The following is a 288,358-nucleotide window of genomic DNA, read 5'->3' as shown; positions in this document are numbered from 1 at the left end:
ACTCACACATAGCAGTGCAGTGTTACCAGCTGTCAGCAAGTACACTTAATAAAATGGTACCAAGACTAATTCTTACAGCCAAGCAGTGTGACTTGTCACTCACACATAGCAGTGCAGTGTTACCAGCTGTCAGCAAATACACTTAATAAAATGGTACCAAGACCAATTCTTATAGCCAATCAGTGTGATTTGTCATCCACACATAGCAGTGCAGTGTTACCAGCTGTCAGAAAGTACACTTAATAAAATGGTACCAAGACCAATTCTTTCAGCCAATCAGTATGATTTGTCACCCACACATAGCAGTGCAGTTTTACCGGCTGTCAGCAAGTACACTTAATAAAATGGTACCAAGATCAATTCTTAGAGCCAATCAGTGTGACTTGTCACCCACACATAGCAGTGCAGTGTTACCAGCAGTCAGCAAGTACACTTAACAAAATGGTACCAAGACCAATTCTTACAGCCAGTGTGACTTGTCACCCATACATAGCAGTGCAGTGTTACCAGCTGTCAGCAAGTACACTTAATAAAATGGTACCAAGACTAATTCTTACAGCCAATCAGTGTGACTTGTCACCGACACATAGCAGTGCAGTGTTTCCATCTGTCAGCAAGTACACTTAGTAAAATGGTACCGAGACCAATTCCTACAGCCAATCAGTGTGACTTGTCACCCACACATAGCAGTGCAGTGTTACCAGCTGTCAGCAAGTACACTTAACAAAATGGTACCAGGACCAATTCTTACAGCCAATCAGTGTGATTTGTCACCCACACATAGCAGTGCAGTGTTACCAGCTGTCAGCAAGTACACTTAATAAAATGGTACCAAGACTAATTCTTACAGCCAATCAGTGTGACTTGTCACCCACACATATCAGTGCAGTTTCATCTGATGTCAGCAAGTACACTTAATACAATGGTACAAAGACCGATTCTTACAGCCAATCAGTGTGACTTGTTACCCACACATAGCAGTGCAGTGTTACCAGCTCTCAGCAAGTAAACTTAATAAAATGGTACCAAGACCAATTCTTACAGCCAAACAGTGTGACTTGTCACCCACACATAGCAGTACAGTGTTACCAGCTGTCAGCAAGTACACTTAATAAAATGGTACCAAGACCAATTGTTATAGCCAATCAGTGTGATTTGTCACCCACACATAGCAGTGCAGTGTTTCCATCTGTCAGCAAGTACACTTAGTAAAATGGTACCGAGACCAATTCCTACAGCCAATCAGTGTGACTTGTCACCCACACATAGCAGTGCAGTGTTACCAGCTGTCAGCAAGTACACTTAACAAAATGGTACCAGGACCAATTCTTACAGCCAATCAGTGTGATTTGTCACCCACACATAGCAGTGCAGTGTTACCAGCTGTCAGCAAGTACACTTAATAAAATGGTACCAAGACTAATTCTTACAGCCAATCAGTGTGACTTGTCACCCACACATATCAGTGCAGTTTCATCTGATGTCAGCAAGTACACTTAATACAATGGTACAAAGACCGATTCTTACAGCCAATCAGTGTGACTTGTTACCCACACATAGCAGTGCAGTGTTACCAGCTCTCAGCAAGTAAACTTAATAAAATGGTACCAAGACCAATTCTTACAGCCAAACAGTGTGACTTGTCACCCACACATAGCAGTACAGTGTTACCAGCTGTCAGCAAGTACACTTAATAAAATGGTACCAAGACCAATTGTTATAGCCAATCAGTGTGATTTGTCACCCACACATAGCAGTGCAGTATTACCAGCTGTCAGCAAGTACATTTAATAAAATGACACCAAGACCAATTCATATAGCCAATCAGTGTGATTTGTCACCCACACATAGCAGTGCAGTGTTACCAGCTGTCAGCAAGTACACTTAATAAAATGGTACAAAGACCAATTCTTATAGCCAATCAGTGTGATTTGTCACCCACACATAGCAGTGCAGTGTTACCAGCTGTCAGCAAGTACACTTAGTAAAATGGTACCAAGACCAATTCCTACAGCCAATCAGTGTGACTTGTCACCCACACATAGCAGTGCAGTGTTGCCAGCTGTCAGCAAGTACACTTAATAAAATGGTACCAAGACTAATTCTTACAGCCAATCAGTGTGACTTGTCACCGACACATAGCAGTGCAGTGTTTCCATCTGTCAGCAAGTACACTTAGTAAAATGGTACCAAGACCAATTCCTACAGCCAATCAGTGTGACTTGTCACCCACACATAGCAGTGCAGTGTTACCAGCTGTCAGCAAGTACACTTAACAAAATGGTACCAGGACCAATTCTTATAACCAATCAGTGTGATTTGTCACCCACACATAGCAGTGCAGTGTTACCAGCTGTCAGCAAGTACACTTAGTAAAATGGTACCAAGACCAATTCCTACAGCCAATCAGTGTGACTTGTCACCCACACATAGCAGTGCAGTGTTGCCAGCTGTCAGCAAGTACACTTAACAAAATGGTACCAGGACCAATTCTTACAGCCAATCAGTGTGATTTGTCACCCACACATAGCAGTGCAGTGTTACCAGCTGTCAGCAAATACCCTTAATAAAATGGTACCAAGACCAATTCTTATAGCCAATCAGTGTGATTTGTCACCCACACATAGCAGTGCAGTGTTACCAGCTGTCAGCAAATACACTTAATAAAATGGTACCAAGACCAATTCTTATAGCCAATCAGTGTGATTTGTCATCCACACATAGCAGTGCAGTGTTACCAGCTGTCAGAAAGTACACTTAATAAAATGGTACCAAGACCAATTCTTTCAGCCAATCAGTATGATTTGTCACCCACACATAGCAGTGCAGTTTTACCGGCTGTCAGCAAGTACACTTAATAAAATGGTACCAAGATCAATTCTTAGAGCCAATCAGTGTGACTTGTCACCCACACATAGCAGTGCAGTGTTACCAGCAGTCAGCAAGTACACTTAACAAAATGGTACCAAGACCAATTCTTACAGCCAGTGTGACTTGTCACCCATACATAGCAGTGCAGTGTTACCAGCTGTCAGCAAGTACACTTAATAAAATGGTACCAAGACTAATTCTTACAGCCAATCAGTGTGACTTGTCACCGACACATAGCAGTGCAGTGTTTCCATCTGTCAGCAAGTACACTTAGTAAAATGGTACCGAGACCAATTCCTACAGCCAATCAGTGTGACTTGTCACCCACACATAGCAGTGCAGTGTTACCAGCTGTCAGGAAGTACACTTAACAAAATGGTACCAGGACCAATTCTTACAGCCAATCAGTGTGATTTGTCACCCACACATAGCAGTGCAGTGTTACCAGCTGTCAGCAAGTACACTTAATAAAATGGTACCAAGACTAATTCTTACAGCCAATCAGTGTGACTTGTCACCGACACATAGCAGTGCAGTGTTTCCATCTGTCAGCAAGTACACTTAGTAAAATGGTACCAAGACCAATTCCTACAGCCAATCAGTGTGACTTGTCACCCACACATAGCAGTGCAGTGTTACCAGCTGTCAGCAAGTACACTTAACAAAATGGTACCAGGACCAATTCTTATAACCAATCAGTGTGATTTGTCACCCACACATAGCAGTGCAGTGTTACCAGCTGTCAGCAAGTACACTTAGTAAAATGGTACCGAGACCAATTCCTACAGCCAATCAGTGTGACTTGTCACCCACACATAGCAGTGCAGTGTTGCCAGCTGTCAGCAAGTACACTTAACAAAATGGTACCAGGACCAATTCTTACAGCCAATCAGTGTGATTTGTCACCCACACATAGCAGTGCAGTGTTACCAGCTGTCAGCAAATACACTTAATAAAATGGTACCAAGACCAATTCTTATAGCCAATCAGTGTGATTTTTCACTCACACATAGCAGTGCAGTGTTACCAGCTGTCAGAAAGTACACTTAATAAAATGGTACCAAGACCAATTCTTTCAGCCAATCAGTATGATTTGTCACCCACACATAGCAGTGCAGTTTTACCGGCTGTCAGCAAGTACACTTAATAAAATGGTACCAAGATCAATTCTTAGAGCCAATCAGTGTGACTTGTCACCCACACATAGCAGTGCAGTGTTACCAGCAGTCAGCAAGTACACTTAACAAAATGGTACCAAGACCAATTCTTACAGCCAGTGTGACTTGTCACCCATACATAGCAGTGCAGTGTTACCAGCTGTCAGCAAGTACAATTAATAAAATGGTACCAAGACTAATTCTTACAGCCAATCAGTGTGACTTGTCACCGACACATAGCAGTGCAGTGTTTCCATCTGTCAGCAAGTACACTTAGTAAAATGGTACCGAGACCAATTCCTACAGCCAATCAGTGTGACTTGTCACCCACACATAGCAGTGCAGTGTTACCAGCTGTCAGCAAGTACACTTAACAAAATGGTACCAGGACCAATTCTTACAGCCAATCAGTGTGATTTGTCACCCACACATAGCAGTGCAGTGTTACCAGCTGTCAGCAAGTACACTTAATAAAATGGTACCAAGACTAATTCTTACAGCCAATCAGTGTGACTTGTCACCCACACATATCAGTGCAGTTTCATCTGATGTCAGCAAGTACACTTAATACAATGGTACAAAGACCGATTCTTACAGCCAATCAGTGTGACTTGTTACCCACACATAGCAGTGCAGTGTTACCAGCTGTCAGCAAGTAAACTTAATAAAATGGTACCAAGACCAATTCTTACAGCCAAACAGTGTGACTTGTCACCCACACATAGCAGTACAGTGTTACCAGCTGTCAGCAAGTACACTTAATAAAATGGTACCAAGACCAATTGTTATAGCCAATCAGTGTGATTTGTCACCCACACATAGCAGTGCAGTATTACCAGCTGTCAGCAAGTACATTTAATAAAATGACACCAAGACCAATTCATATCGCCAATCAGTGTGATTTGTCACCCACACATAGCAGTGCAGTGTTACCAGCTGTCAGCAAGTACACTTAATAAAATGGTACAAAGACCAATTCTTATAGCCAATCAGTGTGATTTGTCACCCACACATAGCAGTGCAGTGTTACCAGCTGTCAGCAAGTACACTTAGTAAAATGGTACCAAGACCAATTCCTACAGCCAATCAGTGTGACTTGTCACCCACACATAGCAGTGCAGTGTTGCCAGCTGTCAGCAAGTACACTTAACAAAATGGTGCCAGGACCAATTCTTACAGCCAATCAGTGTGATTTGTCACCCACACATAGCAGTGCAGTGTTACCAGCTGTCAGCAAATACCCTTAATAAAATGGTACCAAGACCAATTCTTATAGCCAATCAGTGTGATTTGTCACTCACACATAGCAGTGCAGTGTTACCAGCTGTCAGCAAGTACACTTAATAAAATGGTACCAAGACTAATTCTTACAGCCAAGCAGTGTGACTTGTCACCCACACATAGCAGTGCAGTGTTACCAGCTGTCAGCAAGTACACTTAATAAAATGGTACCAAGACTAATTCTTACAGCCAATCAGTGTGACTTGTCACCGACACATAGCAGTGCAGTGTTTCCATCTGTCAGCAAGTACACTTAGTAAAATGGTACCAAGACCAATTCCTACAGCCAATCAGTGTGACTTGTCACCCACACATAGCAGTGCAGTGTTACCAGCTGTCAGCAAGTACACTTAACAAAATGGTACCAGGACCAATTCTTATAACCAATCAGTGTGATTTGTCACCCACACATAGCAGTGCAGTGTTACCAGCTGTCAGCAAGTACACTTAGTAAAATGGTACCAAGACCAATTCCTACAGCCAATCAGTGTGACTTGTCACCCACACATAGCAGTGCAGTGTTGCCAGCTGTCAGCAAGTACACTTAACAAAATGGTACCAGGACCAATTCTTACAGCCAATCAGTGTGATTTGTCACCCACACATAGCAGTGCAGTGTTACCAGCTGTCAGCAAATACCCTTAATAAAATGGTACCAAGACCAATTCTTATAGCCAATCAGTGTGATTTGTCACTCACACATAGCAGTGCAGTGTTACCAGCTGTCAGCAAGTACACTTAATAAAATGGTACCAAGACTAATTCTTACAGCCAAGCAGTGTGACTTGTCACCCACACATAGCAGTGCAGTGTTACCAGCTGTCAGCAAATACACTTAATAAAATGGTACCAAGACCAATTCTTATAGCCAATCAGTGTGATTTGTCATCCACACATAGCAGTGCAGTGTTACCAGCTGTCAGAAAGTACACTTAATAAAATGGTACCAAGACCAATTCTTTCAGCCAATCAGTATGATTTGTCACCCACACATAGCAGTGCAGTTTTACCGGCTGTCAGCAAGTACACTTAATAAAATGGTACCAAGATCAATTCTTAGAGCCAATCAGTGTGACTTGTCACCCACACATAGCAGTGCAGTGTTACCAGCAGTCAGCAAGTACACTTAACAAAATGGTACCAAGACCAATTCTTACAGCCAGTGTGACTTGTCACCCATACATAGCAGTGCAGTGTTACCAGCTGTCAGCAAGTACACTTAATAAAATGGTACCAAGACTAATTCTTACAGCCAATCAGTGTGACTTGTCACCGACACATAGCAGTGCAGTGTTTCCATCTGTCAGCAAGTACACTTAGTAAAATGGTACCGAGACCAATTCCTACAGCCAATCAGTGTGACTTGTCACCCACACATAGCAGTGCAGTGTTACCAGCTGTCAGCAAGTACACTTAACAAAATGGTACCAGGACCAATTCTTACAGCCAATCAGTGTGATTTGTCACCCACACATAGCAGTGCAGTGTTACCAGCTGTCAGCAAGTACACTTAATAAAATGGTACCAAGACTAATTCTTACAGCCAATCAGTGTGACTTGTCACCCACACATATCAGTGCAGTTTCATCTGATGTCAGCAAGTACACTTAATACAATGGTACAAAGACCGATTCTTACAGCCAATCAGTGTGACTTGTTACCCACACATAGCAGTGCAGTGTTACCAGCTGTCAGCAAGTAAACTTAATAAAATGGTACCAAGACCAATTCTTACAGCCAAACAGTGTGACTTGTCACCCACACATAGCAGTACAGTGTTACCAGCTGTCAGCAAGTACACTTAATAAAATGGTACCAAGACCAATTGTTATAGCCAATCAGTGTGATTTGTCACCCACACATAGCAGTGCAGTATTACCAGCTGTCAGCAAGTACATTTAATAAAATGACACCAAGACCAATTCATATAGCCAATCAGTGTGATTTGTCACCCACACATAGCAGTGCAGTGTTACCAGCTGTCAGCAAGTACACTTAATAAAATGGTACAAAGACCAATTCTTATAGCCAATCAGTGTGATTTGTCACCCACACATAGCAGTGCAGTGTTACCAGCTGTCAGCAAGTACACTTAGTAAAATGGTACCAAGACCAATTCCTACAGCCAATCAGTGTGACTTGTCACCCACACATAGCAGTGCAGTGTTGCCAGCTGTCAGCAAGTACACTTAACAAAATGGTGCCAGGACCAATTCTTACAGCCAATCAGTGTGATTTGTCACCCACACATAGCAGTGCAGTGTTACCAGCTGTCAGCAAATACCCTTAATAAAATGGTACCAAGACCAATTCTTATAGCCAATCAGTGTGATTTGTCACTCACACATAGCAGTGCAGTGTTACCAGCTGTCAGCAAGTACACTTAATAAAATGGTACCAAGACTAATTCTTACAGCCAAGCAGTGTGACTTGTCACCCACACATAGCAGTGCAGTGTTACCGGCTGTCAGCAAGTACACTTAATAAAATGGTACCAAGATCAATTCTTACAGCCAATCAGTGTGACTTGTCACCCACACATAGCAGTGCAGTGTTACCAGCAGTCAGCAAGTACACTTAACAAAATGGTACCAAGACCAATTCTTACAGCCAGTGTGACTTGTCACCCATACATAGCAGTGCAGTGTTACCAGCTCTCAGCAAGTACACTTAATAAAATGGTACCAAGACTAATTCTTACAGCCAATCAGTGTGACTTGTTACCCACACATAGCAGTGCAGTGTTACCAGCTGTCAGCAAGTAAACTTCATAAAATGGTACCAAGACCAATTCTTACAGCCAAACAGTGTGACTTGTCACCTACACATAGCAGTACAGTGTTACCAGCTGTCAGCAAGTACACTTAATAAAATGGTACCAAGACCAATTGTTATAGCCAATCAGTGTGATTTGTCACCCACACATAGCAGTGCAGTATTACCAGCTGTCAGCAAGTACATTTAATAAAATGACACCAAGACCAATTCATATAGCCAATCAGTGTGATTTGTCACCCACACATAGCAGTGCAGTGTTACCAGCTGTCAGCAAGTACACTTAATAAAATGGTACAAAGACCAATTCTTATAGCCAATCAGTGTGATTTGTCACCCACGCATAGCAGTGCAGTGTTACCAGCTGTCAGCAAGTACACTTAATAAAATGGTACCAAGGCCAATTCTTTCAGCCAATCAGTGTGATTTGTCACCCTCGCATAGCAGTACAGTGTTATCAGCTGTAAGCAAGTACACATAAAAAAATGGTACCAAGTCCAATTCTTATAGCCAATCAGTGTGATTTGTCACCCACACATAGCAGTGCAGTGTTACCAGCTGTCAGCAAGTACACTTAATAAAATGGTACCAAGACTAATTCTTACAGCCAATCGAGTGTGACTTGTCACCCACACATAGCAGTGCAGTGTTGCCAGCTGTCAGCAAGTACACTTAACAAAATGGTACCAGGACCAATTCTTACAGCCAATCAGTGTGATTTGTCACCCACACATAGCAGTGCAGTGTTACCAGCTGTCAGCAAATACACTTAATAAAATGGTACCAAGACCAATTCTTATAGCCAATCAGTGTGATTTGTCACTCACACATAGCAGTGCAGTGTTACCAGCTGTCAGCAAGTACACTTAATAAAATGGTACCAAGACTAATTCTTACAGCCAAGCAGTGTGACTTGTCACCCACACATAGCAGTGCAGTGTTACCAGCTGTCAGCAAATACACTTAAGAAAATGGTACCAAGACCATTTCTTACAGCCAATCAGTGTGATTTGTCATCCACACATAGCAGTGCAGTGTTACCAGCTGTCAGAAAGTACACTTAATAAAATGGTACCAAGACCAATTCTTTCAGCCAATCAGTATGATTTGTCACCCACACATAGCAGTGCAGTTTTACCGGCTGTCAGCAAGTACACTTAATAAAATGGTACCAATATCAATTCTTACAGCCAATCAGTGTGACTTGTCACCCACACATAGCAGTGCAGTGTTACCAGCAGTCAGCAAGTACACTTAGTAAAATGGTACCAAGACCAATTCCTACAGCCAATCAGTGTGACTTGTCACCCACACATAGCAGTGCAGTGTTACCAGCTGTCAGCAAGTACACTTAACAAAATGATACCAGGACCAATTCTTACAGCCAAACAGTGTGACTTGTCACCCACACATAGCAGTACAGTGTTACCAGCTGTCAGCAAGTACACTTAATAAAATGGTACCAAGACCAATTGTTATAGCCAATCAGTGTGATTTGTCACCCACACATAGCAGTGCAGTATTACCAGCTGTCAGCAAGTACATTTAATAAAATGACACCAAGACCAATTCATATAGCCAATCAGTGTGATTTGTCACCCACACATAGCAGTGCAGTGTTACCAGCTGTCAGCAAGTACACTTAATAAAATGGTACAAAGACCAATTCTTATAGCCAATCAGTGTGATTTGTCACCCACGCATAGCAGTGCAGTGTTACCAGCTGTCGGCAAGTACACTTAATAAAATGGTACCAAGGCCAATTCTTACAGCCAATCAGTGTGATTTGTCACCCTCGCATAGCAGTACAGTGTTATCAGCTGTAAGCAAGTACACATAACAAAATGGTACCAAGTCCAATTCTTATAGCCAATCAGTGTGATTTGTCACCCACACATAGCAGTGCAGTGTTACCAGCTGTCAGCAAGTACACTTAATAAAATGGTACCAAGACTAATTCTTACAGCCAATCAGTGTGACTTGTCACCCACACATAGCAGTGCAGTGTTGCCAGCTGTCAGCAAGTACACTTAACAAAATGGTACCAGGACCAATTCTTATAGCCAATCAGTGTGATTTGTCACTCACACATAGCAGTGCAGTGTTACCAGCTGTCAGCAAGTACACTTAATAAAATGGTACAAAGACTAATTCTTACAGCCAAGCAGTGTGACTTGTCACCCACACATAGCAGTACAGTGTTATCAGCTGTAATCAAGTACACAGAAGAAAATGGTACCAAGACCAATTCTTATAGCCAATCAGTGTAATTTGTCACCCACACATAGCAGTGCAGTGTTACCAGCTGTCAGCAAATACACTTAATAAAATGGTACCAAGACCAATTCTTATAACCAATCAGTGTGATTTGTCATCCACACATAGCAGTGCAGTGTTACCAGCTGTCAGCAAGTACACTTAATAAAATGGTACCAAGACCAATTCTTACAGCCAATCAGTATGATATGTCACCCACACATAGCAGTGCAGTGTTACCAGCTGTCAGCAAATACACTTAATAAAATGGTACCAAGACCAATTCTTACAGCCAATCAGTCTGATTTGACATCCACACATAGCAGTGCAGTGTTACCAGCTGTCAGAAAGTACACTTAATAAAATGGTACCAAGACCAATTCTTTCAGCCAATCAGTATGATTTGTCACCCACACATAGCAGTGCAGTTTTACCGGCTGTCAGCAAGTACACTTAATAAAATGGTACCAATATCAATTCTTACAGCCAATCAGTGTGACTTGTCACCCACACATAGCAGTGCAGTGTTACCAGCAGTCAGCAAGTACACTTAGCAAAATGGTACCAAGACCAATTCCTACAGACAATCAGTGTGACTTGTCACCCACACATAGCAGTGCAGTGTTACCAGCTGTCAGCAAGTACACTTAACAAAATGGTACCAGGACCAGTTCTTACAGCCAATCAGTGTGATTTGTCACCCACACATAGCAGTGCAGTGTTACCAGCTGTCAGCAAGTACACTTAATAAAATTGTACCAAGACTAATTCTTACAGCCAATCAGTGTGACTTGTCACCCACACGTAGCAGTGCAGTTTCATCTGATGTCAGCAAGTACACTTAATACAATGGTACAAAGACCAATTCTTACAGCCAATCAGTGTGACTTGTTACCCACACATAGCAGTGCAGTGTTACCAGCTGTCAGCAAGTAAACTTAATAAAATGGTACCAAGACCAATTCTTACAGCCAAACAGTGTGACTTGTCACCCACACATAGCAGTACAGTGTTACCAGCTGTCAGCAAGTACACTTAATAAAATGGTACCAAGACCAATTGTTATAGCCAATCAGTGTGATTTGTCACCCACACATAGCAGTGCAGTGTTACCAGCTGTCAGCAAGTACACTTAATAAAATGGTACAAAGACCAATTCTTATAGCCAATCAGTGTGATTTGTCACCCACACATAGCAGTGCAGTGTTACCAGCTGTCAGCAAGTACACTTAATAAAATGGTACCAAGGCCAATTCTTACAGCCAATCAGTGTGATTTGTCACCCTCGCATAGCAGTACAGTGTTATCAGCTGTAAGCAAGTACACATAACAAAATGGTACCAAATCTAATTCTTACAGCCAATCAGTGTGATTTGTCACCCACACATAGCAGTGCAGTGTTACCAGCTGTCAGCAAGTACACTTAACAAAATGGTACCAGGACCAATTCTTACAGCCAATCAGTGTAATTTGTCACCCACACATAGCAGTGCAGTGTTACCAGCTGTCAGCAAATACACTTAATAAAATGGTACCAAGACCAATTCTTATAGCCAATCAGTGTGATTTGTCACTCACACATAGCAGTGCAGTGTTACCAGCTGTCAGCAAGTACACTTAATAAAATGGTACAAAGACTAATTCTTACAGCCAAGCAGTGTGACTTGTCACCCACACATAGCAGTACAGTGTTATCAGCTGTAATCAAGTACACAGAAGAAAATGGTACCAAGACCAATTCTTATAGCCAATCAGTGTAATTTGTCACCCACACATAGCAGTGCAGTGTTACCAGCTGTCAGCAAATACACTTAATAAAATGGTACCAAGACCAATTCTTATAACCAATCAGTGTGATTTGTCATCCACACATAGCAGTGCAGTGTTACCAGCTGTCAGCAAGTACACTTAATAAAATGGTACCAAGACCAATTCTTACAGCCAATCAGTATGATATGTCACCCACACATAGCAGTGCAGTGTTACCAGCTGTCAGCAAATACACTTAATAAAATGGTACCAAGACCAATTCTTACAGCCAATCAGTGTGATTTGACATCCACACATAGCAGTGCAGTGTTACCAGCTGTCAGAAAGTACACTTAATAAAATGGTACCAAGACCAATTCTTTCAGCCAATCAGTATGATTTGTCACCCACACATAGCAGTGCAGTTTTACCGGCTGTCAGCAAGTACACTTAATAAAATGGTACCAATATCAATTCTTACAGCCAATCAGTGTGACTTGTCACCCACACATAGCAGTGCAGTGTTACCAGCAGTCAGCAAGTACACTTAGCAAAATGGTACCAAGACCAATTCCTACAGACAATCAGTGTGACTTGTCACCCACACATAGCAGTGCAGTGTTACCAGCTGTCAGCAAGTACACTTAACAAAATGGTACCAGGACCAGTTCTTACAGCCAATCAGTGTGATTTGTCACCCACACATAGCAGTGCAGTGTTACCAGCTGTCAGCAAGTACACTTAATAAAATTGTACCAAGACTAATTCTTACAGCCAATCAGTGTGACTTGTCACCCACACGTAGCAGTGCAGTTTCATCTGATGTCAGCAAGTACACTTAATACAATGGTACAAAGACCAATTCTTACAGCCAATCAGTGTGACTTGTTACCCACACATAGCAGTGCAGTGTTACCAGCTGTCAGCAAGTAAACTTAATAAAATGGTACCAAGACCAATTCTTACAGCCAAACAGTGTGACTTGTCACCCACACATAGCAGTACAGTGTTACCAGCTGTCAGCAAGTACACTTAATAAAATGGTACCAAGACCAATTGTTATAGCCAATCAGTGTGATTTGTCACCCACACATAGCAGTGCAGTGTTACCAGCTGTCAGCAAGTACACTTAATAAAATGGTACAAAGACCAATTCTTATAGCCAATCAGTGTGATTTGTCACCCACACATAGCAGTGCAGTGTTACCAGCTGTCAGCAAGTACACTTAATAAAATGGTACCAAGGCCAATTCTTACAGCCAATCAGTGTGATTTGTCACCCTCGCATAGCAGTACAGTGTTATCAGCTGTAAGCAAGTACACATAACAAAATGGTACCAAATCTAATTCTTACAGCCAATCAGTGTGATTTGTCACCCACACATAGCAGTGCAGTGTTACCAGCTGTCAGCAAATACACTTAATAAAATGGTACAAAGACCAATTCTTATAGCCAATCAGTGTGATTTGTCACCCACACATAGCAGTGCAGTGTTACCAGCTGTCAGCAAGTACACTTAATAAAATGGTACCAAGGCCAATTCTTACAGCCAATCAGTGTGATTTGTCACCCTCGCATAGCAGTACAGTGTTATCAGCTGTAAGCAAGTACACATAATAAAATGGTACCAAGTCTAATTCTTACAGCCAATCAGTGTGATTTGTCACCCACACATAGCAGTGCAGTGTTACCAGCTGTCAGCAAGTACACTTAATAAAATGGTACCAAGACCAATTCTTACAGCCAATCAGTATGATTTGTCACCCACACATAGCAGTGCAGGTTTACGGGCTGTCAGCAAGTACACTTAATAAAATGGTACTAAGACCAATTCTTACAGCCAATCAGTGTAACTTGTCACCCACACATAGCAGTGCAGTGTTACCAGCTGTCAGCAAGTACACTTAATAAAATGGTACCATGACCAATTCTTACAGCCAGTGTGACTTGTCACCCACACATAGCAGTGCAGTGTTACCAGCTGTCAGCAAGTAAACTTAATAAAATGGTACGAAGACCAATTCTTACAGCCAATCAGTGTGACTTGTCACCCACACGTAGCAGTGCAGTGTTACCAGCTGTCAGCAAGTACACTTAATAAAATGGTAGCAAGATCAATTCTTATAGCCAATCAGTATGATTCGCCACCCACACATAGCAGTGCAGTTTTACCAGCTGTCAGCAAGTACACTTAATAAAATGGTACCAAGATCATTTTTACAGCCAATCAGAGTGACTTGTCACCCACACATAGCAGTGCAGTGTTACCAGCTGTCAGCAAATACACTTAATAAAATGGTACTAAGACCAATTTCTACAGCCAATCGGTGTGATTTGTCATCCACACGTAGCAGTGCAGTGTTACCAGCTGTCAGCAAGTACACTTAATAAAATGGTACCAAGACTAATTCTTACAGCCAATCAGTGTGACTTGTCACCCACACATAGCAGTGCAGTGTTACCAGCTGTCAGCAAATAAACTTAATAACATGGTACCAAGACCAATTCTTACAGCCAATCAGTATGATTTGTCACCCACACATAGCAGTGCAGTTTTACGGGCTGTCAGCAAGTACACTTAATAAAATGGTACCAAGACCAATTCTTACAGCCAATCAGTGTAACTTGTCACCCTCACATAGCAGTGCAGTGTTACCAGCTGTCAGCAAGTACACTTAATAAAATTGTACCAAGACCAATTCTTACAGCCAGTGTTTCTTGTCACCCACACATAGCAGTGCAGTGTTACCAGCTGTCAGCAAGTACACTTAATAAAATGGTACCAAGATCATTTTTACAGCCAATCAGTGTGACTTGTCACCCACACATTGCAGTGCAGTGTTACCAGCTGTCAGCAAGTAAACTTAATAAAATGGTACCAAGACCAATTCTTACAACCAATCAGTATGATTCGTCACCCACACATAGCAGTGCAGTTTTACCAGCTGTCAGCAAGTACACTTAATAAAATGGTATCAAGATCATTTTTACAGCCAATCAGTGTGACTTGTCACACACACATAGCAGTGCAGTGTTACCAGCTGTCAGCAAATACACTTAATAAAATGGTACCAAGACCAATTTCTACAGCCAATCAGTGTGATTTGTCATCCACACATAGCAGTGCAGTGTTACCAGCTGTCAGCAAGTACACTTAATAAAATGGTACCAAGACCAATTCTAACAGCCAATCAGTATGATTTGTAACCCACACATAGCAGTGCAGTGTTACCAGCTGTCAGCAAGTACACTTAATAAAATGGTACCTAGGCCAATTCTTACAGCCAATTTGTGTGATTTGTCACCCACGCATAGCAGTGCAGTGTTATCAGCTGTAAGCAAGTACACTTAATAAAATGGTACCAAGACCAATTCTTATAGCCAATCAGTGTGATTTGTCACTCACACATGGCAGTACAGTGTTACCAGCTGTCAGCAAATACACTTAATAAAATGGTACCAAGACCAATTCTTATAACCAATCAGTGTGATTTGTCATCCACACATAGCAGTGCAGTGTTACCAGCTGTCAGCAAGTACACTTCATAAAATGGTACCAAGACCAATTCTTACAGCCAATCAGTATGATTTGTCACCCACACATAGCAGTGCAGTGTTACCAGCTGTCAGCAAATACACTTAATAAAATGGTACAAAGACCAATTCTTACAGCCAATCAGTGTGACTTGTCACCCACACATAGCAGTGCAGTGTTACCAGCTGTCAGCAAATACACTTAATAAAATGGTACCAAGACCAATTCTTACAACCAATCAGTGTGATTTGTCATCCACACATAGCAGTGATGTGTTACCAGCTGTCAGAAAGTACACTTAATAAAAAGGTACCAAGACCAATTCTTTTAGCCAATCTGTATGATTTGTCACCCACACATAGCAGTGCAGTTTTACCGGCTGTCAGCAAGTACACTTAATAAAATGGTACCAATATCAATTCTTACAGCCAATCAGTGTGACTTGTCACCCACACATAGCAGTGCAGTGTTACCAGCAGTCAGCAAGTACACTTAGTAAAATGGTACCAAGACCAATTCCTACAGACAATCAGTGTGACTTGTCACCCACACATAGCAGTGCAGTGTTACCAGCTGTCAGCAAGTACACTTAACAAAATGGTACCAGGACCAGTTCTTACAGCCAATCAGTGTGATTTGTCACCCACACATAGCAGTGCAGTGTTACCAGCTGTCAGCAAGTACACTTAATAAAATGGTACCAAGACTAATTCTTACAGCCAATCAGTGTGACTTGTCACCCACACATAGCAGTGCAGTTTCATCTGATGTCAGCAAGTACACTTAATACAATGGTACAAAGACCAATTCTTACAGCCAATCAGTGTGACTTGTTACCCACACATAGCAGTGCAGTGTTACCAGCTGTCAGCAAGTAAACTTAATAAAATGGTACCAAGACCAATTCTTACAGCCAAACAGTGTGACTTGTCACCCACACATAGCAGTACAGTGTTACCAGCTGTCAGCAAGTACACTTAATAAAATGGTACCAAGACCAATTGTTATAGCCAATCAGTGTGATTTGTCACCCACACATAGCAGTGCAGTATTACCAGCTGTCAGCAAGTACATTTAATAAAATGACACTAAGACCAATTCATATAGCCAATCAGTGTGATTTGTCACCCACACATAGCAGTGCAGTGTTACCAGCTGTCAGCAAGTACACTTAATAAAATGGTACAAAGACCAATTCTTATAGCCAATCAGTGTGATTTGTCACCCACACATAGCAGTGCAGTGTTACCAGCTGTCAGCAAGTACACTTAATAAAATGGTACCAAGGCCAATTCTTACAGCCAATCAGTGTGATTTGTCACCCTCGCATAGCAGTGCAGTGTTACCAGCTGTCAGCAAGTACACTTAATAAAATGGTACCAAGACCAATTCTTACAGCCAATCAGTATGATTTGTCACCCACACATAGCAGTGCAGGTTTACGGGCTGTCAGCAAGTACACTTAATAAAATGGTACCAAGGCCAATTCTTACAGCCAATTTGTGTGATTTGTCACCCACGCATAGCAGTGCAGTGTTATCAGCTGTAAGCAAGTACACTTAATAAAATAGTACCAAGACCAATTCTTATAGCCAATCAGTGAAATTTGTCACTCACACATAGCAGTACAGTGTTACCAGCTGTCAGCAAGTACACTTAATAAAATGGTACCAAGACTAATTTTTACAGCCAATCAGTGTGAATGGTCACCCACACATAGCAGTGCAGCGTTACCAGCTGTCAGCAAATACACTTAATAAAATGGTACCAAGACCAATTCTTATAACCAATCAGTGTGATTTGTCATCCACACATAGCAGTGCAGTGTTACCAGCTGTCAGCAAGTACACTTAATAAAATGGTACCAAGACCAATTCTGACAGCCAATCAGTATGATATGTCACCCACACATAGCAGTGCAGTGTTACCAGCTGTCAGCAAATACACTTAATAAAATGGTACCAAGACCAATTCTTATAACCAATCAGTGTGATTTGTCATCCACACATAGCAGTGCAGTGTTACCAGCTGTCAGCAAGTACACTTAATAAAATGGTACCAAGACCAATTCTTACAGCCAATCAGTATGATTTGTCACCCACACATAGCAGTGCAGTGTTACCAGCTGTCAGCAAATACACTTAATAAAATGGTACAAAGACCAATTCTTACAGCCAATCAGTGTGACTTGTCACCCACACATAGCAGTGCAGTGTTACCAGGTGTCAGCAAATACACTTAATAAAATGGTACAAAGACCAATTCTTAGAGCCAATCAGTGTGACTTGTCACCCACACATAGCAGTGCAGTGTTACCAGCTGTCAGCAAGTAAACTTAATAAAATGGTACCAAGACCAATTCTTACAACCAATCAGTGTGATTTGTCACCCACGCATAGCAGTGCAGTGTTATCAGCTGTAAGCATGTACACTTAATAAAATGGTACCAAGACCAATTCTTATAGCCAATCAGTGTGATTTGTCACCCACACATAGCAGTGCAGTGTTACCAGCTGTCAGTAAATACACTTAATAAAATGGTACCAAGACCAATTCCTACAGCCTATCAGTGTGACTTGTCACCCACACATAGCAGTGCAGTGTTACCAGCTGTCAGCAGGTACACTTAACAAAATGGTAGCAGGACCAATTCGTATAACCAATCAGTGTGATTTGTCACCCACACATAGCAGTGCAGTGTTACCAGCTGTCAGCAAATACACTTAATAAAATGGTACCAAGACCAATTCTTATAACCAATCAGTGTGATTTGTCATCCACACATAGCAGTGCAGTGTTACCAGCTGTCAGCAAGTACACTTAATAAAATGGTACCAAGACCAATTCTTACAGCCAATCAGTGTAACTTGTCTCCCACACATAGCAGTGCAGTGTTACCAGCTGTCAGCAAGTACACTTAATAAAATTGTACCAAGACCAATTCTTACAGCCAGTGTGACTTGTCAACCACACATAGCAGTGCAGTGTTACCAGCTGTCAGCAAGTACACTTAATAAAATGGTAGCAAGATCAATTCTTATAGCCAATCAGTATGATTCGTCACCCACACATAGCAGTGCAGTTTTACCAGCTGTCAGCAAGTACACTTAATAAAATGGTACCAAGATCATTTTTACAGCCAATCAGTGTGACTTGTCACCCACACATAGCAGTGCAGTGTTACCAGCTGTCAGCAAATGAACTTAATAAAATGGTACCAAGACCAATTTCTACAGCCAATCAGTGTGATTTGTCATCCACACATAGCAGTGCAGTGTTACCAGCTGTCAGCAAGTACACTTAATAAAATGGTACCAAGACCAATTCTAACAGCCAATCAGTATGATTTGTAACCCACACATAGCAGTGCAGTGTTACCAGCTGTCAGCAAGTACACTTAATAAAATGGTACCAAGGCCAATTCTTACAGCCAATTTGTGTGATTTGTCACCCACGCATAGCTGTGCAGTGTTATCAGCTGTAAGCAAGTACACTTAATAAAATGGTACCAAGACCAATTCTTATAGCCAATCAGTGTGATTTGTCACTCACACATGGCAGTACAGTGTTACCAGCTGTCAGCAAGTACACTTAATAAAATGGTACCAAGACTAATTTTTACAGCCAATCAGTGTGACTTGTCACCCACACATAGCAGTGCAGTGTTACCAGCTGTCAGCAAGTAAACTTAATAAAATGGTACCAAGACCAATTCTTACAACCAATCAGTGTGATTTGTCACCCACGCATAGCAGTGCAGTGTTATCAGCTGTAAGCATGTACACTTAATAAAATGGTACCAAGACAAATTCTTATAGCCAATCTGTGTGATTTGTCACAAACACATAGCAGTGCAGTGTTACCAGCTGTCAGTAAATACACTTAATAAAATGGTACCAAGACCAATTCCTACAGCCAATCAGTGTGACTTGTCACCCACACATAGCAGTGCAGTGTTACCAGCTGTCAGCAAGTACACTTAACAAAATGGTACCAGCACCAATTCGTATAACCAATCAGTGTGATTTGTCACCCACACATAGCAGTGCAGTGTTACCAGCTGTCAGCAAGTACACTTAGTAAAATGGTACCAAGACCAATTCCTACAGCCAATCAGTGTGATTTGTCACCCACACATAGCAGTGCAGTGTTACCAGCTGTCAGCAAGTACACTTAACAAAATGGTACCAGGACCAATTCGTATAACCAATCAGTGTGATTTGTCACCCACACATAGCAGTGCAGTGTTACCAGCTGTCAGCAAGTACACTTAGTAAAATGGTACCAAGACCAATTCCTACAGCCAATCAGTGTGATTTGTCACCCACACATTGCAGTGCAGTGTTACCAGCTGTCAGCAAGTACACTTAATAAAATGGTACCAAGACTAATTCTTACAGCCAATCAGTGTGACTTGTCACCCACACATAGCAGTGCAGTGTTACCAGCTGTCAGCAAGTACACTTAATAAAATGGTAGCAACATCAATTCTTATAGCCAATCAGTATGATTCGTCACCCACACATAGCAGTGCAGTTTTACCAGCTGTCAGCAAGTACACTTAATAAAATGGTAACAAGATCATTTTTACAGCCAATCAGTGTGACTTGTCACCCACACATAGCAGTGCAGTGTTACCAGCTGTCAGCAAATACACTTAATAAAAAGGTACCAAGACCAATTTCTACAGCCAATCAGTGTGATTTGTCATCCACACATAGCAGTGCAGTGTTACCAGCTGTCAGCAAGTACACTTAATAAAATGGTACCAAGACCAATTCTAACAGCCAATCAGTATGATTTGAAACCCACACATAGCAGTGCAGTGTTACCAGCTGTCAGCAAGTACACTTAATAAATTGGTACCAAGGCCAATTCTTACAGCCAATTTGTGTGATTTGTCACCCACGCATAGCAGTGCAGTGTTATCAGCTGTAAGCAAGTACACTTAATAAAATAGTACCAAGACCAATTCTTATAGCCAATCAGTGAAATTTGTCACTCACACATAGCAGTACAGTGTTACCAGCTGTCACCAAGTACACTTAATAAAATGGTACCAAGACTAATTTTTACAGCCAATCAGTGTGAATGGTCACCCACACATAGCAGTGCAGCGTTACCAGCTGTCAGCAAATACACTTAATAAAATGGTACCAAGACCAATTCTTATAACCAATCAGTGTGATTTGTCATCCACACATAGCAGTGCAGTGTTACCAGCTGTCAGCAAGTACACTTAATAAAATGGTACCAAGACCAATTCTTACAGCCAATCAGTATGATATGTCACCCACACATAGCAGTGCAGTGTTACCAGCTGTCAGCAAATACACTTAATAAAATGGTACCAAGACCAATTCTTATAACCAATCAGTGTGATTTGTCATCCACACATAGCAGTGCAGTGTTACCAGCTGTCAGCAAGTACACTTAATAAAATGGTACCAAGACCAATTCTTACAGCCAATCAGTATGATTTGTCACCCACACATAGCAGTGCAGTGTTACCAGCTGTCAGCAAATACACTTAATAAAATGGTACAAAGACCAATTCTTACAGCCAATCAGTGTGACTTGTCACCCACACATAGCAGTGCAGTGTTACCAGCTGTCAGCAAATACACTTAATAAAATGGTACAAAGACCAATTCTTACAGCCAATCAGTGTGACTTGTCACCCACACATAGCAGTGCAGTGTTACCAGCTGTCAGCAAGTAAACTTAATAAAATGGTACCAAGGCCAATTCTTACAACCAATCAGTGTGATTTGTCACCCACGCATAGCAGTGCAGTGTTATCAGCTGTAAGCATGTACACTTAATAAAATGGTACCAAGACCAATTCTTATAGCCAATCAGTGTGATTTGTCACCCATACATAGCAGTGCAGTGTTACCAGCTGTCAGTAAATACACTTAATAAAATGGTACCAAGACCAATTCCTACAGCCTATCAGTGTGACTTGTCACCCACACATAGCAGTGCAGTGTTACCAGCTGTCAGCAAGTACACTTAACAAAATGGTAGCAGGACCAATTCGTATAACCAATCAGTGTGATTTGTCACCCACACATAGCAGTGCAGTGTTACCAGCTGTCAGCAAGTACACTTAGTAAAATGGTACCAAGACCAATTCCTACAGCCAATCAGTGTGATTTGTCACCCACACATAGCAGTGCAGTGTTACCAGCTGTCAGCAAGTACACTTAACAAAATGGTACCAGGACCAATTCGTATAACCAATCAGTGTGATTTTTCACCCACACATAGCAGTGCAGTGTTACCAGCTGTCAGCAAGTACACTTAGTAAAATGGTACCAAGACCAATTCCTACAGCCAATCAGTGTGATTTGTTACCCACATATTGCAGTGCAGTGTTACCAGCTGTCAGCAAGTACACTTAATAAAATGGTACCAAGACTAATTCTTACAGACAATCAGTGTTACTTGTCACCAACACATAGCAGTGCAGTGTTACCAGCTGTCAGCAAGTACACTTAATAAAATGGTAGCAAGATCAATTCTTATAGCCAATCAGTATGATTCGTCACCCACACATAGCAGTGCAGTTTTACCAGCTGTCAGCAAGTACACTTAATAAAATGGTACCTAGATCATTTTTACAGCCAATCAGTGTGACTTGTCACCCACACATAGCAGTGCAGTGTTACCAGCTGTCAGCAAATACACTTAATAAAATGGTACCAAGACCAATTTCTACAGCCAATCAGTGTGATTTGTCATCCACACATAGCAGTGCAGTGTTACCAGCTGTCAGCAAGTACACTTAGTAAAATGGTACCAAGACCAATTCCTACAGCCAATCAGTGTGATTTGTCACCCACACATTGCAGTGCAGTGTTACCAGCTGTCAGCAAGTACACTTAATAAAATGGTACCAAGACTAATTCTTACAGCCAATCAGTGTGACTTGTCACCCACACATAGCAGTGCAGTGTTACCAGCTGTCAGCAAGTACACTTAATAAAATGGTAGCAACATCAATTCTTATAGCCAATCAGTATGATTCGTCACCCACACATAGCAGTGCAGTTTTACCAGCTGTCAGCAAGTACACTTAATAAAATGGTAACAAGATCATTTTTACAGCCAATCAGTGTGACTTGTCACCCACACATAGCAGTGCAGTGTTACCAGCTGTCAGCAAATACACTTAATAAAAAGGTACCAAGACCAATTTCTACAGCCAATCAGTGTGATTTGTCATCCACACATAGCAGTGCAGTGTTACCAGCTGTCAGCAAGTACACTTAATAAAATGGTACCAAGACCAATTCTAACAGCCAATCAGTATGATTTGAAACCCACACATAGCAGTGCAGTGTTACCAGCTGTCAGCAAGTACACTTAATAAATTGGTACCAAGGCCAATTCTTACAGCCAATTTGTGTGATTTGTCACCCACGCATAGCAGTGCAGTGTTATCAGCTGTAAGCAAGTACACTTAATAAAATAGTACCAAGACCAATTCTTATAGCCAATCAGTGAAATTTGTCACTCACACATAGCAGTACAGTGTTACCAGCTGTCAGCAAGTACACTTAATAAAATGGTACCAAGACTAATTTTTACAGCCAATCAGTGTGAATGGTCACCCACACATAGCAGTGCAGCGTTACCAGCTGTCAGCAAATACACTTAATAAAATGGTACCAAGACCAATTCTTATAACCAATCAGTGTGATTTGTCATCCACACATAGCAGTGCAGTGTTACCAGCTGTCAGCAAGTACACTTAATAAAATGGTACCAAGACCAATTCTTACAGCCAATCAGTATGATATGTCACCCACACATAGCAGTGCAGTGTTACCAGCTGTCAGCAAATACACTTAATAAAATGGTACCAAGACCAATTCTTATAACCAATCAGTGTGATTTGTCATCCACACATAGCAGTGCAGTGTTACCAGCTGTCAGCAAGTACACTTAATAAAATGGTACCAAGACCAATTCTTACAGCCAATCAGTATGATTTGTCACCCACACATAGCAGTGCAGTGTTACCAGCTGTCAGCAAATACACTTAATAAAATGGTACAAAGACCAATTCTTACAGCCAATCAGTGTGACTTGTCACCCACACATAGCAGTGCAGTGTTACCAGCTGTCAGCAAATACACTTAATAAAATGGTACAAAGACCAATTCTTACAGCCAATCAGTGTGACTTGTCACCCACACATAGCAGTGCAGTGTTACCAGCTGTCAGCAAGTAAACTTAATAAAATGGTACCAAGGCCAATTCTTACAACCAATCAGTGTGATTTGTCACCCACGCATAGCAGTGCAGTGTTATCAGCTGTAAGCATGTACACTTAATAAAATGGTACCAAGACCAATTCTTATAGCCAATCAGTGTGATTTGTCACCCATACATAGCAGTGCAGTGTTACCAGCTGTCAGTAAATACACTTAATAAAATGGTACCAAGACCAATTCCTACAGCCTATCAGTGTGACTTGTCACCCACACATAGCAGTGCAGTGTTACCAGCTGTCAGCAAGTACACTTAACAAAATGGTAGCAGGACCAATTCGTATAACCAATCAGTGTGATTTGTCACCCACACATAGCAGTGCAGTGTTACCAGCTGTCAGCAAGTACACTTAGTAAAATGGTACCAAGACCAATTCCTACAGCCAATCAGTGTGATTTGTCACCCACACATAGCAGTGCAGTGTTACCAGCTGTCAGCAAGTACACTTAACAAAATGGTACCAGGACCAATTCGTATAACCAATCAGTGTGATTTTTCACCCACACATAGCAGTGCAGTGTTACCAGCTGTCAGCAAGTACACTTAGTAAAATGGTACCATGACCAATTCCTACAGCCAATCAGTGTGATTTGTTACCCACATATTGCAGTGCAGTGTTACCAGCTGTCAGCAAGTACACTTAATAAAATGGTACCAAGACTAAATCTTACAGACAATCAGTGTTACTTGTCACCAACACATAGCAGTGCAGTGTTACCAGCTGTCAGCAAGTACACTTAATAAAATGGTAGCAAGATCAATTCTTATAGCCAATCAGTATGATTCGTCACCCACACATAGCAGTGCAGTTTTACCAGCTGTCAGCAAGTACACTTAATAAAATGGTACCTAGATCATTTTTACAGCCAATCAGTGTGACTTGTCACCCACACATAGCAGTGCAGTGTTACCAGCTGTCAGCAAATACACTTAATAAAATGGTACCAAGACCAATTTCTACAGCCAATCAGTGTGATTTGTCATCCACACATAGCAGTGCAGTGTTACCAGCTGTCAGCAAGTACACTTAAAAAAATGGTACCAAGACCAATTCTAACAGCCAATCAGTGTGATTTGTCATCCACACATAGCAGTGCAGTGTTACCAGCTGTCAGCAAATACACTTAATAAAATGGTACCAAGACCAATTCTTACAGCCAATTTGTGTGATTTGTCACCCACGCATAGCAGTGCAGTGTTATCAGCTGTAAGCAAGTACACTTAATAAAATGGTACCAAGACCAATTCTTATAGCCAATCAGTGTGATTTGTCACTCACACATAGCAGTACAGTGTTACCAGCTGTCAGCAAGTACACTTAATAAAATGGTACCAAGACTAATTTTTACAGCCAATCAGTGTGATTTGTCACCCACACATAGCAGTGCAGTGTTACCAGCTGTCAGCAAATACACTTAATAAAATGGTACCAAGACCAATTCTTATGACCAATCAGTGTGATTTGTCATCCACACATAGCAGTGCAGTGTTACCAGCTGTCAGCAAGTACACTTAATGAAATGGTACCAAGACCAATTCTTACAGCCAATCAGTATGATTTGTCACCCACACATAGCAGTGCAGTGTTACCAGCTGTCAGCAAATACACTTAATAAAATGGTACAAAGACCAATTCTTACAGCCAATCAGTGTGACTTGTCACCCACACATAGCAGTGCAGTGTTACCAGCTGTCAGCAAGTAAACTTAATAAAATGGTACCAAGACCAATTCTTACAACCAATCAGTATGATTCGTCACCCACACATAGCAGTGCAGTTTTACCAGCTGTCAGCAAGTACACTTAATAAAATGGTACCAAGATCATTTTTACAGCCAATCAGTGTGACTTGTCACACACACATAGCAGTGCAGTGTTACCAGCTGTCAGCAAATACACTTAATAAAATGGTACCAAGACCAATTTCTACAGCCAATCAGTGTGATTTGTCATCCACACATAGCAGTGCAGTGTTACCAGCTGTCAGCAAGTACACTTAACAAAATGGTACCAGCACCAATTCGTATAACCAATCAGTGTGATTTGTCACCCACACATAGCAGTGCAGTGTTACCAGCTGTCAGCAAGTACACTTAGTAAAATGGTACCAAGACCAATTCCTACAGCCAATCAGTGTGATATGTCACCAACACATAGCAGTGCAGTGTTACCAGCTGTCAGCAAGTACACTTAACAAAATGGTACCAGGACCAATTCGTATAACCAATCAGTGTGATTTGTCACCCACACATAGCAGTGCAGTGTTACCAGCTGTCAGCAAGTACACTTAGTAAAATGGTACCAAGACCAATTCCTACAGCCAATCAGTGTGATTTGTCACCCACACATTGCAGTGCAGTGTTACCAGCTGTCAGCAAGTACACTTAATAAAATGGTACCAAGACTAATTCTTACAGCCAATCAGTGTGACTTGTCACCCACACATAGCAGTGCAGTGTTACCAGCTGTCAGCAAGTACACTTAATAAAATGGTAGCAACATCAATTCTTATAGCCAATCAGTATGATTCGTCACCCACACATAGCAGTGCAGTTTTACCAGCTGTCAGCAAGTACACTTAATAAAATGGTACCAAGATCATTTTTACAGCCAATCAGTGTGACTTGTCATCCACACATAACAGTGCAGTGTTACCAGCTGTCAGCAAATACACTTAATAAAAAGGTACCAAGACCAATTTCTACAGCCAATCAGTGTGATTTGTCATCCACACATAGCAGTGCAGTGTTACCAGCTGTCAGCAAGTACACTTAATAAAATGGTACCAAGACCAATTCTAACAGCCAATCAGTATGATTTGAAACCCACACATAGCAGTGCAGTGTTACCAGCTGTCAGCAAGTACACTTAATAAAATCGTACCAAGGCCAATTCTTACAGCCACTTTGTGTGATTTGTCACCCACGCATAGCAGTGCAGTGTTATCAGCTGTAAGCAAGTACACTTAATAAAATAGTACCAAGACCAATTCTTATAGCCAATCAGTGAAATTTGTCACTCACACATAGCAGTACAGTGTTACCAGCTGTCAGCAAATACACTTAATAAAATGGTACCAAGACCAATTCCTTCAGCCAATCAGTCTTACTTTCACCCACACATAGCAGTGCAGTGTTACCAGCTGTCAGCAAGTACACTTAATAAAATGGTACCAAGACCAATTCTTACAGCTAGTGTGACTTGTCACCCACACATAGCAGTGCAGTGTTACCAGCTGTCAGCAAGTACACTTAATAAAATGGTAGCAAGACCAATTCCAACAGCCAATCAGTGTGACTTGTCACCCACACATAGCAGTGCAGTATTACCAGCTGTCAGCACGTACACTTAATAAAATGGTACAAAGACCAATTCTTATAGCCAATCAGTGTGATTTGTCACCCACACATAGCAGTGCAGTGTTACCAGCTGTAAGCAAGTACACTTAATAAAATGGTACCTAGGCCAATTCTTACAGCAAATCAGTGTGATTTGTCACACACATAGCAGTGCAGTGTTACCAGCTGAAAGCAAGTACACTTAATAAAATGGTAGCAAGACCAATTATTATAGCCAATCAGTATGATTCGTCACCCACACATAGCAGTGCAGTTTTACCAGCTGTCAGCAAGTACACTTAATAAAATGGTACCAAGGCCAATTCTTACAGCCAATCAGTGTGACTTGTCACTCACACATAGCAATGCAGTGTTACCAGCTGTCAGCAAGTACACTTAATAAAATGGTACCAAGACCAATTCTTACAGCCAATCAGTATGACTTGTCACCCACACATAGCAGTGCAGTGTTACCAGCTGTCAGCAAATACACTTAATAAAATGGTACCAAGACCAATTTCTACAGCCAATCAGTGTGATTTGTCACCCACACATAGCAATGCAGTGTTACCAGCTGTCAGCAAGTACACTTAACACAATGGTACGAAGACCAATTCCTACAGCGAATCAGTGTGACTTGTCACCCACACATAGCAGTACAGTGTTACCAGCTGTCAGCAAGTACACTTAATACAATGGTACGAAGACCAATTCCAACAGCCAATCAGTGTGACTTGTCACCCACACATAGCAGTGCAGTGTTACCAGCTGTTAGCAAATACATTTAATAAAATGGTACCAAGAACAATTCTTATAGCCAATCAGTGTGATTTGTCATCCACGCATAGCAGTGCAGTGTTACCAGCTGTCGGCAAGTACACTTAATAAAATGGTACCAAGACCAATTCTAACAGCCAATCAGTATGATTTGTAACCCACACATAGCAGTGCAGTGTTACCAGCAGTCAGCAAGTACACTTAATAAAATGATACCAAGGCCAATTCTTATAGCCAATTTGTGTGATTTGTCACCCACGCATAGCAGTGCAGTGTTAACAGCTGTAAGCAAGTACACTTAATAAAATGGTACCAAGACTAATTCTTGCAGCCAATCAGTGTGACTTGTCACCCACACATAGCAGTGCAGTGTTACTAGCTGTCAGCCAATACACTTAATAAAATGTTTCCAAGACCAATTCTTATAGCCAATCAGTGTGATTTGTCATCCACACATAGCAGTGCAGTGTTACCAGCTGTCAGCAAGTACACTTAATAAATTGGTACCAAGGCCAATTCTTACAGCCAATTTGTGTGATTTGTCACCCACGCATAGCAGTGCAGTGTTATCAGCTGTAAGCAAGTACACTTAATAAAATAGTACCAAGACCAATTCTTATAGCCAATCAGTGAAATTTGTCACTCACACATAGCAGTACAGTGTTACCAGCTGTCAGCAAGTACACTTAATAAAATGGTACCAAGACTAATTTTTACAGCCAATCAGTGTGAATGGTCACCCACACATAGCAGTGCAGCGTTACCAGCTGTCAGCAAATACACTTAATAAAATGGTACCAAGACCAATTCTTATAACCAATCAGTGTGATTTGTCATCCACACATAGCAGTGCAGTGTTACCAGCTGTCAGCAAGTACACTTAATAAAATGGTACCAAGACCAATTCTTACAGCCAATCAGTATGATATGTCACCCACACATAGCAGTGCAGTGTTACCAGCTGTCAGCAAATACACTTAATAAAATGGTACCAAGACCAATTCTTATAACCAATCAGTGTGATTTGTCATCCACACATAGCAGTGCAGTGTTACCAGCTGTCAGCAAGTACACTTAATAAAATGGTACCAAGACCAATTCTTACAGCCAATCAGTATGATTTGTCACCCACACATAGCAGTGCAGTGTTACCAGCTGTCAGCAAATACACTTAATAAAATGGTACAAAGACCAATTCTTACAGCCAATCAGTGTGACTTGTCACCCACACATAGCAGTGCAGTGTTACCAGCTGTCAGCAAATACACTTAATAAAATGGTACAAAGACCAATTCTTACAACCAATCAGTGTGATTTGTCACCCACGCATAGCAGTGCAGTGTTATCAGCTGTAAGCATGTACACTTAATAAAATGGTACCAAGACCAATTCTTATAGCCAATCAGTGTGATTTGTCACCCATACATAGCAGTGCAGTGTTACCAGCTGTCAGTAAATACACTTAATAAAATGGTACCAAGACCAATTCCTACAGCCTATCAGTGTGACTTGTCACCCACACATAGCAGTGCAGTGTTACCAGCTGTCAGCAAGTACACTTAACAAAATGGTAGCAGGACCAATTCGTATAACCAATCAGTGTGATTTGTCACCCACACATAGCAGTGCAGTGTTACCAGCTGTCAGCAAGTACACTTAGTAAAATGGTACCAAGACCAATTCCTACAGCCAATCAGTGTGATTTGTCACCCACACATAGCAGTGCAGTGTTACCAGCTGTCAGCAAGTACACTTAACAAAATGGTACCAGGACCAATTCGTATAACCAATCAGTGTGATTTTTCACCCACACATAGCAGTGCAGTGTTACCAGCTGTCAGCAAGTACACTTAGTAAAATGGTACCAAGACCAATTCCTACAGCCAATCAGTGTGATTTGTTACCCACATATTGCAGTGCAGTGTTACCAGCTGTCAGCAAGTACACTTAATAAAATGGTACCAAGACTAATTCTTACAGACAATCAGTGTTACTTGTCACCCACACATAGCAGCGCAGTGTTACCAGCTGTCAGCAAATACACTTAATAAAATGGTACCAAGACCAATTCTTATAACCAATCAGTGTGATTTGTCATCCACACATAGCAGTGCAGTGTTACCAGCTGTCAGCAAGTACACTTAATAAAATGGTACCAAGACCAATTCTTACAGCCAATCAGTATGATTTGTCACCCACACATAGCAGTGCAGTGTTACCAGCTGTCAGCAAATACACTTAATAAAATAGTACAAAGACCAATTCTTACAGCCAATCAGTGTGACTTGTCACCCACACATAGCAGTGCAGTGTTACCAGCTGTCAGCAAATACACTTAATAAAATGGTACAAAGACCAATTCTTACAGCCAATCAGTGTGACTTGTCACCCACACATAGCAGTGCAGTGTTACCAGCTGTCAGCAAGTAAACTTAATAAAATGGTACCAGGACCAATTCGTATAACCAATCAGTGTGATTTGTCACCCACACATAGCAGTGCAGTGTTACCAGCTGTCAGCAAGTACACTTAGTAAAATGGTACCAAGACCAATTCCTACAGCCAATCAGTGTGATTTGTCACCCACACATAGCAGTGCAGTGTTACCAGCTGTCAGCAAGTACACTTAATAAAATGGTACCTAGATCATTTTTACAGCCAATCAGTGTGACTTGTCACCCACACATAGCAGTGAAGTGTTACCAGCTGTCAGCAAATACACTTAATAAAAAGGTACCAAGACCAATTTCTATAGCCAATCAGTGTGATTTGTCATCCACACATAGCAGTGCAGTGTTACCAGCTGTCAGCAAGTACACTTAATAAAATGGTACCAAGACCAATTCTAACAGCCAATCAGTATGATTTGAAACCCACACATAGCAGTGCAGTGTTACCAGCTGTCAGCAAGTACACTTAATAAAATCGTACCAAGGCCAATTCTTACAGCCAATTTGTGTGATTTGTCACCCACGCATAGCAGTGCAGTGTTATCAGCTGTAAGCAAGTACACTTAATAAAATAGTACCAAGACCAATTCTTATAGCCAATCAGTGTGACTTGTCACCCACACATAGCAGTGCAGTGTTACCAGATGTCAGCAAGTACACTTAACAAAATGATACCAGGACCAATTCTTACAGCCAATCAGTGTGATTTGTCACCCACACATAGCAGTGCAGTGTTACCAGCTGTCAGCAAATACACTTAATAAAATGGTACCAAGACCAATTCCTTCAGCCAATCAGTCTTACTTTCACCCACACATAGCAGTGCAGTGTTACCAGCTGTCAGCAAGTACACTTAATAAAATGGTACCAAGACCAATTCTTACAGCTAGTGTGACTTGTCACCCACACATAGCAGTGCAGTGTTACCAGCTGTCAGCAAGTACACTTAATAAAATGGTAGCAAGACCAATTCCAACAGCCAATCAGTGTGACTTGTCACCCACACATAGCAGTGCAGTATTACCAGCTGTCAGCACGTACACTTAATAAAATGGTACAAAGACCAATTCTTATAGCCAATCAGTGTGATTTGTCACCCACACATAGCAGTGCAGTGTTACCAGCTGTAAGCAAGTACACTTAATAAAATGGTACCTAGGCCAATTCTTACAGCAAATCAGTGTGATTTGTCACACACATAGCAGTGCAGTGTTACCAGCTGAAAGCAAGTACACTTAATAAAATGGTAGCAAGACCAATTATTATAGCCAATCAGTATGATTCGTCACCCACACATAGCAGTGCAGTTTTACCAGCTGTCAGCAAGTACACTTAATAAAATGGTACCAAGGCCAATTCTTACAGCCAATCAGTGTGACTTGTCACTCACACATAGCAATGCAGTGTTACCAGCTGTCAGCAAGTACACTTAATAAAATGGTACCAAGACCAATTCTTACAGCCAATCAGTATGACTTGTCACCCACACATAGCAGTGCAGTGTTACCAGCTGTCAGCAAATACACTTAATAAAATGGTACCAAGACCAATTTCTACAGCCAATCAGTGTGATTTGTCACCCACACATAGCAATGCAGTGTTACCAGCTGTCAGCAAGTACACTTAACACAATGGTACGAAGACCAATTCCTACAGCGAATCAGTGTGACTTGTCACCCACACATAGCAGTACAGTGTTACCAGCTGTCAGCAAGTACACTTAATACAATGGTACGAAGACCAATTCCAACAGCCAATCAGTGTGACTTGTCACCCACACATAGCAGTGCAGTGTTACCAGCTGTTAGCAAATACATTTAATAAAATGGTACCAAGAACAATTCTTATAGCCAATCAGTGTGATTTGTCATCCACGCATAGCAGTGCAGTGTTACCAGCTGTCGGCAAGTACACTTAATAAAATGGTACCAAGACCAATTCTAACAGCCAATCAGTATGATTTGTAACCCACACATAGCAGTGCAGTGTTACCAGCAGTCAGCAAGTACACTTAATAAAATGATACCAAGGCCAATTCTTATAGCCAATTTGTGTGATTTGTCACCCACGCATAGCAGTGCAGTGTTAACAGCTGTAAGCAAGTACACTTAATAAAATGGTACCAAGACTAATTCTTGCAGCCAATCAGTGTGACTTGTCACCCACACATAGCAGTGCAGTGTTACTAGCTGTCAGCCAATACACTTAATAAAATGTTTCCAAGACCAATTCTTATAGCCAATCAGTGTGATTTGTCATCCACACATAGCAGTGCAGTGTTACCAGCTGTCAGCAAGTACACTTAATAAATTGGTACCAAGGCCAATTCTTACAGCCAATTTGTGTGATTTGTCACCCACGCATAGCAGTGCAGTGTTATCAGCTGTAAGCAAGTACACTTAATAAAATAGTACCAAGACCAATTCTTATAGCCAATCAGTGAAATTTGTCACTCACACATAGCAGTACAGTGTTACCAGCTGTCAGCAAGTACACTTAATAAAATGGTACCAAGACTAATTTTTACAGCCAATCAGTGTGAATGGTCACCCACACATAGCAGTGCAGCGTTACCAGCTGTCAGCAAATACACTTAATAAAATGGTACCAAGACCAATTCTTATAACCAATCAGTGTGATTTGTCATCCACACATAGCAGTGCAGTGTTACCAGCTGTCAGCAAGTACACTTAATAAAATGGTACCAAGACCAATTCTTACAGCCAATCAGTATGATATGTCACCCACACATAGCAGTGCAGTGTTACCAGCTGTCAGCAAATACACTTAATAAAATGGTACCAAGACCAATTCTTATAACCAATCAGTGTGATTTGTCATCCACACATAGCAGTGCAGTGTTACCAGCTGTCAGCAAGTACACTTAATAAAATGGTACCAAGACCAATTCATACAGCCAATCAGTATGATTTGTCACCCACACATAGCAGTGCAGTGTTACCAGCTGTCAGCAAATACACTTAATAAAATGGTACAAAGACCAATTCTTACAGCCAATCAGTGTGACTTGTCACCCACACATAGCAGTGCAGTGATACCAGCTGTCAGCAAATACACTTAATAAAATGGTACAAAGACCAATTCTTACAGCCAATCAGTGTGACTTGTCACCCACACATAGCAGTGCAGTGTTACCAGCTGTCAGCAAGTAAACTTAATAAAATGGTACCAAGGCCAATTCTTACAACCAATCAGTGTGATTTGTCACCCACGCATAGCAGTGCAGTGTTATCAGCTGTAAGCATGTACACTTAATAAAATGGTACCAAGACCAATTCTTATAGCCAATCAGTGTGATTTGTCACCCATACATAGCAGTGCAGTGTTACCAGCTGTCAGTAAATACACTTAATAAAATGGTACCAAGACCAATTCCTACAGCCTATCAGTGTGACTTGTCACCCACTCATAGCAGTGCAGTGTTACCAGCTGTCAGCAAGTACACTTAACAAAATGGTAGCAGGACCAATTCGTATAACCAATCAGTGTGATTTGTCACCCACACATAGCAGTGCAGTGTTACCAGCTGTCAGCAAGTACACTTAGTAAAATGGTACCAAGACCAATTCCTACAGCCAATCAGTGTGATATGTCACCCACACATAGCAGTGCAGTGTTACCAGCTGTCAGCAAGTACACTTAACAAAATGGTACCAGGACCAATTCGTATAACCAATCAGTGTGATTTTTCACCCACACATAGCAGTGCAGTGTTACCAGCTGTCAGCAAGTACACTTAGTAAAATGGTACCAAGACCAATTCCTACAGCCAATCAGTGTGATTTGTTACCCACATATTGCAGTGCAGTGTTACCAGCTGTCAGCAAGTACACTTAATAAAATGGTACCAAGACTAATTCTTACAGACAATCAGTGTTACTTGTCACCAACACATAGCAGTGCAGTGTTACCAGCTGTCAGCAAGTACACTTAATAAAATGGTAGCAAGATCAATTCTTATAGCCAATCAGTATGATTCGTCACCCACACATAGCAGTGCAGTTTTACCAGCTGTCAGCAAGTACACTTAATAAAATGGTACCTAGATCATTTTTACAGCCAATCAGTGTGACTTGTCACCCACACATAGCACTGCAGTGTTACCAGCTGTCAGCAAATACACTTAATAAAATAGTACCAAGACCAATTTCTACAGCCAATCAGTGTGATTTGTCATCCACACATAGCAGTGCAGTGTTACCAGCTGTCAGCAAGTACACTTAAGAAAATGGTACCAAGACCAATTCTAACAGCCAATCAGTGTGATTTGTCATCCACACATAGCAGTGCAGTGTTACCAGCTGTCAGCAAATACACTTAATAAAATGGTACCAAGACCAATTCTTACAGCCAATTTGTGTGATTTGTCACCCACGCATAGCAGTGCAGTGTTATCAGCTGTAAGCAAGTACACTTAATAAAATGGTACCAAGACCAATTCTTATAGCCAATCAGTGTGATTTGTCACTCACACATAGCAGTACAGTGTTACCAGCTGTCAGCAAGTACACTTAATAAAATGGTACCAAGACTAATTTTTACAGCCAATCAGTGTGATTTGTCACCCACACATAGCAGTGCAGTGTTACCAGCTGTCAGCAAATACACTTAATAAAATGGTACCAAGACCAATTCTTATGACCAATCAGTGTGATTTGTCATCCACACATAGCAGTGCAGTGTTACCAGCTGTCAGCAAGTACACTTAATGAAATGGTACCAAGACCAATTCTTACAGCCAATCAGTATGATTTGTCACCCACACATAGCAGTGCAGTGTTACCAGCTGTCAGCAAATACACTTAATAAAATGGTACAAAGACCAATTCTTACAGCCAATCAGTGTGACTTGTCACCCACACATAGCAGTGCAGTGTTACCAGCTGTCAGCAAGTAAACTTAATAAAATGGTACCAAGACCAATTCTTACAACCAATCAGTATGATTCGTCACCCACACATAGCAGTGCAGTTTTACCAGCTGTCAGCAAGTACACTTAATAAAATGGTACCAAGATCATTTTTACAGCCAATCAGTGTGACTTGTCACACACACATAGCAGTGCAGTGTTACCAGCTGTCAGCAAATACACTTAATAAAATGGTACCAAGACCAATTTCTACAGCCAATCAGTGTGATTTGTCATCCACACATAGCAGTGCAGTATTACCAGCTGTCAGCAAGTACACTTAATAAAATGGTACCAAGACCAATTCTAACAGCCAATCAGTATGATTTGTAACCCACACATAGCTGTGCAGTGTTACCAGCTGTCAGCAAGTACACTTAATAAAATGGTACCAAGGCCAATTCTTACAGCCAATTTGTGTGATTTGTCACCCACGCATAGCAGTGCAGTGTTATCAGCTGTAAGCAAGTACACTTAATAAAAAGGTACCAAGACCAATTCTTATAGCCAATCAGTGTGATTTGTCACTCACACATGGCAGTACAGTGTTACCAGCTGTCAGCAAGTACACTTAATAAAATGGTACCAAGACTAATTTTTACAGCCAATCAGTGTGAATTGTCACCCACACATAGCAGTGCAGTGTTACCAGCTGTCAGCAAATACTCTTAATAAAATGGTACCAAGACCAATTCTTATAACCAATCAGTGTGATTTGTCATCCACACATAGCAGTGCAGTGTTACCAGCTGTCAGCAAGTACACTTCATAAAATGGTACCAAGACCAATTCTTACAGCCAATCAGTATGATTTGTCACCCACACATAGCAGTGCAGTGTTACCAGCTGTCAGCAAATACACTTAATAAAATGGTACAAAGACCAATTCTTACAGCCAATCAGTGTGACTTGTCACCCACACATAGCAGTGCAGTGTTACCAGCTGTCAGCAAGTAAACTTAATAAAATGGTACCAAGACCAATTCTTACAACCAATCAGTGTGATTTGTCACCCACGCATAGCAGTGCAGTGTTATCAGCTGTAAGCATGTACACTTAATAAAATGGTACCAAGACCAATTCTTATAGCCAATCAGTGTGATTTGTCACCCACACATAGCAGTGCAGTGTTACCAGCTGTCAGTAAATACACTTAATAAAATGGTACCAAGACCAATTCCTACAGCCAATCAGTGTGACTTGTCACCAACACATAGCAGTGCAGTGTTACCAGCTGTCAGCAAGTACACTTAACAAAATGGTACCAGGACCAATTCGTATAACCAATCAGTGTGATTTGTCACCCACACATAGCAGTGCAGTGTTACCAGCTGTCAGCAAGTACACTTAGTAAAATGGTACCAAGACCAATTCCTACAGCCAATCAGTGTGATTTGTCACCCACACATTGCAGTGCAGTGTTACCAGCTGTCAGCAAGTACACTTAATAAAATGGTACCAAGAATAATTCTTACAGCCAATCAGTGTGACTTGTCACCCACACATAGCAGTGCAGTGTTACCAGCTGTCAGCAAGTACACTTAATAAAATGGTAGCAACATCAATTCTTATAGCCAATCAGTATGATTCGTCACCCACACATAGCAGTGCAGTTTTACCAGCTGTCAGCAAGTACACTTAATAAAATGGTACCAAGATCATTTTTACAGCCAATCAGTGTGACTTGTCATCCACACATAACAGTGCAGTGTTACCAGCTGTCAGCAAATACACTTAATAAAAAGGTACCAAGACCAATTTCTACAGCCAATCAGTGTGATTTGTCATCCACACATAGCAGTGCAGTGTTACCAGCTGTCAGCAAGTACACTTAATAAAATGGTACCAAGACCAATTCTAACAGCCAATCAGTATGATTTGAAACCCACACATAGCAGTGCAGTGTTACCAGCTGTCAGCAAGTACACTTAATAAAATCGTACCAAGGCCAATTCTTACAGCCACTTTGTGTGATTTGTCACCCACGCATAGCAGTGCAGTGTTATCAGCTGTAAGCAAGTACACTTAATAAAATAGTACCAAGACCAATTCTTATAGCCAATCAGTGAAATTTGTCACTCACACATAGCAGTACAGTGTTACCAGCTGTCAGCAAGTACACTTAATAAAATGGTACCAAGACTAATTTTTACAGCCAATCAGTGTGAATTGTCAGCCACACATAGCAGTGCAGTGTTACCAGCTGTCAGCAAATACACTTAATAAAATGGTACCAAGACCAATTCTTATAACCAATCAGTGTGATTTGTCATCCACACATAGCAGTGCAGTGTTACCAGCTGTCAGCAAGTACACTTAATAAAATGGTACCAAGATCAATTCTTACAGCCAATCAGTATGATATGTCACCCACACATAGCAGCGCAGTGTTACCAGCTGTCAGCAAATACACTTAATAAAATGGTACCAAGACCAATTCTTATAACCAATCAGTGTGATTTGTCATCCACACATAGCAGTGCAGTGTTACCAGCTGTCAGCAAGTACACTTAATAAAATGGTACCAAGACCAATTCTTACAGCCAATCAGTATGATTTGTCACCCACACATAGCAGTGCAGTGTTACCAGCTGTCAGCAAATACACTTAATAAAATGGTACAAAGACCAATTCTTACAGCCAATCAGTGTGACTTGTCACCCACACATAGCAGTGCAGTGTTACCAGCTGTCAGCAAATACACTTAATAAAATGGTACAAAGACCAATTCTTACAGCCAATCAGTGTGACTTGTCACCCACACATAGCAGTGCAGTGTTACCAGCTGTCAGCAAGTAAACTTAATAAAATGGTACCAGGACCAATTCGTATAACCAATCAGTGTGATTTGTCACCCACACATAGCAGTGCAGTGTTACCAGCTGTCAGCAAGTACACTTAGTAAAATGGTACCAAGACCAATTCCTACAGCCAATCAGTGTGATTTGTCACCCACACATAGCAGTGCAGTGTTACCAGCTGTCAGCAAGTACACTTAATAAAATGGTACCTAGATCATTTTTACAGCCAATCAGTGTGACTTGTCACCCACACATAGCAGTGAAGTGTTACCAGCTGTCAGCAAATACACTTAATAAAAAGGTACCAAGACCAATTTCTACAGCCAATCAGTGTGATTTGTCATCCACACATAGCAGTGCAGTGTTACCAGCTGTCAGCAAGTACACTTAATAAAATGGTACCAAGACCAATTCTAACAGCCAATCAGTATGATTTGAAACCCACACATAGCAGTGCAGTGTTACCAGCTGTCAGCAAGTACACTTAATAAAATCGTACCAAGGCCAATTCTTACAGCCAATTTGTGTGATTTGTCACCCACGCATAGCAGTGCAGTGTTATCAGCTGTAAGCAAGTACACTTAATAAAATAGTACCAAGACCAATTCTTATAGCCAATCAGTGTGACTTGACACCCACACATAGCAGTGCAGTGTTACCAGATGTCAGCAAGTACACTTAACAAAATGATACCAGGACCAATTCTTACAGCCAATCAGTGTGATTTGTCACCCACACATAGCAGTGCAGTGTTACCAGCTGTCAGCAAATACACTTAATAAAATGGTACCAAGACCAATTCCTTCAGCCAATCAGTCTTACTTTCACCCACACATAGCAGTGCAGTGTTACCAGCTGTCAGCAAGTACACTTAATAAAATGGTACCAAGACCAATTCTTACAGCTAGTGTGACTTGTCACCCACACATAGCAGTGCAGTGTTACCAGCTGTCAGCAAGTACACTTAATAAAATGGTAGCAAGACCAATTCCAACAGCCAATCAGTGTGACTTGTCACCCACACATAGCAGTGCAGTATTACCAGCTGTCAGCACGTACACTTAATAAAATGGTACAAAGACCAATTCTTATAGCCAATCAGTGTGATTTGTCACCCACACATAGCAGTGCAGTGTTACCAGCTGTAAGCAAGTACACTTAATAAAATGGTACCTAGGCCAATTCTTACAGCAAATCAGTGTGATTTGTCACACACATAGCAGTGCAGTGTTACCAGCTGAAAGCAAGTACACTTAATAAAATGGTAGCAAGACCAATTATTATAGCCAATCAGTATGATTCGTCACCCACACATAGCAGTGCAGTTTTACCAGCTGTCAGCAAGTACACTTAATAAAATGGTACCAAGGCCAATTCTTACAGCCAATCAGTGTGACTTGTCACTCACACATAGCAATGCAGTGTTACCAGCTGTCAGCAAGTACACTTAATAAAATGGTACCAAGACCAATTCTTACAGCCAATCAGTATGACTTGTCACCCACACATAGCAGTGCAGTGTTACCAGCTGTCAGCAAATACACTTAATAAAATGGTACCAAGACCAATTTCTACAGCCAATCAGTGTGATTTGTCACCCACACATAGCAATGCAGTGTTACCAGCTGTCAGCAAGTACACTGAACACAATGGTACGAAGACCAATTCCTACAGCGAATCAGTGTGACTTGTCACCCACACATAGCAGTACAGTGTTACCAGCTGTCAGCAAGTACACTTAATACAATGGTACGAAGACCAATTCCAACAGCCAATCAGTGTGACTTGTCACCCACACATAGCAGTGCAGTGTTACCAGCTGTTAGCAAATACATTTAATAAAATGGTACCAAGAACAATTCTTATAGCCAATCAGTGTGATTTGTCATCCACGCATAGCAGTGCAGTGTTACCAGCTGTCGGCAAGTACACTTAATAAAATGGTACCAAGACCAATTCTAACAGCCAATCAGTATGATTTGTAACCCACACATAGCAGTGCAGTGTTACCAGCAGTCAGCAAGTACACTTAATAAAATGATACCAAGGCCAATTCTTATAGCCAATTTGTGTGATTTGTCACCCACGCATAGCAGTGCAGTGTTAACAGCTGTAAGCAAGTACACTTAATAAAATGGTACCAAGACTAATTCTTGCAGCCAATCAGTGTGACTTGTCACCCACACATAGCAGTGCAGTGTTACTAGCTGTCAGCCAATACACTTAATAAAATGTTTCCAAGACCAATTCTTATAGCCAATCAGTGTGATTTGTCATCCACACATAGCAGTGCAGTGTTACCAGCTGTCAGCAAGTACACTTAATAAAATGGTACCAAGACCAATTCTTACAGCCAATCAGTATGATTTGTCACCCACACATAGCAGTGCAGTTTTACCGGCTGTCAGCAAGTACACTTAATAAAATGGTACCAAGACCAATTCTTACAGCCAATCAGTGTGACTTGTCACCCACACATAGCAGTGCAGTGTTACCAGCTGTCAGCAAGTACACTTAATAAAATGGTACCAAGACCAATTCTTACAGCCAGTGTGACTTGTCACCCACACATAGCAGTGCAGTGTTACCAGCTGTCAGCAAGTACACTTAATAAAATGGTACCAAGACTAATTCTTACAGCCAATCAGTGTGACTTGTCACCGACACATAGCAGTGCAGTGTTACCAGCTGTCAGCAAGTACACTTAACAAAATGGTACCAGGACCAATTCTTACAGCCAATCAGTGTGATTTGTCACCCACACATAGCAGTGCAGTGTTACCAGCTGTCAGCAAATACACTTAATAAAATGGTACAAAGACCAATTCATATAGCCAATCAGTGTGATTTGTCATCCACACATAGCAGTGCAGTGTTACCAGTTGTCAGCAAGTACACTTAATAAAATGGTACCAAGATCATTTTTACAGCCAATCAGTGTGACTTGTCATCCACACATAACAGTGCAGTGTTACCAGCTGTCAGCAAATACACTTAATAAAAAGGTACCAAGACCAATTTCTACAGCCAATCAGTGTGATTTGTCATCCACACATAGCAGTGCAGTGTTACCAGCTGTCAGCAAGTACACTTAATAAAATGGTACCAAGACCAATTCTAACAGCCAATCAGTATGATTTGAAACCCACACATAGCAGTGCAGTGTTACCAGCTGTCAGCAAGTACACTTAATAAAATCGTACCAAGGCCAATTCTTACAGCCACTTTGTGTGATTTGTCACCCACGCATAGCAGTGCAGTGTTATCAGCTGTAAGCAAGTACACTTAATAAAATAGTACCAAGACCAATTCTTATAGCCAATCAGTGAAATTTGTCACTCACACATAGCAGTACAGTGTTACCAGCTGTCAGCAAGTACACTTAATAAAATGGTACCAAGACTAATTTTTACAGCCAATCAGTGTGAATTGTCAGCCACACATAGCAGTGCAGTGTTACCAGCTGTCAGCAAATACACTTAATAAAATGGTACCAAGACCAATTCTTATAACCAATCAGTGTGATTTGTCATCCACACATAGCAGTGCAGTGTTACCAGCTGTCAGCAAGTACACTTAATAAAATGGTACCAAGATCAATTCTTACAGCCAATCAGTATGATATGTCACCCACACATAGCAGCGCAGTGTTACCAGCTGTCAGCAAATACACTTAATAAAATGGTACCAAGACCAATTCTTATAACCAATCAGTGTGATTTGTCATCCACACATAGCAGTGCAGTGTTACCAGCTGTCAGCAAGTACACTTAATAAAATGGTACCAAGACCAATTCTTACAGCCAATCAGTATGATTTGTCACCCACACATAGCAGTGCAGTGTTACCAGCTGTCAGCAAATACACTTAATAAAATGGTACAAAGACCAATTCTTACAGCCAATCAGTGTGACTTGTCACCCACACATAGCAGTGCAGTGTTACCAGCTGTCAGCAAATACACTTAATAAAATGGTACAAAGACCAATTCTTACAGCCAATCAGTGTGACTTGTCACCCACACATAGCAGTGCAGTGTTACCAGCTGTCAGCAAGTAAACTTAATAAAATGGTACCAGGACCAATTCGTATAACCAATCAGTGTGATTTGTCACCCACACATAGCAGTGCAGTGTTACCAGCTGTCAGCAAGTACACTTAGTAAAATGGTACCAAGACCAATTCCTACAGCCAATCAGTGTGATTTGTCACCCACACATAGCAGTGCAGTGTTACCAGCTGTCAGCAAGTACACTTAATAAAATGGTACCTAGATCATTTTTACAGCCAATCAGTGTGACTTGTCACCCACACATAGCAGTGAAGTGTTACCAGCTGTCAGCAAATACACTTAATAAAAAGGTACCAAGACCAATTTCTACAGCCAATCAGTGTGATTTGTCATCCACACATAGCAGTGCAGTGTTACCAGCTGTCAGCAAGTACACTTAATAAAATGGTACCAAGACCAATTCTAACAGCCAATCAGTATGATTTGAAACCCACACATAGCAGTGCAGTGTTACCAGCTGTCAGCAAGTACACTTAATAAAATCGTACCAAGGCCAATTCTTACAGCCAATTTGTGTGATTTGTCACCCACGCATAGCAGTGCAGTGTTATCAGCTGTAAGCAAGTACACTTAATAAAATAGTACCAAGACCAATTCTTATAGCCAATCAGTGTGACTTGACACCCACACATAGCAGTGCAGTGTTACCAGATGTCAGCAAGTACACTTAACAAAATGATACCAGGACCAATTCTTACAGCCAATCAGTGTGATTTGTCACCCACACATAGCAGTGCAGTGTTACCAGCTGTCAGCAAATACACTTAATAAAATGGTACCAAGACCAATTCCTTCAGCCAATCAGTCTTACTTTCACCCACACATAGCAGTGCAGTGTTACCAGCTGTCAGCAAGTACACTTAATAAAATGGTACCAAGACCAATTCTTACAGCTAGTGTGACTTGTCACCCACACATAGCAGTGCAGTGTTACCAGCTGTCAGCAAGTACACTTAATAAAATGGTAGCAAGACCAATTCCAACAGCCAATCAGTGTGACTTGTCACCCACACATAGCAGTGCAGTATTACCAGCTGTCAGCACGTACACTTAATAAAATGGTACAAAGACCAATTCTTATAGCCAATCAGTGTGATTTGTCACCCACACATAGCAGTGCAGTGTTACCAGCTGTAAGCAAGTACACTTAATAAAATGGTACCTAGGCCAATTCTTACAGCAAATCAGTGTGATTTGTCACACACATAGCAGTGCAGTGTTACCAGCTGAAAGCAAGTACACTTAATAAAATGGTAGCAAGACCAATTATTATAGCCAATCAGTATGATTCGTCACCCACACATAGCAGTGCAGTTTTACCAGCTGTCAGCAAGTACACTTAATAAAATGGTACCAAGGCCAATTCTTACAGCCAATCAGTGTGACTTGTCACTCACACATAGCAATGCAGTGTTACCAGCTGTCAGCAAGTACACTTAATAAAATGGTACCAAGACCAATTCTTACAGCCAATCAGTATGACTTGTCACCCACACATAGCAGTGCAGTGTTACCAGCTGTCAGCAAATACACTTAATAAAATGGTACCAAGACCAATTTCTACAGCCAATCAGTGTGATTTGTCACCCACACATAGCAATGCAGTGTTACCAGCTGTCAGCAAGTACACTGAACACAATGGTACGAAGACCAATTCCTACAGCGAATCAGTGTGACTTGTCACCCACACATAGCAGTACAGTGTTACCAGCTGTCAGCAAGTACACTTAATACAATGGTACGAAGACCAATTCCAACAGCCAATCAGTGTGACTTGTCACCCACACATAGCAGTGCAGTGTTACCAGCTGTTAGCAAATACATTTAATAAAATGGTACCAAGAACAATTCTTATAGCCAATCAGTGTGATTTGTCATCCACGCATAGCAGTGCAGTGTTACCAGCTGTCGGCAAGTACACTTAATAAAATGGTACCAAGACCAATTCTAACAGCCAATCAGTATGATTTGTAACCCACACATAGCAGTGCAGTGTTACCAGCAGTCAGCAAGTACACTTAATAAAATGATACCAAGGCCAATTCTTATAGCCAATTTGTGTGATTTGTCACCCACGCATAGCAGTGCAGTGTTAACAGCTGTAAGCAAGTACACTTAATAAAATGGTACCAAGATTAATTCTTGCAGCCAATCAGTGTGACTTGTCACCCACACATAGCAGTGCAGTGTTACTAGCTGTCAGCCAATACACTTAATAAAATGTTTCCAAGACCAATTCTTATAGCCAATCAGTGTGATTTGTCATCCACACATAGCAGTGCAGTGTTACCAGCTGTCAGCAAGTACACTTAATAAAATGGTACCAAGACCAATTCTTACAGCCAATCAGTATGATTTGTCACCCACACATAGCAGTGCAGTTTTACCGGCTGTCAGCAAGTACACTTAATAAAATGGTACCAAGACCAATTCTTACAGCCAATCAGTGTGACTTGTCACCCACACATAGCAGTGCAGTGTTACCAGCTGTCAGCAAGTACACTTAATAAAATGGTACCAAGACCAATTCTTACAGCCAGTGTGACTTGTCACCCACACATAGCAGTGCAGTGTTACCAGCTGTCAGCAAGTACACTTAATAAAATGGTACCAAGACTAATTCTTACAGCCAATCAGTGTGACTTGTCACCGACACATAGCAGTGCAGTGTTACCAGCTGTCAGCAAGTACACTTAACAAAATGGTACCAGGACCAATTCTTACAGCCAATCAGTGTGATTTGTCACCCACACATAGCAGTGCAGTGTTACCAGCTGTCAGCAAATACACTTAATAAAATGGTACAAAGACCAATTCATATAGCCAATCAGTGTGATTTGTCATCCACACATAGCAGTGCAGTGTTACCAGTTGTCAGCAAGGACACTTAATAAAATGGTACCAAGAGCAATTCTTACAGCCAATCAGTATGATTTGTCACCCACGCATAGCAGTGCAGTGTTACCAGCTGTCAGCAAGTACACTTGATAAAATGGTACCAAGGCCAATTCTTACAGCCAATCAGTGTGATTTGTCACCCACGCATAGCAGTGCAGTGTTATCAGCTGTAAGCAAGTACACTTAATAAAATGGTATCAAGACCAATTCTTATAGCCAATCAGTGTGATTTCTCACCCACACATAGCAGTGCAGTGTTACCAGCTGTCAGCAAGTACACTTAATAAAATGGTACCAAGACTAATTCTTACAGCCAATCAGTGTGACTTGTCACCCACACATAGCAGTGCAGTGTTACCAGCTGTTAGCAAATACACTTAATAAAATGGTACCAAGAACAATTCTTATAGCCAATCAGTGCGATTAGTCATCCACACATAGCAGTGCAGTGTTACCAGCTGTCAGCAAGGACACTTAATAAAATGGTACCAAGACCAATTCTTACAGCCAATCAGCATGATTTGTCACCCACACATAGCAGCGCAGTTTTACGGGCTGTCAGCAAGTACACTTAATAAAATGGTACAAAGACCAATTCATAAAGCCAATCAGTGTAACTTGTCACCCACACATAGCAGTGCAGTGTTACCAGCTGTCAGCAAGTACACGTAATAAAATGGTACCAAGACCAATTCTTACAGCCAGTGTGACTTGTCACCCACATATTGCAGTGCAATGTCACCAGCTGTCAGCAAGTACACTTAATAAAATGGTACCAAGATCATTTTTACAGCCAATCAGTGTGATTTGTCACCCACACATAGCAGTGCAGTGTTACCAGCTGTCAGCAAGTACACTTAATAAAATGGTACCAAGACCAATTCCAACAGCAAATCAGTGTGACTTGTCACCCACACATAGCAGTGAACTGTTACCAGCTGTAAGCAAGTACACTTAATAAAATGGTACCAAGACTAATTCTTACAGCCAATCAGTGTGACTTGTCACCCACACATAGCAGTGCAGTTTTATCAGATGTCAGCAAGTACACTTAATACAATGGTACCAAGACCAATTCTTACAGCCAATCAGTGTGACTTGTCACCCACACATAGCAGTGCAGTGTTACAAGCTGTCAGCATGTACACTTAATAAAATGGTACCAAGACCAATTCCTACAGCCAATCAGTGTGACTTGTCACCCACACATAGCAGTGCAGTGTTACCAGCTGTCAGCAAGTATACTTAACACAATGGTACGAAGACCAATTCCTACAGCCAATCAGTGTGACTTGTCACCCACACATAGCAGTGCAGTGTTACCAGCTGTCAGCAAGTAAACTTAATAAAATGGTACCAAGACAAATTCTTACAGCCAAACAGTGTGACTTGTCACCCACACATAGCAGTACAGTGTTACGAGCTGTAAGCAAGTACACTTAATAAAATGGTACCAAGACCAATTCATATAGCCAATCAGTGTGATTTGTCACCCACACATAGCAGTGCAGTGTTGCCAGCTGTCAGCAAGTACACTTAATAAAATGGAATTAAGACTAATTCTTACAGCCAATCAGTGTGACTTGTCACCCACACATAGCAGTGCAGTGTTATCAGCTGTAAGCAAGTACACTTAATAAAATGGTACCAAGACCAATTCTTACAGCCAATCAGTGTGATTTGTCACCCACACATAGCAGTACAGTGTTACCAGCTGTCTGCAAGTACACTTAATAAAATGGTAGCAAGACCGATTCATATAGCCAATCAGTGTGATTTGTCACCCACACATAGCAGTGCAGTGTTACCAGCTGTCAAAAAGTACAATTAATAAAATGGTACAAAGACCAATTCTTATAGCCAATCAGTGTGATTTGTCACCCACGCATAGCAGTGCAGTGTTACCAGCTGTCAGCAAGTACACTTAATAAAATGGTACCAAGACCAAATCATATAGCCAATCAGTGTGATTTGTCACCCACACATAGCAGTGCAGTGTTACCAGCTGTCAGCAAGTACACTTAATAAAATGGTACAAAGACCAATTCTTATAGCCAATCAGTGTGATTTGTCACCCACGCATAGCAGTGCAGTGTTACCAGCTGTCAGCAAGTACACTTGATAAAATGGTACCAAGGCCAATTCTTACAGCCAATCAGTGTGATTTGTCACCCACGCATAGCAGTGCAGTGTTATCAGCTGTAAGCAAGTACACTTAATAAAATGGTATCAAGACCAATTCTTACAACCAATCAGTGTGATTTCTCACCCACACATAGCAGTGCAGTGTTACCAGCTGTCAGCAAGTACACTTAATAAAATGGTACCAAGACTAATTCTTACAGCCAATCAGTGTGACTTGTCACCCACACATAGCAGTGCAGTGTTACCAGCTGTTAGCAAATACACTTAATAAAATGGTACCAAGAACAATTCTTATAGCCAATCAGTGCGATTAGTCATCCACACATAGCAGTGCAGTGTTACCAGCTGTCAGCAAGGACACTTAATAAAATGGTACCAAGACCAATTCTTACAGCCAATCAGTATGATTTGTCACCCACACATAGCAGCGCAGTTTTACGGGCTGTCAGCAAGTACACTTAATAAAATGGTACAAAGACCAATTCATAAAGCCAATCAGTGTAACTTGTCACCCACACATAGCAGTGCAGTGTTACCAGCTGTCAGCAAGTACACGTAATAAAATGGTACCAAGACCAATTCTTACAGCCAGTGTGACTTGTCACCCACATATTGCAGTGCAATGTCACCAGCTGTCAGCAAGTACACTTAATAAAATGGTACCAAGATCATTTTTACAGCCAATCAGTGTGATTTGTCACCCACACATAGCAGTGCAGTGTTACCAGCTGTCAGCAAGTACACTTAATAAAATGGTACCAAGACCAATTCCAACAGCAAATCAGTGTGACTTGTCACCCACGCATAGCAGTGAACTGTTACCAGCTGTAAGCAAGTACACTTAATAAAATGGTACCAAGACTAATTCTTACAGCCAATCAGTGTGACTTGTCACCCACACATAGCAGTGCAGTTTTATCAGATGTCAGCAAGTACACTTAATACAATGGTACCAAGACCAATTCTTACAGCCAAACAGTGTGACTTGTCACCCACACATAGCAGTGCAGTGTTACAAGCTGTCAGCATGTACACTTAATAAAATGGTACCAAGACCAATTCCCACAGCCAATCAGTGTGACTTGTCACCCACACATAGCAGTGCAGTGTTACCAGCTGTCAGCAAGTATACTTAACACAATGGTACGAAGACCAATTCCTACAGCCAATCAGTGTGACTTGTCACCCACACATAGCAGTGCAGTGTTACCAGCTGTCAGCAAGTAAACTTAATAAAATGGTACCAAGACAAATTCTTACAGCCAAACAGTGTGACTTGTCACCCACACATAGCAGTACAGTGTTACGAGCTGTAAGCAAGTACACTTAATAAAATGGTACCAAGACCAATTCATATAGCCAATCAGTGTGATTTGTCACCCACACATAGCAGTGCAGTGTTGCCAGCTGTCAGCAAGTACACTTAATAAAATGGAATTAAGACTAATTCTTACAGCCAATCAGTGTGACTTGTCACCCACACATAGCAGTGCAGTGTTATCAGCTGTAAGCAAGTACACTTAATAAAATGGTACCAAGACCAATTCTTACAGCCAATCAGTGTGATTTGTCACCCACACATAGCAGTACAGTGTTACCAGCTGTCTGCAAGTACACTTAATAAAATGGTACCAAGACCGATTCATATAGCCAATCAGTGTGATTTGTCACCCACACATAGCAGTGCAGTGTTACCAGCTGTCAAAAAGTACAATTAATAAAATGGTACAAAGACCAATTCTTATAGCCAATCAGTGTGATTTGTCACCCACGCATAGCAGTGCAGTGTTACCAGCTGTCAGCAAGTACACTTAATAAAATGGTACCAAGACCAATTCTTATAGCCAATCAGTGTGATTTGTCACCCACGCATAGCAGTGCAGTGTTACCAGCTGTCAGCAAGTACACTTGATAAAATGGTACCAAGGCCAATTCTTACAGCCAATCAGTGTGATTTGTCACCCACGCATAGCAGTGCAGTGTTATCAGCTGTAAGCAAGTACACTTAATAAAATGGTATCAAGACCAATTCTTATAGCCAATCAGTGTGATTTCTCACCCACACATAGCAGTGCAGTGTTACCAGCTGTCAGCAAGTACACTTAATAAAATGGTACCAAGACTAATTCTTACAGCCAATCAGTGTGACTTGTCACCCACACATAGCAGTGCAGTGTTACCAGCTGTTAGCAAATACACTTAATAAAATGGTACCAAGAACAATTCTTATAGCCAATCAGTGCGATTAGTCATCCACACATAGCAGTGCAGTGTTACCAGCTGTCAGCAAGGACACTTAATAAAATGGTACCAAGACCAATTCTTACAGCCAATCAGTATGATTTGTCACCCACACATAGCAGCGCAGTTTTACGGGCTGTCAGCAAGTACACTTAATAAAATGGTACAAAGACCAATTCATAAAGCCAATCAGTGTAACTTGTCACCCACACATAGCAGTGCAGTGTTACCAGCTGTCAGCAAGTACACGTAATAAAATGGTACCAAGACCAATTCTTACAGCCAGTGTGACTTGTCACCCACATATTGCAGTGCAATGTCACCAGCTGTCAGCAAGTACACTTAATAAAATGGTACCAAGATCATTTTTACAGCCAATCAGTGTGATTTGTCACCCACACATAGCAGTGCAGTGTTACCAGCTGTCAGCAAGTACACTTAATAAAATGGTACCAAGACCAATTCCAACAGCAAATCAGTGTGACTTGTCACCCACACATAGCAGTGAACTGTTACCAGCTGTAAGCAAGTACACTTAATAAAATGGTACCAAGACTAATTCTTACAGCCAATCAGTGTGACTTGTCACCCACACATAGCAGTGCAGTTTTATCAGATGTCAGCAAGTACACTTAATACAATGGTACCAAGACCAATTCTTACAGCCAAACAGTGTGACTTGTCACCCACACATAGCAGTGCAGTGTTACAAGCTGTCAGCATGTACACTTAATAAAATGGTACCAAGACCAATTCCCACAGCCAATCAGTGTGACTTGTCACCCACACATAGCAGTGCAGTGTTACCAGCTGTCAGCAAGTATACTTAACACAATGGTACGAAGACCAATTCCTACAGCCAATCAGTGTGACTTGTCACCCACACATAGCAGTGCAGTGTTACCAGCTGTCAGCAAGTAAACTTAATAAAATGGTACCAAGACAAATTCTTACAGCCAAACAGTGTGACTTGTCACCCACACATAGCAGTACAGTGTTACGAGCTGTAAGCAAGTACACTTAATAAAATGGTACCAAGACCAATTCATATAGCCAATCAGTGTGATTTGTCACCCACACATAGCAGTGCAGTGTTGCCAGCTGTCAGCAAGTACACTTAATAAAATGGAATTAAGACTAATTCTTACAGCCAATCAGTGTGACTTGTCACCCACACATAGCAGTGCAGTGTTATCAGCTGTAAGCAAGTACACTTAATAAAATGGTACCAAGACCAATTCTTACAGCCAATCAGTGTGATTTGTCACCCACACATAGCAGTACAGTGTTACCAGCTGTCTGCAAGTACACTTAATAAAATGGTACCAAGACCGATTCATATAGCCAATCAGTGTGATTTGTCACCCACACATAGCAGTGCAGTGTTACCAGCTGTCAAAAAGTACAATTAATAAAATGGTACAAAGACCAATTCTTATAGCCAATCAGTGTGATTTGTCACCCACGCATAGCAGTGCAGTGTTACCAGCTGTCAGCAAGTACACTTAATAAAATGGTACCAAGACCAAATCATATAGCCAATCAGTGTGATTTGTCACCCACACATAGCAGTGCAGTGTTACCAGCTGTCAGCAAGTACACTTAATAAAATGGTACAAAGACCAATTCTTATAGCCAATCAGTGTGATTTGTCACCCACGCATAGCAGTGCAGTGTTACCAGCTGTCAGCAAGTACACTTGATAAAATGGTACCAAGGCCAATTCTTACAGCCAATCAGTGTGATTTGTCACCCACGCATAGCAGTGCAGTGTTATCAGCTGTAAGCAAGTACACTTAATAAAATGGTATCAAGACCAATTCTTATAGCCAATCAGTGTGATTTCTCACCCACACATAGCAGTGCAGTGTTACCAGCTGTCAGCAAGTACACTTAATAAAATGGTACCAAGACTAATTCTTACAGCCAATCAGTGTGACTTGTCACCCACACATAGCAGTGCAGTGTTACCAGCTGTTAGCAAATACACTTAATAAAATGGTACCAAGAACAATTCTTATAGCCAATCAGTGCGATTAGTCATCCACACATAGCAGTGCAGTGTTACCAGCTGTCAGCAAGGACACTTAATAAAATGGTACCAAGACCAATTCTTACAGCCAATCAGTATGATTTGTCACCCACACATAGCAGCGCAGTTTTACGGGCTGTCAGCAAGTACACTTAATAAAATGGTACAAAGACCAATTCATAAAGCCAATCAGTGTAACTTGTCACCCACACATAGCAGTGCAGTGTTACCAGCTGTCAGCAAGTACACGTAATAAAATGGTACCAAGACCAATTCTTACAGCCAGTGTGACTTGTCACCCACATATTGCAGTGCAATGTCACCAGCTGTCAGCAAGTACACTTAATAAAATGGTACCAAGATCATTTTTACAGCCAATCAGTGTGATTTGTCACCCACACATAGCAGTGCAGTGTTACCAGCTGTCAGCAAGTACACTTAATAAAATGGTACCAAGACCAATTCCAACAGCAAATCAGTGTGACTTGTCACCCACACATAGCAGTGAACTGTTACCAGCTGTAAGCAAGTACACTTAATAAAATGGTACCAAGACTAATTCTTACAGCCAATCAGTGTGACTTGTCACCCACACATAGCAGTGCAGTTTTATCAGATGTCAGCAAGTACACTTAATACAATGGTACCAAGACCAATTCTTACAGCCAAACAGTGTGACTTGTCACCCACACATAGCAGTGCAGTGTTACAAGCTGTCAGCATGTACACTTAATAAAATGGTACCAAGACCAATTCCCACAGCCAATCAGTGTGACTTGTCACCCACACATAGCAGTGCAGTGTTACCAGCTGTCAGCAAGTATACTTAACACAATGGTACGAAGACCAATTCCTACAGCCAATCAGTGTGACTTGTCACCCACACATAGCAGTGCAGTGTTACCAGCTGTCAGCAAGTAAACTTAATAAAATGGTACCAAGACAAATTCTTACAGCCAAACAGTGTGACTTGTCACCCACACATAGCAGTACAGTGTTACGAGCTGTAAGCAAGTACACTTAATAAAATGGTACCAAGACCAATTCATATAGCCAATCAGTGTGATTTGTCACCCACACATAGCAGTGCAGTGTTGCCAGCTGTCAGCAAGTACACTTAATAAAATGGAATTAAGACTAATTCTTACAGCCAATCAGTGTGACTTGTCACCCACACATAGCAGTGCAGTGTTATCAGCTGTAAGCAAGTACACTTAATAAAATGGTACCAAGACCAATTCTTACAGCCAATCAGTGTGATTTGTCACCCACACATAGCAGTACAGTGTTACCAGCTGTCAGCAAGTACACTTAATAAAATGGTACCAAGACCGATTCATATAGCCAATCAGTGTGATTTGTCACCCACACACAGCAGTGCAGTGTTACCAGCTGTCAAAAAGTACAATTAATAAAATGGTACAAAGACCAATTCTTATAGCCAATCAGTGTGATTTGTCACCCACGCATAGCAGTGCAGTGTTACCAGCTGTCAGCAAGTACACTTAATAAAATGGTACCAAGGCCAATTCTTACAGCCAATCAGTGTGATTTGTCACCCACGCATAGCAGTGCAGTGTTATCAGCTGTAAGCATGTACACTTAATAAAATGGTACCAAGACCGATTCATATAGCCAATCAGTGTGATTTGTCACCCACACATAGCAGTGCAGTGTTACCAGCTGTCAGCAAGTACACTTAATAAAATGGTACCAAGACCAATTCTTACAGCCAATCAGTGTGATTTGTCACCCACGCATAGCAGTGCAGTGATATCAGCTGTAAGCAAGTACACTTAATAAAATGGTACCAAGACCAATTCTTATAGCCAATCAGTGTGATTTGTCACCCACACATAGCAGTGCAGTGTTACCAGCTGTCAGCAAGTACACTTAATAAAATGGTACCAAGACTAATTCTTACAGCCAATCAGTGCGACTTGTCACCCACACATAGCAGTGCAGTATTGCCAGCTGTCAGCAAGTACACTTAATAAAATGGTACCAAGACTAATTCTTACAGCCAATCACAGTGACTTGTCACCGACACATAGCAGTGCAGTGTTTCCATCTGTCAGCAAGTACACTTAATAAAATGGTACCAAGATCATTTTTTAAAGCCAATCAGTGTGACTTGTCATCCACACATAGCAGTGCAGTGTTACCAGCTGTCAGCAAGTACACTTAATAAAATGGTACCAAGACCGATTCATATAGCCAATCAGTGTGATTTGTCACCCACACATAGCAGTGCAGTGTTACCAGCTGTCAGCAAGTACAATTAATAAAATGGTACAAAGACCAATTCTTATAGCCAATCAGTGTGATTTGTCACCCACGCATAGCAGTGCAGTGTTACCAGCTGTCAGCAAGTACACTTAATAAAATGGTACCAAGGCCAATTCTTACAGCCAATCAGTGTGATTTGTCACCCACGCATAGCAGTGCAGTGTTATCAGCTGTAAGCATGTACACTTAATAAAATGGTACCAAGACCGATTCATATAGCCAATCAGTGTGATTTGTCACCCACACATAGCAGTGCAGTGTTACCAGCTGTCAGCAAGTACACTTAATAAAATGGTACCAAGGCCAATTCTTACAGCCAATCAGTGTGATTTGTCACCCACACATAGCAGTGCAGTGTTATCAGCTGTAAGCAAGTACACTTAATAAAATGGTACCAAGACCAATTCTTATAGCCAATCAGTGTGATTTCTCACCCACACATAGCAGTGCAGTGTTACCAGCTGTCAGCAAGTACACTTAATAAAATGGTACCAAGACTAATTCTTACAGCCAATCAGTGTGACTTGTCACCTACACATAGCAGTGCAGTGTTACCAGCTGTTAGCAAATACGCTTAATAAAATGGTACCAAGAGCAATTCTTATAGCCAATCAGTGTGATTTGTCATCCACACATAGCAGTGCAGTGTTACCAGCTGTCAGCAAGGACACTTAATAAAATGGTACCAAGACAAATTCTTACAGCCAATCAGTATGATTTGTCACCCACACATAGCAGTGCAGTGTTTTCAGCTGTCAGCAAGTACACTTAATAAAATGGTACCAAGACTAATTCTTACAGCCAATCAGTGTGACTTGTCACCCACACATAGCAGTGCAGTGTTACCAGCTGTCAGCAAGTAAACTTAATAAAATGGTACCAAGACCAATTCTAACAGCCAATCAGTATGATTTGTAACCCACACATAGCAGTGCAGTGTTACCAGCTGTCAGCAAGTACATTTAATAAAATGGTACCAAGACCAATTCATATAGCCAATCAGTGCGATTTGTCACCCACACATAGCAGTGCAGTGTTACCAGCTGTCAGCAAGTACACTTAATAAAATGGTACAAAGACCAATTCTTATAGCCAATCAGTGTGATTTGTCACCCACGCATAGCAGTGCAGTGTTACCAGCTGTCAGCTAGTACATTTAATAAAATGGTACCAAGGCCAATTCTTACAGCCAATCAGTGTGATTTGTCACCCACGCATAGCAGTGCAGTGTTATCAGCTGTAAGCAAGTACACTTAATAAAATGGTACCAAGACCAATTGTTATAGCCAATCAATGTGATTTGTCACCCACACATAGCAGTGCAGTGTTAACAGCTGTCAGCAAGTACACTTAATAAAATGGTACCAAGACTAATTCTTACAGCCAATCAGTGTGACTTGTCACCAACACATAGCTGTGCAGTTTTATCAGATGTCAGCAAGTACACTTAATACAATGGTTCCAAGACCAATTCTTACAGCCAATCAGTGTGACTTGTCACCCACATATAGCAGTGCAGTGTTACCAGCTGTCAGCAAGTACACTTAATAAAATGGTACCAAGATCATTTTTTACAGCCAATCAGTGTGACTTGTCACCCACACATAGCAGTGCAGTGTTACCAGCTGTCGGCAAGTACACTTAATAAAATGGTAGCAAGACCAATTCCAACAGCCAATCAGTGTGACTTGTCACCCACACATAGTAGTGCAGTGTTACCAGCTGTCAGCAAGTACACTTAATAAAATGGTACCAAGACCAATTCTTACAGCCAGTTGACTTGTCACCCACACATAGCAGTGCAGTGTTACCAGCTGTCAGCAAGTACACTTAATAAAATGGTACCAAGACCAATTCATATAGCCAATCAGTGTGATTTGTCACCCACGCATAGCAGTGCAGTGTTATCAGCTGTAAGCAAGTACACTTAATAAAATGGTACCAAGACCAATTCTTATAGCCAATCAGTGTGATTTCTCACCCACACATAGCAGTGCAGTGTTACCAGCTGTCAGCAAGTACACTTAATAAAATGGTACCAAGACTAATTCTTACAGCCAATCAGTGTGACTTGTCACCTACACATAGCAGTGCAGTGTTACCAGCTGTTAGCAAATACACTTAATAAAATGGTACCAAGAGCAATTCTTATAGCCAATCAGTGTGATTTGTCATCCACACATAGCAGTGCAGTGTTACCAGCTGTCAGCAAGGACACTTAATAAAATGGTACCAAGACCAATTCTTACAGCCAATCAGTATGATTTGTCACCCACACATAGCAGTGCAGTTTTACTGGCTGTCAGCAAGTACACTTAATAAAATGGTACAAAGACCAATTCTTACAGCCAATCAGTGTGACTTGTCACCCACACATAGTAGTGCAGTGTTACCAGCTGTCAGCAAGTACACTTAATAAAATGGTACCAAGACTAATTCTTACAGCCAATCACAGTGACTTGTCACCGACACATAGCAGTGCAGTGTTTCCATCTGTCAGCAAGTACACTTAATAAAATGGTACCAAGATCATTTTTACAGCCAATCAGTGTGACTTGTCACCCACACATAGCAGTGCAGTGTTACCAGCTGTCGGCAAGTACACTTAATAAAATGGTATTAAGAACAATTCCAACAGCCAATCAGTGTGAATTGTCACCCACACATAGCAGTGCAGTATTACCAGCTGTCAGCAAGTACACTTAATACAATGGTACCAGGACCAATTCTTACAGCCAAACAGTGTGACTTGTCACCCACACATAGCAGTGCAGTGTTACCAGCTGTCAGCAAGTACACTTAATAAAATGGTACAAAGACCAATTCTTACAGCCAGTGTGACTTGTCACCCACACATAGCAGTGCAGTGTTACCCGCTGTCAGCAAGTACACTTAATAAAATGGTACCAAGACCAATTCATATAGCCAATCAGTGTGAATTGTCACCCACACATAGCAGTGCAGTATTACCAGCTGTCAGCAAGTACACTTAATAAAATGGTACCAAGACCAATTCTTACAGCCAGTGTGACTTGTCACCCACACATAGCAGTGCAATGTTACCAGCTGTCAGCAAGTACACTTAATAAAATGGTACCAAGATCAATTCATATAGCCAATCAGTGTGATTTGTCACCCACGCATAGCAGTGCAGTATTATCAGCTGTAAGCAAGTACACTTAATAAAATGGTACCAAGACCAAATCTTATAGCCAATCAGTGTGATTTCTCACCCACACATAGCAGTGCAGTGTTACCAGCTGTCAGCAAGTACTATTAATAAAATGGTACCAAGACTAATTCTTACAGCCAATCAGTGTGACTTGTCACCTACACATAGCAGTGCATTGTTACCAGCTGTTAGCAAATACACTTAATAAAATGGTACCAAGAGCAATTCTTATAGCCAATCAGTGTAACTTGTCACCCACACATAGCAGTACAGTGTTACCAGCTGTCAGCAAGTACACGTAACAAAATGGTACCAAGACCAATTCTTACAGCCAGTGTGACTTGTCACCCACATATAGCAGTGCAGTGTTACCAGCTGTCAGCAAGTACACTTAATAAAATGGTACCAAGACCAATTCCAACAGCAAAATAGTGTGACTTGTCACCCACACATAGCAGTGCACTGTTACCATCTGTCAGCAAGTGCACTTAATAAAATGGTACCAAGATTAATTCTTACAGCCAATCAGTGTGACTTGTCACCCACACATAGCAGTGCAGTTTTATCAGATGTCAGCAAGTACACTTAATACAATGGTACCAAGACCAATTCTTACAGCCAATCAGTGTGACATGCCACCCACACATAGCAGTGCAGTTTTACCAGCTGTAAGCAAGTACACTTAATAAAACGGTACCAAGGCCAATTCTTACAGCCAATCAGTTTGATTTGTCACCCACACATAGCAGTGCAGTTTTACCAGCTGTAAGCAAGTACACTTAATAAAATGGTAGCAAGGCCAATTCTTACAGCCAATCAGTGTGATTTGTCACCCACACATAGTAGTGCAGTGTTACCAGCTGTAAGCAAGTACACTTAATAAAATGGTACCAAGACCAATTCTTACAGCCAATCAGTGTGACTTGTCACCCACACATTGCAGTGCAGCGTTACCAGCTGTCAGCAAGTACACTTAATAAAATGGTACCAAGACCAATTCTTACAGCCAATCATCAGTGACTTGTCACCTACATATAGCAATGCAGTGTTACCAGCTGTCAGCAAGTACACTTAATAAAATGGTACCAAGACCAATTCTTATAGCCAATCAGTGTGATTTGTCACCCACATATGGCAGTGCAGTGTTACCAGCTGTCAGCAAATACACTTAACAAAATGGTACCATGACCAATTCTTATAGCCAATCAGTGTGATTTGTCACCCACACATAGCAGTTCAGTTTTACCAGCTGTCAGCAAGTACACTTAATAAAATGGTACCAAGACCAATTCTTATAGCCAATCAGTGTGATTTGTCACCCACACATGGCAGTGCAGTGTTACCAGCTGTCAGCAAGTACACTTAATAAAATGGTACCAAGACCAATTCCAACAGCAAAATAGTGTGACTTGTCACCCACACATAGCAGTGCACTGTTACCATCTGTCAGCAAGTGCACTTAATAAAATGGTACCAAGATTAATTCTTACAGCCAATCAGTGTGACTTGTCACCCACACATAGCAGTGCAGTTTTATCAGATGTCAGCAAGTACACTTAATACAATGGTACCAAGACCAATTCTTACAGCCAATCAGTGTGACATGCCACCCACACATAGCAGTGCAGTTTTACCAGCTGTAAGCAAGTACACTTAATAAAACGGTACCAAGGCCAATTCTTACAGCCAATCAGTGTGATTTGTCACCCACACATAGCAGTGCAGTTTTACCAGCTGTAAGCAAGTACACTTAATAAAATGGTAGCAAGGCCAATTCTTACAGCCAATCAGTGTGATTTGTCACCCACACATAGTAGTGCAGTGTTACCAGCTGTAAGCAAGTACACTTAATAAAATGGTACCAAGACCAATTCTTACAGCCAATCAGTGTGACTTGTCACCCACACATTGCAGTGCAGTGTTACCAGCTGTCAGCAAGTACACTTAATAAAATGGTACCAAGACCAATTCTTACAGCCAATCATCAGTGACTTGTCACCTACATATAGCAGTGCAGTGTTACCAGCTGTCAGCAAGTACACTTAATAAAATGGTACCAAGACCAATTCTTATAGCCAATCAGTGTGATTTGTCACCCACACATGGCAGTGCAGTGTTACCAGCTGTCAGCAAATACACTTATCAAAATGGTACCATGACCAATTCTTATAGCCAATCAGTGTGATTTGTCACCCACACATAGCAGTTCAGTTTTACCAGCTGTCAGCAAGTACACTTAATAAAATGGTACCAAGACCAATTCTTATAGCCAATCAGTGTGATTTCTCACCCACACATAGCAGTGCAGTTTTAACAGCAGTCAGCAAGTACACTTAATAAAATGTTGCCAAGGCCAATTCTTACAGCCAATCAGTTTGACTTGTCACCCACACATAGCAGTGCAGTTTTACCAACTGTCAGCAAGTACACTTAATAAAATGTTACCAAGACCAATTCTTACAGCCAATCAGTGACTTGTCACCTACATATAGTAGTGCAGTGTTACCAGCTGTCAGCACGTACACTTAATAAAATGGTACCAAGACCAATTCTTATAGCCAATCAGTGTGATTTGTCACCCATACATAGCAGTGCAGTTTTACCAGCTGTCAGCAAGTACACTTAATAAAATGGTACCAAGACCAATTCGTACACCCAATCAGTGTGACTTGTCACCCACACATGGCAGTGCAGTGTTACCAGCTGTCAGCAAATACACTTAATAAAATGGTACCAAGACCAATTCTTATAGCCAATCAGAGTGATTTGTCACCCACACATAGCAGTTCAGTTTTTCCAGCTGTCAGCATGTACACTTAATAAGATGGTACCAAGACCAATTCTTATAGCCAATCAGTGTGATTTCTCACCCACACATAGCAGTGCAGTTTTAGCAGCAGTCAGCAAGTACACTTAATAAAATGGTACCAAGGCCAATTCTTACAGCCAATCAGTGTGACTTGTCACCCACACATATCAGTGCAGTTTTACCAACTGTCAGCAAGTACATTTAATAAAATGGTACCAAGGCCAAATGTTACAGCCAATCAGTGTGATTTGTCACCCACGCATAGCAGTGCAGTGTTATCAGCTGTAAGCAAGTACACTTAATAAAATGGTACCAAGACCAATTGTTATAGCCAATCAATGTGATTTGTCACCCACACATAGCAGTGCAGTGTTAACAGCTGTCAGCAAGTACACTTAATAAAATGGTACCAAGACTAATTCTTACAGCCATCAGTGTGACTTGTCACCAACACATAGCTGTGCAGTTTTATCAGATGTCAGCAAGTACACTTAATACAATGGTTCCAAGACCAATTCTTACAGCCAATCAGTGTGACTTGTCACCCACATATAGCAGTGCAGTGTTACCAGCTGTCAGCAAGTACACTTAATAAAATGGTACCAAGATCATTTTTTACAGCCAATCAGTGTGACTTGTCACCCACACATAGCAGTGCAGTGTTACCAGCTGTCGGCAAGTACACTTAATAAAATGGTAGCAAGACCAATTCCAACAGCCAATCAGTGTGACTTGTCACCCACACATAGTAGTGCAGTGTTACCAGCTGTCAGCAAGTACACTTAATAAAATGGTACCAAGACCAATTCTTACAGCCAGTTGACTTGTCACCCACACAGTGCAGTGCAGTGTTACCAGCTGTCAGCAAGTACACTTAATAAAATGGTACCAAGACCAATTCATATAGCCAATCAGTGTGATTTGTCACCCACGCATAGCAGTGCAGTGTTATCAGCTGTAAGCAAGTACACTTAATAAAATGGTACCAAGACCAATTCTTATAGCCAATCAGTGTGATTTCTCACCCACACATAGCAGTGCAGTGTTACCAGCTGTCAGCAAGTACACTTAATAAAATGGTACCAAGACTAATTCTTACAGCCAATCAGTGTGACTTGTCACCTACACATAGCAGTGCAGTGTTACCAGCTGTTAGCAAATACACTTAATAAAATGGTACCAAGAGCAATTCTTATAGCCAATCAGTGTGATTTGTCATCCACACATAGCAGTGCAGTGTTACCAGCTGTCAGCAAGGACACTTAATAAAATGGTACCAAGACCAATTCTTACAGCCAATCAGTATGATTTGTCACCCACACATAGCAGTGCAGTTTTACTGGCTGTCAGCAAGTACACTTAATAAAATGGTACAAAGACCAATTCTTACAGCCAATCAGTGTGACTTGTCACCCACACATAGTAGTGCAGTGTTACCAGCTGTCAGCAAGTACACTTAATAAAATGGTACCAAGACTAATTCTTACAGCCAATCACAGTGACTTGTCACCGACACATAGCAGTGCAGTGTTTCCATCTGTCAGCAAGTACACTTAATAAAATGGTACCAAGATCATTTTTACAGCCAATCAGTGTGACTTGTCACCCACACATAGCAGTGCAGTGTTACCAGCTGTCGGCAAGTACACTTAATAAAATGGTATTAAGAACAATTCCAACAGCCAATCAGTGTGAATTGTCACCCACACATAGCAGTGCAGTATTACCAGCTGTCAGCAAGTACACTTAATACAATGGTACCAGGACCAATTCTTACAGCCAAACAGTGTGACTTGTCACCCACACATAGCAGTGCAGTGTTACCAGCTGTCAGCAAGTACACTTAATAAAATGGTACAAAGACCAATTCTTACAGCCAGTGTGACTTGTCACCCACACATAGCAGTGCAGTGTTACCCGCTGTCAGCAAGTACACTTAATAAAATGGTACCAAGACCAATTCATATAGCCAATCAGTGTGAATTGTCACCCACACATAGCAGTGCAGTATTACCAGCTGTCAGCAAGTACACTTAATAAAATGGTACCAAGACCAATTCTTACAGCCAGTGTGACTTGTCACCCACACATAGCAGTGCAATGTTACCAGCTGTCAGCAAGTACACTTAATAAAATGGTACCAAGATCAATTCATATAGCCAATCAGTGTGATTTGTCACCCACGCATAGCAGTGCAGTATTATCAGCTGTAAGCAAGTACACTTAATAAAATGGTACCAAGACCAAATCTTATAGCCAATCAGTGTGATTTCTCACCCACACATAGCAGTGCAGTGTTACCAGCTGTCAGCAAGTACTATTAATAAAATGGTACCAAGACTAATTCTTACAGCCAATCAGTGTGACTTGTCACCTACACATAGCAGTGCATTGTTACCAGCTGTTAGCAAATACACTTAATAAAATGGTACCAAGAGCAATTCTTATAGCCAATCAGTGTAACTTGTCACCCACACATAGCAGTACAGTGTTACCAGCTGTCAGCAAGTACACGTAACAAAATGGTACCAAGACCAATTCTTACAGCCAGTGTGACTTGTCACCCACATATAGCAGTGCAGTGTTACCAGCTGTCAGCAAGTACACTTAATAAAATGGTACCAAGACCAATTCCAACAGCAAAATAGTGTGACTTGTCACCCACACATAGCAGTGCACTGTTACCATCTGTCAGCAAGTGCACTTAATAAAATGGTACCAAGATTAATTCTTACAGCCAATCAGTGTGACTTGTCACCCACACATAGCAGTGCAGTTTTATCAGATGTCAGCAAGTACACTTAATACAATGGTACCAAGACCAATTCTTACAGCCAATCAGTGTGACATGCCACCCACACATAGCAGTGCAGTTTTACCAGCTGTAAGCAAGTACACTTAATAAAACGGTACCAAGGCCAATTCTTACAGCCAATCAGTTTGATTTGTCACCCACACATAGCAGTGCACTGTTACCATCTGTCAGCAAGTGCACTTAATAAAATGGTACCAAGATTAATTCTTACAGCCAATCAGTGTGACTTGTCACCCACACATAGCAGTGCAGTTTTATCAGATGTCAGCAAGTACACTTAATACAATGGTACCAAGACCAATTCTTACAGCCAATCAGTGTGACATGCCACCCACACATAGCAGTGCAGTTTTACCAGCTGTAAGCAAGTACACTTAATAAAACGGTACCAAGGCCAATTCTTACAGCCAATCAGTGTGATTTGTCACCCACACATAGCAGTGCAGTTTTACCAGCTGTAAGCAAGTACACTTAATAAAATGGTAGCAAGGCCAATTCTTACAGCCAATCAGTGTGATTTGTCACCCACACATAGTAGTGCAGTGTTACCAGCTGTCAGCAAGTACATTTAATAAAATGGTACCAAGGCCAAATGTTACAGCCAATCAGTGTGATTTGTCACCCACGCATAGCAGTGCAGTGTTATCAGCTGTAAGCAAGTACACTTAATAAAATGGTACCAAGACCAATTGTTATAGCCAATCAATGTGATTTGTCACCCACACATAGCAGTGCAGTGTTAACAGCTGTCAGCAAGTACACTTAATAAAATGGTACCAAGACTAATTCTTACAGCCATCAGTGTGACTTGTCACCAACACATAGCTGTGCAGTTTTATCAGATGTCAGCAAGTACACTTAATACAATGGTTCCAAGACCAATTCTTACAGCCAATCAGTGTGACTTGTCACCCACATATAGCAGTGCAGTGTTACCAGCTGTCAGCAAGTACACTTAATAAAATGGTACCAAGATCATTTTTTACAGCCAATCAGTGTGACTTGTCACCCACACATAGCAGTGCAGTGTTACCAGCTGTCGGCAAGTACACTTAATAAAATGGTAGCAAGACCAATTCCAACAGCCAATCAGTGTGACTTGTCACCCACACATAGTAGTGCAGTGTTACCAGCTGTCAGCAAGTACACTTAATAAAATGGTACCAAGACCAATTCTTACAGCCAGTTGACTTGTCACCCACACAGTGCAGTGCAGTGTTACCAGCTGTCAGCAAGTACACTTAATAAAATGGTACCAAGACCAATTCATATAGCCAATCAGTGTGATTTGTCACCCACGCATAGCAGTGCAGTGTTATCAGCTGTAAGCAAGTACACTTAATAAAATGGTACCAAGACCAATTCTTATAGCCAATCAGTGTGATTTCTCACCCACACATAGCAGTGCAGTGTTACCAGCTGTCAGCAAGTACACTTAATAAAATGGTACCAAGACTAATTCTTACAGCCAATCAGTGTGACTTGTCACCTACACATAGCAGTGCAGTGTTACCAGCTGTTAGCAAATACACTTAATAAAATGGTACCAAGAGCAATTCTTATAGCCAATCAGTGTGATTTGTCATCCACACATAGCAGTGCAGTGTTACCAGCTGTCAGCAAGGACACTTAATAAAATGGTACCAAGACCAATTCTTACAGCCAATCAGTATGATTTGTCACCCACACATAGCAGTGCAGTTTTACTGGCTGTCAGCAAGTACACTTAATAAAATGGTACAAAGACCAATTCTTACAGCCAATCAGTGTGACTTGTCACCCACACATAGTAGTGCAGTGTTACCAGCTGTCAGCAAGTACACTTAATAAAATGGTACCAAGACTAATTCTTACAGCCAATCACAGTGACTTGTCACCGACACATAGCAGTGCAGTGTTTCCATCTGTCAGCAAGTACACTTAATAAAATGGTACCAAGATCATTTTTACAGCCAATCAGTGTGACTTGTCACCCACACATAGCAGTGCAGTGTTACCAGCTGTCGGCAAGTACACTTAATAAAATGGTATTAAGAACAATTCCAACAGCCAATCAGTGTGAATTGTCACCCACACATAGCAGTGCAGTATTACCAGCTGTCAGCAAGTACACTTAATACAATGGTACCAGGACCAATTCTTACAGCCAAACAGTGTGACTTGTCACCCACACATAGCAGTGCAGTGTTACCAGCTGTCAGCAAGTACACTTAATAAAATGGTACAAAGACCAATTCTTACAGCCAGTGTGACTTGTCACCCACACATAGCAGTGCAGTGTTACCCGCTGTCAGCAAGTACACTTAATAAAATGGTACCAAGACCAATTCATATAGCCAATCAGTGTGAATTGTCACCCACACATAGCAGTGCAGTATTACCAGCTGTCAGCAAGTACACTTAATAAAATGGTACCAAGACCAATTCTTACAGCCAGTGTGACTTGTCACCCACACATAGCAGTGCAATGTTACCAGCTGTCAGCAAGTACACTTAATAAAATGGTACCAAGATCAATTCATATAGCCAATCAGTGTGATTTGTCACCCACGCATAGCAGTGCAGTATTATCAGCTGTAAGCAAGTACACTTAATAAAATGGTACCAAGACCAAATCTTATAGCCAATCAGTGTGATTTCTCACCCACACATAGCAGTGCAGTGTTACCAGCTGTCAGCAAGTACTATTAATAAAATGGTACCAAGACTAATTCTTACAGCCAATCAGTGTGACTTGTCACCTACACATAGCAGTGCATTGTTACCAGCTGTTAGCAAATACACTTAATAAAATGGTACCAAGAGCAATTCTTATAGCCAATCAGTGTAACTTGTCACCCACACATAGCAGTACAGTGTTACCAGCTGTCAGCAAGTACACGTAACAAAATGGTACCAAGACCAATTCTTACAGCCAGTGTGACTTGTCACCCACATATAGCAGTGCAGTGTTACCAGCTGTCAGCAAGTACACTTAATAAAATGGTACCAAGACCAATTCCAACAGCAAAATAGTGTGACTTGTCACCCACACATAGCAGTGCACTGTTACCATCTGTCAGCAAGTGCACTTAATAAAATGGTACCAAGATTAATTCTTACAGCCAATCAGTGTGACTTGTCACCCACACATAGCAGTGCAGTTTTATCAGATGTCAGCAAGTACACTTAATACAATGGTACCAAGACCAATTCTTACAGCCAATCAGTGTGACATGCCACCCACACATAGCAGTGCAGTTTTACCAGCTGTAAGCAAGTACACTTAATAAAACGGTACCAAGGCCAATTCTTACAGCCAATCAGTTTGATTTGTCACCCACACATAGCAGTGCACTGTTACCATCTGTCAGCAAGTGCACTTAATAAAATGGTACCAAGATTAATTCTTACAGCCAATCAGTGTGACTTGTCACCCACACATAGCAGTGCAGTTTTATCAGATGTCAGCAAGTACACTTAATACAATGGTACCAAGACCAATTCTTACAGCCAATCAGTGTGACATGCCACCCACACATAGCAGTGCAGTTTTACCAGCTGTAAGCAAGTACACTTAATAAAACGGTACCAAGGCCAATTCTTACAGCCAATCAGTGTGATTTGTCACCCACACATAGCAGTGCAGTTTTACCAGCTGTAAGCAAGTACACTTAATAAAATGGTAGCAAGGCCAATTCTTACAGCCAATCAGTGTGATTTGTCACCCACACATAGTAGTGCAGTGTTACCAGCTGTAAGCAAGTACACTTAATAAAATGGTACCAAGACCAATTCTTACAGCCAATCAGTGTGACTTGTCACCCACACATTGCAGTGCAGCGTTACCAGCTGTCAGCAAGTACACTTAATAAAATGGTACCAAGACCAATTCTTACAGCCAATCATCAGTGACTTGTCACCTACATATAGCAATGCAGTGTTACCAGCTGTCAGCAAGTACACTTAATAAAATGGTACCAAGACCAATTCTTATAGCCAATCAGTGTGATTTGTCACCCACATATGGCAGTGCAGTGTTACCAGCTGTCAGCAAATACACTTAACAAAATGGTACCATGACCAATTCTTATAGCCAATCAGTGTGATTTGTCACCCACACATAGCAGTTCAGTTTTACCAGCTGTCAGCAAGTACACTTAATAAAATGGTACCAAGACCAATTCTTATAGCCAATCAGTGTGATTTGTCACCCACACATGGCAGTGCAGTGTTACCAGCTGTCAGCAAGTACACTTAATAAAATGGTACCAAGACCAATTCCAACAGCAAAATAGTGTGACTTGTCACCCACACATAGCAGTGCACTGTTACCATCTGTCAGCAAGTGCACTTAATAAAATGGTACCAAGATTAATTCTTACAGCCAATCAGTGTGACTTGTCACCCACACATAGCAGTGCAGTTTTATCAGATGTCAGCAAGTACACTTAATACAATGGTACCAAGACCAATTCTTACAGCCAATCAGTGTGACATGCCACCCACACATAGCAGTGCAGTTTTACCAGCTGTAAGCAAGTACACTTAATAAAACGGTACCAAGGCCAATTCTTACAGCCAATCAGTGTGATTTGTCACCCACACATAGTAGTGCAGTGTTACCAGCTGTAAGCAAGTACACTTAATAAAATGGTACCAAGACCAATTCTTACAGCCAATCAGTGTGACTTGTCACCCACACATTGCAGTGCAGTGTTACCAGCTGTCAGCAAGTACACTTAATAAAATGGTACCAAGACCAATTCTTACAGCCAATCATCAGTGACTTGTCACCTACATATAGCAGTGCAGTGTTACCAGCTGTAAGCAAGTACACTTAATAAAATGGTACCAAGACCAATTCTTACAGCCAATCAGTGTGACTTGTCACCCACACATTGCAGTGCAGTGTTACCAGCTGTCAGCAAGTACACTTAATAAAATGGTACCAAGACCAATTCTTACAGCCAATCATCAGTGACTTGTCACCTACATATAGCAGTGCAGTGTTACCAGCTGTCAGCAAGTACACTTAATAAAATGGTACCAAGACCAATTCTTATAGCCAATCAGTGTGATTTGTCACCCACACATGGCAGTGCAGTGTTACCAGCTGTCAGCAAATACACTTATCAAAATGGTACCATGACCAATTCTTACAGCCAATCAGTGTGACTTGTCACCCACACATTGCAGTGCAGTGTTACCAGCTGTCAGCAAGTACACTTAATAAAATGGTACCAAGACCAATTCTTACAGCCAATCATCAGTGACTTGTCACCTACATATAGCAGTGCAGTGTTACCAGCTGTCAGCAAGTACACTTAATAAAATGGTACCAAGACCAATTCTTATAGCCAATCAGTGTGATTTGTCACCCACACATGGCAGTGCAGTGTTACCAGCTGTCAGCAAATACACTTATCAAAATGGTACCAAGACCAATTCTTACAGCCAATCAGTGTGATTTGTCACCCACACATAGCAGTGCAGTTTTACCAGCTGTAAGCAAGTACACTTAATAAAATGGTAGCAAGGCCAATTCTTACAGCCAATCAGTGTGATTTGTCACCCACACATAGTAGTGCAGTGTTACCAGCTGTAAGCAAGTACACTTAATAAAATGGTACCAAGACCAATTCTTACAGCCAATCAGTGTGACTTGTCACCCACACATTGCAGTGCAGTGTTACCAGCTGTCAGCAAGTACACTTAATAAAATGGTACCAAGACCAATTCTTACAGCCAATCATCAGTGACTTGTCACCTACATATAGCAGTGCAGTGTTACCAGCTGTCAGCAAGTACACTTAATAAAATGGTACCAAGACCAATTCTTATAGCCAATCAGTGTGATTTGTCACCCACACATGGCAGTGCAGTGTTACCAGCTGTCAGCAAATACACTTATCAAAATGGTACCATGACCAATTCTTATAGCCAATCAGTGTGATTTGTCACCCACACATAGCAGTTCAGTTTTACCAGCTGTCAGCAAGTACACTTAATAAAATGGTACCAAGACCAATTCTTATAGCCAATCAGTGTGATTTCTCACCCACACATAGCAGTGCAGTTTTAACAGCAGTCAGCAAGTACACTTAATAAAATGTTACCAAGGCCAATTCTTACAGCCAATCAGTTTGACTTGTCACCCACACATAGCAGTGCAGTTTTACCAACTGTCAGCAAGTACACTTAATAAAATGTTACCAAGACCAATTCTTACAGCCAATCAGTGACTTGTCACCTACATATAGTAGTGCAGTGTTACCAGCTGTCAGCACGTACACTTAATAAAATGGTACCAAGACCAATTCTTATAGCCAATCAGTGTGATTTGTCACCCATACATAGCAGTGCAGTTTTACCAGCTGTCAGCAAGTACACTTAATAAAATGGTACCAAGACCAATTCGTACACCCAATCAGTGTGACTTGTCACCCACACATGGCAGTGCAGTGTTACCAGCTGTCAGCAAATACACTTAATAAAATGGTACCAAGACCAATTCTTATAGCCAATCAGTGTGATTTGTCACCCACACATAGCAGTTCAGTTTTTCCAGCTGTCAGCATGTACACTTAATAAGATGGTACCAAGACCAATTCTTATAGCCAATCAGTGTGATTTCTCACCCACACATAGCAGTGCAGTTTTAGCAGCAGTCAGCAAGTACACTTAATAAAATGGTACCAAGGCCAATTCTTACAGCCAATCAGTGTGACTTGTCACCCACACATATCAGTGCAGTTTTACCAACTGTCAGCAAGTACACTTAATAAAATGGTACCAAGACCAAATCGTACACCCAATCAGTGTGATTTGTCACCCACACATAGCAGTGCAGTTTTACCAGCTGTAAGCAAGTACACTTAATAAAATGGTACCAAGGCCAATTCTTACAGCCAATCAGTGTGATTTGTCACCCACACATAGTAGTGCAGTGTTACCAGCTGTAAGCAAGTACACTTAATAAAATGGTACCAAGACCAATTCTTACACCCAATCAGTGTGACTTGTCACCCACACATAGCAGTGCAGTGTTACCAGCTGTCAGCAAGTACACTTAATAAAATGGTACCAAGACCAATTCTTACAGCCAATCATCAGTGACTTGTCACCTACATATAGCAGTGCAGTGTTACCAGCTGTCAGCAAGTGCACTTAATAAAATGGTACCAAGATTAATTCTTACAGCCAATCAGTGTGACTTGTCACCCACACATAGCAGTGCAGTTTTATCAGATGTCAGCAAGTACACTTAATACAATGGTACCAAGACCAATTCTTACAGCCAATCAGTGTGACATGCCACCCACACATAGCAGTGCAGTTTTACCAGCTGTAAGCAAGTACACTTAATAAAACGGTACCAAGGCCAATTCTTACAGCCAATCAGTGTGATTTGTCACCCACACATAGCAGTGCAGTTTTACCAGCTGTAAGCAAGTACACTTAATAAAATGGTAGCATGGCCAATTCTTACAGCCAATCAGTGTGATTTGTCACCCACACATAGTAGTGCAGTGTTACCAGCTGTAAGCAAGTACACTTAATAAAATGGTACCAAGACCAATTCTTACAGCCAATCAGTGTGACTTGTCACCCACACATTGCAGTGCAGTGTTACCAGCTGTCAGCAAGTACACTTAATAAAATGGTACCAAGACCAATTCTTACAGCCAATCATCAGTGACTTGTCACCTACATATAGCAGTGCAGTGTTACCAGCTGTCAGCAAGTACACTTAATAAAATGGTACCAAGACCAATTCTTATAGCCAATCAGTGTGATTTGTCACCCACACATGGCAGTGCAGTGTTACCAGCTGTCAGCAAATACACTTATCAAAATGGTACCATGACCAATTCTTATAGCCAATCAGTGTGATTTGTCACCCACACATAGCAGTTCAGTTTTACCAGCTGTCAGCAAGTACACTTAATAAAATGGTACCAAGACCAATTCTTATAGCCAATCAGTGTGATTTCTCACCCACACATAGCAGTGCAGTTTTAACAGCAGTCAGCAAGTACACTTAATAAAATGTTACCAAGGCCAATTCTTACAGCCAATCAGTTTGACTTGTCACCCACACATAGCAGTGCAGTTTTACCAACTGTCAGCAAGTACACTTAATAAAATGTTACCAAGACCAATTCTTACAGCCAATCAGTGACTTGTCACCTACATATAGTAGTGCAGTGTTACCAGCTGTCAGCACGTACACTTAATAAAATGGTACCAAGACCAATTCTTATAGCCAATCAGTGTGATTTGTCACCCATACATAGCAGTGCAGTTTTACCAGCTGTCAGCAAGTACACTTAATAAAATGGTACCAAGACCAATTCGTACACCCAATCAGTGTGACTTGTCACCCACACATGGCAGTGCAGTGTTACCAGCTGTCAGCAAATACACTTAATAAAATGGTACCAAGACCAATTCTTATAGCCAATCAGTGTGATTTGTCACCCACACATAGCAGTTCAGTTTTTCCAGCTGTCAGCATGTACACTTAATAAGATGGTACCAAGACCAATTCTTATAGCCAATCAGTGTGATTTCTCACCCACACATAGCAGTGCAGTTTTAGCAGCAGTCAGCAAGTACACTTAATAAAATGGTACCAAGGCCAATTCTTACAGCCAATCAGTGTGACTTGTCACCCACACATATCAGTGCAGTTTTACCAACTGTCAGCAAGTACACTTAATAAAATGGTACCAAGACCAAATCGTACACCCAATCAGTGTGATTTGTCACCCACACATAGCAGTGCAGTTTTAGCAGCAGTCAGCAAGTACACTTAATAAAATGGTAGCAAGACCAATTCCAACAGCCAATCAGTGTGACTTGTCACCCACACATAGTAGTGCAGTGTTACCAGCTGTCAGCAAGTACACTTAATAAAATGGTACCAAGACCAATTCTTACAGCCAGTTGACTTGTCACCCACACATAGCAGTGCAGTGTTACCAGCTGTCAGCAAGTACACTTAATAAAATGGTACCAAGACCAATTCATATAGCCAATCAGTGTGATTTGTCACCCACGCATAGCAGTGCAGTGTTATCAGCTGTAAGCAAGTACACTTAATAAAATGGTACCAAGACCAATTCTTATAGCCAATCAGTGTGATTTCTCACCCACACATAGCAGTGCAGTGTTACCAGCTGTCAGCAAGTACACTTAATAAAATGGTACCAAGGCCAATTCTTACAGCCAATCAGTGTGATTTGTCACCCACACATAGTAGTGCAGTGTTACCAGCTGTAAGCAAGTACACTTAATAAAATGGTACCAAGACCAATTCTTACACCCAATCAGTGTGACTTGTCACCCACACATAGCAGTGCAGTGTTACCAGCTGTCAGCAAGTACACTTAATAAAATGGTACCAAGACCAATTCTTACAGCCAATCATCAGTGACTTGTCACCTACATATAGCAGTGCAGTGTTACCAGCTGTCAGCAAGTACACTTAATAAAATGGTACCAAGACCAATTCTTATAGTCAATCAGTGTGTTTTGTCACCCACACATAGAAGTTCTGTTTTACCAGCTGTCAGCAAGTACACTTAATAAAATGGTACCAAGACCAATTCTTATAGCCAATCAGTGTGATTTCTCACCCACACATAGCAGTGCAGTTTTAACAGCAGTCAGCAAGTACACTTAATAAAATGGTACCAAGGCCAATTCTTACAGCCAATCAGTTTGACTTGTCACCCACACATAGCAGTGCAGTTTTACCAAATGTCAGCAAGTACACTTAATAAAATGGTACCAAGACCAATTCTTACAGCCAATCAGTGACTTGTCACCTACATATAGCAGTGCAGTGTTACCAGCTGTAAGCAAGTACACTTAATAAAATGGTACCAAGACCAATTCTTACAGCCAATCAGTGTGATTTTTCACCCACACATAGCAGTGCAGTGTTACCAGCTGTCAGCAAGTAAACTTAATAAAATGGTACCAAGACCAATTCTTACAGCCTATCAGTGTGATTTGTCACCCACACATAGCAGTGCAGTGTTACCAGCTGTCAGCAAGTACACTTAATAAAATGGTACCAAGACCAATTGTTATAGCCAATCAGTGTGATTTGTCACCCACACATAGCAGTGCAGTTTTGCTATATACATCACATTTATGTAATGAAGACAACTGTAATGAAGTTTCAGGTTAATTTTTATTATTATATCATGTTTATCATCATCATAATGATAAATTAACAAAATAAAAAAACAAAATTCATTAAATTATTAGGGTTGTACAAACCCATTTGTTTACCTAATCATACCTACCAGAAAGTCTGTAGGCACCGGAAGCTTGTGGGGAAGGTGGGCGGTATCCACGGACTTTCTGGTAGATATGATTAGGTAAATAAACAAGTACAACCCTGATAGTTTACTACATCACCTACCAGAATGTCTGTGGAAATAATGAATTCCATTTATTACTCGTTAGACACGCTCACCGTAGATAGGGAAGCTCCGGCGACTGAAATGTATTATTTTCGACACAAAGAAGAAGGTTCAAAAACTGAGAGAAATCTAAAGCTACTCACTAACAAGTAGACTTGTCTTGGGATACACCCACTCGAGCGACTCTTCAGGGACTAGGTGGCTCGAGAGTAGCCCCCCCCCCCCAGTTTAGGGAGGCTTACCAAAGCCGGCTGACTGAACAATAAAATAGGGCCCCAACAAGCGTCAAGCAAAGAAGCTGGTTTCGGCTGAAGACAAAACAGCCTAACGCTTTCGCGCATAGGGCTCCTTGGTGGTGCAAGCCCAACCTGTAGAGACCCTCCTGCAACGCTGAGGTCTCTCCTGTAATAGTTAATGAAGACATTGTAAATATAAACAATAAATCACACTGATTGTTTGTAAGATATAATGTCTACATATTTTAATAAATAAGCCATGCATGGCACAGTCCCCGTTAGTTATCAAATTTAAGATATATAGTTTTGTTTATAGTAATATAGCTGGAATATAACCATGTGAGGAATATGATTTTTTTAACATTAAAATGATTGACATTTTTATCTGATCGTCAAACAAGTACTTGTCTGTATTGAGAGATATTGCTCTGGAACAGCATTCAAAATAAGCCATTTTGAATGCATGTATATATAACATGATGTATAACTAATATATAAAATTTGAATATAATCAATCAAAGCATTTAAGACATATGACTCTAGAAGCCCAATCATTAAAACAAAATGTCTGCCAGTCAGCCATTTTGAATCCAATCTGAAAAATAAAATGACGTGCATCAGGAACCCGTAATGTCTAATACATGTCCCAAGTTTGAACGAAATCCATCAATAAATGTTTGATATTTGATGTATTTTTCGCACAAAACGGCCAGCATTTGGCCATTTTGAATAGGATCGTCAAACCAATATATCTGTCTATCAATGACATGATGTATAATGAATATTTAAAATTTGAACATAATCAGTGAAAGTAAGTCACAGATATGGCACGAGAACCACATTCATTAAAACAAAATTTCGAATCTTATCTGAAAAACAAAATTATTTACATCAAGGTCCCATAAACAAATTGCGTGCATATGTATAATGTCATGTATGTGTGAAGTTTGATTGTGATTGGTACAGGCATTTCTAAGAAACAGGTCCGGACGCACGCACAGACACACGCACGGACACACAGAGGTTAAACATAAGTCCCTGTTTTCAGACTGCGTCCAAACAGGGACTAATGAAAATATAAATGAAATATTAATTATTTCATATTTTATTATATAACGTTCACAAAAATAATCAATATTGTTCTTTGCTAGAATGATGTGTAACTTCATACGGGAAACCTGATAAAGTTCACAACTGGCGATTTAGCAATATATGGATTGTCAATGTCACTGGGTTCGTCATAAAATCTATCACAATTGGTCTGTTCTGTTTATATATACATGTCCAGCCTCTAGATAGTGTGTTTAATACAGCCAGGTAGGAAGATTGTTGTGCATATGTACACTTTGCGGTCACGACGTCACGATGCCACCTAGCCATGCTCCTGGCAGAACATTGTAGTTTATAGACGCGTGCTTATGGAAAACAGCGTATTTGCAAAAACGTGAGAATTAATTACTACCGAACAGTATCACTGACTTGGCTGAAGGACATTGTGAATCATTGCCAAATTGTATAGGAAACTAACTTGACTGAATTACTGCCAGATTGGAGACATGAGGTCACTGACCTGACTACTAGAACAAAAGGATGGAAATAACCTTTGTCCCCATTCCTGCACTCCTCCTGGAGAAACCCCGGTGGAATTGGGAGCACATGTAGAGGCAGTCTTCCCTTGGTGACCGAGGTGTGAGCAGGTTGTGGTCGTGGTCTCTCCCTGCAAGTTGTGAAGAGATTCGGACCATGCTGCATGAAGACTGACCAAAGAGCTCTACTAGGCCGATAATGGAAGCCACTAATAGTGCTGAGAACATACCAAGCCACTGAATATCATACTGACTGAAGACAAGGGAATCATCGATTTGATACCACTATGGATTGACTACAAAGAAAGTTGTCGAAGGTCTGCAAAATTGTCCAACACCTATCAACATGGGGATCGTCCCAGCTCCGTTTAAAGGTAAACAATCAGAGAATGCAACAAATTGGTTACAGAATTTCAATGCATATGCAGACTTTAACCAACTACAAGATGATAGAAAGGCTGCAGGTTTCAGGATGCTGATGGCGGGTCCGGCCGAGATGTGGGTAAATGAATGGGCGGCCCAAGTGAGAGATGATTATGAAGCTTTGATGGCAGCCTTTATTGCATATTTCGAGAACGCTGATTTAGACTGGGTGCTTGAACAAGAACTGTCTGAGCGAAAACAGGGAGCCAACGAATCTTTAGAATATCACGCAGCAAATATCAAGTCGCGTTGTGCCCGACTTCGTAAGACGCCCGAAGAACAATTACGTTATTTTCGCGCTGGACTACAAAATGACATCAATAGTCAAGTGATTGCGCATCAGCTGCAAACGATCGATGAAGCACGACAAAGGGCTCGACTGAGTGAAATAGTTTGCCATATGCAGGAAGAAGAAAAGAAGGAGAATAGCGCAGAATTATCAGCGATTGAACTCAGTGGGGAAAGATTAGCACAGAAAACTGAACAATTATTACAACAACATCGACCGCAATACGTATACAACCCGCCGCAGTTTGAGGGACCCAGAATGAATGAAGGCCAGACCGTTGATACAGCAAGCCTAGCATACCAGGGTAGGAAATTCAATACAATTTCAATTTGTGGCATTTGTAATAAGCAGGGTCATTCTGCAACCGGCTGTTACAGCCGTGAACATTATTTCAGTGGTAATTGTTATAATTGTGGCAAAAGAGGTCATATTGCAAAAAAATGTCGGGGAAGGGCACAAAAAAGGATTTGAGAGATATAACTCGTTATAGTTGTCGGGTTGAAATGCCATATTGCTAGAGATTGTAACAACGAAAAACAGGGTGACAATTTAAACCCAAAAAGTCTATTTTAGGAAGGGCGGAAAATAGACCAACTAGCCATGGGAAAAAATGGTAGAAAGCCCTCGTTTGTGTTCAATATCAACCGATATATATAGTAGTAGTTTGATTAAGGTGAAAATAAATGATAGATACGTTTGGGAATTGGTTGACACAGGAGCAGAAATTTCGGTTATTTCAAAAAGTTTCATGCGAAATTTTCCAAGCTTGAGAAATCGTAAAATATATCCCCCCCCCCTTTCGACGTTCAGCGCGTACTGTGAATGGTCAGATAGTTCCGCTCAGAGGTCGGATCTATTTCAACACAGAAATAGCGTATCAAAAAGTAACAATTCCTTTTCACATTGTTGACTATACGAAAAGTAATGTGATAATTGGAACGAATTTTCTTGTGGAACATAAAGCAGTTATTGATTTCTCAGCACGAAAGTTTCACTTGAGACCAAAATCCCCAATATGGACACAGTGTAGTATCACGATCCCTCCCAAAACACAGCAAATTATAACTTGTAAAACTCGGTCGCACTATCCAAATGGCGTGATTGCAGAAAATAGATGCGTAAATAATTTATCTAAGTACGGGTTATTGACCGCAAAAGGAATTTTTGAAATAAAGAAGAATAAGGTGCCAATTAAAATAATGATTCCATTAGACACAGAAATTCAAATACCCCGAGGCATTAGGGTTGGAATGTACAATGCTTGATCCCAGATACTGGCATAATTGACGTTGGCTCAGAGAGAGAACCCTTAAATTTGAATGAGTTTAAGTATGATAATTACCCTAGTGAAAATGTAATCCCCTTTAATGTTGACATGACGGGGGTTGATTTAGACTCTGGACAAAAGGAAACATTAAAAAAATTCTTAAATATGAATGGAAATGTATTTGCAGAGATTGCCGGTCATAAGAGCCACACAAAGGTAATACAACATAAAATTAGATTGATTGGCGACCCTGACCCAATTAGTTGTCGACCATACAGAGTTACTCCTCAAAAAAGTTTGGAAATTGAGAAACAGATTAATGATATGCTATGTGAAGACATAATTTCCCCTTCTGTGTCAGAATGGAGTTTTCTGGTCGACTTGGTTATGAAACCTGGGGTGCTTACAGATTCTGTGTCGACTATAGGAAATTGAACGCAATTACGAAATTAGAGCCATATCCATTACCATTAATTGTAGATTATTTTGATTCCTTAGGAATAGCCAAACCCAAATATTTTTCGATGCTAGATTTAAAAAGCAGATATTTCCAATTAGACCTACATCCAGACAGTCGTGAACTCACTGCATTTACGACCCATGCTGGGAATTATCAATTTAACCGATGTCCAATGGGAGTCGCTGGGAGTGGACATTCATTTCAACGGCTCATGAATATTGTGCTTAGAGGATTAAATTGGAAGAGTTGTTTATTTAGATGATATAATCGTGTTTTCCGATACTTTTGAGAAACATTTGGAGGACCTAAATCAGATATTTCGAAGGTTAACAGCGGCTAATTTAAAACTGAAGTTAGCAAAGTGTAAATTTGCATGTAGGGAAGTAAATTTATTTGGGTCATTTAATAAGCAAGGACGGTATCAGATCAGATCCCGATAAATGTACAGCTATAAGGGATTTCCCCATTCCACATGACGTAAGAAGTTTGAGAGGATTTTTAGATATTTGTAATTATTATAAAATGTTAGTGTTCCAATATGAGAAAATAGCGAGGCCTTTGAACGCGATGACTAGTAAAAATGTAACGTTTGAATGGACAGAAGAATGTCAACGGGCATTCGAACAGCTGAAAGAGGCGCTAACAAATCCACCTATTTTGGCATACCCCGATTTCGAGAAACCATTTATATTAAGTTGTGACGCCTCTGGGCAAGCCATCGGGTTTATTTTATCGCAATTGTAAGACGGACGTGAGAGAGTTATTGCATATGGCGGGCGGGCGTTAACCCCAAAAGAGCGCAATTATCCTATAACACAATTAGAGGCGTTGGCCGTAGTGGTAGGAATTTAATATTTTGACCCGTATTTAAGGCACGCAAAGTTCAAGGTAATAACGGACCATTCAAGTTTAAAGTATATATTCGGGTTAGTAAGTCCCAAGGGCCGAATTGGAAGGTGGGTCATCGCGTTACAACAGTATGATTTTGAAGTCGTACATAGGCCCGGTAAGATTCACCAAAACGCTGATGCATTGTCTAGACGTACCTATGAGGGGCCCCAAATTAGAATTAGAGGAAGATGATTATTTAATTGGAATAATATCCTTAATAATTGATAAAGCCCAACCAGAAATTAATAATGAAAGACCGGTAGACGTACATTGCGGAGGGAATATGGTCGGTGGAACGCCTGAAGACACAGGCTGGTGCAATGTTAGTGAAATGCAACGAGCCGACCCAGAAATAAGCCAAATAATAGAATATTTAACAAATGGGACCCTACCACCTGAACCGTGCAAAGCGCGAATATTGGCATATACTAGGAACGGATATTTTATGGAAAATGAAAAATTATATCACCTCTGGTTCCCCAAGGGTAGATTTAGTAAAGAACAGGATTGTGTAAAAGAGTTAGTCATTCCACATAAATTAAGAAATTGCGTTTTAGAACAATTTCGCAATGAAGTGACAGCGGCCATTTTGGGTTTGCAAACACCTATACTTCAATCAGACAGCGTTATTATTGGCCAAAAATGGCTTCTGAAATCCACAGTTGGGTGTCTACGTGTGTAGATTTCGCCACTAGGAAATCTCCTAAACTACGCTCCAATACCGTTAAAAATAGAGGCCCCCTGGCATAGTGTCGGAGTTGATTTCATTGGACCCATACATACAATTCGGGCAGGAAATCAATATATCATCGTATTTACCGATTATTTCACGAAATGGGCGGAGGCTTTTGCGACGGAAGATGCGTCAGCTCGAGCAACAGCTAGAATTCTATTTGATGAAATTATATGCAGGTACCGAGCACCACGATGTCTCTTATCAGACAGGGGTCAACATTTCTTATCGGAAGTAATCAGGGCAACCTGTCAAATGTTTGGAATCAGAAAAGCAAACATGCACCATATAACCCTCAATGCAACGCGAATACGGAATGTTTTAATCATACATTAATTCAAATATTAAGTATGTTTTGCGACTCTAGACAGGAAGATTGGGATGTATTTATACCGGCCGCGTTATTTGCGTATAGAGTAACCAGACAGGAAACGATTCAGGAAATGCCATTTTATTTGACATATGGGAGACGAGCGACGTTGCCAATAGATACAGCATTGTTAGAACCGGAACAAGGGAATAAAGTACCCCGAGATTATGCGGAATTACTGAAAGAGAAATTAAAAGTTGCCCATGAAACTGCTTTAAAATGCATTGAAGCTAATCAAGGAAGAATGAAATATTATTTTGACCGGCGAGCGAAAGAGAGTACTTTCCAAATTGGGGACATTGTTTATTTGTATACGCCTAAAACAACGTCGGGGTTGAGTAAAAAATTGGAACATCAGTGGCACGGGCCATATCGCACGTTTGAAAAAGTATCTCCCGTGAATTTCCGATTGCAACGCGTATGTGATGGGAAAATATTCAAAAAATATAGTGCATGTGAATAGATTAAAACACGACGCCTTACGTGAAGAACGAAAGGACAAGAATATAATTGGGGAAACCCCTGAATTTGAAATTGTGAATACTGATGGGAGGGATACGGAAATGCAAATTGAACCCACAGCCACTCAAACGGTAATTACTGAAGAAATTGTTCCTAATTTAGATGATATACCTGAAGGAGAAAATGATTCTGAAGGGTCCAGAGACACAGAGATGAACAGTAAGAATAGCGGATATTTTGGTATCGAAAAAATTATTAGGGGGTGATTAAGAAAGGGTAGGAAAGAATAGCTTATTAAATGCGTAGGTTACCTAAAAGATCAAAATTCTTGGGAGTGCTATGAAAATTTAAATGAACAAGCGAGATTATTTTTAGAAAACCATCCGATACCCCTTATGGGGTCGACAAAGGCGACTAAAAGAAAGCCGGAGAAATTGATTAATAGTTTAGAGGTACCGTACTCGACCGCGTTAGTGCCCATGCCCGGGCAAGCGCCCCCCTCCCCACTTTTGCGCAATTTTTATATTTGGGGTCACATTTGGCAAAGCGCCCATCCCTTCAAAATGCAAATAATTTAAAACTTGCGTAATGATTCTTGGTAATCGTTTTTATATGATACAGCGCGGATATCGATCGCTGTGAACATGTTGTGAATGCGTAGAACACGGTAACCGTGCGTAAACTACGCTTTGACAATGACCTGTTAATACAAGTAAAATGCGATAAATATTTCATGCCATATTCAGTTTACCTCTCAAAAATGACTAGTTACTAGTTTTTTGGAAAAACCATGTCGTTTATTCGCTGAAATCAATTCCAACACATCGTACTTCGACATTGATTATTCACTTCTGCATTGCGTTACCGGAAAGTCTTTGGGAATTTCCGAAGAATTGCATCAGTACAACACAGCATTCTGATTAGTTAATGACCAACTTGACCCATTAGGTCAAAGGACGCTGCTGAAGGTCAAATCTGCAATTGAATCATGGCAGAAAGTGATTTTCATCGAGAGTTTGCGGACGATCCAACAACTTCGTCAATGGAAATAATATGACAATTTTGACTTCGACTGTGTTCCAACAGACTCAAATGTTTTTAATTACGTAAATTATGGTGGTACGTAATAAATATTGTAATAAAATGTGCATATTTTTTGTGATCATTTCTGTTTCTTCATTGTGAAAATCAATGACGACGCAACTAATTTAGTAATTTGATTTTCCCTCAAGGACGTAATCTGTCACTTGATGAATCAACATTTTCATTTGCACTCTTTTTCGAGGGGGTGCCCACCCCTACAAAATCGTGATTTTCTGAGTTGAGGCCCCTGGGCGCTAACGCGGTCGAGTACGGGATATTAAAAAGAGATTAGGTGTGACAAGACGAACGTATTTAGATCGTGGGACGCATGTCATTCATTACTATAATACTTAATACTTAACACTTAACAAGTTCATTCATGCGAGATCGTTTCTCAATAAGCGTGGAAAGAATCTATAATAAAACCCATGATTAAGTTACAAGGAGAGTGGGCGGCGCTAAGTAGTGGTGTGATTCCCACATGTTAACTGCGTACTGGTTGGTGTTGGGGTCACACCTTCATTTAGACGCCGGGCGGTGACACCGTGGACATTTTGATGAGAACATAGGAAACGTTTTAGGTGGGTATTTAATTCTACCATTCGATCACGCAAATTGAGATCTGACCACGGTTTTATTATTTGTCATGTATCATATCCCTTTCTTTTAATTTCATTACTAATTTTATAGTGCGTCTCCCGAGAAATTGATGTCAAGATGAGAATAGCGTTGATATCTATTAGTGTATTACTGGTCGTACGATGGAAACCATCTGTGCAGACGAGAGATTATGTTCTGCGCCCCAATTATGGAGTATTGTTTGAACGAGTAGCGAACATAGATAACAGTTTAACTTATTGGCACCATACGTTCTCGATACCTTATTTAGATATTCCTATGATGAGTGTGAATTGGTCATTATGTTCAAACGTAACAGTTCACCCATTCCGACGTTTTGTGAGGAATACAGGGAAATTTTGAAATTAATTGAGCAACAGAATAAGTTTTATACGTATCACATTTCAAGGGACGAGAGGGTGATTCGTGTGTTATTCCCAAAAATAGAGAGACAAGATTTGGGCGATGAGTGACAGAAGAGGGGACTATTAGACTTTGTAGGGAAAGTATTGAAATCTTTATTTGGAACGGCCACGTCGAACGACGTAAATATTTTGAGACGACATATAGTGGCACTGGAAAGTTTCACCGAAGTTATGACAAATCAAATTGTTGCATACGAAGATGATTTAAATTCATAAGTTTTCACAACGAATAAGAGAATAGGAAATGCTTTGAATGGGATTAAGGAAAATCATGAGGCCATTTATTCGTTCGTATCTAGTTTATCTCAATGGAGAGAGCGCTTGAACAACATGGAATTCAATCAAGAGGCGTTAGAAAAAGAATTAAATTATGAACGGCGATCCACACATTTAATGTTTCAATATGCTGTCCAACAGCTGCAAGCGTTACAGTTACTTGAAAGGGAGACACAACGTAGGGTGGCTTCAATTGACATGTTATTACAAGAAAGGTTGCCTTTGCAGTTGCTCGGACCAAAGGTGTTAGGGGATGCTTTAAGGGCGGTACGGAAGAAAGTACAAAGGAAATATCCTAATTTTGATATAGCATATACAAATTTGAATTATTATTATCATAATGCGAGAGTGACATTTCGGCGTACAGACAAAAATGTGTACATAAAGGTTAGAATCCCCATTACAATAATAAACGACATATTCAAGGTGTATAAGGTGATAGTCATGCCTATGCCCCTCCCTTATGATTTAGGTGATAAGCCTCAGCGTTTTGACAATAATACAGCAAAGAACGGGCGCATGAAGGTGAAGTCAGTTTCAGAGTATTTTGGGGTTAATGAAGATGAAACTTCCTATATTGAAATGAGTACGGACCAATTTTCCACCTGTAGTGGTCAGTCAGAAAAAGATTGCCCCTCTGTACTTACCATGATAAATATGCGTAAGTCGTTGTGTATGAAGGCCTTGTTCTACGATAATAAAGAGGAAATTCATAATACATGTAAAATAGATTTAATAATTAATCCTGTATACAACCCGAAGGTTCTTGAAATCGGACAGGGGAATATCTTAGTGAATAGCAAATATACAAAATGGTTGATAGAATGCGGGGATAGAAACCCAGAGCCTATTGAAGGTTGTACAATGTGTATAATTAAATTGCCATGTGGATACGCTATACATCCAAATAATTTTTATATACCACCGTTTTTGACTAGTTGCACAGAAGTTGAGGGCCCCACGTTTCTGCATCTGGTAAATTTGCCATTCTTAATACCCTTTTATGACCCAGATGACTTGATAGAAATTACAGGAGAATCAATGTACGAGAATCCGTGGCGAGTACAACTGCCTAACATAACCATTAGCAGGGGAAATTTGGATGAAATTGTACGTTCTGACGCCCGTTTGGTAGTGGATTTAAACAGGACGGCAGATTTATTAAAGAAAAACAAACCAATTTATTATTCTATCGCAGACAAATTATTTAGCGACACAATTGATGAAACTCCTGTCTTGCCATTTTTGGAGGTCAAAACTATTACTATAATTGAAACCATTCTGGCTATTATATGTACAGGGTTGCTGATTATGTCGGTATATACAATTTGTAAGGTGAGAACTTTGAGTATATTGGTTGCAACCATTCCCAGGCCCCGGGCTAAAACATTGTATTTGCCATTAGACGAGTTAATTACGGACAATCCCTTGCGAGATTTGAAGAGTTCTGTGATCCAACTTCGGAACGAAACCTTAATTCTAATTATTTGTGTGTTTAGGATTCTTATTGACATTAGCGATTATTCGGTTGTATAAATGTTATCGTAACTGCTCTATAATGTATCGTGCACCTACATTGCCCCGCACGAAATTGATTTTGGAGATATCAAATGACAAGCTGTATGTCTTGGTAAATGTCATGACCCTGTACGTGTCTCCGAGTCATTTGGCCTTTGCAAAGCGACCCGTGATCGTGAATTTGACCATTGAGCGAGGCATATTCGCGTCTGTGTTAAATATTGAATGGGGTGATTTGAAATACAAACTACATAACGAGGAACATGTGATTCCTTTGCCCAAGGCCGTTAAAGTACCAAAATGGAAAGATAGTGTGTGCACAGCTGTAGAAGGTATAGGGAATCATTATAGATTGCTAGTTGGGTTGTTTGAAGTATATACCGAAATGCTGAATATTTGGGTAACAAGTGAAGTGCTGTCACCTCTCCTTGATAGAGTAGAACATTCGAAAATATAATCAATGTATTTAGAATTATAATCTTTGAGTTTGAATGTATAACTATTGTATTCTAGAATTATAACAGTTGTGTTTAAATTTATAAACATTTTATTTGAAATTATAGTCATTGTATGTAACCATTGTTTTTACTCATCTGAAACTATACATTTTGTTATATTAGTGTGTATTTTATTTGCATGATGAGTGTTGATGTATTTGATGCGTGAAATATAAAGGTGACGACATCTTTGACATGGAAACATTTTGCTCGGAGAGCATAATCGGAATTTGAAAAGGGGGGTTGTATCATGATTTATATTTCGGCTTAATAGTGGTTGCCATGACATCTACTGATAAAGATTAAATGGTGAGGCCAGATGACGGTACTGGTCGAGACCAGACGACACATTCTCATGAGTTTGCGATTCAAAGCTTATGCGGTGCTTTGGTCGTAGACCAAAACTAATGATGTTTGCGATTTCAAGCTTATGCGATGTCTTGGTCGTAGTCCAGAACAAATGATGTATATTGATGTCAACTGTGGAATGTTATTGCAAGACCATTAGTACCCATAAATATAAACTGACGTTGACGATATGATAGTGGTTTTCCTAATATAGTGACGATTAATCAATTGTATTATGATGTGTAAAACTTTTGTGTGATTGGCTGTTTGTTTGTAGGCAACACCTCAAAGTCTCTTATACTGTATTGTAATTGGCTAATGGTTGACAAGTAATAAAGGGGATTTGAAGCTGTCTCGGGAAGAAAGGAGAGGCAGTAGAGAATCGAATGTGACACGAATCGAGCATGTGCGTGTGTTTTTTGTGAGTCTAACGTGGAGAACAATCGAATCCCGGTTACCTAAGTGAAAGGTTTTGATACATCAAAAACACCTATCACAGATAACTGGGAAAACATGAAACTTGCTTGTGCTGACATAATGAACACCAGTCCAACAAAATACGAGTGAAAATTCGCAAACAAGTTCGTACACCCTGATGTCTTCTACTGAGAAGTAGTAGTTTCTGTTGGGCTCACAATCCTCGTCGCCAATGTAATATCTTGAGACGTCCGTATAGCATTTGGCAGGGAGATACAAGAGATGAGACACGACACACTGAGTGCTGATAATACTGACACGTGTTTATTTAAGTGCAGGCTTTATATACTTGAACTATTGTTACATAATAATGACACCTGGTCTAACAGACCGTTTATATTGGAGATAACTACACCACCCATACAAGGGAAATCACATTTTTATAACGGATGATGTGAGCGCTGTGGTAGCGGAACGTAGGCGGCTGGTTGAGTACAAAAAGTTATTCAAAGCTAAAAATTCTGATAAAACCTGCTTTGTAGCATGGAGGATCCCAGCCACATTAATGGTCGATGACGCCCAAGGAAAGCTTCAACCCATGACAGTCAAAGACATTTAAGTAAAGGTACTCTTTCCATATGTATATACCGGTAATTAATGGTACAGACTGCCCAGTCTAGGAGACTCTAAACTAATCAAATCGAAAGCAAATTGTTTGTGGAGTTGGTTGGCACCTGATGACTCCCCCTTATCCTTTCTGTGCTTTGGAACGTGCCTTCCTGTTTGTTATTTCAATATTCATTTTGTGTTTTTATTACTCCTTATTACATTTGTTATGGTTATAACATGGGCAAAGGGTAAACAGATGGTAGGACACTGCAAACGAGGTGTAATGTGCAATATACATGTTACTATATAGAAATTAATGTACTTTAAATTAATGCTAGGGGATTACGAGAGTATAACAAAAGGAAAAAATGTCTATTTGGTTAAACAGGAAAAAAACTAATCTTATTTTCCTACAAGAAACACATAGTGTACCAAGAGACGAAATGTTTTGGTTCATGCAATTTAAAGGGCAATGCTGGTTGGCCCATGGAACATGGTCTAGCAGGGGTGTTATGGTGATAGCCAGGAATCTAAATGTATCTATTAAGAAATGCGTACATGACCCAAATGGAAGGTATGTTCTGCTCCTTGCCGTGATTGATGAAAAACCATACATAATTTAAATACTTATGCGCCAAACCAAAAAATAGATCACAGTAAATTTATATCAGAAATTCGCCAGTTGCTACAAGACAACTTATTTGAACCTGAAAGTGCAATTATCTGGGGGGGTGATTTAAACTGTGTCCATGATATTAGGTGGGATAGAGATGGAGGGAATCCTAAAAGTTGGAAAAAAACTATTGATATCATAAATGATATGGAACATTTTAACATGGTGGACATTTGGAGGTTATATAATCCAAACCGAAAAAGATTCGAAAAAATAGAAACAATTCCAGGTATTCAGCCAGACCACTCCGCAGTCCAACTTAAATTAAAATTTATACAAACTAAACGCGCTCCGTCCCATTGGAAATTTAATGCGAGTCTCACAAAGGATGAAGTGTATGTGAATAGTATAAATCAAAAAATTAAGAATTGGATAGAAGATATAAAAGAAAAAAATTCAAGCCTCATCTGGGACTATGTTTAATTTAAAATAAGAGAGTTTTCAATTAAATACAGTAAAAAACAAGCTAAAAATCGTAAAGAGAAAACAAAAGAATATGAAAACAAAGTTAAAAGTCTGGAAGAAAAATGCTCAGAGGCGCCGAATGAAATAAATTTGAATGAACTAGAGAAAGCCAAAACAGAGTTGGATAAAGAATACAACTACATCACAGAGGGGCAAATTATACGATCAAGGACTAACAGGTTTGAAAAGGGGAGAGAAATAATAAGTATTTTCTTAATTTAATAAAAACAAACGCAAGCAAATCATCAATTAAAAAAAATAAGAAAAATGATATAATTATATAAAATGAAAAGGATATCCACTGTGAAATTAAAACTTTTTATGAAAACCTTTACAAAGGAAAAGATTTAACAAACCAAATGTTAAATGATTTCCTAAATGACAAGGTACCTAATCTGAATGAAAGGTCGAAAGCACATTGCGAGGGCTTGTCCTCTAGAGGGGAAATTCATACAATCTTAAATACACTGCCGAAAAATAAAAGTCCGGATAACGATGGTCTGACATCGGATTTCTATAAAACCTTCTGGCCTTTTGTGGGACAATTGGTGCTTGATTCACTAAATTTTGCGTTTGAAAAGATACATGTCTCGCCTTCGCAACAACAGGGAATAATAACCTTAATAGAAAAACCAGGAAGGGACCATCGGCTCCTTAAAAACTGGCGCCCAATAACTTTATTAAATGTAGACATGACATTAGCTTCCAATTGCTTAGCAAAGCGAATTGCAAAGGTATTACCGGAAATAATAGGCCCAACACAAGGTTTGTTTGTAAAAAAAACGCAAAGTAGGTGATTACACTCGGCTAATTGATGAAATCTATAAGTATACAGAGGAGCAAAATTTGCCAGTCATATTAATGGCAGTGGACTTCGAAAAAGCCTTTGACATGTTTAACTGGAGTTTTTTACTGAAATTCTTGCAAAATGTCACCAGCCCTTTTTATCTTGGTACTGGAAACCCTGCCCATCAGTATACGGGGTAACAGAAATATCGCTGGCATCACCATAGCAGGAAAGGAGGTCAAAGATTTTTTGCATTCGCGGATGACATGACGTGTTTTCTATCCAATAGTGAATCAGTTGACAATGCAGGTGTTGAAAAAGTTCCATGAATGTAGTTGGCTAAAAATTAACAGGGATAAAACTGAGGCAGTCTGGTTGAGAAAATGGAAAAACAAAAATGAGGAAATTTGGGGTCAAATGGCCCATCTCGCCTATAAAAATTGTGGGAGTACATTTTTCGTATGACAAAGAAGAAATGCAAAAGATAAACATTGAAAAACTATTAAATAATTTGAGGAAAGTTTTAAATCAGTGGAAAAGCAGAAAACTGTCAATATTTGGAAAAACTCAAATTATCAAAACGTTTGGATTATCCCAGTTTACTTATATTCTGGCAAATACGTATGTTAATAATAGTGTCTTAAAAGAGGTGCACAAAATAGTATATAATTTCATATAGGAAGGAGTTGATCGTATTGCAAGAAAAACCATGATAGGCGGGGTGGGAAAAAGGGGTACAGGAATGGTAGACTTGTATGTAACAAAGAAAATACAAAGAATATTATGGCTAAAACATACAATAAGGAAGGAGACAGATCACCCCTCGAAATATTTTCTGAAAGAAAAATTAAACAAACTAGGGGGCGATATGCTATTAAAATGTAACTATTCCATCAGACTGCTTCCAGTGAAATTTTCGGTATTCATGACAGATTGTTTAAATACATGGGCAGAAAACAAAAGTATGCAAGACAACATGGATCAGGTTCTCTGGAACAACAAATTACTTTTGATAGGGGGAAAATCAATATTTTACCAGGAATTAGATTTATCTCGGATTTGTATATTGATGGTATACTGAAACCATGAAATGAATACAAAGAGAAGGGCCTATCGCTTATTGCTTGATAAACTAAAATGAATTGGGATATGCAATACTGTTCCGGAGGAACTGTAACCTTGTCAAGTACTAGAAAACAGGGAAACGACTATCATTATAAAAAAACAAGCAAATTTTGTTTGAAGACTTGACCAAAAATATGCTTAAAACAGAATTCATCAGCAAAATTTTTGTGAAACCAATAAGTGAATGTTCTTTAGAGAGAAAACTCAATCTGGAAATTGAATGGAAGAAAATGTATAAAATGATTACAAGGTTATCAATTGATACAAAATCCAGAGAATTTCATTTCAGGTTATTACATAATATACTGTATACAAATGACCATTTACACAAAGTAAATCCAGAACGCTTCCCTGAATACCAATGTACTTTTTGTAAAGAATATAGTGAAACATATGAACACCTTTTTATGACATGTAAATTTACTGAATCCCTCTGGCATGATGTTATCAAGGAACTGGGAAGACCACTGAAAATCACTGAGGTACCTGGTAAACTTTGTGTGATACTAGGGGACCCGGAGTACGATTGGCCGGTGAGCTTTGTTTGCTCACTGATCAGAATCCACATATACTACTCAAAATGGAAGAAACAGAAACCTAACTATGCAAATTTTATTAATTTACTTAAACATCATTTTCAAATTGAGAGTGCGATCGCCAAACAAAAAGAGAAAAAAACATCACACAAAAAGAAGTGGTCTTCCCTGACACCATATTTAAAGTAACATCTTCATATGTGAATTCATGTGAATGTGAATACAACAATCTAGTACTAGTGTAATTTGCACTTGACATTTTCGGCAAAAGTACATGGCAAACACTTTACATCATCGACTTTCTGATATTCGCACCCATGCTGGCTTTGATTTAATACCCGAGCGCTGCATATTAATCAATTCTACTGATCTAGTTAGGAATCTTGGGTTTCACATTGATAATTTTTTCATAAGCAAATTTCAAATGTGTGTAAATCAGCCTCTTGTGCATTAAGTCGTATTGGTCGTATTAGAATTGTTTTAAATCGTAGTAGTACTGAGCAGTTAATTCACGTTTTTATAACTTCTAGTATGAATTATTGTTATAGTCTATAACTTTATGTATTTTTTAATCGTGATCGTGATATTTTTTTCAATAAAGTAAACACACTATAAACAAAAACAAAACAAAAAATGAGAATTGTGAATGGTAGACTTCATAAGAATAAATGGGTTGGTAATTTAATATATGGTAGGGATAGGTTTGAAAGTGTGATTGATTATCTTTTAACAGAAATAATTTCGAATTAATCCACGATTTTTCTATTGAAGATAGAGTTGAGTCAGATCGTCGCCCTATTAAATTCTCATTAATGATAAATAATGTAAATAATAATTATAATATTTTACCAATCACTGCTAGTAATTCAATAAGTAGATATAAATGTAATTCAGAATTTTTAGATAATTTTTATACCTACTGGTCGAATATTGAAACTGAACCTAATGTGACTATTGTTACTGACTTGATTAATGATGGTAAAGTTGTCGACGCAGCTGATATTCTGTTACGTATCATTAGTACTTCTGTTAAAGATATGAAATATAACGTTCATAAAGTTACTCGATGTACAGATTCTTGGTTTGATTTTGAATGTATTAATATGAGAAAATATGTTCAGAAAAGTTTGATATTGATATTGGAAATGTAAAACGCAAACCAATCTTACCAAGTATCACAGAGCAAGAAATGATCATCATTCATTGTTGAAACGGAAAAAGAATATGTTTATGACTCAGAAAAAATGAAATTATCACTTGCTGCTAAAGATAAAAATTCTTCCCTGTTTTGGTCCCTTTTGAAGCCAAGCACAAGTTGCTCGCCTGATATCGGTATTCAAGATTGGTTTGATTATTTTTCCAATTTGTTTCGAGATAATAACACTGAGTTGGACATTCCTAGTTGCACGGAGTATTACAATGAAGTGACAAATGTTGTTGACAATACAAGATCGGCAGTCGACCGTGTACCACTTTGGATTGTGAAATCACCCTTCAGGAATAAATACTAAATCCCCTGGTATAGATGGTCTCTCTTCTTAATTTTTTTAAAAATGCGCCAAGCCAATTGCTTCTATTATTTAATACAATTTATATCAGTGGTGTTTACCCTGATCAGTGGGTTTCGGGTCTAATTTTTCCCCTACATAAAAATGGTTCATACGGTAATGTAAACAATTATAGAAGTATAACTCTGTTGCCTCCCATAGCTAAAGTTTTCAGTAATATTATTTTTTACAGGTTAAATTTGTGGATGGAGTCAAATAATCCTTTAGTCGATGCCCAAGCTGGTTTTCGCAAGAATTATTCAACAACTGATAACATTTTTATTTTACAATCAATTATTAATAGGTATTTACATATCAAGGGTGGAATGTAATGTGTATTCGTTGACTATGGAAAAGCATTCGACAAGATTAATCATTATATGTTATTTTATAAGTTAGCCAACATGGGAATTAATGGATTCAATGTATTGTAAAATGAAAGCACCTGCTGGTATAACCGGGTTCGTTGACTGTCACGTGGGTGTACAACAGGGTAGCGTGTTATCGCCATTGCTTTTTAGTCTTTTTATAAATGATTTGGGAAGTTCAGTCGAGCACCAGTTTGCTGGGGTGCACTTATTAACTTAAAAGTTATTTTATTTATTGTACGCCGATGATGTGGCCATGTTAGCAGTACAGTTGTTGGTTTGCTAAATTAATTTATCTAACTATGCAGGGAAGTGGAGACTTAAAGTCAATGTCGCCAAAACTAAAGTCATGGATTTTCGAAACGATGGGCGTTTGAAAAATTTTGAGAAATGGTATTTTAATGGTCAAAAACTTGAAGTTGCCAATAATTCTAACTATCTCGGTGTTGTTTTCTCTAGTTTGGGTTTATGGCAACAAAAGGCGAAACGATTCTCAGCTAAACGAGCCATTTCTAAGTTTGGTACTGTAAATATTAAGTTAGCTTTTACTATTTTTGATTCTAAAATATTGGCAGTTCTTTTATATGGTATTGAGGTGTGGGGCTTTCATATTGATAATGATATTGAATCAATTCAAAATAAATGTTGTCGCTACGTTTATTCTAACTCCACCAGTTTGGCACGTCGTGGCGATTTAGGTCGATATACTCTTTGGTCATATCGGCTTGTTCGCATTGTTAATCATTACTATTTTAATATGGCTATGGTGAGGCCTGGATAAACCAAGGCGTTAGCTATATCAATTTGTTTATTTTATTGTTTAAAGAAAGGTGTAATAAAATTGATTTTGAGGAATGGCACATTGCTGTAATTAACTCTCCCAAACTTTATATGTATGCTAGGATTAAACAGCTTTTTGGCAATACATCAATTAAGAATTGAAGACGATTGAAAAATGAGAGATCAGAGCGTATTTGTATATTTTGTACTATAAACCAGGTTGAGGATGAATACCACTTTTGTTTAATTTGCCCTTTTTACAGTGATCTGAGAAGAAAATACATCTCCGAACTAATGATTTCTTTTTCAAACTGTTATTTTCTATGCTATGCAAAGACGCGACCTGAATTGTGATTCGAGTTTCATTGATACACCCTCATAGTGAATCCCCATATAGTATAGTATGTCTTATCACAAACATGTCACTCTCCATACAGCAGCAGTATGTATTATTGTTGTCAGACGACTCCCCATATAGCAGCAGTATGCATCATCGCAACCAGGTGACTCGCCATGTAGCATCAGTATGTATCATCACAACGAGGTGACTTTCCATATAGCACCAGTATGTATCTTCAAACCCAGATGACTCCCCACATAGCATCAGTATGTATCATCACAACCAGATGACTCTCCATCTAGCTGCAGTATGTATCATCACAGCCAGGTGATTCCCCATATAGCAGCAGTATGCATCATCGCAGCCAAGTGACCCTCCATATAGCAGCAGTATGTATCAATGCTGCCAGGTGAATCCCCATATAGTATAGTGACCCTCATCGCAACCAGGTGACTCGCCATGTAGCAACAGTATGTATCATCAAACCCTGATGACTCCCCACATAGCATCAGTATGTATCATCACAACCAGATGACTCTCCATATAGCAGCAATATGTATCACAGCCTGATGACTCCACACATAGCATCAGCATGTATAAACACAATCAGATAACTCTCCATCTAGCTGCAGTATGTATCATCACAGCCAGGTGATTCCCCATATAGCAGCAGTATGCATCATCGCAGCCAAGTGACTCTCCATACAGCAGCACTATGTATTATTGCTGATAGACTACTCCCCATATAGCAGCAGTATGCATCAATGCTACCCGGTGAATCCCCATGTAGTATAGTGTCCCTCATCGCAACCAGGTGACTCCCCATATAGCATAAGTATGTATCATCACAGCCAGGTGATTCCCCATATAGCAGCAAAATGTATCATCACAGCCTGATGACTCCCCACATAGCACCAGTATGTATAATCACAACCAGATGACTCTTCATCTAGCAACAGTATGTATCATCACAGACAGGTGATTTTCTCATATAGCAGCAATATTCATCATCGCAGCCAAGTGACCCTCTATACAACAGCAGTATGTATCATGCGACCAGGTGACTTTCCATTTAGCAGCAGTATGCATCATCGCAGCCAGGTGAATCACCATCTAGCATCATTATGTATCATCGCAGCTAAGTAACTCCCCATATAACAGTAGTATGTATCATTGCCACCAAGTGACTCCCCATTTAGCAGCAGTATACATCATTGCAGTTAACTGACTACCATATAGAAGCAGTATGTATCATCACAGCCAAGTGACTCCATTTAGCAGCATTATGTATCATCACATTATGTATATATCAGCAGTTGTTATCATTGTAGCCAAGTGACTCTTAATATAGCAGCAGTATGCATCATCACAGCCAGGTGACGCTCAATATAGCAGCAGTATGCATTATCGCAGCCAAGTGTCTCCATTTTAGGCCGGCAGCCCAGAGCATTTTGATCAAACGAACGAGGTACCAATATCTCAACACATGAGCATTCGTGGTGTAACCTAACATATGCAAATATGGATGTCTGCCGGGGACCACCTGCTCTTAGAGGCCTGGGGGGCCTCTAAGAGCGGCCAAAAATGCACTCGATTAAACATTGGAGGTACCACCCCAAACCAATTTGAAATTAACAGGTACATCACACAGAGTATAAAATGGCTCCTGCCAGACAAATCTTCTGCTGCATTAGGCCCGACAGACGCCCAAAAAGGATCCTCCAAGATTTGGGCTAGATCAAACATTATAGGTACCACATGAAGCCAATTTCTAAAGAATGAGTAAATACCACAGAGCTCAGAATTTCAATGCAAGACAAATTATCCGCTGCATAGGGCCTGCCAGACAGTCTCCAAATGTGATCCCTACGCCTACTATCTTAGATTTGACCAAGAGCAATTATTGAAAGTACCACTTGAAAATATTTTTTTAATATTATGACACATCCCATAGGGTATCAAAATCACATAAATGATTGTGAATGACATCGTTATGTGAACCGTGGTTACTGAAGGCGTCATTGTAGCCAAGTGACTCTTGATATAGCAGCAGTATGCATCATCACAGCCAGGTGACTCTCCATACAGCAGAAGTATGTATCATCGCAGCCAAGTGACTCCATTTAGCAGCATTATGTATCATCGCATCATGTATATAGCAGCAGTTGTTATCATTGTAGCCAGGTGACTCTTGATATAGCAACAGTATACATCATTGCAGCCAGGTGACTCTCCATACAGCAGAAGTATGTATCATCACAGCCAAGTGACTCCATTTAGCAGCATTATGTATCATCGCATCATGTATATAGAAGCAGTTGTTATCATTGTAGCCAGGTGACTCTTGATATAGCAGCAGTATGCATCATTGCAGCCAGGTGACTCTCAATATAGCAGAAGTATGTATCATTGCAGTCAACTGACTACCATATAGAAACAGTATGTTTCATCATAGCCAGGTAACTCCCCATATAGCAGAAGTATGTATCATCACAGCCAAGTGACTCCCCATACAACAGCAGTATGTATCATCGCAGCCAGGTGACTCGATATAGAAGCAGTATGCATCATCGCGGCCAGGTGAATCTCCATCTAGCAGCAGTATGTATCATCACAGCCAAGTGACGCTCTATATAACAGCAGTATGTATCATGCGACCAGATGACTCTCCATACAGCAGCAGTATGTAGCATCGCAGCCAGGTGACTCCCCATATAGTATGGTATCCCTCAACTCAACCAGGTGACTCCCCATATAGCATCATTATGTATCATCGCAGCTAAGTGACTCATTGAATCATTGCCACCAAGTGACTCCCCATTTAGCGGCAGTATGTATCGTCACAGCCAGGTGATTTTCCATATAACAGCAGTATGTATCATTGCAGCCAGGTGACTCTCAATATAGCAGCAGTATGCATCATCACAGCCAAGTACCTCCATATAGCAGCATTATGTGTCATCGCATTATGTATATAGCAGCAGTTGTTATCATTGTAGCCAGGTGACTCTTGATATAACAGCAGTATGCATCATTACAGCCAGGTGATTCCCCATATAGCAGAAGTATGTATCATTGCAGTCAACTGACTACCATATAGAAACAGTATGTTTCATCATAGCCAGGTGATTCCCCATATAGCAGCAGTATGCATTATCGCAGCCAGGTGACTCAATATAGAAGCAGTATGTATTATTGCTGATAGACGATTCTCCATAAAGCAGCAGTATGCATCATCACAGCTGAGTGGTCCTCCATAAAGCAGAAGTATGTATCAGTGCTGCCAGGTGACTCCCCATAAAGTATGGTGTCCCTCATCGCAACCAGGTGATCCTCCATATATCATCAGTATGTATCATTACAACCAGGTGAATCTCAATATAGAAGTAGTATGCGTCATCACAGCCAGGTGATTTCTCATATAGCAGCCGTATGCATCATCGCAGCCAAGTGACTCTCCATTTAGCAGCATTATGTATCATCGCATTATGTATATAGCAGCAGTATGCATCATCACAGCCAACTGTCTCCTCATATAACAGCAGTATGCATCATTGCAGCCAACTGACTCCTCATATAGCAGCAGGACGTATCATCGCAGCCAGGTGACTCTCAATATAGAAGTAGTATGCATTATCACAGCCAGCTGACTCCCCATATAGTACCAGTATGTACCGCGACAGCCAGGTAACTCTCCATATATTATGATATGTCTCATCGCAACAAAGTGGCTCCCCATATAACAGCAGTATGTATCATTGCAGCCAAGTGACTCCCATATAGCAGCAGTATGCATCATCCAAATCAAGTGACTACCCATATAACAGCAGTAGGTATCATTGCAGGCAAGTGACTCCCCATAGAGCAGCAGTATGTATCATCGCAGCCAGGTGACTCCCCATTTAGTATAATATGCTTCATCGCAGCCAGGTGACTCCCCATTTAATATAATATGCTTCATCGCAGCCAGGTGACTCCCCATATAGCAGCAGTATGTATTATTGCTGATAGACGACTCTCCATATAGCAGCAGTATGCATCATCACAGCCGAGTGATCCTCCATATAACAGCAGTATGTATCATTGTTGCCAGGTGACTCCCCATAAAGTATGGTGTCCCTCATCGCAAATAAGTCATCCTCCATATAGCAGCAGTACGCAACATCACAGTCAAATGACTCCCCATATAGCAGCAATATGTGTCAACAAAGCCCAAAGACTCCCCATATAGCACCAGTATGTATCATCACAACCAGGTGACTCTCCATATAGCTGCAGTATGTACCCTTGCAGACAGGTGACTCCCCATATAGAACCAGTATGCATCATCGCAGCCAAGTGACCCTCCATATAGCACCAGTATGTATCATCACAACCAGGTGACTCTCCATATAGCTGTAGTATGTACCCTTGCAGACAGGTGACTCCCCATATAGAACCAGTATGCATCATCGCAGCCAAGTGACCCTCCATATTCCAGCAGTATGCATCATCGCAGCCAAGTGACCCTACATATTGCAGCAGTATGTATCAATGCTGCTAGGTGACTCGTAGAGCAGCGGTATGTACCATCACACCCAGGTGACTCCCATTATAGTATGATACGTCTCATCGCAACCAGGTGACTCTCGAAATAGCAGCAGTATGTATCATTGCAGTCAGGTGATTTCCCCCATAGTAGCAGTATATATCGTCACAGCCAGGTGACTCGCCATATTGCAGCAGTATATATCATCACAGCCAGGTGATTCCCCATATAATATGATATGCCTCATCGCAGCCAGGTGACTCCCCATATAGCAACAGTACACATCATCGCAGCCATGGGACCCTCCATATAGCAGCAGAATGTATCAATGCTGCCAGGTGACTCTCCATTTAGCAGCATTATGTATCATTTCATTATGTATATAGCAGCAGTATGCATCATCACAGCCAACTGTCTCCTCATATAACAGCAGTATGCATCATTGCAGCCAACTGACTCCCCATACAGCTGCAGGACGTATCATCGCAGCCAGGTGACTCAATATGAAAGCAGTATGCATTATCACAGCCAGCTGACTCCCCATATGGTACCAGTATCATGACAGCCAGATAACTCTCCATATAGTATGATATGCCTCATCCCAACAAAGTGACTCCCCATATAACAGCAGTATGCATAATCCAAATCAACTGACTCCCCATATAGCAGCAGTATGTATCATTGCAGCCAAGTGACTCCTCATTTAGCAGCAGTATGTATCATTGTTGCCAGATGACTCCCCATAAAGTATGGTGTCCCTCATCGCAAATAAGTCATCCTCCATATAGCAGCAGTATGCAACATCACAGTCAAATGACTCCCCATATAGCAGCAGTATGTATTATTGCTGATAGACGACTCTCCATATAGCAGCAGTATGCATCATCACAGCCGAGTGATCCTCCATATAGCAGCAGTATGTATCATTGTTGCCAGGTGACTCCCCATAAAGTATGGTGTCCCTCATCGCAAATAAGTCATCCTCCATATAGCAGCAGTACGCAACATCACAGTCAAATGACTCCCCATATAGCAGCAATATGTGTCAACAAAGCCCAAAGACTCCCCATATAGCAGCAGTATGTATCATCACAACCAGGTGACTCTCCATATAGCTGCAGTATGTACCCTTGCAGACAGGTGACTCCCCATATAGAACCAGTATGCATCATCGCAGCCAAGTGACCCTCCATATAGCACCAGTATGTATCATCACAACCAGGTGACTCTCCATATAGCTGTAGTATGTACCCTTGCAGACAGGTGACTCCCCATATAGAACCAGTATGCATCATCGCAGCCAAGTGACCCTCCATATTCCAGCAGTATGCATCATCGCAGCCAAGTGACCCTACATATTGCAGCAGTATGTATCAATGCTGCTAGGTGACTCGTAGAGCAGCGGTATGTACCATCACACCCAGGTGACTCCCATTATAGTATGATACGTCTCATCGCAACCAGGTGACTCTCGAAATAGCAGCAGTATGTATCATTGCAGTCAGGTGATTTCCCCCATAGTAGCAGTATATATCGTCACAGCCAGGTGACTCGCCATATTGCAGCAGTATATATCATCACAGCCAGGTGATTCCCCATATAATATGATATGCCTCATCGCAGCCAGGTGACTCCCCATATAGCAACAGTACACATCATCGCAGCCATGGGACCCTCCATATAGCAGCAGAATGTATCAATGCTGCCAGGTGACTCTCCATTTAGCAGCATTATGTATCATTTCATTATGTATATAGCAGCAGTATGCATCATCACAGCCAACTGTCTCCTCATATAACAGCAGTATGCATCATTGCAGCCAACTGACTCCCCATACAGCTGCAGGACGTATCATCGCAGCCAGGTGACTCAATATGAAAGCAGTATGCATTATCACAGCCAGCTGACTCCCCATATGGTACCAGTATCATGACAGCCAGATAACTCTCCATATAGTATGATATGCCTCATCCCAACAAAGTGACTCCCCATATAACAGCAGTATGCATAATCCAAATCAACTGACTCCCCATATAGCAGCAGTATGTATCATTGCAGCCAAGTGACTCCTCATTTAGCAGCAGTATGTATCATTGTTGCCAGATGACTCCCCATAAAGTATGGTGTCCCTCATCGCAAATAAGTCATCCTCCATATAGCAGCAGTATGCAACATCACAGTCAAATGACTCCCCATATAGCAGCAGTATGTATTATTGCTGATAGACGACTCTCCATATAGCAGCAGTATGCATCATCACAGCCGAGTGATCCTCCATATAGCAGCAGTATGTATCATTGTTGCCAGGTGACTCCCCATAAAGTATGGTGTCCCTCATCGCAAATAAGTCATCCTCCATATAGCAGCAGTACGCAACATCACAGTCAAATGACTCCCCATATAGCAGCAATATGTGTCAACAAAGCCCAAAGACTCCCCATATAGCAGCAGTATGTATCATCACAACCAGGTGACTCTCCATATAGCTGCAGTATGTACCCTTGCAGACAGGTGACTCCCCATATAGAACCAGTATGCATCATCGCAGCCAAGTGACCCTCCATATAGCACCAGTATGTATCATCACAACCAGGTGACTCTCCATATAGCTGTAGTATGTACCCTTGCAGACAGGTGACTCCCCATATAGAACCAGTATGCATCATCGCAGCCAAGTGACCCTCCATATTCCAGCAGTATGCATCATCGCAGCCAAGTGACCCTACATATTGCAGCAGTATGTATCAATGCTGCTAGGTGACTCGTAGAGCAGCGGTATGTACCATCACACCCAGGTGACTCCCATTATAGTATGATACGTCTCATCGCAACCAGGTGACTCTCGAAATAGCAGCAGTATGTATCATTGCAGTCAGGTGATTTCCCCCATAGTAGCAGTATATATCGTCACAGCCAGGTGACTCGCCATATTGCAGCAGTATATATCATCACAGCCAGGTGATTCCCCATATAATATGATATGCCTCATCGCAGCCAGGTGACTCCCCATATAGCAACAGTACACATCATCGCAGCCATGGGACCCTCCATATAGCAGCAGAATGTATCAATGCTGCCAGGTGACTCTCCATTTAGCAGCATTATGTATCATTTCATTATGTATATAGCAGCAGTATGCATCATCACAGCCAACTGTCTCCTCATATAACAGCAGTATGCATCATTGCAGCCAACTGACTCCCCATACAGCTGCAGGACGTATCATCGCAGCCAGGTGACTCAATATGAAAGCAGTATGCATTATCACAGCCAGCTGACTCCCCATATGGTACCAGTATCATGACAGCCAGATAACTCTCCATATAGTATGATATGCCTCATCCCAACAAAGTGACTCCCCATATAACAGCAGTATGCATAATCCAAATCAACTGACTCCCCATATAGCAGCAGTATGTATCATTGCAGCCAAGTGACTCCTCATTTAGCAGCAGTATGTATCATTGTTGCCAGATGACTCCCCATAAAGTATGGTGTCCCTCATCGCAAATAAGTCATCCTCCATATAGCAGCAGTATGCAACATCACAGTCAAATGACTCCCCATATAGCAGCAGTATGTATTATTGCTGATAGACGACTCTCCATATAGCAGCAGTATGCATCATCACAGCCGAGTGATCCTCCATATAGCAGCAGTATGTATCATTGTTGCCAGGTGACTCCCCATAAAGTATGGTGTCCCTCATCGCAAATAAGTCATCCTCCATATAGCAGCAGTACGCAACATCACAGTCAAATGACTCCCCATATAGCAGCAATATGTGTCAACAAAGCCCAAAGACTCCCCATATAGCAGCAGTATGTATCATCACAACCAGGTGACTCTCCATATAGCTGCAGTATGTACCCTTGCAGACAGGTGACTCCCCATATAGAACCAGTATGCATCATCGCAGCCAAGTGACCCTCCATATAGCACCAGTATGTATCATCACAACCAGGTGACTCTCCATATAGCTGTAGTATGTACCCTTGCAGACAGGTGACTCCCCATATAGAACCAGTATGCATCATCGCAGCCAAGTGACCCTCCATATTCCAGCAGTATGCATCATCGCAGCCAAGTGACCCTACATATTGCAGCAGTATGTATCAATGCTGCTAGGTGACTCGTAGAGCAGCGGTATGTACCATCACACCCAGGTGACTCCCATTATAGTATGATACGTCTCATCGCAACCAGGTGACTCTCGAAATAGCAGCAGTATCATTGCAGTCAGGTGATTTCCCCCATAGTAGCAGTATATATCGTCACAGCCAGGTGACTCGCCATATTGCAGCAGTATATATCATCACAGCCAGGTGATTCCCCATATAATATGATATGCCTCATCGCAGCCAGGTGACTCCCCATATAGCAGCAGTACACATCATCGCAGCCATGGGACCCTCCATATAGCAGCAGAATGTATCAATGCTGCCAGGTGACTCTCCATTTAGCAGCATTATGTATCATTTCATTATGTATATAGCAGCAGTATGCATCATCACAGCCAACTGTCTCCTCATATAACAGCAGTATGCATCATTGCAGCCAACTGACTCCCCATACAGCTGCAGGACGTATCATCGCAGCCAGGTGACTCTCAATATGAAAGCAGTATGCATTATCACAGCCAGCTGACTCCCCATATGGTACCAGTATCATGACAGCCAGATAACTCTCCATATAGTATGATATGCCTCATCCGAACAAAGTGACTCCCCATACAACAGCAGTATGCATAATCCAAATCAACTGACTCCCCATATAGCAGCAGTATGTATCATTGCAGCCAAGTGACTCCTCATTTAGCAGCAGTATGTATCATCCCATCCATGTGACTCAATATACAAGCAGTATGCATCATTGCAGTCTGATGACTCCCCACATAGTACCAGTATGTATCATCACAACCAGGTGACTCTCCATCTAGCAGCAGTATATATTATCACAGACAGGTGATTCCCCATATAGCAGCAGTATACATCACGCAGCCAAATGACCCATCCATATAACAGCAGTATGTATCATCACAACCAAGTGACTCTCCATATAGCATGGCGTCCCTCATCTCAACCAGGTGACTCCCCATATAGCATCATTATGTATCACCCTAGCCACGCGACACCCCATAGAGTAGCAGTATGTATCATCACAATCAGGTGACTCTCCATATAGCAGCAGTATGTATCATCACAACCAGGTTACTCTCCATATAGTAGCAGTATGTAGCATTGCAGCTAGGTGACTCCCCATATAGCATGGCGTCCCACATCTCAACCAGATGACTCCCATATACCATTATGTATCACCCGAGACACACGGCACCCCACAGAGCAGCAGTATGTATCATCACAACCAGGTGACTCTCCATTTAGCAGCATTATGTATCATCACAGCTAGGTGACTCCCCATATAGCTGCAGTTATTATCATTATAGCCAGGTGACTCTTGATATAGCAGCAGTATGCATCATCGCAGCCAAGTGACTCTCCATTCGGCAGCATTATGTATCATCACAGCTAGTTGACTCCCTATATAACATCAGTATGTATCATTGCCAGCAAGTGACTCCCCATTTAGCAGCAGTATACATCATTGCAGTTAACTGACTACCATATAGAAGCAGTATGTATCATCACAGCCAAGTGACTCCATTTAGCAGCATTATGTATCATCGCATTATGTATATATCAGCAGTTGTTATCATTGTAGCCAAGTGACTCTTGATATAGCAGCAGTATGCATCATCACAGCCAGGTGACACTCAATATAGCAGCAGTATGCATTATCGCAGCCAAGTGTCTCCATTTTAGGCCGGCAGCCCAGAGCATTTTGATCAAACGAACGAGGTACCAATATCTCAACACATGAGCATTCGTGGTGTAACCTAACATATGCAAATATGGATGTCTGCCGGGGACCAGCGGCCAAAAATGCACTCGATTAAACATTGGAGGTACCACCCCAAACCAATTTGAAATTAACAGGTACATCACACAGAGTATAAAATGGCTCCTGCCAGACAAATCTTCTGCTGCATTAGGCCCGACAGACGCCCAAAAAGGATCCTCCAAGATTTGGGCTAGATCAAACATTATAGGTACCACATGAAGCCAATTTCTAAAGAATGAGTAAATACCACAGAGCTCAGAATTTCAATGCAAGACAAATTATCCGCTGCATAGGGCCTGCCAGACAGTCTCCAAATGTGATCCCTACGCCTACTATCTTAGATTTGACCAAGAGCAATTATTGAAAGTACCACTTGAAAATATTTTTTTAATATTATGACACATCCCATAGGGTATCAAAATCACATAAATGATTGTGAATGACATCGTTATGTGAACCGTGGTTACTGAAGGCGTCAGTCAATCAGAAAAGTTACTATGAGCATGCGCACTGAAGTCATCAATGAGCACTGAGGTCATCAGACAGCAGCACGTTTAAATAGACGTGATGTAAGTATGCTGGTTCAACACAGGCTTCCTGTGACTTTCCAGAGCAGCTGGGCTGAGAGCAAGCGTGCACGACAGGCTAGTACGCTATCAATGTTTGGTGCATCCAGAAGTGAGATATTCAAAAAAATGTATTGGACCTAAACCTCCCATAGTGTAGTGTACATTTTGTCTTTATATAATGTCACAAAACAGTATAAATAGAAGAAAGCACTCAAACACTGGTGTAGGCATGCATGTAACTCTTGCCTAATGTAGCCGTTACATACTGGGTAAACCAATAAATATCAAATAAATTTTAGAAAATAGATATACCCAAAATGGATGTTGACATCCTTATTGACATTCAATACATTTTGCATATCATTTTGCAATACATTTTGGTTTATTCACTTCAACCACACAAACTACTAGATATATGTAACTTGTTATTCTCAAGGTACCAATATGCATGCAATTTGACCACATGCAGGGTATAATAAACATGGAGATTCTGATAAAGTATTCACAATTGTTACCAGTTAAAATTCACCAAAAAAATATTTTTTCAGATAACATACACATCCACAATGGATGGTGATAACCCAAGTGATAACATTCATATTTCTGAAGCTAATCAGGTATGCACTTATATTTTTTCAAATGTTTATTCAGTTCAATCACATATGCATATACATATAATAATATCATAGCTTGCTAAACCTAGGACCAAGTGATATGCGTGCAATTGATGCCGTGACTATGTGACTATGATAAGTACTCAAAAGCCTTTAATCAGGTATCCACCAACCTATTTTTAAACTTAATCAATATTAAAACTGTTTTGTCAGTGTAAAATTTACTTGAGGTATACTAAAGTTATGTCATTCCTTTTCAGGCTACAGACATGTGGCAATGACAACATTCATTTGCCAGAAACATCGAAACAGGTATGCATTGATTTATTCACTTCAGTTAAAATTCACCTAGCAGGACATCTGAATGTGTTGCTATCCCCAGGAGCAACTAATACCAATGGAATTGATCTTGCCAGCCTTACCAACCATGATGATCATAAAGTAACTATTGTTGGTGCATCCGTCATGATTAATCAGTTATCCACCTGGGACCTAACTGTATCATTCCAATTGAAATTCAGCAACCAAAACTGATGCATCTATGTTACGCATAGCTTTGTTTTATTTCAGGCAGCAAACACCTATGAAGCAGCTGATCTAGTGTGCATCATTTGCAAGCCAAAAGGAAGTGACCCACTGAAAGTATTTGTGGGCAAAACATGGGGTACATTCAAGACAACAGCAGAATTTGGACTGTTATTAAAGTCAGATCGCTACAGAGATATAACTACAAAAGTCAATCTGAAGCAAGAAATTGAAAATGCAAGGTACCAATCGAAATGCTACAGACATTTTACTGATGTGAAAAGGCCATCAACAGCTTTACAAAGTGACCATCCTTCACCAAAAAAAGTGACTCGATGCAGAAGTTCAATGCTACCATCAGATGAAAAGGCTTTATTGAGGGGCTCTTGTATATTTTGTCTTGTACAGCAGAAGACCGTCAGATTGTCTTACCAAAGATGGGTGATGCTATAATTGCAGATGCTCCAAGAAGCAGAAATAAACGAGTAAAAGCTTTAGTTATGAGTGAAGTTGACCTTATAGCAAAAGAGGCCCAATACCACAAATCTTGCCGTCGTGAATTCTTCAAGGAAGTCGAGGCTGTACCAAAGACTGTAGACCCATCAAATAGACGTCTACATGCAACGACCTTTGGAGTAATATCAGATCTAATCGAGATGGAGGTAATTGACAATGGTAGAGCAATGCTTTCCACCTCAATTCTCGAATTTTACAGGACCGAATTTCTGAGTGTGGGAGGAACAAAAGAAAATATTGAAAGTTATACAGTGCAGGCTTTGATAAAAAAGATAGAGGACAAATTTGGAGAGAAAATCTCTATATCTATCTATGACCATCGGAAGGGTAATTTTGTGTACAGTTCCCGTATGTCTGAAAGTGATGCTAGAGCAAGCCTCCATAATCATGTTGAAAAGCACCTCCATGTGATACGAACTGCAGCACTTTATCTTCGAGCTGTGATACAGGCGATGCGCAAATGGAAAACACCGACTCCAACATCTGTAGCAGCACTCAAGGCATGCTCACCTGAACTACCTGAAGAAATGTTGCTGTTTTACAAAACTCTCCTTTGTGGCCTCCGTGAACCTTTTGGCAATGATAACAGAGATGCAGTGGATAGAAAAGTTAAAGCCATGACATCAGATGCTGTGTACAACACATCAAGAGGTGCTGTGCGACCATGGAAACACACCATACTTGGACTGGGACTTGGGACTTTGATTGGTTCCAAATTGATCTTACGTATCCTGAAACGTCTTGGAAACTCCCTGAGTTATGATGAGGTCAAGGCGTTAGAAACTGAATTTGCATATTCGGTTGAAGAAAATGATCGAGATACTCCCGGTATGGAATTGAATCCTAACCAAGGTACAGGACTTGCATGGGATAACTATGACGTTAATATGGATCCCATTGATGGAAAGGGCACACTGCATGCTACAGTTGGAATCTGCTACCAAAACATGCAAGATGCTACAAGCACAAACAAGTTGGTTAATGATGAGCCGATTGTTACTGGCCTCTGCGATGGGAGAAGCAGACGACAGTTCAATGGGAAAGAACGTGAAATTGTACCTTACTACAAACAGCTTCAGAAAACTAGATTTAATTTGTCACTCCTAAATGAAAATCAGGATCCAGAGAAAGTACCAACTCTACGTGTCATTGATTTTTACTGGTTGCTCCAGTCTGAAGTTGCAAAGCCTTTACCACTATTTCCTGACTTCCATTCAAAATACACCACTGATAAATTGCCACAACAAAGAATCTGGTATATGGATCCAATATCTGCATCACCAACCAGAAATAAGATTGTCCATGAAACCATGAGAAGGACAATGAACGTGGCTATGGAGACTGGCCAAAACTATGGCATTGTCACATATGACCTGGCTGTAGCTCTGAAAGCATACTCTATCCAATCACTGGATGCTCCTCTATTTGACAAACTCCTCATTATGCTTGGAAACTTCCACTTGGAGTTAGCCTTCTATGGCGCCATTGGTACATTCATCAATGAGTGGTGCACCTGCTGACAGAATCTGGGATATTGGCTGAAGGGTCGCTGATGGGTTTCCTTCATGGTAAATACTACAATAGGTGTGTCCGGATTCATGATATCCTGGCTCTTGCCATGGAGCACAAGATTTATGACAGCTTAAAGTCAACTCTTACAGAGGAAAGACAGGATGCTGTCAAGGATCTGCTTACAAATGTTCCCCAATATGTCAATGCCCAGGAACAGTTCCTCCATGCACATCCACTTTTCCAAGACCACATGGAGCAGTATGACCTGTTCTTCAAGAACATGATGAATGGAAAACTTGGCACAACTGCCCAATACTGGAGCATGTATGTCTTCATGATTAATCGAGTTCACAGAGACCTCATGCGTGCATGAACAATGTTGATGATTACATCACCACACTGCCAGCTATAATTGACATCTTCTTTGGTTTACATCGGCCCAACTATGCTTGTTGTGGGTGTGCTCTTTCTCAATCAGCTCATGAATGTAGCACCACAGAGTAGAATGGTTCTACAATCAGGGACTTTCTCCATTAGACGAACTGGAAAACATTTTGCCAGATCAGCAATTGACTTGATGCTAGAACAGACCATAAATAGAGATGCGGCATCACCCATGAGAGGAATTGTAGGGTTCCATTGTTCACACAATGCAATAAGAAGATGGTGCATCACATCAACTCATCAGGCATGTCTGTGACAGAGCTGCGAAGTATGGCAGGACTAGAGGCAACCTGCAACTCAGTTACGGACCAGCAGAATTGAGAAGGACAGTCGCCATAGGGATGTTTTGATCAATGCAATAACAGAATCGTGTGACCCTTTCTCTTCACCAGCATCAACATCAGCTTGCCTCCTGAACATAGCTACAGACAAAGCGCATCTAAGGAAACACAAGAGTATTTGATTGGAAGCCTGGTTGCTGGCCATACACTTCATGTCAAGTTTTAAAAGGAATGTGCAGCAGATGAGCAAAGATTCCTGCAACCCATCAAAAGACAAAAAGTGTCAAATTTTGCACAATAAAACGTGAAGAAGGTGTCCTATTACCAGAGGAAAATCTCCAGCTGAAAGTCTGAGAGATGTCTTCATTTACATACTTGTCATCATTTCAGAGAAGATGAACTTCAACCTCAGACACGTCATGACCTTTCCAATTACAGAGTACTCACTGTTTATCACACACTCGGATGGGTCAGGCCTAAGACAGACAAGAGCAAGTTGCTCAGGTAACTAGAGGAGCTACACGGCGGTTTCATAGAAACACCACTACCATCCATCGATGTGACATTGATGGATGGTGGACTATTGATCCACTCCTTCTTATCTGCCATTGGAAACATAACGTCATATGGACACCTTGCCAGGACTATTCTAGCATATGTTTGGTTCCAGTCACGGAAATGAGATTCATGTATTGTTTGATACTTATCGGCCCATGTCCCTGAAGGAGAGTGAAAGGAAACTAGCAGGTGATCGCAACTTCGTCATTACTGGTCCAGAGCAAGCACCCAGACAGAGCTGTCAGAAGTTATTACAAAATGTGATTTTCAAAGAACAGTTGGCTATGTTTCTTCTCAAAGAATGGCAAAAAGACCAGTATGGATCAATCCTAGCCAAGAAGACTCTAATAGTCTCACATGGTAGCAACTGTGTCAGTTTTGCTTTCAATGAGCTTGATTTCAAGATGACAGTTGGCATCCAGTCCATCTCCAAGGGAGTCATGAGGAATCTGACACTCTCCTCGCCTTCCATGCAGTGAATGCTACTAGAAATGTAGTGGTCAGAGCCTCCGAAACTGATGCCATTGTTATTCTCATTGGAATGCTAGGAAGGCACCTGGAAAGTCACAGCGAAACATCATACAATCGTATTATTATGGAATGTGGATCAGGAAATAACCGTCGACATATTGATGTCAGCAGTATTGCCACTGCCCTGGAGTGATTGCAGAATGAACTAGCTGCAGCAATGCCAGGTCATCACGCATTTACAGGCTGTGACTTCACCACATCATTCTACAGAAAGGGTAAAGTGAAGCCACTAGAATTCTTCAGAAAAACACTACAGGAACGCTCACCCAATTCTTTAGCAAGCTGTCTTCTGAAGATGCACCAGACCAGCGTAAAGCGGAAGAGTTCATTTGTTCTTTGTATGGAATGAAGGGTGATGTCAAGGATGTCAATGGAGCAAGCTACGCAAAACTGCTTCATATGACTGGAAACAAGAATCAGGTAACTGGTATCTTTGGGTGGGGTCAATCAACATAACCACATACACTTATGCAGATGTGCTAATCAAAACATGTTTTGGAGATGTAACCTCTTCCAGCACCAATTTGATAGATGGGGACATTATACATGAACAAGTAAGAGTGATGATGGATACTCATAAACTATCAAGATCGAATAGCCAATCAGAACATAAAAATGTGTACTAAAATGTCTGATTGCAGTGTGGTGCACACAGTGTCTTGCCATGCATGCTTGTAGCTTTGGGTTGATTCATATTTCGTTCACGGGAAAGTACTTTATAACTGCCTTGTAGCGATATTTTAGACCTTTGAGCCTCAACATCTAAATTAAGTTACTAATTGCATACCATTAGTTTTCTTGTATTTAATAAAACTTTGTCAACGACAACTCATCTGCAGTTATTAACCAATAATTAAATCCCTCATATGTAAATTGATTTTAATCCATACCTACATCCTATTTCAGGAAGCCTCAATGACCAATGTGAAGAAGATTGACTGTGCTCTCCCTGTGCAAAGAATGTGCACAACAAATTACAACGGGCCCACTTCATTAGCATTCTGTGGGGGAAATGCTGACCACATCCAGGACATGGTTTGGACCCTCTTGATATGGGTGGACTGACAAGAATGGATATTATGCCCCTGACTGGTTCTCAGGACCTGCCATCCCAGATGATCCTTTCAAGGCAGTTGAACGAATGGATGACAATGTGGAAGATCGTCAGAGTGGCCAACAAGATATAGAGACAGAGCATGATGATGCTGATGATTCAAGTTCTGAACTACTTTGAAGTGATAACTCAGAAAGTGAAACAGAAATCTGAGCATCCAACAAACATTAAGGATTATATTCATAGACAAAAGTTTAAGTTTTGTGTGTACTAACAGATGTATGATGACCAGCTTTTCTTTAGCTAAGCCATTTATTTATTCATTTATTCTCACAGTTCAAATTATTTTATTTTATCTTGTTAATCGGTGTGTATTTATATGTAAGGCAATAAATTGTTAAATTAAATATCATTATTAAAAAGCTGTACATTACGTGTTTAAACGCAAGTCAATTTTGAGATACCCAATGGGGGGGGGAGGGTTACATGTCTGCAGAGGCCAATAGTTGGTTTTACATGGTACCTCTAATGTGTGATGTGGACCAAATTTTTAGATCCCATTGGGAATATATTGGTAGTTTCCATATTTACTCAATCAGTAGTAAGATAGTAGGCATAGGGGCCACATTTGGAGACTGTCTGGCAGGCTCTATGCAGCAAATAATTTGTCTTGTAGGGACCATTCTGAGCTCTGTGGGATGTACTCATTCTTTTGAAATTGGTTTCATGTGGTACCTCCAATGTTTGATCTAGCCACACGCACACGCAGCAGGTAGTCCCCGGCAGACATCCATATTTGCATATGTTAGGTTACACCACGAATGCTCATGTGTTCAGATATTGGTACCTCATGTGTTCAGATATTGGTACCTCGTTCGTTTAATCAAAATGCTCTGGGCTGCCGCTCTATTTAGCAGCATTATGTGTCATTGCATTATGTATATAGCAGCAGTTGTTAGCATTGTAGCCAGGTGACTCTTGATATAGCAGCAGTATTCCTCATCTCAACCAGGTGACTCCCCATATAGCATCAGTATGTGTCATCTCAACCAGGTGACTCTCCATATAGCATCAGTGTGTATCATCGCAGCCTGGTGATTCCCAATATAACAGCAGTATGCATCATAACAGACAGGTGATTTCTCATATAGCAGCAATATTCATCATCGCAGCCAAGTGACCCCCATATAGCAGCAGTATGTAGCATCGCAGCCAGGTGACTCCCCATATAGTATGGCGTCCCTCATCTCAACCAGGTGACTCCCCATATAGCATCATTATGTATCATCGCAGCTAAGTGACTCCCCATATAACAGTAGTATGTATCATTGCCGCCAAGTGACTACCATATAGAAGCAGTATCAATCATCGCAGCCAGGTGACTCTCAATACAGCAGCAGTGTGCACCATCGCAGCCATGCGACCCTTCATTCAGCAGCATTATGTATCATCGCATTATGTATATCGCAGTAGTTATCATTGTAGCCAGGTGACTCTCAATATAGAAGCAGTATGCATCATTGTAGTCAACTGACTCCCCATATAGCAGCAGTATGTATCATCGCAGCCAGGCGACTCTCCATAGAGCAGCAGTATGTATCATCGCAGCCAGGTGACTCCCCATTTAGTATAATATGCCTCATCGCAGCCATGTGACCCACCACAGAGCAGCAACATGTATCAATGCTGCCAAGTGACTCCCCAGATAGTATGCTATGCCTCATCATACAGCAGCAGTATGTATTATTGCTGATAGACAACTCTCCATATAGCAGCAGTATGCATCATCACAGCCGAGTAATCCTCCATATTGCAGCAACATGTATCATCACATCCAGGTGACTCTCCATACAGCAGCAGTATGCAACATCACAGCCAGGTGACTCTCCATATAACAGCAGTATGTATCATCGCAGCCAGGTGACTTCCCATATAGCAGCAGTATGTATCATCACAACCAGGTGACTCTCCATATAGCTGCAGTATGTACCCTTGCAGACAGGTGACTCCCCATATAGCACCATTATGCATCATCACAGCCAAGTGACTCTCCATATAGCAGCAATATGCATGATCGCAGCCAGGTGACTCCCCATTAGTTATAATAATATTAAAATTACAGTTGATGAGGTTTATAAAATTTTAAATAGTATTTGTATAGGGAATGCAACAGGACCTGATGGTTTAAGGGCAAAGGTGCTAAAATTATGTTGTGAGCCATCACGTCATATGTAGAATTTTTCAGAAATCACTAGATTGTGGAAAAGTACCAAAATTATCAGAAATAATCTCTATACCAAAAAGCCTAAACCTCTCATTAATAATGATTTTAGAACAGTGGCTTTCACGCCCATCCTTATGAAATGTATGGAAAAAATTGTGAAAATTCATCTAGTAAAACAGGTTAAACCATATGTAGACCAGTACCAATTTGCTTACACATCCAATAGAAGTGTAGACGATGCCGTACTGTGTTTACTGGAGTTTACACATTGAAGCATGTAGAGAAGTTAAACTCACAGACAGTTAAAAACTATGTTAGGATTTTATTCATTGATTTTTCACCTTCATTTCATACCATACAACCACGTATTCTTATACAAAAGTTGTTGAACATGAAGGTCAACCAGAACTTGATACTGTGGGTTAATGACTATACAAACAATAGAAAATCTATAATCGTACATACAAATACAGGTGCACCACAAGGTTGTGTTTTGTCTCCATTTTTATTTACCTTGCAACACATACGACTGTCAATGCAAGAGTAATGCATTACAGCTAGTTAAATAAGCAGATGATACGGCTTTGGTTAGTTAGTATGTTAATAGAGATGATGACTTTAGGGCAGAAGTTGAACATTTTTCTACTTGGTGTACTGAAAATTACTTGGTGGAATTCAATTACTTGAATGAATAAAAACTTGAATGGAATGTCATGAAAACCAAAGAAATGGTGGTTGATTTCAGGAGATTTCACTCATTTGCCTTTATTTATTAATAACATTGAAATGAAAAATGTTGAGGAATACAAATATTTGGGCACAGTTATAAACAATAAGTTTAATTTTGACAGTAATGTTAATTTGCTTTTCAAAAAAGCCAATTCCAGAGTGTATTTTCTAAGACAATTAGGGAAAATTGATATTTCTAAAGATGTTCTAAATACATTTTTTACTGCTGTAATTCAGTCAGTAATTTCTTTCTCAATAGTGTGTTGGTATGGTAACTGCAGTAATAATTCAAAAGATAAATTGCAGCGGATTGCAAAATTGTAGCAGACTTGGTGTAAATACACTAACTCTGTTTGAAATATATAAGAGGGCTACAATTCAAAAAAGTAAAGGTATACAAAATGACTCTTCCCATCCATTGCACAGACATTTCAGTATGTTACCATCACGTAAAAGGTTGAGATCAGTGAAGTGTAGGACAACGCGTTCACAAAATTCATTCGTCTAGTATTACAGTAGATTGTTGAACGAGCTCAACTATTATTTGATTGTTTGTTTATTCATTTATTTATTTACTTATTTATTGTATTTACGACTGTAATTTGCACACAAGAATTTCATGCTGGACATGACAATAAAGTACATCGTTTATCTTATCTTATACCGGGGTATTATGGTGTGCCTCATCGCAACCAGGTGACTCCCAATATAGCAGCAGTAAGTATCATCAAACCCAGGTGACTCCCCATAAAGCATAAGTATGTATCATTGCAGCCAGGTGACTCTCCATTTAGCAGCATTATGTATCATCACAGCTAGGTGACTCCCAATACAGCAGCATTATGTATCATTGCAGTCAGGTGACTCGCCATATAGCAGAAGTATGTATCATTGCAGTCAGGTGACTCCCCATATAGCAGAAGTATGTATCATTGCAGTCAGGTGACTCCCCATATAGCAGAAGTATGTATCATTGCAGCCAGGTGACTCCCCATATAGCAGAAGTATGTATCATTGCAGTCAGGTGACTCCCCATATAGCAGAAGTATGTATCATTGCAGCCAGGTGACTCCATTTAGCAGCATTATGTATCATCGCAGCCAGGCGACTCCCAATATAGCAGCAGTATGTATCATCGCAACCAATGCTGCTTACTTATACGACTTAACTACTAAGATTTAAAATGGTTATTATTTTCAATAACACCAGCACGTACTCCCATTTGTGTCGATTCAAAACGAACGATCATTTGAATCCATACCAACAAACCAGATGCATATTAGCGACACAAGCCAAGGCAGAGAGTGAGAATTCTCAGTATACAGAAATGAATAACTTATCAATATATAAATATATAAATACACCTAACTGAAACCAGGGTTCCCTTTATATTCCACACAATACCTGCTTCATGTCAAGATGCAATGTTTACAATAACAATTTCTTTAAATAGAACAATCGCCCAAAAGTCAACTCTGCTTTGTTCACAAAAATTTAGTGGTTGAATAAATAATTCTAAAAATAATCACAGGAAATTGCCAACAATTGTGAACAATATATATATCTCATATCAGTGGTTATTGGATCAGATATAAAACCACAAATCAAGACTATTTTCAGATACCAGCATAATGTAAAATGAAAATAAATTTTGTCGTATGCATCATCACATACCGGGGTAATGGAAATATTACCTGTTTTAACATTTTATTTGAGAGTAAAAAAGAAAGTAACAATAATAACTAAATGCTCAGTTTATGTCAGATAATGACTTTGTTTTAAAGGATTAAAACAATATACAATTTTTTCCCAAAGAAAACAGGAACTATATAAATATTTGTTCATAATAACATGTAGTTTTTGATTTTGTTACTAGTCTTTGCTACTGTATGTTGATACATACATGTATGATATATTTAAAGTTTGAACATAAACAGTCAGAGAATGTCAGATGGCTCCAAAACTCCAAAACAAAATGGCCGCCATTCATTGATTATGAGTCCAACCATAAGCCACAAAGTGACATGTATTAAGGTCTAATAAAGTTAAATGTACGTACCAAGTTTGAACAAAATTTGTCTATGCATGACCGAGATGCAGATTGAGAATTGATTTGGTTTTATTTTGATGAATTGTTAACATAAAAACAGCCTCAATTCAGCCACCTTGAAGCGATAATTAATAAATAATTAAATAAATATGGCCACAAGTCAGCCATTTTGAACCATTCCAAAAAACAAACAGAAGTGCATCTGGGTCCCATATTGTCCAAAATTTGAACAAAATGAATGTGCAACATGATGTACTATGTATATCTAAAGTTTAAAAATGTTTGGTCACGGAATGTTTGATAAATTGCTCCTGAACCAAATTTGTTAAAAGGCAGGCATTTTGAATCTGACCAGAAATGTCTGGATTTTTGTAACAAGTTTGAACAAAATCCATTCATATGTAACCGAGATGAATTTTTAGCAATGGTCACCAATCAACCATCTGAAATCATGAAACAAATGAGCTGATATATGTATCCCAAGATGTGTGATGTACATGTATGTGTTTTGTTTGAATGTGACTGGACCAATCATGTCTGAACAAGGAAGGGAAGGGAAGTAAGTTTCATAATACATAATAAAAGAGCTGACTATTGACCTACTAGAAGAGCTACTATATATACTATGTGCTTCAAAAGCAACATATTTATTTTAGGATAAATCATAATGCACTTTGGACATTAACATAAAATATCAATAATAATGATAATATTTATAATTATAAGGGTTCATTTATATTGCATATTTTTTATTTAGAAAGTTAGTTTACTTAATGAATTTAGCTGATTTAAAGATGAACAAAATTCAGCAATGAGTTTAGCTACATCTTGTGTGCTGCTAATTCAATGTGTTAAGTATCCCAAACACTGTCATAACACAGCTGCTATATGTATAAACTATACTATTAGTTACAAAACAAGATACTGTACATATATTATTATGCACAAATACTAAATTCTCTCGACAATCCTCGACACTACTGCACACAAATATGCACAGTATATGCACAATTTGCTTCTGTTACCTTGGAATTTTATAATCAAGAAACATTTTGACATGCTCAGCATTTGCTCTGCCAATTATATTTGCAATTTCCTGTAAACAAAGGAAAACAATATTAACTGTAGAATGGAACACTCAATTAAATATTCTTCAAAGTGTAATTATGTAAATACATTTACAAATTACACATCATTATAATATGGTTAGTCTGAATCTAGCAATCTGACTGGCTGTAGCACAGTCCTATATCTGTCAATAGAAGGTCTAAGATCAACTGATCAAAACAGGAAAACTTGTAAGTACTAATACAAATTATTATTGTCAAAAATTTTAATATATACACATTTTGTGAGGAACGTGAACATTCATTGCAGCATAAATTGACGTAAAAACATTGTATTTTATTGCTTTGTTTATGTACCGAAATAGAGTATGGTCGATATTATTGCTATTTTGTTGAAATATACTAGAATTGCTAATAATTTTGGCAGATGCCTCACCAATCTATACGTATGTTTTATGAAGTTTGTTTTGGCCATGAAATTACATTACCAAATCTAAAGCACACTATGCAGCGGGTAAATTCTAAACCCCCCAAAAATATATTAGAATGGCAGTTCACACAAATAAATCAAAAATCCTGGTGGAAATCATTAATGTAATACAATAACAGGGAAAACATACACTGGCAAAATGTAGTGATTATAATCACACATACAAAGAGAAGCATGGATACTACATTGTATAAACAAAAATGGAATCTGATATGACGTACACCCTGTGAGCCAGTAAGCATGATCATGATATAAAGTTTGATTAAAATCACACAATCTGCGAGAAACACTCCTATGTTTACAGACAAAATGGCTGTCAAATTGATTAAAATAACAAATTAACCCAATCTATATGTAGGTATCACCTGTGCACATATTACTTAGGTACAAACAACTGAATCAAAATATTAGTGTAAAATAGGCATAGGACATGAATAAAATAAACTACTAATTGGCTAGCTTTGTTTAAATCTAAAAAAATATTTGATGTGCACCTTAGAGCCAATACACACGCTCATGATATAAAGTTTGAATGAAATCACCATGTTCATCTCCGAATATATTTACACACTGTGATTTTAGCATTTTTGAGAAAATGAGTCAAATCAATAAATTTGATCAAATCACAAAACAACACAAAACAAAATACATATATGTGCAAGAAATCAATTAACATAATTTAGCAATTTGAGAATCAAAATGGCCACTAGTCAGTCATATTACAGACATTCAAAATCCTAATTAATAGACCCCAAATTTCTAAAAGAACCAAAAAATTGAAAAGCAGATTGCAAGCCTTGGTTAAATTTATTCCACATAAACCTACCTCAGTTGAGGCAGTTGCAATTCCTTTTATGCTGCCAAATTTTTCAAGCAGTGCTCGCGCCTTGACTTCACCTACTTTAGGAATTAGCTGTACAGATGTTAACACAGCTTGGTCCACAGGAACAGATTGTTTTCTGCTTCTAAATGGATTTGGATGTAGTCTGTTCACCTCATTTACCTGAGAATACAGAAGAAATAAACAAATTTTAAATCCATTTTCTTAATATTTGTGCATGATGCAGAAAAATGTCATTTTCAGCCAAAGCAGCAAATACAAATAACAGTAAAATTAATTGAGTTAATGTAACAATAATTATAACAATATTTATAACATGCATAATATGAAAATCTATTATCAACATAATTTCATAAATTCAAGCAAAAAGGGCTGTTGCTAACAATAATTTAATGGGTACATTTATTAAAATCTTGATTAAATTTCAATGTAGCAAGATTTTTTTGTCAGGTTTAATTCCGCCAATTACAATGCTTTACACCCTAAATGACCTACCAAATCAGGTTCATGTAGCCTTTCAACCAATTAAAGCCCACCTTACTTAGCCCTGAAACACAAATTCTGATTGGCTGCTGATTTAAACATGTGTTGTATATAGGTAGTTGATCAAATCCAATGTAAACAGGGACTGGAACCACAAACTACTTCAAAATTTAATCAGATTGGAAAAGGCATGTACATTTTTCTACAGAATGAATGAGTGAATGAATGAACACTCCCAGCATGCTTTGCTATACTCTCTTAATAACTTCAGATACACAATATACTTAACTCAATACATAATGTACAGATAACTTACCATCTCCATCAATAAACTACTGGCCTCAATCTGTGATGTAACATACAGCAATATCATTCCTAAATCTAACACTACAAACTTTTGTAATGCTGCAAAATACTGTTGACTGATGTTAGTCTTCTCAGCAAGAACAATGCCCTTCATACAATTGGCCTATGAACAAATAAATACAAAAATAAGCATCAATAATATAAATGTCTGATAAACTTGGATTCTGTACATGAGATTTTTAATTTATTGACAGGTATCTGAGACAATGGTAATCTATCACTTGTGAGGAGCTCAGATTTATTAATAGTTTTAATGAGAATCTGAAGATAATGCTTGAATTTTAACCTTCAATTCTAGACAATTATAGACTCATAGATGATTGTAATGCACATAAATATATATTTGTTTTGTCACCATTTTCACTAAGTGCATGCAAACTTTTATTCATTGTGCCCTCTAACAGAACTGATTTTGTAGAGATCGTGAATCAAAATAGAAAGTGCAAAAATCAAGTTGAGTCAGTTTAATGACTGCTGGAGAAGTCAGCTTTCAAGAAAAATATAAAATTGAATAAGATTTTCTATTGTGCCAGTGAATAACACAACTAGCTGCATCACAGCAAATCAGAGTATCTGTGGCATACCATATTGGCTTGGAGAGTGCAATGGTTCTATTTTATCATTGATATAAATCAGCGTTTTGTGAAACCTTAAGAAGTGCAGGAAATGCCCACCCACATGTTTCCCATTTTAGATCTGTGCCTACTGAAATGGGCAGTTATGATTTGACATTTTCTTTGCGATCCTGAAATAAGCTTTATAGAGACAATTTAGTTCATGTTATGTACATATAAGAGGTACAGTGTAGCAATAAATTTGATAGTGACACTAAAAGGAAGCGTTGGACAAACAGGAAAATACACAGCACTTAACAGGCTAAAAGTTTCTGAATTGTTCGGTGATTGGTGTTACCTTTACTTGCAGCTTGATCTGCATAATAATTTATGGGATAAGAATCTGGGCTTGGGCTGTCAATGTGTTTTAACCAAGTAAATTTTTGATATGATGTCATAATTATGACAATCACGCTAACATGAATTCACTCTGAATTTGTCTGTATATGAGTCGCTCCCAATTATTTTTTTTATCCAAACAAACGCCGCCATTCACGCACTTGTCCTCATCATACCCTGGCGCATTCACCTATTTAAACAGAATGTCAAATCATTCCCATGCAACTGTCGTTTATTTAGTAACCATGATTTGTTGTTGTTTTTTTAAAATTATTTCTCTATTTTATTGATCTCTATAGTTAAATGTTTAGAATGTCAAAATATGTTCTCTTTTTTTTTTAATTTTAAATGACATTTTTTTTACTCAGACGATCGATGAAATAAAACGTGTAAAAAGTGTGTAGTGACATGCCTAATAACCTGCTCAAAGAAACTCGGCATTGATCGACATAGTTCCATGGAAATAGAAGTCGACACTTCGACTGACTACCATATAAGTATTTGTGCAGTCTAGACCAATCCTGTTGTAGTCCAGCATAGTCCAGCAACAAACATGCGTCGGTGATGGTCATGGTGACCAGTTATGCCAGAAAGGACATATTTCGCATCTAACTCAACCCTATGCAACAAACTTGATATTTTGTGTTCATTAAGGTCCATTCCTCCTCAATGAACAAGTATATAAGTGGCAATTTAGTCAAAGATGAGAAAACTGTACAAGAAATTTGCCTTATTTACACGTATCGGCAATGCAAGCTGCCCAGCAAGTAACCTTTCTTGCGTCATAAGGGGAATTTTGGTATGCAAATGAAAAGCTAATGAGGAGCCTTGTTTTAAATACACAAAAATAAAGTTGTAGACTGAGTTTAAAACCAATTTTTTCATTTAAAAAAAAATATTTTATGCTTAGAAACATTAACATTGATAATTATGATGTACCAATCAATGATTTTTAGAGAGAAAATAGCAGCCATTTCACAGGCACTTTAAATATATTGCCTTCAGAATTTTAAAAACTTTCATGCTGGACTATACTATAAAATCAATTTATATTTTTGGTACATTGTACCTTCATGAATCAACCCCCAAAAATGTTTAAATGGTTATAAAGCCTGAAAAAAACACAAAAAATGCACCAATTGAATGCAACTTACTTTTCGAAGTTTGACTATTTTTCTTTTGTAACCGCTACCAGCCACCATTTCATTTTCAGATACATAAACTATGGCTGTCTCACTATCAGGATGAAAGTCTACAACACCAAGGTCATTTTCATAAACAATATTCACTTTTCCTACGAAGAATAGAAAAGCTTTTTATCAGAAACTTAACCTACACAGCAAGAGAATGAAGTTCAATGTATTTTTATTTGACAATTTCTTATTCTATGGTCCATAGTACAATCATTGTGATATCACACATGGCAGTGCAGTGTTACCAGCTGTCAGCAAGTACACTTAATAAAATGGTACCAGGACCAATTCTTACAGCCAATCAGTGTGATTTGTCACCCACACATAGCAGTGCAGTGTTACCAGCTGTCAGCAAGTACACTTAATAAAATGGTACCAAAACTAATTCTTACAGCCAATCAGTGTGACTTGTCACCCACACATAACAGTGCAGTGTTACCAGCTGTCAGCAAGTACACTTAATAAAATGGTACCAGGACCAATTCTTACAGCCAATCAGTGTGATTTGTCACCCACACATAGCAGTGCAGTGTTACCAGCTGTCAGCAAGTACACTTAATAAAATGGTACCAGGACCAATTCTTACAGCCAATCAGTGTGATTTGTCACCCACACATAGCAGTGCAGTGTTACCAGCTGTCAGCAAGTACACTTAATAAAATGGTACCAAGACCAATTCTTATAGCCAATCAGTGTGATTTGTCACCCACACATAGCAGTGCTGTGTTACCAGCTGTCCGCAAGTACACTTAATAAAATGGTACCCAGACCAATTCTTATAGCCAATCAGTGTGATTTGTCACCCACACATAGCAGTGCAGTGTTACCAGCTGTCAACAAGTACACTTAATAAAATGGTACAAAGACCAATTCTTATAGCCAATCAGTGTGACTTGTCAACCACACATAGCAGTGCAGTGTTACCAGCTGTCAGCAAGTACACTTAATAAAATGGTACCAAGGCCAATTCTTACAGCCAATCAGTGTGATTTGTCACCCACACATAGCAGTGCAGTGTTACCAGCTGTAAGCAAGTACACTTAATAAAATGATACCAAGACCAATTCTTACAGCCAATCAGAGTGATTTGTCACCCACACATAGCAGTGCAGTTTTACCAGCAGTCAGCAAGTACACTTAATAAAATGGTACCAAGACCAATTCTTACAGCCAAACAGTGTGACTTGTCACCCACACATAGCAGTGCAGTGTTACTAGCTGTCAGCAAGTACACTTAATAAAATGGTACCAAGGCCAATTCTTACAGCCAATCAGAGTGATTTGTCACCCACACATAGCAGTGCAGTTTTACCAGCAGTCAGCAAGTACACTTAATAAAATGGTACCAAGACCAATTCTTAATCTTACAGCCAAACAGTGTGACTTGTCACCCACACATAGCAGTGCAGTGTTACCAGCTGTCAGCAAGTACACTTAATAAAATGGTACCAAGACCAATTCTTATAGCCAATCAGTGTGATTTGTCACCCACACATAGCAGTGCTGTGTTACCAGCTGTCCGCAAGTACACTTAATAAAATGGTACCCAGACCAATTCTTACAGCCAATCAGTGTGACTTGTCACTCACACATAGCAGTGCAGTGTTACCAGCTGTCAGCAAGTACACTTAATAAAATGGTACCAAGACCAATTCTTATAGCCAATCAGTGTGATTTGTCACCCACACATAGCAGTGCTGTGTTACCAGCTGTCCGCAAGTACACTTAATAAAATGGTACCCAGACCAATTCTTATAGCCAATCAGTGTGATTTGTCACCCACACATAGCAGTGCAGTGTTACCAGCTGTCAGCAAGTACACTTAATAAAATGGTACCAAGGCCAATTCTTACAGCCAATCAGTGTGATTTGTCACCCACACATAGCAGTGCAGTGTTACCAGCTGTAAGCAAGTACACTTAATAAAATGATACCAAGACCAATTCTTACAGCCAATCAGAGTGATTTGTCACCCACACATAGCAGTGCAGTGTTACCAGCTGTCAGCAAGTACACTTAATAAAATGGTACCAGGACCAATTCTTACAGCCAATCAGTGTGACTTGTCACTCACACATAGCAGTGCAGTGTTACCAGCTGTCAGCAAGTACACTTAATAAAATGGTACCAGGACCAATTCTTACAGCCAATCAGTGTGATTTGTCACTCACACATAGCAGTGCAGTGTTACCAGCTGTCAGCAAGTACACTTAATAAAATGGTACCAGGACCAATTCTTACAGCCAATCAGTGTGATTTGTCACTCACACATAGCAGTGCAGTGTTACCAGCTGTCAGCAAGTACACTTAATAAAATGGTACCAGGACCAATTCTTACAGCCAATCAGTGTGATTTGTCACTCACACATAGCAGTGCAGTGTTACCAGCTGTCAGCAAGTACACTTAATAAAATGGTACCAACACGCTGTAACTTTTCCCAAGAATTTTAAACTTTTATTTTACAAATTCTAGACGTTGCACATCAATAAAATAACGCTAATAGCATTGAACTGAGATACGTCATCAATACCTCATTAATATTCATGTTACGTCACTGATCGTAGTTGCGGACAAACAAGTGTACGCACAGATAGAAATGGCAGCGAATACGAACGAGATGTCTTTGACCGAGGACGATGTTCCGGGCGCAATTTTTTTATATTCTTTAGTCGAAAAACATTCTGTGGAACAACTGAAGAGATGGCTGAAATGTCGAGGACTCAAAACGAGTGGAAAAAAGAGTATTCTGATACAAAGGTGAGTTCGATGTTGCATTTATCTGTACGCTGAAATTTACTACCGGGATTTCGATTTGCCTATCGTGTGTACCAGAAATCGTATTTTTCAGAATAATTGTACCCCATTCATATAAAAATTAAAAAAAATAAAAATGTGCTGTTAGTTGTTTGAAAAACCTAAAATTGCCATGTTTTCCCTCGGAGACCAGACTTAATGTTTCCTGGCATGACCGGAAGAGCGACAGCCGGCTGTAAACGGTCACCATAACACAACTGTTTCTGGATGGTCTACGTTCGTTTGTACACACAATATTCATGGCATATTGTTGTCGGGATTTCTGTTTTTATCTGTTTTATTATTAAAAAGTCATTGTAGCCAAGTAAAAATAAACACGGTCACAGTATTTTTCTGTGATCGCGACCATGTTTACTTCCTACTACTAATGTACTGTATATTATCATATTGACACCCTGTTGAATACGTGTGAAAAACAACTAGGAAACATTTTTTATAACACTGTCTACTCTGGAAAACAACAGTCTGTCCCTTCAGCAAAGAAAATTTCTATTTACCCAACTGTTAACACAATGTTTTTATTAATGTTAGGTAAAACAAATATGGGTTAACTACAGTAACTATAGTATAATAATGTGGTGTTTTTAAATGTATTTACAGGTGTCAGAATTGCATAGACTGTGGTGCTTCACAGCTTATTGATCCTGGGATAGATGATGGGTATTGGTTAAAGACGAAAGAAGCTGAGGCACGCTCCTGTGCTACTGTTAGTGTTAATACTATTTTACCAATTAATGGATGGAAGCCTCTGTGTGAACTAGAAGACAATATGCCTATAATAACAGATGGTCATATATTTTATTATATAGTTGAAAGTCATCCAGCCAGCCAGGGTAATAACATAAATAATGACTCTGAAGATGAACTTGATTGCCATACAGCTAAACCCCTTAGAAGAGGGGAACAGTTTTACAGAAGTGGCCATGTGTTACAAGTATATGCAGTACAAACAAATGCAACATTTTATGTAAAGGCAAAAGTGCAGGCCAGCATGAGAAGTGTAAGCTATTTAGTTACAATTGCTGTTTCTCCCAACTCTGGTTTTGTAAAAGAAGCTACTTGTGAGTGCAAGTCGTCCACCTTAGGAAGGTGTAGCCATGTAACTGCATTACTGCTTTATATCGCAAAATATGAAAAGTCGTCTTGTACCAGCAGACCGGCAGAATGGGGTAGAGGATCGAAGAATAAAAAAAATCCTATGAAAATTACTGATGTGAATTACAGCAACAGGAAAAAAACATCAGATGTCATGAACTTTGACCCAAGACCCCCCTCACTCCGCAATGATGAGCTCGATACAAGAGCTAAAAATGAGTTCATTATCAGCTTACAAAATTCCCACAATGCCTTACCATCAATGTGGGAAACTATCATTCCAATCCACTATGATGATTACACAATAACAGATGATCACATGAAACACCTTACAGCACAACGTGATTTACTGCTTCAAAACATCACAGTGAATGGCATCAACGAACTGACAGCAGGGCAAGGTGATAGATATTGGCACAATGAGCGACGTGTGAGAGTCACTGCATCTCAATGTAAGCAAATATTTATTTGTAAATCTGAGAGTGGTGCTGAAAGCATTGTTGGTGGTAAATTGTGGGAAAAGCCAGTTTCTACAGCAGCAATGCATTGGGGTCACTCAAATGAACACAAAGCCAGGAAGCAGTTTGAGGATAGACACCAGGATTTGAAAGTAAAGGAATCAGGAATGTGGACAAATAGCAAGCATCCAGGACTTGGTGCATCCCCTGATGGCATTGTGATGGACATGGATAACAACATAGTTGGTGTATTGGAAATAAAGTGCCCATATTCACTGAAAGCCAGTAAACCAGATACTTTCGAAAAAGACTTGAGTTTTAAACAAGTAAAAAACTTTTGCCTAGATTCAGAATTAAAGTTAAAAAGAAATCATTCTTATTATTATCAGTGCCAAATGCAAATGGGAATCCTGGAGACCAAAACATGTTATTTTGTTGTGTGGACACCCAATGGGATGACATGTGAACAACTACAGTTTGATGCCATTTTGTTTGCAAATATCAGCAAACGGCTTATAAATTTTCATAGAAACAAGCTTGTCCCAGAATTTTTTTAAATGAAAATACCACGAAGACTGTCAATGTTGTCCATTGATTAAGTACACAGAGATATGACCTGGGAAAGTATCACTTACAAGTATCATTTTTTTATTTACACATTTCAATTACATTTGTAAATAATGTATTATTTTAATTACATAAGTAATAAAGCTTGATATTTTTTGTGTTCAACTAATAGTGTTCTGTTTGTTTTTCATATGCAATACCATGATAACTTTTAATTCAGTCAGGTACCGGTAAAATTCATTATTTTTTCTTGTGACCGAGACAGACTAAATTAATTGTGAGCACCAGAATGACTGAATCAAGTACAGTGTGACACATGAAAGTTACTTTAGGAGTGGATTATAATGTGACTAAATATTATTGTGGAATGATAAATATACATTGCATACTTGTACTATGACAAATCAACTGTATTAATTAATAATACACTTTGTTTGATTCTTTCAGCGAACAATGGGCTCCTGAAAGTTAACAAGACAACCAGCCACAAACACCATTTGTGAAAACACTGGCTGTAGAGATAGTGGAATTTTTTTTTTTAGTAATCTAAACTTTTTAATGCGTTCAATAGCACGCTCTACATGTATTCTTACTCTAGCAATCTGTTTAGTTTGAATCTCTTCAGCTGCTGACAATTTATCTCTATTCCCTAAGAATGGTGGAATATTTAGATCTGCTTTTTTTTCAAATAGTAAGTCCCTGATTGTGAAACCCCTGTCTGCAAGGATCAAATCACCTTCGCTGAGCAAATCAAGAAAACCTGACTTCTGAACAATTTCCTTATCTGAAATTGACCCTTCAAAAGCATCAGACACATAAGTGATTGCCCCTGATGGAGCAATACCTATGAGTACCTTATAAGTAACATGGTTCTTATAACTAGAATACATATTGCCCTGCTGCTTAAAATGGGTAGACTGATAAACAAAAAATTCAGAACAATCAATTATTACACGAATATCTCTAAATTTCTTAAAACATGCTGGTAAGTTGCGTTTTACAATATCCCTTGAAGGAAACATATCACTTCTTAATCTAGAAAACTGCTTATACAAAAGTTGTATCCACGTTGTAACTACAGTTGTAACATGACCCTTTGAGATACCAAATCTATATGCAATATCCTGATGTAATAATCCTACCCTAAGTCTAACAAGTGTCAAAAAAAGTTCATTCATTGAATCAAGTTTACGTTCAGGCCCACGACGCAAATTTGGAGATGCTTCTTCATTATTATAATCTCGTTTCCAAAACAGCAGTTTGTCTCGTGCTGGGCCCAAAAAGTTCCACAGGCTCATAAACTGAAGCCATGTTAAACCAGTATAAAATTTGCATTTAGCTTCATTACCCTCAACATCATTTACACTGAAATAACGTTTTTCCACTGAAGTTGGGGAAATGTGATCAGAATTTTTCAGTAGTGTTAACTCATTTTTGAGGACTGTGTTTTTAACTCGCAAACGGATGAGCAAGTCAATCTCCTGGCTCTTGAAGTCTGTTTGAACACCTTTATCAACTGTCTCTATTTTATTGTCCTTACTCGAATCTGGAGTGCACTGACCATTGGCAGGTTGGGTGGTTGATACAGCTAAATCACTGACTGGGGTCCCATTACAAATCGCTTCAGTAGTATGTGGTTCTATAAAAAAATAGTATAAATTACAATTTAGAAGGAAGAAGAAACAGTTTATTTTGATTAATTTGTCTAATTGGACGTCTTGGAAAATATTATATTATGTCAAGGTTTACATTAAGACATGAGTGAACCTCACCTGTCATAGTGTCTGTAGCAAGAAGCAGTAGACCACTTGCTGCACTTGAAACATCCATTCGTTGCTGCTTTGCAGATTTTGGAACACCATCTCTTGGTTTTGGAGGTTTTCTTTTTCTAGAAAAACGCTGTATCTAAAATTTAAAACGAACAAAAGAAATTAAATAAACCGGATATGATTAAAGTACAGTGACTAACAGCTACAGTACTATTTACAACTCAGTGCAACTATTACTTTAAATCGTCGTACCTGTTCCCCATTGTATGTCGCCGGTATAGGATCAGGGTGCTCATCGGAAGGCCCATTTTCTGAAACAAAATGTTTGCTGCATATGTATGTATCTTTCTTAATACTTTCCACTGAGAAATCTTGTCGTCCACAAGCATGAACCCACGTCTTGCATTTGTCTAGGTTCCGGTGTGGCTTCGGAAATCGAAGAAAAATAACATTTTTCATGTAGTCCCGGTCACTGTATAGAGAGTCACTCTTACAATTTCCATGGCAGCAATGTTTTGTTGTAACCATAATGTCCAATAACAGTCCTTTCTTAGTAATGTAAGACGATGATTTCTGGACGATCCGGCCCTGGTCGCTTGCGGAAGCGAAGTGAAGTGGAAAGTAACGGCGACGACGATCCAACACTGCACTACATTGTCCGCAATTCAATATGGCGCCGGCGCATGCGCAGCCAAATTTCTATTTTTAGCCCTTACACAGATACCCTGATCAATGCTATTATTGAAACTGGTTAGTCGTGTGTCTATTTCGCGCGTAAAAAGCTTGGTACGATGTGTGACTGAATCACACTCCCGCCGGAAAAAATCGACCATTAGCGATAAAATTGCGCTGTAAATAAACATGGCCCTCGATATTTTGCAGGGTGCGTGATATAAAACAGAAAAGCCAAAGGGGAGCCAATCAACACAGATCTTTCAAACACAGATGAAAATATGGCCAATAAAATTCGCTGTAAGATGGTACTAGTTTAATATATGCAGCTATGACTCATGCGAAAGAAAATTGAGGTCAAAGTTTTGTCCGTTCGTTTTCTTATGTAAATACGGTATGTAATTTTTTTAAACTGAAAGTTTCACCATGTTTACTATTTTAACTGTCGTTTAAAACTATTATTGTAATTATTCATTGACCAGCTCCACTGAGAAAACTCCGGTACAAAATCGAGGTCATCGGAAGACAGGTCAAAAGTTGAGATCGAACGTAAAAATGGCGACACGCCAATTTTTGAGTCGACCAGAACTTTTCCTTGAAGGTCTACACTTCACGGGACGCCAATTTCTGGGTAGTAACATTGATTTCCAAAGAAACTAATTCTCGTACGATTATTTTGTGACCGAATTTACAAGGTCCTTTGTTATTTTACATTAATTTCGGCACATAATCGGCAATGAAGTGGTTGAATGCAAATTTTCTACGGGTTTAGTTGCCGGGTTCAAAAAATACGGCAATTATTCGCAATGCTTCAAAAGCGCGATATTATCGTTATTACGCCGGCATTACCATTAATTATTTGTGAATTGTACTTTGCACGATTATTTGGTATACTATTAGGGGAATTCTGTGTTGTTTACGTGCATTATTTTTGAAACCATATGCCGACGCTCTGCACTAGAAATCTGAGTACCGGTAGCTCATTCAAAGTTCAAAATCGACTTTACTTCTTTCGTGGCTTTGATTTTGAAGATTTCGAAAATCACATTATTATTACTTTATGTCATGAGAGAATTAAATCATCTCAATTATTTGTTTGTTTGGATTTTTTTTTCAATTATTTTTGCCTGTTTAATTTGTGTTCACTTTATTATTATTCAACAGTTGTTTATGTTGTAAATAAAATACACTTTTTAATCACAATTGTTTGTTTTCTGTGTTTTTTCATAGTTCTAACATATAAGTAATTAATTTCTAAACTCATTAATATACTCTTGTTAGACATTAGAAACAGATAAATATATAAATAAATATTGTTTGTTTTTTATATTTAGATATTCCAATATGGATGTGTCATTTAGAATCAGGGACAACTTAGAAAGTTTATTGTCAGGGCAGAAGAAGTTAGTTGATATTAGCTGCAATGTTCCACTAAGTTATGGTCTGTATTTAAATTTACATGATGATCTGCAGAAAATGGGAATTAATATACAACAAACCATGCCAGATATAATTAGGCTTTTTGACCCAGATATTGTTTTACCAGTGAAAATTAGCAACTTAAAACGAGTACGGAGAAATGTAGAGAAAGCTAGAAAAGATGGAAAGGAAGTATTTATGCGGCCTAGTGCTGAAACAAAACTAAATGTCACTGGAATTAGATGCCAGTGGACTCGGCTACATGATGCATATTTAAAACTGAAATGCAGCAAACGTCAGCATGAGTTAGATGACTTCCTAAGCAAGTCATACAAAGCTCCAAGGACAAATCCCAATGAAGTCAGTGAAACTGTAAGTGAAACAAGTAGAAGTAATCAAGATCTGGAAAACATTCTAGAAAGTTTGAGTAGAAATCTTGCTGACAGTTACCAAGAAATTAGCAAAATTACTCAAAGTATGGAAGAGCTTTCATGTGAGAAATTAGCTGCACTAGATAAAATTAGTGAAATGAGCAAGAAGCAAGACAAGTATAGGCAGAAATTGATTCAAATAAATGATTTAAAAGCAAAACTTGCAGCATTAACTCCCAGAAATTTCAACAAAAAAATTAAAAGGCGAGATGAGAAAATAAAGAAGATGACACATCAGATTGAAGAACAAAATAAAGTGATGAAAGAATATATACATGACATAAACCAATCAACAAGAGATAATGAAATACTACAAGAGAAATTAGATCAGATCTTAATGGAAAAAAAAAACCTTCAGAAAAGCAAACGTTACTGGAAAACAAAAGCCCAGTCAGCAAGTGAACACCATTCTCAGAAAGTGAAGAGTAATCTGGAACGCGTGAAACATTTAGAAAATGACAATATGAAGCTACGTGAAAAAATAGAAGATTTGATGGATGCAAACGAAATTAAAACCTTTGAAAATGGAAAGTATACAGATAGTATAAGACAGGTTTATTATGATCTTTTGATACACAATGTTTCAGTACAAAATTGCACAGCAGTTGTAAAGTCAGTGCTCAAGAACATCCTGAATGTTGATGTTGATAGGTTGCCAAGTAAGTCCCTGACATCCATGATGCAGATCGAAGCCCTGGTATTGGCTCAAGCCCAAGCTGCCACTGCAATACTTGAGCAACAGGATCCAAACACACTTCACAGTGATGGCACTTGAAAAAAGTTTATTGACTATGCTGGCCTTCAGGTTTCATTGCCAGACAGGTCATCATCAGGTTTCCAAGAATTGCTTAGTGGGTCAGCTGATGACTACATGAATGCTACCATAGAAACATTTGAAGAACTAGCTCAGTCAATAGCTGTAAACGATGAAGAAAAAAAACATATATACGCACAACTAACTCTTCGAAGCAAAAATATTATGCGTGACAGACATGTTGTGAACAAAAAATATAAAAGCAAGATGGAAGAAATGCGTGAATCTTTATTGCCTATTGTTGAAGAAAACTGGGACTCATTTGATGAAAACTGTGAACCATCTTCTATGCGGAATGCATGTATTGGTAAATATGGCTGCCGCAGCCAGTTCAGCATGCATTGAATTTGAAAAGGAAAAAAAAGATCAAATTAAAAATCTGGTGTGTACACTGATTTTGGGCCATATTTGGAAGTTGAGCTGAAAGAGAAAAATAGATTGATAAAGTTTGAACACAATAGATTCAACGTTGCATTTTACCAGGGAGCTGCATTGTACTATCACAAACAGCACATTTCAGATTTTTTGTCATCAGGATGATGTAATTCTACAAATAAACTCATAAGCGAGGTTCAGGCTGTTTTGGATGAACAGGTTATAATTGCAGAGTGCAGAGCCTTTGGAATTATTTCGAAGCTGGTAACTGGACCTTTGATGCGACTTCTGGAAAAAGATATGAATTATTATGATATGAACATACACTGGTTAGAATTAAAAACCTGCCTAGCAGACAACGCGATTGATGCAACACCACTGTTGAAAGAAACAAAGTACATTACCAACAGTTTAATAAACAAGGATGAAATCTATGCTGCACTATTCAACGAATGTAGTCCAGAACTAAACACATTAACATTAGAAAGTGCACGGTGTATCTGCAAAGCTATGCTGGTCATCGTAGAGAGACAGGTTGGTAATCAATTACCTGGTAGTTTAGAAAACCAGCCCTTTGAGTCATTGCGACAAGAAGTTGCAAGTGCACCCTTAACTAATGTAAGATCAGAGTCGGATTTCTCTGATCTTGATCACAATATTCACAGGGCGCCACAGAAAAGTCCGGTTTCAAAAGCTGGTTGTATCTGTTTCAACAAAAACAAAACCTCATTATATCTCTATAATTTGGGAACAGACATCAAAAGAAAATATTTATCAATCGCACGAAAACAAGCCCCTGAAAAAGAAAGAAGGAATTTGTTCACAGCAGAAACATTAAAAAAAAAGACTTTTGCTGCAGACTGAAAGACTGAAAAAAAAACGTAAACTGCTAGAGCGCAAAAGACAAATAAAAGTACAATTAGAATTACGAATAAAAAATAAGTGGTGAATTTGGGAAACAGAGAGAGAAGTTGACATGATGCTGACACAGATGAATAGAGTGCAACAAATGAAAGCAATAAAAGATCAAATATCCTACCATTGTCAAGTACTGAAATCAAATCTACCAAACAAGAAATTAGCAAAATGGCAAAGTAACAAAATTGTTTTAACTGTACAAGAACTTACAGACAATCTGAAATCAATCATAAGAGCAAATGGAGACATGCCAGAGTATGTGAAAGAAATAAATGATAACATCAGGAAAAGAAAAGCAAATGATGAAGTACCAGTACGAGGCAAGAAAAGAGTGAAGAAGAATGTACACAATACTTTTGGAATAAAACATGTGACTGTTGGCATGTATGTAGCTGTAGCATATGAAGCACAGTGGTTTGCTGGTGAAATAATAGGGGTTTCTTCTGACTCTACCACTGTAACAGTAAATTGTCTGGAGAGGAAAACTGGTGACTCATTTAGGTGGCCATCACGTAATGACATCAATAACATTGACATAAAATTTGTTTTATCACAAATTCACATCGCTCCAAAGGACAATTTATTGAGGGCATGGAAAGTGGACAACGTAACCAGGATTGATGCACTGTATAACAATTTTAAAACAAAGTATTTTTCATAAAGTTATAGGCTGACAATTTTTGCAGAAAACTAAAGTGTAATTATTCGATCAACGACATCATTTTAGGGTGCAATTGAATTTTAAGTACTTCATTGCGTAACTTACTGCGCGGCGATGTTGACATCAAGTGTGTGTTGACCGAAGTTTGACCCCCCAAGTCACGCACTGAACAGGCGCGTTACCTTAGCAATCTTTTTCTTTCATGCTCCGCGCGTCGATCATGTAAAATTGTTATTAGTTCTGACGGTGCTGTAAGCAAACTTGTATATTTTGAGGTCGTTTACTTAGTGCGCTGCTTTTCTAATTACGCAAATTTGTTTACAATGTTGTACCGACTCTAAAAATTTCAACATTGTAATATATCGATTTCATAATAATTACGCAAAGTCAGTTATTTAATATTGGACACAGGTGAAGTTTCCTCCGCGAACGATACAATGTGGTATAGATTTGAAGAGTAGTTCGGAATTTAATAATAGTTAGTACCCGTTGTATCCCCAAACTATATCACTCAAAACCACTATTTCGATCACTCCTGTGCCAGTGACCAGTGTTTGGGCGACCGGTCGGCGTTTTCAATGGGTCGGTGAGAGAAAAATTACGATAAAAATGCGGTCGTTTTCCGGTCGGAAAATACAGTGCGGTCGGAAATTAAGCGATAAGCGGTCGATTAAAAGTGGGAAGTTGGGCGAAATGATTACTGTAATGATATTAGCGTATTTCTAATTTATTTTTTAACTCAAACAATATTTATTTACTCACTGTTTACTATAGCTAGAGCGCTCTACGTGTCTTCATTTTCAGGTTAGTTCTTCTGCCGTTTTCTCGCAACCAACAACGTGATTTTTTTATTTGGGATTTCGAGAAACTTAACATGAATCGTTATGGCATTCATGCGCACAACATTTCACCATGTTTCAACTTTTAAGTACATGTAGTCAGTTAACAAGGTCTTTCATAGTAACATTTCTATGGGATTGGCGTACTAGCATGAATGGGTTCAATTATCAGTGTTCACTGATGACGTCATTTGACTGGCCCTCTAGAGGCGAAATGACACCAGGAAAAGCGGAAGTTTGTCGTCTGCTTCACATACCCGATATTTAGGGCATTTTGCAGCACATATAAGTTGTTTTCATCGACAGAATTCATTCATAGATCTCAGATTTCATGTACAGAGTGTCAAAAGCCACACCTCTGCTCCCCTTTAATTTACATTCAAAAGTGTTGAAAATCCAAAATGGCCGCCACCTTGCAAAAGACAAAATAATGTTTATTTCAATTTTGCACAAACTGTCTCCACAAAAGTAAGGATGCTATGAATCAAAACATACCGTTTATGCTGTCTATAAACTGATGTCATCACCAAGCCAAAATTTTACTGTGATTCAGTTTTTAATTTTTGAGTTACAGGTCTCCAAACTTCATGAATATGCCAATTTTCAACGGTGCCGCACCCAAAAAAAAGTCAAAAGTCAAACTGAATTTTGTCAAACTTTGCCTGTCTTCTGTGCAGATTGTGGTGTATTGTAAGAGACTACTTAGTTAAATTTTATTAAAACAAGTATAATGCTGTTGTTAACAAAAAAAAAAACATCTTTCCAGATTACATTTTCCTGGTGTTATCAGTGGTCTAAAACTTGAAAATGCTTGATTTGACGATTTTTCCAGCAATTTTACCAAAAATGCACGTTTTACAGTACATTCAACTTACGATATCTTGAAAACTACTGAACCAATTTTGTTCAATTTTTTTTTTGTTTTGTTTCTTTTTGACTGAGTAACAAAGTCATACTGTCAATGAAGCTATTTGGAATAATTTATTTTTTCACTGTACTCCCTACATATAATATGGAACAATAAGTACGTACTTATTGATGGAAAATCAATATTTTATCGCAATTGGTTTGACCACGGGGTGAAGTACGTAAGTGATTTGACTGATGAGAATGGGGAGGTTTTGTCAATCAGTTCCAGACTAAATTTAATATAAAGTCAGATTTTATTAAATATTATGGTTTAACGTCCTCAATCCCCACAGAATGGAAATCTGCATTAAAACAGCATACGTCGCCAAAGGAGACGAGACCTATTTGCAAAAACTATAAGCGATATAGCAAATTCAAATGTAATGACTACTACAATGTTTTAAGAAATTCAAAATTTGAGAAGGCCACTGCATTAAACACCTTTGCTAGTAAACAATATACAGATGATATTGACTGGCAGGAAGCATGGAAACAAATTAAACAGATAACAATCAATGAAAAAATGCGCGGATTTCAGTATAAAATAAGAAAATTGACGATGACAAATGCAAAAACTGTGACCTAAAAGAAGATTTAGAACACTTGCTGTGGGAATGTGAAGAAAGCCAGAAATTCTGGCAAAAATTTAAAATATTTTGGATAAATTTATGTGCCGAAAATATCAATATTTGTAAAAAAGAGGTAATCTTTAATTCTGGTGGTAAAAGTAACTTTCAAGCCCTGTGGAAGCACTTAATTTTACTTGGGAAATACGAATTATATATTGCCAGGTTCAATAATTCTAAACGAAACTTAAACTTATTCATTGAAAGAGTAAAACAAACCTTTAACCTAGAAAAAGCGATCGCAGAACAATATAACAAACACGAAATATTTGTTAACAAATGGGAAAATATAATGAAATACCTAAAAAAAATAGAAATACTGTAAAAATATATATATTTTGACCTTGTTTTTTGTGTTTTTGTATTTGTTTTATGATCAACTCTTTTTGTTCATTTTTTTTGTATTTGTATTTAAAAAAAAGTTAATCTGTATTCTGTTAGTTAACTATTATGCCAAACTGCAATATACGAATAATTAAAATCTGTACATTGTATTTATTACATCACATTTTAATATACGATTAATTAAAATATGTGCATTGTATTTATTACATCACACTTCAATATACGATTAATTAAAATCTGTGCATTGTATTTATTACATCACACTTTAATATACGATTAAAAAAAAAAAAATAGTTAACATATCAAGCTTAACATTTTCTGTCAAAAAAATTTATTTGTTATCATCAGTGATGTTACCAGCTGCATAAGGTGAATGAAATACATGTACATGTAACTTTTTGACATTTAGATTATTTAATAAAAACATGAACTGGGAAATCTCCCACCATGTTTTCTGTTATTATTATTGACCTGAAAGAATTATTGTACCTTTAGAATATAATTATTTCCGTATTTCTGTGTAAATTTGATTTGTATGTTTTAGGGTCGATTATGTACTTTGGGGGGGGGGGATTATTGCAGCTACTTTCTTAGTTTTATTTAGTGATATATGTATATATTATTAATTTATTTTTAATGACATTATTGAATATAATTATTTCTGTACATGTATTGCAACATTAATATTCATTATGTAATATTTTTATTTATTTATAACATTTGATTCATTTGTATATTCATTATAGGGTTTTTGCTTGATGCAATAAATAGAACATCTACAGTCATCGTACTGAAGTCACCTATTGTTTTTAATTTATTTATTTTCCACCTTCATCGGTCACATTGTGAAACAATGGACATACTTCTCCAGGGTATCAAGGGTAGTTTTGATTATTAGAAGAGGGAAACTGCTGCTTTATGGAAGAGCACGTTTCAATGTCATTGGCCACAGTAATTCTAAATCGATGTTGGTTTTAATTGGTGTTATCTGGTGTAGAAGTAATAACATTACGATGTTTTCGAGTTTAATAGTAAATTATTAATATTAAGAAATTAATAGTAAATGGTAGACTCCCTTTTGAATAACATCAACCAGTCTAACCTGGTTGACAACAATGAAATTCTAACAGCAAGGTAATTAGCACAAATTAATAAAAATATACAAACATCATTTATATCAACTTGGAAAAGTGAATTACAAAACGACAATCAATCAAAACAAAATGAAATATAAATAAATTAAGAACATACAGAGAATTACAAAAAAACAATTTTGCTTTTGAAACCTATCTTGTTACCCTGCAAAATATTGAGATGCGCGAAAATTTAAATAATTCCGCCTCAGTGACCATAACTTGAAAACTGAGACTGACAGACACAGCGGAATACCCGTTGCTAATAGATTACCGGGGTATGTAACCTTTGTGATCAGAATCAAGTAGAAAAGGAGTATCACCTAATGATGTCATGCAAAAGTTATACCCCCCATAGAAATGTCTTATTTGAAATGGCAAAAACCAAAATTTGTCACCAAAGACACAATTCATAGTCTTGTATTTCACTTTGATGTGGGAATTGGTGACAAAGGTCAAAAGAAATTTGGGGGAATACAAAAACGTAACTTACTGCACCTGAATTTCACAATGAAGTTTTAAACATTCTGGTTATCTCCGTGAGACAGTAACCTGTGAAACAAAATTGAGGGACTCTAAAAACGCAATGTATGGCACGAAAAAGACGCAATGTAATGCAAGTAATGCAATATCACGACAAATGTTTCGAATGTTCGCCCATTCTTCCATGTTTATTTCGCGATATGAATGATTCAGCAGAGCGCTTAGATAGGTTATTTATTAGAGGCGTCCGGGTAATCAAAATTTAGCGTGAATGGCTTTCCAAGCAAAAAATTTTGGGGGTAAAAAAAAAGAATCTATTTTTGCCCATTCATCCATTTTTGGGAATATATATCATTTAATCAGCCCAGCGGTAGTGTAGTTTATTTATTAGAGACGCCAGGGAACCAAAATTTGAAACGTGAATTATTTGGACGACAATTATAACCAAGAGGTGAGAGACTACTTACCACAGTGACATGCAGCTACAGTGACTGCGACCCCAATCATATTTTAATTTTAGTATGCTAGGGTAAAACCTGTGCTTATGCTATGAGAAATTTTAGTGGAAATACATTTTTGCTTATCATGGCGAACGCAATTTAATGGGAGTGAATTGCCCTACTAATTTCCCTAGTTGTATCAAAGACAGTACAATATACTACTAACTGTCTATGGTTGTATGCAGTGTCCAATATGGCGACCAAGGGCAAAAATATTCTTATGCAAATCAGATTTAGTTGAAAATTTGAGTTTTCTTGACAATAGGTACAGGGGGTACATGAATTTGAACCAAAATGTTATACGACAGCGACAGCCACTGAAACGTTATTTCACACGGCAAATGAACACGTCAGGCAAAAAAGACTGTTTCGAGTCCTGGCGTAAAATGAGGCACATACCATTTTGACGCTTTAGGGGAATGGAAATCAGTTGATTTGAGGGTGTCACAATAAGCAAGAGAGTAAATCGTTTTTTATGCTACGAAAAAATGCAGACCTTGAACGTACTTTTTGGACTTTATTACTACGTCATTTTTGTTTGATTACCTAACGTTTTTAGGTTACAGAGCACATACCAAAGCAGCCGTCCCTCAGCAAATAATGAAGCAAAGAAATGTTTGATGTCGAAATCGCGAAACTCGCAACTTTACGAAAACTGTGAAGTTCGAATTACTAAATGAAGTACAGGACGACGAAGCTTAGATATCCAAGAACCAACACATACTAACCGGAACACAAGTTGGAATTCATTAGTACTCTAAGTATCCAAATACATTTTAGTATAAGGTAGTAATTACTAACAAATTCTCACTTCTGGTCCGGTTAGAGGTAAAATACACCACGAATATTCACTTTCGAGATTTTTGGTATGTGTTGGTTCTTGGATATTTCAGCTTTGTCGTCCTGTACCGTACTTCATTTAGTGATTCGAACTTCCCAGATTGTGTCAAATTGGAGAGTTTCTTGATTTCGATATCGAAACCGCCTTGGCTTAATTATTTGCTGGGGGGGGGGGGCTTAGGTACGTGCTCTGCAACTTGCAGCACATGAACCTAAACATGTTAGGTAATCAAATTCACGGGAAGTTGACAATCCCTAATACTGCTAAATTGCCAGTTGTGAATTTTATCAGGATTCCCGTATAAAGTTACACATCATTCTAGCAAGGAAAAATATTGATTACTGTTGTGCAGGTTATATAATAAAATATGAAATAATTAATATTTCGTTTTTGTTAGTATATCTTTATTTATTAAAATATGTACACATTATATCTACTTGGGGTAGGTATTGCCAAGCAAGTTTATAAAATTACAGTGTTCTCCCCAGCATTCAATTTGTGTGCGGGGCCGCCACGCTGCTTTGCCTGCCCACCACTGTGGTCTCGAGCCGCCACGGTGATTAGTAAGACCGCCACAGTGCTTTTTTCATTGTTCATCCTGTGAACTGTATTACGAAATATAGAAAGAAATACGTAGCTATCAGGGATCTTGCCACGCTTCCGACCAGGAATATTGTCGGACGTACCGACCGACACGCATCCTGCCAGTCGTGGATTATAATTTGTAAACAATAGACGTAGTCGCACGATGTGGTAGTGGCTTATAAACAATACAAGTTAATTTTGTAAAATTAGCACCTCTTTGTTCGTAAGTAAATACTTTAACGATCGACGCAGTCTTTAGATTGAAAGCTAACATTTTTTCAAAATCAATTCCACCCCGATATAACATGGGCAAAGCGGAGTTCACGATCTGTTTACGCTACTCAAGAAAAAAACGTGTTTATTGTGTGATTGGGTAAAATACATTTGAACTTTTATCATCGTGAATCATGTAAAAACTCTTTCAAGACTTCTTTTACCTTTTAAAAATTGCTTATCACCTATTTCGAAAACCATCATGCAGTTTTCATCTGAAATCCATACCAACACATCGTGCTACGACATCGCTTTACTTCCGCAATGTAATTTTTATGATCACTACCATTCGGAAAACTTCGGGTTCTGCCGGCATTACCATGCGGTATTCTGATTGGTTAATGGCGTTTTTGACCCATCGGGTCAAAGGACACATGCCGGTCAACTAATACGTCACAATTATCATGGCGGTCTTTGTTTTTCACCAAAGCGATCGAGTGATCAAAAATAATCGCTCAAATTTTACGTTTATTTCATATAAAAAAATAAGTAACATTTTTTCATGGCATGACTGAGTATGAGGAATTATTGATATAACCAGTGTATAACATCGCGAAGTAAGTTAAGTCACGTCGTAACTTTGATGATCGTTTGGAAGTTTTATTTGTTCGTTCATTACTGTAAATGTAAACGTTGTAGAAGCTGATGGTACGAATAATGAAAATTTTTTTGAAGGAGAATGTTTTTGTAGTAAATAAGATCATGGAAGTCGAGAACATATTCCTGGCTGAAACGTTTCAAATGCGTTTCATTTAGCCTTTTACAATTTATTTGTTTGTTTGTTTTTAATAGTCTGCAGCATTTCCATTTCGATTTGACAATTTTTCATTTTTAAATTCAAACTCTTCTAAATTGTGAAATGTAATATTTTGACTCCAATAGAAAAAATATTTGCACTGCGACTGAGCTCATTAATATCCCAAAAGAATAGTGTTTATAACACTGTATGAAACAAATAAATATGTGCCACATTGTTTTTGAAAATATATGTTACTGTATGTGGATGTTAATATGCTTTGGTCAATCTCTATTATTATGTAAATGATATGCAAATTAGTCCGCCACAGTGGTTTAAATTCCTGGGGAGAACACTGAAATTATAAACAAATATTTTCGTAAATAATCGACACTGACCGCGAAATACGCCTTTGAGAAGTATTACTGATGAATACTTTATATTGTAATTTCTTTCAATTTGAATTAGTTGTATTGCAATGCATTAGTAATAATAATATTTATTGCATCTTTAGAAATACAGTATTTCTATCAGTACAGTAGCAATAAAATTATAATAAATAAGTATAATAGTGTAAATGTATACATTCCTTTATTTCATTGTTGACACTGAGTTATACAGTTTGATACGTACTACAATTTATCTATATTGGAAAACGGTTATGGGGATTATTAATTTCAAGAAACAATATTCAACTATCCTTTGCAACATCAATAAGATCATAATGGTAATGTTTATTGGTCTTTGAAACTAGAGACATTATCAGAACATGGGTCTTATTTTGGAACTCCTGCTAGGATGGTATTCCCAGAATAATGCCAGTTGTTAAAGAAACATAAAACTTCAATTCTCAACAAGGATGAAAGGACCAGTTACTTGGACAAAGCCCTACTCCCTGCGAAACCCTACAGATACGAAACCCACTTACTGCGAAAGCCACTCACCGCAAAGCTACTAGTCTAAATATACAATACCTAATACCTAATAGTTGTTAGTGTTATCTGTTTTAACATTTTATTGTATTTTTTATATCTGTATTTCTTGTTATTGTGTTGTTGTTGTTTTTGATTATTGACCATGGTTAATGTATTCCCAATTCATTAATTTGAGTCAACTATACTATACTATACTATACTATACTATACTATACTATACTATACTATACAACAAATATATTTTAGTATAAGGTAGTAATAAATATCTGATTTGTAACCCGTTTCATCCACTTCGGGGGATAAATAAATAAATAAATAAATATGTTATCAAAAAATTCTAATTTCAATGACCAATCCACAAACATTTTCTTACCGCGAAGTGACTGTACAAGTGTTGTTCCCCTCCATTTCTCAGATGCTACGAGATGTCCAGGCGGAACGCGACCAACGACACGCACAGGTGTTGGTTGGGGTTGCGAATCACAGAAACTGAAGTTTGATGACATTTTAAAAACAGGAAATAGTAAAAGGTGTTAAACAGCACCTAGGTCGTTTTGATTTACAGTACATCGGTGATTTATTTGCGAAATTCGCTGCCTCGGCAAATTAAACAGACAAACAAACCTGTCTTCTACAACTTTCTAGTGAACTATGACCCAAGTGAGGATGACGTAGTTCAACATTCATGCATTTTATGTTCACAAAATTGTTTCTTCTATAACCCAACAAAAGTTCATTGAACAAATACGAAAATGCAACAGTTATCAGATAAAATATAAGAAAATCACTAATAATGTCTTATGAATTACATTCAGTATTTTTAATCCGCGAGATTATTATTGAAAAGCGTAACTACACAATTCGCGTTGATTTTTTTAAAGGCCCCAAGAATTTTCGCGCGCATTTCGACACGTGATGTATACTTTGTATTCATTCTGTAAAAACTGTTAGCTTGGTGTCTAGTGAAACACTGTTTATCGTGATTCGTGTAAAGGTAAGAACATTTTACTGGAGTAATCTTAATGGATAGTATAATAAGATCTGCTTGTTGGGTGTTCTTGTGTCATAATAACTTTGGTAGTGTATTGTAATGAACTTTATGTGGTCCGGGACGTTTAAAATTGTTTTCTGTGTGTCTGATGAACAGTTTTCGATTCGATTCATTCAAGTTTCGATATAATATATGACCGAAAGTCACTTGACCGCTTGTCGTGACTTGTTTTCTTTTTTGTTCTGACGTTGATCTTTTTGTTTTCACACCTTGATATAATTAAACAGCAGGCGCAAGCTATTTACATACATTTAGCTGTTGGTCCATGGCACTGCTTGTGTCGACCTGATGGTATATTAAATGTACATAATATTTGTATGGTATTGTCGACAGAGTAGAGCTATGGTGACAGCCATAGAGTACCGTCCATGTTGACGCTGCAGTGAAACCATTGCGCAAATAAACATTGAAAATCGTGCAATACACTGTGAAACACGACTCCCAACGAAGTTCGATAGATTGTACATTTATTAAATACTCATCACAGTAACTCTTAAAACTTAATTATTCGAAATAAAGCCCATTCAACAGAGTATTCTTGGACTGTCACTCTAAAATGCAGCCTTTCACCATGTTGTTGTCATTACCTAATGCGGTTAGGGATTCCACAGAAAGTACACAAATTGTCAGGCATTGCGTCATTAACATATGTTCATTGCAACCACCCTTCCAGAAACAAATAACTGTTTGAAACGATATGTAGTTGGCAAAAATGTAAGTTGCAATTTCACTGTTTATGACTTTCTAGTTGAACGTAGAATCATGCATTATGCATATTTGGTTTATCTATTAATTTCATATTATGATTCTATGTTCATGTTTAAAATCTTATAGTATTTCAAATGTGCTTGCAATCAAAACAATTAGTTGCTAGATAAAATATTCCAGTTTTACATAATATACACTTTCCGGTTTCATTCATGACATTTAGTCATTTATACAGTACAATGTGCACACAAGAACCCATGTGTTCTCGCCATTGGCGAGGCCATGTCCCGCCAATGTCGAGTCAATGCGTGCCAGTGGCGAGGTCATTAAAGGGCTCGCCCTCAAAAAAGTGAGCCCAAGATCAAGCTCGTCACGGTCAGTTAAATACGACTCTCCTTATTTAACTCGGCGCGACTGGTATTTCTTGGAACACCAAAACATAAAATATCACTTCAGCGTGGTTACACGAGTGTTGTTTGAAAAGTTAACAAATGTTTGTTTTGTTGATTTCATCATTAAGATTTGTCAGATTGAATTATTTCCCCGAGTGCACCTTAATCTTTACAGACCCGATTGTTTTGTGAGATTTGCGTGGGTATGTGTACATGTATCTGATTGTCGATTTCATATCATTGGTACAGTAGTTGTAAAAATAAAACAAAACAAAAACACCCTGTGCCGAAACCTCAGTGACAACACGATTTCCAAATATATGTTATGTTGTTTTGATGATATGCGAGTAATTTTGCCATGCATGTAAATCAGTCGGTCCCTGGTCCACCATTATATTACCGATGTCTTGATTCACCCCTGCACCGATCTGGAAAACTGGTCTCATTATGTGACAAAATAATCGTCACAAACTGTTTGTGTTCACTTAAATTCCAATGTATAAACCGTCATCGCGACGTTCATAGAGGTAAAATGCTAGACAAAGTAAAATTGTTGTACGTGGAGTCGTTGCATGATGTACGTTTCCTTTTCACAGTTCAGTCAGAGGTCAATGACAATGTCGTAACTAAAACCTCCATGCTAAAACCATGTGGTCAGCAACAGAAATTATACAAGTATGTTTTCGAATTCGATAATATAACAATCGCGCTTTAACTAAGACATAACCGTCAAGTTCTCTCTGTCCTGTGTTCACGCGAACTTCGGTAAGATTTTTTTAATTAAAATGCCAATGCGGTAAGTGTCGCCGAGACCTAGACGCAACAAAAGAAAAATGAAAAGCTGGTTGCCATGACGTCGACTTTTGAGGGCACCGCTAACCAATAGTACATATGGATTTACGCAACTCTGTTGTTACTTTGTACTAAACATCTGTTTTGTTGCGTAGTGCGATGCATTTTACTCAAGCGATTCCCGTTAATTATCGTGACACCGACCGGTCACGGTGCTTCCCTTCGATTAACAACAGATATTTTGCCGTGTAACTCTATTATTAGAGACTGATCGCGACGTTTTCCTGTGATTTTTTTATGTTATTATTATTGGCTAGACAGGCTTTTAATTTTTGACTCCCATGTGCGAAGCACAAAATGGGAGTCTTTGCAGTTAGTGTGTCTGTATGTGTGTGTGTATGTGTGTATGTGTGTATGTATGTGTGTGTGTGTGTATGTGTGTCCGACTGTTCCACTGCTATCTCAAGCACCATACATCGGTTTTTGATGAAACTTGGTGCATAGATGCTCTGGGCCAATGCGCAGATTTGATTAGGTTTTGGTAAAAATCCATGCTCGTTAATTACCTAATTTGCATGATAATTAGCTAATTTTTAGCTGTTCTATGACTGTTCCACTGATATCTAAAGAACCACTCATTGGATTTTGATGAAACTTGGTACATAGATGCTCTGAACATATGCGCAGATTTGATTAATTTTTGGTAAAAATCCGTGCATATTAATTACCTAATTTGCATGATAATTAGCTATTTTTTAGTGGTTCCATGACTGTTCCACTGATATCTAAACAACCACTCATTGGATTTTGATGAAACTTGGTACATAGATGCTCTGAACTAATGCTAGGTTTTGATTAGTTTTTGGTAATAATCCGTGGATACTAATTACCTAATTTGCATAATGATTAGTCAATTTTCGGTTTTTCCACTGATATCTCAAGTACTAATCATCACATTTCAATGAAACTTGGTACATAGATGTCATACGACACTGCACAGACCTGATAGTTTTTATGGTAATATCAGTACATATTAATTACCTAATTTGCATAATTAATTAATTTTCAGCATTTGATATAAGTAGTTAGCATTACATTTCAATGAAACTTGGTACTTACATACTCAAGGACTATGCAGAGATTGATTGTTTTCGATAAATATTTGTGCATATTAATCACCTAATTTGCATAATTAGTTAATTTTCAGCTTTTCCACAGGTATCTCAAGTACTAATCATCGCATTTCAATGAAACTTGGTACATAGATCCTTTAGGACTATGCAGAGACCTGATTAGTTTTAGGGTAAATAATTGTGCATATTAATTACCTAATTTGCATAATTAATTTTCAGCTTTTCTACTGATATCTAAAGTACTAATCATCACATTTCAATGAATCTAGAATTATGCAGACCCAATTAGTTTCCGGTAAATATTTGTGCATATTAATCACCTAATTTGCATAATTAACCAACTTTCACACTGATATCTCAGGTACTATACATCACATATCAATGAATGTACATGGATGCTGTAGGACAATAGACAGACCTGAATAATTGTGGGTTAAAATCGGTACATATTAATTACCTAATTTGCATAATTAACCAATTTTAAGCTTTCACACTGATATCTAAAGTACCGTAAAAACTCCAAAATTTCGACCGGTTTTAAATAATTTGTGTTCGATATGTGACGTGTTTTTATAGTCAAAATTAAGGTGCATTTTCGGACGGTCGAATTTTCCAGAATAGAAATCAGCAAATGAAAAAATGGGGATGATAGACAGTGTGCTTCATTAGTTTTTAAAAAATGCAATGTCTGTCAATTGACGTAAACTTCCTCATGTTTCACGGTAAAAGCAAAGGTCGTGGCCGAGTTGTAACTCAAAATCTAAACAAAGTCATCAATCAGTGAGTATTATGACAAGCAAAACAAAACATCAAGACGCGGAGAAGAGGTCAGCACAAAACTAACAGGTCAAAAGACAAAGCTGTCTCGCACTACCTAGAAAAACTTGCGAATGTTCGAAGTACAGGTACCCATTGGACAAAAGATGCATGGAAGTTTAGCAAACTATCTCCCCGACCCAGTGCAATGTATCCGGTTAGAATCAAAGCTCACGTGTCCCTTATTTGAGGGACCAAATTCTGCCGTAAATTCGCCCTTGGATTAAAAAATAAAATGGGATTTAAGAAAATAAAATGGGACTTTTAAGGTGTATTTTGGCGTCATTTTTCGGACATTTCAATCAATCCTGCCGGCTAAAATAGAGTCTAAGTTTTACCGTAGTCATTGACGTTTGTCTATTCAAGAGTACACGTGTATGATTTTTATCGTGACTAGCGTGAGCGGGTAAGCTTCCTTTCGAGAATGAGCTGTTATCACTGTGAACAATGTTAAATTATTCTTCAGATGACCAGTTTATTTTTTAAAAACAACTAATTTTTTTATTTAAAAAAAATCATGCCGTTTTCGCATCAAAATCCAAGCCAAAATATCGTACTACAACACCAATCTCTTCCGCATTGCGTTCAATAACATTAACATATTTAAATAAGCTATGGTAATTTGAACACGTTGGCATCATCCAGCTTTTTGATTGGTTAATTAGCGATTTGACCTATTTGACCTAAGAGAACATGGCGGATATCCTACAGCATCAAACGTTTATACGAGACCGGAATCATTCGCTTACGATGAAACTAAGTTGACTTTTATTTGTATTTCATAACCATTCAACAAATTTATTTTGTGTACATTATTATAATCACTACTGAGTACAGTAATAATCAACAATTCAGAAACGCAGCATGCCGAGATTTTTGTGTTCGTTTTTATTTCAAACTTCGTTTATTTAGAATATATTTTCGTTACCAATAAAATAAAAATCGCTCAGTCAATCAGAAACCCGGATTCATGCCTTCGAGGAAGGTCCCGTTTGAACGCTCACATCGTTTTTTTTTTCGTTTGGGGGAAAACTAAAACTGGTCGCAATTTTCGAATAAGAATGAGTCGGCAATTTTTAGTGGAGTCGAAAATTTGTAGGTAAATAAAACACAGAAACCGGCAAATAAATAGGCGGTCGAATTTTTAGAGGGGTCGAAGTTTTGGAGTTTTCACGGTACTAATTATTCCATTTCAATGAAACTTAGTATAAAGATGCTCTAGGACAATGTACAAACCTAATTAGTTTGGGGTAAAAATCTGTTCATATTAATTCCCTAATAAGCATAATAATTCATAATTTTTTGGTTCTAATCACATTTCAATTAAACTTGGAGACATAGATTTTCTGTTACATTGCGCAGACCTCATTAGTTTTACACTCAAATCTGGTCATATTAATTTTCTGATTTGCATAATTAGTTTTCAGCTAAGTAATTTCGAATTATATTTAATGTGTCTCCAATACTCTCAGCACATGGGAGTTCTTTCTAAGCTTTCTTTGATCCTTCTTAAAGTGCCTGTGAAATGGCTGCTATTTTCACGTCTAAAATTATCAATTGATACATAAATATTATTAATTTTTATGTTTCTAAGCATAAATTATTTTTTTTAAGTGAAAAAATGTGTTTTAAACTCAGTCTACAGCAACTTTATTTTTTGTATTTTAAAACGAGGCTCCTCATTAGCTATTCATTGCCATACAGAAATTCCCCTTGTGACGTCAGAAAGGGAAGTTGCTGGGCAGCTCGCATTGCCGATACGTGTAAATAAGGCAAATTTCTTGTGCAGTTTTCTCGTCTTTGACTAAATTGTCACTTATGTACTTTTTCGTCGAGGAAGAACGGGCCATAATGAACACTTGGATATCAAATTTGTTGCATGGGGTTGAGTTAGATGCGAGATATGTCCGTTCTGGTGTGGCTGGTCGCAGTGATGTCACCGTCCCCGGCGCACGTTTGTAAACTATCGCTGAACCTCGGCATTGGACAACTTTCGAGTCGGTAAGAAGTTCTAGTTTTTTTTGTTCTAGTTGAGCTTACTACTCTTTATAAAATATCTTATCGATAATTTCAAAGAGGTATGTGTGAACTCTTTATTATGCTCGATAAACTTAGATCGCGAATTTCCTCAGAAATATTGCCTGCTTCGTTCAAACGTGCATTGGCATCCATATATTGGATTTTCGTTCATGGTCGAAGGCGTGAGTGTCTCGTGTGGCCCGAATGTCATCGGCGTTTTACTTTATCACGTTTGATTTTTTTTTTTGCACAAATGAAACTCTTATTTTTTTCCACCATCAACAATTTCTGATATGGTTGTTGGGATCGGCCGACGTCTCTGTGGGCTGCTCTACACACGTAAAATGCCCAATGTTTTGACCTGGCTTCCCTTCACACGAAGCGCGGGTGTGCATTACAACCGCAAGTTTCAAAATTTTAAACGTAAATTTGAAAAATATTTGGTGAAATAAAATTGACATATTATTATGAAAAGAAAATGAAGAAAACAAATTTAATTATTTTTTGAATAATCGTTTGAGAGGATTGGGTGGCAATTGCTTATACTTATGTACTAATTGTAAATGTGTTCAATATTTTTTTCATCCATAATTCAAACACATATATAACATAATAATACATGTGTAGTTGCCTTTATTATAGTAAAAAAAGATGCATCATAAAATGAATGAATTACGTATAAACAAATGCCAAATAAAGATTGTGACCTTATTTATTTTCTAAACCTCCACAGGTTAACGAGGGGATACTTGAAGTTCATTGAAAAAGACTACAGTACTACCAGAGTGAGCAGTAACAGATTTATCAATATTTATGTCAGAGAATTATTTAGGACTTAAATTACCAAATCTTGGTTTTTCATAGATTCCAAAATCTGAAGATGTGTTTCCTTTTTTCATTGTCACACAGTGTCACGCAATTAAAACCATATACTATAGTAATAGTAATCCATGTACAAATTATATTTTATTCACATTATTTTCCTCACATACATGTACAGACAATCCAATGTTTACATTGTCATATTTCTTTGTTCATCACAAGTCTAAATAAAATTTGTGAACTGTGTAACGTAGCCTGTTTTTTATTAGCATAATTGTTGCAGCATCCGGAAATGTATTTACACTGTTATGTGAATCTTGTAGTGTGGCAATGAACTGCCGAGACTTTGTCAGGGTGGGCATACTGGCTGTTGAGTGGCAGGGGTGCATCATCAAGTGTATGTAATACACAATCTCCTCCAACATACAAGTCTAGTGTATTGAAGAGCTCTTCTACGTAATCTGTAAATTATAATGAGAGCATTTTGATTCAACAATAGTAGATAGAAAACCATAAAGAATCATATCATACATGCTCTATTGAAGTACATTTCCAGTAGAAGCATCAAAATTAAAATAAAAAGAAAACATATTTTGACATTCTAGACGTTAAACTATAGTGATCAATAAAATAGGGAAATAACTAAAAAAAACGACAAATCACAGTTACTAAATAAATGACCGCCGCGTGGAAATAGATTCAGTTGAAATGGGTGAACGCGTCGGGTCACGACGAGGACAAGTGCGTGACTGGTGGCGTTTAATTGGATAACACAAATAATTGAGAGCAACACACATACAGACAAATTCAGAGTGGACTCGAGTTAGCGTGATTGTCATACTTATTTACTTGGTGATAACGCATTGACAGCCAAAGCCCGGATTCTTATTCCATAAATGATTTCTAGACATCTCGATCCAAGACATTTCGACCCAAATTGAACATCTCGACCCACCGCATTCGGCACATCTCGAAATGCGGGCTTCTGCTTGGACGAGGGACTGATCAGTGTCACTTAGAATTTAAACGCCAGTTGTGTCAGTTTTCTACGTGAATACCAGTGTTCTCCCCAAAGCGTTTTAGCGTAGCGGGGCCGCTCCTCTATTATTTATGCCGCTACTCTGAGAGATTGCCCGCTACTCTGTGGCATTTCCTGTTACTCTTTGTTTTAGCTTGTAAATACACGTGCGAATCTGTGAGTCAGCGTCATCAGCGTCCGGTACTGTGAGCCAAATCAGGTGTGAATGGAAACATGTCAGTAATTACGCAAAAACAATGGACTAATACAGCTTCGTACTTCGACAATAAACACTTTCGCCCTATTTAATTGGGGTAATAGCGCGTATTTTCTCAGTAGCATATTCGGCTGGAAGAAGCAACGATGTCAAACAGCAGAAATATTACGTCATGGTTCCGCGTAGAACGCCCTGCTGGGCCCCTGGTCGCGAGCGATAAACCCACCAGCAACGCGGTCACCAGTACCCCTGTCGGCAGTGGTAGAAGATGATGTTACAACGAAAGGTGCAAAAAAATAAACTCTGGATTTGATGCACAATGGACAACAAAATATACGTGGCTGAGAGAAACATCCGATGGCAAAGGTAAAAAAAGTATTTATTTGTAGCGTTTTACTTGGAAGCGTATTTTGACCTAGTTTAGTAAACTTTTGTATGGCTTCATTTTTTGCCGATCGTCGAAACATTTTTTTGGAAACGACTTTCTTTCTGGAAGTTCAAAAATTGTTGGCTACGATTTATCAAAATAACTAATACTAGTATTGTGTTTTGAAATAGTTGGGTAAATTTTATCGTGGCAATTTTTTAGTTTAGCGACTTTTCAAAATGGTGGCAATTTGTTTATTTTCGTGTTGATCGTGACGATATTTTTTAAATACAAGTATGAAAGTCCGAAGAATCAACATTACATAGAAATCACACAGCAGCAGATTCATTTAATCTTGTACATAAATTTGTTAAAAAATAAAGACACAATTTCATCCATGCAAGCCTGTCATTATTGTTTTCTTTATCTCTAGACATATGCTAATGATATGTAAATTATATGCAAATTAGCCGCCACTCTGATACATTTTTCTGGGGAGAACACTGAATAATATGTGTGCCTGTGTGAGACCATGGTGTAACTTTATTTCAATAAAAAAAATGATTGAATGAAGTACAGAAATATCATCACGACCAGCATGGAGCATATAAAATGTTTTATGTGTACTGAATTATTGCAAAAAACTGTTTTACTATAGTTGTTATTCTGGATGATGTGTTGGTTCTGATAGGGACCATTAGGTTAGTATGAGTTATTTAATACCGTATTGGTATCCAATATTATCGAGAGGACGTTCCAGTGTTTTAACAGCAGTGGCGAAAAGCTTTCAGAAAAATACTCTTGTTTTCTTGGCTACCGAGAATAAATCAGTGTAGCCATTAATTCAGCAGCAGAGGACCTTTTTTTCTTCACTCTGGTTGTGGTCAACGTCTCGTCCAGTTCGTATGGCTGGTCGCCCACTATCTACATACTGTCGACGTAGTGGCAAGACCAAACAGCAAGAACCCCGTATATGCTTTAACTGTAACTGCAGCAGAGGGAACAACTACAAATGTTTAAATTTACTTTCTTTTATGACCATGTCGACCTTGGTACTGAGACCTCTCAGGCAGTGAATAAGTTATTACAAGAGACCATTTGTACTGGTCTTTTTGGCAGTCTCACTGCGACGTTTACGTTTATAGCAGGCAGCTGTATGTTAAGAAATGTCGCGCTGTGTAAACTTGCCCCAATTTTTATTATTGACAGGAAAACAGTTCTTCCCTGTTTTTTTTTTTTTTAAATAAAACATCTGCTGTTCATAGTATTATCAAGACCGTTGGCATGTTTTAGTTTGGCAAACAAACTTTTCAACAAAAAAAACGTTTTCCCGAAATTTTCAAACTGTCTGGAAATCACCCCAGACCAGGAATGGTTAACCAGGCACATACAAACATCATATTTTTCACCCGTTTTTCGCAAAAATAAAATAACTGTCATCAGAAATAATATTTTCTATTTGAATTCGAAACTGTCTGGAAATCATTCCTAGGTCAATTTGATGAACCTACAGTACAGTTCTCGCGGAAGCTTTGGCTTTTGTGCAGGGTTAGACAGTCAAAAAAGTTCATCACTATCCAGTAGGGCTAGTGAAGCTGGGAGAATACTATCCCACAAAAAACCTTACTGGTCCTTCTACTTTTTGTAAGAGTAATCTATTTTCGCCTTTATTATTTTGCTTGAAGAAATGGGGAAAATGGGAGAGCTATTATATGTACCGTGTACTGAGGCGTGTTAATGCACTAATGTGTGGTAACTGACAGCTATTTGTTATATTATCAAATTAAAATGCAATGACAAATAGTAATAATGTTTGTATACAACTGGCAACTTTATTATTTAATTACTAGTACAAAGTTTACATAACATCTGAGATTGACTCTAGCAAATTGTGATATGCATTCACTTCATGATTTCGTCTGTTTTCTAAAGTTTCATCTTCATCAGAATAGAAATCATCCTCTGCCCCTGAATCATACAAATAATCATCATCATCTTCATTTATTTTCGCAGAAGAGATGGGAAATTTAACACCTGTTTCTTCTGTCATAACATCATCCTCAGTATCAATTTCAACAGCAGAATTGCCCATTTTTTTATCATTGAAAAATGGTCTTCTGTTTTTATTAAACCATAAATTGATGGCAGCATTTGGAGAAAATTTTCCTATTTCTGGGCTTTCTAATTTAACCATCATGAGGTCAGACAGAGTGGAGTCCTTCAAGCGACTCCTCCAGTCTGTCTTGATGATCTTCATCAAGGAGAATCCCCTCTCAGCTTCAAAGGAACTGGCAGGCATTGACAAAACCAAGTCAATTAAAGCTAATATATTTGGACATTTATCAACAAGAGCTGAGTTCACCTGGGCCCATGTCACTTCAGATAAATCAACAAATCTGCAAAAACAAAAGGTTAGACAAAATTAAACATGACAGTTATTGTGAACCCTTGTTGGCAAACATAACTATTTCAGTCAAGGTGTATAACAGTATGACATACCATACAAATAACATTGCAGATAAGGATAGAGGCTTAAGCTTACATGTTTTGTTATAACTATTTACCTGGCATACAAGAGGTGTTTAAATCTGATCCACTCAGGTTGTAAATCATCGGTACTTGTAAGACCATTAGCATGCTGTAGTAATGCAGGACCAAACTGCTGACTCAGAACTTCTATGGATGTTGCACCAAAGTCTAAATAAACAAATAATCAGCAATATATCCAAACATTGTGAATATATTTTTTTTATAATTGTACAACTTTGTAACTGCTATTAATGTTGAGTGTAGTGTTTCCTTTATCAATAATTAAGATTAATATTTATTTGCCCATGCATACGTGCAAATCGAGCAGTAAACTATGTCACTGACAAATTACCTGGTTCATCTTGGACTGATGCAGGCCATACTTTCAGGTCAGCAATAGCTGTTGCTTTAATAATGGCTTCATCTACTTCAAATCGTTTGGATAAACTGGCTATCAATTTATCAATTAACTTATTCCTGGCACTAGTAAAGCTCTGTGCATTCCCTGACAGCTTTTGGTTATTAAAAGTATCCCTGCCTAATACCTCTCTAAGCTTAGGACCATCACTAGGCGATTATAAAAAAATTATACATTTAACTAAATACTATGCATTATGATCAGCAAGATGCTAGCAAGAAAGAAGTGTATAAATATAAAATATTACATTTCAGAAATGTATAGATATCTAGTATAATTTACGTGGAAGTGGTTTATTATTTCAAATGATTTCATTAAATTTACAGTAGTTCAACAGTTCATTAAGATGTTAATATAATTGCATAGACTAATCTTACCTTTCCTTGTAAGATTGCAGTATATCCCTAGCAGCACTGAGCTCACTGTGAATCACACCTACAGTAGTCTTCCTATCTTGAAACACCAGGGAGAGTCTTGAAAGACATATTGTTATATCCCATAAGAAGTAAATAAAATATAGAGCATTCTTGCTTGTTAACATCATGAGGAAATTCTTTGCTTTGGCAGCCGAGTCTTTTCTCGAAGCAGGATCATGAGGATTCTGGATCTGAGGTTTCAAAAATAACCCAAAATATTTAACTTTGTGTTAGTCACTATACTTATACTTTACAGTGCAGTGAAATTATTTAAATATACAGTAAACAAGTATTGAAGTTTTATAATATACACATTTTTATAATATTTTTACTACATTTGTACAGAAAGATGTTTGCTCTATCTATGTCAAAGGTATAAAATCTTGCTAAAAAATATTCACAAATAAATAACAGTATCTGTCACACAATATTTGCAATTCATTCATCTGGCTTCCAAAAAATACTACCAGTACATATTTTTTAAGCCAAATTTGATACTTTGTATTGATAGAGAAAACATCTATGTACAAATGTAATAACAATACATTTAAAATATCAATTGCTAGTTAAATTGCACACATACCTGTTGAAGATGAGTGACAATAGCACTGTATTCATTAGCAATGTTCGATATTGCTCGCATAGTGTGAGGAACCCATCGCGTTCCAGATACTCGGGTAGGCATGAGTGGTTTTTTGCCCAACACTTCAAAAGAAACTATAAGATTGCTTCTATTAAGGCTGCTATTTCTATAAAAATAGTAGAGATTCATCATCAAATTGTCAACTTTTTTGTACAAAATGATCTCCTTACAAGCATCTTTATATGCAAGTTCTAAACGGTGAGCAGAACAATGGACTCCAACGATGTATGGTCGCTCAAGTTGATCTTGAATTTTCCTGATTACGCCACCTTTTCTCCCCAACATGACACTGGCACCATCAGTCCCCATGCCTATGACCTTTTCCTTCCATGTATCACCAGCTATATTACATAGTAGTCTTGTCAGTGCCTGGGATATTCCATTAGCATCAGCTTTGGCAATATTTGCGATACCAATAAACTTTGTTGATACAACACCCAAATGAGATGATTTAACAAAGCAAATCTCAGCTTCTCTATGTGAGGAGTCTGTAGCACCATCGGAAATAATTGATAGGAATTTTGTGTTTTCTATTAATGAAGATGTATTGATTCTCTCAGTATTTGCAATGGCTTCAATAAATTCTTTGCACCTTTTGTCATTTCTATACGTGTCTCCAATAACAAGTCCCTTTGCTTCATCCAAGTCGCACATCCAGGAGAAATCGGTGTACGGTCTACTGCGTTTAGCAAGGCCGTGAGCAGTTTTGAATAAAATCACTAGCTTGCTCACTACTTGTTTATTCATCGACAACAAGCTTTTCTCGGCCACAGTATGTCCCGGAGGAGCACGCATTGCTTCAAATCTTGCAAAATTTCTGGTATGACTCGCAGAGATACTGTGTGATTTGATGCTATCCAATTTAAAATTGGTACACCCTGTCACATACGTGCCTGTTGCTTTGAATTTTCGGCAAACGTCGCAAAACATCTTCCCCTTTCCATTCATCATGAAAAATGACAACCAAGGGTACTTGTCCTTCCATTCAGTTTGGAAGCCACGCACACGTACCTCAGAGTCGTATTGGCGCCGTTTCTCTTTGTCATCAATTGCCGTTTTGGGTTTTTTACTCGCTGGAACATGATACCCAACCAAAAAACGCTCCATATCACCGATGTCTCGCGACGATAACTAAACTACTTGGATGCCGACATTAAAAGACGATTGCGCAACTATTTCTGCGCAACAACAGTATTCAAATGACGTAACTGCGCAGAAAAGGTTGCGCAAACGTCTTAAATTGCATCGCTACGCAAGCTCTGAAATACACTGGCTTTCGCAATTTATTCACGCATATTACGTTATACACGCTATTTATTAATAACAGATTAATATCAGGTACGACCGACTGTCGAAAGTCTAGTTCTAAATGACAAGTGAATTGCAATAATTTGACTGGAATTTTATCGGTAAAATAACGGGTAAATAACCACTAGTCCTTCGGACTTCCACCCACGCATTTTTGCTGGTCCTGCAAGAAATTTACTAGACTCGGGATAGAGGACCAGCGTGAGAGTCGAACCCTGTTGTGGCATCATTGTCGCCTACGCATGGCTTCATTGTCGCCTCAGCATCGCATCATTGTGGCATCAGCTTCGCGTCATTGACAATTGAAGCTGTGTTCGCCTCGCTTATTCTGTAGCATCATCCTGGCCTCAGCTTCGCAGTCTCATGGCATCAACATGGCATCAGCTTCAAAGTATTGTGACACGAGTATGACCTCATTATTTTCACATGGAAAGGCAGTAGAGTGAAAAAAAACATATACAGAAGTTCGATATGTAATCGATTTGAAATTCAAGACGGTAAGGGGAATAAAATATGACCAAGAGTAAAATGACATTTTAAAAATATATCTTGTTTAATTATTTAATATATGTTGCGAGTATTGGGTACCAAAAACTTTGTGAAGTACATTGCAATCTGCAAGGTGACGAGTGTCAAATTGACTGCAAGGAAAATCGTGATAAATTTAAATCACACGATGCAATCGTCGTTCGGATACAACACAATTTGCTACACGAAATGAAACTGTTCTTGTTATAAAATTACCTTAGTTATTTTCGTTCATTTTATTTGCTGGTAAGAGAACAGATTCAGATTCCTCATTTCGGTGGTATTTTTCTGTGTTTCATTTAGTTTTAGCAGAGTCCGATCCCATGCCCGGACTACTAATACATGCAAAACGCACATACGTCGCCTGGTGCGTCGGCGTTGTCGCCTGCTATCTTGATACAAAATTCCAAAACAAGTGCGTACATTTCTAACTATGATTGGATGGTTGTGGTGGAGTCGGTCTGGTAAAATTTTACATCCAATTTTCAAAATTAAGTCACGATCAGTGACCTAAGCTCGACCTATACGTACTTTAAAAGTATTCTCACAAAAAATATTTTCGAATAATGCCCTGTAAAAAATTGAATAGCACTTGACATGCAGAAATAATTTATTGGGCTTCAAAAAAAACATGTCCAGTGGTGCCCAGTCGATGAACAATTTGAAACCTATGATACACACTGAAGTCATTCGATACTGAATATCATCGACCCCAATCTGGTTTACCTTATTTCCCAACTTGCAAAACTGATTTGTATCTCAGCCCCGTTTTGTTTTGTTTTTTCTTTTTTTGAACTGAGGTATCCCGGTCGTTTGTCAAAATATACCGATGTTTATTAGTGAATAATTGTGAAGCCTGTCACAGCACAAACAATGTGAATCGACGCAGGGGATTGGATGGTACGACGACCCTTAAATTAGCGTTAAATATGCTTTGTAACAACATCATTGATTGGCTGAGAGTCACATTGATCGGAGCACACAACCTGGGTCACAGAACCATATTTGTCCGTATTATCAATGAGACTTTGCGAGAGAACCACTTACCACACCCACACTTTCAACCATTTTTAGCGCGGAAGTTGCCAACAAATGTCGAAAAACTCGTGAATTTTATGGATTTGAATAAAATAAAGCTAGTGATTAGTAAGACTGGTTAATAATATACCCCCGATGCTCTTCGATTTTTTTTTAAATTTTATTTCAAGGTGAGAAATGGATAATTGAAGTTCCATTGATTTCAAGGCGACTGTTTCGCCGCGACAACTCTATGCCGTGTTGTAGTTTCGCGAGCTAAAACAAAAATATAGATATAATAAATAGTACCTACTTGTTTAATTATTTGGTTTTACAGCCCGCAAATTACGGGACATGATCCCCATGAATTATGATAAATGCTGATTGTGTTGAATGACGGACATCGGGACCGTTTGAAGAAACCAACGAGGATATTCCAAACAAATTATTGGGACACAGTCGGCAGACATTTCAAACAAATGAAATTATTAACGAAAGACAAGATTTTTACAGATATTTACGAACATACTGTCATACTAAATATATGCAAAATTGACAAATACACAGAGACATTAGGTTTTATTTTAGCCTTGGAAATATTTTCTTTCACTCAGTCCATGCGTGGGACTTCTATTTAGCTTCATGGTCCTTCGGCTTGTCTTCTCCTTGAAGAAATAACAATAATTATACAAATAGTAAACTCAACACAATCGGGAAAAGAAACCCAGACAACCATGTCGTACTTCTGTTGAAATACATTTTGTAGCAGTGCGTCACGTCAGAATAAGTTGTTTAAAATAAAATAGTCAATCCCAGTCAAATCTAGGTCAAAGGGTCAGATTGCGTGCATATAATTATTGATAGTTAAAACAAACAGTATTTGAACTTTTGATGGTTGTTCAACATCTATGCACGGTTACTAAACTAGTAACCGTGATCTATGAAAACCAGAAAATTGTTAGTAGTCCGAATTTTTGCACAGTCGAAAATAAAGCGTAAATTCAACAAGCGGTCACAAAAGCGAGCGATTGAAAAGCGGAAGCGGACGAGTGCTTGAGCGAAATGAGTTCTGTTACTTCTTTGTTTGATGAAGTGATGCTGATGCCACATTGTCGCCATAATGAGGCCACAATGAAGCGAAGTGATGACCGCCTCAACTTTTTATGTCGCGACATTGAAGCGACGCTGAAGCCATAACAATGCCATAATGATGCGATGCTGAAACGAAGCTGATGCTGAAGTGAAGCCAAAGCTTCCGAGAGAACTGTACTGTAAGTGTGTCGTTGGGGCCAAACGGGTGACCTATGTTAATCATCTCACCGTTGCGTGAATTATTTATTTTTGATTGGCCAAGAGACTTTAGGCAACAACAAAAAAAACGAATCTGACGACGTTCGTGCTTGATAAAATTATTGTAAAGTAAAAACAAATCACCCGTGCATACTAATGGGTTACCATTTTTTGACGGCCTACTACGACAAACACGGTTTTACACACGACGTTTTAAATAAATTAGAGGTGAGGATACATTGTTTGAAATCGTTGGTCCTTTTTTTTTGTTTATCTTATCCGCTCCTGTTTGTTTCACAAATTAGTCGTTTGCATATCAATATGTCTGATGCAAGGTCACGCTATCACTTTGAAAACAGGTCATTTTGGGGTTTTCATCTGCCGATTTTACTAAACTAGAGCTCGTCTTTTTTCAAATTTGTTTGCAATTTCTTCTTATTTTTCGATTACCCTACAAGTGTTACAAGTGTTTTTCAAATTATTAGCGTCTTTTAACAAAAATAGTGTATGTTTAGTGTCATCGGATTAACGCTAAACCACAGTTCCCTCCCTTGTTGACGGACTGTGACTAACCACAGCTCTAACATAAATATCTCCATGGCAAACTATTATTATTTTCCAACATGTGACCTTTAGTTTGGATTCAGTACGTTACTTTTTAAAACGCGGCGCATGGATACATCTGTCGAGACGCATCCACTGAACTAATATGAAGCGTGACTCTTTTTTAGTTACCGTGCGTGAATAAACAGCGTCCTAGCACAGTAATAATTGTGTAATTTATTTATTTTTTCAGACGACTCTAAAATATATGTACATGTACTAGTACGTTACTGGGGCGTTCTGTGTCCATTTAGATTGAAAGCTGAAAATAAGTATGCCAATTGTAGTAATACTACCATATAAATGCAAGAGCAACACACGCGCCATTATTTTCCATCTCCCGTGTGAACGACATAAACAATTGCGACCTTCTGATGTTCAAAGCACAACTTACAATTAGTGCTAAGCGGGCGTCAAATAAAAAATCCCTTTTCGAGACACCATTTAATAATTCGACAGGGATTTTTAATTTGAAAACGTCTTGCATAATTTTGTGCGTGCGTCAGTCTGTCAATAGTAATATTTCAGAATCCTGTGGACCGATTTCGTTCATTCTTTGCATGTGCCTAGTACCTTATGTGGGACATATGCACATGCAGTGGTTTAGTGATTCGATTCAAAATGGTCGACTGGCAGCCATCTTGTTTTTTGAAAATGTTGTATTTTGGACATGCTTTGTCAGTTGTCATTCAAACTTGGTACATAGATTATACATGTTAGGTTAAATGTCCATGACAATTTTTTTCGCAATTGGATCAAAGATGGTCGACTGGCAGGCATCTTGTTTTTTTTTTTATGCGGTATCTTGGAAGTGCTCTGTCAGTTTTCAAGCAAATTTGGCACATACATGTACTTTATACATGTTAGGATGCATGTCCGTGACAATTTGTTTCAAAATCGGGTCAAGGATGGCCGATTGACAGCAATCTGACTTTTTGGCCTTACTACTATATTTCCGCAATTTATGTACCATTTTCATTCGTATTTGGCACATACATCATACATATCAGTGTGTTTCATAATCATATCAAAGATGGCCAAATATTTTTATTTTTGGCCATATTACTACTACACGGAACACGTATTTTGATGTAAATAAACAATCTGTTGTATATGCCACTTGAAACTCAAGTTTCAAGGACACGCTCGCGACAACCCCCCACCCGCTTAAATATGACAATCACAAAGAGAACTTTCAAAAATGTAACGGGGACTGTGTCATTTTCAATGACTTGTTTTATTTCTCAATTTATACAATACAATCCAAGATATCCACTTTATTAGCTCCGCTGTCGGAGCTTATCATACGAGTCGGCGCGTGTGTCAATGTTTTATCTTTTCGACTTCTTCTTGAAAACTACTAGCCTGAATGCTTTGATACTTGGTGTGTACATGTACAGTGTATGTACCTGGGGTAGACCTCTCTTAGATTTGTTCATTTCATTATGATATCCTCAACTCTCTAATTTTGGTGAATATTTTTGTTATTTTTGGTAAAAAGTGATATTTTTGACTTCTTGTTAAAAACCGCAAGTCCGATTGCTTTGATATTACATATATAGGTACTACATGTGGACCTCTCTCAGATTTGTTCATTTTGTGATGATATCTTCAATTATCTAATTTTGATGAATATTTATGTCATTTTTGGTAAAAAGTGATATTTTTGAATTATTGTTGAAAACAACAAGTCCAATTGCTATACATATTTATACATTTTATTGTTCATTTTCTAATGATATCTTCAGTTCTTTTGTTGAAATGTGCCTTGCTAACAGCGGAGCTGTATCAGCCGAGAGGCTGCTTGTTTAGTTATTATCTTTAGTGATGTATTTCTTTTTCAAAGACTGGTCCTATTAGATTTATGTCTTGTTTGAATAAGATAATTCTTGTAGTTCCCACAATTTTTGGGATGGACTGGTCCCCCAAAATTATAACCAGTGTTTTGATAACTTAATCAAATACAAAAATGTGTTATGTTTGACACTCATTTATATTATTTATAAATGTGTTTCCCATTTGTGATAGAACTATGTCTTCACCGGTTGGAACTCCACGTAGAAGTAAACGAGGAAGAGCAAGTGATACCAGTGAAAGCACACCAAAGAGAGGTCGTAGCAAAGAGCCACCAAGTGAAACCACACCTAGTAAAAAGGGGAAAGCACCTATAGAGAATGGAACACCACAGAGAAAAGGTGCACAAAATGGTACACCAAGTCGGCGCAGTGAAAGGGGAACGCCAGCAAGTAAAGTTGGTACACGTGAGTTTATTATTTATTTTGGAATCAAGCACCAGTATATCAAATTTTTGGAATGGTCATGTACAATTTCAATATGTTCTCACTTTTACTGTAACAGCCTCAAGACGAAGTACCCGTGGTACCCGTGGATCTTCTCCCCCTTCTAAAAGAATGGACTCTTCCCCTGGTTTAGCACCCTTGCCATCATCACCACCGACTGCAGCTCCATCACTGTTCTCTAGTCCTGCTGCACCATCCAGAGCAGGTAATTGTTATTGTATGTTCTATAATTCTTGTACAAGACCATGTTACAAATAATGCAGAAATGGTTGAAGTTGCGAGAACTTTTTATTTCTAATTATAAATTGTGAATGGCATTCTCATGGAGCCTTGATTACACATTCCTACAAAAGATTGTAGAAACAATTCTGTCATTTTCTTTTCATCATTCTTAGCAACAACCAGCGAAATAGATCTGAGTTCGCCATTAAATTATGGTACACCTAGTTCAAGAATTGGTAGCACACCAGGAAGACATGGGTATCCTTTGCTTTCTTAGTCTCGGTTCGGACACAGTCCGACAACGGGGGTCTTATGTTTTGATTTTTGTGTGTCCGTCTATGCATGTGTGCGTGCATCCAGACCAGTATTTTAGAAATGCTTGGACCAATCACAATTAAACTTAACACATACATCATACATGATATTATACATATGCTCATCAATTTGTTTTATGATCTGATTCAAGATGGCCAAATGACAGCAATTTGTGTTCTAAAAAATCATCAAAATAAAGCATTTCTCAGCTGTTTACAAATGGATTTTGTTCAAACTTGGTATGTACGTTGGACATTATAGTACCTTGATGCACATCTTTTCAGATAAGATTCAAAATGGCCGACTGGTGGCCATTATGTTAGTCCCTGTTCAGACGAAGTCCGAAACGGGGACTATTAATTTGCGTTCATTCATTGGATTTTGATGAAACTTGGTACATAGATTTAATTAGTTTTTGATAAAAATCTGTGCATATTAATTACCTAATTTGCATAATTATTAGTAAATTTTCAGTTTTTCCAGATATCTCAAGTACTCATCACGTTTCAATGAAACTTTGTACATGGATGCTGTAAGACAATAGACAGACCTGATAAATTGTGGGTTAAAATCTGTACATATTAATTATCTAATTTGTATAATTAACCAATTTTAAGCTATCACACTGATATGTAAAGTACTAATTATTCCATTTTAATGAAACTTAGAACAAAGATGCTCTAGAACAATGTACAAACCTGATTAGTTTGGGATTAAAGCTTTCTTTGATTTTTAGCTCCGCTGTCGACTTTGTTGTCCGTCGTCGTCGTCCGTGTCAATGTTTTACTTTTTTGACTTCTTCTTGAAAACTACAAGCCTGAATGCTTTGATACTTGATATATATGTACCTTGGGTAGACCTCTCTCAGATTTGTTCATTTCATGATCATATCTTCAATTCTCTAATTTTGGTGAATATTTTTGTCATTTTTGGTAAAAAGTGATATTTTCGACTTCTTGTTGAAAACCACAAGTCCAATTACTTTGATATTACATATATAGGTACTACATGTGGTTCTAACTCAGATTTGTTCATTTCATGATCATATCTTTAATTCTCTAATTTTGGTGAATATTTTTGTCATTTTTTATAAAAAGTGATATTTTCGACTTCTTGTAGAAAACCGCAAGTCGAATTGCTTTGATATTACATATATAGGTACTACATGTGGACCTCTTTCAGATTTGTTAATTTCGTGGTGATGTGTTCAATTAAAAGTGATATTTTTGAATTCTTGTTAAAAACAGCAAGTCCCATTGCTCTGATACTTATACATATTGTTCATTTTCTAATGATATCTTTATTTGAAATGTGCAGCAGAGCTATTTCAGCCGACAGGCTGCTTGTTACTATTGCCACGCAACATTTATCAGAGTGATAGTGTGAACGTCATGCAGTGAACATCTTTTTGTTGTTGACCGTAGCAAGCTCAGGTCTGTGCTCTATGAAAGTTTGATCAGCATATTATACACTTCGATGCTTATGGGTATTAGTACAATCAGTTGTAAATAAACAGAGTTTCTGTAAACATGCAAGTGATTAACGGCACTCATTAGCATAGCCACACTTCAAATAAACACTTGGCCAGGGCAAACGAATTGGGCCCTTAAAAAAGCACAAAATTGGAACCGTTTGCACTATTGTCTGGCATTGTAGTGGAAGACGGACAGACCCAATTTTTAGCTCCTCTGTCGACTTTGTTGAGCGGAGCTTATCATATGAGTGATTGTCCGTCGTCGTCGTCCGTGTCAATGTTTTACTTTTTAGGGGCCCAAGCCTGTAGGGCGTGGCCCCTATTCTTATTGCTCGGTTTTTTCTTCTTCTTTCTTCCGTAACTTTTTTCGTCAAGCCGTTTGAGAAAACTGCTGAACCAAATAGTTTGAAAATGCTCTATACTGATAGTCTCTAATATGAACTGGTGCAACATGCTTTCAGAATTTTGATTGGCCAATTAGTTTGGCAGCCATATTGGATTGAAATAAAACCGGAAGTGGCTGTTTGACCACTTTCTGAGGGTCTAGGCGTCTAGATTTTTTATGGTATATAGTACAACTCATGTGTAATAATATCAGAAATAAAAACTTTAGCGGTCATGTGACTTTTCCCGCCATTTTGTTTTTCCTAAAAACGGCAAAAAACACTTTAAAATCTTCTTCCTTAGAACCGCCAAGTAAAATGTTCTCATATTCAGTACTTAGCTTCTACATATGGAGCAGATTTAGATTTGAGAAATTCATTATGATTGGTCACGTGGTTTGGCCGCCATTTTGGATTTGTTCTCAACAGAAAGTAGTTTTTCACTCATGCCACACGTGAGCGATTATTTTCAATATTGATACATGGCATCTCTATATCAATCTCTTTCAGAAACCTATAAAAGATTTCAGATCAGTCACATGGTTTGGTCGCCATCTTGGATTTTGAGGAAAATTGACCAAAAGTTTGGGCATTTGTTTCTCAGAGGTGATTCCACGAATTTACTAGATGTTTTTATATTTACCATGCCTGGCCTCAACTCCATATGGAAAAATAATATATTTTCGATAAGTCACGTGGTTTGGCCGCCATCTTGGATTTTGTGAAAATTGAAATTATGCAACTACATGTTTTGTATTAGTCCGATTGGAATAAAATTTTGTACGTGTATTCTACTCTTTAGATACATTCTTTCCCCTTAATGGCACATGGCTAGGTCATGTGGCTACGCGCCCATGGGGTGGGGGGCTTCTAACCTCATTAATATGCATAGCTGCTATATCTCAAGCACTGTTGCCGTTAGGAAGATGATTCCTGTGTTATCATGACAACAGTGAACAAGCAATTTCATTAAAATAACAGATTACCATATATGGTCATGTGAACTCATTAATATGCATAACTGTTATATCTCAAGCACTGTTGCAGGTAGGAAGATGATTCCTGTGTTATTATGATGATGTTAAACAAGAGATTTGAATAAAATAACAGATGACCATGTATGGTCATGTGAACTCATTAATATTCATAACATTAATATCTCAAATAAATATATGGAACCAACTGCATGGGGTGGGGGCTTCTAACCTCATTAATAATCATAACTGTTATAACTCAAGCACTGTTGTAGTTAGAATGATGAATCCTGTGTTATTATGACAACGTTGAACAAGAGATTTGATTAAAATAACAGATGACCATATATTAATAACCTTTATATCTCAAATAAATATATGGAACCAACTGCATTTCGACCTCATGGTACTAATCATTCAAACTAATTGTCTATCATGTGTATCATTTGACATTATTTATGGCATGTATTCTTGGGCCCCTGTGATGCTGCTTGCAGCTTTAATTTGACTTCTTCTTGAAAACTACAAGCCTGAATGCTTTGATACTTGGTGTATATGTACCTTGGGTAGACCTCTCTTAGGTTTGTTCATTTCATGTTGATATCTTCAATTCTCTAATTTTGGTGAATATTTTTGTTATTTTTGGTAAAAAATGATATTTTCGACTTCTTGTTAAAAACCACAAGTCCGATTGCTTTGATATTACATATATAGGTACTACATGTGGACCTCTCTCAGATTTGTTCATTTTGTGATGATGTCTTCAATTCTCTAATTTTGGTGAATATTTTTGTAATTTTTGGTAAAAAGTGATATTTTCGACTTCTTGTTAAAAACCAATAGTTCAATTGCTTTGATATTACATATTTAGATACTACATGTGGACCTTTCTCAGATTTGTTCATTTCGTGATATCTTCGATTCTATAATTTTGGTGAATATTTTTGTCATTTTTGGTAAAAAGTGATATTTTCGACTTCTTGTTAAAAACTGCAAGTCCGATTGCTTTGATACTATACATATTGTTCATTTTCTAATGATGTCTTCAGTTCTTTAATTGAAATGTGCATTGCTAACAGCGGAGCTATCTCAGCCGATAGGCTGCTTGTTCAATTTTTCGACTTGAGGGCAACATAAGTTGTTGTTTTTTTTTTGGCCTAATTAAGTAGTAGAAATATGGCTGAAATTTTAAAAATGCAGAATGACAGCTGAATTGAACAGAATTGTTACTTTGTCAGTTATTGTCAGTTTTCTCTTTATGGAACATGTTTTGCACCACAACTTCAACATAGTTGCATTGTCCATGTGTTTATAAACAAGATAGTGTACATTTCACTTTGTTTTATCAAGAATTGGGGAAATCATCATGGAACTACTATGCTAACCTACAATTTTATCTTGGGGGGGATTCCCTGCCTAAATTGCTTATTATATATAGGCCATACACTCTGCCAACCTCTATAGTGTTATGAATAGTGACATCACACAAAACATTACATCATAGTTATAACATAGGCATAATTTTGTTGTCAAACATCAAATAGCCTTGCACAAAATTCATGAAGGCAATTGGTCCAGAATTATCATTTAAATTTGCAGGAAATGTGATATGCATGTAAATTTTCTAAATATGTTCGCTTCCTAAATGTGTCTACAGCGGTGGTACACCTATCAGGGTTAGGAGTGACATTCGCAGTGAGAGGAAGATGAGACAGGTGAACCTTGTATCAGAGCCATCGGTTAGTAATGATAATATAACAATAAAGAGCCACTCGCAGCAACATATTGGATGAGCAATCAAATCCAATATGGCACTGTGGGAAATTCATTATTGTTAATGATATACTGTAAGCACGTTTAATGTGTTTAATCTGTGATATAACCGGTTCTGTGAATCACACAATTGGGAGTTTTTGCAGATGGTGTGTGGGTGTGGGTGTTCCACTGATATCTCAAGAACCTTATGTTGGTTTTTGATGAAACTTGATGCACAGATGCTCTCGGCTAATGCTAATGTTGCTCCTTGGCTTTTCCAATGATCTGATTAGTTTTGTGTGCAAATTTGTGCATACTAATTACCTAATTTGCTTAATGATTAGTCAATTTTCAGCTTTTCCACTGATGTTTCAAGCACTAATCATTACATTTAAATGAAACTTGGTACATAGATGACTAGACTATATAGATGATTAGACTATACACAGAGCTAATTAGTTTTGGGTAAAAAAATTGTCCATATTAATCGCCTTATATGCATTTTAATTAACCTACTTTAAGCATTTTCACTTGTTTCTCGTGTACTATTCAACAGAATTCATCGAAACTTGGCACATAGACACTCTGGGATATTGCGCAACCCTAATTAGTTTTTGGTTGGTTATGATATGACTAAGTGTAAAATGACTAATTTTCACTAGGTTTAAATTTCACTGATTTATCATTTCATGTATATTCAGTGGGTTAAAATTACGCTTTTATCATTTAGGTAATGTGTTCTATGCTCAATTTTACATATTCACTGGGTTTTAATTTAGCACATTTTCTAGTCATCGAAATAAGCAAAATTAAAATAACTGTTACAGTAATATTTTGAATTGTTGCAGATAGGGACATGCAACTTTGTTATCTGACAAGATGTATACCAAAATATATTATATATGGTCATTATTGCATTAAATATTTATAATTGTTAAACCATAGCTAAACCACCCTGATCATTACGTGCAGTTATATTTTAAATGCTGTCTTTGCTTTAATAGAAGTACATTATTCATGTGTAGAGCTTTGGGTTTGTTTGTATTATCATGCATTTATTTTGACAACACAAATGTTTGCCAAAGCAGATTTAGGGCCAATAGATTGCAAAAGCCATGATGTATAGAGCAATGATGTAGCACAATGCCTAAATACGAGCAGTTGTATGTTATAATGGTTAGCCAAAATGATTTCTGTTCGAATATACATAGATTAAAATATATGCATCTAGACAGCTAGAAAAATGAATTGTCGTTCAGACACAAATTGGATGCATGCAATTATCATGAATATGGGTAATGTTATGTATTTGGTATTTGGATTCGGAAATAAACATCCAAGAAATTTATGCTATTTGTAAATTCAACTTTGGTTAGTAGTTGATGCGCTTAAATCAGTATCGACAATCTTATGTTCTACAACTATCACAAAAATAAACAATATTAATCTTCTCAAAGGTCGGTGGTGGTGATGGTTCTGATCCTGCTGTCGTGGTAACCAGTGACCAAGCTGCTGGGCCTCGAATGGTGATTTGGGGTACTGATATAGTTGTTAGTGAGGCCCAGGAGAAATTCAAGAAATTTGTCCAGACATATATTGATGAAGATGCTGATGAGCTTGAAGGATTTGATCCAACCCAACCTGCATATATGCAAAGATTGGAAGAGGTAGGGCTTTGTTTCCCTGGATGTTTTATCAAGTATGGCTATTTTTACTTTTATGTTACAGATGGCTGTTTCCCATAATGTTGTATTTAAAATGACCATTGTTTCCCTGGAGGTTTTCAGCATTTAATGCATATTCCTTCATTTTAACTTTTAGATCAAATGAAATCAATTTTTGTTCTCCCCAGGGCATTATAGAGTAGGGTTCCCAGCTGTTGAGTTTTGGATAAACAATAGAACCAATTTAGCATAACAATGAATACAAGACATTCAAACATATTGTTATGTAAATTGGCTGATACTGTATGCAAATTTTCTGGGAGAACACTGCAGGTACTTTATTGTACAAAATATGGAAAGTTGTGCAGATGACAAATATTTACTTCGGTATCCGGAGGTTTAATGAACTCGAAGTTAATGGACATTTTGAAGGCTGTGATTTTTCTGTTCAGTAAATATTTGATCCCTACTATAGAATTCTGAACTGCCCATTATATTTGCCATATTGGAGCCACTTGTGAATTCTTCAGCCCCTCAACTGGGAGAGTCAATCTGAACTTCTGTTTTGTGTTTTCTTCCTCTAGATCAGCCAGCTTGAACTTCCTTTCCTGAATGTGAATTGTTCACATTTGAAAAGGTTTGATGCTGAACTTTATCGTCAGTTAGTCTGTTACCCTCAAGAAGTTATCCCAACCTTTGACATGGCAGTCAATGAGATGTTCTTTGAACAGTTTCCTGATGTCCAGCTTGACCATCAAATTCAAGTCCGGACATTCAGTGCAGATTTGACCAAAAATATGAGGTCACTAAATCCTGAAGGTATGGTCGTTGTCAGTGTTAACATGGCATGTGTTTCACTTGTATGCTAGAATAATAAATAATTTTTCACTTCACTGTAGTCGTATTTGAGTGAACATGCTGAACAACTCAATGTATAGCAGTAAGGGGCCATACAAGTGAAAACTGTCGATACAAGCTTCATAGAACACAAAATTCACAAGTTATTGCTATTCAAACCATTTATTGCACTTATATGAAAGTGAAGACATGGTATAAATTCAATTAATTTTATTTTCGTTATTGCTTTCTTCTTAGATATTGATCAACTTATAACTATCAGTGGTATGGTGATTAGATTGTCTCAACTGATGCCGGAAATGCGAGAGGCTTTCTTCAAATGTTATGTGTGTTCTTTCACTCAGACAGTGGAGATTGACCGCGGTCGTATTGCTGAACCCAGTGTCTGTCGTCACTGCAGCACTCAACATAGTATGGGACTCGTCCATAATAGATCACATTTCAGTGACAAACAGATGGTGAAGTTACAGGAATCACCTGGTAAGGTTGATCACTACTATCTGGTTGATAAAACATTTAACAGATTTAAGTGAATATGGCAATATTTTTGTATTACCGTGCTTATTCGACTCAGTGCCCAGGGTAATTCTTAGCTCACAAAATCACATTTTGTATTACTGTCTGTACTCGACACGCAACACTTGCAATCATGTCATTCAAGCAGTGAAAAGCTAAGTATTCATTTAATGTTTTTATTCCATTGTTAAAAAAAATGTATTTATGTTGTCGATAAATATTTTTTTACACAAATAGTTAAACTTGAAAAATATTTATCTGGAATCTGACACCTCAGCGTGACAAGCACCGTAAAATTTTTAAAAACTAGTTCAGACATGGCGTTCTTCTGAATGTTATACTAGTAACACAAGACTAGTGAATGAAATTGTTATCTACCGTAGAAATTGTAAAATTTCGACCTCTCTAAAAATGTGTGCTTGGTTGTTTGCCAGATTTCAGTATTTTTGTTGACTTCCCCAAAAATTCCCAACTTATTCTTATTTGAAATTTAGACCAGTTTTAGTTTTCCCCCAAACAAAAAAAAAAATCACATGGTTGCATAGTTTATTCGTAGAACGAAGTTCAAACATGGCCTGGTTATTCAGCGTTAATATTCTGTGCATAAAGACGTCAACCTGTTACTGATCTCATGCCCTTGTACAGAAGCTCTAGTTTGTTTTGCTTGCTACAGTGTAAACCATTGTTCACTTCTTTTAATTAGTCCCCGTACGGATGCAGTCTGAAAACGAGGACTTATGTTTTGACCTCCGTGCGTGCATCCGGGCCTGTATCTTAGAAATTGCTGGACCAATCACAATCAAACTTCACACATACATCTTACATGATATTATACATATATATCCACATCAATTTGTTTCATGATCTAATTCAAGATAGCCGAATGGCGGCCATTTTTGTGCTAACAAATCATCAAAATCAAGCATTTACAGATGGATTTTGTTCAAGCTTGGTATATACAATAGACATTTCAAAATGGCCGACTAGTGGTCATTTTGTTTTAATGAATGTGTTTTTAGTGCCATATCTCTGACTTGCTTTTGCTGATTATGTTCAAATTTTAAATATTCATTATACACCCAGGGTTCTCCACGAGGGGTTTTTACAGGGCGCTGCGCCCTGTTATCTGAAATTGGCGCCCTGTTATATTTCCTGTGCGCCCTGCATGGTCCCAGACAAAGAATTGTTTACAAAACAGGCCAACACTCATTGTCTTCCGAAGATGATTCATCGTGTTCAGGGTAACTGGTTCATTGTTTTAAGGTGCAACTGTGAAAATTCCGGTTTGTTATCGTAGCAGGTCACCGTGAGGTGATGACACCACCAAACAAAAAGTTACAATCTAGTGTGTACACAACTAAATCACAAGATGCTATACCTGTCACACCTAACTGGAATTGTATCTGGCTGTACCATGGGGAAGTCTGCTTTAAATGCAAAGTTTCATCAACTAGTTCTAAATGATATTTGGGATCTATGTAAGGTATTTTCTCAACAGCAATATTTTTGTGCTTAAAAGAACATTTAATTTCAATTAGTTTTGGTTCATGGCATGAACAATTAACAGTGCCATCAGGTGATGCTCCCATAAATGGTTTATTTTTCATTACTATTAGTCCACACTCATTAACTTCAAATTTTTTGTGTTTCTTAACCTCACTAATTGAGTATAATTGCCTTGCAACCGGCTCATTTTCTTTGCCAAACGTTACAGCACTGTTTTCAATTGGTTTTGCAGTTCCCAAAATCTTACTGACTAATGTTTCACACTTGTGAACATCTCTCACTGATCTCACCAAGTCAGCAATGCTTGCTGTTGTACGTCCCTTTCTGGCTTCATACCATGCAGGATCACATTGAAGAAGGTTTTTTAGAATTTCTACATGCTGCTCTGTTGTGTTTTGGGTTAAGTAATCTAAAAACGTCATGTTACTTCCTGAAGATCTGTAAGTTGTATAAATCTCTTGCATCGTCGGCACATTAGTAACAGGCAATAGTTGTGGATCTTTCACTAACTTCAGAAATAATGCACCGGGATGAGATTCTTCACATACCTGGAAAAAATGTAGTCATATTTACTATCCATATTTGAGTGAATAAGGGGGAGGGTACTTGTTTTCTTTTCCCTTTTGTTTTATTGCCTAAAATAAAGTGGTGGGTAAAGAGTTGTCTAACAATATGACAGAAAAGGAAATTGTACTTATCTATATACAAAGTTTCTTATGTTATGATGGGGCACTGGTAAATAGATATTTTTGGCAATCTGTTTTCAGAGTATACAGCGGAGCTATATCAGCCGACAGGCTGTTAGTTTATGAAATATGTTGCCACCATGTTGGGAAGAAAGTAAAATTTACAATATGTACATCCATTTTCCTCAAGTGCCCCTCCCCATTTTTAAAATGGTTACCCCTTAAGAAAATCAGCACCTCGCCCTTTTTAAATGCTCTTGAATCCTGAGAATGTCTGTATTATTCACTGTTCTCAGTGGTCTGTAGTTCTTAGGTTGGGGACCAGGTTTCCTTGGTGTTTTATCTCTGCGATAATCTAGGTCTTCCACCTTAACTGGTATGGATGTCCACACACAAGTCTCATCGGTACTTACTGCAGTTCCCCTGTCAGTTTGCCTGTCTACGTATTCAGCTACAGCAAATAGTAGAGCAGCTGTGTGCTTGCAAGAACCATCATCACTAATAGAAAAATAAATATAAAATATTTTAATGGAGGAACCAATAAACAAATATTTTATCTATATAACCATAATTTATTTTAGTGTGTATAGTTAAAAACTGGGGACTAGAGAAAATGGATGACATGCACTATACTTGTTCTAAGATGCGGGAAGGAGTGATTAAAACTTTAAAGCATTCTTTAATTTTAAAATATATTGTTATTTACAACTTTATATTTACATGCTAATTTTTGTAAACAATGTAGATCTTTTCAAATTAATTATGTTTGCCTCAGTACATTAATATCAACAAAACACAACATGTAGCTTCTTAAAGATATGAATGTTTGAACTACATAGTACATGTAAGATAATTATAACAATTACTGGTTTGGTAACACTTACGCTGCAACACAGCCACAACCGGCGGACATAACTTCAGCATCTAATGAAAGAAGTAGCCAAGTTGCGTACCGCTGAGCAGTTTGGCGTTGTTCCGGTTTCACCTCAGCTTTGATATAGACGTGATCTATGTGCCCAGACACCTTTCCTAAAAGAACGTCCCTCTACATGGTTATCCTTAAACATAAGATACCCATCGTCGTGTTTATATTTTGTCAGTCGTTCCGATGTCCACTCGCAGTTTCTTATTAAATACGCAAACACGTCACCAAGCGCAACTTTCGGGAGACAATGAAGTGTTCGTGTCCACACCACTTGTTTACCATTCAGGTCAACAGCAACAGTCCCGTCATCATTTAACACCCGCCGGCGTTTCCTCTCTGATTCATCGTGATCACAGTCTTCAATAACATCGTATATACCGCTTGCTTTTTGTGCCAATTCAACCAACTCATTTTTCTTCTTCCCAGCACATGGTATACGACGATCAGTTAAATATTTTTTTAAATCGGGGACTCTCAGACAACTAAAGTCACAGAAGACCGCCATGCAAATAAGCCTCTCAACGTTCTCTGCTGGTGGCGCCATTATTGCGATGTCGACACCGGAAGTGAGAAATGCGTCTTTCCAGGTTATCCGCCAAGGGCGCACTTTATTGTGAAACGCGAGAATTGTATAAAGTTTCGCAGGTCCTTTTTTTTTTTTTACTTTGAGAAGTTCTGTCAACCAAAGCATAAAGATGTGTTTCTCTGTACATAAAATTTCACAAGATTTGTTAATCTTATTGTATGATAATAAAAACTTGATAATATTTTTCTGGATTTTTGTTCTTTATTTTTATCATTGTCGTATGAGAAGTAATCTTGTCCTTATTATAGATATTGAAACTAATCCAGGGCCACAAACTAGTTTATCCAAACAGACACAACACTGACTCTACATATTTGCAGATCTGATTTGTATACTTCCTTGTCATTTTACCTGTTGTACTGGTTTGGTGCTATCTGGTTTTCTTGCTGAGAATAATGCTGACCTGGATGGAGAGTGCTATACTATGAAGTTGAAAATGCCATAGAAATCATGTTTGCCAATTTATGTCAATGCAACTTTAGAATGACAACTAGCGAAGGCTATGTCATTCATGTCTTGTATTTTTCAGATCGGATTCAGGATGGCTGACTAGCAACCATTTTGTTTTAATGAATGGGCTTCTAGAGCCATATCTCTGACATGCTTTGACTGATTATGTTCAAATTTTATGTTTCAATGTACATGTATTCAAAATGGCTGATTTGGTTTTAATTAATGCTGTTCCAGAGCAATATCTCTCAATACTTGTTTGACGATCAGATACAAATGTCAATCATTTTAATGTTAAACAATCATCATAATCATATTCCTGACATGTTTATATTCCAGCTATATTACTATAAACAAAACTGTATATTTATGCTGCGTTTCACAATTGTTGATTATTACTCAGTAATGATTATAATAATGTACAAAAAATATATAAGTTTAATCGTGAGCAAATAATTCCGGTCGCATATAAACGCTCAATGCTGCAGGATATCCGCCATGTTCTTTCTCTTGCATAAGTTTACCTAATAGGTCAAATCGCTAATTAACCAATCAAAATGCTGGATGATATCAACGTGTTCAAATAAAGATCAAGTGGAGCAAAAACTCAAATGACGCACTTGACCACTTTTGTAGGGCTTCATTGTGCCAGTTTCAACTCTAATTGCATTCCACTCATGCGTGCCTTGTTCATTTCTTAGTGTAGATAAAACCTACATAGAAGGGGAAGGCAGGACGTTGATTTCGTCTCTTCCCCCACTTCCTACCAACCAAGGATTGTCTGTCTGAGCCAGTACCAAGGATTTTCCCCAAAGCACTGCTTCCGCTAGGGGTCACTCCCTCTTCGCTGACCCACAGACCTTCCCGGAGGGGACCGACCCAACTACCAGGCGTTTGATCAGACACTTCCTTGCTCACTTCCATAAAGTGAGGGGGGTTCAACGAGGTCTGACCCTGTGGGCTTGGGCGGCCCCTCAGTCCGTTTTTCGAAACGATTCAGTTAACCACCCCATAGGGGTGATGCGGGATTCAAGGCAACGCTGACTGTGTGGCTCTCCTGGTCCAGCAGATTGACGAATGTGTTGGAAGGCGCATAGACAGTGTTGATGGGAGGGTGTTGGTCCCCTGCAGAAGAATATAGTCCTAAGAGTCCAGGGTGGGGTAATTTTATGACTAACATCTTCTGCTGGACCAAGTCTGGAGCCTAATCTCAAACCTTAAAAAAACTGTTAAGTCTTGTTTTATTTTATGTTTTAAATCCCATTTCATTTTTAGCTCCGCGGAGCTGTTAGTATGGGGGTCTCTCCCGCGTCGTCCATCCTGTGTCCTGTGTGAAGTTTTTCTTTAAACGACTTCTTCTTCAAAAGTACTTGACCAATTATATTCATATTTGTACCAAAGGTACTTGGGGTGGCCCGCTGTCAGATTTCTTAAATTAGTGTCAAAATTTGGATTTTTAGTGAATATTTTTGTCATTTTTGGTAAAAAATGTTATTTTCGACAACTAGTCCAAAACCGAAAGTCCAAATGTTTTCATATTACCAGCAATTAAATTCATCTCAAAATGTGCAAATTTGGATTTTTAGTGAACATTTTTCTCATATTCTTGTTCCATGATAATGAAGAGAGTGGAGCTATTTCGACCGTCTGGTCGCTTGTTTTAAATCCAAACTGTTGTTTAATGACCCAGGGCAAAATACCAGCATCTGGTATGTGTCGAGTGACAAAAGTCGTCCTGCTCGACTTTTAAACAAATATTTTACTTTTGTTTACATGTGATGGCAAAATATTTACTATTGAACAGTAAGGGACATATGAGCTTTGATTCTAACCGGGTATATTGCACTGGATCTGGGAGATACAAACTGTCCCAGTTAATAGACTTCCATGTATCTTTTGTTCAATGTGTACCTGTACTTCGAACATTTGCAAATTTTTCTAGGTGATGCAAGACGGCTTTGTTCGTAACTGGACGAACTTTGTGTGATTCAATGAATACATTAACTTGATACATTAACAACTATTTTGACCAATTAGTTTTGTGCTGACTTCTTCTCGGTGTCTTGATGTTATGTTTTCCTTGTTATAATACTTACTGATTGATGACTTTGTTTTGATTTTCAACACTAATTATTTAAAATGGGTCAAGTTTTTATAGTATTCATCTGAATTCTGGTTTTAAAAAGGAGACATTTTAGAACAGCAATATTCATGGCACGTCGATGTCGCATACGGATAAGTATCTAAATACCGATGCATTGTTTCCATATTTGATCAATGGTTCAGGCTGTGACTCCCACAAGTCCAGAAATTTAAAGGCTGGGTGGCACTGTGTAGTCTTTTCCCAGATACAAAGACTGTGGTGGTAACATGTGGCCAGCATGGTTAACAGCAAGAATGACGCGATTTGTCATTACCTAACATTGTCCAGTTACCCAATGGCACTGTCGCAACACCAGTCTATTCCCAGGTAAAAATCAACTCGTCCGATACTTGGTAATCAGACACGCACTTTTTACGCAAATAATCCTCTTTGACTTAAGGAAAGTTTACATGCCTTGGTTCCTCGTCTTTTTGTGTAGCCCATCCTCTTCATAAGTGATTCGACCCAAGACTTTTGAAGATTGACTTGTGATGCTGCAGTCACGATCAAATTATTGACGATACCGCCACTGATACGCAGAGACCTAATAAATGACTATTTCGTCAATCTGGTAACAAAGGACAACCATGTTTTTTCTCTATAATTTCTGGTGGGTCATGATTTTCTTTCACATGCTAAAAGTAGACTTTCCTCATATTCCAAACTGTACTCTCGTTAATGGGATTGTCAAGCTGCTTACTGTGAAATGCCTGGTGGCCCTCGTTACACTATTTTAAGATGCATATTTTACAATCTTTGCTTGAATCCCGGGACCATAACGCTGGTAGTTACCTTTTCAAATTGTTCGACTGGTCACCAAATATTTACAGCTACAACTAAATTTGACACGTTATCTTCTGAAGCTCAATAAATAATTTATACATGTCAAGCTCTGTTCGATTTTCTCAGGACATGTGGCCCGTTTTTATTTTACAATATTTTTTTTTGTGGGCATACTTTTGCGGTACGTATAGATCGAGCTTAGTCACTGATCGTAAGGGGAGAGTAGGAAATCAAATGGGCGGTGCACCACAGTGGTGGTGGGTGCTCGCCGGTCGACCGCATTTTATGCAAATTTATGCATAGATTCCATGACTCCGGCTGACCGCGGTCTTCCGTGGTGGGCTCGCACAGAAATTCACACTTATTGTTAAGACCATTAATGAACACAAAGAACTGGGAAATTGAAAGGATCACAAAGTTCTAATGAAAAATTAAACCAATTTGGCTGAGCCAAAAGCTAGGAAACTAGTCTATAATAGTTGACATTATTTTATTTGCCTGAGCCTTGGAATAAAATCACAAAACGATCCAGAAAGACGTAGAGATCAACATAATACAAAATATGACCGCATTATTTTGTGAATATATATCATGCATGGTCTCAGAAAATGTTTAGAAAGATTAATGGTTCGCGTAGACCAAATATAATCACGCATAAGTAAAAATTCAAAGTGTTTTAATACATTGGTGAGAGGTCGCATTTACGTGAACAAGAACATGCACTAAGAAGGAAAAGCAAGCCAAAGTCGAAAAGGGGTGTATCATGGACTTGGTACAACATGCGCTGCGACAATTGAGTCATCGTCGACATCATTTTGGGGCACAATTGAATTTCAAGTACGTTGCGAAACTTGCTACGCGGCGATGCTGACATCAAGTGTGTGTTGACCGAAGTTTACCCCAAGTCGAGCACTGAACTGGCGCGTTACCTTAGCAACCCTTTTCTTTCTTGGTCCGCGCTTCGATCTCGTAAATTTGTTATTATATCCGGCGGTACTGTAATAACACAACTTGTATCCAACTCTTTATTGGCTTTGAATATTTTAACATCTTTTACTTAGTGTGCTGCTTTTCTAATAACGCAAATATGTTTACAGTATTGTACGGGCTCTAAGTATTTCAACTTTGCAATGTATTGCTTTTATGATAATTGCGCAAACTCAAGTTGTTTTTTACTATTGTTAGGGCACTGACACGGGGTATTAGGTCTGAGTATTTCAATATTACCGACTTGATAATGCGTTGCATTCGTAATAATTACGCAAACATAAACATGGGCACATTTAAATCATTAAAAAAGATAGGTGTCTACGGAAAGTAAAGAAAATATTTTAAATACTTGTGATTCATTGATGTTCAAAATTATTATTTTATTCAAAATGAAGTGAACATGTAATATAAACCATACCATGCGTCAAGTTAAATTTTACTATAATATAATAAACTCTGGGCAGTGGAATTCGATCGCATTATTCACGTACATTTTGACTGAACTCTAATAACCATGTGTTTGAATTACGTGTGTGGCATTGGGCAATGAGTTCACGCACTGATATTTAAATTCCGGCCACCCAGCTTGACGCAAATCAGTATAGTTACTCGTCATTTGTTCAAACAATCTTTCAACTCTCACAAATACAATGAACGCGAAGAGTTAACTGAAAGGGAAACGTCTTTTTTGGACAAAACAGCATGTCAATACAAGATTACGGTATGTGTGCAAGGTTAGATTTATAGAACGTACATGAACGCTTAACTATGTGTTCATTTAATAATCATGTCGTATGTGAAACTCAGGAGACATTTTAGTTCGCCCATTTCTTGTTTATCGATCTTGAACTTTTTGTTGAAATATTCAGAGCCAGTACAATATTGTAAACAAATTTGTGTAATTAGAAAAGCAGTGCACTAATTAAACAACGTTGATATATTCAAAGCAATAGAGTTGAATACAAGTTGCGTGATGCACCCTGTTTTGACTTTGGCTTGCTTTTCCTTCTTCGTGCATGTTCTAGTTCACGTAAAATGCGACCTCTTACCAATGTATTAAAACATCATTTTTTCTAAACATTTTCTGAGACCACTTTTATCAACGCAGGGTTATTTTTCCAGACAAGATGGGCTTCGTAATATCTGCCATTAAATCGCCCGGGCGATCTTTTGGTTCACGTTTTTCTATAAAAAAAATCGATCCTCCATAAGACCACCCAGCGCTGGGTATCAGCTGAATCCGGTAGTTGTATTTTACTATCAAAACCACCATTTTGACCACTCGTGTGCCAGTGATCAGTGTTTGGCTGAGTGGTCGGTGTTTTCAATGAGCGAGTGGAAAAAATTTGATTAAAATGCAGTCGGTCGGAAATTTGGCGATAAGCGGTCGATTGAAAAGCTGTAAAAGCGGAAGGTTGGGTGAAATGAGTACTCTATTTTGGTGAAATTATAATTGCAAAATCATCATTGATTTTAAAAACAGCTTTACAATGAAGAAACAGAAATGGTCACAAAAAATTCGCACATTTAATTACAATATTTATAACATACCACAAGAATTTACAAGATTGAAATTATTTGTCTGTTGGAACACAGTTTATTATTGTCAAATGTGTTCGATCGTACACAAACTCTTGATGCAAAGCATTTTCTGCCCTGTTTTCTCACATGATTTGACCTGCAACATCGTCCTTTTACCTGATAGGTCGAATATGTTTTAAACCAATCAAAATGCAGTGTTATACCATCGTAATTCTTTATGAAGGCATTCTGGTAACGCAATGTGAAAATGAATTATTGATGTCAAAGTACAGAGAATTCAATCGCTGATGCCTTATCTCGATTTCATTTCCAGAAGTTCCGGAGTCTGGCACCCAAGGCTCAAAAAAACAAATCACTGTGTCCACCATATTGCAAAGTGACTCTTATTTAGAACAAGAAATGCACTACTTGTGGAATTCTGTTGTATCACCAAACACTAGACAGTTTTTCCAAAAAAAGAATCAGAGGCTAAGTGGCTTTCGTCCACTGATGTCGCACCTTTGGTTCGATTATAAATGTGTGAATACTTACACTATAACTATACGTTTCACTGCAACTGCCCACAACACAATATCTAAAAACCCTCTCTCTCTCAAAAAAAAAAGAAAAAATAACGCCGACTGAAAAATGTATATCGTTTAAAAGTATACTGAATGACCAGTGTTATTACGGCTCAGGGGTATGACTTCCTCTCACATTTTGGCGTTTGGTGGCGCACTTTTGGCGAGAGTCGGAATTCTGGAAACAGTCGACCATTTCAGAATAGGTAGGCGTGGCTACAACACGAGAAATATCCCAAATTTACTTGGATACGAGTAATCATTTTCAGCAAAAAAATCAATAACTGCCCATTTCAGTGGGATACAGATCTAAAATGGGAAACGTGAGGCACAGGCACTTTAAATAGTTTAATTAGAAATTTTTCAGCATTTTTCAAGGAATAGACGCTTAGCCAAACATGAACCTGAAAATAGAAATGCCCCAAAAATGGGGGATGGGCGCTGGTTAGACTGATTTTCATATAAATATGTTCATTGTTCATACCTTTATTGTATTCTTCAATCAAAGTCCCATAGAGAATACGATAACAATAAAGATGATTATTATTATTCATTATTCAAAAACTATTTTAGAATTCTTACTGTTTCCAGATTGTAAAAAAAATTAGTTAATCAGGAAAATCATCACAAGTGTCCATCATTGAGTGCTGTGGTGTTATCTCAGTATTATCGATTCTTGCTTATATCTGGTCAGTTTGGTTTGTGCAGTTATCATCCAACCTCCCCCCCCCCCCCCCAATAGTTCAATCTGTGTTAGGATATTAGATGCAATATTAACATATTAAGAATTAAAATCCTCTTGTACACTGACTATAAATTATTGGATTGCATTTTTTTTTTTTTCAGAGGATATGCCTCCTGGACAGACACCACACACTGTCTTACTATATGCCCATAATGATTTGGTAGATAGTGTACAACCTGGTGATCGTGTTATCATCACTGGTATTTACCGTGCCACACCCTTGAGAGTGAATCCACGACAGCGTAATGTCAAAGCAGTGTACAAAACCTATATTGATGTGATACATTTCCTTAAAAGCTCTGCCAACAGGTTGCATGAAGCACAGGATGATGATGGGTAAGCTTATCATGTAATTGCACATTTAATGACACTTTGATATACCTCACATCATTGACTCGCTAAACCATTGAGGAACCTTGCCTGTGCCTAGATTATGGTGTAGAAGTTTTAAGCTGTTTTTAGCTCTGCTGTCACAGATGAGAGCAAAGCTGTTTCTACAAGTGATTGTCTGTGTCTGTCCGTCCGTCACTTTTTTTTTCAAGATTCTGACCAAGATGGCCGACTGCGGCCATTTAGTTTTCTCCTGTTTTCATGCCGATTCCCCCATAAGATATGGCCTGATTCAGTTCAAAGTTTGTACATAGTACTATTCTTCAAGATAACACAACACCATGTTTTGTTTTGAGATTTGATCAAATTTGTCAAAATGGCGGCCATTTTGTTTAATATCTTAATCAGTCTGTAACGTGTCTGGAACTGTTTCTCAGGGCTGAATAGGGCGATTTCAATTATTAAACTTTGTATGATGATCATGTATATTGGGTTACTCTTGCACATCATACAGTCAAACCTGTCTATAAAGGACAGTCAGTGGACTGAGCCAAACTGTCCTTTATAGACAGGTGGTCTTTATATGGAGGTGGCCTAATTTATTCATTTAATAATGAATATTAATTAGGACCAGAATTTTAAGGGAGATCATAAGCAATACATAAAAACAAACCTACAATGAATAGGTCTTTTTTAATAAAAGTCACTCATTTTCATCTGGATAATTACAGCTTTACTTTTTTACTACAAATTATATCATGTACCGTTAAAGTCCTATTATAAACCGCGGTTTATATTACAATGTATCAATTTAAAAATTGGGATCAAAAGCTCAAGTTCGGGGTGCGGTTTCTATTACGTACATATTGCAATCACTAAATGGGCGTGGTCATTTTTTGTCCACAACACATGCACAAAACAAACAATACACCATACAATCTCTCTTGAATAGGCGTCGGGGAAGAGTGAAAGGCCTTATTTTGGTTCTAAAATAGGCGTTACGAAATGTTGAAAAATTACAGTCAATCAAAAAAAAATTCCACATGATACAAAAAATACTCAGTATTTTTAATGTAATATGCATTTATTTTTTTAATTTTCTTGGTAACGAAAAGTATATTCTAACAGAAGTTTCAAATAAAAACACGAATGCACTGCTTAGTAGCAAATGATCACATGTAGCTCGATCCGGCCATGCTGCTGGTCACAAGTGAATAACTTACTTGTTTTCGAAGTGTTGATATTGGTGATTATTATTTAGTAGTGATTACAATAACGCACGAAAAATAAATTCGTTGAATTGTTATAAAATGCAAGTAAAATTCAACTTAGTTTCCCCGTAAGCGAATGATTTCAGTCACATGTAAACAGCCGATACGATATCCGCCATGCTTTGAATGCTCACGTGACGTATTATTGACCGGATAGGTCAAGTCGCTAATTAACCAATCAAAATGCTGGATGGTGCCCACGTGTCTAAATTACATAGCTCATTTAAATATGTTAATGACAGTTCAGCGACCTCATGGTGAACGCAAGACGGAAGAGATTTACCGATAATGTAGTGCGACCTTTCGCCTTTGATTTCCATGGGAAAACGGCATGATTTTTTTTTTTAAATCAAGAAATTATTTGTTTTCGAAAGATAAATTATTCTTCAATGCTCAGTTTAACACTTTTACGGTGATAAAAGCTCATTGTCTAAAACTTACGAAACCCAGACGTATTCAGAAAGAGTATTGACAGAGGTCGCCGCCAGAACAAAAGCAGTTTCATTGCCTGTCTGACATCTTATCACCGCTGAACAATAAATAGGTGTGAATATTTTAGGCATGTTGTCGAAACAAATGAATAGGATTAGGAACAATGCCGTTTTGGAACAGCTGGTTGAAACAATGAAGTCAGTCACGGTCTTGTTGAATTGGGGGTGCGGTTAGTAATAGGTACTTTTCAAGTTTTCAATTTATGTTATGAACTCTTTAACCCCAAAGCCGGAATTGGGGGTGCGGTTACTATTACGTATGCGGTTTATATTAGGACTTTAACGGTAATAGTGAATAAGAACGATTGTCAACGATCAGTCGCATTGGCGTTTCAGCTTGGACTTTCACACTCTCGCCATGCAAGAAGTCTTATTCCCCAGTCTCTTACACATATTCCATCACAGGCGGTAATCAGTCTATCGTTAGTATTGTCGATTGTACACTGTGACAAAATGCACAGGCAAAGTTGCCGTGATTGAAAAAACAATGAAGGAGCATTGGTAATAAACAAAATTGACCAAACTCATAACGATTGCTCCAACTCTCGGTGTTGAATCAGAAAGTCAAACAAACCGGAAATGAAACACGGTGATCGTACACGCAATTTTACAGTTATTTGTTGCAAGCATCAACGTGTCAAAACTGCCCAAACGAATTTTCTCGATTGCGAAATATTGATATTACCGTTTATAAAAAAAGAGGATCAAAATAGAAAACATCTTTCGTTGAGAATAACCCCGAGATGACCCCTCAGTAATAATACGTTTTGCCCATGCGCTAGCTTCATTAGCGTAATTTATAACGATCAACAACAAACAACATAGCAGCCAAAATAGGTCGGATTTTGCAATCCCGCGATGAAAACGAAATAAACGAATGTTTTATTATTTTGTTTGGATATTTCATGTCGACAAGGTAAATAAAGCATCTCTCATTTAATAAAACTGGTTAATTTTTTTGGTTTTCGAGACGGGGGGAAATTTGCTCTTCATGTGCGAGACTGTCCACAGAAGTGCCGCTGGCCGGCTCGGGATCGATAGTATACCGGGGGGGTAGTACCGATCGGAAACAAGCTAGTTTTTCATTTCAAACTTTGAATGAAACTGTTTTAATTTGTTGTTAAAATCTGCCCAGTCTCTAGACGTTACATTCAGATGATATTCTACTTTTTTTTTTAACTTTTTCGCACCTTCACAAACCAAGTTGCGATGGTACTGTCTATTAGCCCTAAAGATTGCGTACTCGGTAATCTGAACGTAACATATGGCCACTTTCCTGTTGCAATTCGCGAGTAGCTATTGTCTTTTTGCTGAGACAGTCTGATGCAAGTGTTGGTGGTCGTTATACAAAGGTTAAAGTGTGAATAGGTCTACAATTCGCTGGTCGCGTTGGACAGGTGGTCGCTATATCCAGTGTCTTTAACGTGTAAATTGCGAAGGGACTGTACTAAGGTGGTCGCTATGAGCAGGTGGCCGCTCTGAGCAGGTGGCCGCTCTGCACAGGTGGTCGTTAACACAGGTTTGACTGTATTTTTTTCAAAATTTGGACAAAAATGTCCAGCTGCCAGCTTTTTTTTTTTTTCCCTTTTTTGTGCAGACTTATTTGAAAGATATGGCCTGATTCACTTGAAAGTTTGTACATAAGTAGTATACTGCAAGGTAACAACATGCTTTGTCTTGAGATTTGATCAAATTTGTCGAAATGGTGGCAATTTTATCAAAAAAATCACATTCTGTAACATGTCCGAAACTGTTTTTCGGAGCTGAACAGGGCGATATGGCCTGATTCAGTTCAATCAAACTTTATATGACAACCTTGCATATTAGGTTACGGTGCAAGCCATATTTCTTTTGGAGATACTTGAACAACAATACCCGACTGGCTGTGTTTTTCTTTCATGTTTCCACGTAGGTACTATACTGACAGTAACACAATCCGTAATCTGTGTTAGTGTTAAAAAAAACATTGATCTTTCATTTCTACATGTCACTTGTACTGAACATTTACATCGACTACAGCTAATACTTGATATGTGGATGGACCTCTATTAGATTAGTTTCTACTCAATGCTGTGCTGAAACGGCAGAGCCATTTTGACAGTTGTGTCGCTTGTTTATCCACAGTGCAACATTTGCATTACAGAAATGTTTCAAGAATTCTATTCTATTTATGTTTTTAGTGTACTTTTAGTCTTCTTATTTCTTCTGCTTTCAGCAATGGAGAATTAAAACTGACTGATGAACGAAAGCAAGCTTTAGTTGACCTGGCTTGTAAGGATGATATCTATGAACGCTTGGCAAGAGCCTTAGGTTTGTATCCACTACTTACCTCATTGTCACCTTCTATAATCATTCATAGTCTTTTTATTCTTTTCCATCTTTGTTCTTTTCTGTTTCACAGCTCCTAGTATTTATGAGAATGAAGACATAAAGAAAGGTATACTATGTCAATTATTTGGGGGAACGAAAAAAGACTTCAGTCATGCTGGCAGAGGAAATTTCAGGTATGACAAATGGATAGTCGCATGTTTGTTAGTCTCTGTTCCGGACGCAGTGCGTCTGTTCTTCCGTGTGTGCGTGCGTCCGAACCTGTATCTTAAAAATGCCTGGACCGATCATAATCAAACTTCATCCATACATCATACATGATATTATATATATGCACCTCAATTTGTTTCACGATCTGATTCAAGATGGCGACCATTTTTGTGCTAAAAAATCGTCAAAATCAAGCATTTCTCGGCTGTTTACAGATAGCTTTTGTTCAAACTTGGTTTATACATTAGACATTATGAGACCTTGATGCAAATAATTTTGTTTTTCTGATAAGATTCAAAATGACCGACTTGCGGCCATTTTGTTTTAATGAATGTGTTTCTCGTGCCATATCTCTGACTTGCTGTTCAAATGATTATGATTATGTTCAAATTTTAAATATTCATTATACATCATGTCATAGATGTACAGATATATTGGTTTGACGATCGTATTCAAAATGGCCAAATGGTGGCCATTTTTGTGCTTAAAAATCATCAAATATCAAGCATTTCTGGCATTTATGGATGGATTTCATTCAATCTTGGTACATACATTAGACATTATGGGTTCCTAATGCTCGTCATTTTATTTTTTAGATCGGATTCAAAATGGCTGACTGGCGGTCATTTTGTTTTAATGAATGGGCTTTTAGAGCCATATCTCTGACATGCTGTAACTGATTATGTTTAAATTGTATATATTCATTATACATTATGTTACAGATATATACATGTATTCAAAATGGCTGATTTTGTTTTAATTAATGCTGTTCCAGAGCAATATCTCTCAATACTTGTTTGACGATCAGATACAAATGTCACTCATTGTAATGTTAAACAAGCAGTATAATCATATTCCTGACATGGTTATATTCCAACTATATTACTATAAACAAAACTATATATCTTAAATTCAATAACTAACTGGGACTGCATGGCTTGTTTTGTTTGTTTTTTGTGTCAGACAAGTACAGAACTACACTTTGTTCTTTATTAAAACAACGGCAGAAATAGACAGGCTTTTGTGGAAGTAATTGAATTGTAAGTTAGCTGTAAGATTATGCAGATTACTCTGCCCTTCTTAAATACTAGCATATTTTGTAAATATCCTTTCTTGTTTGTCTCAGATCTGATATAAACATCCTATTATGTGGTGATCCAGGTACAAGTAAGTCACAGCTGCTCCAGTATGTATACAATCTGGTTCCCCGTGGTCAGTACACCTCTGGTAAAGGTTCAAGTGCTGTTGGTCTCACTGCATATGTTACAAAAGACCCAGAAACCAGACAACTGGTACTACAGACGTAAGTACCAGTTAAGATAGCAGGATAGTTTTTTTGCATGAAAAATGTAAACACCATACAATCTATATACGTTTGGAAAGCTCTTGACTTGTATTTTCCTATTATTAATATTTTGTGAACATTGTGTTTGTTTTAGCGTCACGTGATTCTGAAAATCAGCGGGGCTGATAATTTAACTAACGTGAATAAAAAATTTAATTGTCATCTCTACAGTCATTCATGCGATGAAAAACTTTACACTGTTTTGAAGCAAAGGTCATGAAGTTTAAATCCGTATTTCTATTTTTTGCATTAAGTTTTTTTTTCTTTCCGAAAATCACAAATTTCAAGCACGTTTTTTGGTGTTAAAGTTAGAGTATACCAGTGGTTTGCGCGAGGTTTGTGAAAAAACGCAATAGAATTTTGCAAATATGTAAATACGGATATGAAGCCAACATATTATAAGAGTAAGAAAAGCTAAACGGCGACATAGTAGCGCGATTCACTGAAACGCCATTTAAAATTAGGTCAACGGTAATTGCCAGAAACCGAACACCGAGAAATCGGCACTTTTATGATTTCAAACTTCAATCAACGTTAACTCCCATTTTAGCAAAATTTACATGGGCTAATTGTAAATGAAATGCTTTGAAAGTTGTTTTCGAGAAAAATCATGAACCGACATTTATATCTGTGAAAAACTTTGTTTTTTGGCCGTTTTCTTTCACGCTATGGAGTTTTGTGACGGTCTGTGCTGGTAACGAACGGTGACGTCATTCATTAAAGCTTGGATTATGCAAAGTGGGCGGTTCTGTTTGCGAGTAACAAACAATACAGACACTACACTTGGCAGTTGAAGTGTTTGCAAATACAGTGTATTTATTTTTGGGCCGTTGTGTTTGTAAACTTATTAGTTCAAGCATGCCGAGAGTTTCGGAGTCTCCTGGAGGCAGCTTGTACATACTGGCGAAAGGGCGGACCCTTTATTGGTTGAGGTAACCCCAAATAACTTGACAGTTTCACCAGAGCGTGCCGTCCCAATGGCAGCTTTTCTATTTATTTCGAAAACTGCTCCCTTTTTTCGGGATAACGGGAAGCTAGGCTGGCTCAGTTTCGATCGAATACAATCTCCTTGCGCGCAAATTCAAACTGACTGCCTAGACCGTGACGCCTGCGCTCCACTATTGAGATATTGTCTACTTTGCAAAATTGACAAATCTCTTTTTCTAGGGCGCCATTCAACAGTGACATGTCAACGAGTCGAATCTCGCCGTCTTCAAACGATCGGCTGTGACATTCACTCTCACTTTCTTCTTCTACGTTGGAAAGTAACAATATTTTCCTGCGAGATACAGACATCTCTTGAACGTTTTGAACAGGAGTATCACCCACACTATCGAAGTCTGATTCATCGGACTCTCGGTGTCACGGTAAAACTTTCTTCGTCCACTTCATGACTGACACTGGTTTCGACGGGGAAATCCGTTCTGTACAACCCAGCATCGTCTCTTTCAACATCTTTTTGACAGGAGTGATCATTCTTTTGACGTTTTTCTTCTTTCTTCCTCTCTTTCTTTTTCTTGGAAATTTTCGCGTGCTTACTATCTCGTCCATAATTAGTGAATGACAACTAAACTAAAGAATTACTGACAACCCTCTCCTTCTTTGCATATTTTGCACATTAATGAAGGAAGCTGCCCTGTTTTTTAATTGGTGTGAATAGAATAATTGTAAAATGTGACCCAGTGATGTATGCCGGCATGTAGCATTTCCTGTGCTATTAAAAATCAAATCCCGCAAAACAGAGTTTTACCGTTGCAGTAACCTCGAGTCTTATACTTGTAGATGAATCTCTTCAAAATTTAATTGTAACCGGACTCACTGTTATCATCTATAAAAACTACCTAGATTTTAGATGATACTTTTATTTTTTACCGAAGTCGTACGAAAAAGTCAAACCTTGCCTTGCGCGAAACACTGGCCCATATCTGATGTCAAGACGTCGGCCCGTGGGGGCGCTACTATTTCGTTCCTGTGCATTTTGGTCGCATGAGTACATTAGATAAAACAACCAAGTATTTATAAGACAGATTTATTACATGTAACATAATTTACCAATTTAGAAAAACCTAAGCATGCAAGTATGCCTACTTGGTGAAAACTCCTCTGAACAAAGGATCATATAAACCAGGTCCCAGCATATTCTTATCATTGATCAACCTTTACATGTAGTTTGTGGCCTGTTATCAGAATTTTCATGCAATGCATAGCCACCACAGAAGGCCGTATTTTATGGTTTGCAACCATATTTTGTTAAAGGGAGCCCCCTCCCAATGTAACTGCATTAACCCAGTGTTCAGACACCTTTCAATGACAAAAGCCAAGAAAAAATATTACAGAAATTTATTGTAAGTTTTTATTCTGTTAACATATAATTACATTGAAGTGGTACATTCTTGTACTTTTTTTTTTAGCTCCGCTGTCGACTTTGTCGAGCGGCGCTTATCATATGAGTGATTGTCCGTCATCCGTGTCAATGTTTTACTTTTTCGACTTCTTCTTGAAAACTACAAGCCTGAATGCTTTGATACTTGGTGTATATGTACCTTGGGTAGACCTCTCTTAGGTTTGTTCATTTCATGTTGATATCTTCAATTCTCTAATTTTGGTGAATATTTTTGTCATTTTTGGTAAAAAGTGATATTTTCGACTTCTTGTTAAAAACCGCAAGTGCAAATGCTTTGATATTACATATATAGGTACTACATGTGGACCTCTCTCAGATTTGTTCATTTCATGATCATATCTTCAATTTTCTAATTTTGGTGAATATTTTTGTCATTTTTGGTAAAAAGTGATATTTTCGACTTCTTGTTAAAAACCGCAAGTCCGATTGCTTTGATATTACATATATAGGTACTACATATGGACCTCTCTCAGATTTGTTTATTTTGTGATGATATCTTCAATTCTCTAATTTTGGTGAATATTTTTGTAATTTTTGGTAAAAAGTGATATTTTCGACTTGTTAAAAACTGTAAGTCCGATTGCTTTGATACTATTCATATTGTTCATTTTCTAATGATGTCTTCAGTTCTTTAATTGAAATGTGCATTGCTAACAGCGGAGCTATCTCAGCTGATAGGCTGCTTGTTTATTCAAAATTTGTTGTTTCAAAAGCGATTGTTTTGTCTTTGCTGTACTTCCTGTCTAGAAAGGCAGCAGTGCACACATCTTACCAGCTGTGTGTAAACTACAAACAGATATCTTATCAGTTGTTTGTAAATAGCAAATAAAGAAAGTGGCCCAACTTAAAACTATTTACCCTCAGTTTAGTTATGTTTGTAAACCATGCATATTAATGAGATGCACTAGTTGGGTGTACACTGGATAAACAAAAACTTGGCCATTTGTTTACACACAAGAAAAAAAATCAGTTTACTTGTACAAGATATTTTTTTTTTTTTTCAATAAAATAAATACACCAATGTATGTAGCATGCTTTAGGGAGCTATTCGTGTGATTTTCAAAAAAAAATGTGAAAAGTGCCCAAAAAACTATTCTGCTACCTTAATTAATTGTGTATGTTTTTTCTCTGACCCACAAATATAACACTTTGAGCACATTAAGAAAATATGTCTATTTGGACCAAAATTATCAAAAAAATAAAGATGAATACCGGTACATAAAAACAGACAAAATGTTGCTGCCAAAATAAATTAAAGGGGCACACAAAGTGTTTAGGTAGCTAGAGGAGAAAAAGTAGAAGAAAAAAAAATTTCTAAAAGAATTCGCATTATGAAACATTATATTGTGTACTGTACTCTAAATTTACTGTGCGAGATGCATTTGGTTTGTAATTTCAGTTTATTCCAAAAAATCTAGTTGTGGGTAAACACGTCCTCCATATATTTATATATCATTTTGAGTGACAGACTGAAGACAAAGGATTTAATTTGCATACTGAATTGTTGACCATCCTGCTTTATTACGAAAATACTTCAAAGTATGCAGGAAGACAGTACAGCTGGAGTATCAACATCGTCCGAATCACGCGGTCCTGCGTCTTCGACCTATAGGCCTCTACACCATACTATGCAGGATCGCATAGGCTAATTGCATATCTTAAGCAGTGAGATCTGATTGGGTGCGCCTCGAAACAAGGCGCCCAATCAGCTTGGACGCTGTTTTTGCCGCTATGAAGACATCCTTCCCACACAAAACTACGTCGATTGCCTGTACCTGATGAGGCTTGAGGGCACCAATACCGAAAACTTTCGCGATTTTATCATCACAAATATCATGATTCATGGGCCCTGCCATTTTGTTTAAAATGAAAAGCCAAAAAGGGATTTGTAACGCGCAAACTGATTGGACAATGATTAACCGCGACTGACTACTGGGGGCGATGTTAGAATACGCATATTTGATGGTCGTTCTGCCAGAGGCTTGGCCGAAAAAACTTAAACCTTGGCTAGCGAAGATGGAGTATCGACCAACGCGCGGCATACTAAGCGCATACTTTGAGGTATTCTCGTAATAACCTTACTATTATACATCTTTTCCTTCCAAGCATGCATCATAATGCCGAAATCCAAAAAGTTTAGAACAGAATCAGCGAACTTAATTTGTGTGGAGTCCGGTCAAACCCTGATGGCAGCTATGTTTGTCCGAAAACAGTGACTTAAAATTCGGTCTCCGTCTGTCTGGAGTCCTATATTTCAGAATCCTTTGGACCGATTCCGTTCATTCTTTGAATGTGCCTAGTACTTTATGTGAGACATGTGCACATGCAGTGGTTTAGCATTTCAATTCAAAATGGCCGAATGACAGCCATCTTTTTTTTGAAAATGTCAAATTTTGAACATACTTTGTCAGTTTTCATTCAAATTTGGTACATAGATTATACATGTTAGTATACATGACCTCTGTCTGTCCGTGAGTCCATCCGTTCGTCCAGAGTCGTATTTCAGAATCCTTGGACTGATTCCGTTCATTCTTTGCATGTGCCTATTACACTATGTGGGACATATGCACATGCAGTGGTTTAGCAGTTTGATTCAAAATGGTCGACTGGCAGCCATCTTGTTTTTTTTGTAAATGTTGTATTTTGGACGTGCTTTGTCAGTTTTCATTCAAATTTGGCACATACTTTATGCATGTTAGGATTCATGTCCATTACAATTTGTTTCAAAATCAGATCAAGAATGGCCGATTAACATTCATCTGACTTTTTGACCGTAATACTTTATTTCCAAAATGTATGTACCATTGTCAGTTTGTTTTATAATCAGATCAAAGATGGCCGAATAACAGCTGTTTTTATTTTTGGCCATATTACTATATCCCTGTCACCCATGTATCATTTTCATTGATATTTAGCATGTCATAAATGGATACATGTACATGTCAATTAAATTTGCAATTTGATCAAATATGGCCAACTGGTGGCCATTTTGTTTGTTTAAAATGTGATAACTTGGACATGTTTTCACTTGTGATCTGTTTTTCTTTGCTATGTCTTAAACTGGATGGGTTGTCACGCAACATGTGTTCGAATTTGATGTAAACAAACAATATGCCACATGGAACTCGAGTTTCAAGGGCACGTTTATGACAACCCCTGCGCTTTAATACGACAAGCACAAAGAGAACTTTCAAGAATTTAATGGCGACTGTGTCATTTTCAATGACTTATTATTAGAGGTGGCTTGCGTTCATAATCATTCCATATTTCGAATTTGCATTTTCTAATAAGGTAGGATGAAAATACCACAACATTAAGGCACGCTGTAACTTTTGGCGTTACGGTGACAGATGTATAATAATGTCTGTTATGCGATAGTGATCGAAGCACAGAAAAACATTACGCTATAGTCTTTTAAGCTTTTCTGTGTTTTTAATAACATAATATATCATGCGAAGGAGTTCTAAAATGGAAAATGTGCGACGCCTGGTCTCGTATTATAGTCAGCCCACAGAGTTGTTTGAAGATGAGCCTATTGACAGTTACAAATATTGTCCTGAGTAATTGTCACCGCGACACTGACAGTTCAGACAACAACAAAATGGAAATCCTGGATACAGACACCGATTGATGGTAGAATTACAGTCTGTAAATAAAATTGGCAGTGATATATTGATGTATCATTACTGTAAAAAGGGGAATGTCGTTTTGGTAGAAAACATGAACATCCAAAATGCAACTTTGTGACTGACATTTCTCCAACATTGAAAAAGAGTGAACATTCATTTGATGTAAGTTGATTGCAGCTCATGGCATTGAAAAGGGTCGTGCAATGCGTAAATTTAATAGTTACAATTACATGGGATTACCTCCTCCTCTATTTGGAACCACTCTTCAACATCATCCCGTTCGTGGTTCTCTGTGAGCATGGCCGACGACAAATTGTTTTTTCATCAGGAGGAAAATCAATGCTAACTTGAAGCTTATTGTTTATAACAAATTTGATAACTGTTACTCTCCATAGGCAGAGAGTAATGCAAACATGTCTACTTGAAGGCATGTATATCCCGCAAGTAAATGTAACCTTCATGATGGCCCGCCCTGTGTTTGGAGAACCAATTGTACTGTTGACGCTGATCAACATAACAAAGGGACTTGAAACATTTTATTGAGTTTTTACAGAAACAAATTTTTGACTATCATAACTATTGAAGATGTCATCTTTTAACACTCAAAGTTTCTTTACATTAACAATGTGCAAATTACACAATCTATTCGCCACAAAATGGGCTAAAATATTATGTCTAATTGACGTTTATGTGAGATGTTGACGTTCAGTTATGGCCATAAGAACATGGAGACGTTCATGAAATTTAGTCCATAAAGTTCAGTGGACTATACATATACAGCCCTCTAAGCTTGAAATTGTTTTTAGTGGCCCTTGGCTACCAAGTAAAATGTCTTATTGGCCAATCTAAATTTTTAGTCACCAAGCCAAATGTTTGGTTGCCAGAACTAGCTATTTTTTTGACTCCCGTGTGTAAAGCACACAATGGGAGTCTTTCCAGTTACCCTGCCTGTATGTACATTATGTATGTATGTATGTGTGTGTCTGTTCGTTCCACTGATATCTCAAGAACCATATGTTGGATTTTAATGAAACTTGGTGTATAGATGCTAATGTGCAGATTTGATTAGGATTTGCTTGAAATCCATGCAAAATAATTACCTGATTTGCATGATAATTAGCTAATTTTTAGCTGTTCCTTTACTTTTCCACTGATATCTAAAGTGCCATTCATTAGATTTTGATAAAACTTGATACATAGATGCTCTGGACTAATGTACAGATGTGATTAGTTTTTCCGTAAAAATCCATGCATATAATTAACCTAATTTGCATAATGATGAGTCATTTTTCGGCTTTTCCACTGATATCTCTGGTACTAATCATCACATTTCAATGAAACCTACATACATGCATAGGATGATGCAGACAAATATGTAAAATATTAATTACCTAATTTGCATAATTAATCAATTTCCAGCTTTTGATATTTCAAGTACTATTACTTTTCAATGAAATTTGCTATATAGATGCTCTAGAACAATCCAAAGACCTGATTAATTTTAAGTAAAAATGTATGCATATTAATCAACTAATTTGCATAATTAACCAATTTTCAGCTTTTACACTGATATCACATGTACTAATTATTCCATTTCAATGAAACTTGGTACATTGATGCTCCAGAACAATGCACAGACCCGCTCAGTTTTGAATTATAATCACATCATATTAATTACCTAATTTGCACAATAAATCATAATTTTCGGTTCTAATCAAACTTCTTACATAGATCTGTGACGGTGCTTATCTTAAATATGAATCTTAGTATGTATGTACTCTAACACAATGTGATGATCTAATTAGTTCAAAGTTTATATACATCTATAATAATTACTTAATTTGCATAATAATTTACTTTTCTGCTTTCCACTAATTTAGTTAGGCTTAAGCATCACATTATAATGAAACTTTGTACATGTACAATATACAGACCTAAATCTATACATAATAATTGTTTACCGTATTTGTCTTCAGTTAAGCGCCACATTCAATTAGACGCCAGTGCCACGAAAACATTGTATTTTACACCCCTATTAAGCGCCAGACAGAGTTGAAATTTTGGCACATAATGATCATCAATTGGATGCCGGAAGTCTCTCACTGTTACTGTACGATGGGCTTTTACGCAAAAAATTTTGTTTTGTTTCTAACAAATTTTAAGAAATCGGTCTATAATCGCTTGAAACATGTCTACTGTAGAAGTAGAAAATACTCGCATGGTTTTTAATTTACTGAATTTCGCAATCCATAAACACAAAATTAAAACTACGCAAAAATGTTCCGTTTCAAATGAGCTGTTATCACAGTAAACAGTGTTAAAATATTCCTTAAATGCTCAGTTTACTTTACAAAAATAACTAATTTCTTGATTTGAAAAAAAAAAAATCATGCCGTTTTCCCACCAAAGCCAAAAGATCGCAAATATCGGCAAATCTCTTCCGTGTTGCGTTCATACATTATTTAAATGAGCTATGGTAATTTGATCACATTGGCATCAATGTTAATTAACGACTTGACCTGTCAAAGAACACATTCCAGGTCGACTGCACAGAAAGCATGGTGGATATTGTATTGCATCAAGCGTTTACATGCAACCAAAATCATTCGCTTACGATGAAATTAAGTTGAATTTTACTTGCATTTTATTTTTTGTACGTTATTATAATTACTACTGAGTAATAATCGTAACTGTGGAACGCAGCATGACCGGATTTCGCTACCATGATCATTTACTTCTAAGCGATGCATTTATTTTATTTTTCTGTTGATCGTACGGCAAACTGTGAATGTTTCTAAAGGATGATGATTTTTGTATAACTTTCTAGACTGCCTGAAAACAGGTCATTTACTTAGTATTTTAAATAAATGCTACAGTGACTAAGCGTCAGACTGTAATGTAAAATATTGCCAAGAATGGAACAAGAACAACGGCTTGATGAAACAGTTACCAGTACTAGAACTTAAAGTGTTTGAAATAAGCGCCATTTGAAAAAAAGTTGCCCAAATTTAACCACAAATAAGCGCCACCATGAAATGAAAGTGCAATAAAGTGGCGCCTAATTGAAGACGAATACGGTAATTTGTATAATAATTCATTTGGTTCATTGAGGTAATCCATAGACATGATTAGTTTAATGTTGATAAACATGCATATTGATGATCTATTATTAGCCCATTTAAAAAAATCAGATTTGAATTGAATTCATTGCAGAGATACTCTGGAATAAATTACTCTAAAAACCATGGATGAAAAATCAAATGTATTTTCTGTATGTATTATAAATTTTAATAATGTGAATTGCATTTTTTTCATGTTATGCATCTCAAATAACAGACAAAAATTAGTTGCCAGCTTTTGATATTTCAAGTAGTAGTCATCATATTTCAATGACACTTGGTACATAGTTACTTAAGGACTGTGCAGATCCCTGATTAGTTTTTGGGTAAATATTTGTGCATATTAATTACATTATTAGCATAATTAGTTTATTTTCTGCTTTTTGCCTGATATCTCAAGTAATAATAATCATATTTCAATGAGACTTGCTGCAGAGAGCTGATTAGTTTTAATTTGATATTAATTACCTAATTTGCATAATGTTCCACTGATGTATAAAGAACCACGAATTGGATTTTTATGAAAGTTTTAAAGAGAACTATGCAGAAACCCAATTAGTTTTTGGTAAATATTTATGCTTATTAATCACCTAATTAACATAATTAACACTGATATCTCAATTACTGATCATCACATTTGAATAAAATTTGGTACATAAATGCTCTTGGGCAATAGACAGGCCTGATTAATTTTGGGTTAAAATTTGTTCATATTAATTCTCTAATTAGCATAATAATTCATAATTTTTTTGTTCTGCTCTGTTCATAATAGTTACATAATTAGTTTTCAGCTTTTCCTTCAATACTCAGCTCACTGGAGTTCTTTCTAAGCTTTCTTTGATCTTTTATGTTTGTCTGTTGCTCCATCACACATAATACTGATATACCTGCTTTCCTTTGCTTTATTGCCGATGTCGCATTTCATTACTTCAGCGCCTGTTGCTACAATTTCCGCTCATTTTACATCATTTGCATACATAGTTCCCACGTCCAGTCCATTTTTCTTTTGTAGATTCAGCAGTGTACAAAACTTTGTAAATGGCTTTATTGACTTTGCAATACAGTACGCAGTGTTAATTTTTATCCTCAGGTCAGCGTTAGCTTGATCGGTGTTGGTAGTTGCTTGCCGCTCAAAACTTTGTTTTACTGTTGTTTTTATTTAAAAAAACACTCTCTACAGATGTTTTTTGCTTCGACCATGAATAGTCAATGTTTCTTTCTTAAACTTTGATGATCCAGTAACCATGTCCGTATTTCCGGCCTTGTCAGGAAAGGCACTACAGTAGATGCAGGTCATTACTTGTTTGACTTGATTGTACTTGACCCACGAAAACAGCTTCAACCAAGTGGTCTGAAATTTCCGAACACTACCAGTCGTACTCGTAGTGGATTGATTCTTCGTGGAAGGGCCTTCCGGAATGAGCTCAGCCTCAGTGCCATCGGCGGTTCGATAACGCTTTTCTCTTGAGGAAAAATAAGAATGAATGCTGCTTTGTTTCATTGTTCATTCGGGGTTCCGTGATAAAAATACAAGACGTACAGTCAACTAAAGTACTATGACAGCCTGCAGGTCCAGGAAGCGAAGTCGAATCGCGCATGTGTAGAATGGTGAATTGTGGGTATAATAGGTCAAGGGTCAGTTACGATTACCGACCTCCCTAACAGCACAACTATTTAGATATTTTTCGCACAGTAGCATTTTGGCGACCACGCAAATATTGTTATCGCCAGTCAAATAAATTAGTCGCCGTGGCGACCAAAATGATCGCACCTTTGAGGGCTGCTATATCTCCAGAACAATGAGCACATAAAAATTCTGAGACGCAGTTTCAAAGATCATTATCATATAAGGCAACAGTGAAAAGATCAGAAACATAGAAAAAAGGGACATCGAGAAACCGCCAATCCCACCAAAAAAAATCTATGTTAAGGAGGTTCACATGAATGTTTGTAACTTAAATCCCTTAAGCAAATATGAACACGAAACGTACATGATTGTATTCTGCTATATATCAGCTTTCTGAAAACATATATTGCCATAGCTGGATGCTTAGCAACTGGCGAGGAAAGTCCTAATCTTAATTAAACTATTACTTGCGTTTCCTTTCTCACTACCTTAAAGAAAAGTCTTCAGAACTGCACATCCTACTGTTTTTCTGTTCTTTGGTTAGTCTTTGTGTACTTCACACATTATAGGCAACCATGAATTATGTTGTTTTTTTCTATTTCAGGGGTGCATTGGTACTGAGTGACAATGGTGTATGTTGCATTGATGAGTTTGATAAAATGAACGAAGGTACAAGATCTGTCCTCCATGAAGTCATGGTAAGAGGCTGTTTTGCGTTAAAGTTAAGGTGGATATTCTTATCTTATTGCCAAGTTTGCTGAGTGACACAATTATTGCTATTAAATATTTTGCCCATTAACTACTGATATAATAATCAAAAACTTTGCAAAAAACAACAGAATTGAAGTTACTAATTTGTTAATGTCTTTTCCAAAGGAACAACAAACTCTGTCCATCGCTAAGGCTGGCATTATCTGTTCATTGAATGCCCGTACATCTATATTAGCGGCGGCTAATCCTGTGGATTCCCAATGGAACCCAAAGAAAACTATAGTAGACAATATACAGCTCCCACATACACTGCTGTCCAGGTAAGATGCAACAAATTTTGTGCAAACCAACTAGAATAATATGAGCCACAACTAGTAAAATTAACATTTGTATTATAACTGTGTGCATATTAAATTTAGTCTACTGGAAGTACAGCAACTCCTGGCTTGATGTAATTCCTTCAAGATGGCAGACTTATGACCTTTTTAGTGCCAGCAATGTTCTTACTTTAATATCTGGGAATGAATAGAATTTAGCAACAAATCGTGCCCAACCAGCCACTAATTCTGTGGCCACAGAAAATCCTTTCCAAACATACCAAAAAATTGTTGTTAAATAAAGTCATGCTAATTTGTCCCTGTTCAAAGTTTATGAAGATTTGTTTCACGGTTGGATCAAACATGGCCGACAGGCAGCCATTAGACGCAGTCCGGAAAGGAGACTTATGGATTGACCTCTGTGCGTGTGTTTATGCGTCACAACCTGTATCTTGGAAATGCCTGGACCAATCAAAATCAACTTCACACGTACATCATATATAATATTATACGTATGCACATCAATTTGTTTCACAATCTGAATCAAGATGGCCGAATGGCAGCCATATTTGTACTGAAAAATCATCAAAATCAAGCATTTCACGGCTGTTTAGATAGATTTTGTACAACCTTGGTATATACATTAGACATGGGACCTTGATGCACGTCATTTTATTTTTCAGATCGGATTCAAAATGGCTGACTGGCGGCCATTTTGTTTTAATGAATGGGCTTCTAGAGCCATATCTCTGAGATGCTTTGACTGATTACGTTCAAATTTTTAATATTCATTATACATCATGTTATAGATATATACATGTATTCAAAATGGCTGATTTTGTTTTAATTAATGCTGTTCCAGAGCAATATCTCTCAATATGGACAAGTACTCAATTAATGATCAGATACAAATGTCATTCATAATGTTAAACAATCATCATAATCATATTCCTGACATGGTTATATTCCAGCTATATTACTATAAACAAAACTATATATCTTAAGTTTTAACTAACGAGGATTGTGTCATGCATGGCTTGTTTTTTGAAAATTTAGTACCTTGTACATGCTTCATCAGTTTTTATTCAAATTTGGTTCATGCATTTTAGATTGCATGTCCATGACAATTTGTTTTACAATTTGATCAAAGATGGTCGACTGCTTTTTCACCATTCTACTATACCGTATTTATCCGGGTATAAGCCCAGGGTCTTGAACATGGAAAATTGCCAAAAAAAGGGGGTGGGTGTTTGCCAGGAGATCCCCGGCAAAAAAAACGAAAATTGACAACACGCAGATCGAACTGCGGCAGGGAATAGAACGGCAAATGAAAACATGCAACGGAAATAAATGAACAATATGCAACATTAGAAGTAAAACAAAATTAATGTATTGCTTATAATGTGACAAATAAACCAGAAATTAATGCAAAGAAATGACACAGACACACAAGGTTGGTGTGAAAACGTGAGGGGGGTGCAGGACTTCAGCGCAAGTGCCTTGGCGACCTGTCTCTTGACGCGATTCTCAGATTCGAATCACGTCAGTAGAGGGTAACGTGGTACTTGACTGAAGACTGCCACCGCAGAGGTCTCCACCCATGCGTCGTCACGGATACCAGTCCCCAGGGGCAAGTCTGGCTGTTTGACTTGGCCCCTGGAGAGGGGCAGCGTGGTACATGAGCGGAGCCAGCATGCACTGCGATGGCGACCCCCCCGCACAAGCTTTATTGCAAAATTGAAGCACGGTAAATTTTTTACAATCATTGTACCCAAAAGGGTTGGGTGGGTGGAAAAATGACGAGTTGTAAGCAGGCTGCTTGCAGGAACGAGAATGCTAGTCTCATTGCAGCTATGTACGCAAGGCAACTTGGTGACGCTAAGGTTTGAATATTAAGCAGGATTATGTAAAGCAGAACTTAAATGTCAGGGTTCACAGAAACAATACCAATGTTGTTATATAATGTGATATAATATTGAACTTGATTAAACACTGAATGAATGGCAAAGCAACATGATGTCAAGACATGTTATGGGTTGGCCTAGAGAGGGCAGATGGTCATTCCCCTGCATTAACACCGATTACACTGGTGTGTAATCGTAGTATTAATGCAAAGAAATGACACAGACACACAAGGTTGGTGTGAAAACAAGAGGGGGTTGCAGGACTTCAGCGCAAGTGTCTTGGCGACCTGTCTCTTGACGCGATTCTCAGATTCGAATCACGTCAGTAGAGGGTAACGTGGTACTTGACTGAAGACTGCCACCGCAGAGGTCTCCACCCATGCGTCGTCGCGGATACCAGTCCCCAGGGGCAAGTCTGGCTGTTTGACTTGGCCCCTGGAGAGGGGCAGCGTGGTACATGAGCGGAGCCAGCATGCACTGCGATGGCGACCCCCCAAATTAGCAGCGAGTAAATCACAAATAAAAAGCAATTCAATAAATTATTCGGCTCAATGGTATACGTGAAAGCAAGCATGGGAAGGCAATATGTGGATAATACATTTACATGGAAAGCAAAATCTCAAATTGTCATCAGCAATAACGAAATACGAGACCGAGCTAACGACAACGATTCTGATAAAGACTTATTGAAGACATGTGCATAATGAATACCAGCACCATAACACATAATCATGACACATTGTAACAAAAGTACTTAACGAATAAAAGTTCGGTGAATGCACTAAAATGTACATGTTTAATAAATGTCTCATATGTAGTAGGTAGTAATTAAAAGTTCAGTGTCCAGTGAGGAGACGCGGAACAGCTCGTAGAGTTGATTCTGGTGTTGTGATGTATATTTGGTAGGCGTCGCTTCTCCATCTCCCTAGGGTTTTGATTAGCCAATCCGGTATATTTGCTTCCGCTGCTGAAGTTGCTGCCCCTCGACGGAAGCTGTGGGTTGTATACAAGTTCACTTGTTGTACATGTGAACGTGACAACAAGTCTCGCAGATGTGTGGTCAGGTTGTGGCGAGTGAGGGCTTCGCCACCAACGAACTGAAAGGCTGGCTCTGATGGTCCAACAGGGTGGAAAGTGCGGTATTTGGTATAAGCAGTAACGGCACAGACAGAAGTCTGTGAGGAAGCAATTTTTACGATACAACCATGGCGGAAAGGGTCCGTCTTAGATGACCTCAGGGTCACCTGTAGTTCCGTTGATAAAACGATGTCACATTCCCGCAGTATCCGGTCATCCTGGTAACCGGGCGTGGATGCGAACTCGCTCACTCTGAGGAAGCCGAAAAATGCCAGCGTGAACGCTGACCATAGCACGAGTTTATCCCGTCGATGGATAGACGGGTGCAATCTGAGAGCTGTCTTCAACTTTCTCATAATTTCGATTGTTATTGGCAGTCTGCGGCGTGTAGTGTCGCCGATGGTCCTTTTAATGCCCTGAAGGGTACGGTACAGTAGTGTGTTGTCCGAAACGTTATCGGCGAACCCAAGTTCAGTATGCATGTGGATGATTGCAGCCAAGTACACCTTGATACTTTTATATGAAAGACCTCTTTGCGCTAGATGGGTGACAAAGAGTAATGTTGTGCCCTGCTTTAAGGGCAGGGCTTCTAGCATGTAATGGTGACAGAAATGTTTATACTGAGATTGACCGACCTGGTATGTTTTGCGTGTTGAGTCTGCTATGCTGTTGCGAATGAAGGTGGTAGCCTGCTTTACTAGTGAATGTAACTCTGATCCGGGTGAAAGGTGTTCTCTGGCAGCAGTATGGTTGGGATAATCATGGGGTCGCTGTCGGCGCCTGGTGCTAGCTTCCTGAACCTGCCCATCTGTAAACGAGAAAGTGCATCAGCGATAGAGTTATCAACGCCACTAAGGTGCACAATTTTCACATGAAAGTTACTTTGGGCGGCCACAAAGAATATTCGCCGAACAAGGTGCATTATCAGTGAACAGCGTGATGATCCCTTCTGCCAAATATTCACCACCGATTCATTGTCACAATGGAAGAGCACTCTGCGGCCATGCCAAAGATGCCCCCAAATTGAGCATGCTACCATTATCGGATATAGTTCTTTCCAGGCGATTGATGTTGACAGGTTTTCCTTCCAGGTGATGGTGAACCAGTGGCCTGAATAGTAGCCACCACATCCTAGTGACCCAGATGCATCCGTAAACAGTTCAAGTTCTCAGGGGATTGAGACCATGTTGGAGATAGGAAAGAAGCAGTTCCGTTCCATGTAGGTAGAAATTCTAGCCACCACTTTACATCCTGGCGAAAGTCATTTGTCAACGTTATGATACCATTAATGTTGGTAGTGGTTGTGCTGACATCTATCATTCGACGAAGAAAAATACGTCCGGCGGGTATACATTTGCAGGCAAAGCTCAATGTTCCTATGAGGGAAAGGAGCTCACGCTTAGTGCAGTTGAGCCTTTCCAGCCATGTGGGTAAGGTTTGGAGGATATCTGTGAGTTTATCATGAGGTAGAGATATACTCATGTTAATTGTATCCAATTCTACACCAAGGAATGTCAGATTAGTAGAGGGCCCTTCAACTTTCTCCCTTGCTACAGGTACACCTAGTAATTGGCATACATGGAGCATAGTGTTCATCAATTTCTGGCAGTTGTCAGTGTTGGTCGAACCAATTGCGAGGTAGTCATCCAAATAATGAATGAGGTCTTCAGTTTGGGCTCGGTGACAGATAATCCATTTGATAGCCTTGGCAAGTTGGTTGAATAAATATGGCGCTGAACGAAGACCGAAGGGAAGTACGCAGTCGAAGAAATAGTAACCTAGCCATTTAAAGCCAAGTAGGTGCCAGTCATTTCTCCTGACTGGGCAAAGTCGAAAGGCATGCTTGAGGTCGATCTTTGCAAGGAGAGAGCCTCTGCCATGTCGCTGGATAATTGTTGTTGCATCATCCACGGTTGAATATCGTAAGGTGTAGCTGTCCTTGTCAATATGACTGTTCACACTATCATGAGTTGGTTGTGAAAGATCCATTATTATGCGGTGACCCCCTGTTTTCTTTGGTCGAAGTCCAAGGGAGTTTACTACGAAGTTTGCTAATGGGGGAGTGCGAAAAGGTCCAATGGTGTGGCCATGTGAGATTTCTTTGAGAATTGATGCAGTGATGACATCCAGGTTGATGTGAGCTGATTTTGCATTGCGAGTGTATCTGCTGTGGTGATGACCATTGAAACCGAGATTACAGCCATGTGATAGGTCATGGAGTAGTGTGGCTACGAATGTTTTGTCTGGATGAGTCTGGAGTTCAGCAGCGAAGTTACTAATTCGGAGTGGAGTTGACGGGAATAAAGTTCGGATTGTGCTGGTTTTGGTTATGATGTGTTCGAAAGGGCTGTGGTGGAAATGGCTGTCGTTTTTCTTTGGTGTTGTGTGATAAGGCACCATGGTCTGTAGCGGAGCATGTATAACATTTATGCAGACGACCATTTTGGCAGGGAGTACTGCAATTATTACGATTGAAATCTCTGCAGATCGGTGGTGATTGCCCAGTGATAACATTAGAGTCGATGTGTGAGCGTTGTTTATTCTTACTCCAGTAGTAAGGATTTGGTGAAGCAGTTGTGTCGGTAGTATACCTACTACAATCTGTTTTCTTGTGACCCTTTTGACCACATAGGAAGCATAAAGGGATTATGAGATGTGGATGCTGCTGGAAATGAACAAAATCCAAAGAAGGGCTTGGTAGACTCCAGTTGACAGTATCAGGGTACCGTGCAGCATTTAGGCGGAAGGCCTTGTCATAACCCAACCAGGCTTCAGGCTTGTAGATTTCTGCTTTTGATGCGATGTAGCCCAAGTAGTTCGACAAATGAATGCGTTCTTCCGGAAAGTAGAATTCTCTGTATGCCTGAAATATTGCAAAACACTGTGCCCAAGTAGCGAAGGAGTCAATGTTTTTACGTTTGCTCTGGGTGGTGTACGTAATCAAGGATTCCGGTTCATTGGGGTCGACGGAGATGTGCGTCTTTCTGTTCTGAATGTTGGTTGGTTTCAAAGAATCAGGGTGTAAATCACTTAATTCGATGAACTTACCCTTGTTTGATAGCGATGAAAGAAGAGCTGAGTCCACGTAAGGCAAGTGGAGATTGGCTGATGGTATGCGAGGAGCTGGAGAAATGGTCGGATGTGTCATCGCGTCGAGGTTGTGGAAATTCGTGCGAGTGGCCGCCGCCATGCTTGGTAAGTTGTTGTTATGCACAGCGCCATCAACGGCCAATCCATGAACATCCGGGTGAAAGCTTGTAATGGCGGCCGTTTGTTGACATGTAGGATTAGTGGAGACGATCGTTGATTCGATGGGGTGCTGGTTACCTTGTTGAGCCATGGCTTGAGCGGTACTGACTGCAATGACCGACGCTGGAGATAGGCTACCCGGAGATAGTAAGCCAGAACTGGAAGTATTAACAGTATTCGCTGCGGAATTTTCTGTACGTGCAGCAGCAGAACTTGCTTGAAGCAGAACATGAGGTTGGCTCTGCGGCTGTATGTTAGCCAGTGCAGAGGCTATTTTTTCGCTGATCAAGATGTCGATGTTACTTGGAAGGTCACACGATGTTGCGGACCTATTTCTTGATACTCGGGTTTGTACGGGTTGCTCTTCCGTTGTAGAGAAACGAGCAGGCGTGCGGGTGGTGCGACCGGACTTTCGTGTAACTTTAGACTTGCCCAAAATAACGTCGTTGAGATGTTGATCGGTGAACGAAGGATGAGAATTATCGGAGCAAAATGACGAGTTGTAAGCAGGCTGCTTGCAGGAACGAGAATGCTAGTCTCATTGCAGCTATGTACACAAGGCAACTTGGTGACGCTATGGTTTGAATATTAAGCAGGATTATGTAAAGCAGAACTTAAATGTCAGGGTTCACAGAAACAATACCAATGTTGTTATATAATGTGATATAATATTGAACTTGATTAAACACTGAATGAATGGCAAAGCAACATGATGTCAAGACATGTTATGGGTTGGCCTAGAGAGGGCAGATGGTCATTCCCCTGCATTAACACCGATTACACTGGTGTGTAATCGTAGTATAATAAAAATCGACAGTGAGGAATCATTTGAATTAGGATTGTCCCGCCGACAAACATGCCCAATACGCGTGAACTCAAAACGAATTAAAATGTCAGGGGTTAAACTGCGTAAAATGATTTCCGGTCTCGACAAATTACGAATCAACCGTTATACAAGATCAATAATAATTTACAAATTTACACAGTAAAAATTATAAAAATTCATAGCTGTTTGAAAACACTTCTCAGATCTTTATTTGTACGTTCATTGCCATCTTCGTCAAACTCAAAACCCTCAAATGTTCACTGGTATCCGTCAAACAAAATCCCTACAACTTATTCCTGAAGTTCGTCGATATCGTCCCACACAATTTGAGCTTAGCACTTTTAATCCACGGATTTCGCAGTCTGTCAGCTTTGCACTTTTCATTCATGTCTAATCATAATAAAGAGACAAGAAAAATGGGGTCGTTCTGCTGAGATGGCTCAAGATGCTTTTGTTTACAGTTTAGCAATCATCTTTGACCTTTATGCATCTGCTTTACTGATTGGCTAAGAATGACATCACTACTAGTATTTCATCATAAAGGTCAAATCGTGACATTGCTTTCTTATCAGACTCGACGCTTATTAATCACGGTTAAAGTTATCATTCAGCAAGTTCCGGCGGTTGGAATGTCTCACTATATGGATATCGCGGTGAACTTGAAATAGGAAGTTTTTTTTATCCAACGACAGAAGAATAGTTTTCATGACAGAAATGCAATAGCGATGATAAAAGATGGTAAAAAAGTTGGCAGTCTTCGGCGTGACATTGCAAAATTGCTGGCCCCAGTTATGGATTCGCAAGCTGCTACAAAATATTTATAAAGCCAAAATAACGTGATTTCAACCATTCTCCCAGGTACTGGTTGCTACAATATTGCAACATTGTTTTCATTGTCGATGACGCTAAAGCCAAACGAGTGCGACACTTGCTTAGCGGCTCTCCTTATACGATTTGCTTGAATCGTTTCTAAGGAAGCACACACCAAACGCCGGCCCTTTTTAGGGCCACGACATATTTCAAAAAGAGAACTACAATTTCTGCTTCAATATTTATTTTTATAGACTTGCTGACTGTTATGATTCTGAAAAAAATCAGCGGTGAACGCGCTGCCCTGAAGGCAGAAAGCTGCCACAGCTATTTTGCGTTCACCCCTTGTTTTACCCAATTAAAAATTTTTATTAACAAGTATCACGACAGACTTCAAGAAAGTCAACAGTTAATACAACCGCAGTCAACGAATAGAAAATAGTTTTTGTGTGTGTGTGTGTGTGTGTGTGTGTGTGTGTGTGTGTGTGTGTGTGTGTGTGTGTGTGTGTGTGTGTGTGTGTGTGTGTGTGTGTGTGTGTGTGTGTGTGTGTGTGTGTGTGTGTGTAGAAAAAGACCCCCTGGGCGTGTGCCCGGATATGACCTCAACTTCTTTATTGTGTCAAAAGTGGGGGGTGGGCGTTTGTCCAGGCATGGGCTCTTACTCGGATAAGTATGGTATATGATCACATCCAGAAAATGACAAGTTTATTTGTTTTCTCAAATTAGATGCATACATGCCTTACAAAGTCCAAAATCGGGACTATTGATTTGGGATTCGTCCATTCGTTCAGACGCTCATTCACAAATCTTTACACAAAAACAATACATAATATTTTACAGATGCATTTTCTTTTTTTTCTTTTTTTTTTTGACGATCACAACAAAAATGGCTATTTTGAATGTCAAATTTGCTAATTTTGATTCTCAAACGTGTCAGCAGCTGTTTCTCAGATGACTAGTGAGATTTGAATCAAAGTTGGTATCAAAATTTTGGGGGCGCGTGCTGTTGTGTGTCCGTCCGGAGCAATATCTCGGACACCTTTTGGTTGATCTCGTTCAAACTTAGCATACAGACAATGTATGATGACCTACATATGTATGCCAATTTTCGTTATTTGATTAAATATGAACAGGCAGTCATTTTGTCCATCAAATTTGCTAAATTTAAAGCTTTCCTGAACTGTTTCCCGGAGCTGAACAGGGTGATTTCAATCAAACTTTGTATGGTGATCATGCATATTGGTTTATAGGTGCACGTCACATTTTTTTTTTGAGATTTGGTCCAAAATGGCCGACTGGTGGCCATTTTGTATTTGCCGTTTTTGTGCTGATTTCTCCATAAGATATAGCCTGATTCAGTTCAAAGTTTGTACTATCCTTCAAGATAACACAACACCATGTTTTGTTTTGAGATTTGACCAAATTTGGCAAAATGGCAGCCATTAAAATCAGTCTGTCATATCGCAACAACATTAAGTTAATTCTACTATATTAAAAGTTTATCAAATGTGTGTCATCACAACGATGGTACGACATGAAGGTATGTAAGTGTGTGTGTATAACCGTATGTTGGTTTTCAATGAAACATAGATGCTCTGGGCTAATGCACAGATTTGATTAGGTTTTGGTTGAATCCAGGCATATTAATTACCTAATTTGCATGATAATTAGCTAATTTTAAGCTGTTCTGTAACTGTTCCACTGATATCTAAAGAGCCATTCCTTGGATTTTGATGAAACTTTGTACATAGATGCTCTGGACTAATGCACAGATATGATTAGTTTTACGTAAAATTAACCTGATTTGCATAATGATTAGTCAATTTTCGGCTTTTCACTGATATCTCGGGTACTAATGAATCACCTTTCAATGAAACTTGCATAGGACAATCCACTGACAGATTAATTGACTAATTTGTATAATTAATCAATTTCAAGTACTATTACTTCACTACTTTTCAATGAAACTTGGTACGTGCTCTAGTGCAGATGCAGAGACCTAATTAATTTTGGGTAAAATTGTGTGCATATTAATCAACTAATTTGCATAATTAGTTAATTTCCGGCTTTCACACTGATATTATTTTATTTTAATGAAACTTGGCACATTGATGCTCTAGAACAATGCAGACCTACTTAGTTTTGGGTTAAAATTAGATGGTATTACCTAATTCGCATAATATATCATAATTTTTTGCTTCTAATCACATTTCAATAGAACTTCATACATGTATACTCTGACATAATGTGGTGTTCTAATTAGTTTTAGGTTTATAATACATCAATAATAATTACATAATTTGCATAATAATTTACTTTGAAGCTTCCCACTAATTTAGTTAGTATTATTCATCACATTATAATGGAAGGATACATGTGCCCCTGAAAAAATATACAGACCTAAACCTATGCATAATATTTGCTTAAAGGGGAACTAAATAGAGCCTATTTTGGTGTTTGTATTTATCAAGTTATGTATATTGATTATAAATTTGAAAAAAAAAATTTAAAAAAATGATTATCTTCAGAGTTATGATGATTTAAATATGAGAAACCATAAACCTGCGAAGGACTTCGGTTTGCGCCATCTTACCATAAAAAAACGCCCTCATGTGGTATAAACAGGTAAGGTAACAAAGCATGATGACGAAATTGTATCTGATTAAATATAAGCAACTTAGGGAGCCATACCTGGGTGGACTGGTGAATTGACTTCTAGTCTAGGTTGTTTCGACTTTTACGTTAATGTTATTTACAAGCATATCAACATACAAACATTATGGATGTTCGATTGATCGAGACAGGCATTTTGTTTTGTTTTTTGTCTAACTGTCTAATAAATGCTGTTTCCAGTACTGCACTGTGCGGCGTGCAAATTATTCAAAGTATGGATGCTGGAGTATGCAATCTTGAGTTCGTAGGGTGGTGGTGGAAACATTTTCGTCCATGTATTCACAGGACTGCACTGGCAAATCATGGGACAAGTGTCACAGGAAGACCAAGCAGATTGTTCACAGACTTCCGTGTAATTTGAAATAAAACTTTCATCCGAACAAGGGGCGGCGTCGTCGACGATATACTCTCATCACTCACACTGGACTGATCTGAATATTCACAGTATACCGTACTTCCCTGATCATAAGCTCGGGGCCATGAACACGTAAAGGAAAAGTAAAGGGATGAGCTTGTACTCGAGGACCAACTCAGAAAAAATGATTTTGTTTTGGGGTTAAACACTGTAACCATCTTGCAAACAACGAAAAATTATCCCAAAAAAAAATATTCGTTCACCGCGCCGGGCTCGGGGAAAATAATACTTATTTTTGAAAAAAAATGCGTCACTGATTTGAACGATACTTACAATGAAGAAACAAACATGTTCATAAAAAACACGCACATTTTATTACAATACGATTTACATACCGTCTGAATTTACGGTGAAATAATGGGTAGGGTCTGTGAGGAAACAGTGGACGAAGGCATTTATCATTATCTTCGTTTTGGTATGTTTTCGATCGTACGCAAAACAATTTTCCACCATGAGGTTTTTCAGCACGATTTGACCTGGAACAACTTCCTTTGACATAACAGGTCATGTCTTTCATTAACCAATCAAAATGATGTGTCGTAATGATGAAATTTTCCGATTATTGACGATGATTTTTTAACGCAATGCAGAAGTGAATTACCGCAATGTTAAAATGCGATCTGTAGCACTGATTGCAACGAAAAAAAGATTTTTTCCCCTAAAAACTGGCGATTCGCAATTTCCGAGATATAAACGACTGTTAATAGTAACCGTGGGTAAACTGAGTGTGGAGGAAGAATTTAAACACCTTTCTCGGTCGCCAACATGTCTCATCATTCACCCTAGGCCTTTCATGATAGTCTCAAAGTAAACCATGCCCAATAACCAGGTACACGCCTTGACGATCACATTTTTGGCTTTTCGAAGGCTACTACTCAAAGAAATATGGATTACGGTACTCCAGAATTGCAACATCGATGTTTATCCTGAGTAAATGACAGAATAGAAACGATGCGAATCACGTTTTGTACGTTCGCCATGTACTCTGAACTTGAAATTAATGCGAGTTTTCTCGTAAAACTAAAAGCATAAATCACACTAACATGCCAATCACGATTATTATGAAATGAAACACACCTTTTACACGCATATTTTAAAGAATATCGTCGACGCCCAGTAAAAACCAATAAATAAATACCAAGTAAAAACATAGGGCTGGGCTTCATACTCGGGAGGGGCTTACGATCGGGGAAGTACGGTACTTTAACGCAATTGGGCTTTCACTCTCAGAATACTGTGTTTCAAACGCATAAGGCTTTAACCCAAGTTTTAAAAAGCACATTGTGCATATTAAAGTTGAGTTTATACTAATAGTACACAATGCTTGGCAGCATGAACGGCTATGTACAATGGCATATACGAATGCGATCAGATACTAAAACGTCATAGCTTTGGAAAGTACCCGGATGTTAAATATGTTCGTTCGTTAATTATTCCCCTCCATGAATGGCCTCCATGGCAAGCACTTCAAATGCCTATCCAAGCTACAGTTATAATTAAAACAAAATTAAACCACTGCAATATTATTTTGAATACAGTTTAGAGTATACACAACTATAAATTAAGGCCTCATTTAGGTTCGCTTTAATTTGTATAATAAATTCTTTTGGTTCATTGGGGTAATCCACAGACATGATTAATTTAATGTTAAAAAACGTGCATATTGATTATCTATTATTAGCTCATTTCTGATATCTAAAAAAATCAGATTTAAATTAAATTCATCACAGAGGTGCCCTGATTGAATTAACCATGGATGAAAAATCAGATGTATTTTGTGTATTTTCCAACCAAGAGTTAATGAAACTGCACTAAATCACCATTGTCAGCAGCTGTTTTTATTTTTATAGTTCAAAAAAACTTGGTGCACTTATCTTTCTGCTTTCTGTGTCAAATACTTTTCAAAACAAAGTGCAACAATGAATCAATATTTCTAACTGGTGACAACAACATGTAAATTTATGTCACAAGCCATTACACTATATTCAGAAGAACCAACAAATGGAAATGTCCAGCATCTAATTGTCAAAGTTTGCAAATGCCTCTTACGAGTTTCTTGTAAGTTGTACTGTAATCAGGTTTCCAAATAATTAGTAGTCTAGTTTTTTTTTTTTTTTTTTTTTATTTGTCCCTTGAACGTGCTAGAGCTGTAAGAAAACAAAATTGGTATGAAGAAGACATAATAGGACTTGAACTTACAGGGGTATCAAAGGCAATTGTGTGATGCACTGCTTCTATATGCTAAAGCCATTTTATAAAATTCCAAGTTTAAACTTGAAACTATTATGATTTCAGTGTAATTACAAAATTGAGGGCTAGCTTACATACAGGGAATAATTGCTATGATTTTAGATAGATCTATAATAAGGAAGCATAGCAGTTTTACTGGAATTTTTAATTTGTGTTTGAAACTTCAACTTTAAATGGCGACATTCGTCAAAATATAAATATAATGGAATTCTTGGTGACCAGTAATGTCTTGATTCTCAAAGACAGAGCTACTTCACAATCCCCTAAACATTGCCAGGACCAATCACGAACAAGGAATAGACAATGAATTTTCAAATTAACACTTCAGTTTTTTCCCCACGCTAATGAGAAAACTTGTCAACTGACTTTCTGTTTCAGTCCGTCTTTGGTCGTTTACTGAACATGCAAGTGACTGCCTTTTGTTCCACTCTGCGGTGATATTATTGTTTCTACATGTATCAATTTTGTACTTTTGACATCAAGTTGACAGTAAAAGTATGGCTACAGTAATACACTTTTCTAAGCCACATAGTAATTTTCAATTGTGTTAAAAACAATATCACAGTGAACCAATTACTTTGCATGTGTCTAGTACTTTATGTGGGACATGTGATTCAATTCAAAATGGCCGACTGGCAGCCATCTTGTCTTTTGAAAATGTCGTATTTTGGACATGCTTTGTCAGTTTTCATTCAAATTTGGCACATACTTTTGTACATGTTAGTATACATGTCCATTACAATTTGTTTCAAAATCGAATCAAGAATGGCCAATTGACAGTCATCTGACTTTTGGCCTTACTACTTTATTTCCAAAATTGATGTACCATTCATTGTCAGTTTGTTTTATAATCAGATCAAAGATGGCCGAATGACTGCTGTTTTTATTTTTGGCCATATTACTATATCTCTGTCACCCATGTATCATTTGATCAAATATGGCCGATCTTGTTTAAAATGTGATAACTTGAACATGCTTAGACATTTTTGAATCGAGCCTATGCCTAGCTTACTCTTAATGTTGGTGTCTTTTTTGACATGCCAGTTATTCTGACCTACGCTTTAACTCTGCTTGCCATTCACCCTCAGGGGTGATTCACATTGATACTACTGTTTGATTTGCAAATTACATGTCTCATTGCATTTTGTCACAGCGAGCAAACTCCTTTCGCATCACAGATTGCTTTTCGCCTCTCGGATATGGTTATATGGACGTTTACACTAATAAATTGATGAACTTTTAATTTTATGATGTAAGTGTAATTCACAGATAGATCACCATCGTTTGACACCCCCTGCCAGGTGAATTTAAATTAAAGGCATGACAAACGTTAAATTGTATTCAACGCATTATTTCGAACTGATATTTATTAAAACTGCAAATTTGGGGACACTGCTTTCACCATATTATTCAACACAAGAGGGTGCTTGACTTGTACAAAGGGTCTATTAACCACTTTAGTCCAGAACTGACAATACAATTACAAAGTGTTGCAATTGCTGTATTCCCTATCCCAGAATCTCAAATTTGGTCATTACACACATGTTAACATTGTAAGCCTCATGTAAATATTTATTGTAGGGCACCATGGCAACAAGCATTCACATTCATGAGATGTATGGTAATGTAATTTTAGTGTCTCATTCCAATCCACAGACTTGCATTTTCTCTAACATACTTTAAACAATTTTAGCAAGTGCAATAACATAGACATGTGATCTATGTTTTTGACTCCCATGTGCGAAACACATAATGGGAGTCTTTGCAGTTAGTCTGTCTGTCTGTGTGTATGTGTGTATGTGTGTCCGACTGTTCCACTGCTATCTCAAGAACCATACATCGGTTTTTGATGAAACTAGGTACATAGATGCTCTGAACATATGCGCAGATTTGATTAGGTTTTTGTAAAAATCCATGCTCGTTAATTACCTAATTTGCATGATAATTAGCTGATTTTTAGCTGTTCCATGATTGTTCCACTGATATCTAAACAACCACTCATTGGATTTTGATGAAACTTGGTACATAGATGCTCTGAACTAATGCTAGGTTTTGATTAGTTTTTGGTAAAAATCCGTGCATATTAATTACCTAATTTGCATGATAATTAGCTGATTTTTAGCTGTTCCATGATTGTTCCACTGATATCTAAACAACCACTCATTGGATTTTGATGAAACTTGGTACATACATGCTCTGAACTAATGCTAGGTTTTGATTAGTTTTTGGTAATAATCCGTGGATACTAATTACCTAATTTGCATAATGATTAGTCAATTTTCGGGTTTTCCACTGATATCTCAAGTACTAATCATCACATTTCAATGAAACTTGGTACAGATGTCATTTGACACTGCACAGACCTGATAGTTTTTTATGGTAATATCAGTACATATTAATTACATAATTTGCATAATTAATTAATTTTCAGCATTACATTTCAATGAAACTTGGTACTTATATACTCAAGGAATATGCAGAGATTGATTGTTTCCAATAAATAATTGTGCATATTAATCACCTAATTTGCATAATTAATTTTCAGCTTTTCCACGGGTATCTCAAGTACTAATCATCGCATTGCAATGAAACTTGATACATAGATCCTTTAGGACTATGCAGAGACCTGATTAGTGTTAGGGTAAATAATTGTGCATATTAATTACCTAATTTGCATAATTAATTTTTAGCTTTTCTACTGATATCTAAAGTACTAATCATCACATTTCAATGAATCTAGAATTATGCAGACCCAAATAGTTTCCGGTAAATATTTGTGCATATTAATCACCTAATTTGCATAATTAACCAACTTTCACACTGATATCTCAGGTAATATACATCACATATCAATGAATGTACATGGATGCTGTAGGACAATAGACAGACCTGAATAATTGTGGGTTAAAATCTGTACATATTAATTACTTAATTTGCATAATTAACCAATTTTAAGCTTTCACTCTGATATCTAAAGTACTAATTATTCCATTTCAATGAAACTTAGTACAAAGATGCTCTAGGACAATGTACAAACCTAATTAGTTTGGGGTAAAAATCTGTTCATATTAATTCCCTAATAAGCATAATAATTTATAATTTTTTGGTTCTAATCACATTTCAATTAAACTTGGAAACATAGATTTTCTGTTACATTGCGCAGACCTCATTAGTTTTACACTCAAATCTGTTCATATTAATTTTCTGATTTGCATAATTAATTTTCAGCTAAGTAATCTCGAATTATATTTAATGTGTCTCCAATACTCTCAGCACATGGGAGTTCTTTCTAAGCTTTCTTTGATTCTTTGCTATGTCTCAAATCGGAGGGGTCATCAGGCAACACATGTTTGAATTGGATCTAAATAAACAATCTGTTGTATTTGCCACTTAGGACTCAAGGACACGCTCACGACAACCCCTTCACCTCTGCTTTAATATGACTAGCACAAAGAGAACTTTCAAAAATTTCACGGGGACTGTGTCATTTTCAATTCTTTGTCTGGGATATAACAGGGCATTGACTATTTAAAGAGGGTCCATTTTCATTCATATTTGGCACACAGATCATACATATTGAACTTTATGTTCATGTCATTTTGTTTCATAATCGGATCAAAGCCAGTTGGCCATCTCCATAGATTTTGGATCATTTTTGTCGTGTTGGGATGGCTGTAACAGGAGTCAATACTAAACTGGTAACTGGACAAACAATATTCACTACAAGGCAGACACCATATTACGAGTATCAGCACTGCGCATGCTCAAAGCAATGCCTTAAGGGCTTACACCACAATTTTCATTCATATTTGGAAGGTTGCATCCAGTGTTCTCCACAATCCAAAATAGCTGATGGGAGGCCTAATTAGCATAAATTTGCATATCATTTACATGCAATGCACACTAAGTTATTTACTATACTCTTTTTAATTTAATTGAAACACGAACAGATTGGTCACTATCAATATTTCTGAAATGCAAAAAGTTTGAAATCGTTGATTTATACATTTGCAAATTATTCTATGTTCATGAAATGCAATTTGAGTAACCAAGAGCAGGTACAAAACATAATTGAGTTATAATGTAGAAAATATACGAGGTGATTTGTCCCCGAGGCCAAAACGGACGATTTGTCAAAACAAAACCCATTTTTAGCTCCGCTGTCGACTTTGTCGAGCGGAGCTTATCATATGAGTGATTGTCCGGCGTTGTCGTCCATGTCAATGTTTTACTTTTTCGACTTCTTCTTGAAAACTACAAGCCTGAATGCTTTGATACTTGATATATATGTACCTTGGGTAGACCTCTCTCAGATTTGTTCATTTCATGATCATATCTTCAATTCTCTAATTTTGGTGAATATTTTTGTCATTTTTGGTAAAAAGTGATATTTTCGACTTCTTGTTAAAAACCACAAGTCCAATTACTTTGATATTACATATATAGGTACTACATGTGGACCTCTCTCAGATTTGTTCATTTTGTAATGATATCTTCAACTTCTTGTTAAATACCTCAAGTCCAATTGCTTTGATATTACATATATAGGTACTACATGTGGACCTCTCTCAGATTTGTTCATTTTGTAATGATATCTTTAATTCTCTAATTTTGGTGAATATTTTTGTCATTTTTGGTAAAAAGTGATATTTTCGACTTCTTGTTGAAAACAGCAAGTCCCATTGCATTGATACTATACGTATTGTTCATTTTCTAATGATATCTTCTGTTCTTTAATTGAAATGTGCATTGCTAACAGCGGAGCTATCTCGGCCGAGAGGCTGCTTGTTATTTGTGGCATCAGTACTCGCCTGTGCCGACGGACGGTAAGATGCATTTACGCATGTACGGTCCTGATACGTTGCGTTTTCACATGTTGTTTTGGAATTCAAGAAAAAATGCTAGCAATCGGCAAAATATAAGAATCTGCTATGTTCTCGAAAGATTAGACATAAAAAATGGATAAATTGAAAAAAGTACGTGGAAAGGATAACTAAACTATTATTCAATTACAAATACTCGCGGTAAACTAATCCGAGAGCCATGTTTGACGTTTATTACCGCTTTTCGAATTCAGTAAACGAACACCCAGAATGCGCTGTTCCCCTATGCAACTTAGATACTTAATCGTTACAGTGGCAACAGCGGTGGGTGGCCGATGGTCGTTGAATGTGGTAGGCCAAAAGGTCACCAGTTTGCCTTCTCCATGCTGTTTTCACGATGAAAATCGAGCGAACGTTGTAAATACGGCTAGAATTTTAATTTTTGTTCGAGTTTACATGCAATGCTAATACATTTGTTTATTTTCTGTGCATATACATTTCGTTCGTATTTACTTCTTTCTTTCGTGATCGGAAGGCGATTATTAAAAATACAGCTGTAAATTGAAACCACTGTAGTTGCGTATCGTAAGCAATAAGTGACAACAATGTCGAGCGACAATGAATTCAGGCGATTGACACATTGCCATGAATACACTTGATAACTGCTTTCAGACTTCCAGTGGTCATTGTTTATGTTTGGACTCTTGAAAAAATTATTTCAGCTGGATGTACGTTGGTGGGCGGGTGTTGAGAGTTACTGGGTGGTCGTAAAACTTGATGGGTCGCCCGCCTAAAACCCCTTGTGGAGAACACTGTGCATCGTACATATGAGTATACATGTTCATGTCCGTTTGTTCCATAATCATATCAAAGATGGCCAAATGACATGTGTTATCTTGAACAGGATTTGTCGGTTTTTGTTCAAATTTGATACAAACATTATACATGTTGAGAAAAATTACCAACTGGCAGCCATCTTGTTTTTTTCAAAATGTATCATTGACTGGGATCATTGTCAAATTTTTTTTTTCTTCAATTACATACATGTTAAAATACACGTCCATGACAATTAGTTTCACACTTGGATCAAAGATGGTTGACTGCCTGCAATCTTGCTTTTTTCTGTTGATGCTAGACCACTCTCAATTACTATGTTTTTTGGTCCATATTACTTTATTGTTGGCATGAATAACATTTCCCCTAATTCCAACGGGGACTATGTCATTAAAAACCCAATTCACTTGCCCCAGGCAAGTGTTAATTGGAGGTGTGGCTATGCTAATGAGTGTTGTTAATCACTTGCATAGTCTATGACACCTCCTGTTTCAGCGGCCCAACATCACGTGACTTTGATGACAGTAGTTAATTATTCAAGTAGCGCGTTCCTTTCCCTGGTTGGTGTTTTTGAATTTTATTTGCCAAAATCTCAAATCGTACACTATTTATTGTCATAAATACTACACACAGTCACTGCTATGATATTCATAGTCACATGCATCCATTTTGGCATGACATAATCGACCTGTAAGTTTGAGAGAAAACGCGTTTTTACCAGAGCTTGGCTGGAGCTGTTTACTACAGCGTGACAAACAAATAATCCCTATTGTTTAGGAGTGTATTTATAGTATACCTGAGCCTTGTTGACTTGTTTCTTAGTATTTTCTCCAAACCAAATAAAGAAATTACCATGGCAGCCATGCAAAACAAACCTGAAACTGTTTGTTACTCTAACGTGGTGGTAGTGCTGAATGCAAGCACTGTACTCCTATTTGAACTGTCCTTGTCTTGTCTAATTTGAAACCAGACTTTTCTACCAAATCGTGCATGTCATGGGTAAGAGTCATGAATTGATAACTTTTCATTTCCAATGTTACAAGCATTGCGCTCTTTTATAAATCTGTCATACAGCTAAAGTTTGGATACAAAAAAATTACCCGAAAGTTTTTGACTATTATTCTGTCATTTTAGGTTTGATCTCATATTTCTTATGCTGGATCCTCAAGATGAGTTGTATGATCGTCGTCTCGCTAATCATCTCGTTTCGTTGTACCACAGAAGCCAACGAGAGAGCGATGAAGAACATTTAGTAAGTGATCTGTGATTGACCATACAGTGTACTCCACAAAATACAAATGCCACTCTTGATTTCCACACCTTTTCTATTGTCGATATATGAGCTACTGTTCCTTAAGAAACAATTTTGCTGTCCTTGCGCCATAAACAATTACCAACAGAAGTCATTAGATTATTTGGGTCTATGCAGCCAATATCAAATATAAAACATTAGAAGAAAATGTTCAGTGTCTGTATCACATCACAAATATATAAAGCATTCTATAGTATACTGTAAAGTACCGATCATGCCACAATCAATTGCAAACTTGAAAAAAAAGAATTGTTGAATAAACATAGTATGACGATATCAACAAATTTTGTAAGCCCGATGTAAGAAAACTTGATGTCAAAAAGTTCAACTTCTCTCTATAATGGCCTATTGGTACTCTAATCATAATGCTATCCTGCGACAACTAAAATGCTGAATTCTGCATAGTACTGTGATACCATACTGTTGTACTGATGATCTCTGATCGACTATAAAAATCTGAATATGTTGACTATTGTCTTCTGCAACAGGACATGGGTTTAATGAAAGATTATATTGCATATGCTCGTCAGTACATCCATCCAAAACTAAGTGAAGAAGCCAGCCAGTCCTTCATTAAGTCGTACGTTGAGATGCGAAAGATTGGAAGTGCCAAAGGAATGGTATCTGCTTATCCCAGACAGTTGGAATCGTTGATCAGGTTAGCGGAAGCCCATGCCAGAATGAGATATTCCAAAGTGGTAGAATGTATAGATGTTGAGGAAGCAAGAAGGTATGTTTCTTGTAACCAATAACTAAAAAAAATAATAGAGTACAAAATGTAGAATGCTGTGTAATGAAAAACCTATTATAACATTCGTAAGCAATGCACATAACTAGTTTGCATGTGTATAGTACAGTAAAACCTGTCAAAACCGACCCCTGGATAAACCGACCTACTGTCAGAACCGACCGATTTATGTAGTCCCGAAATTTCTCCATAGACGCCTATGTTAAAACAACCTGTGAAATCCGACCACTGTCTACTCCGAACACCGACCGCATTGATCGGCCCCAAGTCCAATATTCACACTGAATACATCGACCATCCGACCAGTTGCACCACGTCCGCTGTCTAGTAATCCGGTCTGCCCGACCTAAAAAGTGTGCATTGTGTTGAATTTACCGTGAACGTCACAGAAACAATATCAAATCTCACACTACAAGTAACGTCCCGTGTAAAACAATAGCAACTGATTAAGTTTTTCACACCACACGCCATCGCATCGCGTGATGTCTGGACAGTGTAATGACCCCGGATATAAACAAGTGATCGGGGTCATCAACTTCAATTGCGGTGAAGCACACTGCATTATCACTTCTTCAACGATCAAAACATTGAGTTTTCTTCTTTCCATAACGATTCTGATCGACAATTTTGTGCTTTCGAATGTTTCCGTAAAGGGGGCTTCAAGATTAAAATTTATGATGACGAAGAAGCAGACGATGACAAAGAATTCGGAAACCTTATTTAGCATGTTGCAGAGCCGCAAACACAGTGTAGCGTTGTAGAATACCTCCACTTTGATGAACGTATACCGACTGAAGCAATGTATAACGGCGAGTGGGAGCAACAGACGCATGGCGATGTGCTAGACATGTTAACAAGATTACAAAACTTCGCAATAAACAAAGACTCCAGCTACTTGACAGATATCCAAAATTTCATAATTCGAACGAACAAAATCGTTGAAAAAAGATGTTCTTTAAAGCGGTGAAAACTTGATGATTTTTTTACATCGTAATTTGATTCATTGACTTAACAACAAAATCAACTGTCTGCATAAATTATAATAATTACATGTAGCTCACGTGAACTTGCGTTGTGATGTCATTCAAAATGGACGCCTTCAGTTACGATACGCGATACTTACCCGGTCTGTTCCAACAGTTATTTTAATGTTTATTGATTTCATGTACATACCATAATATTCTTGTCTTGTTTGGTAAATTATTTTATTGAAACAATACAATAAATGTAAATACATGTATAATCACCGGAGGCAAACTCCGGTGTCTTTCATTTGTCCCGTGTTTACAGCACATGTAATTGTTGTTTCAATCGAAGTTATGCCCACCCTGAATAAACCGACTCCCTCTGAAAACCGACCATAGATCCCAGTCATGGTCGGTTTTGACAGGTTTTACTGTACATGGCATGTATGTAATGTATTGAAATAAAGTTGGAGGGTGGGTCATGACATGGCAATGTATATCGTATGGCAATAGGCTGAAGTTGAGGTTCACGAAACTTGAAGGAACGGTTAGATACTTTGCTTTTACCATAATATGATATTGTGACAGTGAAGTCTGTGATTTAATGCTTTTGCTTAGTATACCAGTAAGAATATTTTTACCAAACCGAACCAATATTTTTCTTCCTTTTTTTTTCATCCAGGTTGTTTTCAGAAGCTCTGAAACAATCTGCTGTTGATCCACGTGATGGTACCATCAATATTGACATCCTCGCAACTGGTCTGAGTACCAGTGCACGTAAACAACGACAAGACGTTGCTCAAGTTTTGTGGAAGTTTATAGAGTCTAAAGGAAAGCCACGTCGTATTAGTGCTTCCAAGACACTAGCGGAACTCAGAGAACAGTCGGATGTGGTTAGTTAACTTTACAACTTTAGTTAAACTTAGGAGAAGGAAAATAAATTTTTCTAACTTTACCTACCAATATTTACGAGGAAATTGAAAAGTTCATTTTATGCAATACCCCAGCTTCCTCCATCTGTTTCTCTGCTTTGCAAAATAGACTCCATTACATTTCGTATACACACTGTTCTGCATACTATAAATTTGCATATCTCAAGCTTTAGCCTTTGCACACAAAAAACAATCATGTAAGACATGATGTCAGTACCAAAGGTCACCCATTTGATTTGATTTGTCGCATCAACAAAAAATGTTGCATTATAATTTTGACTCGGCCACAGTAGAAATGGTGACTCCTGACAAATTTACTTATTTGTCGGAACAAACTCACAAAAAGATCACCAGTTCTGATGACTATTGTCGTGTATGTACCTGGTCAACCCCTAAAATCCTGCATAAATTGAACCGAAATAATCATGATAGTAAGTCATCAAAACCTGCAATGAATGACTTTTCACTGTAGCTGCAGTTATTGTGGACAGAAACTAGAACTTGAAGCCACACCTTTGCCAAGGTTGCAAAAGACAACCTGAAAGTTTTGAGAAAATGATGCAATTCTTGAATGGCGTGATATTTTGACACATTCGTCCACCGATATAGGTATTCCAACTCAGTCACACAAGGTGCACTGAAGTCGCTGGCTCAACCACAAACTTCCACCAAACAGCAAAACATGCAAATAAAGGCATTTGAATGAAATAAATAAATAATTTACACATTAAAATGTGACCAACATGTTGCGTCCAATTTCGGGCGCCGACTAATTGTATAGCAAATGTATTTTATATTTGGCCTTCAAGTTAATGCGCATATTGTTTGATAAACAATAGATGTAGGCTTTGAAAAATGATGTTCAATTTGGTTCAAAATTAAAAGGTTAATACTACATAAAGTACGATCACTTGTAAAATGTAAGAGATGAAAACTTTTTAACATATTTTGTCTTGTCTTCCTTATTTACAGCAAATTCCACGTGATGTCTTTGAAGAAGCAGTTAAACTACTTGAAGATGAAGACAAACTGATCAAAACTGGAGATACCCTCAGACTGACATAAGCTTAACTCATCTCGTCTCATACTGTTGAAATCATTCATTTTGCTGTAACCATGGATCATTTTTATCTAGAGCTGCTTTCTTCCTGATCTTTAAAAAAAAAATCCATATAATCAGGCTTACAAAAATGACAATATAAATTGTCACTAATTCTGCATTTACCGTACTTCCCTGATCATATATAAGCCCAGGGGCCTCAACATGTAAAATCGGAGAAAGTAAGAGGTGGGCTTTTATACTCTAGGACCACCTCAGAAAAGATGAATTTTTTGGGTTTACCATTGTAACCCACCCACGAAAAATTGTCCAAATTGCATCTTTTGTTCACCATGCCATGCTCAGGGGAATATTGCGTTTTTTTGGAGAAGACAAAAAAAAGCGAGTCATTGAATTCCACAGCACTTTTACAATAAAGAAACAAACATGTTCATAAAAATACAAACATTTTATTACAATACGATTTACAAACCGTCTACATTTACGTTCTAAAAATGGGTATGGTCTGTGGGAAAAGGCAAAGGCAAGATCTTTATCATTATCTTCATTGTGGGATGTTTCGATCATATACAAAGTTTTTCAGCAGGAGTTAATCCGAAACAATGTTCTTACCTAGCAGGTAAAGTCTCAACCAATCCAAATGCTGTGTCATACTGACAAAGTTTTCCAATTATTGACAATGTCATTTTTTTAACGCTATGCAGAAGTGAATTTCCACATTGTTAAAATGCGATCTGTTAACACTGAATTCACCGAAAAGACAGCGATTTTTGACTCCAGTGTGCGAAGCAAACAATGGGAGTCTTTGCAGTTACCCTGTGTGTGTGTGTGTGTTTTTTTTGTGTTTTTTTTATTTCTCTAAAAACTGGTGATTCAAAAATTTTCGAAAGGTAAACTGAGTGTTGAAGTATTTAAGAATAATTAACTCGTTCACACCCCATTCATGATAGTAGTCTCAATAGACATGATTATTACAAAAACTAAAATAATGACCACGTTTCACAAACCAAACTACTGTACTAATCACAATTTTTACACATCTATTTTAATAAATGCCGTTAAAAACACCCTGGGCTGATAATCAGGGATGCCCTCAACTCGTTAAATGTTTAAAAATAGTGGGGTTGGCTTAAGCTTGGGGAGGGGCATATGATAGGGGAAGTTATGGTACCTAATAATAAAATGAAATGGATGTACGAGTTATCAATGTACCATGTTCATGACTTTAAGTGATCCATCAAGTAATTAGCTCGTAGGCCTGACCACAGTGCAAAATATCTCATGAATGGTTGAAGAATTTATTCATTTTGGCACCTTTAATAATACACTGCCTCTTTCTGTTTATGTGCCATTGTTATATTTTGTTTGAACAAGACTCACAAATCATAGTGTGTTCTACAAGAGTATATGTATAGTTCGACTGCTTTGTTTAGAAATGAAAAAATTATATTGATTTCTGGATTATATAATAACACATTTATATCTGACTAAATTTAGGATTGAATAGTAAATCTTTTTACATTTAGTTTCTTCAATAAGTAGTTGAATTGTTCAGATTGTGTTAGCATTCAAGCATTACCAGTACACACTGCCTTTTGATGCATGTTTTGAGAAGTCAGAATTCGCTCCTTGCTTTCCTGGTTAACTTGTTCAGTAAATCCTGTATTATAAAAATTTATTTTATTGATAATAACAGTCCACACAAGCAACAATCAGCATTTTTATTGCATAATGCTGAAATATCATTGTAACACTCTTGCCTGGCATTATGGGATTGTGCCATGTTTATGAACTATTCTTAGTTGTGTGCAATTTTAGTGAGTTGCAAGGCCTTCAATTTATTCGCTCTTGATTTTGTATTTTGCTGTCTCTGACAGATTACTGTTCTTGTACCCAACATTGTATGTAGCAGTTTACACTTTGTTAAACACAATGTAAATCTGAAATGATCATCTTGAATAAAAAAATGAATTTGTCAGAAATGTATTTTTTTAGTTTTTTTGGGTTGTCTGAAATGGGATTTATGTTTTGGGGCTTTACAACCCACATCATTTATTAAACATGCCCTGACCAATTTTGTTGCTGGGAAAGGATTGACCGGCTTTATTAGTCCAAGAATATTGTTCAGCTTAGAATGTGTCTGAACCCCTCATTAGTATGCAAGAAGGTAGGAATATACCTGGAAAATTGTATATTTTACTTATGAAAGGTCAAAAAGTGCATGAAGATTTAATGAAAATGTTTGGTCACAGTTGTGCAATAAATGATGGACTATTTTGGGCGTAGCTATAAAATTGAGGGCGCTTTCCGGTAGAACACATGCAATTGCAGATGCTCCGAGCTATATTTTAAGTTTTTACTCGTTCACGCGTATAGATCTATCTACCTCATCATGAAATGCCACGATTGTAATGCCAGAAAGGGTGTAAAGTTGTGCCAAAGCGACCTGATGCTATGCGCAAGTTGTAATGCAAAAAGGTCAACATCAAGTGAAAGAGACAAGATGGCGACGTCCATGTCCATTGGTATGCCACCGGCTGACCAACTACATGCCATGCTGCAACCCATCAGTGCACAACTACTGAAAATCGGAAATGACTTAATGGAGGTAAAAAAAAAGCAAGCGGACTTGGTCAGCTCATTTGATTTTTTTAATGAGAAATATGAAGCTCTGTCCGCTTGTCTGGACCAGGTGTTTCAATGTAACAGAACTCAAACAAGTAAACAAAGACTTGAGCCAACGAGTGACAGCGCTGGAAAGAGAAGTTACAGATCTTAATCAGTATCAACGGAGAATTAACCTGGAAATTAGTGGCGTGCCTGTGAGTGAAAATGAAGATACAACAGCAATCGTATTGTCAGTATGTAAGAAAGTCAATCCAGGGATACAGGCAAGTGATATCGACATTGCTCATCGTCTTCCTACAAAAGAAAACAACAGTGAAAATGAAAACACCAAACCACGACCAATTATCGTTAAGTTTACCACACGAAGTTCTAGAAATTCCATTTACGAAAATAGAAAGAACTTGAAAGACATTACAGCGAGGAATTTTGGATTTAACAGCACCGGGAGAATCTTTATTAATGAAAATTTAGTATTAGCAACACGTCAACTTCTGTTCAAGGTAAATATTGCAAGAAAGAGAGCTGGGTATAGATTTTTATGGACAAATAATGGAAAGATATATATTAAGAAGAATGTTAATTCAAGAGGTATGCTTATCTCGGGTGAACATGATATACCCCGCATTGTTTAATACATCTAAATTGTGGTAGTGAAATAGCAATGTGAATTAATTTCTATTTTCATGACAGTCTTAGACTCATCTTCATTACATAAATTTCAATGTAATAGTTACTCTGTACAAGACTTCAATACACAATTTCCAAACTCTCCACCAGGTGCTTTGTCCATTTTACACATGAATATTCGATCATTAAACAAAAATATTGACCAACTAAAATTATTATGTAAAACTGGAATGACCCAGGGTGCTGGACATCTCGACCCATTTTTCATTGGACAACTCGACCCAGGACCCCTAGACATCTCGACCCACCTATTTCAGACGACCCGCCGCCTTGACCTGATCCCAATAGCGTCGTACTTTTCCCAGTGCTTGTAGACCACAGTGTTTGTTTCACTGATTTATTATTTTTTGCTGTTCATTTCACAGCACGCGACCCCTGAAAGTGACGTCATTTTTGGATTGATCCATTGCGCTTAAGGTAGAAGCCTTCTCATAAATTAAAAAACCCAGAATTTATTCATTTTGCAATAAATTGTACTCCAAGGCATAAGGATATAGACCTAAAAAAAGTTGGGGGTCACCAGCCTTTTTTTCGAGAAATTGATGGTTGTATTTTAGTGGAAAGTCGCTATTTTGACACTATTATAACACTTTTACCACAGGTACCTATGGCAGAGATATTATGCAATATCTCAAAATCTAGCCTGGTGACATAGGCTGAAAAAATCATATATTGTTAATGATAGGGTACATTTTGTTGTTCTGAATTATTTAAAAAATCTGGGTTTTAAAAAGTGTCAAAAAATGCAATTTTTCTTTAACATGTGTTCTATGCAATTGTTCTAAAAATAGCAATTTTCAAGGAATATTAGGACACGTTTCTCAAAAAGCATAACTGTAACACACAAAATAATGCTATTTCATTGCACCATGGGACATTAGCTTCATGATTGTACATAATAAACTAATTAACATTGTCATGCGATTTATGACTAAATTTGTCAGAAATTATGACTAGGCTTCTACCTACAAACTTCTAAAACCCAGAATTCCTTAATAATCACTATAGATAATCTCATGTGCCTTATCTTTCTATGTGAATAAGAAAAACATAGGGTTACCAGACTATTTTCATAGCTTTGGGGAGGGGGAAACTATTGAACCTGGCCCTAAGGTAGATATGAATGTCAAATTACAGCATGTTCACTCAGTGTTTCCAATTGAACATAGGACTGAATTATTTTAGGCAAAATAGAATTTATTTTTCACAATTACCAGCCAACTTAGGGGAAAAAACGGGCATTTTGATAATGGGAGCAAGTCCCCCAGGCCATGCCTCATCCACCACCCCTTTTTGATGGCTTTCTTATTTCTACGTTTTCTACAGGTAAAAAAAACAAAGCATACATTGTATATGCAAAAGTTTAAATTTGAATTTACAATAGTGTTAGGGTCTAGTGGATTAATAAGGTATAAACCTTGCACTTCTTTTCAAACTAATCTACTCCTTTATGCTTACTGAACCACATTCTTGTCTGATTAGTGCTGGTGGTTCATTACTTACAACGGAGGGTTGTTAGGAACTAAGGCTAGAATAATTAATAAAATTTTGGTCTGTTAGCATTATTTCAATTTGATTTATTTCATTATTCAGCATTCTGTATATTTTTAGGGTATTCTTCTGAATACATATAGGTTGTAAACTGATATACTCCATATAGTTTGTTGCAGTTTCTGTTGTTTACAAAATTGAACAATTTCTGGTCAAAGCTTGTATACATAAATGTCATTTGCCACATCTTTGAGGAGCATATTATAAAAACACAAACAATGCATACTTTGGTAAAAAAAATATGTATTTATTTTTAAGTTTGTCATTTATTATACAATATGGATGAATAAGTACAAATATATATGATCTATTGATTATCCAGCTCTTTAATATATTCATTATCATTACTGATAATTACTCCATTTTCAGTAACACGTGGCTTGCAAGAATTTTCTTTTTCCCCGAAACAATGCAGAAATACCATCTGCTGGATTCCTTTTATGAGCCAGCAAAAGGTGTGCTAACATCAAACCACTACCAGCTATTTTCTGAGCCATATACTGTGAAAGCACTTTTTTTTGTATAAGTGGAGCTAGTGTCACAAGGTTGCTAGTTTTCATCAAAGCATATTTGACACTATCACCAACATACCGCCATGACAATGTATGCTTCCACACTTCTTCTAATGGCACAATCTGCATCAGAGAGTTTAGTGATTGGACATATGCAATTGCATCATGGGCATTATATTTACACCCTGTGAATTGTGATACTAAATTCTCCTGTCTATAACGTTGACAACCAGGGTGTAAATGCTTAAAAATAATTAAAGAATCAACAAAGCCTTTAACAAGGCTTCCAAAACTATCTTCCATGTTATTAGACACCACTGCGTTAAATAGAACACGAGAGTCAAAACTTCTAATATTGTGGCCTATTAAAATAGCTCCATTTGGAGAAAGAAACTCAACAAGTTTTGTTAACGCCTCCTTAATTGGAATACATTCAGTAGTTGTCTCATTTTTTTTCATTATTCCATTTAAAAATGTAATGCCTGTGATGGCAGATGCTTCAGGAATATTTTTTTTTGGTTTTATATATAAATTCAGCTGACAAGACGGACCCAATGGCAGCCAACTGTGTGATATGTGATGTGCGACCTGCAAGAACAAACGAATGCTTTGATAAAATTTATGACAAATATGATCTGCCCTCATGTGTGATATGTTAAAGGTGTTAGTTATAATCAATTATAAACACCATATTTGCTAAAGTGTCAGTAACACAATTGCTTATGTACATTACCTTCCCTCAACACCTATTGATGGATAAACAATAAAATCAATTTTTATTTTATGTGTACTTCTTTTGGAACTGTACGTCTAATAGAGTAAATAAGACTTATTTTTATTAATCCATTGTATAGTATGAATTTCATGAAGGCATAATTTTTTTTAATTATATAAAATATTTATAAATGTTTTATGAATTTAAATTTGTTTGAATAAATAATAAATATTTTATCAATTTCTATAAAAGACGGTCATGCTTAAATGAAATTGACAGTACTGGTAATACATAATAAAGCTAGATAGTCATTGCATCACACCGTGTTTGATATGGGTCCCATAGCTATGTATACAACAAGTGTAAAACGCATGACAATTAAAAACTATGAATAACTTATAACTTACTCAGATCAGTGGTTTCCAAGTCAAAATAAACCCAAGGAACTGATGACTTGTTAACCCGATGAGGAATTGGAGGAAGCTGTGCTGCAGGAATGTAGTCAATGTCATGGATGGCTGAAAATGAAACAAACTTTATAATGTTTGATTCTATTAATATAAATTTGTATATGTTTGTCAACATGTATAAACCATGGAAACACATAGTTTGTGCAAAAATTATAGTAGTATTTGCTTTATTGTAAGCAAGCGGTTAAGTAGATAGATATTTTTTGTTTCTTTACAACAAATGTTATGCTTAAAAAGACACTTCTATTTAAATCATGCTTTAAAAAAAAATTGGTAATAATTATTACGTTTTGAAATTTGAATTCTTGTTGAGTATGTGTCTCCTTCTCTTGTCTCGTGCGCCACGGTCATACATGTTTTTTTCTCTTTCAATTCAAGGCGTCGTTTCTTGGCATCTCTTGATTGACTTTCAGCACGACGTTTAGAGTTTTCCTTGTCAATCTGAAGAGCTCTGGCTGTTGAAAAAGTTCCTGGGGATAACCCTAATTGTTTGTTAACCTGAAATATAACATGAAAATACATCAGTTTTGGAATATGTAAAAAATAGCAATAGGAAAGTGTGGGAAAATTAAAGTTGTTTCTCCAATAATCTTTAAAGACCTCTCCATATTTCTGAATGGTCTGCACCTTATATAACAGAAGTTAATATAACAAATCAATAATACAATTTTGACTAATTATCAGTCTTATTTTCAATATTTGAACCAGATCTGAAAGAAAAGATTTTTTCTGATTAGTATTTCTTTCAATTGTGAAAAGATTCCTTAAATCAGTTTGTACAGATTTAATTCATATAAATTATAAATCAAACAGAATGCATTCAACTAAAAACAGGAATAAATTATAAAATGAAAACCAGGCACAATTTTACTCAAATGTATGGGTAGGTAATGTTACCACTCAAATGCCAATGAATGTGGATAATAAATATGTAAACAGTATTTGGTATATTTTAAAGCTACATATGCATAACTATGTAAGGCACCAACTCAATTTTACTTTTCAACTAAATATTGCTGAATTGGCAAATGAGCAATAATACACCCTAAACCTCCCCATCATTGAGTTAAAAACTCACTTCTGATACATATGAATAACCAATATTCTTCTGTGATACTGCTGCTGCCACTATAGTTCAGACTCTGATAACCACTATAAAAGTGACTTTTGCAAGCTTTAGATGATACTGTATGGTTAAAACTCTCATTTGATTGTGTACTTTCTAATGACACTAGTTTTTCAGCAACAGAAGACAGATCTTCAAATATCCTGCTTAACTTCAATTGCAATAGAGTATCACAGAGTGGACAGCCATATGGTAAAGATTTATATTTTGAGGTGGGATTTTCAAGAAATCTGCACCATGAAGGACTACAATAAGTATGGTTGCCAAATGGATGCTGCGAAAGTGATTTTAATCCTTGCCTAAGATTCTGTTCATTTCCTTCATTTTGTCTAACCATATAATTAAAACATTTTTGAAGATATCTAATCACTTTAACTGTTAAAACTTTATGAGTATCCTTCAGGGCATATAGCTGATTGCCAAGATTTTTTTTGACATGATTACTATCAGATTTTTTTTTCAATAGCTGGGTCAACATTTTTTTGAGACGTGCTATTGTGGAACTATCTTCATCACCAATCAAAGTTCCAATCGGTGCAGAGCTTTTCTCCATCTGTCTTGCAAGTTCCTCCACCATATCTGGCTCCATTGCTTTGGCACTTCCTGTCCATTTTTTTCGGCAATCATGTTTTCCTATTTCTAAACCTAGCCTTGTAGCAGCTTCACATTTCCTACACTTTTTACACCGTACACTGTATGCCACAATTGTACCAGTCTCAGCACCTATCATGCTACGGCGACCTTGTGGATAGTATATGAAATAAATATAATACTAGAACATATTATTTTATAACAGATTATTATATCATGATGGACAGATATTACCACTAGATGACTGGAACTATCCTCACTAGATCATATAGGCTACCCTTAATAAAACAGGCTCTTTAAATTTTTAAATAAATTTAAACAACTATAGACTAAGTTATATTCAAGGACAACTTGTCTAAGACGAGTTCAGTTAGTGTCAAATAATCAAACCTCTGAACTCTTTGTTACATACCTATACAACCTCCTATCACCAAGCTATTATTTAGCAAATTATAGATACCGGTAGGTACAAACTTCCAATACAATCTGTACATTACCTGATAAACTGTTGTATCCTCTCCCACTACCTCTAGTTTGCCATCCTGCATCCACTGCAACTTTCAGGCGACAATGTTCATTGTTCAAATTACATCTGAAAATAATTAGTAAATTATAATTTTGCGATACTATCACTACATACAAATGCCTGATTCAAATGTACAGCTTTATCGGGACCAAAAACATTAATGGAAATCATATTATCACCATCAGTTCCATATCAACAGAAAAGTTAAGAGCCAAACAACAATCATTGCAGCCTTTGTAATTACATGTATTAATAATTACAATATTACACAGTGACTCACTGTTGTTTTGTTTCATCAATTTCATGCTGTAAAGCTATCATGGTAGACTTTTTAGCAACATTCTCCACTGCTACTCCAACCTCCCTTTTTCTTGTATTTCATTGTTGCCTTACTGGGGACAGGTATATTTAATAACGACAACAAGTTATTTGCCTTTCTCTCACCTATACCTGCATGGACCACTCCTAATAGTTAATATAATTAATTGAAATTGGTAACAGCCTGTTTAAAATCAAATTTACAAAAATTTCAGTGTCTATTCACAGTCATTCTATTATGTAAAAATGATGTAAACAATACAATAATTAAAAGTTGAGGAATAACTAAATAATATTTTAACTGAATCTTACCTGAAGCATATTTAGTGTTTACATCCCAAATCCTTCCATGATGTTTACCAAGAAGTAAATAATTAATGGTGTGGCACAATGGATTCCTGCAAATAATGTGCAGCCACCCACCTAAACCGTGTTTGGTTTCACCTACACAATCAGTTACATTTAAAGGGTAAACACATTTTTTGCAACCTTTTGAAAGATGGTCAACAAAAACACCCAACTCTACAATCCGTCTACCCTCTTTCCATTGTAAACTAGGGACATATTCACACTCATCGTCAAAATCAATATGGCCGAATGCATCGTCATCATGATTATCGGAGTCTTCTGTGTGCACAATTTCTTCCTTGACAACGTTTACGTTGTGTACAGTAGGGAAAGCAGACCTACGTGTTTTGGAATTGTGCAAACAGTAATTGTGTTCTAACGTGATACACGCATCAAAAACGTGTTTCACTGGTGTGGTTTCAACTATTTCACCCAGGATTTCACCAGCGTCACATGCATATTCAGAGTTTGTAGATAACCTCCGACCGCTACCATTCCTGCGTTTTTCGTTGGACTTGGAAACAAACTTTCCATTACTACACCGGCCTCGCTTACTCATACCTGAACCAGATGAAACAAATACTTCTATAAATGTACACATGTATTATAACTATTCTGAACCCATGCAGCCCATGTACATCTAAATGTTTCAGTGTTATAAACGAGCAGATGTCAACTTGAAACGGGGTACAGTCACTTCGCCCGAACTCCTTCGCCTGATTACCAGTTCGCCCAATTACCGGTTCGCCCGTTTTCCTTTTCGCCCGATTTACCGATGTTACACATAATAATAATATTTTATTAGCCTTTGGAGCGGCAAACAAAGAGAAGAAAACAACCAAATCATACATATTTGAAAAAGGAAAGAAGAAAAATCACATTAAATTCAAACTTTCTTTTCTATACTTATACAATTGAGTAATAAATACTCTAACTTCCTTGGATACAATATTCCCCAAATTATTGTTGACTTTCCACAATATGTCGCTAAAAAGTACATTAAACTTAAAATTAATTCCTCCAGAAAGAAAGTTATTAATAAGTGTTGAGTCTACTTCAAGGTTTTGAACTTTGTACATGAAATCTCCATAAAATTTGTGTCTTAAATGATAAGTTGCTTTGCATAAAAATAGAAAATGATAAATATCTTCTTTGTCGTCATTACATAGCTTGCACATTCCATTCCCTTTATATTTGTCCCATGTTATTTTATTACCCTCTAAATCCAGTGAGTTAGATCTGACTTTAAAATACAGTGATATGCCATGATGATCAAGGGGATCATTTATATAGTTTTCTTTTTCCTTATTTCTTTTAACCCAACTGTAATGTTCCAGTGATTTCATATTAGATATTTGATCTGCAAACGTTTTTACTTCATTTTGTTCACTTATTTTATAAAAGCTTTTGAGCCAGTTTATATTGTTAGGTATGTTTAACCCATAGACATGGTCTAATCCGTTAATTTCAAGTACTTTGTGCACATATGTTGGCCAATTCCAAGTAAGCTTACGGTTGTTTACATACGACTTGTGCAATTCTGTGAAAACAATTTTGGTCCATCTGGTGTTATTCATTTCTTGTAATCTGTTCAAATATTTAATTCGAAAAGTATCAAGGGTGTAGCTCAAATCAGCCCATCCTAAATCCCCTAATACAGCAGAGCAAGCAACATTTCTGTTGACTTTAAAAAGGAATTTGCCAAACTGATATTGCAGACTTTTTAACTTTTTCCTATCATCGTTATTTTCTAAAAACCATACACCACATCCATAGCTAACAGATGGTAAAATTATACTCTTCCACAATACATCACCATACTCAAACCTATTGTAACTATTGTGTTGATTGATGATGGCTTTACAATATGCTATTAATTTCATCCCCTTCTTGTAAATTTCAGTAAATTGTGCATGGTCCTTTATAGTTTTAGAAATAACTATTCCCAAGTATTTATATGTGTTAGTCTCTTCTAGTAACAGATTTCCTAATTTCCAGAGTGTGCCTTTTCTATGCAATTTTTTGCCAAAATACATTACTTGGGATTTGTTGCTGTTGTAACTTAATTTCCAATTGTCTGCAAATGTTGCTGCTATGTCTAACATATTTTGTAATTCATCTGCATTATTTGCGATGAGGACAACATCATCTGCCCAAAATAGTCCAGGAATTATCTTTTTACCTATTTCTACCCCTAATTTTGAATTCTGCAGCATTTTTGCAAATTCATTTATGTAAATTGAAAATAGTAAAGGACTTAACACACATCCTTGTTTGACCCCTTCTGTAGTTTCAAAATAATCCGTTTCTATGTCGTTAAAGTTAACTTTGTTAAAAACATTTTCATACATATCATTAATTATATTCCACAATGTTCCTCTAATTCCTGCATTCCACAGTGAAACCCGAAGTCCATCTCTCCAAACTCGATCAAAAGCTTTAGAAAAATCTAGGAAAGCAACATATGTAGAATTGTTTTGAGATTTTCGCTGAGACACAATACAAATTGTTTTAATTTAGTTTCAATTATTTTAGCATAAACTTTTGATACTGTTGAGTTCAGAGTAATGCCTCTATAATTATTTAGATCTTTTTTATCACCTTTTTTATGGATTGGTTTTACAACTCCTTGTTTCCATTCGTCTGGGATTTTCTTATTATTCAAACATGATTGAAATAGAATTGTCAAAGACTGAACAAGCGATTCACCACCATTCATGATAAATTCATTGACTATGTCATCCGGGCCACACGCTTTTCCAGATTTGCAAAATTTTATCGCATTTCTGACATCATCTTGGTTTATTGTAATTGTGTGAATTTGTCTGATATTATTATTATCATCATTATTGTTGTTTATTTCATTTCTCCTAATTAATTTCAATTTCTCTAATATTTCCTTATGGAAATCTTTTTCATTTTCTTCTTCATGTAATGCTTTATTCATTTGTCCTATAGTATTCCAGTAATGTTTTAGATTACTTTTTATCACTTCTTGGTTTGTTGTTATACGTTTACTATTACTTAGAATGTCATAAATACATGTTTGATTGGTAGTATTTTTTGGCCCCTTTAGATCTTGCCAAAACAGTTTTGAATTCCTACCACCATTCTTAGCTATATTTACACTCCGTTTAACTTTGAATTCCATCATTTTAGTATTTATCAAATTGTGTGCTTTTCTTTTATAGTCAATGTAGGTGGACCAAAGTTGGTCTCCATCAGAGACATTTTTAACACCTACAGATGATTTTGCCCAGTGTCTGTACTTTCTACAGGCATCCCTTCTCTCATTAATGGCATCTTTAATTTCCTTGTCCCACCACCCTTTACCCCCATTCCCCACAACTTTTTTACCCACATATTTGTGTGCAACTTCAAGTAACCTAGTTTTCCATTCCCTCCACAGTTCATTAGTGTCCTCCCCCATTTCCTTATCCCCCCACTTCTTGAAAGAATTCAAAAGTTCTTGTTGATATGGTTCCCAATCACGAGCATAATTCAGTTTCCATTTTTCTTTTTTCCTGTTGATCATTAAATCTCCTGAACCCAAGTTTAGATGTAAAATCATAACATTGTGGTCACTCCCTAAGTGATAGGTTGAGTTATCATCTATTATGAATTTTAGTGAAATATCTTTTATGCTTTCAGAAATCAAAAAGTAATCAATAATAGAATGTTGATTATTCCTAAACCAGGTAAATTTCCCTTCTGCACACTGTAGTGTATTAGCTAAAATTAAGCCAGAATCATCACAGAAGTCAATTAATTTACTACCATTGTAATTCCTAGTTACATCACCATTTGGAATAATATTTCCTATTCTACCATTATAATCCCCCATCAACATAATATTATCATTGCCTTGATTTTCAAGGGTCAAAACATCTACTAATAATTGATGATATAGTTCATCAACCATGTTCTTATTTTTACCTTCAACTGGGAAATACACTATACAAATACATACACATTCACTTGTTCCCTTGAACCTTACTTTAACCCATAACCTTTCCCATTCATCAGTATGTGAGTTAAGACATTCCTCATCTTGAATAATAACAGAATTATGGATTAGCAAGCCAATACCCCCTCCCTTAGCAGAACGAGTCTTATGTACAAAGTTATAGTCTGGAATTTGCAATACATCATCCTTTTTCAAAAAGGATTCACAAATCCCAAAAATCAAGAAATTCTCATTGTGCAATAGACTGGACACTTCTCGTTTCTTTGATTTGAGACCCCTAATATTATTATACCCAATTTTGGTAATGGTATTTTTGTTTCTTATAGGTTGTTTAAAATTTGTGGTGATATTTTTTTGAGGTTTAGTATTCTTATGTGCATTCAATTGTTTTCCTGACCCATATACCGGTAAATGTTTTCTGACAATATGTACAGTGTTCATTGTTTCACTAGTAGTGGTTAATATACATGACTTAGCTTCATTCATTTCCACAGTCTGTTTATGAAATGAACAGTCGGCGCTATCTTCTTGGCCAAAACATCAATCTCCTCTTCTTGGGCAGAACTTCTTCTTGTGTCCTTCATCCCCACAGGAGTTGCATCTTATCCTCATACCATGTCTACACACTCGTTCAACATGGCCATTTTCTCCACAGTTGTAACAGCCAAGGGGTCTTGTGAAGTTAGCTGCAATTTGTTTCTTGAAGATTGGCAGATGTTCAGCAAAATTACGAAGTAGATTAGCTGTACCTCTGAAATTAAGGTGAACTTTGTTATAATATAGTGACCTATTTATCGATCCATTATCCAGTTTGAGAAATCGATCATGGTTGATAAACACTGCATTTGTCTTCTCTGCAATCCTTTGGAACTTGAGATTCATAGATCTAACTTCTGAATTGAATCTATCATTTCTTGAGCAAATTCCAGATATGTATACATTAATGTTAGGTGCTATGTCCTTTACTTGTTTAACAGCTTCTGTGTATTCTTCAGCTACAGCAAACTCATCAATTCGGTTCTTTATGTCATTTGTACCCACATGTAAGATTATATCTTCAGAATCCTTGATGATATGCCTGTGATTGTTAATTTCTTCTCTGATATTAGGAATCATCGCACCACTGTGAGACAGTACAAATGTATTGTTTAGACGTTCAGAGTCAATGTCCCGTAGAATAGAATCTCCTATAATGGCAACTTTCCTGGTAGATGATTTCTTTGGAGTTCTCTTGGATATGTTGGAATCCGGATGTTTTCCATTATTAGTAGGGTGCATGTGTGATTTTCTTATCTCTGGCTGTGATGGATGTGTCCGATGTACAAACGATGATACTTGTGATGGATTATTCCATGCATGCGGCATTTGTTTAGCTGTAGTAGATGATGGGTGCTTTCGTGCATTAGGTACATGTTGCTGTGGTGTAGATGGCACTTGCTGTGATGTAGGACTCGATGTCCCTGTAAGATGATGTGATGGAGATGGCGATAGTGGTTGTGGTTTTGATTGACCTGTGTGCACCTGATAATGATGGTGTTGTTCTGGCTCTTCTACTGGAAGTAAATTGTAAATATTTCTGGTCTGAAATGATGATGTATACACTTGATGTTCTTGTGCATACTTTTCTTCATTAATGGCTGGATTCTTGTGTTGTTTACTGTTGGAGTTTTCAATATTAACTTTCAAATTGCCCACTGACTTCTTGATGTCCTCCTGATTCTTCTTGATATCTGCCATAGCAATGTTCATTGACCCTAATTTGCCTTCTAAAGAGCCAAGTTTCACTGCAAGGTCAGCGACACATTTAATCACAGAACCTATATCTTGGTTTTGCTTTGACATCATTTCTTCCATCTTGGATGCATGATTAGCCAGAGAGGATTGGTGTGCAATGCCTATGGCCTGAAGATCAGCTATTTTGGTTTATGTGGCCATCATGTTTGTTTTGTTGAATGTTCTCAAGTGACAAATATTCACATGGCCCATTACTTCCTGTTATATCTATTGTTGTAACTGATGATTGCTTTGTTACTTCTTTTGTTGATGACGATGACAGGGGCGTTGGTGACAAGTTCACACCTTCACTAAGTTTCCTGTAAGTATCCTTTGTCTTTGTCTCCTTTCTTTTGTCCTGTTGCTTGGTGTGTACTTCAGTTGTATCACCCTCAGGTTGTACTTGATCTGTGTCATCATGTGTCATACTAGTATGACAAATAAAATTCCCATAACGTTTCGGTGGCTGTATTGTTCTCTTGGGACGTTGGTTACAATTCGGCTCATCTATTGGTTCATTTAAGTTATGTGAAATTGTAACGGTACTGTGCACAACTGCTTCAACTCCGTGTTGTTCTAAATAGAATTTGGCATCATCTAGTGAGTGGAAGCCTTTATGCAAACAATGACTATAACCATCAACTTGTGGACCTGCTTCTAACCAACTCTGGAATATACCAATCTTTCTACCCTTAGCAACTGCATAAAAAGCATAGGTGTTCTTTTTACCTTTACTTTTGACTTGGTTATCTTGAAGATTGTCCTCTAGATTACTGGTAGTAACGTATGGTGCATCTTGGGGTAAGTTTTGCAGTGTGTCATCAGAATGGTGAGTCTTGTCTAAGCATGTACTCTGGATCTCTGACATGTCAAGTGGTGATATAACTTGGATGTTATTTTCTATATCTTCTGAACACAATCCATCTAATAGACTGGTGTTTTGCAGAGAGGTGTTCTTACTTTCATCCAAATTGTTGTCTTTGTCTTTGTTGTCAATGGCAGCCATCTTGTCTTTATCTTTGTCTTTGTATATGGAAACAAAGTTGTTGTTGTTGTTTTAACTCACCACTTATCTCGTATTGTAGCTACCTCTTCAGAATTTTCTCACTGCATTGAGAACTTATCTGCTACTTTGGTTGAACAATTGTAGTTGTTGAAAGCTAGACAACCATAATTCGAGGAGCAGTGATTTTGACCTGTTACTCCATAGCAATCGCTAGAATCGCACATTGATTCGAAATGTACATACCCATATTTCACTTGACACGGTCAACACGGTCTTGATGATTATCATACACATATTTCGGACACTTAGTGACAATATTTTGCATTTTTCATTTGGCAATCTGAAATTGAGTGTTTATAAACTTAATTTACCTGGAATGAATATCTAGGAAATCGCTTCAAAACAAACGCACAGCAAAGTATGACTCGTCCGCTTTAAAAAAAAAAAAAAACGCGAGCACAGCTGGGCTAATGTTTACATAGCAACGCTTACCTGTTTTACGTTAGTGGCTAACGTAAAAGTTCGTGCACATGCATCGATATTTATAATTTGTCAAAAAATAATATACTATACTCATAACAACTACCATTAATGTATAATTAAAAAAGAAGGTCCATGTTGTTTGTTTAGCATATTTATTTACTATGTCGTAAAAGCTGCCATTTTACGCCTTTCAATTGCGCAGAAACGTGCGCAATCGACGAAAATGGTGAGTAGGCTTCTACCTTAAGGTATAGATGCAGGTTCGTGGGCACTTGGGAGTGAATTTTTTTTTTTTTTTTTTTTGCTTTTTACATGTATTATCCAAACAGTCTTGGCTATAGACTGTTAAAATTTCACAGCATCATGAATAGTGGAACATACTCAAAAGACGATTTTAAAATATAGAAAACTGGTACAAACATTCTCTCTTTTGAGTGCTTAGCAAGATTTAGCAAGACTGTACATAAATAATCAAAAAGAAACATATTGAAAAAAAAAGAATGACGGGATCTCCATATTATGCACTATATTTAACTTTTTACAAAACGATAATAGGTTTAAATTTGGAACTGTTGCAGCCATTTTAATTATGAGCATTAGCAAACTTCTTACTGAGTGAATGGTTATGCAAATTAGCCATTATCTTCACTTGTGTTTTTCAGTTTACCATGGAAGTTCAAATCTAAATAGCTCGCACAATTCTTGTTTATTTTGAGTGAAACTTTCACACAACGTTTATCAGTTGTTTATTAACAAATGGGCGTCCAGGCGTATATATAGTATGTTTTTTTTTTCATATTACAAAGTTGTCAAGCAGGATGTGTGCTGTATAGCCAATCCCGGTCAGTATTTCACACTTCGAATGTCATTGTCCGAGAACGCAAAGCTTTAAAAATAAGCCCAGACGTCCTTTTGTTCGTAGAGACGTTGTCAAAATAGTGTGAAAATGTCAAGACAAACTGACAAAAACTGTGGGAGCTAATTAATTTGCAATCTCTCTGACCAACCAGAAAACACGAACGCAGATAATGGCCGTTTTATGAAAGTGACGTTAATCGTTCACAAAAATGGCTATTGCATCACGACGACATGCCAAAATCTAGCATACACCGACGCTTGCTGATGTTCAACCGACAGATAAAAAAATAAAATAAAAATATTTTCAATACTAGAGAAACGGACGTAAAATCGTCTATGGAGTCAAAACCTTGCGTGAAAACTGTCATGGCGTCGTGTTATCTTTTCCACTTAGGGAGGGGCACAATGGATTACCTAAAGCCGATGAGATATTCATACAGTTATACAAACATAGCGATCCACATTGGGTGGGTTGAGTCTAAATTTACCTTTTCTCAAACCTTTAAAAAATACTCGGTATGACGCAGTTTTTCACGATCTCCGGTGAAATGGATCGTGCGAAGTTAGACGGCCAGGATGAAATGGGCCGTAATTTTTTGCTACACAACGGCTATTCACAGTTTTTGTACTCAATCGCTCAAACGACGGTGAGAAAAAGTTGAAATGGAAGACAACTATTGTAAATCGAAACAGGTTTCATTCAACTACGAGCAGACGCGATGGGTCGATAAAATTAAAACGAACCCTGACCTCTGGAAATACCTCATTCGTAGAGTGCCATAGTACCAGAGGTCGCCGAGCACGGTCGTACAACGTACTTTGCGACATCGCTACAAATGCGTGCTAGCTGACAAGGGGGTTTCCGATTAAGGTAACCATGGAAGGTACTAACGTTAGTTAGTAGTAGTAACCCTAAACCTCTGAAAAAAAAAATTCTTATCACCAGCATAAATATTTTTTTTACAAAAAAAGTAATTTTTCACTTTTGATTAAGTAACGCAGCGTAGAATGCAGATACGGACATGGCAAACACGCCTTTATAAAGCTTGAAGTCTTGCGATTCTAAAAATATATACTTTCCTGGGTCTATTTGTAGTCATTTGGTCACAATTAGAAGATGAAAACAAGCATGCAAATAATAGTCCCGCTACCTTAAAAAGGAATAATTAGGTACCGCCACTAAACTCTGGTTTGTTTGATTACAAGCTACATTAGATCAAACATAAACAAACTCAAGGTATTGCACCTCTCCACCTAGTTTTTGATGTTTTTTATTCTTTTTTATTCAATATACACAAGTCGCAAATTACTAGTATTTTGTATTGCTGCATCTAACAATGGCTAGTGTTTACCAGTACTGTCAATCTTTAACCAAGAAAAAAATAAAATAAAATAAAATCCAACTAATACTACTCCTTGTCACAATCCCTCATTTCCAGACCAGGGACTATGTCCCTGTGTACATTTCGCATTACCAGTATCTTGCATTATTTGATAAAATAATAAACATCCCCTTATGCCATAGTCACATCAGTTTATTTGATTAAATAGTTAAGCCCCCAAACAAACGTATCTGACCAATGGTCATCTGTTCTATAGTAGTCAGTTATTATTCGATTCCTGTTATTGTCTTATTAAAAACCTGGTAATACACTTCTCGAGTGGTACTACTTATATATGACTGTGACCTATGTTATTCTTTTACTATTTACTATTCTGTAAGAAGTTCGGTGTCGATCCCACACAGTTGAAAAAAGAACAAAAATTAGCTATAAAGTATCTTTTAGGTAAAAATGATGTACTTGCAATTCTGCCAACTGGATATGGAAAATGTTTTCAATGTTATAAGCACCAACTGATGGAGCAATCATAATTGTATCACATTTGGTGTCCCTGATAAAAGACCAGGTACGTAACCAATAAAATGATTTTAGTAGAATTCTACTTCACTTCCCCCTCAAAAAAAAATAATTCAATTTAATAATAATGTTTGTATTGTATCAAATGATGAAAACAAATTAATGTTAATGTGCTCCTTTTTTTCTTTAGATATCTTTCATCAGAAATTGTGGTTTGTCAGCAGCAACAATAACAGAGTTAAATCTTGATGCTGACCTGCCAAAATATATTTTTGGTCGCCAAAGGTTTACTTAAAGAATATACAGAATATTGAAATATTAAAGGGAAGACATGATCATTTTATTAGTGGTTGATGAAGTTCATACAGTTCCAAAGTGGTAAGTATATCGCTCATTAACAACACATTGTACCACAGCGTTTTAGAATTCGAATATGAGATCAAAGCATAGGCATCATCAAATATGCTACAAATTAAAGCGGGAGCATTGTCACCTGTGCACATGCAGGAATTGACTCAAGTGATGATAAACAACACGTTAAAAATGTGAAGGCTCATGGGTAGATGCTTATTTGTAAACAATGACACGCTATGTCCATCTGCCATGCACAGGTGATGACTCTCCACTTTTATCTACAAGTATAACAATATAACAAATTGGTTTTCCCGAAACTGCCCAATTTGTGACAGCCATAGTACAAATTATTTAAATAATGCTTTACAAAAAATTGTTCACACTCCTTCCAAGTTTCAAATCCTCAAGCCCTAACACAGAGGAAAAATGAATTATCTATAAAGTAAGTTACACATGTTGAGTGTCTTCATTTTTGCCTTTACAGGGGAAAGCCGACTATTGCTCAAAGTAACAAAGGCAGGCGCAAAGAGCAGGAATGTGCACTCAGAGAGTATTTTTCCCATTTGGGAGAACTATGATCCTATTTTCCTGAAGTGCAAGTACCGCAAAAACTCGATTAATTCGCGGTCTCTATTAATTCGCGCACACATTTTATTTTTGAACGCTAATTTTTAAATGTATCCTTTTAATTCGCGGCGTTCAAAAACATGTTTAAAATTGTATCCTATTAATTCGCGGGCCAGAATAAAGTGGATAACTCAGAATAAATTGCATGAAGACATTAAAAATATACATTTTGTTTGAGTTTTTATGTTACCAGTACTTGGTGTAGCCGCAATTGCAGATAATCTTCGTCATCACAGCCTTTCAGTTAGCAAGCAGTTTAGGTTCGGTAAAGATTTGACCTGAAAAAAATCATTCCCCCACGACACTACAGATGTTGGGCAAGATTATTACTTAGTCGATAAAAATCCATCGGTCAGCACATCGATTACGAATTTCCGTGATGGAAAGCTTAGTACAGGACTTATTCGTCGCTGGTTCACAGGGTTGCATCGACCATGTGTCCGCCATTATTCTATTATGTCATTTAAGTGAACCGCCCTATGCTGCGTAAATTGACGTTTTTGATTGGTCGGGCGATTGACGTCATGTTACATTTTCATTATACCGGATTCAGTAAAAAACACAGAGTTAAGCGGTCACGTACGTTCTATAAATCTAACCTTACACATATAATCTTGTACTGACGTATTTTTTGTCCAAGAAAGATGTTCCTTTTCATTTAACCCCCAGTTAACTCTTCGCGTCCATGGTATTTGTGAGAGTTGAAAGATTGTTTGAACAAATGACAAGTAACTATATTGATTTGCGTCAAGCTGGGTGGCCCGAATTTAAATATCAGTGCATGAACTCTGGAAGTCATTGCCGAATGCCGCACGCAATTCATGAAACGCGTGGTTAAAAATTATCAATTATCATGGAAGCAATACATTACGAAGTTGAAATATTCAGAGCCGGTACAATATTGTAAACAAATTTGCGTAATTAGAAAAGCAGTGAACTAAGTAAACGACGTTGATATATTCAAAGCCAGTACAGAGTTGCATACAAGTTGTGTAATTACAGTACCTTCGGATATAATAACAATTTTACTTGATTGACGCGCGGGGCACGAAAGAAAAAGGTTGCTAAGGTAACGCGCCAGTTCAGTGCGTGACTTGAGGTCAAACTTCGGTCAACACACACTTGATGTCAGCTTTCGGATGTCAGTCAGTTTCGCAAATAAGTACTTGAAGTTCAATTGCATCCCAAAAATGATGTCGCTGATCACTCAGTTGTCGCAGCGTATGTTGTGTCATGTCCATGATGCACCCCGTTACGACTTTAGCTTGCTTTTCCTTCTTAGTGAATGTTCTTTGTTCACGTAAAAATTGAACTCTCACCAGTGTATTGAAACACTTTGAATTTATACTTTGCATGATTTTATTTGGTCAACGCGAAACATTATTTTTTCTAAACATTTTCTGAGATATTTTTTATCAACGCAGGATTATTTTTCCGGACAAGATGGGCTTTGTAATATCTGCCATAACATCGCCCGGGGATGCCTAGAAAAATAAAAAAGGCAGTGCAGCCAGACGGCTACTTTGTAGTGAGCTTTGCCATTTCACTGTTTCATTTCAAGTGTAACATGGTGCGTGGTCCTTGACGCAGTGCGTGTTCTCTGCCCGACTATACGCCATGAATGTCGCTAGCCACGAGTCTCAGAGGTACTAAAAATTGTCTTGTAATCGTGGTCATTGGAAAACAAAACGAATCACTAATAAATTTATGAAAACAGCTCATTTTTGAATCGATCTAAAAGTACTCTTTTAATTCGCGTACCAAAAACCAATAATTTCCGTTTTTACGCTATTCGCGCACTTGAAAAAAATAATTATTTTTACTACCGCGAATTAATAGAGTTTTTACGGGACTGGCATTTACAGCAACAGCATCCAAATTGTTACAGTCACAGATCAAGGACAGTCTCTCCATTTCAGACTGTAAAAATATAAATGTGTGTCCCAATAAGGCTAATGTTAGATACAGTGTTTTGAAAATTGTACGTGATATCCCCTCAACTTTTTACTGGATGGTTGATACGTTGAGAGAGGAAACTGACCAGTTTCCAGACCACGTACACTTGTCTACTGTTCATCACTTGATTAGGCCACACTGATTTAATTTTATGGATGACATCCTCTGGAGACCCCAAAACTAATGCGAGAGGGCGAAAAAAAAAATCCTGCCAAAAAAAAAAAATCCTGCTAAAAGCACAGGACTACGGAGCTGCTATTACGAATTGGACCACAGAACACAATGTATCAAAGAACAACAGGAAGTCTTTATTTGTAGGAGGCACATGTTGATATACACATCTCGTACTGTATTACTGTCACAGGTATAACCATTTCAGACAAGCTCTAGTACATGTAGTCATGATGAAGTACAGTAGAACGTCGATTATCCGAACGTCGATTTATATCCGAAATGTTCGGTTATCCGAACCTACTGTGTGTCCCCCAAAGTTTGTATGCAGGTCTGGCTGTGTTCCGTATAGTAATACAAAAGTCAACTGTGAACAATAAATACTACAGTCGCCTTGTGTGATTTCCTGGTGCAACACTTTCAATAAAGCTGTTATCAACATGTAATCCGACGTCTTTCACGTGTACGTTCATTGTTTACAGTGTCTGCGCAAACAATGAAACGAATTACAGTATCCAATAATTTCCTAAATTCAGACAAGCCTATTACGCCACACCAGTGTTCCACTGTAAATAAAAAATGTCCTAAAAACACAAACTTCATCAAATGTCTTCTCCACTGTTTACAGTCAGATCCTTAACTTTACCAAGTTGTAAGTCACCGCAGTTCGGATACGTTTCCCGGGAAAATTGTACGGTGTTCCACTGCCGTCAAAGAAACGCGGCTATGAGCCGATCCCATGTTTTTTTCCGATTTTTAATTTTAATGTCCAGTATGAGAAGTCACATCCTCTTCGGAATAAAAAAAGAAAGAAAATAACTTCTGGGATGTCTTGCCACAGAAGCGACGCCAGTTTAATAGTGCAGTGAAAAAGAGAGGCGAAACGACAACCCTTTGGTGTGCCTCTTTGATGGTTTATCAGCAGACAACGGCAACCAATGACCACAGTCGGCGGGCCGTTTGATGGTTCACAGCGTCGAAGTGTTTACGTCCGATGATCACAGTAGCCAACAATTTATTATGTCAATCGTTCTAGGTGTTAAAAACTTTGCTGAATCCAATAAAATCGGGACATCTTGTAGCAGTTTACCATTCGAAAATCCCAGAGCAATCTGGTAACATCGAGCCGCTAGCCGATCTATACGAAGCGACCTTTCACCTGTTTACTTTATCAGCGTCTTTTATCTAGCGTTGGCGTGGCTACCCCCAGTGAAATGCAAACGCTGTGTACTTGATTTGGACGCAAAGTTGTCAATTATAAATCGACTAGAACGTGGCGAAACCGCAAGCAATCTATCTACCGAGTATGGTGTTGGTAAATCGATGATATCCGATATCAAGGCAAAACAAAAGCTGCTGGATTTTTTCAGTAAAATGGATTCAAGTGCAGGACTGAAACGAAAGATAACGAAAACAGCCTATGACGATCATTCAGAGAAATCCGTCTTCACTTGGTTCCGGGACTTGGTTTTCCCAAGAACTTTATTATCGCTACATTTTACGGACATTTTGAAACACTTTTTAACATTCCAGCATGCAACATTTTTATTACAATATATTACTGATTAAATAAAAATGTTTTTAATGACGTACTCTACATGTATTATTGTTTGATTTCATTACAGGCATGTGCGTTAGAATTTGTGTGTAGTGAGCCTGTAAACTTGAGCACGCCCACACAAGATCGCATATCCGAACTGTTTGCATAACCGAACAAAAAGCATGTCCCCCTAACAGTTCGGATAATCGACGTTCTACTGTACCTTCAGTCAAAAACACTGCATGCAAGGTACAACATGGACATCATTTTCAGTACAAGTCAAGGCGGAATGTACATATCACTACTTTATGACAATAACTAACAAAACATTGCAATGATACAGAAATGTCCTTGCTTGCTCCTCTCTACACAGTAGGGGTTAGCTTTAACCAATCTCTCGTATAGCTGTGTAAACGTCATATCTCCCTGGCCGACGTCAATTGCGTACCAGTCTACAACAATCCCTCAGTTTTTCCTCTGAACTGTTATGCTCACGTATTCCTGGCAACGCAATACGCATGTGCAGAAGATCATTTACGACAAAATTGGCACGTTTTTAGATAGTCCAAAAAGAGTTTTACGACAAGCCGGTGCTTTGCGACAATATGAGTCGGCAAGTTCCGGACAGAAAACCGATCTGTAGAGACTCGTCGTTGGAGATTTTTTTTTTTTTTTTTTTGAGAAAAGGCGAAAACTAATGCGCGCGTGGATGTCATCCATACAATTAAGTCGGTGTGGCCTTATATGATTACTTTAAATGGGAATATCCTGCCTCAATATCTAACATTGGGATGTACCACAGCGAAACTGATTCTGTGGTATAAGAGTCTCACTTAAAAGAAATTATGAAAGTGTCTCATTCAGAGTTGCATATTATTTTTTGTACAACAGCTCTTAGAATGGGTATTAATTGAAAGTTTTCATCATGTTATTCATTATGGTACTTCATTTGATTTAGAGTCGTATGTATCACCGTCCCGTGTTGAGGGACGGTGTATGTATGTACAGGAATCTGGGAGAGATGACAAACTCTGTTATTTTGTATCATACTTAAGAAACACAAATGTTTGCAGACGAGTGAAACTTTATGAAGATTTTGCTTCAAGTCTGGAAATAAATTAATTGAAAGACAAAGTATTATATCACAGTTGTGATATTTGTGCATCAAAGTGTTCATGTGGACATTGCAAAGATGAGAGTAGTTATATTGAAAGACAATCTTATTCATTACTGTGCTGATACAGATAGTGATAGCAGTGACAGTATAGAGTCTGATGCAATAATTGAGAATAGCTCATCAAGCACTGGTACAGAATACTGAATGTGCCATTGATAATAGCAGTGTAAAGTTGGTATAATCAGATTGGCATTGTATTTGTATTTTATTGTCAACGGATTAAAAACATTTGAAGAATAATAAGCATTTTCATAATGTTATTAAGTGGTAAATGAGAATTGATCACATTGTCATAATTTACAAGTGTGACATGAGGATCTGTATTTGTTATCCAACAGATTCAAACACATATCTCTGAAACCCCCTATGCCTATTCATGCCACACAAAAACGACGAATTAGGCCGAATTTTGTTATCGGTTGGCTTAATATAACCCCAACGGACCGTATTTTTGTGAAAGATTGGTATTTTTGTCCTGATTTGTAGGAATCTGAAAAACGCGTTTCACAACTTGTCACGAATTGTTGAAAAATGGTGTAAACGGTAATATGTACAAAATTATAAAAGATATGTATGGTGATGTGAAATATAAGGTAAAAACAAGAAATGGTTTAACAGAATCATTTTGTTCAAATATCGGAGTAAAACAAGGATGCAACCTTAGCCCAAGTCTGTTTAATTTATTTATTAATGACCTGCCTGATATTTTTGATAATGATCATTGTGACCCTACACTGTTACACAACACACCCATTAATTGCCTTCTTTATGCAGATGATATTGTGATTCTTTCAAAATCCAAAAGGGGATTACAAAACTGTTTGGATAAACTATCAGCCTACACATCAAAATGGCAGTTGTCTGTCAACACAGATAAAACAAAAATAATGATATTCAATAAGTGTAACAGACTCCTTAACTAGGAAATATTCTTTTATGAAGGAAAAGAAATCAATATAGTTAAAGATTTCAATTATCTTGGCTTAACTATGAGTCCAAATGGTAAATTTAAAGATGCAATGAAAAACCTAAAAAGAAAAGGAATAAAAGCCTTATTCTCATTAAAGACCAAAATTGGATCTGGTAATCTGGACATGTCCATACTACTGTCACTATTTGATAAACTTATCAGACCAGTTATTGTGTATGGGAGTGACATTTGGGGAGAAGAAAGCTCTACAAAATCAATTGTAGAGGATGTCCAGCTTACATACTATCGGTACATTCTTGGTATCTCAAAAAATACACCAATCATGGCATTATATAGTGAATTGGGAAAATTACCTCTTGACTCTTTTATTAAGAAACAAATGATAAAATATGCCAATCGTATTGCAAATTCCACAAATACTCTACTTCAAGAAGCATACTATGTCAATAAAATTATTAAAAGTAAATGGTTTAAAAAACTTGATCTGATATTAAAAAATATTAACCATTCTTGTCTTTTAAATGAAACAAATATTATCTCATTATCAAAATTAAAAACAATTGATGAGAAATTAAAAGAAGAGTTTACAACTGAGTGGAAAAATGAAATAAATAATGACAATAGGAAAAAATCAAATTCTAAAAATAAACTAAGAACCTACAAACTTTTTAAAACCAAAATAGAACAAGAAAACTACTTAACAATTATGAAAAACAGTGAACTTCGCAAATCCTTAACAAAATTTAGACTTGGCAACCACTGTCTGAAAATTGAAACAGGCCGGCATACAGGATTGGATTTTAAAGACAGAGTCTGCAATATGTGCGACAATGACCATGTTGAAGATGAACAACATTTTGTCACAAATTGTCCTCATTACAATGAAATAAAATTAAAACTTTACATTGTAGCTAATAAACGTATACCAAATTTTGACAAATTTAGTAATGAAAATAAATTCATATCATTACTAAGTGACGAGAAAATGTCTATTCCTTTAGCGCAATATTTAAAAAACTGTTTTAATACAAGACAGCAGCACCTACATAAACTAAGCCAGTAATACATTCCTTGTATTCAAATTATTATCTTTTTTTTATGCCTTTTTGTTCCCTTACTTTTTATGTGGTTATTTTTCTTTTACTAATATCTGATTTGTAACCCTTTTCATCCCCCGGCCGGGGGATGTTGTGTGTTAATAAATAAATAAATAAATAAACTTGTCTCTTATTTAGTTTTATGCGTCATTCAAGATGGCGGCCCCCATATAATAAATATCATATTTATTTAATTATCACGTGTGCGCCAGCTGACTGTGCCCAGGAACTATGATCTACTGTACGCACTTCCTATGAGCGAAATGGGGGGGGGGTATCGGCTGGTATCTAGTGTAAGAAATAGACAAGGGATGAAGGCTCATATTTTTTAAACTAGAAAAAACAGACGAACAGAATGAAAAATAAAATCTATAAAAAATACCAGGTTGATAAATATTAGTTGCTCTTTCAAATTTCGCCAAAGCCTTACCTATATCTGCAGAATAAATCAAGAAAACTACACAAATTGACTCCATTTACGAATAATTAACGGTTTGCCCGAACGCACGGCACAGTTGGAGGCGAAGAACCAATCACAAGACTGGTTACAAACCAGTTGAGCATGGCTAACCGAGTCGTGACCTCGATGTGGTTCGTAACCAATCTTATGATTGGTTGTTGACAAATGCTGAACAATTTTTAACTCAGGGGGATTGGCACGAGAGGGCGCCATCCGATCTGAATGGAACGTTTCGACGTCAGACGTCTGTAGCGCATCGTCAAAGCAACAACCTCCCGTTTACAAACAGATGAAATAATTTCAGCAATTTCTTTACAGAAAAATCCTCAACAAAACTTAGAAACATTTTATAGACAAATACAGGCTTCAAAATTATGTCTATTGCAAAACCATTTAACCGACAACCAGTTTGACGCCACAATTTCTTGCTGGAGCCCGAGTTCTACGCGTGATTTTATTGATTTAGAGTTTCAAACTGCGCATGCACCCACACTGGTTTCTCGAAATGCATACTAATTAGGTAACTTGTCACTGATAAAAGTCACCGAAAACATTTTGAGCAATTTTGAGCAATAGTACTAGATTGAAATTTAAACGTGTCTCTGCATTCTCCATGAATATCGCAACTTGCTATGATCATGGTAAAGAGAAAACCTGTGCTTACTTTCAACAGTTAGGTGGAGTCCGATCGAAAAACGTGTTTCAAAAAATACTTTTACATCATTTTTCCGATTATTTTTTTTAGCTCGTAACGATTGAATCAGTCAATTTAGAACTAACATGTATGCTATCGGAAAGCATTTTGGCACAATTTTACTGAAAAGACGAGTTTTTCATTGCTCATGAATATTAATTTATGCAAATGAGACTATTATTTCAACCAATCGTGTCATGCAACTCCCCCCCTGTTTTAACTGAAGGAATGTAAATATTAAATAATCATGTGTGTTTATTTTGAACCTTAGAAATGACCACTGTTCTACTCAGGACGTTTACTATGACAATCAACCAATTCGAAAAAAAAGCAGTCGACAAGGACTAAATGCATGGCCACAGCCAAATCGGTGTGTAATTGAAATAAGAAAACAGAAGGAAGAGAAACACGAGCGATGCATTGACGTTGTGACGACACAACGCGAGCGATGTCGTCGAACGACAGCCATGTTTGTTTCACCTCGATCAATACAGCATTACCCACGATGCACTATTCCCATTAGCGTGGGTATATGTGGAAGTTCATAGCCAAGTGTACTGCGATCAAGAACAAGGTAAGAAATTACGTGACGAGACCATCCCGATTTGCAGTCGATTTCCGGGTTCGGGTGCGTTTCATCACAGAGGGACTGTGGTTTCATACAAGATCGATACGCACTACACCGTCGAGTGTAGTAGACATAATCCCGATGGCAATAGGACGTTCAAAGGAAGCTAATACAGTTGATTTATAACAGACAAGTAAATGGAAATCACTTCAGTCGAGAACACAAAACAAGAGACGATTGCACTTTTTAACGTTGGAAATCCACCATCTTAGTACCAATACACAAATCAGGTGACAGATCGAACCCATCCAATTATAGAGCAATTGCTATATCCAGCTGTCTATCAAAATTATTCACAGGCATTATGAATTACAGATTGACAAACCACTTGGAGAAAAACAAATTAATGAATGAGGTACAATTTGGATTTAGAAAAAACAGACGCACAAGTGATGCAATTTTTCTTCTGAAGACCGCAGTGGAAAAAACACTGTATGGAAAAAAAGAAACTGGTGCTAAATGTAAAAGATTATACAGCTGTTTTGTAGACTTAAAAAAAGCATTTGACAGTGTCTCAAGAGATGCTTTATTTCTAAAATTACAAAAGACTGGCATAAATGGCAATTTCTACAACATAATAAAATCAATGTACACTGATCAAGAATATAAAGTAAAGCTAAACAGTGGTATCACAAAGGGATTTCATCCAACAAGTGGTGTCAAACAAGGGTGCAACATCTCACCAACGCTTTTTAACATTTTCATGAATGACCTCCCTGGTATATTCGGTGAGAATGTAGATAAACCAATCATGATTGACACTTTTCCCCTAAATTGCATTCAGTATGCGGATGACCTGGCAATTATTTCGGAGTCCGTGGACGGTCTACAAAACTGTCTGAACAAACTAAATGATTATTGTGCAAAATGGTACCTAAATGTTAATGTTGGAAAAACTAAAGTAATGATATTTAACAACAGTAATCGTTTAATAAAAAATATGAATTTCAAAATAAATAATGAAGAGATAACATCTGTTAAGGAGTTTTGTTATTTAGGAAGCATTTTTACACCAAATGGCAAATTTAAAATAAATCAGTCAAACCTGAAAAATAAAGCTATGAAAGCTTTATTTAGTATACGTCACACTATACTAAATCATAAAATGATCTCTACAAAACTAAGCCTTAAACTTTTTGATCAACTCATCTCTCCAATTTTGTTATATGGGTCAGAGATTTGGGCCAATGAAATTACAAATGAAAACAATTACTTGGAGCAAGCATGCAACCACTTGTACCAGTTTAAGTAACACCATTGATTGGCATAAGAGGCGAAATTGGTAGAATTCCTATAAGGATTAAGGCAAATTTATCGCAAATTAAATATTGGCACAGATTGACATTGTTACCTGAAAATCATATTCTAAAAAGTGCACTTAAAGAAATAGTGTCCTCAAACTCAAGCTGGATAAAACATGTTAAAGCAATTCTTGGACATACTGACTTATCTGAAGTAAATAAAATATATAAAGTGGGAAACATCGCTGAATTAACAAAATTGTTGGAAGAAAAATTAAAAAATAAATATATACAAACATGGTATCAGCAACTTAGTCATGTCCCAAAAAACGGAAAATCAGGAAACAAACTAAGAACGTATAATTTGTTTAAAATGAATTATGAATTTGAAGGATATTTAACAGAAATTCAGGACTTCAATTTGAGAAGAATGGTTACCAAGTTTAGACTTAGTGACCATAATTTGGAAATTGAATTGGGCAGGAGAAAATTTCCAAGAATGGAGGCAAATTACAGATTGTGTAAAAAATGCAACACAGGTACTGTAGAAGATGAAAAACATTTCATCCTTGACTGTTGCTTCTTCACTCAAGAAAGAAATACCCTCTTAGAAGATTGTAAATTAGAAATGTGCAGTACAACTAACCGAAATTTAATATTCACTTGCATCATAAATAGTAGTACTGCACTTGCAAAATACTTAAATACAATTTATAAAACCTAATTGTAAAACGTATTTTATATATACCCTTTGATTTGTTTGTAATTTTGAAAATTTTGTTGTTTTTGTTTATTTGTGTTTGTTTTTTCTTATCTGTATCCTTACCATACATCACCCACTGATGGTGCAGTTGTGTAATAAAGTTATTATTATGTTATCCGATATTATCATCTAAAAAAGTCTAAGTTAGACAGGTCTGTCTGGGCAACTATTGAGACAGTTCGTTTTTCTCCGATATTATATCGATAATATCGTCTAACAATGACAGGTCTGTCTGGGAAACTATTGGGACAGTTCGTTTTTCTCCGATAATATTGTCTAAAAATGTCTAAGTTAGACATCTCTGCAAGAATTTCATTAGATTTTGTTAGACGATAATGATTTATATGACATTGTCGCACCTTCATGGCAACTCCATGTTGTGGAAGATTTACACACTGCTACAGTTCGACTAATGTTTACAAACACCACGGTCAGTCACACAAAGTCCCCCAATACAAAGGGATTTTTAAATGCATTGGGGAACACAAGACTAACAATTGTGCATACTCCACGTTATGACGTAGCGTGAAAATGGCAATTTAAACTTTGCTTGCAGATTTTCCCCGGGGCAAATTTACATAATACTACAGTTTGATAACACAAAATCCATCAAAATGGAACTGCAAGTCGTATAATGCCAAAACAGTACTATGATTTCACAACTTTCAAAATACGTTTGCTTTTATCGATGTAAACTGTACACCAGTAAATGTCTTCCCGTTCGCAAGAACACAAAGTCTTAACTATCAAAAATTCGTAACACATAATTTGAGTGATGGTATAACAAAATAACTTGTTTGTAAATTCAATCCATCGAAAAAATTTAAAAAAAAACATTTTTATAGGTATTATATTAAACCTATAAAAATGTTTTTTTTTTAATTTTTAAAAAAATTTAAAAAATTAAAAAAAACATTTTTATAGGTATTATATTATACCTATACAAATGTTTTTTTTAATTTTTTCGATGGATTGAATTTACAAACAAGTTATTTTGTTATACCATCACTCAAATTATGTGTTACGAATTTTACGAAAATTACGCAAGAAATTGTGGCGTCAAACTGGTTGTCGGTTAAATGGTTTTGCAATAGACATAATTTTGAAGCCTGTATTTGTCTATGAAATGTTTCTAAGTTTTGTTGAGGATTTTTCTGTAAAGAAATTGCTGAAATTATTTCATCTGTTTGTAAACGGGAGGTTGTTGCTTTGACGATGAGCTTCAGACGTCTGACGTCGAAACGTTCCATTCAGATCGGATGGCGCCCTCTCGTGCCAATCCCCCTGAGTTAAAAATTGTTCAGCATTTGTCAACAACCAATCGTAAGATTGGTTACGAACCACATCGAGGTCACGACTCGGTTAGCCATGCTCAACTGGTTTGTAACCAGTCTTGTGATTGGTTCTTCGCCTCCAACTGTGCCGTGCGTTCGGGCAAACCGTTAATTATTCGTAAATGGAGTCAATTTGTGTAGTTTTCTTGATTTATTCTGCAGATATAGGTAAGGCTTTGGCGAAATTTGAAAGAGCAACTAATATTCTTCAACCTGGTATTTTTTATAGATTTTATTTTTCATTCTGTTCGTCTGTTTTTTCTAGTTTAAAAATATGAGCCTTCATCCCTTGTCTATTTCTTACACTAGATACCAGCCGATACCCCCCCCCCCATTTCGCTCATAGGAAGTGCGTACAGTAGATCATAGTTCCTGGGCACAGTCAGCTGGCGCACACGTGATAATTAAATAAATATGATATTTATTATATGGGGGCCACCATCTTGAATGACGCATAAAACTAAATAAGAGACAAGTTTATTTATTTATTAACACACAACATCCCCCGGAGGGGATGAAAAGGGTTACAAATCAGATATTAGTAAAAGAAAAATAACCACATAAAAAGTAAGGGAGCAAAAAGGCATAAAAAAAAAGATAATAATTTGAATACAAGGAATGTATTACTGGCTTAGTTTATGTAGGTGCTGCTGTCTTGTATTAAAACAGTTTTTTAAATATTGCGCTAAAGGAATAGACATTTTCTCGTCACTTAGTAATGATATGAATTTATTTTCATTACTAAATTTGTCAAAATTTGGTATACGTTTATTAGCTACAATGTAAAGTTTTAATTTTATTTCATTGTAATGAGGACAATTTGTGACAAAATGTTGTTCATCTTCAACATGGTCATTGTCGCACATATTGCAGACTCTGTCTTTAAAATCCAATCCTGTATGCCGGCCTGTTTCAATTTTCAGACAGTGGTTGCCAAGTCTAAATTTTGTTAGGGATTTGCAAAGTTCACTGTTTTTCATAATTGTTAAGTAGTTTTCTTGTTCTATTTTGGTTTTAAAAAGTTTGTAGGTTCTTAGTTTATTTTTAGAAATTGATTTTTACTATTGTCATTATTTATTTCATTTTTCCACTCAGTTGTAAACTCTTCTTTTAATTTCTCATCAATTGTTTTTAATTTTGATAATGAGATAATATTTGTTTCATTTAAAAGATAAGAATGGTTAATATTTTTTAATATCAGATCAAGTTTTTTAAACCATTTACTTTTAATAATTTTATTGACATAGTATGCTTCTTGAAGTAGAGTATTTGTGGAATTTGCAATACGATTGGCATATTTTATCATTTGTTTCTTAATAAAAGAGTCAAGAGGTAATTTTCCCAATTCACTATATATTGCCATGATTGGTGTATTTTTTGAGATACCAAGAATGTACCGATAGTATGTAAGCTGGACATCCTCTACAATTGATTTTGTAGAGCTTTCTTCTCCCCAAATGTCACTCCCATACACAATAACTGGTCTGATAAGTTTATTAAATAGTGACAGTAGTATGGACATGTCCAGAATACCAGATCCAATTTTGGTCTTTAATGAGAATAAGGCTTTTATTCCTTTTCTTTTTAGGTTTTTCATTGCATCTTTAAATTTACCATTTGGACTCATAGTTAAGCCAAGATAATTGAAATCTTTAACTATATTGATTTCTTTTCCTTCATAAAAGAATATTTCCTAGTTAAAAAGTCTGTTACACTTATTGAATATCATTATTTTTGTTTTATCTGTGTTGACAGACAACTGCCATTTTGATGTGTAGGCTGATAGTTTATCCAAACAGTTTTGTAATCCCCTTTTAGATTTTGAAAGAATCACAATATCATCTGCATAAAGAAGGCAATTAATGGGTGTGTTGTGTAACAGTGTAGGGTCACAATGATCATTATCAAAAATATCAGGCAGGTCATTAATAAATAAATTAAACAGACTTGGGCTAAGGTTGCATCCTTGTTTTACTCCGATATTTGAACAAAATGATTCTGTTAAACCATTTCTTGTTTTTACCTTATATTTCACATCACCATACATATATTTTATAATTTTGTACATATTACCGTTTACACCATTTTCAACAATTCGTGACAAGTTGTGAAACGCGTTTTTCAGATTCCTACAAATCAGGACAAAAATACCAATCTTTCACAAAAATACGGTCCGTTGGGGTTATATTAAGCCAACCGATAACAAAATTCGGCCTAATTCGTCGTTTTTGTGTGGCATGAATAGGCATAGGGGGTTTCAGAGATATGTGTTTGAATCTGTTGGATAACAAATACAGATCCTCATGTCACACTTGTAAATTATGACAATGTGATCAATTCTCATTTACCACTGAATAACATTATGAAAATGCTTATTATTCTTCAAATGTTTTTAATCCGTTGACAATAAAATACAAATACAATGCCAATCTGATTATACCAACTTTACACTGCTATTATCAATGGCACATTCAGTATTCTGTACCAGTGCTTGATGAGCTATTCTCAATTATTGCATCAGACTCTATACTGTCACTGCTATCACTATCTGTATCAGCACAGTAATGAATAAGATTGTCTTTCAATATAACTACTCTCATCTTTGCAATGTCCACATGAACACTTTGATGCACAAATATCACAACTGTGATATAATACTTTGTCTTTCAATTAATTTATTTCCAGACTTGAAGCAAAATCTTCATAAAGTTTCACTCGTCTACAAACATTTGTGTTTCTTAAGTATGATACAAAATAACAGAGTTTGTCATCTCTCCCAGATTCCTGTACATACATACACCGTCCCTCAACACGGGACGGTGAAACATACGACTCTAAATCAAATGAAGTACCATAATGAATAACATGATGAAAATTTTCAATTAATACCCATTCTAAGAGCTGTTGTACAAAAAATAATATGCAACTCTGAATGAGACACTTTCATAATTTCTTTTAAGTGAGACTCTTATACCACAGAATCAGTTTCGCTGTGGTACATCCCAATGTTAGATATTGAGGCAGGATATTCCCATTTAAAGTAATCATATAAGGCCACACCGACTTAATTGTATGGATGACATCCACGCGCGCATTAGTTTTCGCCTTTTCTCAAAAAAAAAAAAAAAAAAAATCTCCAACGACGAGTCTCTACAGATCGGTTTTCTGTCCGGAACTTGCCGACTCATATTGTCGCAAAGCGCCGGCTTTTCGTAAAACTCTTTTTGGACTATCTAAAAACGTGCCAATTTTGTCGTAAATGATCTTCTGCACATGCGTATTGCGTTGCCAGGAATACGTGAGCATAACAGTTCAGAGGAAAAACTCTGAGGGATTGTTGTAGACTGGTACGCAATTGACGTCGGCCAGGGAGATATGACGTTTACACAGCTATACGAGAGATTGGTTAAAGCTAACCCCTACTGTGTAGAGAGGAGCAAGCAAGGACATTTCTGTATCATTGCAATGTTTTGTTAGTTATTGTCATAAAGTAGTGATATGTACATTCCGCCTTGACTTGTACTGAAAATGATGTCCATGTTGTACCTTGCATGCAGTGTTTTTGACTGAAGGTACAGTAGAACGTCGATTATCCGAACTGTTAGGGGGACATGCTTTTTGTTCGGTTATGCAAGCAGTTCGGATATGCGATCTTGTGTGGGCGTGCTCAAGTTTACAGGCTCACTACACACAAATTCTAACGCACATGACTGTAATGAAATCAAACAATAATACATGTAGAGTACGTCATTAAAAACATTTTTATTTAATCAGTAATATATTGTAATAAAAATGTTGCATGCTGGAATGTTAAAAAGTGTTTCAAAATGTCCGTAAAATGTAGCGATAATAAAGTTCTTGGGAAAACCAAGTCCCGGAACCAAGTGAAGACGGATTTCTCTGAATGATCGTCATAGGCTGTTTTCGTTATCTTTCGTTTCAGTCCTGCACTTGAATCCATTTTACTGAAAAAATCCAGCAGCTTTTGTTTTGCCTTGATATCGGATATCATCGATTTACCAACACCATACTCGGTAGATAGATTGCTTGCGGTTTCGCCACGTTCTAGTCGATTTATAATTGACAACTTTGCGTCCAAATCAAGTACACAGCGTTTGCATTTCACTGGGGGTAGCCACGCCAACGCTAGATAAAAGACGCTGATAAAGTAAACAGGTGAAAGGTCGCTTCGTATAGATCGGCTAGCGGCTCGATGTTACCAGATTGCTCTGGGATTTTCGAATGGTAAACTGCTACAAGATGTCCCGATTTTATTGGATTCAGCAAAGTTTTTAACACCTAGAACGATTGACATAATAAATTGTTGGCTACTGTGATCATCGGACGTAAACACTTCGACGCTGTGAACCATCAAACGGCCCGCCGACTGTGGTCATTGGTTGCCGTTGTCTGCTGATAAACCATCAAAGAGGCACACCAAAGGGTTGTCGTTTCGCCTCTCTTTTTCACTGCACTATTAAACTGGCGTCGCTTCTGTGGCAAGACATCCCAGAAGTTATTTTCTTTCTTTTTTTATTCCGAAGAGAATGTGACTTCTCATACTGGACATTAAAATTAAAAATCGGAAAAAACATGGGATCGGCTCATAGCCACGTTTCTTTGACGACAGTGGAACACCGTACAATTTTCCCGGGAAACGTATCCGAACTGCGGTGACTTACAACTTGGTAAAGTTAAGGATCTGACTGTAAACAGTGGAGAAGACATTTGATGAAGTTTGTGTTTTTAAGACATTTTTTATTTACAGTGGAACACTGGTGTGGCGTAATAGGCTTGTCTGAATTTAGGAAATTATTGGATACTGTAATTCGTTTCATTGTTTGCGCAGACACTGTAAACAATGAACGTACACGTGAAAGACGTCGGATTACATGTTGATAACAGCTTTATTGAAAGTGTTGCACCAGGAAATCACACAAGGCGACTGTAGTATTTATTGTTCACAGTTGACTTTTGTATTACTATACGGAACACAGCCAGACCTGCATACAAACTTTGGGGGACACACAGTAGGTTCGGATAACCGAACATTTCGGATATAAATCGACGTTCGGATAATCGACGTTCTACTGTACTTCATCATGACTACATGTACTAGAGCTTGTCTGAAATGGTTATACCTGTGACAGTAATACAGTACGAGATGTGTATATCAACATGTGCCTCCTACAAATAAAGACTTCCTGTTGTTCTTTGATACATTGTGTTCTGTGGTCCAATTCGTAATAGCAGCTCCGTAGTCCTGTGCTTTTAGCAGGATTTTTTTTTTTTGGCAGGATTTTTTTTTTCGCCCTCTCGCATTAGTTTTGGGGTCTCCAGAGGATGTCATCCATAAAATTAAATCAGTGTGGCCTAATCAAGTGATGAACAGTAGACAAGTGTACGTGGTCTGGAAACTGGTCAGTTTCCTCTCTCAACGTATCAACCATCCAGTAAAAAGTTGAGGGGATATCACGTACAATTTTCAAAACACTGTATCTAACATTAGCCTTATTGGGACACACATTTATATTTTTACAGTCTGAAATGGAGAGACTGTCCTTGATCTGTGACTGTAACAATTTGGATGCTGTTGCTGTAAATGCCAGTCCCGTAAAAACTCTATTAATTCGCGGTAGTAAAAATAATTATTTTTTTCAAGTGCGCGAATAGCGTAAAAACGGAAATTATTGTTTTTTGGTACGCGAATTAAAAGAGTACTTTTAGATCGATTCAAAAAGGAGCTGTTTTCATAAATTTATTAGTGATTCGTTTTGTTTTCCAATGACCACGATTACAAGACAATTTTTAGTACCTCTGAGACTCGTGGCTAGCGACATTCATGGCGTATAGTCGGGCAGAGAACACGCACTGCGTCAAGGACCACGCACCATGTTACACTTGAAATGGCAAAGCTCACTACAAAGTAGCCGTCTGGCTGCACTGCCTTTTTTATTTTTCTATGCATCCCCGGGCGATGTTATGGCAGATATTACAAAGCCCATCTTGTCCGGAAAAATAATCCTGCGTTGATAAAAAATATCTCAGAAAATGTTTAGAAAAAATAATGTTTCGCGTTGACCAAATAAAATCATGCAAAGTATAAATTCAAAGTGTTTCAATACACTGGTGAGAGTTCAATTTTTACGTGAACAGAGAACATTCACTAAGAAGGAAAAGCAAGCTAAAGTCGAAACGGGGTGCATCATGGACATGACACAACACACGCTGCGACAACTGAGTGATCAGCGACATCATTTTTGGGATGCAATTGAACTTCAAGTACTTATTTGCGAAACTGACTGACATCCGAAAGCTGACATCAAGTGTGTGTTGACCGAAGTTTGACCTCAAGTCACGCACTGAACTGGCGCGTTACCTTAGCAACCTTTTTCTTTCGTGCCCCGCGCGTCAATCAAGTAAAATTGTTATTATATCCGAAGGTACTGTAATTACACAACTTGTATGCAACTCTGTAAATAATAATAATATTTTATTAGCCTTTGGAGCGGCAAACAAAGAGAAGAAAACAACCAAATCATACATATTAGAAAAAGGAAAGAAGAAAAATCACATTAAATTCAAACTTTCTTTTCTATACTTATACAATTGAGTAATAAATACTCTAACTTCCTTGGATACAATATTCCCCAAATTATTGTTGACTTTCCACAATATGTCGCTAAAAAGTACATTAAACTTAAAATTAATTCCTCCAGAAAGAAAGTTATTAATAAGTGTTGGGTCTACTTCAAGTTTTTGAACTTTGTACATGAAATCTCCATAAAATTTGTGTCTTAAATGATAAGTTGCTTTGCATAAAAATAGAAAATGATAAATATCTTCTTTTTTTTTTTTTTTTTTTTTTTTTTACATTATTTTTTTTTATTCTTATACAATTAACAATACATGAAAAGGAAACAGAACAAAAAGTACAACACAATCACAAATACAACAAATTATCAGAGTAAGGTAAAGTACATAAAATTTGACCTATTCGACTGGAAAATCACTCCATTTATTAACATGATGCTCCATAATATTTTTACGAGTTGCAATATATTTTTCAATTTTATAAATATTCAATACTAAATGTTTTAATACTATGAAACTGGGTAAGGTATCTTGACACCTAGCAGTGTATATAGCCCTTTTAGCAAGTAATATAACCTGATTTGTAATAGTACTAAAATTTCCATCCCCAAGTAGTAATTGATGTTTATCTGGCAGACTGTTTAGATTTAAAAATTTGCCCCAGTTATGAAATACTTTACCCCAAAGCTCCTTTGAATATTGGCAGTCTACAAATAAATGTAGTAAAGTTTCATCTGTTTTTTTACAAAAAGTACACAGGGGAGATGATGCATAAGCTGGGGACATTTTAAATAAAATAAAATTAATATATAGAATATTTCTCAAAATTTTACAATAAAATGCACGTGACTTAGATTCTATTGTAACCTTGTACGGAAGTGCATACAATTTTTTCCAGTCTAAAGTTATAGTAGGAAACAAATTTTGGTAGTATATTTCGCTTTTCGGGGGGGGGGGGAAATTTCCTTTTAACTAGTATTTGGGAAAATATTCTCGTAGACATTTTGCTAATAACTATAATTTTACCATCACTAGGAACACTTACCGGGAGAGTGGGTCTAACAACATAAGAACGTTTAATATGCCAAGTTTTCGGAATTGCATCCACAAGACCAAACCATTTTAAAAAAATTGTCGTGCCTTCCAAACGATTAACCAATAGATCCCAAGACAGAATTTTACCATTCTTATCATATAAATCCGTAATATAAACTATACCTATGTTATACAATTCCCTATAAAAGATAGATTTTCCTTGAATAATAATATTTTGATTGTTCCAAATAATCTCACTTGCGATTTCTTGAAGATTTTCCGGGGGTTTATGTAAATTTACTGACGACCATGCATGAAGAACAGACTCATAAAAGGGTGGCAAGTTTATCGGTAACATTTCCCTATTAAAATTACACTGGAACAACAAATTTGCTCCACCTACCGAATTAAGATACCAATCAAAAACTTGTTTCCATGGATGGTAATTTTTATCAAAAAACTTTTTAACCCAATTTGCTTTTGCTCCAACACACATGCTCAATAAATCCGGCATAGCCAAACCCCCCTTTAACATATTACCAATCACAGTGTTTCTGGCGATCTTATCAGGACCGTTCCAGAGGAAATTATAAAACATCGAGTTGAGTTTAACTAATACTGATTTAGGAACGGAAATAAGGTTAAACGTATACAGTAATTTGGAAATAGCTAAGGATCTAATAACTTGTATTTTACCGAGTAAAGATAAATTACGACAAGCCCAAAATTTTAAAAGCTTTCCAACTGACACAAGATATTTTTCACAATTCATTGAAGTCGCAAGATCATCGTTATATGAAAAATATATACCGACAATTTTAACACAATCTGAACACCATTTTAATTTTAAAGGTTCGTCTTTTCGGTGTCTCCAGCTACCTATCCACATTGCTTCCGTTTTATCCGCATTTACCCTCAGCCCAGATACAGTACTAAAACAGTCCAATTTGCTAAATAGTTCCGTAGCAGAAGCCAAGTCTCTAACAAAAGTGGTGAGATCATCTGCATAAGCAGTGTATTTCACTTGATTTGGACCAATCTGAATACCATTTATTTTATTATTTTCAGATACAGCATTTAGTAAAGGTTCCAAACTTAAAATAAACAAAGCAGGAGATAAAGGGTCACCTTGTCTTACACCTCGATTCATGTTAAAATACCCAGTTGAAAAGCCTTTGTTCATTACACAACTTGAGATATCAGAGTAGAAACAATGAATCCAGTTAATAAATGACTCCCCAAAATTATATTTCTTTAGAACAGCAAAAATGTATCTTCTTTGTCGTCATTACATAGCTTGCACATTCCATTCCCTTTATATTTGTCCCATGTTATTTTATTACCCTCTAAATCCAGTGAGTTAGATCTGACTTTAAAATACAGTGATATGCCATGATGATCAAGGGGATCATTTATATAGTTTTCTTTTTCCTTATTTCTTTTAACCCAACTGTAATGTTCCAGTGATTTCATATTAGATATTTGATCTGCAAACGTTTTTACTTCATTTTCTTCACTTATTTTATAAACGCTTTTGAGCCAGTTTATATTGTTAGGTATGTTTAACCCATAGACATGGTCTAATCCGTTAGTTTCAAGTACTTTGTGCACATATGTTGGCCAATTCCAAGTAAGCTTACGGTTGTTTACATACGACTTGTGCAATTCTGTGAAAACAATGTTGGTCCATCTGGTGTTATTCATTTCTTGTAATCTGTTCAAATATTTAATTCGAAAAGTATCAAGGGTGTAGCTCAAATCAGCCCATCCTAAATCCCCTAATACAGCAGAGCAAGCAACATTTCTGTTGACTTTAAAAAGGAATTTGCCAAACTGATATTGCAGACTTTTTAACTTTTTCCTATCATCGTTATTTTCTAAAAACCATACACCACATCCATAGCTAATAGATGGTAAAATTATACTCTTCCACAATACATCACCATACTCAAACCTATTGTAACTATTGTGTTGATTGATGATGGCTTTACAATATGCTATTAATTTCATCCCCTTCTTGTAAATTTCAGTAAATTGTGCATGGTCCTTTATAGTTTTAGAAATAACTATTCCCAAGTATTTATATGTGTTAGTCTCTTCTAGTAACAGATTTCCTAATTTCCAGAGTGTGCCTTTTCTATGCAATTTTTTGCCAAAATACATTACTTGGGATTTGTTGCTGTTGTAACTTAATTTCCAATTGTCTGCAAATTTTGCTGCTATGTCTAACATATTTTGTAATTCATCTGCATTATTTGCGATGAGGACAACATCATCTGCCCAAAATAGTCCAGGAATTATCTTTTTACCTATTTCTACCCCTAATTTTGAATCCTGCAGCATTTTTGCAAATTCATTTATGTAAATTGAAAATAGTAAAGGACTTAACACACATCCTTGTTTGACCCCTTCTGTAGTTTCAAAATAATCCGTTTCTATGTCGTTAAAGTTAACTTTGTTAAAAACATTTTCATACATATCATTAATTATATTCCACAATGTTCCTCTAATTCCTGCATTCCACAGTGAAACCCGAAGTCCATCTCTCCAAACTCGATCAAAATCTTTAGAAAAATCTAGGAAAGCAACATATGTAGAATTGTTTTGAGATTTTCGCTGAGACACAATACCTTTGAGTGTAAAGATATTGTCTTCACAGCGTCTGTCCTTTCTAAATCCACCCTGAATCTCACCTAATATGTTATTATCTTCCACAAATTGTTTTAATTTAGTTTCAATTATTTTAGCATAAACTTTTGATACTGTTGAGTTCAGAGTAATGCCTCTATAATTATTTAGATCTTTTTTATCACCTTTTTTATGGATTGGTTTTACAACTCCTTGTTTCCATTCGTCTGGGATTTTCTTATTATTCAAACATGATTGAAATAGAATTGTACTGGCTTTGAATATATCAACGTCGTTTACTTAGTTCACTGCTTTTCTAATTACGCAAATTTGTTTACAATATTGTACCGGCTCTGAATATTTCAACTTCGTAATGTATTGCTTCCATGATAATTGATAATTTTTAACCACGCGTTTCATGAATTGCGTGCGGCATTCGGCAATGACTTCCAGAGTTCATGCACTGATATTTAAATTCGGGCCACCCAGCTTGACGCAAATCAATATAGTTACTTGTCATTTGTTCAAACAATCTTTCAACTCTCACAAATACCATGGACGCGAAGAGTTAACTGGGGGTTAAATGAAAAGGAACATCTTTCTTGGACAAAAAATACGTCAGTACAAGATTATATGTGTAAGGTTAGATTTATAGAACGTACGTGACCGCTTAACTCTGTGTTTTTTACTGAATCCGGTATAATGAAAATGTAACATGACGTCAATCGCCCGACCAATCAAAAACGTCAATTTACGCAGCATAGGGCGGTTCACTTAAATGACATAATAGAATAATGGCGGACACATGGTCGATGCAACCCTGTGAACCAGCGACGAATAAGTCCTGTACTAAGCTTTCCATCACGGAAATTCGTAATCGATGTGCTGACCGATAAATAGTAAAAGAATAACATAGGTCACAGTCATATATAAGTAGTACCACTCGAGAAGTGTATTACCAGGTTTTTAATAAGACAATAACAGGAATCGAATAATAACTGACTACTATAGAACAGATGACCATTGGTCAGATACGTTTGTTTGGGGGCTTAACTATTTAATCAAATAAACTGATGTGACTATGGCATAAGGGGATGTTTATTATTTTATCAAATAATGCAAGATACTGGTAATGCGAAATGTACACAGGGACATAGTCCCTGGTCTGGAAATGAGGGATTGTGACAAGAAGTAGTATTAGTTGGATTCTATTTTATTTTATTTTTTTCTTGGTTAAAGATTGACAGTACTGGTAAACACTAGCCATTGTTAGATGCAGCAATACAAAATACTAGTAATTTGCGACTTGTGTATATTGAATAAAAAAGAATAAAAAACATCAAAAACTAGGTGGAGAGGTGCAATACCTTGAGTTTGTTTATGTTTGATCTAATGTAGCTTGTAATCAAACAAACCAGAGTTTAGTGGCGATACCTAATTATTCCTTTTTAAGGTAGCGGGACTATTATTTGCATGCTTGTTTTCATCTTCTAATTGTGACCAAATGACTACAAATAGACCCAGGAAAGTATATATTTTTAGAATCGCAAGACTTCAAGCTTTATAAAGGCGTGTTTGCCATGTCCGTATCTGCATTCTACGCTGCGTTACTTAATCAAAAGTGAAAAATTACTTTTTTTGTAAAAAAAATATTTATGCTGGTGATAAGAATTTTTTTTTTCAGAGGTTTAGGGTTACTACTACTAACTAACGTTAGTACCTTCCATGGTTACCTTAATCGGAAACCCCCTTGTCAGCTAGCACGCATTTGTAGCGATGTCGCAAAGTACGTTGTACGACCGTGCTCGGCGACCTCTGGTACTATGGCACTCTACGAATGAGGTATTTCCAGAGGTCAGGGTTCGTTTTAATTTTATCGACCCATCGCGTCTGCTCGTAGTTGAATGAAACCTGTTTCGATTTACAATAGTTGTCTTCCATTTCAACTTTTTCTCACCGTCGTTTGAGCGATTGAGTACAAAAACTGTGAATAGCCGTTGTGTAGCAAAAAATTACGGCCCATTTCATCCTGGCCGTCTAACTTCGCACGATCCATTTCACCGGAGATCGTGAAAAACTGCGTCATACCGAGTATTTTTTAAAGGTTTGAGAAAAGGTAAATTTAGACTCAACCCACCCAATGTGGATCGCTATGTTTGTATAACTGTATGAATATCTCATCGGCTTTAGGTAATCCATTGTGCCCCTCCCTAAGTGGAAAAGATAACACGACGCCATGACAGTTTTCACGCAAGGTTTTGACTCCATAGACGATTTTACGTCCGTTTCTCTAGTATTGAAAATATTTTTATTTTATTTTTTTATCTGTCGGTTGAACATCAGCAAGCGTCGGTGTATGCTAGATTTTGGCATGTCGTCGTGATGCAATAGCCATTTTTGTGAACGATTAACGTCACTTTCATAAAACGGCCATTATCTGCGTTCGTGTTTTCTGGTTGGTCAGAGAGATTGAAAATTAATTAGCTCCCACAGTTTTTGTCAGTTTGTCTTGACATTTTCACACTATTTTGACAACGTCTCTACGAACAAAAGGACGTCTGGGCTTATTTTTAAAGCTTTGCGTTCTCGGACAATGACATTCGAAGTGTGAAATACTGACCGGGATTGACTATACAGCACACATCCTGCTTGACAACTTTGTAATATGAAAAAAAAACATACTATATATACGCCTGGACGCCCATTTGTTAATAAACAACTGATAAACGTTGTGTGAAAGTTTCACTCAAAATAAACAAGAATTGTGCGAGCTATTTAGATTTGAACTTCCATGGTAAACTGAAAAACACAAGTGAAGATAATGGCTAATTTGCATAACCATTCACTCAGTAAGAAGTTTGCTAATGCTCATAATTAAAATGGCTGCAACAGTTCCAAATTTAAACCTATTATCGTTTTGTAAAAAGTTAAATATAGTGCATAATATGGAGATCCCGTCATTCTTTTTTTTGAATATGTTTCTTTTTGATTATTTATGTACAGCCTTGCTAAATCTTGCTAAGCACTCAAAAGAGAGAATATTTGTACCAGTTTTCTATATTTTAAAATCGTCTTTTGAGTATGTTCCACTATTCATGATGCTGTGAAATTTTAACAGTCTATAGCCAAGACTGTTTGGATAATACATGTAAAAAGCAAAAAAAAAAAAAAAAAAATTCACTCCCAAGTGCCCACGAACCTGCATCTATACCTTAAGGTAGAAGCCTACTCACCATTTTCGTCGATTGCGCACGTTTCTGCGCAATTGAAAGGCGTAAAATGGCAGCTTTTACGACATAGTAAATAAATATGCTAAACAAACAACATGGACCTTCTTTTTTTAATTATACATTAATGGTAGTTGTTATGAGTATAGTATATTATTTTTTGACAAATTATAAATATCGATGCATGTGCACGAACTTTTACGTTAGCCACTAACGTAAAACAGGTAAGCGTTGCTATGTAAACATTAGCCCAGCTGTGCTCGCGTTTTTTTTTTAAAGCGGACGAGTCATACTTTGCTGTGCGTTTGTTTTGAAGCGATTTCCTAGATATTCATTCCAGGTAAATTAAGTTTATAAACACTCAATTTCAGATTGCCAAATGAAAAATGCAAAATATTGTCACTAAGTGTCCGAAATATGTGTATGATAATCATCAAGACCGTGTTGACCGTGTCAAGTGAAATATGGGTATGTACATTTCGAATCAATGTGTAACATCGGTAAATCGGGCGAAAAGGAAAACGGGCGAACCGGTAATTGGGCGAACTGGTAATCAGGCGAAGGGGTTCGGGCGAAGTGACTGTACCCCGTTTCAAGTTGACATCTGCTCGTTTATAACACTGCAACATTTAGATGTACATGGGCTGCATGGGTTTAGAATAGTTATAATACATGTGTACATTTATAGAAGTATTTGTTTCATCTGGTTCAGGTATGAGTAAGCGAGGCCGGTGTAGTAATGGAAAGTTTGTTTCCAAGTCCAACGAAAAACGCAGGAATGGTAGCGGTCGGAGGTTATCTACAAACTCTGAATATGCATGTGACGCTGGTGAAATCCTGGGTGAAATAGTTGAAACCACACCAGTGAAACACGTTTTTGATGCGTGTATCACGTTAGAACACAATTACTGTTTGCACAATTCCCAAACACGTAGGTCTGCTTTCCCTACTGTACACAACGTAAACGTTGTCAAGGAAGAAATTGTGCACACAGAAGACTCCGATAATCATGATGACGATGCATTCGGCCATATTGATTTTGACGATGAGTGTGAATATGTCCCTAGTTTACAATGGAAAGAGGGTAGACGGATTGTAGAGTTGGGTGTTTTTGTTGACCATCTTTCAAAAGGTTGCAAAAAATGTGTTTACCCTTTAAATGTAACTGATTGTGTAGGTGAAACCAAACACGGTTTAGGTGGGTGGCTGCACATTATTTGCAGGAATCCATTGTGCCACACCATTAATTATTTACTTCTTGGTAAACATCATGGAAGGATTTGGGATGTAAACACTAAATATGCTTCAGGTAAGATTCAGTTAAAATATTATTTAGTTATTCCTCAACTTTTAATTATTGTATTGTTTACATCATTTTTACATAATAGAATGACTGTGAATAGACACTGAAATTTTTGTAAATTTGATTTTAAACAGGCTGTTACCAATTTCAATTAATTATATTAACTATTAGGAGTGGTCCATGCAGGTATAGGTGAGAGAAAGGCAAATAACTTGTTGTCGTTATTAAATATACCTGTCCCCAGTAAGGCAACAATGAAATACAAGAAAAAGGGAGGTTGGAGTAGCAGTGGAGAATGTTGCTAAAAAGTCTACCATGATAGCTTTACAGCATGAAATTGATGAAACAAAACAACAGTGAGTCACTGTGTAATATTGTAATTATTAATACATGTAATTACAAAGGCTGCAATGATTGTTGTTTGGCTCTTAACTTTTCTGTTGATATGGAACTGATGGTGATAATATGATTTCCATTAATGTTTTTGGTCCCGATAAAGCTGTACATTTGAATCAGGCATTTGTATGTAGTGATAGTATCGCAAAATTATAATTTACTAATTATTTTCAGATGTAATTTGAACAATGAACATTGTCGCCTGAAAGTTGCAGTGGATGCAGGATGGCAAACTAGAGGTAGTGGGAGAGGATACAACAGTTTATCAGGTAATGTACAGATTGTATTGGAAGTTTTTACCTACCGGTATCTATAATTTGCTAAATAATAGCTTGGTGATAGGAGGTTGTATAGGTATGTAACAAAGAGTTCAGAGGTTTGATTATTTGACACTAACTGAACTCGTCTTAGACAAGTTGTCCTTGAATATAACTTAGTCTATAGTTGTTTAAATTTATTTAAAAATTTAAAGAGCCTGTTTTATTAAGGGTAGCCTATATGATCTAGTGAGGATAGTTCCAGTCATCTAGTGGTAATATCTGTCCATCATGATATAATAATCTGTTATAAAATAATATGTTCTAGTATTATATTTATTTCATATACTATCCACAAGGTCGCCGTAGCATGATAGGTGCTGAGACTGGTACAATTGTGGCATACAGTGTACGGTGTAAAAAGTGTAGGAAATGTGAAGCTGCTACAAGGCTAGGTTTAGAAATAGGAAAACATGATTGCCGAAAAAAATGGACAGGAAGTGCCAAAGCAATGGAGCCAGATATGGTGGAGGAACTTGCAAGACAGATGGAGAAAAGCTCTGCACCGATTGGAACTTTGATTGGTGATGAAGATAGTTCCACAATAGCACGTCTCAAAAAAATGTTGACCCAGCTATTGAAAAAAAAATCTGATAGTAATCATGTCAAAACAAATCTTGGCAATCAGCTATATGCCCTGAAGGATACTCATAAAGTTTTAACAGTTAAAGTGATTAGATATCTTCAAAAATTTTTAATTATATGGTTAGACAAAATGAAGGAAATGAACAGAATCTTAGGCAAGGATTAAAATCACTTTCGCAGCATCCATTTGGCAACCATACTTATTGTAGTCCTTCATGGTGCAGATTTCTTGAAAATCCCACTTCAAAATATAAATCTTTACCATATGGCCGTCCACTCTGTGATACTCTATTGCAATTGAAGTTAAGCAGGATATTTGAAGATCTGTCTTCTGTTGCTGAAAAACTAGTGTCATTAGAAAGTACACAATCAAATGAGAGTTTTAACCATACAGTATCATCTAAAGCTTGCAAAAGTCACTTTTATAGTGGTTATCAGAGTCTGAACTATAGTGGCAGCAGCAGCAGTATCACAGAAGAATATTGGTTATTCATATGTATCAGAAGTGAGTTTTTAACTCAATGATGGGGAGGTTTAGGGTGTATTATTGCTCATTTGCCAATTCAGCAATATTTAGTTGAAAAGTAAAATTGAGTTGGTGCCTTACATAGTTATGCATATGTAGCTTTAAAATATACCAAATACTGTTTACATATTTATTATCCACATTCATTGGCATTTGAGTGGTAACATTACCTACCCATACATTTGAGTAAAATTGTGCCTGGTTTTTATTTTATAATTTATTCCTGTTTTTAGTTGAATGCATTCTGTTTGATTTATAATTTATATGAATTAAATCTGTACAAACTGATTTAAGGAATCTTTTCACAATTGAAAGAAATACTAATCAGAAAAAATCTTTTCTTTCAGATCTTGTTCAAATATTGAAAATAAGACTGATAATTAGTCAAAATTGTATTATTGATTTGTTATATTAACTTCTGTTATATAAGGTGCAGACCATTCAGAAATATGGAGAGGTCTTTAAAGATTATTGGAGAAACAACTTTAATTTTCCCACACTTTCCTATTGCTATTTTTTACATATTCCAAAACTGATGTATTTTCATGTTATATTTCAGGTTAACAAACAATTAGGGTTATCCCCAGGAACTTTTTCAACAGCCAGAGCTCTTCAGATTGACAAGGAAAACTCTAAACGTCGTACTGAAAGTCAATCAAGAGATGCCAAGAAACGACGCCTTGAATTGAAAGAGAAAAAAACATGTATGACCGTGGCGCATGAGACAAGAGAAGGAGACACATACTCAACAAGAATTCAAATTTCAAAACGTAATAATTATTACCAATTTTTTTTTAAAGCATGATTTAAATAGAAGTGTCTTTTTAAGCATAACATTTGTTGTAAAGAAACAAAAAATATCTATCTACTTAACCGCTTGCTTACAATAAAGCAAATACTACTATAATTTTTGCACAAACTATGTGTTTCCATGGTTTATACATGTTGACAAACATATACAAATTTATATTAATAGAATCAAACATTATAAAGTTTGTTTCATTTTCAGCCATCCATGACATTGACTACATTCCTGCAGCACAGCTTCCTCTAATTCCTCATCGGGTTAACAAGTCATCAGTTCCTTGGGTTTATTTTGACTTGGAAACCACTGATCTGAGTAAGTTATAAGTTATTCATAGTTTTTAATTGTCATGCGTTTTACACTTGTTGTATACATAGCTATGGGACCCATATCAAACACCGTGTGATGCAATGACTATCTAGCTTTATTATGTATTACCAGTACTGTCAATTTCATTTAAGCATGACTGTCTTTTATAGAAATTGATAAAATATTTATTATTTATTCAAACATAAATTTAAATTCATAAAACATTTATAAATATTTTATATAATTAAAAAAAATTATGCCTTCATGAAATTCATACTATACAATGGATTAATAAAAATAAGTCTTAATTACCGTATTTGCTCTATTAGACGTACAGTTCCAAAAGAAGTACACATAAAATAAAAATTGATTTTATTGTATATCCATCAATAGGTGTTGAGGGAAGGTAATGTACATAAGCAATTGTGTTACTGACACTTTAGCAAATATGGTGTTTATAATTGATTATAACTAACACCTTTAACATATCACACATGAGGGCAGATCATATTTGTCATAAATTTTATCAAAGCATTCGTTTGTTCTTGCAGGTCGCACATCACATATCACACAGTTGGCTGTCATTGGTCCGTCTTGTCAGCTGAATTTATATATAAAACCAAAAAAAATATTCCTGAAGCATCTGCCATCACAGGCATTACATTTTTAAATGGAATAATGAAAAAAAATGAGACAACTACTGAATGTATTTCAATTAAGGAGGCGTTAACAAAACTTGTTGAGTTTCTTTCTCCAAATGGAGCTATTTTAATAGGCTACAATATTAGAAGTTTTGACTCTCGTGTTCTATTTAACGCAGTGGTGTCTAATAACATGGAAGATAGTTTTGGAAGCCTTGTTAAAGGCTTTGTTGATTCTTTAATTATTTTTAAGCATTTACACCCTGGTTGTCAAAGTTATAGACAGGAGAATTTAGTATCACAATTCACAGGGTGTAAATATAATGCCCATGATGCAATTGCATATGTCCAATCACTAAACTCTCTGATGCAGATTGTGCCATTAGAAGAAGTGTGGAAGCATACATTGTCATGGCGGTATGTTGGTGATAGTGTCAAATATGCTTTGATGAAAACTAGCAACCTTGTGACACTAGCTCCACTTATACAAAAAAAAGTGCTTTCACAGTATATGGCTCAGAAAATAGCTGGTAGTGGTTTGATGTTAGCACACCTTTTGCTGGCTCATAAAAGGAATCCAGCAGATGGTATTTCTGCATTGTTTCGGGAAAAAGAAAATTCTTGCAAGCCACGTGTTACTGAAAATGGAGTAATTATCAGTAATGATAATAAATATATTAAAGAGCTGGATAATCAATAGATCATATATATTTGTACTTATTCATCCATATTGTATAATAAATGACAAACTTAAAAATAAATACATATTTTTTTTACCAAAGTATGCATTGTTTGTGTTTTTATAATATGCTCCTCAAAGATGTGGCAAATGACATTTATGTATACAAGCTTTGACCAGAAATTGTTCAATTTTGTAAACAACAGAAACTGCAACAAACTATATGGAGTATATCAGTTTACAACCTATATGTATTCAGAAGAATACCCTAAAAATATACAGAATGCTGAATAATGAAATAGATCAAATTGAAATAATGCTAACAGACCAAAATTTAATTAATTATTCTAGCCTTAGTTCCTAACAACCCTCCGTTGTAAGTAATGAACCACCAGCACTAATCAGACAAGAATGTGGTTCAGTAAGCATAAAGGAGTAGATTAGTTTGAAAAGAAGTGCAAGGTTTATACCTTATTAATCCACTAGACCTTAACACTATTGTAAATTCAAATTTAAACTTTTGCATATACAATGTATGCTTTGTTTTTTTACCTGTAGAAAACGTAGAAATAAGAAAGCCATCAAAAAGGGGTGGTGGATGAGGAATGGCCTGGGGGACTTGCTCCCAATATCAAAATGCCCGTTTTTTCCCCTAAGTTGGCTGGTAATTGTGAAAAATAAATTCTATTTTGCCTAAAATAATTCAGTCCTATGTTCAATTGGAAACACTGAGTGAACATGCTGTAATTTGACATTCATATTTACCTTAGGGCCAGGTTCCATAGTTACCCCCTCCCCAAAGCTATGAAAATAGTCTGGTAACCCTATGTTTTTCTTATTCACAGAGAAAAATAAGGCACATGAGATTATCTATAGTGATTATTAAGGAATTCTGGGTTTTAGAAGTTTGTAGGTAGAAGCCTAGTCATAATTTCTGACAAATTTAGTCATAAATCGCATGACAATGTTCATTAGTTTATTATGTACAATCATGAAGCTAATGTCTCGTGGTACAATGAAATAGCATTATTTTGTGTGTTACAGTTATGCTTTTTGAGAAACGTGTCCTAATATTCCTTGAAAATTGCTATTTTTAGAACAATTGCATAGAACACATGTTAAAGAAAAATTGCATTTTTTGACACTTTTTAAAACCCAGATTTTTTAAATAATTCAGAACAACAAAATGTACCCTATCATTAACAATATATGATTTTTTCAGCCTATGTCACCAGGCTAGATTTTGAGATATTGCATAATATCTCTGCCATAGGTACCTGTGGTAAAAGTGTTATAATAGTGTCAAAATAGCGACTTTCCACTAAAATACAACCATCAATTTCTCGAAAAAAAGACTGGTGACCCCCAACTTTGTTAGGTCTATATCCTTATAATGCCTTGGAGTACAATTTATTGCAAAATGAATAAATTCTGGGTTTTTTAATTTATGAGAAGGCTTCTACCTTAAGCGCAATGGATCAATCCAAAAATAACGTCACTTTCAGGGGTCGCGTGCTGTGAAATGAACAGCAAAAGCAGCAAAAAATAATAAATCAGTGAAACAAACACTGTGGTCTACGCGCACTGGGAAAAGTACGACGCTATTGGGATCAGGTCAAGGCGGCGGGTCGTCTGAAATAGGTGGGTCGAGATGTCTAGGGGTCCTGGGTCGAGTTGTCAAATGAAAAATGGGTCGAGATGTCCAGCACCCTGGGTCATTCCAGTTTTTGTCCACACCCCCCCTCCCCTACGGATGGGTTAAATCCGAGGGGTTATATTTCTACAAAAAGTATGGATGGTCCAATTCCGAGAGGTGTCATTTTTTGATTATTTTTTTTCTATATCCACACCCCTACAGATGGTTTAATTCCGAGGGGGGTCATATCATGCACACTCCCCATAGATAATGTGAATCCATGCGGTCGTAATTTTTAAAGTTTCCTGGGGGTGGGTGTACGCCCTTTTAAAATGCATGCAGTCATACGTGGCTGTACCCCTGCTCGCAAACTGTTTTAATCCAAGAAAATCTATTATTCTACGACTGTGCCAATCAAGCCCACACAAACATATCAATCGCAAATTAGAATGGGGCAAATAATTCATGTGTATACTTGATACATTCATTTAAAAGAATTGTTGTTCTCAAATTTCATTGGCATCCATGAACTGGAATAGTTCACATTATAAATTAAAATTAAATTAAACTCAACTCAACTCGACATGTGACTATTACATCGGACATTACAACACTTGTATACATTTTATTTATAATATTTGAAATCTCTGTATTTTACTGGCCGGCATAATTAGAAAGCTTCGCGTTCATTCCCTTTATTCTAACTCTAGGCTCGCACGGCAATTCACATTTATTGTCAAGACCATGAATGACTGGGAAATTACAAGAATCAAAAAAATTTCCAATGGAAAATTAAATAAATTTGCCTTAGTCAAAAGCTTGGAAACTAGTCTATAATAGTTGGCAGAAGAACATTTGTTTTATTTGTCTGAGCCTTGGAATGAAAGACGTACATAATATAAAATATGATTGTGTGAATATACATCATGCATGGTCTCAGATAATGTTTAGACAGTTTAATGTTCCGCGTAGACCAAATATAATCACGCAAAGTATAAATTCAAAGTGTTTTAATACATTGGTGAGAGGTCGCATGCACTTAGAAAAAAAAGCCGAGGTCAAAATTTGGTACAACATACGTCGCGATAACTGAGTGATCAGCGACATCATTTTGGGGCGCAATTGAATTCAAGTAGTTCTTTGCAAAACTTGCTACGGGCGTAATCTTTAAGTTTCAAGTCTGAGAAGCTAAATAACCAGTCGGCCATCGAACGTAAAGTTACGCAGCAGGACAACAGCTACAAACAAGTATGCAAAGAAACAACGATTGTTTGTCAGTAACAATTACGAAATTCATCGAAACACGCATAAACCTACCTCGAACTTCACCTCTGCAGCAGTACATGTAATCAATCTGATTAAAATAAGATCCTGGTTGGCTTAATTTTTTTTTATTTTTTTTTTATATAATTATTATTATTTATTTTAATTATTTACTATAATTATTATTATTATTTATTTTAATTATTTTTTAACGTTACAATTATTTTGCTGCAAGAATGGTTTTGTTCGTGAAAGCCACCTGGATCTGAACAACTCGCATAGGAACTCTCGTTCCAGTCTCACAATTTACGAGAAAAACAGCAGCCAATCAAATTCGTTGTAACATGTGTAAGATTACGCGAGTGTTTTTGTTATGGTCGCCATTTTGTTTTTCGTCAGCGTGAAGATTTCGGAGTTGTTATTGGTAAGTATATTGTGTATTTATAGATTAGTTTCTTGGTAAAAAAAAAAAGACAGACAACTTTAGTCAACTGACAGTGTATGTATGACATGATATTGTGAAAATTGAAGCAATTTTGTTTGTATTCATTCGTAATGATGGATCTCAATCAATCACTTTTTGTTATTTTGCGTCGGAGGTTAACTGCAGTTCTGTAGCTCGCTTGGTTTCGCTGTCGGGTATTTCGTTCGTCGTGGTGTTAACGCGAAATCAGAGAGCTACAGTTCTATCCTATGCGAGTTGCTCTATTTTATTTTTTCATCAATTATTTTGAGGACGATGGTCCGAAATTGGTCGATTTCACGAAGAAAACCGTGGAAAATAGGAAAACTACAGCGAAATCCCTGTGTTTGCCGCTATAATTGAATAATTTATCGTGACGTAACGTGAATAGGAGCTGTAAATACAAGTGAACTAATTATTAATTTTGTTTCTTTTAGTTTCAGATTGTTTCTGTTTGTTAGCTACTATGTCGTATGTAGTTTTGGTTTTAAAAAAAGAGTTTTTGAATAAAGCTGGAAACCTTGCCAGTGGATACAACAGAAAAAAGATTCTCCGGAATACAGATGAAATTATTGGATTGAAAAATGGTTGGCTGTGCCCAGCAGAGCTGATATGATTGTTTTTAGCCAGTTAGAATCAATTTGTTGGTCAAAAAATAAAATGCAGTTGTATTGTCAACAAGGATCACCCCCTAGGTACATGGTTTTATAGTTCTAAATGTGTGTAGGGAACAAAATATAAAACTGTTTTCACAGCAATTAAGACACATTGGCAATTGTCAATAATTTATTAAAAATAATATAACTGATGTCTCTGTACGTTTTGTATTCCCAGCATGGGGACAGATCCAATAAAAAAAAATGTTGTACTACAAGTAATAATTCATATGCAAGACAGAGCTTTTAACTACAATTTCTGTAGTCAATCACAAATAACATGTCTGACTCATACTGAGGAAAAAATGGGTAAAAAAAGGTTTTACAAATTTAATTAGTTATTTATTATTGAAGTTTGTCAAAATCTACTTGGCATCATATCAACATTTGATTAAAAATATCCCCAAAATAAGAATTTTCACATTCAGAGATATTTGTTTGAATCTGTTGGATAACAAATACAGATCCTCATGTCACACTTGTAAATTGTGATCAATTCTCGTTCACCAATGAATAACATTATGAAAATGCTTCTTCAAATGTTTTTAATCAGATGACAATGAAATACAAATACAATGCCAATCTGATTATACCAACTTCACACTGCTATTATCAATGGCACATTCAGTCCTCTTTACCAGTGCTTGATAAGCTATTCTCAATTATTGCATCAGACTCTATACTGTCACTGCTAACACTATCACTATCTGCACAGTAATGAATAAGATGTCTTTCAATATAACTACTCTCATCTTTGCCATGTCCACATGAAGACTTAGATACACAAATATCACAACAACTGTGATATAATACTTTGTCTTTCAATTGATTTATTTCCAAACTTGAAGCAAAATCTTCATAAAGTTTCACTCGTCTGCATACATTTGTGTTTCTTAAGTATGATACAAAATAACGAAATGAGATGGTTTGTCATCTCTCCCAAATTCCTGTACATACAACTCTATTATCAAATGAATATCATGATGAAAATTTTTCATATCAATTAATACCCATTCTAAGAGCTGTTGTACAAAAAATAATATGCAACTCTGTATGTGACACTTTCGTCATTTCTTTTAAGTGAGACTCTTATACTACAGAATCAGTTTCACTGTGGTACATCCCAATGTAAGAAATTGAGGCAGGATATTCTTCAAAGTAATCATATAATCTAGATGTATAATCAAGTGATAAACAGTAGACGTGGAAACTGGTCAGTTTCCTCTCTCAACTTATCAACCATCCAGTAAAAAGTTGAGGGGATATCACATACAATTTTCAAAACACCATATATAAAATTAGCCTTATTGGGACAAACATTTATATTATTACAGTCTGAAATGGAGCCTGTGTCCTTGATCTGTGACTGTAACAATTTGTCAATGCACATCAGGAAAATAGGATCATAGTTCTCTTAAATAGGAAAAATACTCTCTAAGTGCACATTCCTGCTCCTTGCGTCTGCCTTTGTTACTTTGAGCAATAGTCGGCTTTCCCCTGTAAAGAGCAAAAATGAAGATACTCAATATGTGTTTACACAACACTTATTTTAATATAGATACTGGTAATTCATTTTTCCTCTGTCTTAGGGGCTTGAGGATTTGAAACTTGGAAGGAGTGTGAACAAATTTTTGTAAAGCATTAAATAATTAATAATGACATAACATCAGTACTGTCTATCTTTAAATAATCTCCACAATTGCGACAAAACATATGCAAGCTATTGCAGCTTCCTGTTGAATATTAAATGATTCAATCGTTAATTGCGTGAGTATATCAAATTTTCAAACGCAATGTCCACACAAAAAACTACGAAACGTTCACAACAACACTGTCGGCGCCAACACCGCCATTTGACAGTTTGACGAAAATAAAAATAATGACAAATACTGCAATAAATGTGTTCACTATGTATTCATATACATAGATATCGTAGACCAAAGTAGAAGATACTAAAAATGCTGTGACTCAGGCGAAAATTGGCCGGCTTGAATGACATTACGAAAACACATAAAACAGATAAATGCGAGTGTGTTCTGAAATCTTCGGGTTAACATGTGTCAACCAACTAACAGCAAGTTTAGCTCTGCGTACAGTGCTGTGTGTACGGGGACGCGTTTGGTTGATAGATGTCCCCACCACAGCCCTGCGTACCTCCATAGACAAAGTCCGGGACTTTGAAAAATATTACTTTTTTAATGAAATAACATGCCCAGGTACCAAAAATGATGATCAATTACCAGATATATCTAGAACTCCCAGTTCGGAGTCCAGTTGTGGATGAAATCGGCTACTTTGCCCTAAAAACAAACGCATTCTCTCGAGTGAATGAATTTAAAAATGGCGGCGTTTGGTGGATAATTCCTCCGGTTTACAATTTGTCTGTCTTTACTAGTTATTTAAAGACATTTCAGTTTCAGATAACTTTGTAATTTTTGTTATGGATAACCATCGCCATTTCAACTGATTTCGGCTGGGAAACTACTTATTAAAAGTTATTTTTAACTTGCGCACCAATTACGGTGCGCTCCCGGACTTTGTCTATGGAGGTACGCAGGGCTGTGGTGGGGACATCTATCAACCAAACGCGTCCCCGTACACACAGCACTGTACGCAGGGCTAACAGCAAGTTATGCCAAGGCACGCATCCGAGAAGCTAAATACTAGTAGCCATCGAACGCAAAGTTACGCTGCAGGACAACAGCTACAAACAAGACAATATGCGAAGTATGCAAGGAGACAACGATTGTTTGTCAGTAACAATTACGAAATTCATCGAAACACGCATAAACCTACCTCGAACTTCACCTCTGCAGCAGTACATGTGTGGTCAGCCATTTTTTCATCTGGAGTTCTACGCTTGCGCAAAACATGAGTTTAACCGCTTTGTAAGACGCTCTGTGATTGGCTGAGTAAATTGCCTGGTTCTGGAACGAGAGTTCCTATGCGGGTTGTTCAGATCCCGGTGGCTTTCACGAACAAAACCATTCTTGCAGCAAAATAATTGTAACGTCAAAAATAATTAAAATAAATATTAATAATAGTAAATAAATAAAATAAATAATAATTATAGTATTTATATAAAAAAAATCTGGGATCTAGATCCTTCTGGGATCTAGATTAGAATACAATAAGGATATAAGGAACAATAAAATACATAAGTAATAATAATAATAATAATAATAATAATAATAATAATAATAATAATAATAATAATAATAATAATAATAATAATAATAATAATAAAAAAGAAATAAATAGTAATACTGTGAAAATATTATTATATAAATATTTGTTGGTGTTATTTTGAGGCAGCTGGTAAATTGCTTTTCATGAAATTCTCTCTTTTAGTGAAACAGTCGCTGATAAACTTGGCAATTGCTTGGACGGTTACAGAATTTTTGTTATTGAGAAGTGCTTTCAGATTACCGGATAAGTTTACGTTTTCAAACAAAGCATCTCTTCAATTTGTACAGGTTACAATGTGTCGTCAGCCATTTTTTCATCTGGAATTCTACGCTTGCGCAAAACATGAGTGTAACTGCTTTGTAAGACGCTCTGTGATTGGCTGAGTAAATTGCCTGGTTCAATCATTGCTGGAACGAGAGTTCCTATGCGGGTTGTTCAGATCCCGGTGGCTTTCAGAACAAAACCATTCTTCCAGCAAAATAATTGTAACGTCAAAAATAATTAAAATAAATAATAATTATAGTAAATAATTAAAATAGATAATAATTTTAGTAATTATACATAAAAAAAAAAATAAGCCAACCAGGATCTTATTTTAATCAGAGTGTGCAAGCTTGTATTAAAGTGCCTGTGCAATGCCCACCCTCACGTTTCCCATTTAAGATCTGTGTCCCACGGAAATGGGCAGTTATTGTTTTTTTTTGCTGAAAATGATTACTCGTATCCAAGTAAATTTGGGATATTTCTCGTGTTGTAGCCACGCCCACCTATCCTGAAACGGTCGACTGTTTCCGGATTTCCGACTCTCGCCGAAAGTGCGCCACCAAATGGCAAAAATGTGAGAGGAAGTCATACCCCTGAAACGTAATAACAGTGCTCATTCAGTATAATTTTAAACGATATACATTTTTCGGTCGGCATTTTTTCTTTCTTTTTTGTCTATTTTTTTTTTTTTTTTTGAGAGAGTGTTTAGATGCTGTGTTGTGGGCAGTTGCAGTGAAACGTATAGTCATAGTGTATGTATTCACACGTTTCTAATCGATCCGAAGGTGCTACATCAGTGGACGAAAGCCACTTAACCTCTGATTATTTTTTGTGTGTGGAAAACCTGTCCTCGTCCATGAAAAAAACAACAACTAGGTTTAAAGAGAAACGCCGACAACGTAAACGTGGCGCAACACTTTTGAAAGAAATAGATTTCGGACCAGCCCATGATCACCGTGGCGGATTTCAGAAGAGACGTCCGGCAAGTGTTTCAAATGAGTTGACTTTTTTTGCGATCGTGATTATCGTTTTAGAGACCATTTATTCCCTGTTGAGTAAAAGGTAGCAATAATTTTGACAGTGACACAAAAACGAAGCGTCGGACAAACAGGAAATTACACAGCCCTTACACACTGCTAATTGTTTTCATTTTTGAAGGCTAAAAGTTTCTGAATTGTTTGGTGATTGGTGTTGAATGTCAAATTCACACCTCTGTTCTTGTTTTACCTCCATGCTTGCAGCTTGATCTGCGTAATAATTTATGAAATAAGAATCCGGGCTTGGTCAATGTGTTTCCACCAAATAAAGTTTTAATATGATGTTATAATTATGACAATCACGCCATGGATCACGCTAACTCGAATCCACTCTGAATTTATCTGTATGTGTGTCGATCTCGATTATTTTTGTTATCCAATTAAACGCCGCTTTTAACGCACTTGCCCTCGTCGTGACCCGACGCGTTCACCTATTTCAACAAAATATCAATTTATTTCCACGCAACTATAATTTACTTAGAAACTGTGATTTGTCCTTTTTTTAATTATTTTATAGTGATCACTATAGTCTTATGTTTAGAATGTAAAAATATGTTCTCTTTTATTTTAATTTTGAAAGTTTTACTCAGACGATCGATGAAATAAAACAGTGTGGTGACGTGCCTAGTAACCTGCTAAATAACGAGATAATTCCGACGTCAAATTCTATTTTGTTCAGCGACAGTGTACAAACGTGCGCCGGTGTCGGTGACGATCACGGTGACCAGCTACACCAGAACGAACATATTTCGCATCTAACTCAACCCCATGCAACAAAAATTGATACTATGTGTTCATTATGGTCCATTCTTCCTCGACGATCATGTACATAAGTGACAATTTAGTCAAAGACGAGAAAACTGCACAAGAAATTTGCCTTATTTACACGTATCGGCAATGCAAGCTGCCATGCGACTTCCCCTTCTGACGTCACAAGGGGAATTTCTGTATGCAAATGAGAAGCTAATGAGGAGCCTCGTTTTAAAATACACAAAAATAAAGTTGCCGTAGACTGAGTTTAAGGTAGCGGGACTATTATTTGCATACTTGTTTTCATCTTCTAATTGTGACTAAATGACTACAAATAGACCCGGGAAAGTATATATTTTTAGAATCGCCAGACTTCAAGCTTTTCACAAGTGTATTTTGCATGCCCGTATCTGCAATCTACGACGCGTCACTCAATCAAAGGTGAAAAATTACTTTTTCTGTAAAAAAAAATAATTACGCATTTATGCTGGCGATAAGAAGTATTTTTTTCGCTTTTCCTAGTTGTTCAATAGTCTGGTAAATTGAATGTGTCTGGTTAGTGTTATTCAAGCAACGCGTTTTAAGAAATAGTGTCCTGAATTTCAATTACTGTTTTAGTCACATTGCCCCCAACTCAAACCACAACTCATTGGTAAATAATCGATGAAATATAGTTTGTCTGGACGCATTCAAGTTCCTCTCATTGTCACCTTAAAGCTGTGAAAATTTGGTGTTAATCCGACGACAATAAGTATACGTTATTTTTTGTTAAAGACCTTGTATTTTGAAAAACATAAACTCTTAGAAAACGTCCATGAAGTAACAGCAAAGATTTTCAAGCTTGTTTATCGGCACAATCAATTTGTTTTCCCATCAAGGTCTGTTTTACCATGTGTAGGGACATCCAAATGTGTAAGGCTATTGGAAACCAAAAAATATAGGAATGGGATAGCTATAATTGGATAAATTCGGCATATGAAAACACCAAAATCAATGATTTTTTTTCAGTGGCTGTGTGACCTTGTGTCTGACACATTCATATGCAAATGACTAATCTGTGAAACAAACAGGGGCGGAGACAAACCACTCAAATGTTTGGAAACACTCATTGTGTGTCAGATAGCTACTGATAACACATCCGAACATTGCTTTGTCTTGAGTTTATCTTTGAAACTTATAGGCACACAGATTAAACCTGTGTTGTTGATTTTGGAAAACACTACTGAGGCTGCCTTGCTTCCCTTCTGAAAATCTATATTTTAACCAACTTACATGACATTCTATGTTGTATTGACTTTATCATATGAAAGTTTATGGTGCATTTCATCAATTAATAAATAAATGTGAAAATCGTAATTTTCAACACAAATAATAGTCTCGCTACCTTAAAACACATTTTTTCACTTAAAACAATAATTCATGCTTAGAAACATAAAAATTAATAATATTTATGTATCAATGGATAATTTTAGGCGTGAAAATAGCAGCCATTTCACAGGCACTTTAAGGGACTGTGGTACTACCGTACAGAAGGGGTATTTTCGTAGGCTGTAATCCATTGTTTTTATTCTCGTTATAATTTTCACTTCCGGTCCGGTTAAACCTAAAATACACCACGAATATTCACTTTTGGGACATAATTTTTGGTATGTTTTGATTCTTGGATATTTTATCTTCGTCGTCCTGTACTTCATTTAGTAGTTCGAACTTCCCAGTTTGCGTAAAAGGGGCGAGTTTCGGGATTTTGACATCGAAAAATTACTTTGCTTCATTATTTGCTGAGGAACGGCCGCTTTAGTATGTGCTCTGTAACTTGCAGCACATAAACCTAAAAACCTTAGGTACTAGTAATCAAATAAAAATTACGTAGTACTAAAGTCCAAAAAATACGTACAAAGTCTGCATTTTTTCGTAGCATAAAAGCGATTTACTCCCTCGTTTATTGTGACAGCCTCAAATCAACTGATTTCCATTCCCCTCAAGAGTCAAAATGATATGTGCCTCCATTTTACGCTATGACTCGAAACAGTCTTTTTTGCCCGACATGCTCATTTGACTTCAATAACGTTTCAGAGGCTGTCGTTGTCGAGTCTTGCCGATAACATTTTGGTTCAAATTCACATAGAAAATTCAAGAAATCCTTCATTTCTTTGTCAACTAACATGATGGAACTCAAATTAGTATAACAATGCAAAAACGTTCGTCGTGAAATTCACGTTTAAAAACGTTTTTGACCTTTGTCACCTATTCCCCCACCAGCGTGAATTACAGCATTAATACCGGATTCGGCCCAGGGCCGTTAAACGGCAGTTCGGCATAACAATGCATTTGAAGGTTGTCGCCATTTTATTCGACAGATTCCCACACCAGTGCCACACCACAGACAAATAAGACATTTAAACATTTGTTGGGAAATTCACGTGCGTTAAATTGCGTTTTTAAGTTGCGTACCATAAATTGCGTTTAGAGTCCCCCAAGTTTGTTCCAAAGACTGCAGTCGCACCAGAGATAACCAGAACATTGATTCGTTTCAAAAACATTCGTCGTAAAATTCACGTTTAAAACCGTTTTTGACCTTTGTCACCGGATTCTGCCAAATTGGCCCAGGGCCGTTAAACGGCAGTTCGGGTTTAAAAAAAATAAAATAGGACCAAGAAATCGACGATTCTTCAGCTGTTTTTTAAGGTGTTATTTTAATCTTTTCTGATGCCTAAAAGTTTAGCCATAGTCAATGACGCATATTCAAGAGTATTGATGTTTATTGCGACTAGCGTGAATGGGTAGCTTCGTTTCAACAATATGAGCTGTTATCGCTGTAAACAATGTTAAATTATTCTTCAAATGTTTATCTTTTGAAAACAACTAATTTTTTTTATTTAAAAAAAAATCATGTCGCTTTCCCATCAAAATCCAAGCAAAAAGATCGTACAACAACATCGGCAAATAGCTTTCGCGCTGCGTTCAATAACATTAACATATTCAAATTAGCTATGGTAATTTGAACACGTTGGCATCATGCATCGTTTTCATTGGTTAATTATCAATTTGACCTGTCAGGTCAAAAACACCGATCATGTCAAAACATGGTAGATATTCATTTCTATTACTTCGAGTGTTGAAAATGCGATCGGAATCATTCGCTTATGATGAAATAAGTTGAAATTTATTTGCATTTCATAACAATTCAACGAATTTATTTTTTCACGTTATTTTAATCATTACTAGGTAATAATCAACAAGAATGCCCGGATTGCGTTACCGCGATCATTTGCTACTAAGTATTCTAAATGCAGTTGGGTTCGTTTTAGAATATACATTCGTTATAAAATGAAACAAAATAATTGTATTTGGCGCACGAGGTTCGTTAATATGATTTTTTGGGAGAAAGATGCACGGTCTACTAGCAAGAACAAAATGTATAAAATTTAATAAATTGCAATAGTGTCTTTCGTTTTGGGTGGTCCAACTGCCGGCGTTGAAAATCGGCGTAGGTAGATTTTTCAATGAAAATATGAGCCCTCTAAAAATATTTGATGATCATGAGGACGATTTTTTGGATCCAGTATTTGTTCCCCGGGAATCTATAATCAAGTAATACAAATGGTGTCACTATGCAATATTTTTGGTTTAACTTTACATTTACAAAACATTTAAGTATGTCCCATAAGAAAGTTTTGCAATTTTCTGCCTTTCAGGCCTGCCTAACTTAGGCATTTTTAGACATTATTAGACGTCTAATTATGTCTAAAAATGTATAAGTTAGACAGGCCTGTCTGGGCAACTATTGAGACAGTTCGTTTTTTCCAATATTCGATAATATCGGATAAAAACGATCTTCCCCAATAGTTGCCCACACATGGTTGTCTAACTTAGACTTTATTAGACGATAATATCGGAGAAAAACCGTAACACGAGTTAGTGATGCCAACATTTCATTAGATTTTATTAGACGATAATTATCCGATAATATCTGGGAAAAACGATCTTCCAAATAGTTGCCTCGACATGGGTGCCTAACTTAGACTTTATTAGACATTATTAGACGATAATATCGGTCTCTTTAGGTAACTATTGGGACAGTTTGAGGCCTCACTGAGCACTGCATGTCCCGGAATCTATTGGGTCGCTATCGCCGATGTAAAAAGTTGTTGCGAGAGGTAATTTATGGTGGAAAAGACCCACTTAAGATTTTCAGATCTGGAAAAAAAAATTATGTGCACATTCAACAGAGACTTGTTCATCAACCTGCCACGTTTCATCGATATCTGCTGCAGACTTTCGGAGAAAGAGTTAGAGATGTCACAGACGGAAACAGGAAATAAGAAACTATACTATACTATTTTCAGGATGAAACTGGGACTAAAAATGGCTGTCTGGAATCATGTCTGTTTTATTTTTAGGTGTATCTGACATGTCTCCCCAAACCTTTTTATTAGGAAATTTGAATTCGTCACCATGGCATGTACTAGTAGTACAGTTATATTTATATACCCAAGGTACTTTAAATACTAATAAACAGTTGTCACTTTAAACCAGTAATGACTTTTTCGAGAGAAATAGGAAAAACTAGAATTTACAAACGATGTGTTGCTGGAATGTGTTGAGACTTTCAGTTTGTCGAACAGGTGAATATAATACAAATCTAAAAGATTAAATTAGAAATAAAAATGTAATTGGTGTTAATTACTAACTGCGAATATAGTGACCCCACTATGTGCTCCTGCTTATGATGGAAATCGTCAATTGAGTGTAAAGATTAAGTATGCATGAAGTCATTTTGTCTTTACATGTACATGTACATGTGTTTATTTAACTACATTATACACGTGATTTTTATTTACTCTGTGTGTATATTGCAAAGTGGTCACTAACCCAATTATTAATGATATGAGAATCTAATTTTGCATTGCTTGTAATAGGAGATTTTCTGTTTACTAACAGATAATGCGTGAAAACTTTGGATTGATCGTCTGCTTTAAAAATCTAATGATTCAACTTTAAACTTGATTACTTTTAAAATTTATGTTGAAATGCCCATCTCCCAGAGAGGAATATGGCTTAGAGATGCCCTTCATGAAATTATTCATTAAAGATGAAAACAAAAGCAATGATCTAAGTGGTTAATGAGAGCGCTGTTTTATCTAGAAATATGGGTTATAACACAAAATTCAATTAGCTGCTTTATAGATCTAAATAACCTACCCTTGATGGTATTCAAAAAAATACACGATTTTGCGAAAAATTGCTTTGGTTGTTTGCCTGGCACCAAACCTGACCACCGTGACCCGTTACGCTACGCTCTCCACCTCATGAAGTTGTATGAGAACATGCACAATATAACTCACCGTGACCCGTTACGCTACGCTCTCCACCTCATGAAGTTGTATGAGAACATGCACAATATAACTCACCGTGACCCGTTACGCTACGCTCTCCACCTCATGAAGTTGTATGAGAACATGCACAATATAACTCACCGTGACCCGTTACGCTACGCTCTCCACCTCATGAAGTTGTATGAGAACATGCACAATATAACTCACCGTGACCCGTTACGCTACGCTCTCCACCTCATGAAGTTGTATGAGAACATGCACAATATAACTCACCGTGACCCGTTACGGTACGCTCTCCACCTCATGAAGTTGTATGAGAACATGCACAGTATAACTCACCGTGACCCGTTACGCTATGCTCTCCACCTCATGAAGTTGTATGAGAACATGCACAATATAACTCACCGTGACCCGTTACGGTACGCTCTCCACCTCATGAAGTTGTATGAGAACATGCACAGTATAACTCACCGTGACCCGTTACGCTACGCTCTCCACCTCATGAAGTTGTATGAGAACATGCACAATATAACTCACCGTGACCCGTTACGCTACGCTCTCCACCTCATGAAGTTGTATGAGAACATGCACAGTATAACTCACCGTGACCCGTTACGCTACGCTCTCCACCTCATGAAGTTGTATGAGAACATGCACAGTATAACTCACCGTGACCCGTTACGCTACGCTCTCCACCTCATGAAGTTGTATGAGAACATGCACAATATAACTCACCGTGACCCGTTACGGTACGCTCTCCACCTCATGAAGTTGTATGAGAACATGCACAATATAACTCACCGTGACCCGTTACGCTACGCTCTCCACCTCATGAAGTTGTATGAGAACATGCACAATATAACTCACCGTGACCCGTTACGCTACGCTCTCCACCTCATGAAGTTGTATGAGAACATGCACAATATAACTCACCGTGACCCGTTACGCTACGCTCTCCACCTCATGAAGTTGTATGAGAACATGCACAATATAACTCACCGTGACCCGTTACGGTACGCTCTCCACCTCATGAAGTTGTATGAGAACATGCACAATATAACTCACCGTGACCCGTTACGCTACGCTCTCCACCTCATGAAGTTGTATGAGAACATGCACAGTATAACTCACCGTGACCCGTTACGCTACGCTCTCCACCTCATGAAGTTGTATGAGAACATGCACAGTATAACTCACCGTGACCCGTTACGCTACGCTCTCCACCTCATGAAGTTGTATGAGAACATGCACAGTATAACTCACCGTGACCCGTTACGGTACGCTCTCCACCTCATGAAGTTGTATGAGAACATGCACAATATAACTCACCGTGACCCGTTACGCTACGC

The 288,358-nt window shown here is 37.7% G+C and overlaps 7 protein-coding genes, 1 long non-coding RNA gene and 2 pseudogenes across 9 annotated transcripts; 6 read left to right on the top strand and 4 right to left on the bottom strand.

Moving 5' to 3' along the window:
- Window positions 1-114,875: 114,875 nt before the first annotated feature.
- LOC100366897 (Fanconi anemia core complex-associated protein 24-like) lies at window positions 114,876-140,492 on the bottom strand. Its single transcript, XM_002731926.4, has 5 exons — window positions 140,229-140,492; window positions 119,618-119,757; window positions 117,461-117,613; window positions 116,647-116,823; window positions 114,876-115,359 (listed from the first exon to the last, which is right to left on the bottom strand). The coding sequence occupies exons 1-5, from the start codon at window positions 140,359-140,361 to the stop codon at window positions 115,285-115,287; spliced, it is 678 nt and encodes a 225-aa protein (XP_002731972.1). The 5' UTR covers window positions 140,362-140,492; the 3' UTR covers window positions 114,876-115,284.
- Window positions 122,171-124,756, top strand: LOC144344312 (uncharacterized). The gene is made up of 2 exons (XM_078006340.2): window positions 122,171-122,414; window positions 123,072-124,756. Exons 1-2 carry the CDS (start codon window positions 122,254-122,256, stop codon window positions 124,579-124,581), a joined length of 1,671 nt encoding a protein of 556 aa, XP_077862466.2. The 5' UTR covers window positions 122,171-122,253; the 3' UTR covers window positions 124,582-124,756.
- Window positions 124,652-127,032, bottom strand: LOC144350612 (uncharacterized). Its single transcript, XM_085500560.1, has 3 exons — window positions 126,613-127,032; window positions 126,364-126,496; window positions 124,652-126,230 (listed from the first exon to the last, which is right to left on the bottom strand). The coding sequence occupies exons 1-3, from the start codon at window positions 126,886-126,888 to the stop codon at window positions 125,035-125,037; spliced, it is 1,605 nt and encodes a 534-aa protein (XP_085356686.1). The 5' UTR covers window positions 126,889-127,032; the 3' UTR covers window positions 124,652-125,034.
- A 226-nt stretch (window positions 140,493-140,718) lies between the features above and the next one.
- On the top strand, window positions 140,719-222,961 carry LOC100367050 (DNA replication licensing factor mcm4-like). Its single transcript, XM_002731927.4, has 18 exons — window positions 140,719-140,849; window positions 159,971-160,203; window positions 160,301-160,447; window positions 160,638-160,722; window positions 165,268-165,349; window positions 166,823-167,032; window positions 167,614-167,848; window positions 168,125-168,367; window positions 179,421-179,655; window positions 183,627-183,721; window positions 183,813-183,915; window positions 185,076-185,252; window positions 196,678-196,771; window positions 196,950-197,104; window positions 217,097-217,214; window positions 217,763-218,004; window positions 219,670-219,880; window positions 220,892-222,961. The coding sequence occupies exons 2-18, from the start codon at window positions 159,975-159,977 to the stop codon at window positions 220,982-220,984; spliced, it is 2,754 nt and encodes a 917-aa protein (XP_002731973.1). The 5' UTR covers window positions 140,719-140,849; window positions 159,971-159,974; the 3' UTR covers window positions 220,985-222,961.
- Window positions 146,262-147,837, top strand: LOC146742790 (uncharacterized). Its single transcript, XR_014929869.1, has 2 exons — window positions 146,262-146,748; window positions 147,500-147,837. It is a non-coding gene; the product is annotated as an uncharacterized LOC146742790 (long non-coding RNA).
- LOC102807679 (zinc finger protein 862-like) lies at window positions 150,998-154,126 on the bottom strand. The gene is made up of 3 exons (XM_078006813.1): window positions 153,137-154,126; window positions 152,515-152,744; window positions 150,998-151,586 (listed from the first exon to the last, which is right to left on the bottom strand). Exons 1-3 carry the CDS (start codon window positions 154,124-154,126, stop codon window positions 151,049-151,051), a joined length of 1,758 nt encoding a protein of 585 aa, XP_077862939.1. The 3' UTR covers window positions 150,998-151,048.
- A 681-nt stretch (window positions 222,962-223,642) lies between the features above and the next one.
- On the top strand, window positions 223,643-224,239 carry LOC146742789 (uncharacterized). Its single transcript, XM_085500717.1, has one exon. The coding sequence runs from the start codon at window positions 223,643-223,645 to the stop codon at window positions 224,237-224,239; it is 597 nt and encodes a 198-aa protein (XP_085356843.1).
- Window positions 224,240-226,210: 1,971 nt separating this feature from the next.
- LOC146742788 (uncharacterized) lies at window positions 226,211-229,005 on the bottom strand (annotated as a pseudogene).
- A 40,175-nt stretch (window positions 229,006-269,180) lies between these two features.
- On the top strand, window positions 269,181-271,864 carry LOC144347432 (uncharacterized; annotated as a pseudogene). The gene is made up of 4 exons (XR_014929868.1): window positions 269,181-269,960; window positions 270,541-270,751; window positions 270,991-271,101; window positions 271,647-271,864. The product of XR_014929868.1 is annotated as an uncharacterized LOC144347432 (transcript).
- Window positions 271,865-271,929: 65 nt separating this feature from the next.
- LOC146742787 (uncharacterized) lies at window positions 271,930-272,436 on the top strand. Its single transcript, XM_085500716.1, has one exon. It carries the CDS (start codon window positions 271,930-271,932, stop codon window positions 272,434-272,436), a length of 507 nt encoding a protein of 168 aa, XP_085356842.1.
- Window positions 272,437-288,358: the final 15,922 nt, after the last annotated feature.

This window comes from Saccoglossus kowalevskii, chromosome 6, assembly GCF_978046115.1.
Source record: "Saccoglossus kowalevskii chromosome 6, keSacKowa6.1, whole genome shotgun sequence".
Lineage (NCBI taxonomy): Eukaryota > Metazoa > Hemichordata > Enteropneusta > Harrimaniidae > Saccoglossus > Saccoglossus kowalevskii.
This window is presented reverse-complemented; position numbering and strand designations above follow the sequence as displayed.

Coding starts and splice junctions, on each gene's coding strand:
- LOC144344312 (XM_078006340.2), top strand. CDS start 122,254: ATGGCAGCGAATACGAACGAGATGTCTTTGACCGAGGACGATGTTCCG. Junction 122,415..123,071: donor AAGAGTATTCTGATACAAAG/GTGAGTTCGATG, acceptor ATGTATTTACAG/GTGTCAGAATTGCATAGACT.
- LOC144350612 (XM_085500560.1), bottom strand. CDS start 126,888: ATGGTTACAACAAAACATTGCTGCCATGGAAATTGTAAGAGTGACTCT. Junction 126,497..126,612: donor CGACATACAATGGGGAACAG/GTACGACGATTT, acceptor TTTAAATTTTAG/ATACAGCGTTTTTCTAGAAA. Junction 126,231..126,363: donor TGCTACAGACACTATGACAG/GTGAGGTTCACT, acceptor ATTTTTTTATAG/AACCACATACTACTGAAGCG.
- LOC100366897 (XM_002731926.4), bottom strand. CDS start 140,361: ATGTCATCAAACTTCAGTTTCTGTGATTCGCAACCCCAACCAACACCT. Junction 116,824..117,460: donor GTAGTTTATTGATGGAGATG/GTAAGTTATCTG, acceptor CTGTATTCTCAG/GTAAATGAGGTGAACAGACT. Junction 115,360..116,646: donor TTGCAACTGCCTCAACTGAG/GTAGGTTTATGT, acceptor CTTTGTTTACAG/GAAATTGCAAATATAATTGG.
- LOC102807679 (XM_078006813.1), bottom strand. CDS start 154,126: ATGTTTTGCGACGTTTGCCGAAAATTCAAAGCAACAGGCACGTATGTG. Junction 152,745..153,136: donor TTGTCACTCATCTTCAACAG/GTATGTGTGCAA, acceptor TTGAAACCTCAG/ATCCAGAATCCTCATGATCC. Junction 151,587..152,514: donor CTGCAATCTTACAAGGAAAG/GTAAGATTAGTC, acceptor TTGTTTTTGCAG/ATTTGTTGATTTATCTGAAG.
- LOC100367050 (XM_002731927.4), top strand. CDS start 159,975: ATGTCTTCACCGGTTGGAACTCCACGTAGAAGTAAACGAGGAAGAGCA. Junction 183,722..183,812: donor ACGCTTGGCAAGAGCCTTAG/GTTTGTATCCAC, acceptor TCTGTTTCACAG/CTCCTAGTATTTATGAGAAT. Junction 196,772..196,949: donor CTGTCCTCCATGAAGTCATG/GTAAGAGGCTGT, acceptor TCTTTTCCAAAG/GAACAACAAACTCTGTCCAT.
- LOC146742789 (XM_085500717.1), top strand. CDS start 223,643: ATGAAGCTCTGTCCGCTTGTCTGGACCAGGTGTTTCAATGTAACAGAA.
- LOC146742787 (XM_085500716.1), top strand. CDS start 271,930: ATGGAAGATAGTTTTGGAAGCCTTGTTAAAGGCTTTGTTGATTCTTTA.